The 243,793-nt window shown below is 49.5% G+C and overlaps 3 protein-coding genes and 2 long non-coding RNA genes across 22 annotated transcripts, besides 24 other annotated features; 1 reads left to right on the forward strand and 4 right to left on the reverse strand.

Annotated features, from left to right (window-relative positions):
* Positions 1–17,859: 17,859 nt before the first annotated feature.
* LOC105371509 (uncharacterized) lies at positions 17,860–50,460 on the reverse strand. Of its 2 annotated transcripts, XR_934188.3 has the most exons (4): positions 50,279–50,460; positions 49,717–49,786; positions 30,089–30,173; positions 17,860–18,212 (listed from the first exon to the last, which is right to left on the reverse strand). It is a non-coding gene; the product is annotated as an uncharacterized LOC105371509 (long non-coding RNA). The 2 variants fall into 2 exon arrangements; XR_934187.2 differs by lacking the exons at positions 49,717–49,786; positions 50,279–50,460 and adding an exon at positions 37,100–37,454.
* Positions 99,079–110,462, reverse strand: AIPL1 (AIP like 1 HSP90 co-chaperone). Of its 8 annotated transcripts, none has more exons than NM_001285400.3 (6): positions 110,350–110,462; positions 109,260–109,373; positions 103,659–103,847; positions 102,222–102,398; positions 101,956–102,097; positions 99,079–101,171 (listed from the first exon to the last, which is right to left on the reverse strand). In NM_001285400.3, the coding sequence occupies exons 1-6, from the start codon at positions 110,443–110,445 to the stop codon at positions 100,801–100,803; spliced, it is 1,089 nt and encodes a 362-aa protein (NP_001272329.1). In that variant the 5' UTR covers positions 110,446–110,462; the 3' UTR covers positions 99,079–100,800. The 8 variants fall into 8 exon arrangements, with proteins under 8 accessions (NP_001272329.1, NP_001272328.1, NP_001272330.1 ...); NM_001285399.3 differs by having other exon boundaries at positions 109,260–109,403; NM_001285401.3 differs by having other exon boundaries at positions 101,956–102,025; positions 109,260–109,439.
* Positions 112,639–125,772, reverse strand: LOC107985017 (uncharacterized). The gene is made up of 3 exons (XR_001752776.2): positions 125,667–125,772; positions 124,364–124,675; positions 112,639–112,678 (listed from the first exon to the last, which is right to left on the reverse strand). It is a non-coding gene; the product is annotated as an uncharacterized LOC107985017 (long non-coding RNA).
* Positions 119,106–119,255: a silencer, noted in NCBI's record as "silent region_8073". NCBI's record gives its function as "represses an Ori minimal core promoter by ATAC-STARR-seq in GM12878 lymphoblastoid cells {active_cell/tissue: GM12878}" and the evidence as "EXISTENCE:reporter gene assay evidence [ECO:0000049][PMID:35858748]".
* Positions 119,106–119,754: a biological region, named in NCBI's record as "H3K27ac hESC enhancer GRCh37_chr17:6347155-6347733".
* Positions 119,176–119,754: an enhancer, noted in NCBI's record as "H3K27ac hESC enhancer chr17:6347155-6347733 (GRCh37/hg19 assembly coordinates)". NCBI's record gives its function as "activates a minimal SCP1, AML or CMV promoter by ChIP-STARR-seq in primed H9 embryonic stem cells {active_cell/tissue: H9 hESC(primed)}" and the evidence as "EXISTENCE:reporter gene assay evidence [ECO:0000049][PMID:30033119]".
* Positions 119,486–119,735: a silencer, noted in NCBI's record as "silent region_8074". NCBI's record gives its function as "represses an Ori minimal core promoter by ATAC-STARR-seq in GM12878 lymphoblastoid cells {active_cell/tissue: GM12878}" and the evidence as "EXISTENCE:reporter gene assay evidence [ECO:0000049][PMID:35858748]".
* Positions 119,796–126,810, forward strand: PIMREG (PICALM interacting mitotic regulator). Of its 6 annotated transcripts, NM_019013.3 has the most exons (6): positions 119,796–119,829; positions 120,417–120,745; positions 122,804–123,099; positions 124,653–124,748; positions 125,369–125,413; positions 125,703–126,810. In NM_019013.3, exons 2-5 carry the CDS (start codon positions 120,452–120,454, stop codon positions 125,397–125,399), a joined length of 717 nt encoding a protein of 238 aa, NP_061886.2. In that variant the 5' UTR covers positions 119,796–119,829; positions 120,417–120,451; the 3' UTR covers positions 125,400–125,413; positions 125,703–126,810. The 6 variants fall into 6 exon arrangements, with proteins under 6 accessions (NP_061886.2, NP_001182157.1, XP_047292266.1 ...); NM_001195228.2 differs by lacking the exon at positions 125,369–125,413; XM_047436310.1 differs by having other exon boundaries at positions 125,045–126,406.
* Positions 119,818–120,045: a silencer, noted in NCBI's record as "fragment chr17:6347797-6348024 (GRCh37/hg19 assembly coordinates)". NCBI's record gives its function as "represses an EF-1alpha promoter that drives an FKBP-Casp9 reporter gene in an ReSE screen in K562 erythroleukemia cells {active_cell/tissue: K562}" and the evidence as "EXISTENCE:reporter gene assay evidence [ECO:0000049][PMID:32094911]".
* Positions 122,792–123,458: an enhancer, noted in NCBI's record as "H3K4me1 hESC enhancer chr17:6350771-6351437 (GRCh37/hg19 assembly coordinates)". NCBI's record gives its function as "activates a minimal SCP1, AML or CMV promoter by ChIP-STARR-seq in naive H9 embryonic stem cells {active_cell/tissue: H9 hESC(naive)}" and the evidence as "EXISTENCE:reporter gene assay evidence [ECO:0000049][PMID:30033119]".
* On the reverse strand, positions 126,604–231,896 carry PITPNM3 (PITPNM family member 3). 5 transcript variants are annotated; one of them, NM_031220.4, is made up of 20 exons: positions 231,726–231,896; positions 213,328–213,423; positions 200,697–200,804; positions 178,868–178,915; positions 159,557–159,633; positions 158,858–159,093; positions 153,888–154,077; positions 153,316–153,438; positions 152,370–152,554; positions 149,773–149,945; positions 147,998–148,168; positions 146,502–146,696; positions 145,601–145,749; positions 143,566–143,682; positions 139,996–140,112; positions 139,511–139,659; positions 139,073–139,222; positions 136,714–136,897; positions 132,935–133,063; positions 126,604–130,984 (listed from the first exon to the last, which is right to left on the reverse strand). In NM_031220.4, the coding sequence occupies exons 1-20, from the start codon at positions 231,745–231,747 to the stop codon at positions 130,679–130,681; spliced, it is 2,925 nt and encodes a 974-aa protein (NP_112497.2). In that variant the 5' UTR covers positions 231,748–231,896; the 3' UTR covers positions 126,604–130,678. The 5 variants fall into 5 exon arrangements, with proteins under 5 accessions (NP_112497.2, NP_001159438.1, XP_011522317.1 ...); NM_001165966.2 differs by lacking the exon at positions 200,697–200,804; XM_011524015.4 differs by lacking the exons at positions 126,604–130,984; positions 132,935–133,063 and adding an exon at positions 135,910–136,309.
* Positions 129,142–129,860: an enhancer, noted in NCBI's record as "H3K27ac-H3K4me1 hESC enhancer chr17:6357121-6357839 (GRCh37/hg19 assembly coordinates)". NCBI's record gives its function as "activates a minimal SCP1, AML or CMV promoter by ChIP-STARR-seq in primed H9 embryonic stem cells {active_cell/tissue: H9 hESC(primed)}" and the evidence as "EXISTENCE:reporter gene assay evidence [ECO:0000049][PMID:30033119]".
* Positions 130,430–130,559: a silencer, noted in NCBI's record as "silent region_8075". NCBI's record gives its function as "represses an Ori minimal core promoter by ATAC-STARR-seq in GM12878 lymphoblastoid cells {active_cell/tissue: GM12878}" and the evidence as "EXISTENCE:reporter gene assay evidence [ECO:0000049][PMID:35858748]".
* Positions 130,580–130,709: a silencer, noted in NCBI's record as "silent region_8076". NCBI's record gives its function as "represses an Ori minimal core promoter by ATAC-STARR-seq in GM12878 lymphoblastoid cells {active_cell/tissue: GM12878}" and the evidence as "EXISTENCE:reporter gene assay evidence [ECO:0000049][PMID:35858748]".
* Positions 132,930–133,711: an enhancer, noted in NCBI's record as "H3K4me1 hESC enhancer chr17:6360909-6361690 (GRCh37/hg19 assembly coordinates)". NCBI's record gives its function as "activates a minimal SCP1, AML or CMV promoter by ChIP-STARR-seq in primed H9 embryonic stem cells {active_cell/tissue: H9 hESC(primed)}" and the evidence as "EXISTENCE:reporter gene assay evidence [ECO:0000049][PMID:30033119]".
* Positions 133,712–134,493: an enhancer, noted in NCBI's record as "H3K4me1 hESC enhancer chr17:6361691-6362472 (GRCh37/hg19 assembly coordinates)". NCBI's record gives its function as "activates a minimal SCP1, AML or CMV promoter by ChIP-STARR-seq in primed H9 embryonic stem cells {active_cell/tissue: H9 hESC(primed)}" and the evidence as "EXISTENCE:reporter gene assay evidence [ECO:0000049][PMID:30033119]".
* Positions 139,036–139,587: an enhancer, noted in NCBI's record as "H3K4me1 hESC enhancer chr17:6367015-6367566 (GRCh37/hg19 assembly coordinates)". NCBI's record gives its function as "activates a minimal SCP1, AML or CMV promoter by ChIP-STARR-seq in naive H9 embryonic stem cells {active_cell/tissue: H9 hESC(naive)}" and the evidence as "EXISTENCE:reporter gene assay evidence [ECO:0000049][PMID:30033119]".
* Positions 139,588–140,139: an enhancer, noted in NCBI's record as "H3K4me1 hESC enhancer chr17:6367567-6368118 (GRCh37/hg19 assembly coordinates)". NCBI's record gives its function as "activates a minimal SCP1, AML or CMV promoter by ChIP-STARR-seq in naive H9 embryonic stem cells {active_cell/tissue: H9 hESC(naive)}" and the evidence as "EXISTENCE:reporter gene assay evidence [ECO:0000049][PMID:30033119]".
* Positions 145,155–145,655: an enhancer, noted in NCBI's record as "H3K4me1 hESC enhancer chr17:6373134-6373634 (GRCh37/hg19 assembly coordinates)". NCBI's record gives its function as "activates a minimal SCP1, AML or CMV promoter by ChIP-STARR-seq in naive H9 embryonic stem cells {active_cell/tissue: H9 hESC(naive)}" and the evidence as "EXISTENCE:reporter gene assay evidence [ECO:0000049][PMID:30033119]".
* Positions 146,688–147,211: an enhancer, noted in NCBI's record as "H3K4me1 hESC enhancer chr17:6374667-6375190 (GRCh37/hg19 assembly coordinates)". NCBI's record gives its function as "activates a minimal SCP1, AML or CMV promoter by ChIP-STARR-seq in primed H9 embryonic stem cells {active_cell/tissue: H9 hESC(primed)}" and the evidence as "EXISTENCE:reporter gene assay evidence [ECO:0000049][PMID:30033119]".
* Positions 149,398–149,990: an enhancer, noted in NCBI's record as "H3K4me1 hESC enhancer chr17:6377377-6377969 (GRCh37/hg19 assembly coordinates)". NCBI's record gives its function as "activates a minimal SCP1, AML or CMV promoter by ChIP-STARR-seq in naive H9 embryonic stem cells {active_cell/tissue: H9 hESC(naive)}" and the evidence as "EXISTENCE:reporter gene assay evidence [ECO:0000049][PMID:30033119]".
* Positions 149,991–150,582: an enhancer, noted in NCBI's record as "H3K4me1 hESC enhancer chr17:6377970-6378561 (GRCh37/hg19 assembly coordinates)". NCBI's record gives its function as "activates a minimal SCP1, AML or CMV promoter by ChIP-STARR-seq in naive H9 embryonic stem cells {active_cell/tissue: H9 hESC(naive)}" and the evidence as "EXISTENCE:reporter gene assay evidence [ECO:0000049][PMID:30033119]".
* Positions 168,272–168,773: an enhancer, noted in NCBI's record as "H3K27ac hESC enhancer chr17:6396251-6396752 (GRCh37/hg19 assembly coordinates)". NCBI's record gives its function as "activates a minimal SCP1, AML or CMV promoter by ChIP-STARR-seq in naive H9 embryonic stem cells {active_cell/tissue: H9 hESC(naive)}" and the evidence as "EXISTENCE:reporter gene assay evidence [ECO:0000049][PMID:30033119]".
* Positions 172,894–173,784: an enhancer, noted in NCBI's record as "H3K4me1 hESC enhancer chr17:6400873-6401763 (GRCh37/hg19 assembly coordinates)". NCBI's record gives its function as "activates a minimal SCP1, AML or CMV promoter by ChIP-STARR-seq in primed H9 embryonic stem cells {active_cell/tissue: H9 hESC(primed)}" and the evidence as "EXISTENCE:reporter gene assay evidence [ECO:0000049][PMID:30033119]".
* Positions 176,383–176,929: an enhancer, noted in NCBI's record as "H3K4me1 hESC enhancer chr17:6404362-6404908 (GRCh37/hg19 assembly coordinates)". NCBI's record gives its function as "activates a minimal SCP1, AML or CMV promoter by ChIP-STARR-seq in naive H9 embryonic stem cells {active_cell/tissue: H9 hESC(naive)}" and the evidence as "EXISTENCE:reporter gene assay evidence [ECO:0000049][PMID:30033119]".
* Positions 219,226–219,726: an enhancer, noted in NCBI's record as "H3K4me1 hESC enhancer chr17:6447205-6447705 (GRCh37/hg19 assembly coordinates)". NCBI's record gives its function as "activates a minimal SCP1, AML or CMV promoter by ChIP-STARR-seq in primed H9 embryonic stem cells {active_cell/tissue: H9 hESC(primed)}" and the evidence as "EXISTENCE:reporter gene assay evidence [ECO:0000049][PMID:30033119]".
* Positions 224,263–224,981: an enhancer, noted in NCBI's record as "H3K4me1 hESC enhancer chr17:6452242-6452960 (GRCh37/hg19 assembly coordinates)". NCBI's record gives its function as "activates a minimal SCP1, AML or CMV promoter by ChIP-STARR-seq in primed H9 embryonic stem cells {active_cell/tissue: H9 hESC(primed)}" and the evidence as "EXISTENCE:reporter gene assay evidence [ECO:0000049][PMID:30033119]".
* Positions 230,161–230,807: an enhancer, noted in NCBI's record as "H3K4me1 hESC enhancer chr17:6458140-6458786 (GRCh37/hg19 assembly coordinates)". NCBI's record gives its function as "activates a minimal SCP1, AML or CMV promoter by ChIP-STARR-seq in primed H9 embryonic stem cells {active_cell/tissue: H9 hESC(primed)}" and the evidence as "EXISTENCE:reporter gene assay evidence [ECO:0000049][PMID:30033119]".
* Positions 243,028–243,528: an enhancer, noted in NCBI's record as "H3K4me1 hESC enhancer chr17:6471007-6471507 (GRCh37/hg19 assembly coordinates)". NCBI's record gives its function as "activates a minimal SCP1, AML or CMV promoter by ChIP-STARR-seq in naive H9 embryonic stem cells {active_cell/tissue: H9 hESC(naive)}" and the evidence as "EXISTENCE:reporter gene assay evidence [ECO:0000049][PMID:30033119]".

Below are 243,793 nucleotides of genomic sequence, written 5' to 3' on the forward strand. Positions count from 1 at the left end.
GGCTAGTTATCGAGGTACACCAGCATTATCAAGGGAAATCAGCTCTGCCTATGATTGTGTGAGCCCTTGGCCCTTATACACTCCTACACATGCAAGTCCAATCACACTCCATGTGCACACATGCACGAGTGTGCATGTACACACGCACGTGCACACACACAAATGCATGCATGCACACACATTAGCAGGTGTTATGCAAAGGGCGTCAGCGTCGAAGTCCAGAGAACTGATTTTGAGTCTCAGGTCTCATGCATTGGGGATTTTCTTACTTGAAGACAGAGTCACTCAAGGACATTCTGCATCCCCCTGCATAGTTCCAGCCTCCCATTAGGATCAGGAACATTAATATGATCTGAGCTTAGATCCTTCTGCATTCCTCTTTGTGGCAAAGATATACACACATATTTGGAGATTCTGAGTCCTCAGGGCTGAACGACGCACATGATGCAGGATACTTAAGGATTGGTTTGGACTAATTGTCACATGTTATTTCTTCTTTTTGGCTCCTGCCAGGAGCCTACCAGAACATAAGGGCGCTAGACAGGATTCCAAATGAAAAACAGCCCAATCTTTCATTTCCCTCCTCTCCTGATAGAGACCCTAACAGCTTGGCGAGGAACGTGAGTTGCTATGGGGATGAGCTGTGACTAAATCAGGTGGGTACAGGCAAGGGTATTGCAACACAGGGAAGAAAGAAAAGGGAAAAGTTTGCTTCTTAGCTTGGGCTTGAAATATTACAAGACTGCTAAAGAGGAGGGACATTGCCCTCCCTGTCCCGAAATCCCTGCCTCTGCATGCCTATTCCCTATCCCTTCCCAAGAGTGGAGATGTTGGTCTGATGGGTCAGAGCCCATGTTCTGCTAGCAGGCAGGGTTGCTGCACCTTAAGAGCAGGACCTTGGCTGGACACCGTGGCTCACGCCTGTAATCCCACCACTTTGAGAGGCCGAGGTGGATGGATCACCTGAGGTCAGGAGTTCGAGATCAGCCTGACCAAACGGTGAAAACCCATCTCTACTAAAAATACAAAAATTAACTGGGTGTGGTGGCATCTGTAGTCCCAGCTACTTGGGAGGCTGAGACAGGAGAATCGCTTGAACCCAGGAGGTGGAGGTTGCAGTGAGCCAAGATTGTGCCATTGGACTTCAGCTTGGGCAACAGAGCAAGATTCCATCTCAAAAAAAAAAAAAAAAAAAGAGCAGGACCTTGGCAATACTCCCTCTTCCTCTTCCTGCCTTGGACTGGAACAAGCAGATGGCAAGCTGCAGCTCAGAGGGTGTGGAGGGAGCTGCATAGGTACGGACGGGAGTCTGAGACAAGCCAAGGAGAGAAAGCCTTTGCCTCTGCCTGTGACGATCCCCAAGGGTATCTTAGAGGGTGAGCAGCTGCCCCCGAAGAAGAGGGGAAAGGTTGTGGCAGACAGATCACGGCGTGAACCAGCGTGGGAGCATTAAAGAGAGGGCTTGTTTGGGGACTGCTGGGTTACATGCCAGCACTGGGCAGCATTGGGGAGAGAGAGGTACAAAGAGCCCCGAGTGTCAAGTGAGGACTTTGGATTTTATCCTACAGTCAATGAAGGCTTCTGAGAAGGGAAGTGACATGATTTGTCCTTTGGGAAACTGAGACTGGTGGCAAGTGTCAGGAAAGGCTGGGAAGGGGGAGAGACGAGGGCATGCTGAGACAGCAATCAGAAGCTATGGCATCATGATTCAGGAGGGAACGGTAAGGTGGAGGACAGGTCATGGCGCTGGGAACAAGAATGACTAGGAAGGTCAGGCACCGCAGGGCTCAGGACTCACTGTCTACAGCGGGGAGAGAGCCAGCGGCTGAGATGGCTCTGGGGTTTGATCACTGAGGCCTGGGTGAATGGTGGTGCATTTACAGAAAAGCACACAGAAGAATGCGTGACAGCACACACACACACGTAGACACACATGCATACACACATACACATGCACACACACATGCATGCACATGCAAACACATACATACACACATACATATGTGCACGTGCGTGACATGTAAACACATGCATACACATACACATGCACACACACATGCATGTACACACATACACATCCATAAGTGCATGTACGCACATACACATACACATGTACATACATACACACATGTGCACATGTGCATATGCACGCACACATACACACATGTATGCACACACACACACACACATATACACGCACGCACACACACACACACACACACACACCCTTCACTCCCCAGCCAGTACTTATCAGACCTCTATTCTCAGGAATTCTTTCCCTCATTCCTCCCATACATGACTTAAATAATAACATTAATGACAAATAGGGTCACACATCTTTTGTGCACAGTTATATCCAATTGAAAATTTCTCTACCTAAATAGCTCTCTGAGGCAGGCCAATAGAGGCTCAGAGAGGATGCCTCATGTCACACAGCCAAAAGCTGAGAGGGTGGAGTCTTGACTTCTGACTCCCAGCCCAGTGCGCCCCCTGCCATACTCCACTGAGGCTGGAAGGAAACCCTGAGATCGGCTTGACCAGCCCTCTCATTACCCTTGTTTATGACGGTTTGTACTGTAGTCAGGAAACTCCTGTTAATTGTTCTTTGTGCTGCCACCATCATATTTCCTTCCTCCAAAAAGGAGTGCAGGCAGGGAGATTATTTTGACATATTTCCCGAAGATGCCGTTTCTAGAGCACTTGCCTGATAAAAATGATATATTTATTTGGGACCGCCAAGAGCTTGCTGAAATGAGGAATTTATCTGCATAGCTTTTGTTATTAAAGTGATTCTTCTTGTTTATTTCCTTCTAAGCTACTGATTCCATCTATAATACATGAGTTTCAGGTAATAGAAATTTTTCATGCAAGTAAATATTTTAATAACGATGTTATGGTCTTGATTCAGTGTTACAGGCAATAGCCTGGCACAGGGAACAAGCTCGATAAGGGAAGGCTCGGGACCTGGGTTCTTGTCCCCACTCTGCATCTGTATCCGTGGGCAAAACCCTGTCCTCTATGAACCTCAGTTTCCTTCTCAGTAAAGTGGGGTAGCTGCTACATACCCTCCCTGACTCACAAGGGCCACTGTTAAGATCAGATGAGATGACAGCCCCAAAGGTTCTGGAGAGGCTGCAGGCTTTGCTATACATGGGTAGGATCAACGTGAAATACTGACCAGAGTACAGACTTAGGAGTATAACAAAGAGACTAAAAAATGCAGTGGCAGCCCAGGCGTGGGGGCTTACGCCTGTAATCCCAGCACTTTGGGAGACCAATGCAGGCAGATCACAAGGTCAGGAGATCGAGACCATCGTGGCTAACACAGTGAAACCCCGTCTCTACTAAAAATACAAAAAGTAGCCAGGTGTGGTGGCGGGTGCCTGTAGTCTCAGCCACTTGGGAGGCTGAGGCAGGGGAATTGCTTGAACCTGGGAGGCGGAGGTTGCAGTGAGCCGAGATTGTGCCACTGCACAATCTCACTCTGGGCGACAGAGTGAGACTCCGTCTCAAAAACAAAAACAGACAAACAAACAAACAAAAATGCAGTGGCTTAAATGAGATAGTGTCTGTCTTATGCAAAGATGGGTGTGGGTTGAGAAAGGGTAAATGGCCTCATTCTACAAGGTCATTCGGGGCAGGCCAGTCAGCACTGCCAGCCTCAACATGGGACTTCCATCTCTGTGTCCAGGTGGTCTCCTACCATGGATGTTTCCCAACAAGCAAGAAGGTAGCAAAAGGGAATCCCGGTCAAGTGAGTTTGTCTTTAAGGTGGAACTCACGTGGCACTTCCACTCACATCCCATTGGCTCAAATTTAGTCACATGAGTCACTTGGCTTCTCTGACCACAAAGAAGGCTGGGAAATGTAGTTTCTAGCTTGGCAGTCATGTGCCCAGCTAGCACTTGGAAGATAGAATGAATAGTAGGAGACACTTAGCAGTATGGGGAAAATGACCACTCAGGATAATGGCCACAGATACGGAAGGGCCCACAAGATCTTCAGGAAAAGCAAACAGTCAATTGGGTACAAGCAGGCCTACACTCACATGTCTGCCTCAGATATTCTATGCACATTTGTACTCATATGAGCACTCCTGCAATCAGACACCGGCTCAGGTAAGCAAAATAATAAGAGTGAAACTGAGCATACCTCCTGGCTGTCAAGGTGCTGCAGATTCAAGAGATAGATGGTGGTGGGGCCTAAGGTGAAGCAGCCAAGTTGGAGAGAGGTATGTGAGTTCAATATCTATCTTACCTTTCCAACTCTGGAAGGTTGGAACTCAACTGGCATGAGTTCAGTTTGAGGACCACAAAGAGGGGGAGATCTGAACAGGCTAGACCTGAGAGGATCACAGACTTCGGGACATACCTCAAGTCAGACATATCACCGGTGTTCACTGCTCCATCAAGCTGGTGACCATTCACCATTTCTTTTCCCCTAACGGTCTGCCTTCACCATTTTGATCCCCACCAAAGTCTGCTATCTCACACCCTTCAGCCACATGCATTGTGGCAGGACTAATGTCTGATACTCCAAACGAGGTGACTCTTGATCAGATTCAACCCTGAACCAGAATCTTTCAAATGTTCTCCAGGGTCTCTGCTCTAAACCCAGGAAGGAATGCGGCTGATGAGTGCAGCGCACATCGGAATCCTACCCCGGCCACCAGCCCCAGCTCATGGCAGGGGTTAGAAACACCCCAGGGAAGAAAGAAATGTCAAAATGTCAAAATATCAAGTTCAAAGTGATCAAATGGGAGGCAGTCCACCAGCACAACTGTCACACTAGAAGAGGGCGAGTCTCTCCCAAAGTCTGTACCTTCAACAGGAGACCATCAGAAGAGCTTCTGGAATTCACCATGCACTATTCACATATCACTCAACATACATTAACAGCTCAAGTGGATTCACATCAGCTCAATCATAATTATTTGTCAAAACCACTTTTTCCCTCATTATTTCCTGCTGAGAGTGTGAGATTATACAAATTTATGTTGTAGTTATCACAGATTCTAACAGCATCACAAAGGAAGAGAAATTAACCCCCTACTTATTAGAAAATGTTTAGCTCAACTCTCTAGGAGAAGTCAATTTACTAGGTTAAATTTTCTGAAATTGCATAAAGATGCTAGTCCAACAACCCACCATAACAGAGTGGCATTATCTGCTGTTTTACTAGAGGACCTGCTGCCAACAACCTTAATGATTTATAGTTAAAATGTATTTATCAAGAAATTGTCACGCTAGTTATAGCCTGAACCAGAGACTGGGACCCACATTCTGTTTTCTGGAAGACTTGGGTCTTGGTGAACAATAATAATAATAATACCTATGGGGTCCTTTCAGTTCTAGGCAAAGTTTGTTGTGCTCAGCCAGTTACATACAAGCATCGTTCCTCACATGGACCATGGCCATTCTTTCCTAACTGCTCTCCCACATCTACGCTGGCCCCTACCCCACCCCACCCATATTTCATGGTACACCCAGAGTGATTAGTCAAAATCACGATCTGATACTATCCTTCTCTCCCACTACAGGGCCTTTGCACAAGCTCTTTCCTCTGTCTGGAATCCTCTTTCTATCCCTCTTCACCTTCCTACTCATCCTTCAATTTAAGCCCCTTTTCATTAGGAGCAAAAACCAGTCTTTACAAGGGCCTGCAGGTACGTGTCCACTGTCTGTATCATCCTAACAGGGGTACTCTTGAGAGTGACATGAGATGCTGTTAATACTTATGCCAGAAGTATAGGTACAAATGAACCTATCCTGGGCAATCCAGGACCAGGCTCTCCTGGCCTGGCCCTCTCCACCTCTCTGGTCTCGTCGCCTACCATGTGCTCCCTTAATTGCTCCAGGATTCCTGGGCTCCTTGCTGCTCCTCAGTCATGCGAGGCCTAACACCCACCTTCAGGCCATTGTGCTGGCTATTCCCCCTGGCTTCCCCCAGAAGTCAGCCAAACAAACTCCTTCACCTCTTTCAAGTTGCTGCTTAGATGTCACCTTCTCAAGCTCACCCTGAGTGTCCTGATGATAACTTTTATCATCTGCTTCTTTGCCCAAACCCATGGATGGCAGAGCTGGGTCATAGTGACATTGTGAATGTTACCAGCTCATATCCCAGACATCTGAAACACTAGCATAGTCAACAATTACACACACTGATTCACTGGTGTGTCCTCTCTGATTATGGTGTATCCCTGGAGGGTAGCTCCAGAGACCCCAGGCAAAATGACCCAGCACAGAATTCTGGACCTGTCCTTGTAGAGCCCCAGCTCTCTACTCTCTGTCCCCACCATGCTAGGGAAACCTGGCTGACAAGCAATGCCCCCAGTCACAGACTTAACACTTCAAGTGTCTGCCTCCTAGATGACAACCTGAGCAGCTCAGCCAGGCAGCAGGAGGAGCCCAATGGCCCCATGGGGATGGAGCATCCTGTAAGTTGGAAGATGCCCTGGAGTCCTCCATGCCCAACCGCCCTGTGGTAGTATACAAAATAAGAAACCCAACTCAAACCGAAAAATCAAGGGTGGGGAAGGAATCTAATGTCTCATGTAATTGGGCATTGTAGTTTAGCTGGCCTTAGGCATGGTGGGGTCCAAGAGGTCCAATAGTGTCACAGGACACTGTTTCATTGTGTTCTCACTAAATTCCCAGGGAGGGCCTCCCCATGTGGCAATAAAGTGGCCACTGCCAGCTCTAGACCTCCATCTTCCTCACAGCTGGTCATACCAGTGGAAGGAGAGAAACTTTTGTTGCAGCAAAAATTCCAGAGAAAGCTCTCATTTGCCCAACTTGGATCACATGTCCATGGCTGAACCAATCGCTGAGACCAAGGCATGAGATACTTTGATTGGAAGGTCTGGGTCACATGCTCAGGTGGAAGAGTCACCCAAAACATATGGTTACCCAAAGCCATGTTGAACACTCAAAAAATTATATGTGTGTCCCTGACACTCATCTAATAGGAAGGGGCTGTGTTGCACAAAGGGAAGACATGAGCTCTACAGAGCTTTGAAGTAGATATCTAAGACTTGACTTTGCCACTGTCTCTAGGTGACTTCAGACAAGACGTTTTATTAATACCTCACAGAGCCTTAGATTTCTCAAATGTGATGAGAGGATGCAGTGCTCTGCTCTACCAGACCCTAGAGCATACTATGAGGATGAAATGAGGAAGGACCGTTCTCCCCTAGAGATGGCTGAGGTGTCCATCGTCGGGAGTACAAGGGAACAGGCATGTCCATGTTTCTGAACCACATCTCCAAGCTCCAGTAGGCTCTGTGCTGGAGCATGAGTTTCTTTTCCACTAAACAACTCGAAGGAAAGAACAACTTTGCTTCCCACTTATTTGGTGTTTAGATGCTGCCTCCCTCCCACCACCTCCACCTGCTAGCTGAGAGGCACCATCTCTGAGCCCAGAGGATGCAAGATCCATCACTCCTGTACAGAGTTCACACCATGCAGCTGTGACCTGAGCAACACATCCACAATTAGCTAATATGGATCATTTTTAACAGAAAACGAAGCATGAAATATGCAAACATAATGAGCCCTTCACTGAAATTCCAGTAGCTGCTACAGGGTAACCAATTTGAATAGCAGTTGCAATTCCCGGGGAGGAAACCCCCATTAATAAGAACAATGTTGAAATTGTTATGTATGGACTCTGAAACTCACTCGATAATTAATCCAGTCGATAAACATGGTATTAGTCCTCCCACACTATGCAACTTAAATGAGGCTTTTATTGAAATATTGGGTCCAGTTTCAGACTTAGCAGCTAATCTGGAGCAAGTGGGGATGTTGGCAATGGCATGAAGACCAATGCAAGAGCCAGAGTGAGTGACAGAAGACACAGCTTGTCTTGTAGGCCTAGAGAAGACCTCCATATCACCAGGCTCCCAACATAACAAAAGCCCAGTATCAAGCACTGGCTTGGATGCCCCATGCCAAGCGTGTGCCAAGCTTCCAAACAGTGCTGTTTAGAGGTCACTAATTATTGCTAATTATTGGTCTTCCCAAACCCATCTGTGTGTGATGGGTAGCAACACCATGTATGTTTTCAGAGCTCACTCAGTTTTTTATTTCCTGCCTTCCTGGAACCCCCTCTAGCTGGTAGAAGAGAGACATTGAAAGCATCAGGCTTGGGTGTTGGACCAAGGTTCAAACACAGGCTCAGCCACTTTCTTACCAGCTCTTTGCCCTGCAGTTTATGGAAGTCCTTTCCCAGTCTGTAAATAATACAAGTGCCTACCTTTTAGGGATTTTTCTGAAGAATAAATAACATAATGGGTATTAAGTACACCCATTATGTAGGTACAGCATGCCTACCTTTTAGGGATTTTCTGAAGAATAAATAACATAATGGGTGTTAGGTACTCAGCCATGTGTCTAACTGGGACACATTGCTATCCATTTCTTTCACCCAAGACTGGTTCTCAGAGGCATACAGGTAACAAGTTGCTCTGCACCAAAGTCCGTTTCTCATGCACTCTTTTATTTCTTTTTCTTTCTTTCTTTCTTTCTTTTTTTTTTTTTTTTCTGAGAGAGACTCTTGCTCTGTCACCCAGGCTGGAATGCAGCAGTGCTTTCTTGGCTCACTGCAACCTCCACCTCCTGGATTCAGGTGATTCTTCTGCCTCAGCTTCCTGAGTAGTGGGATTACAGGTGCGCTCCACCACCCACAGCTAACTTTTGTATTTTTAAGAGAGACAGGGTTTCACCATGTTGGCCAGGCTGGTCTTGAACTCCTGACCTTGTGATCTGCCCATCTCGGCCTCCCAAAATGCTGGATGGCAGGCATGAGCCACTCCTTCGCATGCACTCTACAGCATTCAGGCTGGAGTTGGCTCCTGATATCACGAGGACCTGGACTGCAGGAATTAGGAAGCCTTCTGAGATACCACACTCATTGCATGCAGGCTATACTTAAAGATCCATTTTATGAAATGTTAGCCATGAGTTGACAACTGTTGAAACTGGATGGTGGATACATAGGGGTTCATTGCACTGTTCTCTCTAGTTTCATATATGTTTCATTGGTTTGAGTTTTTTTTTTTTAAAGACCTATCTAAAGTGAGTTTATTTGGGTTTTTTAATTCCACAGCTAGGAGCAATCCTGGCAAATTCATACCTGGGCATTTCTCTTGCCACTCTGTTGAGGAGGCGTCTCGGGGTTCAGTCGCCAGGACATGCCTGGTGAAGCTTAGATCCCTATTGTGACTGGCAATAAGACAAGGCAAGTGTACTTCAGGAGACCCTACCACCTCCATTGTTTTAAGAACACTGGGGAACATAAGTAATCCGAGTAGAGATCTTAACTAAGAAACAAATTATTAACTATTAACAGATGAAATGCAATGAGATTCTAATTGATATATTTCCTAATTGTTCCTTGCCTCAGGTCATATGATGCATAACTGGTATAATTAAGAATAGAACTCAAGTTTTCTGCTTCTACACAATAGAACTCAAGTTTTCTGCTTCTACATCTGGTATTTTTTTCTGCTATATATACAGATACTTCTGTATCTCCAGTGGCTCTAACATGCAGCCATTATGCTAGCAAGCATAACAATAGCAACAAAAGCCATAGCAGGTAATATTTATTGAGGATTTCCTCTGCCGTGAACTTACTAAGCTTTTTAATGCATAATCTCATTTAATTCTATAAATACATTTTTAAAATAAAATAACTTTTGAAGAGGCTAATATTATTATCCCCATTTTACAGATGAGAAAACTGAGGCTTAAAGTCATGAAGTAACATTGAAGTAACTAATTGTATACAGCCTTGGAATGGTAAGGTTTGGCATTCCGCCTCGATCTATCCTGTATGCATCTGGAAGTGCCTGGTTGCTGCACAAGAGTCTAGAGTTTATTTAACAGCCTCTATTAGGCATTTGGGCTCTTTCCAATTTCTTCATTCTCACAAATGATGTTGCAATAGACATCCTTGTACAGGATTCGGATCTCACGTCTGTCTTTTCTGTTCAGTATAAAAGCTGCCCACGATCAGGGATTTTTGCTCATTTTGTGTACTTCTTCTGATCTTCAGTACACAGAACAGAGACTGGCATAAAGTCAAGTCAATAAATATTTGTTGAATGGATGTAAGGATGGATAGATTGGTTGATGGAAGGGAGAGAGGAAGGACAGCAGGAAGGAGGAAGAAGGAAAGAAGGAAGGGGGAAAGGAAGGAAGGAAGTGGGGAAGGAAGGAAGGAAGGGGAAGGGAAGGGGTGGATGGCTGGATGGGCAGGCGTATGGATGGGAGTGGGATTAATTCTCCAGTGTAGACACCCAGAAGTCTATAGATCTTGCCTCTGAGGACCACACTGTTAGGACAGTGATCCTCAACTTTGGCTGCATCTTAGAATCTCCTAAAGACTTTTTTTTTTTTTTTTTGAGACGGAGTCTTGCTCTGTCGTCCAGGCTGGAGTGCAGTGGCAGGATCTCGGCTCACTGCAACCTCCACTTCCCAGGTTCAAGCAATTCTCCTGCCTCAGCCTCCTGAGTAGCTGAGATTACAGGCACCCGCCACCACGCCCAGCTAATTTTTTTTGTATTTTTAGTAGAGACGGGGTTTCACCATGTTGGTCAGGCTGGTCTCGAACCCCTGACCTCATGATCCACCCGCCTCGGCCTCCCAAAGTGCTGGGATTATAGGCGTGAGCCACCGCACCCGGCCTCCTAAAGACCTTTTTAAAAATTGATGGTGATCCCCTCTGCAAATATTCAGATTTAACAGGCCTGGGATGTGACCTGCGCATTGGAATGTTTAAAAGCTCCTCAGGTGATTTCAATGAGCAGAACCGCTGGATAGGGCAAAACTCTTATCATTCACAGGAGCACGTGTTAAAAAGCCAACTATATCTTCCCATTGTAAGAAGGCAACCAGGCCATTTCACTTCTTGGCTTTAGCACTTTAGAAGAATTGAAAGCAGAAGGCCTCCTGAAGACAGCTCTTCTCCATCTTTCGTGACATCAGGGTGGTGTCCCTGAGGGGAGAGAGGCGAGTGAGCTTCCCCAACCTGGAATGGGAAGGGATTGGCAGTCTCACAGCAGTCAAGGGACCTTTAGACCCTAGATGGTCCTGTCCCACTCCCCAGACCTACAAAATCTGAATCTCTGGGTATAGAACCCAGAAAGCTGCACTTTCAATAAGCACTTCAAGTGATTCTGAGGCACCGTAAAATTGGAAGAGGACTAATCTATAAAAATAGGTGAAGCAAGATTAATTCTAATAACATGAATCAGTCCAAACCTTCATTCTGTAACTCAAATATTCAAGAAATATTACATTTCTTTATTTTCTTTAAATCTAATTAAACCATACTTTGTGACTCTACCCCATCACTGTAGCAGAGATGCCATTGTTATTCACAGTTACTTTGGACTGATTGTTACCATTTCATGTTGTGTCTTCTATTTCTTCTGGTTGTTCTTCTTGTCTGCCCACCTTACTTCTTACCTATTATTGGGTGGACTAAGTATATTTATCACATTTTCCTCTCTGATATTTAATATTTTTCCTTCTAATAGTTTTGATTTTTACAGAGAATGTCCTTAAATATTTCATATTCATACTTAAACCTATATTACCTGTCGGTATCTAGAAGTAATCAGTATCTATATCTTCTCCCTGAACAGAACAAAATTCTGAGTATTCTTTGCTTCCTTTCACCCCTCTCCGTATACCTTCCCTGTCTGTTGTCTCACAGTACATCGTCTAAGACATTAATTCCAGCTTGCTGTTATTCTTCACAATCAAATATTACTTATCTTCAAATTTTATTGTTTTTTTGCATACCACTGCATCTTGTATCCCAATGTCTTCTTCAATTCTTCTTTCATGTCTAGTCATTTTTTCAGATGGATTATGAGAGGTAAGCTTTCTGGGTCCTTGCTCAACTGAAAATATCTTTACCCTCCAGGGCATTTGAGGCAAGGTATGTAATTCTAGCTTTAAATTACCTTCCCTTAGAGCTTGGAGTACATGGCTCCTTCTATTCTTGTATTCAGTGTTGCTCATACTTGTTATTTTATATAGACTCTGTTTCTCTGTTTCTTTTTTCTCTCGTGCCCTTTCTGAAAGGTTTTATGATCTTTCTCTTTATCCTTGGCGTTGCAAGAGTTTTCTATGATCGGTCTGGCGTTTGGTGCATATTTTACTCAACATGTTTGACCCTTTGGCACCTTCCAATAACAATGACAATAACATTAATGTTAATAGCTTGCATCGAGTTTTTTCACATGGCCAGGCTATTCTGAGTGTGCTTTACTCAGGTGATACTTTCCACACCCTATGTTGGATACTATCATTATGCCCATTTTACAGAAGAGGAAACTGAGCCACAAGAAAAGCATATCTTTCTTCAGTCGGGAAATTATTTATTTTAGAATTTCCTCCATTTCTTTCTTTCTCTCTGCTAATTCCCATTTGTCAGGCATTGGAAATTGGAAGTCAATCTCAATGTTTGATGCTTTGTCCTTGGGCAGTGTGTTTTAGATTTCCTCAGCTTGATGGTTGAGCTCATTGATCCCCATATAACTGTGACTTTTCTGAGACTGAGTCCATCCACAGAGGCCTGCAACCACACCCATCACTGAGACAAGAAAGAGGCCAAACTGCCTGTCTGCTTCACCCTGGTAGTTGCCCCCTGGCTCTCTCCTTGCCCCCATCAGCCGTCTGCACACCCATAGACTCATAACTCCCATTTTTTACAGCAGTATTTGCTGTTAATTCTATTCCATTTGCTTTCTATCCTCTAAAATTTTTGTTAATAATGTCTGGTCCATCAAGGACATGCTCTTTGCTTTAAATGCTACAATAAATTGTTTATATCTTTTTATCATTTCTAGGGATTTGGATCAAAAAGATAAACAAGTGCTTAGTTCACCAACTGACCCAATCTCCTTCTGATGGATGCAAAGAGCAGAGATTCTGGTCATCTTGAGAAATGGGGATTCATTGAGGAACATGTCTAACCATGAGGTAGACAGGTATCTCTGACTTGTGCCCACGCCTTCCAGGGAAAATAGAGAGCATGGCCTGGCTGCATCTCAAAGGGCCTGGAAAGCTCTTTAAGAATGGGAAAGCAGGTTGGGCATGGTTGCTCATGCCTGTAATCCCAGCACTTTGGGAGGCCAAGGTGGGTGGATCACCTGAGGTCAGGGGTTCGAGACCACCCTGGCCAACATGATGAAACCCCGTCTCTACTAAAAATATTAAAAAATTAGCTGGATGTGGTGGCAGGCACCTGTAATCTCAGCTACTTGGGGAACTGAGGCAGGAGAATTGCCTGAACCCAGGAGGTGGAGGTTGCAGTGAGCCCAGATCATGCCTCTGCACTCCAGCCTGGGCAACAGAGTGGGACTCCGTCTCGGAAAAAAAAAGAAAAAAAAAACGGGAAAGCTGTGCAGAATTAAGACCCTCTCATGGTGTTGTACCAACCCTTCAGCTCCGGAAGCTGAGGATGGCAGCTCTGATGCTCTACCGCTAACTCTGTCTCTACTTGTCCTCCTGCTGCCATCTGATGAAGTCCTCTGTATCCTGCTGCCATCTGATGACGTCCTCTGTACCCTGACTTTAAATTTCTGAGAGGAAGACTCTGATTGGTCCAGTTAGTCATTATTATTCTTGTGGCTTCGACACCCCCTCAGCCCGACAAACCCATGGACTGACCACCTTGAGATCCAATGCCCCCACGGCTCCAATCAGTTCAAGTTTTCATGGTGGGAGCCACGTGGTCGCCATATGGAACCCCTTGAAGTGGACTGTGGTTGAGGCTGACGCTCTGAGACTCATCCTTCCCAAAGCAATGTCTAAGGATCCTCCCAGATGTAAATATCTGGGGCCTGTAAGTGTATCTGCAGGCTCACGAATAAGCCCAACTCATGTTTATACAAACTACCCATCAGGAAAGAAGAAATGCTCCTGATTCCCATTTCTGATGGTTAATTTTATGTGTCGATTCGACTGGGCAACAGGGTGCCCAGATTAAACACTGCTTCTGGGTGTGTCTGTGAGGCTGTTTCTGGATGAGATTAGCATTAGAATCAATGGACTCAGTAGATTGTCCTCCCCAGTGTGGGTGAGTATCATCCAGTCAATGAGGGCCTGAATAGAACCCAAAGGGACAGGAAGGAGGAATTCATCCCTTTTGCCATCTCCCTGCTTGCTTGAGCTGGGACATCAATCTACTCCTGCCCTTCAGCTGGGCCATTGGCTCCCCTGTTTCTTAGGCCTCTGGACTCAGACTGGAGTAACACCACAACACCACAAGCTTTCCTGGGTCTCTAGCTTGCAGAACAAAGACTGTGGAACTTCTTAGCCTCCATAATCATGTAGCCAATTCCTCACAAATATATGTGTATTTATTCATGTGTAATATATAATATTTCTGTTCATTTTTTTCTCTGGAGAACCCTAATACGCCATTAGATCCATGTTCCTCTGAGAAATCAGCATCTCTACAAACCCAGGCAGTGAGCTCCATGACGAGGATTTAGCTGATGTAAGGGAAAGTTTTGGGTTAGAAATACCAGAGTTAACACCCCCAAGAAAGAGGTTATAATGCTTCGGAAAAAATTCACAAGCGGGGTAAGTTCCTGGTTCATAATACTACACCCTTCTCTAGGAATTACCCCAGTATATGCTATTAATAGTAAGGTCCTTTTGGCTTTAAGACCGCCCCTCTCCACTCCCCACTTGACCACCGATGACTGGTTGACACAGGGTTGAGCACCTGACCCAAGCTGGGCCAATCAAAAATTTCTTTCTCCTTCTGAGAATGTGAAATTTAAAAGAATACCCTTAACTAATATAGGGCCCACCTCAGAGCAGAAACCACATGGCACAGCCTCTGCTGTAACAGACAATCTGCAAAGAAGTATCCTGATTGATTATAATTTCTGATGCAATCAATCTCTTTGATCCATGCCTTGACCACTGCCTAAGCCATGACCCTAGCTACACACTGACCTTGACTTCAGCCCTCACTGAGCCTTATTCCTGGCCAGATGTTGAACTCTGGCCCCTGCCACAGAATTAAACCCTGACGTGGTCATAGATGATTCTATGCCTTCGTCACAAACTGAACTCTGACCCCCAGCAACATACCAATCCTTGACTCTCTCTAGTCACCCTGGAACATACACTATTGTCACAAGTGGCCACGGTATGCGATGGTTTCCCTCCACACAACTGGGGGTACATCTTGTTTACCATAAGGCAGCCTGCCCGGGACCTCCACCCCATGTACTGAGCATGGCTAATCTCTGGATCTGCTGCTTTGACTCTGGGCCCAGATGTTACTGGTGGAGTTGCATCCTGGAAACATTCTCTCACTGTGGGACCCAATGCCCAGAACGACGGCCACAATCTGTTCTTTGACCTAAAGGAATCTGGCATGAGCAGACATAGCTCAGACTCACACAACCTCTCTGCAAGAAAACCTAAGCAAACGCCAGTGGTTGGAATCATCTAAAGAAAGACCTGATGATTATCCAGTCAACTGGAAGGTCCTCAGAGTCAGCCTCAACAGCTCTCTCTTCTTTGTACCAACACCTGCTTGTTTTCAAGATCTGTCCATTCTACATCCCAAATGCTTCCCCTGTGAATTCCTTCTCTCCATCTTCACCCAATTCTTCCTTGGTACAAGCTGGCACCCACAGCCTCCTTACTAACTGGAATTCCTACTTCCAGTCTCACCTTCTCCTCCCTGACCCTCACCCCAATCCGTCACCAAGTGTACTTGCAAAAAATCAAATACATGCTCATTAATGCCCTTCTGCTCACAACTTGTCTGTGGCTTCCCACTGCCCTCCAGGTAGATTCCAGCTTCCTGGGCATGGCATTCCAGGCCCTTCACGATCGGGTCTAAAGCGTGAATCTAAGGAAGAAGAGAGCTTATTTCTCATGCAGACCATTTGTCCCCAAGTGCTTGTGGGCCTCCACTCAAACCCTTCTGTGGAGGAGATGATGGCTTTATAGTTAGAATCTGTCATTTCCTAAAGTGGAGAGTGGTGGTGCGGGGTTGGGGGGGGGTGGTTATAATTATACGTACATTGCAAATTAAAGCTGTTATTAATCAAAGCATCCCTAAAAATATCAAAGACGTAATGTGACGTCTCAGAGCTCTTGTCCCGCTGGCTCCAGTGCAGATCCAAAAGGAAGCTGACCTTTTCCACAGCCGGATTATAAATGTCAGGATTGCATGGTACCATCCTTCAATTACTGTCACCTTGAAAGGGGAGAGCGCTGGAGGCCTCACACTTAAGTGTTTTCAATCACAGATATATTTCAAACACTGTCTCCTTGAGAGAGGAGCACTGGGCTCTGGAAGCTGGTACAGCCCCCACTGTGGCTTCTGTGTCACGTGCAGTGACCCAGAAAGTTAGTAACTTAAAAGACAATTTGGAGTTGATCAGAACTGCCCATTTAATCCCCTCCTGTTCCAACAAACTAAAGATTTAATTATTCTTCAATTGCTATTTGCAGAAGCACCACAGGACAAAGATGCCTCCATGAGGTATCTCCTAAATACAGATCACCGTAGATTGCTTTCCCCTTTACAAAATCACGTTTTTATTGTGCAGCTTTAAGCAAGATAAAAACTTTCCTTCTGGTCATATTTCTATTCTTCATTCAAAGTCTCCATGCAACAAGAAGGCAGAGAGGGTTGAGTCCAATAAGCAGGAAAAACCAATTCAATTTCCAGGCGGATCTGATGCTATGATATTTATAGAACACACATATCACATTAGCATCTTGCCATGCTATAATATAATTTCTTCATCTGTCTCCTGTAACCTATATTTACAGTAGGGATATTTTCCCTTCTGCACTTAACAAGGCATATTATTGAATTTTAGTTATTATAAAACATGGCCAATCAATATAATTCTCTGTTCCTCTTTTTTTTTTTTTTTTTTTTTTGAGATGGAGTCTCACTCTGTCACCCAGGCTGGAGTGCAGTGGCGCGATCTCTGCTCACTGCAAGCACCACCTCCTGGGTTCACGCCATTCTCCTGCCTCAGCCTCCCGAGTAGCTGGGACTACAGGCGCCTGCCACCATGCCCGGCTAATTTTTTGTATTTTTGGTAGAGATGGGGTTTCACCTTGTTAGACAGGATGGTCTCAATCTTCTGACCTCGTGATCCACCCACCTCGGCCTCCCAAAGTGCTGGGACTACAGGCGTGAGCCACGGCACCTGGCCTGTTCCTCTTTTTAACAGAACATCCTGGGTCTAATTTGAACTGGGAAGTCTGGCCCCATCACAAAGAGGAGAGTTGTAAATTCAACAGGCCTCACCAGGGAGCTTTGCTTCACTGTGGCCATCCTTCACAGCCAAATACATTCTGCTTCCAAGTTCGATGGTGCCAGAACTCCGGGTGGTCATCACGGTGGTCAGAGCCAGTGGACAGCCTGACCCATGAGCTCCACCAGCTGGTGGTTGGCCTATATCCTGGCCCATTTCACTCAGACACATGGCAGAACTTGTCCCTGCCTTGGGATCCCAGTGACTCAGATTCTTCACCCCCAGCCCCAGAAAGCAGGAAACAAGCATAGCTGGGAGGAGGATGTTTCATAGGGCAGACGTCGTTGATCTTAAACCCATTCTCCAAAAGCCTTTCCCATGCTTCAAAGGTTGATGTGGTGATTGTTTAGAGTGCAGTGAAAAGACTTTAGAGGAAACAGCCCAGAACCAGACTGTGAACCATGCCCAGTCCCTCCTCACGTCCACACTACACACAAATCCTGTTGGTTACGCCTTGAAAATGTACTGCTACATGCCCAATGGATGGGTTCAGTCTCTTCGTGGGTGCCAGCCCAATAACCACAACAAAGAAGGACTTAACAAGGGGATTTTATTACTTGCAGCAAGTAAGGGGACCACAGGGGATAATTCCTAAAACAGTGCCTCCTAAACAGAGGGCTGGGTCAGGTTTTATAGGCATGAAGTAATGAGGCATGATCTGATTGGATCTTGCAATGAAGTGATGCTGGGAGGCATGATCTGATTGGATCCTTCCATGAGATGATGCTAGGGATTGACCTGATTGGATCCTGGGTCCTGCCATGTCCACTTCTTAATTCAGTCCCCCGATCGTCAGTCCAAGCCCTTAGGTTCCCCCTCTGGCTGCACACTTGGTTCATCTGGGCATGCTCAGGTTATGTGACCTTCAACCTGAGGGTCACGGCAACTGAAAAACAATTCATAACTTTGTTTCTTACAAGTTGAACCAAGCTGGGCTCAGTGGCTTACGCCTGTACTCCTAGCACTGTGGGAGGCTGAGGCGGGAAGATTGCCTAAGCTCGGAGTTCGAGACCAGGCTGGGCAGCACGGTGAAACCCCATCTCTGCTAAAATACAAAAAATTAGCCGGGCATGGCAGTGTGTGCCTGTAATCTCAGCTACTTGAGAGGCTGAAGCAGGAGAATCGTTTGAACCTGGGAGGCAGAGGTTGCAGTGAACCAAGATCATGCCATTGCACTCCAGCCTGGGCAATAGAGCAACACTCCATCTCAAAAAAAAAAAAGTTGAACCAGATTGGAACCAGATTGGTCTGATAAGGTTACAGTATCAAGAATCCAAACATGTCTGAACACCTCCATGACTACACCCTGGTCCAAGTCATATCTCCCCTGGCCCTTTGCTGAGACCTTGTGACTGCCTCTCAGCCTTGGCTCTCACCTGCCCACACTCTATCCTCAACAGAGCAGCTAGACTGAGTCTTTTAAAACAGAAGTCCAGGCCAGGCGTGGTGGCTCACTCCTGTAATCCCAGCACTTTGGGAGGCCGAGGTGGGCAGATCACCTGAGGTTGCAAGTTCGAGACCAGCCTGAGAAACTCCGTCTCTACTAAACATGGAGAAACTCCATCTCTACTAAAAATACAAAATTAGCCAGGCGTGGTGGTGCATGCCTGTAATCCCAGCTACTTGGGAGGTCGAGGCAGGAGAATCGCTTGAACCTCGTAGGCAGAGGTTGCAGTGAGCCGAGATCGCGCCATTGCACTCCAGCCTGGGCAACAAGAATGAAACTCTGTCTCAAAAAAACAAAACAAAACAAAAAAAAAACACAGAAGTCTGATCCTTTCATTCTTACATGCTTCTGCTTCAAAGCCCTTCAGCGGGCTCCCCATCTCTCTCAGAAGAGAAGTCTCCCATGAGACCTACAAGGCCCAATGGCCTCCAGCTTCATCCCTCTCCCTCTCTCCATTTCAGCCCAGCTGGCCTCTGCTGTTCCTTGACTGAACAGCATGCCTGGCCCCAGGGTCTCCACTGGTGCGATTCCCTCTGCCTGGACTGGTCTCCCAGGACCCACGAGACCTGTTCCCTGGCCATTTCAGGCCTTCTCTGACAATCCACTTAAAATAACAGCTGCCCCACCCCAGCATCCCCACCCTGTTTGATTTTTCTTCAAACTATTTATCACCATCCAATATGCTAAATATGGTCCTTCTCCTCCCACTAGAATGTATACTCAACTAGGGTAGGGATTACTTTCAACTTTCTTGGCTTAATGTTTATTTCATTTCTATTTTCATGTTTTCTAACATTTTATCACTAATTTTTTCAAACATAAGGAAAACTCAAACAATTGTACAATGAACACTCACATACCCACCTCCCAGGTGCTACAATTGTTAACATTTTGCAACATTTGCTCTTTCCCATATCTAACCATCTATCCAACCCTCTATCCATCCATTAACCCATTTTGGTTTTTTTGTTTGTTTGTTTTTTGTTGTGTTGTGTTGTTTTTGTTTTTTGAGACAGAGTCTTGCTCTGTCTCCCAGGCTGGAACGCAATGGCACGATCTTGGCTCATTGCAACCTCCACCTCCCAGGTTCAAGTGATTCTCCTGCCTCATCCTCCTGAGTAGTTGGGATTACAGGCACCTGCCACCATCCTCGGCTAAATTCTTTTGTATTTTTAGTAGAGACAGGGTTTCACCACGTTGACCAGGCTGGTCTCGAACTCCTGACTTCACGATCTGCCCGCCTCAGCTTCCCAAAGTGCTGGGATTACAGACGTGATTAGCGGGCCTGGCCAACCCACCTTGTTTTTGCCGGCACTCCGAGTAAGCTGTAGACATCCCTATGCTTCACCACTAAATCTTTCGGCATGTGCGTCATCTACTAAAGTTCGAGATCGGTATAAAACTCCTTTGTATTTTTGGAGACAAAATTTACGTCAAGTGAAATGCACAAATCTTCAGTGTGCCACTCAAGAAGCTTTGACAGATGTCAAATGTTACTCGTGTAACCCAAGCCTTTACCAAGATACAGAAAATTACCTTCACCCGGAAAATTCCTTCATGCCCCTTCTTTGTTTATCTCCAGAGAACAGAGACCTTTATCTGCTTTGTTCACTGGCTGTGTTCCCCGGCACTCAGAAGGGTGTTCGGCACATAACAGATATTCAAAAACTATTTGTAGGATAAATCAATCAATGATCCTATGTAGGGGTCAGATTCAAGGGAATTGAGTTTTTAGTCTCTAAGATCAGCTCTTGGGCTAAAACCTGGTTTCATGGGAGCATAAATAAAATTCCTGAGCGCCTAGCCAGGTCTGAGGGTACAAATGAAACTGCAGTTCTGGACCATACAGCTAGGATGGGGTAAATGCATTCCAAGGAACCCCTCCCATCTTTGAACATATGCCCAGCAGCAGTCCAGCCTCCTGAAGCCAAAGACCATTACACACTGCTTGGATGCAGCCCGATCAACAGACACGGCAGAGCCAAGAAGGGGTCTCAGGAGGGGGTTTAGCCACTCCCCGCAAGGACCAGCAGCCCCCAACTCTGCCACAAATAAAAGCAAGAATGATATTCATATTTTTTGAGATGGACAATTGATATTTTCTCAATCTTAGGCAAAGTCTGAATAAAAGCACTTTTTTTTTTTTTTTGAGACAGAGCTTTGCTCTTGTCACCCAGGCTGGAGTCCAACGGCACAATCTCAGCTCACTGCAACCTCTGCCTCCTGGGTTCAAGCAATTCTCCTGCCTCAGCCTCCCAAGTAGCTGGGATTATAGGCACCCACCATCACGCCCGGCTAATTTTTGTATTTTTAATGGAGACAGGATTTCACCATGTTGACCAGCCTGGTCTTGAACTCCTGACCTCAGGTGATCCATCTGCCTCAGTCTCCCAAAGTGCTGGGTTTACATACGTAAGCCACCGCGCCCGACCAATAAAAGCATACTTAGGAAAATGTTTTTATTCACCTCAATGATATAATAAGTTTTTTTTAAAGTGTATTTGCTCTGCCATAAAGCTTTAAGAGGAGTCCCAGCACCACTTCCCTCCGGATTGCTACACCTAAATTCTCCTCATATAGAAAGTCAAGAGGCAACAAAGAAAGCAGTGGACAGAACATGGTTAAATAGCAAATATTTCCCCTACACACACACACACACATACACACACACACACACACACACACACACACACACACACACACAGCTGCTCCAGAAGAGACTGTTTACTGTGCTAAGTAGGAAGAGGCAGCATCCACATTTCTGTGGATTCAGTGAGAAAGCTGGAGAGGGAAACTTTCAATCACTGCTAAAATCCAGGTCATGGAAATACAGACCCAGAACAGAAATGCACAGGGCAAGACAGCAGAGACAGCTACAGTGCCAGGAAAGCAAAGAGAGGTTGTTCCAGGGCAAGATGAGTGACAGGGACTATGTGGAGGGGAGGGCTTGGAAGGCAGAGGGACGTAGCTGGCGGCTGCCTGCCCAAAACAAAAACAGTGAGCCATGGAATATGCAGGCTCTCTGCTTGGTGCCTAAGCTGGAAGCCATCACCCACATACAAAGAATTTCAGTTTGATTCAACTCAGCACACATTTACTGGACATTCGCTCTGTGCCAGGTGCTGGCAGCAGCCCATCAAGATACATGTGGCTGTCTCCAGTCTCAGACAGCTCCTGGTGAAGGTGGAGAGACAGAGAACATAGGCAACAGTACGGTGTGGCCAGGCTCTGATGCACGCAGTGCCCAAGCTGCCGCAGTGCCTGTTGCCAACTGGTCTTCCTAGCACAGCCTGGGGCAGGACACCAGGAGGAGGATGCCTGAGATAGACCCAAACAGCTCTCTTTCTCAGGAATTAGTCCCCCTAATTCCTGATTCTTGCTGGATCCGCAATTGACAGCATACCTCGTGGAATATTACCTGTAGTTGAGTATGCAGATGAGTATGGTAACTGTAAACTGTTTCATGTTATGGATTCAAGGCTTAGGTCAATCTCAGTTAACTCTTTGGCCAAAGGCGACCTCCAGGTCAATGTCAGACAGGATAGGCCCATTAGACAATAGCAATCTAGGGCTGGAACTGCAAGCGAGCAGCATGTATCAGAATTTCTAGGGGATAGGACATGGAGTTGGAGGTGCAGATGGAGATTGTCATGGATGTTCTCCAAGCACCAGCCCCCTGCAAGAAAACCCTGCTTCTGGGGGACTTCTCCAGGAGCTGAGGGCCAGTGGAGTACAAAGTTCTGCATGCACTCCTCAAGTGGACTAGAGAAAGCCTGTCATGGGGGCAGTCACTCTGTGCCCCTTCCCTCCATTCCCGCTGCCACCTTCTTGGTCCAAGACATTGTCTTCTCTCTCTTAGACAGTTGCCATCATCTTCTAAGTCTTCTTTTTCAGTCCTGCTCCCATGTTCCCTCCAGAGGGATGGAATCAACTTGCTGATCAGATGGGGTTTGGAGCCATCCCTGTAAAGAAACCTGAAGACATTCCCAATTCCTCTGCCTGGCTTTCCATGTCTTCCATGTCCAGCTTCATCTCCCACTGTGCCCTTCCATACCCTGGCCTCTCTTTCCCGGGCCACCAGCCCTCATCTTCTCAGAATTTCTTGCAGTCTCCCCGCAGAGACCACCTCCTTGTAGAAGGCTGCCAAGATTCTACCACTACCCTAGCTGGGGATACCCTCCCTCCCTCTCATACAGCACATTCATGTTTTTATCTTGTGCTACAATGATCTGTACTCCTGATTTATCTTCCTCATTGAATTCCTTGATATCGTTTCCCACCCAGAACCTCATACAGGGACTCAGCAAATGTTTTTTGATTCAATAAACTCTGTTTTTCAGCTTTGATGCTACTGGTGTAACTACTCTCTTAGGATTTACCTTCCCTGAGGGGCAGCCTGGTCTAAAAGTCACTCCATTGTGCACTGGATGAAGGGCCCAGGAGGTGAGTGAGAACATCAAAGTGGGAGTGGGGCCAGGCAGGTGCCACTCTTGGCAGCTTGCTCTCCCCAGCTCTCCTAAAGCCAGGGTCAGAGCATGAGCCCCGGATGGGAGGGGCATCATCCTGGACCTGATCAGGCCTAGAAGAGCTTGCGTTCTCAACCGAGGCTGGTCTTTACCAAGATCATCCCCAACGACCTGCCCTCCCCAGCCATCTTTCCTCCCATATGCTACACCCTACATGTCTTGCAAAGCTGATGTCCCCTGTGGCTCCTTGACTGTTCATGTCTCTCTGACCTCTCCTTTCTCAGACCATGGGTATGTGAGCAGCTAGGATCAAGGGGCATGAGATTTAGTCCTGACGACATGATCATTCCATGTGTGAATCTGGTTTGCCCCTTTAGTCCGATAATGCCAGGATGTGCCTCTTTCACAGTAGCCTTTATGCTCTCCTGAGTACTTGGGGTATACATGCACCTGTGTGTGTGTGTGTGTGTGTGTGTGTGTGTGTGTGTTAAAAAATACTGCTCCAGGATTTCAAGGACCACATTTGGTTCCATTGTTTTCTTTAATTGTGGCAAGCTAAGAAGAAAAGAACTGCAATGCGCATGCTCTGTAGATGGACATGCTTCCCATGGTCATTACACCAGAGGAGAGTCGGGCACAGCTCCTCCCCCTGCCAGGCTCCCAAGATCCATGCTCCAATGTCAACCCTATGCTCACAGGGAGAGCCTTGATTTAAGTTTGGTAAAACGATATCCCATTAAATTTATGTTGTTAATTTGAATTTTATTGATTTCGTTGTTTGCCGTTCTATAATTTGTCCATTTGTTTTGCTTTTATGGTCATAGGAGAGCCATCAGCAGAAAGATTTTACTCCAGCTTGCATGTTGGTACATATTTAAATAGCATTATAATAGAAATTAGTTGTGTCAACAAAGAGGGAGAAGTTCTTTGAAAGTATTTTCATTTCAAAAGAAGAGCCAAGCATTGCTAGGATTTGAGAAATATTTTATTTAATGTTGTATTTCCCACGAGAGGATCATGAGCGCTCAACTCTTCCCAACCCCAGCTGACTCCTCCATGAGAAATCTGTCAGTGGTTTTCCCAGAAGGCTGCCCCCGTGTGAAATTCAAAGATATGTAGTGTGTTAAGGCCAGGGTGTTGCTCTCCGAATGCCTCCACCAGGAAGAATCTGGGACCCAGCTTCTGCCCAGTTACAAATGAATGGGACAAAGTCATGTTCACTGGAAACTTGCCTGAGAAACCATCTGAGGACGTCATTGTGCGTCCATCGTTCCGAGAAAACATGAGCTGTGAAAGACCACAGGACAGATGCAGAGGACTCCCCTAAATTATCTACCCCAGGGAGTGCTGGCATTTCTCTCTATCCCTGATGCCAGCAAATGCAGCCACGCCCAAGAGATTTTTTCTTTCTTTGTCCCCTACGAGAAGAAGATATGGAGACTATGTGGTTATTAAAGCTCTTAGCAGAGCACCAAGTTCCTGGGCAAATACCACACAGCCATTTATCTTTCACTTTGCTGAATTTTCTATTTTAATTGGTGTATGGAGTGGAGCGTAAAGACGGTGGGAAAATCTCAGCAAATGCATCAGTGAGGCCGTTATAAACATGGCTGCATAAACATAACCTGCAAGCCTGGGAAAGTCAGGGAATATTTAATCAACCATAGAGTGTGCCCAAGAACTGATCTCCCATACCTCCCTCTGCAGCCTCATCTCTTACTTCTTTTTTCTTTTTTTGAGATGGAGTCTTGCTCTGTCACCCAGGCTGCAGCACAGTGGCACGGCTCACTGCAACCTCTGCCTCCTGGGTTCAAGCGATTCTCCTGCCTCAGCCTCCTGGGTAGCTGGGACTACAGGCGCATGCCATCATGCCTGGCTAAATTTTGTGTTTTTAGTAGAAACGGGATTTCGCCATGTTGGCCAGGTTGGTCTCGAACTCATGACCTCAGCTGATCCACCTGCCTCAGCCTCCCAAAGTGCTGGAATTACAGGCGTGGGCCACCGCCCCCAGTCACTTTTGTTGTTGTTGTTTGTTTTTGTTTTTGTTTCTGTTTTTTTGTTTTTTGAGACGGAGTCTCACTCTGTCACCCAGGCTGGAGTTCAGTGGCGTGATCTCGGTTCATTGCAACCTCCGTCTCCCGTATTCAAGCTATTCTTCTGCCTCAGCCTCCAAAGTAGCTTGGACTACAGGCATGCACCACCACACCTGGCTAATTTTTTGTATTTTTAGTAGAGACAGTGTTTCACCATGTTGATAAGGCTGGTCTTGAACTCCCGACCCCAGCTAATCCATCTGCCTCAGCCTCCCAAAATGCTAGGATTACAGGCATGAGCCACCAAGCATGACCTCATCTTTTTTTTATTTGTTTTTTGAGACAGAGTCTTGCTCTGTCACCCAGGCTGGAGTGCAGTGGCACGATCTTGGCTCACTGCAGCCTCTGCCTCCCGGGTTCCAGCGATTCTCCTGCCTCAGCCTCCTGGGTAGCTAGAACTATAGGCGCCTGCCACCATGCCCGTCTAATTTTTGTATTTTTAGTAGAGATGGGCTTTCACCATGTTGGCCAAGATGGTTTTGAACGCCCAACCTGAGCCGATCCACCTGCCTCGGCCTCCCAAAGTGCTGAGATTACAGGTGTGGGCCACCGCCTTTTGAGACAGAGTCTCACTCTGTTGCCCAGGCTGGAGCACAGAGGCGTGGTTCACTGCAACCTCTGCTTCCTGGGTTCAAGCGATTCTCCTGCCTCTGCCTCCCAAGTAGCTGGGAATACAGCTGCATGCCACCATGCCTAGCTAACTTTTTGTATTTTTAGTAGAGACGGGGTTTCAGCATGTTGGCTAGGCTGGTCTCGAACTCCCAACCTCAGCTGATCCACCCATCTTGGCCTCCCAAAGTGCTGGGATTACAGGTGTGAGCCACCATGCCTGACCTCATCTCTTACTTCTTTCACCTCTCCTGCTACATCCCAGCTCCAGCCTCTCGCTCGCTGTGGGACCTTTGCACTGCTGTCCCTGCTGGTTAGAATTTTCTTTACCCTCTCTGTACTGGCTGAAACTTGCTTGTTTTTTAGCCCTCAGCTGAGATGTTACTTCCTCCAGAATCTTCCCCTACCCACACCAAGACTAGAATTAGTGCCCCTCTCCTGTGCCCTGCAGGACCTTGTGTGTGCCCCCTTTGGTAGCCATCACACGATGGTGCCATGTGGCTATCTCCCCACTAGACTGCAAGCTCCTCAGGGGCAGGGCCTTGGAGCCCTTTAGGTTCCACATTGCAGCACGATGTCCACTATATGCAGGTACTCGGGAAGGATTTTTGAATGGGTGGATGGGCCAGGCACGATGGCCCACTCCTGTAATCCCAGCACTTTGGGAGGCTGAGGCGGGCAGATCACGAGGTCAGGAGATCGAGACCATCCTGGCTAACATGGTGAAACCTCGTCTCTACTAAAAATACAAAAAATTATCCAGGCGTGGTGGCAGGCACCTGTAGTCCCAGCTACTTGGGGGGCTGAGGCAGGAGAATGGCGTGAACCCGGGAGGCACAGCTTGCAGTGAGCCGAGATCACACCACTGCACTCCAGCCTGGTCGACAGAGCAAGACTCCATATCAAAAAAAAAAAAAAGAATGGGTGGATGGATAAAGTTTCAGAGGAAACGCTTATGACTAGACAAAGAGGATAGCAGTGACCCTGTGGTGCCAGACATCCCCTTTCTCCCCTGCCTCTTTCATTCCCAGATCCACAACTGCTGGGCACCCTTAGCTTGCTGCCATGGGTTCTGATCTTCATTCCCTAAGCAAGAAGCACTAAAGTAGATAGAGATCCAGGTATCTAAGCTGTCAGGCCTCCTGACATACACCCCATATCCCCCCAGTTGGCCTAATCCAGTATCCAGAGGAAATTGCTAAGCCCCCATCTCTGCAACACAGGACTCTCAATAGGTTTGAATGGCAGATGATGAAGAATAGTACTTGGGACCCAAGTTGCTAAGGGCCATCAAGTTTATACGGGTGGCCTTTTTGGTTCTTTCTCTGATCACTGGCCATTTGTACCCCAACTATTTTTTTAGAGATAGAGTCTCAATCTGTCACTCAGGCTGGAGTGCAGTGGCCTGATCATAGTTCACTCCAGCCTCAAACTTCCGGGTTCAAGAGATCCTCCCACCTCACCCTCCCAAGTAGCTCCCGGGGTCTCACTATGTTGCCCAGGCTGGTCTCAAACTCCTGGCCTCAAGCATTCCCTCCACCTCAGCCTCCCAAAGTGCTGGGATTATAGGCATGAGCCACCATGTCTGGCCATGCACCCCAATTTCTCATAAAAATGGGGCCTCAACATGGTTTTGCCTGACCCAGCTCTGTCAGAAGCCAGCCTGGAGAACCTGCTGCCAGGGCAGACTTGTAGGCGACTGCCAGGATGACCAAGTTTTGCTGTCTCCAGATTCCTCACCTGCCCCAGTTCATGCATCTTGAAATCACTCCCTGGTAAGATAACAAATTCCCCCACCCTTCTGCTCTGTGGCCTTATCAGGCTATCTGAACCCCAAAGATCAATCCTTAAGGCTACTAGTCAGCAAAACCCACTCTGTCCATGGGGCAGGTGGAGGCCGGGTCAGGGCCTCTACTGTCTAGTCTCTTTTCCCTGTTGTTTTTCTGTGTGAGCACAACCTGGCAACTTAGAACTTAGAAACTCTGTTTCTAAGTTAGAAACAGAAACCTTAGAAACCTTAGAAACTCTGTTTCTAATCTACAACAGTGTAGAAAACCTCCAATTCAAGCCATAAAAGTTAGTTTCTCTGCCTCTAACATTCTACTAGAAAATGAACCATAATTTGAAACATACAGTAAAAAGTAATCTTTCCTTTTTAACACCCAAGCTCCTTCATTTTCAAAGAAAGCCAACGGCTGTTGGATTGGATTTTGTTTTTTACCAGTTATACATTTTGCCTCGAAAGCTGCCCAGAGTACAAAAAAGAAGTGAGGGTGTTCACACTTTGAAGATGAATCATCTCCAAAGCTGGCATCAGAACCCCCCATGTTCATCACCCCAGTCTTGAGACAAACTCTGTAGTCATTAATGAGAGTGCATAAGACAGGCTGGAGTTATGACTAGCATTTATTCGCTGCAGTAAAGAATGTCCTCTATTAATGACAACAGCTGTCGGTTTAATAACCCCAGAAAAGATCATTAAATTCCTTCACATTTCCCAGAAACAGATGGAAGAATTGCAAAAAGGTTCAAGCATATGGGGAAACATATTGGATCCAGCAGCTCCAAAGAATAGCCAGAAAACTGATACTCTAATGGGCTGCTGCACACGGTATTGCCTGTGGGTGCCCAATGGGAGCAGGTGTGCTCCCTGCCTTGTGGGGAATGTGGAAACATGGTGAGGAGTAGTGTCAAGACAGGTGACCCCTGAGTGTGCTAGGATGGACTGGAAAGACAGCTGCCTGAGTTAGTGGGTTGTGAAGGCTAAGAAGGTGACTAACGTCAGCAGCCATTGGCTGCAAACCTACTTTGCTGCCTTGGTGATTGTTAATGGCACCATCCCTTGGCAGAATAAACACACTCACTTTTCCATGCACGCTCTTTCTGGTCACTGCACACTTACTCCAATGCATACAGACATACCCAGGTCATCAACAGATAGCCCAATGCCCTTGCAGACAAACTCCTGAAACTTGCATCAGTGAATTTATTCTGCTGAAGAAACCTCCCATAGTCAGAGCCCATCAGCTTGATCTTCAGTTCAGAGTCAGCAGTACCTGTCTACTTTTCATGCATCCAGGTGAAGGAAAGCATTTCATGACCTCTGAGTCAGGTGCTCAGATGATTCTGTGCACTTAGAGAGAGGCAGAAGTAACAATGGAGGAAATATAGAGTTATCAAAAAATTATCTAAAAAAGAAAAAGGTTACAGGGCCTGATGGTTTTACTGGTAACTTCTTTCAGGCTTTCCAGGAAGCATTAATTCCCATTCCAAATAAACTGTTCTTATGTATAGACAAATACAGAAAGCTAAGCTCTTCATTCTATCGAGGAAGGATGGTCTTGATAACACTTATATACCATAAAAAGAAAACTAAAAACCGAGTTCACTTTAAAATGCAGACATAAATTCCTGCATAAATAGTGGCAAGACAAATTTAAAATCATATGAATACATAAGTTGGTATTCTTTGAGGTTTGTCTGAAAGGTTTAATGTTATAAAATTAATATTGAATACATATGTAATGTTTAGATGGAAATATTAAATATTGAAAAGATTTATATTGTACTTTTTCAAATTAATTTATTTGTGTTATGAGTTAAATTGTGGCTTTCCAAAAAGAGATATGGTGAAGTTATTACCACCAGTACCTCAGAATGTGACCTTATTTGGAAATAGGGACTGTTTTGTTGTTGTTGTTGTTTTTTGTTTGTTTGTTTTTGTTTTGAGACGGAGTCTCACTCTATCACCTAGGCTGGAGTGCAGTGCCACAGTCTTGGCTCACTCCAACCTCCACCTCCCAGGTTCAAGCAATTCTCCTGCCTCAACCTCCTGAATAACTGGGACTACAGGCGCCCGCCACCACACCTGGATAATTTTGTATTTTTAGTAGAGATGGGGTTTCACCATGTTGGCCAGGCTGGTCTCGAACTCCTGACCTCAGGTGATCTGCCCGCCTCAGCCTCCCAAAGTGCTAGGATTACAGGCATAAGCCACTGCTCCCGGCCAAGAATGGTTTTTATATTTTATATTTGTGTGTAAACAAAAGAAAAGAAACAAGAAGGAAGAGGGAATGGAGAACAAGGAGGAGGCAGAGGAGAGAAAAAAGATAGAGATTATTTGTTGCTCAGAAAGCAACATACTTACTACTTGACTGGTCACGAAACAATTTTGCTGACCCCTGGTTTCAAACAACCCTGATAAAAATCCTTGTAGATAAACGTCAGTTGATCTGGAAGAAGACACAGGTGAAATTCTTAACTAAGAAAACTTTGGGGAAAAAAAATAGTTCTCACTCATAAGTGAGAGTTGAACAATGAGAACACATGGACACAGGGAGGGGAACATCACACTCCGGGGCCTGTCGAGGGGTAGGGGTTAAGGGGAGGGGGAGCATTAGGACAAATACCTAATGCATGCAGGGCTTAAAACCTAGATGACAGGTTGATGGGTGCAGCAAACCACCATGGCACATGTATACCTATGTAACAAACCTGCACGTTTAGCACATGTATCCCAGAACTTAAAGTAAAATTTTAAAAAAGAATACAAAATAAATAAATACATAAAAAGCCTCATGTTACCTTGAGAAGAATTCTGATGCCCAGGCTGGTGAAGAAGGGCTGGACAATGGACCCTCTTCCTAGGAACTCCCAACTACACTATTTCAGGACATGTGATCTGCTGAAATGTATTTTATTTTCAAGGTGGAGGGAAAAATTGTCTGTTTACTAAATGCTGTGCAGGATCTGACAGTCTACGCCCTTGTCTACAAGTACCGCAAAACTGGCATTTAGACTGTACCAGAGTGGCTGCCTGCCTGGCATTGGTCTGGTGCACCTGTGTGCGCTGGTGATGGGATGGTTTGGGCAGGTGCAGATCCAAGGACTGTGGTAAAAGGGAGAGCTTGTATTTTGAAGTGGAAAAGAACCTAAGGGTTTGTACAGACATCTCATCTTCCCAGAGGAGACAGACATTCTGGGTCTCATTGTAAAGTGCCTGCTGCATCAATAAAGCTCTTGACTTATTAGAAAAAAAAACTACAATAACTAAAATAGAAGGACTCTAAGGAAAATACTGGCATACAAATCAATGAAATATGTTGCCTCACCCTTAAATGGGCTTAATTCATAATAAGAGATAAATATATAATATTGGAAGTATCAGAAACTTAAGGGAAATTGAAGTAGGAGAAAAATAAATTATTAGATCATTACATCACACTATATGTCAAAATAAATTATTGGCTAATTAAAACAATTAAATGTAAAAAAAGAAACAAACAATCTGGAAGATAATATGTGTCAATATTTAACTGATTGCTGTGTAGGGAAAAATTTTCCAAGCACAAAGCAATGGGTAAAATAGTAAAGAAGAAGACCTACAGATCTGATGAGAACATTTTCAAACTTCTGTACCTCAAGAGAATCATAAGCAAAACTGAAAGGTGAGTGACAAGCTAAAAAAAATTGACATAATTATGCCAAAGGATTAATAACCTTCACATATTAAAAAATCAATAAGAAAAGCACTAACACTCTAATAAAAATATGGGCAACAGACAGACCCCAACAACTCACAAGGGATATATCATTAGCTAAAACATATATAAGAAATAGTCATCTTCCGGGCCAGGCACGGTGGCTCACACCCATAATCCTAGCACTTTGGGAGGCCGAGGCAGGCAGATCACGAGGTCAGGAATTCAAGACCAGCCTGGCCAACATGGTGAAATCGTGTCTCTACTAAAAAGACAAAAAAATAGCCTGGTGTGGTGGCAGTCACCTCCCAGCTACTGAGGAGGCTGAGGCAGGAGAATCATTTGAACCCAGGAGGCGGAGGTTGCAGTGAGCCAAGATCGCGCCATTGCACTCCAGCCTGGGTGACAGGGTGAGACTCTGTCTCAAAAAAGAAAAAAAGAAAAGAAAAGAAAAAGGAAATAGTCATCTTCCTTGGTAATTAAAAAATGCACACTTTAAATTGAGAGTCCATGTTTAATCTATCAAACTGGCAAAATTTTAAAGGCCTTAAATACTCTGTTTGGTAGTGTCCAATTAAGGATTTGTATACACTAATAGTGGAAGTATATAAAAACAGCCTCTCTGGACAGCAATTTTGCAATACAGTCTGTTTGTGACAGCATATGCTTCTGTCATGAGAATGAGGTCATACGTGATTTGCAGAAAGTTAAGGATGTCAGTAGAACCCATGCCTTGGTCCCTGTGCAATTCTTCCCAGAAGGTTGTGTTTTAAACCACGAAGTACCAGCAGCTAAACTCAATGCCCACCCCAACAGCTGAGCATGAGTAGCCCCAGGGGGACGCAGTTCATGCTGCCCGTTCCCTCACATTCTTCCTTTGGCTAGATATGGCCACTTGTTCTGCCACGAAAGTGCTTATTATCTGATAATTCACTATCTATATGCATTTTGTCCTTGTCTCCATAACTCAGCATCTCATCTCCAATTCTTCTTTACAGCCCTTTCCATCAAACAACTTTTAAAAGTCCAATATGTAAGGTAATTGTTACTCTATTTATTAGAAATCTAATTAATTTTTAAATAGCATTTTTATGAGGCTTGTTATTTTGTGTTAGTGTTGTGGTTACAACATAAAATAAATTTTGAGTGATCTGACTCAAACATATTTTTCCCTAAGTCATGTTATTTTTAGTGCGCAGTTTTGCAGGACACAATATTTTTTAGCATTTTATATGACATGTATATACATATATATCACATTATTGTAGTACACCTCTATATGATTATCAAAAACCTAAAAAAATTAACCAGCAATTTCATTTACAGCAATATACATATAGGAAAAAATCAGGTACACACAAAAATGTATACATAAGTGTGTTCATTAAAGAGTAACTTATAAAACTGAGAAATCAGAAAACATACCAATGCATAACACTTGATTGAATACTTGATATTCCATCTATAAAATGGAATCTATGAGCCATTAAAAATAATCTTTTCAAAGAATGCTTAAAGCAATAAAATTCATCATAATACATCATTAAGGGCACAAAGAAGTCTGTAAAAACAAATGCCACAGAATATCCTCAAAATTCTACAATATAAATTACTGAATTATGTATTTCCTGTTTTATATATGACAAATATATAAATATGTATAGCAAAATATAAATAATGGTTATAAGTAATAGTAGACAAAACTGTGGATAAACATTAATTACCTCCCTGCACGTTCGTACATTTTCCTAATTTTTCTATCACAAACATATATTACTTTGTTAAATAAAAGAAAAATGAACATTATTTTTCAAATAAAAACATAATGGATGCTTTAAGAAACAGGAAGGTAGCAAGAAAAGTCGGAGGGAAGGGGAAAGACGTGGAGAGAGGACTGGGGGAGAATGAGGCCACCTTAAGTTTGAATCCCCAGGTCTGTCTCCCAAGAGGCCCAGAGACTAACAAAAGGAAATCTTCTGGGCTATGGAAATCATCAGTTAATGCAAACACTGTACCTACTTTCCTGAGCCAGTAAAGCCTGATTCTCCTGTACGGCTGCTCTCTCTCACCCCATGCCATGGATGGGCTCTCTGACCCTGTAGATCTACTCACTTACCAGGTTCCTGTACCCTTGGGTCAAAGCCATTCAACCCCTTTAGACCTATCTCAGCTCAGCTGCAGCCCAAGAGCCAAGACTGCCTTATCCACTCCGTTCCCCAGAAGCCTGGTGGTCCAGGCCAGGCCCTGTATCAGAGTCACTGGAGGAGAGCCCCCAACTCCATTCCTGCTGCCCACCCTGCCCTGCAGGAACAAGCATTTCTTTTTAATTCACAGAAGGACATGATGATCTGGGCCCTAGTGGGGTATTTATACAACCCCCAACAATGACACAGGACTGCTGGTAAGAGCCAACAGACCTGAAGATGTCTTAAGGCCGGATGGATGGCTCAGTCATCATTCAGGTGAACCATCTCCACCTATGCCCACATGGGAATATGATATTGGGATCAGACACACCCTGCTCCCACACCTATGCCTGGGCACCATAAAGCCCTTCCCACCTACCCAGAGCAGGGGCAAAAGAGGTAAATCAACGGAGATAAAGTTGATGATGGTTTTAATAAGAAATTAACTTGAGTTATAAAGAATAACATAATGGCTCGTTTCCAACAGCAGGGTAGATTTGATTGCCCTGAAGGACCTTCCCAGGTGAAACTACTAAATGGTTAAATAAAATATTTTTTAAAATCTATTGAAATGCATTACTGAGTTGGCACGAAAGTCAGAACTCTGCAAAGCCCTAAAACAAAGTGAAATAAGAAGTCTGGAAGGAAAATGAGTGCCAAAGTCTGCTTTCTCCCTGAAGGCTTCTGCTAACCTCCGGAAACGCTGAGGTTCTTCTCTGATGACTATCTGAGGTGTAGGGGACAGGAAACCAAAGCCAGTCATAGCCCAAGGCTGGCGATCTAATGTGAAATCCCTGCATAACGTTGAGGTTCACAGAGGCCAGACTCTAAAAGTGAATAAAAAGTAAACCTGGGCTGGGAGCAGTGGCTCACACCTGTAATCCCAGAACTTTGGGAGGCCAGAGCGGGCAGATCACCTGAGGTCACAAGTTCGAGACCAGTCTGGTCAACATGGCACAACCCACATCTCTACTAAAAATACAAAAGAATTAGCCAGGTGTGGTGTCATGCACTTGTAATCCCAGATATTCCAGAGGCTGAGGCAGCAGAATCGCTTGAACCCGGGCGGCAGAGGTTGGCAGTGAGCCGAGATCGCACCACTGCACTCCAGCCTGGGTGATAGAGCAAGACTCCATCTCAATTAAAAAAAAAAAAAAAAAAAAAAAAAAGAAGTAGTAAACCTGGATCGCCACAAAGAGGCAACAAGGAAACTTAACCAATGCACTCTGGCATGGGTTGGAGGGGGAAAACATTGTAAACACAGGCCACTTCTTACATAACTTTGAGATCCAAAATTATACTAGTTGTGAGATCCAAAAAACTTCAGGCAGTGCCCCTGGGCACTTCAGAAGCAAATAAAAATCCTCTCTGGAGAAACTCAACCTCAAAGAAGTCCCCAAGAATCCTCACAAATAAAGTCCCAAGGACAATAAGCAGCTTACAGCCCAAAATCACAAAACATAAAAACATATGAGGAAATAAAGTATCATGCGTAAAAACCTTCAGAGAAAAAAAAGATTCGCAAGAACTTTAGACATTGGAATTTTTCGGTATAGAATATAACATACACATAAATAGACACAGGAAAAAATGGAAGTTAAGCTAAATAGAAATAAAATACAATAATAATAATTAAAGGCCAGGCACGGTGGCTCACACCTGTAATCCCAGCACTTTGGGAGGCCGAGGTGGGTGGATCACCTGAGGTTGGGAGTTTGAGACCAGCCTGACCGACATGGAAAAATCCGGTCTCTACTAAAAATACAAAAAAATTAGCCGGATGTGGTGGCACATGCCTGTAATCACAGCTACTCAGGAGGCTGAGGCAGGAAAATCGCTTGAACCCAGAAGGTGGAGGTTGACGTGAGCCAAGATCATACCATTGCACTCCAGCCTGGGCAAAAAAAGCGAAACTCTGTCTCAAAAAAAAAAAATTAAATTCACTAAACATATCAGCTAGCAGATTAAACACCTGTGAAGAGAGAAATGGTAAACTAAAAGATCTGAATAAATGATCTAGGTGCAGCCCATAGAATAAAAAGATGGAACTATGGAAGAGGGATTAAACAAAGGAAATATGTCAAGAAGGTCTAATATAATGATCATCAGAGTTCCAAAAGAAAATAACAAAGAGAATGAGAAAGTGGCAATACAGGAAGAGACAATAGCTGAGAATTTTCCAGAACTGTTGAAAAACACCAATTCTCAGTTTAGGGAAAACCTGTGAATTCCAGGCAGAATAATATTTTTTTAAATCTCTATACTAGGTACATTACAGTGAAATTGCAAAATATCAAAGAAAAAGAAGACCACAATTAAGATTACAACCAACCTCTCAAACACTACAATGGAAGAGAGAAAACATGAAGATTATCTTCGTGTTGAAAGTACTGTAGACGTAAAATTCTATATCCAGAAACTTTTCTTTCAATAATGAGGATTTTAAAAGACATTTTGAGACAATAAAAACGGATAATTTACTAGTATAGGATGCCCACTAAAGGAAATTCTAAAGCTTATGCTTCACACAGAAGAGAAATGGTCCCAAATGAAAGGTCTAAAATGGAAGGTAGAATAATGAGATAAATATTGTAAAATAACTGGCAAAGTCTAAGCAATGACTGTACAAAACAATATATCATAATGTCAAATTCACTGGAATTTTAAAAATAGGCTAGAACTAGAATGTTGAACAACAGCTTGTAAGCTTGGAGGAAAGTAGTCCGAAAAAATTGTTCTAAGGCAGATTTTGTCTGCCCTCTGCCTCAAGGTTATATCCCAGGGATGCACTTTATAATGAAGGTATCATTTCCTCCAGAAGACAGGAGGGTGCTTGAAGAGTTGCTTAGGAACTGGGGGATCAGCTTCCTCTATTCCTTTGGCTCCTCCCTATCCAATCTTATTGCTCTGTTATGTTATTTTCTGCCTTCCTATCTTAGCCAGAAGCAGGAAATTCTACTTTTGCAATTCTGCAAGGCACATGGCTTATCCCATCAAGACTTAGTCTAAAGAAAGGGGAAGGGAGGGTTCTTCTGTCAACACTGCTTGCTCCTTCCTCTCTGTTTTCCAGATGAGCTGCTTAGACCATGTTTATTGTGGACTACATTTATGCCCTCCCAAGAGGCCATAAGGAGTAGCCAACATACTCTAATATCCCCGAAATATCTACCAATCCCCTGAAGTGCCATCCTCAGTAAGCACACAGTAACAATTTAACCAGCTGCATAGCTACTGATAACAAGGGCTTCCCAGCTACAAACTGAGGTATTCCCCTGTGCCTCATTCCTCTTCAGCTCAGCAATGCCAATTCCAAGTACCAATTTCTGCCACTTTTAGGAGTCGTTTGTAGGTAACGCAAATTCATCTCAAAAGACTTTAGTCAGGAAAGGAAATTTACTGGCTCATAGCATTGGGACGTCCGGACCTAGAGTTGACCAGGGTCAGAGACTCAAACAGTGTTCTCAAGACCCGTTTGCTGTTCACCCTGCTTACATCTCAGCTCCTTTTATAGATCACCCTCATTCTCTCCAACTGTAAATGGATATATCCAGCAAAGTTGGCCACAAGCAGCTTCACTTAATATTGTGGTTTATCTAAAATTCAGTTAATTGGGTGGGCTGTATTTTACCCGGCAACTCAATATGGGAGAAATCTGATTGGTCCTGCCTGAGTCACATGTCTATCCTTTGGCCCAATCCCTGTGGGCAGAATTGAAATAGCCCTGTAGCCAGGTTGTACAGGAAGCACTGAGATTGATAGTCCCACCAGAATGCCATAGGATGCAAGAAGAGCGGTTCCCAGTGAAGATAAAAATCTCTGATGCACTTTGGGAGGCTGAGGTGGTGGATCACGAGGTCAGGAGTTCGAGACCAGCCTGGCCAACATAGTGAAACCCCATCTCTACTAAAAATACAAAAAATTAGCCAGGTGTGGTGGTGTGCACCTGTAATCCCAGCTACTCGGGAGGCTGAGGCAGGAGAATGGCTTGAACCCGGCAGGCGGAGGTTGCAGTGAGCTGAGATCACGCCATTGCACTCCAGCCCAGGCGACAGTGTGAGACTCTGTCAAAAAAAAAAAAAAAAAATCTTCAATGAATAAAAACAAGAGACAACCAGACAAGCACAACTTTGGGGTTTACTGAAGGTTGGTGGTAGTGGTGGCTGTGTGGCTGTGGTATTATTTATCATGATTTTATTTGCCTCCTTCTTTTTCTGCCACTAGATTCCCCCAGACAACTGATGTTCCTGGTTAGGCTAAGTCCATCCAGGCATGATGAATCTGATAACCTTGGCCACACGAGAGGTGAGAAACTTCATTGGCCAACATGGCCAGCACGGAAAGGAGTGTTTGAGCCCTACTCCGTGGTTCTCAGCCTCAGCGGCATGTTAGAATCTCCTGAGGAATCCTTAAAAAGCATTGATGTGTGGGTTTCTGATTTAATTGGTCTGGGTACATCCTGGGCACTAGGAATTTTTAAAGCTCCTCAGATGATTCTAATATGCAGCCAAGGATGACAACCACTGTCTAAGAGAATGAAGCAAAAAGGGGGGAATATCAGGCTTGGAGAGCATCTTCTTATGGCACATCGTTGGAGTAAAAGTAGTTTAAACTGTTGATAATATGAAGAAATGCATAGAACACTTTGGTAAGTATAAGAAAAGCCCCATGTAAGCCGGGCGGGGTGGCTCACACCTGTAATCCTAGCACTTTGGGAGGTCAACGAGGGCAGATTGCCTGAGCTCAGGAGTTCAAGACCAGCCTGGGCAACACGGTGAAGCCCCGTCTCTACTAAAATATAAAAAATAAGCCGGGTGTGGCACCATGCACCTGTAGTACAGGCTACTCGGGAGGCTGAGGCAGGAGAATTGCACCAATGCACTCCGGCCTGGGTGACAGAGTGAGACTCCGTCTCAGAAAAAAAAAGGGGGGAGAGGGGGGTCAGGGTGCAGTGGCTCACGCCTGTAATTCCAGCACTTTGGGAGGCCAAGGCGGGTGGATCACGAGGTCAGGAGATCGGGACCATCCTGGCTAACACAGTGAAACCCCGTCTCTACTAAAAATACAAAAAAAAAAAAAAAAATTAGCCGCCCGTGGTGGGGGGCGCCTGTAGTCCCAGATACTCGGGAGGCTGAGGCAGGAGAATGGCGTGAACCCCGGGAGGTGGAGCTTGCAGTGAGATGAGATCGCACCACTGCACTCCAGCCTGGGTGACAGAGCAAGACTCCATCTAAAAAAAAAAAAAAAAAAAAAAAAACCCTGAAAGAGAAGCATGTAAAATTGTATATGTAATACGACCTTCAGAATCTAAACAATTTATAGAAAAAATAACAAAGGAAACAAAAATGCTAACAACAGTGATTCTAGATGGTGAAATAATAGGCTTCTAAGTTTCTATTTTATCAGATGTTTCTGAAGTTTTAACTTTTTTCCATGATAAATATGTATTACTTTTATAATTCAGAAAATAAAAGTTAAAAAAAAAACTAGGGGGAAAATGACAAATCCTTTGGACTACATTCAAGGCCTCTATGATGGGGCCCTGCCTACCCCTCAGCCAGGTCTCAGTACTCTCTCTGCCCCCACACGCCCCAGGTTCCAGCCACTGCACATCTCCAGACCTCACAATGTCTCATCCCAGTCACTCCAGACAGAATCTCCCTTTAACTATAGATGTAGTTTTTGATCTTCCAACGAGGTCATGCCTCCTCCCTGATGAAGCTTTCTCATATGCCCAAATGGAAGCCTTCGTATTAGCCCCTTTACCAGCTCAGAGGTTCCCAAAAGTGATCCCCATTGAGAAATAATACCCTTCATCCTAGGAGCAAAGACATCATCGTAAGGACCCTGGGTGAAAAGAAGTTATTTTCCGTCCCGCACGTACTGCTCTGCCCTCGCCCCTTCCGGAGCAGAGCTCGCTCTCAGACCCACGTGCACATTCTCCAGCCCTGCAGACCTCACCTCGCCAGAGGCAGAAGGAAGTCCAGGCATTTGCACCAGTTCATTTAGATCTTAGCAGAGCGTAAAATTTACTTTCTGGGAAATTATAAAAACATGCAATCTGCAGGTCTATCCATAATAAAGGGTTTGCTCTCAAGGCAGAAGCCTCTTAGTACTGTTCTGTAGGCAGACTCCTTCCCTTTGGTCAGTGTAAGCTCCCTGGAGCAACTCGCAATCAGGGGTGGCTTTGAAACCAGCAGAAGGAGCACCCAGTAGAGGGGCACACTAGATTCTGGCAGGAACAACTCTTAACCCCCAGAAACAAGGTAGCTTAATTAAAACAGAAAAAGGAAGAATCTCTACATCTAGATTGAGATGGGACCAGCTATAACTTTTCAGGGGGTCATCCTTCCAGGTTCCTTTCTTCCAGGCAGGCCAGCCTCTGCCCATGTGGTACCTTACCCTACACACTTACTATTACACACTCTGTCCAGGTCGTTTGCTTCCTGAGAGTTCCTCCTGCTTAGAATGGTGAGAGAAGCACTGAATTCAGACTCACGGCCTTCAGAGCCTCCCAATCTGGCCTGTTCACCCTGGCTCTGCCCCTCACTCACTGTGTGACACCAGGTAGGTGTCTTCAGCTGTCTGAGCCTGTTTTTCTCATCCACAAAGACAAGATAACAATACCCACCTGCAGGGCTGTGGGGCGGAGTCACAGTTATATACAAGAAGCTCCTAGCACTGTGCTTGGCATAAAGTCGGTGCTTAATGGTCAGTACCTGTGATTGGGGCTGTCCACAAATTTTTCATTTCCCAAGGCCCAGCTGCAGCCCACCTCCTCCAGGAATCATTTCCTGACAACCCAACCCAACTCAGACTTCTCCCTCTCTTGGCTCTGATGATTCTTGCAGTCCGCCCCATCAGCCTAACACCTGATTTCTCACTTACCTTGGGCACTGATGCTTCTCCAGGAGCTTTCCTTATCACCCCCCAATGAACAGAAAATTCTCCATTAGGAAGAAGCACCTCTTCCTCTTCTCCTGCCTCCCCCACAGTGCAGGGAGAGGCACATCATAGTTGCTCCAGTAGGCAGGCAGGATATGGTCTGTTCACTGAGGGATACAAGTTCGACCTTTATAACGAAGGCAATAGGGAGCTAGTGAAGGTTCTGGAGGAGGGAGATGACAGAAGGTGTCATTCGCGTGAGCACTGAGCAGCGGTGCACAGTATTTCCAGTCTGTTTCCTTCCTGCTTTCCCTGCAGAAGCCGCTGGCAGAGTGATGAATGCACAGTGGCTGAGCATTATTAATCACCTTAAAAGTAAACATTCATCTTGGTGCAGAATTTTTACTTTTCTCCTCTAATAACAGATTAGAGCACCCAGATATTAATGGGCCAGATAATTTACATTTTCCTTAAGCAGAAAACACAAACCATCAGACCCTTGTGGCAACACCACTTCCTGACACATTGAGAGATAGGCCAAATAAACTGCTGTAACTAAAACACTCACATACGCACGCTCACCCGCCGATACGTGGCAGTTTGCAAACATTTCGCAACAAGCTCAATATAATTTCTATACACAATTACTCATTCCCTTCTGGAGGATTTTCCTCTCCTCCTTGCCTTCCCAATTGCTCGGGGCCATTAAACCACAAATCCTTGGGTAGAGTTCCCCTCTGCTGCTTTCCTTAAACTCTGACCTTAGCCCTAAATAAGTCAGTCCTTAAAGGAAACAACTCATTGAGTAGCCAGTGCTACCAAGAAACAAAGTGGGCCGTGGACCTTCGCCACTCTTTTCACCTCTTCTCCTACCAGGGATCCCGAAAAGGGAGAAGCATGTCTGAAAAGAGAAGCCAGAGGAGAAAAATCTTTGCATCTTGATCCTCTTTATGTGATCACCCATGCAAAGTTGCCATAGTGGATTACCTGAGGTTCCAGCCAAAGAGTGAAATACTGCAGTAGGCCAAGCCATGAAGAAGAGAGAGGACAGCAACTTATTCCTGCACTGACGATGACTTATTGTATGATCTTGACCAATTCCTCAATCTTCTCTGAGCTGTGGGTTCCCCATCTGTACAATGAATGGTTTGGTTTTGATGACTCAAAACTCTGACATTTTGTGATTTAACTTCTGGGCACCAACAGTCACACAGGGCAGCAGCATTGAGTATTAGAGCTGAGCAGTTAAAAACAGCATGCATAATACTTAATCCCTGGTTGAGCTAGCCACTGCACATGCTCAGTACTCAGGAGAACTACCTGCTGAGAATGCTCAGTCCACAGGTGAGCAACCCACTGAGCATGCTCAGTCCCCCTCCAAGTGTACTACCCACTGGGCATGCTCCGTGCCAAGGCAATCAAGTTCCCTAAGGCACCAGAGCACATCCCCTCTCACGGAGCATATTCAGTTCTAAAGAAAAGTGACACTAGGCATGCTTAATTACAGGGCAGTAGACTGTCTGCCAGTGAAAGCTGATCCTCTCTCCTTGGGCTCCCCAGAAATAGGATAGGCACACAGTGGGCCCACAGCAACTAGTTGAATTAAACAAGTCAAATAATCTTAGCCACGCTGTCTCTGTTCACCTGTTGAGTTCTACAGACTCTCATTATGACATACATGGCCTTAAGTGTTTACAACAAAACAAAGTTCCCAGCAAATAAACTTGCACCAGCCAACCACTCCAAAACAGAATATATCCTCATAATATGTTTTCAAACTCATCACACCTGTAAGAATACAGAAGATTTGATTAATACTATCCACCAATTTTACCTAATTGACATTTATAGCTCTCTCTATCTAACAGCAGAAATCACATTTTTTTCAGGTAGCAAGGAATATCCATTGGCCATATACTTGGCTGAAAAGCATGTCTCAAAAATTTTTAAAAGACTGAAATCATACAAGTTATTTTATTATAGTGGAATTAAATTAAAAAGTAATAACAGATATCTAGAAAATCACCAAATATTAGGAAATTAAATAAAACACTTTTAAATAACTCATAGATCAATGAAGAAATCACAGGGAAATTGGAAAGTGTTTCAAACTGAATGACAATAAAAGCAACACATATCAAAATTTGCAGGATATGGTTGAAGTGGAGATTAGAAGGGAAGTTGGATCTTTAAATGCCTAGATTAATAAAGAAAAAAAGGCACAAAATCAAAGATCTAAGCATCCACCTTCAGACACAAAAAAAGAAGAGCAAATGAAACTCAGTGTAAACAGGAAATGGAAAACAATAAGAAGACAGAAAATCGATGATATAGAAATGAGATAGACAATTAATCTTTTCTTTGAAAAGATTAATAAAACTGACAGACCCTTTGAAGAAGACTAGCCAAGAAAAAAAGGAGATCATCTATGAACCAGAAAATGGGCCCTCACCAGACACTCAATCTGATGGCACATTGATCCTGGACTCTACTTTGTTTCTAGAACTATGAGAAATTAAATTTCTGATGTTTATAAGCCAAAAAAAGAAAAAAAGAACAGAAAACGCATATTACCAATATGAGAAATTACATATGGCATATCACTATAGATCCTATATCTATTAAAAAACAATACAAAATATTATGAACAACTTTAGGTCAATAAATTGACAACTTAGACAAAACAGACAAACTCCTTGGAAAAGATAAATCACAAAAATGAAATACATGAAATTATAAATCTAAATCATCCTACATCTATTAAGTAATTTTAATTCATAGTCAACAACTTTCCCACAAAGAAAATTCTGAGTCCAAGTGGCTTTACCAGTGAATTTCATCAAACATATAAGGAAGATATAATAAATTGGTATTAAACAAACTCTGAAAGTCAAAGAGAAGGAAATATTTTCCAACTCATTTAATGAAGTCAGAATAATCCTGACATCAAAAACTGACAAAGATATTAGAAAAGATTGTTACAGACCAATATTTCTCGTAATTAAAGAGATTTTTTAAACCCTTGTTAAACTACTAGCAAATTAAACAGCAGTATAGAGAAGTATAATATAACCTGACAAAGTTGTGTTTATCACAGTAATGCAAAGTTGATTAACATTTGGAAAATAAAACAAATCAAGTTGAAAAATTTTTGAGAAAATCTGAAATTCACAAAATTAACAGAATAAGGGAGAAAAAGATCGATGTAATTCACAACATTGATTGAATAAAGGAGAAAAATAATATAATTCAGACAAAACATTGGGCCAATTCAATACCCATTACAGTTAAAAAAAAAAAAAACTATGAGGGGCCGGCCGGGCGCAGTGGCTCACGCCTGTAATCCCAGCACTTTGGGAGGCCGAGGTGGGCAGATCACGAGGTCAGGAGATCAAGACTATCCTGGCTAACACGGTGAAACCCTGTCTCTACTAAAAATACAAAAAATTAGCCGGGTGTGGTGGTGGACGCCTGTAGTCCCAGCTACTCGGGAGGCTGAGGCAGGAGAATGGTGTGAACCCAGGAGGCGGAGCTTGCAGTGAGCCTAGATCGTGCCACTGCACTCCAGCCGGGGCGACAGAGTGAGACTCCATCTCACACACACACAAAAAAACTATGAGTAGAATTTTCTTAATCTGATGAAGGCATCTATTAATATCTAGAGTTAAAAATATCCCACATAACTGTGAAACATTGAATGCTTTTCTTATGAGATCAATAACAATGTTAATAGATAATATCTTGAACATTGTACTAAGCTGTAGATAGTGTACTAGGACAAGAAAACTAAGTAAAAGTCATAAATATTGGAAATTGAAAAGTAAAGCTGTATTCACAGACAACGTGGTTATATTCATGCAATACTCTGGAATCTTCACAAATATATTAGAATAATTGTATTTATGAATCTTACAGGATACAATGTCATTATATTTAAAAAATCAATTATTGCTCTACATAATAGCCACCAAAAAATGGAAAATAAAAACTTTTTTTTTTTTTTTTGAGACAGGATCTTGCTCTGTCACCCAGGCTAAAGTGCAGTGGCACAAACAGGGATCACTGTAGCCTTGACCTCCCTGGCTCAGGTGATCCTCCCACCTCAGTCTCCTGAGTAGTTGGGACCACAGATGCATACTGCCATGCTGGGCTAATTTTATTTAGTTTTATTTTTTGTAGAGACGGGGTCGTGCCATATTGCCCAGGCTGGTGTCAAACTCCTGGGCTCAAGCAATCCTCCTGCCTTGGCCTCCCAAAGTGCTAGGATTACAGGCACAAGCAATAAAATGTTTTTAAATTGTCATTTGCAATAAAATTAATAAACTCAAATACCTAGGTATGATTCTAATTAATAAGGAGCAAAAGCACTGTACTGAAAACTACAAAACAGTTGCTGAGAGAAATTTAAAAGACTTTTAAAATGGAAATATATCATGTTTGTGGATTAAACAACTTGATATTGTTAAGATGTCATTTGCCCCCAAAGTGATCTATCAATCACAATCCCAAATTCCAAGAGGAGTTTTTGAATTGACAAGTTGGTTCTAAAATATATATGGAAATGCAAAGTACCTAGAGTAGCCAAAACAAAAAAGACAAAGTTGGAAGACTTAAACTAATATCAAATCTTTCTATAAAGTAACAGCAATGAAATCAGTATGATTTTGGTGTAAGAATAGGTGAAGAGAGCAGAATACAAGGTCCAAAAATAGACCCACACACAGTCAATTAATTTTTAGCCAAGCCAATTCAATAAAGGAGAGGAAAGGCTTGTTACAATGTGTCAGAATAACTGCCTAGTTCTATTTAAAAACAAAGAATCTCAACTCCTACCTCACTCCATATGCAAAAATGTATTAGAAGATCATAAAGCTAAACATAGTGCTAGATCCAGAAATCTTCCAGAGAAAACATAAAATAATATCTCTGAGACTTGGGATACACAAAGACTTCTTAGAACACAGAAGCCAGTCATCATAAAAGAAAAAATTAACAAATGGAATTAATGAAAATTTAAATTTCTGCTCATCAGACTATGCCATTAATAAAATGAACAAGGAGGCCGGCCACACACTGAGAAAAATATCACAATATGTGTATCTCTAACAAAGGACTCATATTCCAAATATATGAGGAATTCCTACTAATCAACAAAAACACAAGTAGCACAACTTTAAAAATGGGCAAAAGATTTGAAAAGACATTCCAAAAAAGAAGATATATGAATGGTCATTAAGACATGAAAAATGCTCAGTATCAATTTTCTTCAGGAAATGCGAATTAAAATCACAATGAGATATCTTTCATACCCACTACAATGTGTTCTTTTTTGGCAAGTGGGGTATTTATTAAAGACCTACATTTGTGTTAAGAGGGGAAAGAAGCAGGATTGGGCAGAAAGAAGCTGGAAGGCAGTGCGGTCACAGTCTAGCCTGGGTATATGTGGCTGTTCAGACATGTCTCATTTGGGGCCCAAATGGCCAGGCTTCTTATTCCTCCAGTGGATCCATGAGAATTATAGTGGGTCCACTTCTGCTTCCACTGCTTGATTTCTGGACCCATGTATCCTTTTAATTGTCGTACAAGACGGCATTCCATCCTTGTAGAGGGCCACCTCCAAGCTGACACCTCAACCGCACCTTGGGTATGCCATCTACCAAAACTCTATCAGGCTGGAAGCTGGAATGTACTTTTTGAATGATGGAGAATGAGCACAAGGAATCTTTTTGGAGAGATGAAAATATTCTAAAAGTAGATGGTGGTGATGGTTGCACAACTCTATAAATGTACGAAAAATCATCGAACTATGCCTTCACAATGGCGGAAATGTATATGTAAATTACTCCTCAATATGTTCATACATTGCTACTGAAGGTATAAACCATATATCACAATTGAAAGATACAAGCATGTAGTAAAATTGTAAAGAAAAGCTAGAGAACGATAAACATAAAATTCAGGAGAGTAGTTACCTACGAGGGGGACAGAGGAGAATGGGAAGTGATAATGGCAAAGAAGAAATGTTGAAGGTATTGGTAATCTTTTTCCCTATATTAGGTGGTGGTATAAAAGTGTTCATTGTATCAATATTTCTTATACCTTCTATCTAGTTTATAAATATTAATAAAGATTATTTTGTTTCTACTCACATACATAAAACAACTTATAGTTAATAAAAACAACTTAAAATAAATTGGCGGGGTGCATTGGCTCCAGCCTATAATCCCAGCACTTTGGGAGGCTGAGGCAGGCAGATCACTTGAGGTCAGGGGTTCGAGACCAGTCTGGCCAACATGATGAAACCCCGTCTCTACTAAAATTCAAAAGTTAGCGGGGTGTGGTAGCAGGCACCTGTAATCCCAGCTACTCAGCAGGCTGAGGCAGGAGAACCGCTTGAACCCAGGAGGTGGAGGTTGAAGTGAGCCAAGATCATGCCACTGCACTCCAGCCTGGGTGACAAAGCGAGATTCCATCTCAAAAAAAGAAAAATAAATAAAATAAAATAAATTGTAAAAGAGATAAAGAGCCGGGCGCAGTCGCTAACACTTGTAATTCCAGCACTTTGAGAGACCGAGGGTGGTGAATCACAAGGTCAGGAGTTCAAGACCAGCCTGACCAACATGGTGAAACTCCGTCTCTACTAAAAATACAAAAATTAGCCGGGCATGGTGGCGGAAGCCTGTAATCCCAGCACTTGGGGAGGCTGAGGTGGGCAGATCATTTGAGGTCAGGAATTTGAGATCAGCCTGGCCAAATGGTGAAACCTCGTCTCTACTAAAAAATACAAAAATTAGCTGGGCATGGTGGCGCATGCCTGTAGTCCCAGCTATTTTGGAGGCTGAGGTGGGAGAATCTCTTGAACCTGGGATGCGGAGGTTGCAGTGAGCCAAGATAGTGCCACTGCACTCCAGCCTGGGCGACACAGCAAGACCCTATCTCAAAAAGAAAGGAAAAAGAAGAAAGAAGAAGAAGAAGAAGAAGAAGAGAAAGAGGAAGAGGAAGAAGAAGAGGAGGAGGCGGAGAATGGGGAGGAGGAGGAGGAGAAGAAGCAGCAGGAGGGAGGCGGGAGGATGGAAGAGGGAGAAGGGAGAAGGAAGAAGGAAGAAGAAGGAAGAAGAATACTAGGTTGAGTGGAGGTTTTGCCCTCTTCACTTTGGGTAGACAAGAGAGCAAGGGAGTCATAGCACTGATCCTCCCAGCCCCAGCCCAGTGCCATTGAGATACTAATACCTTAACACTTCCATAAAGATATGCACACATCTGCCTTAGAGTTCATTGTCTGGGGTTTTCAGAGAAGGAAAGTGAGAAAGCTTAGGTGCAGGAGCAGGAAGAGTGTTGAATGGTGATAGCCCTTCAATCAGTGGCAATACCTTCAGCAGGGACTCCTGGGCACAGTATCTGCACACCTGGAGAAATAGTAAGTTCCAGGGCAGGCTAAGATACCATCACAAATAGACCCACAATATGTTAATGACTCAAACACAATAGATGTTCATTCCTGCCTCAAATACCTAGTCCAGAGAAGGTGGTCCTCCTTCGTGCAGCGTTTTCAGTCCCAGACTCCTTTTATCTTCTGGCTTCTCTATTCTCTAAGGCCTTATTGTCATCTGCTTCCAGTCAGAGAGAAAAAAAAGAAGGAGGCAGGAGGGACATATCTGCTTTTTTTAACGTTTTAGCCCAGCAACCTTAGGGCAGACAAAGATGTCTTAGAACAGGACACGACGAAAACACACCATCAAAGAAAAAAACTGACACGCCAATTAATTGGACTGCATCGAAATGAAATATTTCTCCTTTTCAAAACACAACATGAACAAAATGAAAAGCCAAACCACAAAGAAAACATTTATTGCGGCATTATTCACAATAGCAAAGACTTGGAACCAACCCAAATGTCCAACAATGATAGACTGGATTAAGAAAATGTGGCACATATACACCATGGAATACTATGCAGCCATAAAAAATGATGAGTTCATGTCCTTTGTAGGGACATGGATGAAATTGGAAATCATCATTCTCAGTAAACTATCGCAAGAACAAAAAACCAAACACCGCATATTCTCACTCATAGGTGGGAATTGAACAATGAGATCACATGGACACAGGAAGGGGAATATCACACTCTGGGGACTGTGGTGGGGTGGGGGGAGGGAGGAGGGATAGCATTGGGAGATATACCTAATGCTAGATGACGAGTTAGTGGGTGCAGCGCACCAGCATGGCACATGTATACATATGTAACTAACCTGCACAATGTGCACATGTACCCTAAAACTTAAAGTATAATTAAAAAAAAAAAAAGTTAAAAATCATCTAATATATGTGGCATATATGAAGATGTTACAAAGTTTCTGAAGATGTATTTTGTAAAAATCCAATAAATTTGAACTCCTGAATAACAAAAAAAATAAATAAATAAAATAAAATAAAATAAAATTATAAAAAAAAAAGAAAACATTTTTGTAATTCACATACCAAACAAAGGACTTGCATCCACAGTATATAAAGAACCCCTAGAATTCAATAAGACCCCCCCCCAAATTCAGTGGCAAAAGATTTTAAGACACTCACAAAAGGAGATGTGCATGAAAGGATGTTTGACATCATCAGTCATCAAGGAAATGCAAATTAAAACCACAAAGAGGCCAGGCATGGTGGCTTATGCCTGTAATCCCAGCACTTTGGGAGGCTGAGGTGAGCAGATCGCCTGAGGTCGGGAGTTCAAGACCAGCCTGGCCAACATGGCAAGACCCCATCTCTACTAAAAATACAAAAATTAGCTGGACGTGGTGGCGGGTGCCTGTAATCCCAGCCTAAAAAGGTAAAAACCACAGATATACACAACAACATGAATGCATTTTAAAACATGTGAAGCGAAAGTAGCCAGCCCAGACCACTTCATGTTGTATGATTTTATGTATATGAAATCCGTGAATGTGCAAATCTAATCTACGATAACATACAGTGGATCAGGCAGTCACCTGTGGGTGGGAGGGATTTATTACAGTGAAGCAAGAGAAAGCCCTTTGGGGTCACGGAAATGTTCAATAGGTTGATTGTGCTAGTAGTGGTATTCATCAAGCTGGTATTGGGGATATACAAGTTGTACATTTTCAAAGGGTGCTTTTCATTGTATGTAAATTCTGTGTTGATAACATTGATTTTTTTTAAGGGAAAGGGGAAGTCTTAGCCTAGAAAGTGCACATAACATAACTTTTACTCACATTACGGTGGTTAGAACAAACCATCATAAGTTCACTGCAACTTCAAGGGAGGCTGAGGAGTGTAGTCCAGCTGTGTGGCCAGGAAGAAGAGGAAAAACAGGTTTGGCAAATAGCAGCAGCATCTGTCACACCCAACTGTCTGCTGCCCAGAGAATCTACTGGAGAGCCCTTCCAAGGCAGATACAGTGAGGCCGCCCCAAGGTTTACAGCAAGGCAGGAGATGAGGCTGGGACACAGGGCAGGGCTGAGCACAGAGAAAAGGAGGAGGCTGCTGGAGGAGGAAGCATTCCCAAAAGCCATTTCCAGAGGAATAAAGCAAGAGGAAATGGTGTCCACAAAAGCTTGGAACAAGAAAGCAGATGTTTGGAGACTGGGTTGGGAAGTCCTGCATGGCTGGACACAGAAAAGTTGGAAAGAGTAGTGGGTGATGGAGATTCTGGGCTCTAAGATCAAGGGCGAAGCAGTGGGGCTGTCTCTTGTGAACCCTCAGAACCCTGGGAGGGTTGGAGGGAAGCTCCAGCTCTGACAGCCCCTACACTGTTTGCAGCACTTAGTTGCTTACCTTCCCATGCAGTCCCAGCACAGGGGAGTGAGGGATGGGTCGTTGCCTGAGGTGCGCACCCCAAGACTGGGGAAGCCCCCTCCACCCGGAGAAGGTGGGAGAAGTTTCGAGCTGTGACTCAGGCTGCACTCCAGGAAAGAGGCGGATGGAGGAGCCAACGTCACAGGCACGAAGTCGTGTGTGGCTGGAGCCCACTCACAAACCCCACTCCCGTCTGAGTCACTGCACAGAAAAGGCACCTGTTGCTCAGCAACGGAGGGGAGGTCCCGGCAGGTCCCAGCTCCCGGCTTCAGACTCCGGCCTGGTTAACCCTTCACTTCCCAAGTAGGGGGAATCTGACCCCAGAAACTCTATGTCAAAGATCTAGACTTACCTGGTTTTGGCTTTACCTGCCAGCCAGCCTATTCCGAAAAGGAACACCTGCCAGTGGAGGATACAGTATCTACTGCATCCCACTCCCCACTGTCCCACTGAGGGAAGAAAGCCCCCAAAGGACCAAGGCCTTGCCCAAGGCCACACAGTTAACAAGTGGCAGAAAAGAGACAGGAAGGCCTCCAGGCTTCATCCATAGGTATTAAAGATCTTTTGCCAGGCGCGGTGGCTCATGCTTGTAATCCCAGCACTTTGGGAGGCCAAGGCGGGTGGATCACCTGAGGTCAGGAGTTCGAGACCAGCCTGACTAACATGGTGAAATCCTGTCCCTACTAAAAATACAAAAATTAGCCAGGCGTGGTGGCAGGCGCCTGTAATCCCAGCTACTCGGGAGGCTGAGGCAGCAGAATTGCTTACACCTGGGAGGTGGAGGTTGCAGTGAGCCGAGATCGTGCCACTGCACTCCAGCCTGGGCACTCCAGCCTGGGCGACAGAGCGAAACTCTCTCTCCAAAAATAAATAAATAAATAAATAATAAAAAAGATCTTTTTAAGTATCAGGCATGATAGGGGAAGAGCTGGTGAGGGCCCATAAAATATGTAGGGCCTGAAAAAGAACAATTGGTTCCAAAATACGAAAAGCAAACTGCAAAATCATATTTAGTAAAATGTTCAATTAAAGATTACAAAAGAACACAATGAGGCCAGGCACGGTGGCTCACACCTGTAATCCCAGCACTTTGGGAGGCTGAGGTGGGCAGATCACCTGAGGTCAGCAGTTCGAGACCAGCATGGCCAAGATGGTGAAATCCCGTTTCTACTAAAAATACAAAAATTAGCTGGACGTGATGGTGCATGCCTGTAATCTCAGCTACTTGGGAGGCTGAGGCAGGAGAATCACTTGAACCCAGGAGGCAGAGGCTGCAGTGAGCCAAGATCACGCCTTTGCACTCCAGCCTGGGCAACAGAGTGAGACTCTGTCTGGAAAACAAACACACAAACAAAAAACAGTACGACAAGTTGGCTTCCTGAATGGTGACATGTAGAATACGTAGAACACGTCCTTACATTTGAAAACCATGTTCTAGAATTGCTTTCGTCACCTTGCAGAATTCCTAAGGGTGCCTGAGAAAAGCTGACCAACACTAACTTAGACTAGTTACTGTGACCAAATCATTTCAAAAGCAAAGCAAAATTATCAAACATCTTCAATTTTTTTTTTTTTTTTTTCTGAGACGGAGTTTCGCTCTGTCACTCAGGCTGGAGTGCAATGGCGCAATATCGGCTCACTGCAACCTCCGCCTCCCGGGTTCAAGCGATTCTCCTGCCTCAGCCTCCTGAGTATCTGGGATTGGAGGTGCGCACCACCACGCCTGGCTAATTTTTTCTATTTTTAGTAGAGACGGGGTTTCACCATGTTAGTCAGGATGGTTTCGATCTCCTGGCCTCAGGTGATCAGCCCGCCTCAGCCTCCCAAACTGCTGGGATTTCAGGCGTGAGCCACCGCGCCCGGCCACATCTTCAATTTATTTACAGAAAGAAAAAAAAAAATCCACATTTCATGTGAGGTATGTGCTACCTATGATGGGAGAAGCTTCCGGAGGAAGGAGGTGAAAGCCCGATGGAGCCTGGAAATGGATCTGCCTGTGCCTTTTTCTCGAGTCAGGGCTTTGCAGCTGGAGCCCCAGCCCCTACCTGAAGCTGTAGGTGGGGGACAAAAGGACCCAGCTGGGGGATGCCACGCCCTTCATGACCTCCAGACAGTGGGGCACGCTGAGAAAATGCCTGCCTCAGAGGGAAGGAAGTGGCCCCGGAGGATTTTTTCCCTCCTGAATAGGAAAGCTTCTCTCCTGGAGACAGATTCCACAGCTAACTGAGCTGCAGCCTGGCAACCGCACCTTCCCAGGCATGCTGAGCGTGTGCGTGGCAGCTCCCCATGCCCTGCTGAAATGCCCGATCCTATTAGTGATAAGGTGCCGGGGAGAAGTTTTATTTCATGTTCCAAGCAGGTTATGCTGATGCAAACAAGATAAAGGTTTCGTGCTGCGTTCTTAGCTGTACCAGGAGTCCTGGGGATGGCTTTCCACCAGTAAATGGTAGTACATTATTTGCTCTCTGGGGCAATAAGAGGTGAACAGTCCTGTAGTCTCTCCTTGGGGGATCTACCCTAAACCCAAGTACCACCTCAGTCCCAGGCAGAGGATCTGCTGTAGGGACTCCTTGGCCCCCTGCCCTCTTCTCCCTCTCCCACTACAGCTGATCCCCGCCACTCACACTATGTGGATGCCTGGGACACCAACAGAGCTGGAGTAGCCAAAGTATTTTTTCAATGAACCTTAAAGAACCTTACAACAGTGTAACTCCATTTACTCGTTCCCTGTCATTTGTGTTGTTCTGGTCATATATTTCCTATTTTCATACATTATAGACCTTATAATACAATGCTATTCTTTTTCCTTGAAGTAGTCATTATCTTCCAAAGGAATCAAAAGAAGAAAAAAAAACATTGTTTTTGATATTTACCTACATTTTGCCATTGCTAATGTTCTTTATTCTTTCTCTTATATCTGAGTTTCCCCTGGTGCCATTTCCCTTTATCTTGAAGAACTGCCTCTAGCATTTTGTGTTGCATGTCTGCTCAGCTTTTGTTTATCTGAAAATGTCTTGATATTGCCTTCGTTTTTGATATGAAAAGAGTGTTTTTCACAGAATATTGAATTTTGAGTTGGCTGCTTTTTTTCTTTCAGTGTGTTAAAGGTGCCATTCCATTGTCTTACGATCTCCATTGTTTTTGATGGCAAGTCAGCTATCATTTGTATCATTGTTCTCTGCATGTAAAGTATTTTTCTCTCTGCTTTCACGTTTTTCTCTTTCTTTGCTTTTCAGTAGTTTGATGATGATGTGCCTAAGTACAGTTTTCTTTGTATGTATTCAGCCATGGGGTTGGCTGAGTTTCTTGAATCTGTAAGTTTATGTCTTCATGAAATTTGGGAAAAATTAGGATGCTACCATAGCATCCATATATTTTCTCTGTCCAACTCTCTTTCTCTTTTTTCTGGGACTCTAACTAAACATATGATAAGCCACTTGATATTGTCTCACAAATTGCTAAGACCATGTTCAATTTTATTTCAATTAACTTTTTTCTCTACAGATTGGATGATTTGATGTGTCTTCCATTTCACTCACCCTTTCTTTTGCTATCTTTAGTGAGATATTAAACCCATTAGTAAATTTTTCATTTTAGATATTTTACTCTTCAATTCTGGAATTTTCTTTGGGCTTGCTTTTATCTTCTTTTCTCCATCTGCTCATCATTATGATCAAGTCCATATGTATTTTATTAGCTTGTTTATAAAGATTTTGTCAACTAATTCCAACATGTGGGTCATTTTGAGATCTGTTCCTATCAACTTTTTTCTTTTGCCAATAATCACATTTTTCTGTTACTTCGTATCTACCCATTTTTAATTGTATACTGATTATTGTGGATAATACATTGTAGATAGACTTTGGATTCTGTATATTTTTCCATGATGAGTGCTGATTTTTGTTGTAATATGAAGTTAAATTACTAGATAATCACCTTGAACTCTTAGAGGCTTGGTTTTGTATTATTAGAGCAGGTCTGTTTCAGTTTTGCCCTTCATCTGAGAGCAAATCCCTAGTCCTGGGACACAATCTTCACTCCTCCAGTGTAGCCCTCCTGAGACCCTAATGGAAGGCCCAAGGGCCCATGAAGCCTCTCTCAGATGGCAGAGCCACGATGGCTTTGCTCACATGTCTGGCAGTTGGTCAGGCTGTCAGCCAGGGCTCCTCAGTTAACCTCCTGTAGACTAGACCAGCTTCCTTGCATGGTGGTCTCAAGACAGTATTCCAAGAGGGTGAAGACAGAAGCTTCAAGGCATCTTAAGGCCTAACCTTGAAAATCATACAATATCCCTTGTGATGGTTAATTTTATGTGTCAACTTGACTGGGCTACAGGATGCCCAGACATTTTGACCAAACATTATTCCGGGTGTGTTTGTGAGGGTATTTTTGGATGATATCAACATTTGGATTGATAGACTGAATAAAGCAGATTGCTCTCTCCAATGTGGATGGGCTCATAAAATCAGTTGAAGGACTGAATAGAACAAAAAGTGTGACCCTCCCACAAGTAAGAGGGAATACCTCCTGCCTGACTACCTTTGAGCTGAGACATTGCCTTTTTCCTGTCTTCAGACTTGAACAGAAACATGACAGACTCGTCCTTCACCTCAGGCCTTTGGATACCTGCGTCTCCAGCTTGCCAACTGTGAGTCTTGGGACTTGTCAGTCTCTGTAATTGCATAAACCAACTATATACATACACACACACACACACACACACACACATATAAATATATGTATGTATGTATGTATGTATATAGAGAATATATATAATTAATTATATTACCCAATTAATATTAATTATATATATCACATACACACATATACAGATACTCCTTAACTTACAATGAAGCTACATCCTGATAAACTCATTGTAAGTAGAAAATATCATACCCCTATAAACCCATTGCAATGTCAAAAAATTGAAAGTCAAGCCATCATTAAGTCCAGATGCTCCTTGACTCACAATGGGGTTATATCCCGTCATAAAGTCAAACCATCATAAATAGAATACCATCCCTCTGTGTCTGTGTATGTCTATGTGTGTGTGTCTGTGTGTGTGTGTCCATCATAAATAAGGGAACATCAGCGTGTGTGTGTGTCTGTCTGTCATAAATAGGGGACCATCTGCGTGTGTGTGTGTCCATCATAAATAGGGGACTATCCGTGTGTGTGTGTGTGTGTGTGTGTGTGTGTGTGTGTGTGTGTAGTCTTCTGTTGGTTCTGTTTCTCTGGAGAATCCTGACTAATGCATCCCTTCTGCCATAATCTGTTATTCACTAGTCACAAAATAGACTTTATCTCTGAATGAAAGGAGTTAAAAAGTCACATTGCAAAGGGATGTGCATACAGGGCAAACAGGATTTTGTGGCCATCAAACAATCTACCATAGCACCCTGATACAGTTTGGATATGTGCCCCCGCCCAAATCTCATGTTGAATTGTAATCCCCAGTATTGGAGGTGGGGCTTGGTGGAAGGTAATTGCATCACGGGAGTGGAGCAAAGATGGTCCTCTTGCTCTCTCTCTCTCTTGCTCCTGCTCTGGTCATGTGATATGCCTGCTCCCTCTTCACACTCTGGCATGATGGTAAGTTTCCTGAGGCCTCTCCAGAAGCTGAGCAGATACCAGCATCATGCTTCCTGTACAGCCTGCAGAGCCATGAACAAGCCTCTTTATAAATTACCCACTCTCAGTTCTTTCTTTCTTTCTTTGTTTCCTTTTTTTTTTTTTTTTTTTTTTTTGAGATGGAGTTTCACTCTGTCACCCAGGCTGGAGTGCACGGTGCGATCTCAGCTCACTGCAACCTCCGTCTCCCCAGATTCAAGCGATTCTCCTGCCTCAGCTTCCCGAGTAGCTGGGATTACAGGCACCTGCTACTGCCCCTGGCTAATTTTTGCATTATTATTAGAGACGGGGTTTCACAATCTTGGCCAGGCTGGTCTTGAACTCCTGACCTCATGATCCACCCGCCTCAGCCTCCCAAAGTGCTGTGATTACACTCGGCCTCTCAGGTATTTCTTTACAGCAATGCAAGAATGAATGAATACATACCCTTTATTATCCTTAAAATGAAAACATGGAAAATAGAGCTAACCTAAATGTAAATGCTTAAAAACATAAAAGCATTCACTAACCATAATATAAAAGAGGTATGGAAGGTAAATCATTTATAATAAAACAATATGTATTTCAATATGTAAATGCTTCGGCATAATCGCACTAGAAGACATCATGAAGTAATCAGCCTCTTATATTTATATGCAGAGTGACACACACAGCGTGACACAGGAATGTTATCCTGGTGACTCATATTATGAACATCATTATCTTCAGTAATGATCTCCAAAATGGTGAAGAGCTATTGGTAATGTTCAGAACAAAACAAAATATAAAATTCCCTTGATTTATACCACAGCTGTATTCCTCCACTATTCAGTATGGGTTAAAAACGGTGCCAAAAAGTTCTTATGCTCTAGTTTCAGATAAGCATGAACAAGAATACACCAACAAGAATATCTGGCTGGACATTTGAAATCCAGCAGGACAAGGGATAATTTGTTGAGAACATTTCAGGAAACCAGGCACCCCACCATCTTTGGTTTAACCAAAGCCACACTCTAAAGTTTGAGTTGTTCCCTAGGGGGCCATACCACCAGTTGAGAATCATCAGATGGGGGGCTGTTATAACAGAGATATAGACCTATGTAGATATATAATGCATGATCACTTCCCCCCAGTGCATCAGCAGAGAAAAAGCACCACCCAAGAGAACCACCAGTGAGGTTCCAGAGAGAAAAGGAAGTACAACAGAGGAGGCGCTCAGGAGAAGACTAATGAAAGAAGCAGATAGAGTTCCCAGCAGACACACGACGTGAATGGCCCAGTGTTTCTGACTCACATCAGAATAACGCAAGACTCAGTCTTATGGCCCCTCAGGGAGAGGGCAGGCCAGGCAACCCACCCTACCGAGGGCTTGCAGATCCAGTCCTTGAGGGCATGAGGATAGGAAGCTGGCAGTTCCCTGCCCAACTCCAAGATTTTGGAGCTAACTTGGGGGAAATTGCTTCTGTTGGACTTTAAAGATGAACAAATTTAGTGCCTTTGTGGAGAGATTCTGGGCCAAGGAATACCACAAGATTTAGTATTTTAAAGCTGCACCCGCCACCGCGAGTTTTACATGAGGAAGGAGGGAAGGTCACAGCTCGATGTGATGGCTGTGCATGACGTGATCGGGTCTCCAGAGGCAAAGGGATTCAGCCGAGGGCCTGTCTGTGTGTGCATGTGGTATGTGCAGTTAGAGTGTGATCTATGGGTTGCCGAGCCATTTCTGTTAATTAAACACTTCAATATAATTTTGAGGTAAGAGCCCTTGGCCTGTATTTCAGACAGTCCCTGGAGGACTGGGGAAGTGGGAGAATATGCCATCTGGCAAAGCACCATGAAATTGAATCACCTGGGGGAATTCAAAGAAAACTGCACTAACCATGGAGGGATAGATAGATGGACAAATCAACCCACAGGCTCTCTATTCACTTTATCAAAGATCAAGGGTAGGAGTAGGTTTCCTTTTCCCCCACCAATGGCCAACCCGCCCATCCAGCCTCCGGCCACATTGGGATCCCCCAGAAGCCACCAGGCCCTGCTCCCTGCAGCCGCAAAGCACAGACAATGGCAGCCTTCCCTCTTGTGCCCCCTGCTCACCCCGGAGCCAGGCTCCTCTGACTTCCCCTCCAAATCCAACCCTCTTATTCCTCAGATCGTGCGTACGTAGGGCCACGAAAGTGCACGTTAACTCAAGGCCAGGCATCTTTGGAAGGAAATCAATACATAATTATGTGTTCTGTCTGCCACATGGCCCAGAGCCAGGCTGATTGGGAATTAGAGAAAGTGAAAACAGAGTGGTCAAGGCCAGCCCAGCATCTAGATATGCCCTGTCAGGGTGGAAGAAGCGGAGGCCGAGGACCCACCACCAGGCCTCCGTGTGGATCTCACAGCCTTTTCCACTTGAAGCATCGCATCCTGGGACCAGTTCAAGCAGGCAGACTCAGGGGCACTGGCTCCTTTGCTTTTCTGATTCCTTGCTGCATCCACAGGGGGCTGGACTCTGCAGCAGCCTCCTCACCTGCCTCCCTGTCTCCCTTCTATCCCCCTCTAATCTACCCAGCTTGAGCACCAGCAACCCAGATGATCTTCCTAAGGTGCAAATACAACCACGTCATTTGTCTGCATAAAGGCATTCTCAGGTAGCAGCATGGGGTTGACAGCATCTAATATGAAGTTAGAAAGACCCAGGTTTGAGTATTGCCTGAGGCACTGAAAGACGCTGATCAAGCCATTGTATCCCTCTGTAACATGGAGGAAATAAGAGTATCAACTTTACAGAGTTGCTTGTGAGGATTCTAGAAAATGATATGGGCCAAACCTGGCACACCGTAGGCACCATGTAAGTAATAGCCATCATCATTATCATCATCATCAACATCATTATCATCATCATCAACATCATTATCATCATCATCAACATCATTATCATCATCTTTTTTTTATGGCTTTCTCCCTGGAGATAATGTCTTCGTCCTCTCCAGGCCTCCTTCCACACATTTTCATTACAACACTTAGGATTTGGAAGCTTCCGTCCTCTTTCCTCCACTTGTAGGAGGATCCAGGCTTCACAGGCAGAGGACCTGGGGGCAAGTCATGTCCCAGTGGATGAAGCCATGTTCTTCTGGGGCTTCCCTGTGATGATGGCATATGCCTGTGAGATGGAGGAGCCTCAGCTGCAGCTGGCCCACAACTCAGGCCGTGCAAAAACCTGAGCTCAGTCCGGGGTTTGCCTTTGGACCTGGACCTTTGTCTTGGGCCAGGGCCAGAGCTCATTCCGGAAATAGGGTCAGAACTCAGCCCACCCCTAGGATCAGCCCTCAGCCTATAGCCAGAATCTGGGCTCACACTGGGGCCACAGTGGAGACTCAGTTCAAGGGCAGACAGCAGAGTTTCTTGATGTGAAGTTTAAAGATTTCCATGAACATAACCCATGGCTGAAGCATTGTGGGCATCCAGCTCTCAGCATGCTGTGGCTGAAATGCATCATTCCCCTTCATGATGTGAAGGCACCTTCCTGCCCACATGCAACATGAATGTAGACATTTTTAAGAACAAAAAGACTGACGTTAGCAATTTGTCTTCTGCAAACAGCAGATCTGCCAAAACCACTCTGCCACTTGATGCCAAAAAGACACCCGCTACAGCCATATCTTTGTGTCTTGTGATACCAGACAGGCAGAAAAAAAAGCAAAAATAAATGTCCCTTGAATATTTCCAAAGATCCAGGTTTGGGCCCTCTGTCTCTAGCACCCCTACCCTGGCCAGAAGGGGAGACCCTGGGACAGAGGACCACAGTGGGTGTTTCTCATGGCTGTGGCACAGATACTGGGAGGCAGGCACCGAGAGCAGAAGGAGTGAGTCAAGCATGGATCAGAGAGCAGAGGAGAGCAGCCCAAGGATCCAGGGGTTGGAATGGGCCTGGAGAGGAGGTGGCAGGAAGGGAGTCAGCAGCGGCGGCCAGGGCTTCTGCTTCAGTGGCAACCAGTGCCCCATGCACTTTGCCAGGGACAAGAACCAGGACAGAAGGAGCAGTGGACAGAGCCCGGAGGGAAGCTGGTCCCCTCTTCCTCCGGGCAAGGGATGTGCAGGGGCTGCATCAGCCCTCCCCACTCCATGGCTCCAGATGCCCCTTCCTCCCTCCACATCCCACATCCTCTCCTCTGTGGGGAAAGCAGCCCTGCCTAGAGGCAGCCTTCTCCACTTCTCTCTCCAAGCCTTGATTTCTCCTGCACTCTGTAGACTCGAGTCTCTGTTTCACCCCCAATTCTTTTACTGAGATGGTTCCAGAAGGCAAATTCCTCCACAGCATTAAAAAATAATTTATAGAAATAATGTTCCTTTAATAAAAGCCACATAGAGTTATACAATTTTTATAGTGCACGACCGAACAAGAAAGGTCTGAACTCTTGTATAAAAATGAATCTGTCCCGCTCCCATGCTCAGAATGATACCACCTCCTTGGGCTAACATAATATATTGGCTTGGAAAGTTTAACTTTCAGTGTCATTGGGCCGAGCTGGCCACTCATTCTGCTCCAAAGAGCTCCTCCAAAGACAAACTCTTCCAGTGTGGCTCATAAATATGAGGGCAGGAAAAACAAACTTGCTTCTGCTTCTCTCTCTCTCTCTCTCTCTCTCTCTGTCTATATATATATATATATATATATATATATATATATATATATGTATAATATAGGCAGTTAGTGGCTAAATTGTATTGTAATTGATTGCAAAATTGCTTTTTTAATGAGATTTAGACACGAGGAAATAGCTTTTTTTTCTGTAACATACCCAAAGTGAACTTGGTCACTTTGACAACAAATTGTCTCTGTGGCTTTTTCCTAGTCATGTATAATTTGGATATTAGTCATGTATAAATTGGATATTAGAGAAGAGGATTATGGGCTGCCTTGGAAAGAGACAGCTCAAGCCAGCAGTTCATCCCCACTCCCAGCAGGGTCGGTGACCTGGCAGCCCCTTCTTCCCAGAATGCTCCAGAACACTTTCATCCCCCTTCCTGTTCCACCCAAGGCTGCACTGTCAGAGCACCACCTCTTTTTTTTTTTTTTTTTTTTTTTTGAGACAGGGTCTCACTCTGTTGCCCAGGCTGGAGTGCAATGGCATGATCTCAGCTCACTACAACCTCTGCCTCCTGAGTTCAAGCAATTCTCCTGCCTTAGCCTCCTGAGTAGCTGGGATTACAGGCACGCGCCATCATACCTGGCTAATTTTTGTATTTTTAGTAGAGACAGGGTTTCACCAAGTTGGTCAGGCTGGTTTCAAACTCCTGACCTAGTAATCCACCCGCCTAGGCCTCCCAAAGTGCTGGGATCACAGGCGTGAGCCACCGCGCCCGGCCCAGAGCACCACCTTCTGCAGTCCAGGATGCTCCTCCATCTCAGTCCACCTTACTATGTGCCTCTACCCTGGAGGGAAATAAGAGATCCCCTTAGAACATGTGCCAGAGGGACCCACTCAGCTGGCAGGACCCAGTCAGAACCTCAAGCGCTTCAGAATCTAGTAAGGGAAGTCTGCATATCTTGTTGCTGAAGACACAGGTACCGTTTGTGCCCTCCTAGATCCCCTTCAAAGCCAGTGCTGTGAATATTGGATGCTAATGGCTCACAGCACCCCCTTCTCCAGAGCAGCCTGTTTTTGTAAATAAAGTTTTATTGGAACACAGCCACGCCCGTTCATTTAATTGTCTGTGACTGAGTTCGCAGTACAATGGTAGAGTCGAGTCATTGCAACAGAAACCATATGGCCCACAAAGCATAACATATACACTACCTGGCCCTTAACAGAAGAAGTTTGCTCTAGAGAATGAGCTTCTGCCAATGCACCTGCGCGTAAAAGTCATGCTGCCCACAGCCCACTGCATGACTAACTCAGGGATCTGAAAAGCCCACCTGCTTGTCTCAAGGTGAGACCAGCTGTGCACTGTGGTTCACACTCCAGAGCGCCCCACAGGGTCAGGCTGAGGTTAGAGCCAGCTGAGAGCCCCTGTCTGCCTGGCTCCTGCCCCTGCCCTCTCTCATCATCCTTGTTTCCCTTCTTCTCTGAGGACTTCCACGATAAATTACATGCCCCAGAACGCCCGTCCTGGGTTGTTTCTAAGGATCCTGACTTGTAAAAACTAAGTCACTAGAACTTTTTTTTCCCCACAACCTCTTGCATAGAAACCCAGGTTTTCAAACAGATGGAACGGAGTGGTGGGGAACCCCGGTTACTCAGTGTCGCCTTCCTCTTCAGCAGCCCCTGGAACGCCTCCTCAGAATTCCAAGAGCCTCAAAACACCATTGGTAAACTGTTGCCTGGGGTGTGTGCTCTCCCACCCTGGCTGGGAAACTTCCCTGACTTCCTATTCCTAGAGATCACTCTCTCACCCAGAACCCGAAGCATGGCCTGGCCCCCAGGCACTTGTCCCCATCTGCTGGCTCTCATGGTGGCTTGTGCCTGGCCTTCCTTTTTTTTTTTTTTTTTTTTTTTTTAAGATGGAGACTCGCTCTGTCACCCAGGCTGCAGTGCAGCCCTGCGATCCGGCTCACTGCAACCTCCGCCTCCCAGGTTCAAGCGATTCTCCTGCCTCAGTCTCCCGAGTAACTGGGATTACAGGCATGCACCACCACGCTCAGCTAATTTTTTGTATTTTTGGTAGAGACAGGGTTTCACCGTATTAGTCAGGATGGTCTTGATGTCCTGACCTCATGATCCACCCACCTCGGCCTCCCAAAGTGCTAGGATTACAGGCATGAGCCACCATGCCTGGCCCCTGCCTGGCCTTCTCTCTCTGCCACAATGTGAACTCCTCTGTGACCCATTCATCTTCTTCTCACCCAGAAAACTCACCATTCATTCATTCAATGTAACAGTTCTGGTTGGCACACCACAACATGCCCTATGCTTGGCACTGGGACTCCAGAGATGAATAAGTCAGGATTCCTACCCCAACGAGTTCACAGGGTGAGAGAGAGGAGGAAGAAACAGGCACGCCAATGGACAAGGAGGCCAGGCAGTCAGAAAGTCAGAAGAGCCTTTGCAGAAGAAGGAACATTTGTACTGGGCTTTGAAGGATGAGTAGGAGTTCACAGGGAGTGAAGCCAAGGAGCTCAGCACTCTCTGCTTGCATCGGGTGTTCTTCAATGCTTGTGGGGTGAATCCACAGTGAGGTGACCATGGTGGGACCAGGCCACAGCCAGAGGGAGCCTGGCCAAGTCTGGGACTGAGTCTTCATTCCTTGCTCACCTCTCTGGGTGACTTCGGGTAAGTTCAGAGGGGCCAGGACCCAACCACAGGGCCAGATACACCTTCCCGGGAAGTGTTGCTTCATCCGAGACTTAAAGGACAAGGACACATAAAGCAAAAAAAGAGGCAGGAAATGGACATTCTAAGAGGAAAGAACAGTCGGTATCAAGTCCTGCAGGGAGGAGTGGAGAGCAAGAGTTGTGACAGTCACAAGCAACCGAGGGGATTCACACGAGGGTGGAGCAGAGTGAGAAGGGGGATGTGGGAGAGAAGGGCGGAGTCCCTGGGTCCCTGAGCCAGAGGAGGAAGCTCCATCATCTCTGTTGGGAAGGTCTTTAAAGCGGACGTAACATGAGCAGGTGTGCATCTAGAAATGACATTGCTCTGGTTTCTAGAAAGAGAAGAGATTTAGGGAAGCCATTGATGGCCTCCAGTGAGAACAGGCAGAAAGGTTTGCAGCAAGTCCAGACAGGAAGCAATGACAGCCGGGACAAGGTGGACAGAAATGGGCAGATCCAAGAGCAATTTGGGAGGTAAAATGGATGGGACAGGAGCTAAAATGGACAGGATGCGGTTGGATATGGCAGATGAAAAGGAAGGGGTCAGGGTGTATCTTCCTTGGGTCTCTGGAGGATCACTAGCATCGCTGACTAAGGCAGAGTCAGTGGTGCCTCCCAGGGCCTCAGTTTTCCCTTCTGTACACCGAGAGGCTGGCGCAATGCTCTCCCAGGGCCCCTCCGGCACAGGCATCCTGATGAGCAATTCATCACGGTGCCAAGCACTTCAGAGGCGGAGGTCACGTAATCCTCACAGCAATCCCAGAAGTCAGATCTGTTATTATGACCATTTCGGAGGACTCGGGCTCAGAAAAATGAAGAAATTTGCCCAAGATCCCCCAGCTAGTAAGTGGGAGGCTGAAACCTGGGTCATGTGAATCCAGAGTACATGTCCTCACCCTCCTCGCCACAGCATCCTGCGTTCTGTTCCAGATCTCAGGAGATGCTGCTGTTCACCTTTCTTGTCCCTGGGTTGCTATGTAACCCTTGTTTCTCCATCTGCCCTTATCCTTTCAAGGACTCTCCCCACAACAGTTGAGGCAAGTAAAGTTTGTATCTGCCACTTGAAGTCCCTGACGTTCCTGTTCCAATGACCTTAGGGAATCAGCTCTGCAGAGATTCTAACGTAGACTCATCAAGAAATCTAGAAACCACCACCAGCACCAATTCAACAGTACAGAGCACCTGCATATCTCCATACTGGCTTGTGTATCAGTTAGGGTGATACCAGTGACTGCTGAATAAGGATGCACACTTTAAGGTTTTAGTGCAGTAGAAGATTATCTCTCATTCAGCATGGGTGTTCCTAGGTGGTGGACAACTTCTCTCCACATAAAGATTCAGAGATCCAGGTTCCTTCCATACAATGTCTCCACCATCCTCTAGGAAAGGGCTTGGTAACTTTTTTTTTTTTTTTTTTTGAGATGGAGTCTCGCTCTGTTGCCCAGACTGGAATACAGTGGCGTGATCTCAGCTCGCTGCAAGCTCCGCCTCCGGGGTTCACACCATTCTCCTGCCTCAGCCTCCGGAGTAGCTGGGATTATAGGCGCCCGCCACCACGCCCGGCTAATTTTTTGTATTTTTACTAGAGACAGGGTTTCACCATGTTAGCCAGGATGGTCTCTATCTCCTGACCTCATGATCCACCCGCCTTGGCCTCCCAAAGTGCTAGGATTACAGGCGTGAGCCACCGTGCCCAGACTTTTTTTTTTTTTTTTTTTTTGAAATGGAGTTTCGTTCTTGTTGCCCAGGCTGGAGTGTAATGGTGCAGTCTTGGCTCCCTGCAACCTCCTCCTCCTGGGTTCAAGCAATTCTCCTGCCTCAGCCTCCCAAGTAGCTGGGATTACAGGCATGCGCCACCACACCCAGCTAAATAGTTTTGTATTTTTAGTAGACCCAGGGTTTCACCATATCAGCCCAGCTGGTCTTGAACTCCTGACCTCAGGTGATCTGCCCGCCTCAGCATCCCAAAGTGCTGGGATTACAGGCGTGAGCCACCGAGCCCGGCCAAGGCAAACTCTTTTGTAAAGGTCCAGATAGTAAATATTTTAGGCTTTGTGGGCCAGATCACATCTGTCACAACTACTCAACTCTGCTCTTGCAGGGCCAAAGCAGCCAGATTATACGTTAAACGAATGGGCGTGGCAATGTTTCAATAAAACTTTATTTATAAAAAAACAAGCAATAAATAGACACAGCTCTATGTTCCAAGAAAACTTTTTTACAAAAGCAAGCAGCAAACCCAATTTGGCCCATGGGCTGTCTTTTGCTTCTGCCAACTGGCAAAGGAGATCAGGAGGGGGTGGAAGACACCCACTTAAACTCCTTCACCCAGAGTGTCACACAGCACTTCCACATATGTTTGCATGTTGCTATCTAGATGAGAAGCGTAGTCTCTGACTGGGCATCACTTTCTAGCAGCAGACCTACGCTGTGGGCGGACAACGTGGATCTTTGGGGATCAGATGGCCAGCTACCTCTGGGAATTTAGGTCCAACTAACACCTAGTGAGCGTCTCCTGTGTGTGGCAGCTTCTGTGCTCTTTCTGGGCACACAGGGGTTCAAAAGATGCTCCAGCCCTAGGGGGATCAGAGTCTAGTTTAAATTGAAAAAGAGAAAGATCTTATTCCTAAGATTTCAGCTCTTTTTCTGAGGCTTTTACCTTTCAAACAAGTACCCAAAAATACCAGGCTGATTACAGGTGGCTCATATCTATAATCAGGTGTAGGAGGATCACTTGAGGCCAGGAGTTGACGACCAGTCTGGGCAATGCAGCAAGACCTCACCCCTACCCCTGTCACCATACAAAAAAATTAAAAATTAGCCGAGCATGATGGCATGTAACTGTAGTCCCAGCTACTTGGGAGGCTGAGGTGGGAGGATCTCCTGAGTCCAATAGTTTGAGGCTGCAGTAAGCTATGATTGGGCCACTTGTACTCCAGCCTCAGTGACAGAGCAAGACCCCATCTCTTAAAAAAAAAAGAAGAGGCAGAGAACTGGTAGAGACTTCTTCACAGGGCAGGGGCCATTCTGTTTTATATACCATTGAATCCTAGAGCTCAGTATAGGGCCAGGCATACAGAGGGGTCCTGGTATTTGCTGAATGAATGAATGAATGAAATTGTGACTCATCTACAAAGCTAGAACCTTGGGGGTTAGTGCAGGACACTTTCCATAGTTGTTGGGTTTAGAATCTAAACCAGGGAATCTGTCTTAGATCTGTGCAATGTCAAAATATCAAAGGAGGATTATTTGTATCTAAACAGAAGAGCAAAAACTTAGATTCATCATGTAGACATTTGGTCTGTAAGAGGAATTCTGGTCCAGAAGACCTAACTCTAAGGATCTGTGACAGTAATAGCCACAGCATAATATTATACAACTTTTTTTTTTTTTTGAGACGGAATCTCACTCTATTGTCCAGGCTAGAGTGCAGTGACGTGATCTCAGCTCACTGCAACCTCCGCCTCCCGGGTTCAAGCAATTCTCCTGCCTCAACCTCCCAAATAGATGGGATTACAGGTGTCTGCCACCACGCCCAGCTAATTTTTTTTTTTTTTTGTATTTTTAGTAGAGACAGGGTTTCACCATGTTGGTCAAGCTGGTCTCGAACTCTGACTTCAGGTGATCCGCCCGCCTCGGCCTCCCAAAGTGCTGGGATTACCCGCGTGAGCCACCGCGCCCAGCCTTAATACTATACAATTCTTTGCAGCTTCTAAGGTGAACCTATACCCATGTGCTGATGTGAAACCTCATGCACGACCTTAGGTGGACAAGATAAGCTCCACTCTTCCCCTTTTACAGAAGAGAATACTGAAGCCCTGAGAGATGCAGTGGATCCCTCAAGGAAACTCAACTAGAAGGTCCTTGAACCAGGCCTAGAGGCCACGACTGATCTTGAATCAAGGAGGTCCTTTCCCTTCTCCTCGCCTGTAGCTCTGGCTTGAGAACAAAGTAGCCACTAAGTATGGGTTTCTAGAATGTAGCTCATGTTTAAAACTTTTTTTTTTCTTTTTGAGACGGAGTCTCCCTCTGTCGCCCAGGCTGGAGTGCAGTGGCACGATCTCGGCTCACTGCAACCTCCGCCTCCGGGGTTCACGCCATTCTCCTGCCTCAGCCTCCTGAATAGCTGGGACTACAGGCACCGGCCACCACGCCTGGCTAATTTTTTGTATTTTTAGTATGGACGGGGTTTCACCGTGTTAGCCAGGATGGTCTCGATCTCCTGACCTCGTCATCCGCCCGCCTCAGCCTCCCAAAGTGCTGGGATTACAGGCATGAGTGACCGTGCCCAGCCCTTTTTTTCTTTTTCTTTTTCTTTTTCTTTTTTTTTTTTTTTTTTTTTTTTTGAGATGGAGTCTTGCTCTATCCCCCAGGCTGGAGTGCAGTGGCGTGATCTCGGCTCACTGCAAGCTCCGCCTCCCGGTTTCACGCCATTCTCCTGCCTCAGCCTCCTGAGTAGCTGGGACTGGAGGCGCCCGCCACCACGCCCGGGTAATTTTTTGTATTTTTGGTAGAGACAGGGTTTCACCATGTTAGCCAGGATGGTCTCGATCGTGTTTAAAATTTTTATACCAACTGGCATCTCCCCTGAAAAGCATTGGTCCAAGGCATGTGTGTATTTCAAATAAAAGGAGTTCCAATTTTGTAAACTTTATGAAATGAAACACCCTGAAGCATGTCTCACAAATGAGATTGAATTTACACAAAATCAAGAGACGGGGCTGGGAGACATTCTCTTATACTCTGACCTCTGGCAAGCCACTTCCTCACTGAGGAGTTTATTCTCAGCTGTTACAAGGGGGTGGGAGCCGATGCTCTCTGGAGTCTTTCTCAACTCAAAGAAAAATGCTATAATCAATTATCTCTGGGCATTCGGCCAACATTTTCACATTCTCTCAATAACCCATTCTGTAGGCTTCAAGGGAAGGCAAAGGTATTTGCGGTTCACTCAAAGGAGGCTGGGGTATTTCCCTCCAGGCCATGCAGGTGACCTCTGGACCTGACTGTCCAGCCAGATAGAGCTGGGGGCATGGGGGAGTTGGGTTGGTTGCTGCTGAGTTTTGCAGCTAGGTTGGTTGCTGTGAGCCAGAACATGGTGTAGACGCCTCAGACCCACATTCACAAGCTGCTATTCCCAAACTATCACTTTGCAAGGACTCTGACCCTGGACAATATCCCTTTCTCTTCATCTTCAGAAAGTGGTAATTATTGTGATTATGAGCTATTAATGTAATCATAACTAGCAGGCAATGGAGTGGCCCAGGCAGTACCTTGGGCCTCTGCCGTCACGCAGGGAGGGAAGCTGGGTAGCCAGTTCCCCACGAGCGCAGAGAGCTGCACCTCTAGCTCACCCAGAATCTGCCCCAGCAGGTAGTGCTTCGAGTACGTCCTCTGCAGAGCCACCTGGCTAAGAGGGGAGAAAAGAAATCCGGCCGGAAGTCAGGCTGGTGGGAATTTCCAAACGAGAGCCCATGTGTTGGGAAGGACGCGATGGACAGAACTTCTCAGGGGTTTGTTCTGAATAGTACTGAGTGGCATGCCAAAGTCAAGATTTTTATTTCTTATTTTTCAAAAGCCGCATTGATGGGAACAAGCTCACAATACAAACAGTGGTGATTGCAATCACTTGCCGTTCCCATGGCAACAGACAAGATTAAAAGAGCAAACAACGAAGCTGGAACTCTCTTCAGACTAAATGCTCCCGATTTTAATTGCCAGGCAGCACGCTGACACATGGAGTCCCCGGCTCGCGGTTTAACAGGATCCAAACCTCTCCTCAGTTTCTAACTGGAGGCCATCTGGGCTGACCACCCACACCCTCACTCCTCCCACCCAGAGCATGAAGCACAAGAAAGCATCAGGTTGCTCCTTGAATACCTCCAGCGACGGGGAGCTCATTCCAGCCGGCTGGACGTGAGGGCTCAGTAATGGGGCAGTCTTAGCATTCAGAGGAGAAAACCATGAGGGCGTGGGTTCAGGCTGCTAAAATAAGAACCAAAAGGCAAAGGTTGATAATAGCATTAATTTTAATCAAATCCATCATTTATGGAGGCATGGTTCTCAGTGTTCTACCCTTGACCACAGGAAGACAGCACCGATGACTTACCTTCAGCAGAGAATTCCTATGTGTCACACACACAGCACTAGTCAATCTTTATGTATGACCTCACCTAACCCTCTCAACAGCCTGCAGCAAACGTTATTATAATTCCGATTTTGCAGATGAGGGGGCTGCAGCTTGGAGAGATCAAAGCCAAGGTCACATAACCAGCGGTGGCAGAACCACAACAGAAACTCAGACCCATTTGACATCAGAGCCCAGGCTTTTGCTACCATTTTGCCCCTGGAGGAAGGAATCCGCTGGATTTGGAGACAGCTGCCTGGCAGGGGCAGGCAGTGGTGAGAAGGTGATGTCTCGGGGACCCCCGGTGGCATTGCCAAGCTGTTCTCTCTGAGCCTCCCCTAAAGGAAACTCCAGTCTTAGGGCTGCAAGCTCAGCTCCCCTCTCTGCCTGTGGCATCTGCAGGATGGCATTGTTACTATTGCCTTCTTGAGATTTTTCTTGTTTCCAAGGCTCCAGCTTTGCCAGCTTGATCTTCCTTCTCCCCCTGAGCCATGAGTTCCCTCTTCTCACAGCTGCCAGGCGTTTGATCAGCCTGACTCAAGCAATCTGTGCAGGTCCGGGGAGAAGCAGACCTTTGGAAAAGCAACACTGAAATAAAACAATCATGAATTCACAAAGAAAATGACGATTACATAAACCACCTGGAGCATCTGGTCTTTCTCCCCAGATAAACAAGGTCTGTCCCCAAACTCCAATCAGTCACCATTTGCCTCTCAACTATTTACCGTGCACCTACTATGAGCCAGGCATTGTGTGAGGACTGGAGATTCAAACTGGATGAGATCTGGATTGTCCAGAGGGAGATCCGCATGAGGAGAGCGGGCAGGAGTGGCCATCAGCAATCACAAAGCAAGGTAAACAGTGGCAAACGCTACAAGAGCAGAGGGGGGCATCACTGCTGATGTTGAGAGACAAGGAAGGTGGCTCTCCTCTTGGAGATCGTGGAAGGCTTCTTGTAGGAGAGGGCCTTCTCAGTCACTCACTCCGTCACCAAGGCGATATTGACTAAGTCCCCACAGGCACTCTGCTAGGGGCTGTGGATCTGAGGATGAACAAAACATGGTCCCTGCAGGCTGGAACTTATTGTCTGGTGGAGAAGACAGTCATCTATTAAACCTAGCAAAAAGCACACTAAAGGACAAAAAGAGGGCTCTACGGTAAAGTAAAGTAAAGCAAACAATCATGTCTTGAGGGTTCAGGGGAACTCCCTAAGAAGAGTAGCACTGGGGCTGGGATGGGGATGCTGAGGAGGCACTAGAGGGATGAAGCTGATCAGTGGGGTCACACTGGGAACCGATGGCACAAGCCAATGGGATAATGTGGGAGGACCTGGTGAGAGCGCTGTTTACACAGATGTGGGAAGAGTCAAAAGAAATCAAAATAGTATTGGTATACTATAAAACATGCTGCTATAAAGACACATGCACACATATGTTTATTGTGGCACTATTCACAATAGCAAAGACTTGGAACCAACCCAAATGTCCAACAATGATAGATTGGATTAAGAAAATGTGGCACATACACCATGGAATACTATGCAGCCGTAAAAAAGGATGAGTTCATGTCCTTTGTAGGGACATGGATGAAGCTGGAAACCATCATTCTCAGTAAACTATCACAAGAACAAAAAACCAAACACCGCGTGTTCTTACTCATAGGTGGGAATTGAACAATGAGAACACATGGACAAAGGAAGGGGAACATCACACACCGGGGCCTGTTGTGGGGTGGGGGGAGGGGGGAGGGATAGCATTAGGAGATATACCTAATGTTAAATGACAAGTTAATGGGTGTAGCACACCAACATGGCACATGTATACCTATGTAACAAACCTGCATGTTGTGCACATGTACCCTAAAACTTAAAGTATAATAATAAAAAAAAAAGAAATCAAGACGGGATAGTGTTGTCCCCTGGGGTTTGTAACAATAAGGAGCCCCTCCTATCCCTACACCGAGAGGAGAGAGCCTTCGAAGGGAACTGCAGGGAGAGTGGGCTGCTCAGCTGGGACCAAGACACACAACCTGCCCAAGGCGGCCAGCAGGGGAGAAGCTGGGGAAGCAAACCCTGACCACGCTATTTTCCCACCATTTGATCGCCTGCCAAGGCCTGCCTCTGGCCAAACCCAACTGGAAGCCAGAAAGCATAGGATCCTCTTGATTAGGCTCACAGAGTCAACCTCCCAAGGGGCGGAGGGAAGTGGACAAGAATGGAGGGGCCCATGGATGCATCCAGCCCAAGGGAGGAGTATGCACAGCCACAGCGACCAGATGCAACAATCTCTGCTCCTCCCCAAAACCCCGTTAACATGACTGGGCAGAGAAGGAAGAAGGAGAAAGGAGCAGCTGAGAGAGTACGGCAAATGTGAGACAGGCGGGACGGTGGTAACTGGCCCAGGAAATAAGAGAGAGCTGAAGCCTCAGTTGCTGCAGAGGGAAGATCGATGACAAGCAAATGTTAGCTCCGCCGTGCCCCAGGAAGTTTCAGGAATTAGGGACACCCGGTAACGTTGAGGGTGGTGGCTCAGACCAAGGCTGAAGAAAGGCATTGGTGTCTCCCAGGTCTCGTCCTTCATCCCCAGCAGTTAGGGGCCTCGCTTGCCCTCCCTGCAAGGTAGAAGCAATTGATTAGGGAATTGGACCAGGAGAGCTCCTGACTCAGGGATACGGGCATGTCAGAGGGCCAGTGTGAGGAACACTGCATCCTAAAGGCTAAGTTCTCCAGCTCCATCTGCTTGCTTGTTTGCCAACCAAACACATATCTCCAAACAGGATACTGGATTATTCGTTTCTGGTAAAATAAAAGACCCATGAGAAAACCCCTACCAGATGCTGAAGTTGAAAGCCCCCAGATGGCTGGGCCCCTGCTCCTTTATTCTATAGTAAAGCCCCTCCCCCACCGACAAGCCTAGCCCACCTGCAGAGAGGCCAACCAACCTTTTAGTGTCTCGCTCTTAAATATGCTTGGGTCGGTGAGAATCTCTAGATATTTGGGGAAATTTTTCAATATAAGACACCAAAACAGACATAGATAGAAAAAGGACCTCTGCTGAAATAGAACCAATACAGGAAGCAAAAGGAAAACTTCAAAGACCTTATAATTAATATCCTCAGGGAGATAAAGATATTGTTCCCATGAAACAAGAACAAGATCTTATAAGACGGAGGTAATCAGAAAATAAGAGCTCTTAGAAATTAAAAATACAAGACCGGGTGCGGTGGCTCACACATGTAACCCCAGCACTTTGGGAGGCCGAGGCAGGCGGATCACCTGAGGTCAGGAGTTCAAGACCAGCCTGGCCAACATGGCGAAATCCCGTCTCTACTAAAAATACAAAAGTTAGCCGGGCATGGTGGCGTGTGCTTGTAATCCCAGCTACTCAGGTGGCTGAGGCAGGAGAATTGCTTGAACCCAGGAGGCAGAGGTTGCAGTGAGCTGAGATCGTGCCACTGCACTCCAGCCTGGGCAACAGAAGGAAATTCTGTCTCAAAAAAAATAAAAAGAAATTAAATATACAGTATCAGTAATATGAAAATCAGTAGAAAGGTTTGAAAATGAAGTTGAATAAACATCCCAAAAACAGGACAGGAAAAAAGATGGTCAATAAGAAATAAAGAATATAAAATTTAGAATATCAATCTATGAGAGCCAATATTTAGCTGATAGGAGTCTCAGAGGGAACAGAAAAAAAAATCATAAGAAAAACGATCAAAGAAATTCTAGATGAAATTTTATCCAAATCAAATGACAAGTATTTCCAGATTGAATGGGTTTACTGAGGACCCATACCAAGGAAACTAAAAGGCCCACCAAAGTATGTTACCATGTGTATTAGCTCATTCTCATGCTGCTGATAAAGACATACCTGGGACTGCGTAATTTATAAAGAAAAAGAAGTTTAATGGACTCACAGTTCTGCGGGGCTGGGGAGGTCTCAGGAAACTTACAGTCATGGTGGAAGGGGAAGCAAACATGTCCTTCTTCATATGGTGACAGCTAGGATAAGTGCTGAGCAAAAGGGGGAAAAGCCCCTTATAAAACCATCAGATCTCATGAGAACTCACTAACTATCACGAGAACAGCATGAGGATCACCGCCCCCGTGATTAAATTACCTCCCACCTGGTCCAACTCATGACACGTGGGAATTACAGGAACTAAACTCAAGATGAGATTTGGGTGGGGACACAGCCAAACCATATCACCATGAAATTTCAGAATATCAAGAATAAAGATTGTAAAAACTCCTAAGAGGAAGAAAACAGTCACATACAAAGGGTCAAGAATAATAATGACTTTTGTATATGTCATGTGTTGAATTGTGTTCCCTCCAAATTCATATGTTGAAGTTTTAACCCCAATACCTCAGAAGGAGGCCTTATTTGGAAACAGTCTTTGCAGATGTAATTGGTTAAGATGAGGTCACATTGGAGCAGGCTGGGCCCCTAATCCAATACAACTGGTGTCCTTATATAGAAGAGAAATCGATACACAGGCATGCACACAGGGGGATGCTATGTGAAGATGAAGGTGGAGATTGGGGTGATGCAGCAGAAGCCAAGGAAAATCAAAGAGAGCAGCAAACCCCTAGCAGCTAGGAGAAATGCACGGAACAGATTCTACCTTACGGTCCTCAGAAGGAACTGACCCTGCTGACATCTTGATCTTGGAATCATAGCCTCCAGAACTGTGAGACAATACATTGCTAGTTTTTTTTGTTTTGTTTTTTTTTTTTTTTTTTTTTTGGTGGAGGGGAAACAGTTGGATTTTTTTGAGACAGGGTCTTTCCTTCTGTCTCAGGCTGGAGTGCAGTGGAGCAATCACCTCAACTTCCTGGGCTCAAGCAGCTCTCCCAACTCAGCCTCCCAAGTAGCTGGGACTACAGGCACACACCACCATGCCCAGCTAATTTTTGTATTTTTTGTAGAGACAGGGTCTCCCTATGTTGCCCAGGCTGGTCTCAAACTCCTGGGCTCAAGCAATCTGCCCACCTCAACCTCCCAAAGCTCTAGGATTACAGGCATGAGCCGCCACACCCAGCCAAATTTATGTTGTTTAAACCAACCAGCTTGTGATACTTCGTTACAGCAGCCCTAGGGAAGGAATATATTATGTGAACAAATGAAGTGACCATAAAGAGCCACTTCAAAATTCTGCAAGTCATCTCTAATCTAGAATTCCATAACCAGCCAAATATCAGCAAAGTGTGAAAGCAAAATAAAGACATTTTCAGACATGTAGCATCTCAAAAAATAAGAACAACTCCCATGCACCTTTTCTTAGAAAGCTACTGGAGGATATACTACATCAAACAAAGGAGTAGATCAAGAAAGAGGAAGACTTAGGCTCCAGGAAACAAGGAATATAACACATAGGAGGCAAAAAGATGTCCCAGAATTGCAACTGGGAAGTAAGGCTGAAGACCAACTAGTCCAGACTAAAACAGTAGACTGTAAAAGGGCCAGAATCAGAAGGAAAAACATTAAAGACAGACAATAATTATCTAATTATTGACCATGTGGAAAATAATATTGAGAAGAATTTTATAATATCAAAGGAATATCTGGAAAACATCACTGACTGATGCCTAGAAAAGTCAGCAATGCATTGTTGGACAGTTATTTATTGAGCACCTTCTAGAGGCCTGGCACCATTCTAAGCACCGGGAACACAGCAGTATATAAAGCAGATAAAAAATCCCTGCCCTCATGCAGCATATGTTCTAGAGAAGGAAATCAGACAATAATGGAAATAAGTGAAATCTATAGCATATTAGATGATCATTGTGCTACAGAGAAAAATAAAGTGGGAATGGGGATGCCAGGATGAGGTTTGGGGTTCAGCTTTAGATAGTCAGGGAAGGCACCACAGCAAAAGTCCTGAAAAAGGAGAAGGAGGAAACCATGCAGATACCTGGGGAAGCAAATGCATAGCAAATGCAAAGTTTCTGCAAAGGGAGCATACCTAGCAGGTCAGGAAACACCAAGGAGGCTTCTGTGGCTGGAGTGGATTGAACCAGAGAAGGAGATTTGCATTGCAATAGAATAGAAGAGTGACATGATCTAACTTATCTTTTAAAACAGTCACTCCAGCTTCTGTGTTGAAATAGACTGTCAGGTAACAATGGTGGAAGTAGAGTGACCAATTATGAGGCAGATTGTAAGCATCTGGATGGGAGCCAATGGTGGCATGGGCTAAGGCACCAGCAGTGAGAGAGGGTAAGAGACAGATTGTGGCTGTGTTTTGCAGGTAGAGGTAACGAGAATTTGCCAAAATTGGATGTGGAGTGTAAGAGCAAGCAGAGAATCAGAGGAACTTCAAAGCACCTCGTCTGAACAGTTGCAGGCTGGAGTGACTGGTAGCTGGGCTAGAGAAAGATACAGGTGAATATTGTGGGGTGGTGGGGAGCATAGAGGATGTGCCTTAGGCATATTAAGAAAGCTTATCAGACACATGTGATGGTTGATATTAAGTGTCAACTTGACTGGATTGAAGGATGCCTAGATGGCTGGTAAAGTATTGTTTCTGGGTGTGTCTTTAAGGGTGTTACCAGAGAAGACTGACATTTGAGTCAGTGACCTGGGAGAGGAAGACCCACCCTCAATGTGGGTGGGCACCATCCAATCAGCTGCCAGTGCAGCTAGCACAAGGCAGGTGGAATAAGATGGGATAAACTTGCTTGCTGAGTCTTCTAGCTTTCATCTTTCTCCTGTGCTTGATGCTTTCTTCTGCTCCTCCTGCCCTTGGACATCAGACCCTAGTTTCTTCAGCCTTTGGACTCTGGGACTGCACCAGTGGCTTGCCAGGAGCTCTTGGTCCTTTGGCCTCAGACTGAAGGCTGCACCGCCAACTTCCCTGGTTTTGAGGCTTTTGGACTTGGACTGAGTCACTACCACCTTCTCTCTTCCCCAACTTGCAGATGGCCTATTGTGCGACTTTGCCTTGTAATCGTGTAAGCCAATTCTTAATGAACTGCCTTTCATATATTGATAGATCCTATTTGGTTCCGTCCCTCTGGAGAACCCTAACTAATACAACACCCAAGTGAAGAATTTGAGGTCATTGTGTACAGAGGTCTGGAGCACAAGGTAGGGGTGTGGGCAGATCATGAAAGTGGTCAGTAAGTTCTTGGTATTCAAAGCCATGGAGACAGGATGAGATTGAACAAAATAGGAGGAAAACAAAAACCCAAACAATTATGTGAAAAGAAGCCTCATCATATCGTATCGCTGGCTTGACAGTGAACAACAGTTATAGAGTCATAATAATTAGAAACACAAGATAGTGACTTAACCAAAATTGTGATGTCACTGTGCTGGGAAGATGGAAAAGTGAAGATGGAAAATAAAGAAAGAGCTGGGAGGTAAGATCTAAGATTGCCAATGCCTGGTCTTTATACTAGAAAAGAAACAGATCGTGTTGGAAATCTGTAACTCAAGACTGAGTAGTTAAAGATACGCCTGGTTCAGAGCAGGCTGAAAATTGCCCTAAAAGAAAGCACTGCAATTCCCTTTCCCTGTGCACTGAGCACCCTCAACAGCCCTGTCCAGACTTGTGGGTGGCCAGATCCCTGGAAGGAAAGGCGGGAGAGCTCTAGCTGGATAAATGGCACATTTCTGGCAATGTGATTGTGTGTATGCAGTAATTACTCAGCGATTGCAACTTCCAGCATTACTATTTAGGTAAATCTGTGTCAAGATGCTGTCTTTGTTCAGTGGCCTAATACCACTGTTGGACACATAGTTGAATAATTAAGTTGGAATTCATGTTTGGATATATATTAAAGGGTGTTATTCGTCCATTTTTGCATTGCTATAAAGACATATCTGAGACTGGGTAATTTATAAAGAAAAGAGGTTTAATTTGGCTCATGGTTCTGCAGACTGTATGGGAACCATGGCTGGGGAGGCCTCAGGAAACTTACAGTCATGGGAGAAGGCAAAGGGGAAGCAGGCAAGTCTTAAATGGCTGGAGCAGGAGGAGGAGGGAGTGGGGAAGGTGCTACACACTTCTAAACATCCAGATCTTGTGAGAACTCTATTATGAGAACACCAGCAAAGGGATAGTGCTAAACTCTTCATGGGGGATCCAGCCCCATGATCCAGTCACCTCCCACCAGGCCCCACCTCTAACAATGGAAATTATCATTGAACATGAGATTTGGGTGGGGACACAGATCCAAGCCATATCAAAGGGCTACTTTTGTTTTAAACATACCCTTTCTTCCATTACATGCTGATTGCCAGGAAGTTCATTCCCGAAAGAAGTACAACTTTTTTTCCTGTCATTCTGTGCTTTTCTGTGCTTTTTCAAGACTACGAACAGTTCTACAAGAGAAAAATAAACTTCAGAACTGCCTGAAACAAAATGTTATTATGAATTGGCCACTCAAGAAGAAGTGATGATGTGAGGTTTCAGGTTTTATTAACTTAAACCATTTGGTAGACGGATTTTCTTTTTTTTAATGAAACGCAGACCTGTGACTCATTGAGCTTCGCAGGGATAATGATCAAGAGATAACTGAATTTCTTCTTCCACTCTGTTTTCCAGCTTCACATATTTCTCTAAATAGATGTCCATGTTTTATTTCGTAATTTTGCTTTTCCTTTACTCAAAACCAGGATGGGCATTTCTTCCCCAAGTGAATTTTAACGCAGCTGCTGCAGGCTGCAGAATAAAACCCCGCTGGAGAAAGATGCTCCATTAAAGTAAGATTGAAGCCAAAATTGAAAATTGAGAGCTAATTTTTGTGTACCTTTTGAATGGATGCATTTTTTAAATTGGCAATTTGAAAAAGAATAAAATTGTTCAGAATATACAGTGCAATGGGAGAAAGCAGATTGGGCAGAATTCTTGTAATTCTAATTAGATGCATTCCCCTGTTTGAGATTTACTTACAGAGCAATCTTAGTTTTAATGGAAAGAAATGCTTATTGATGAATTTGATTGCTACTATGGATTCTTACTTGCCTTTCGTGGCTACAGGATGAAGCCTCACAAAATGGGAAGTTAGGGATCCAGGCGTAGAGTCCGTCTTCCTTGCTACCAACTGGAACTCTTGTGCCCAGAATGCAGTGGAATTTACTAAGAAATGCTAAATAGCTGTTTCTCTCTCTCTCTCTCTCTCTCTCTCTCTCTCTCTCTCTGTCTGTCTCTCTCCTTCTAGAGGGAGGATCTTTCTTTCTTTCTACAGACAGGATCTCGCTCTGTCACCCAGGCTGGAGTGCAGTGGCTATCATAGCTCATTGCAGTCTAAAACTCCCAGGCACAAGCAGCCCTCCAGCTTCAGCCTCTTGAGTAGCTAAGATGATAAGTGTGTGCTACGATGCCTGGCATTTTTTTAAATGTATTTGTAGAGACAGCATCTCGCTATGTTGCCCAGGATGGTCTTGAACTCCCAGCCTGAAGTAATGTTACTTTAATTTAGATGTCCTGGGTAGTCCAAAGATAACTGGGAATTAATTTTTCACCATATTGAGGGACTGCTTGGAATTGCACCTGGAAGGCAATGATGTCATCAGCAGATGGCCCGTGGCTTACCTATTGCAAGGGTACCTGGGTATTCTCATCCTGGAAGTATGGGGTCCTCTATTTGAGATTTAAGTGGCTTTGCTGATCTGATTATTGGCAATGTGAATAGGAATATATGGACTGACATGGAAAGTATCAGTCTTGAGTAGCTTGAAAGTCAAGAATCTCATATGTTAAGGAGTAAAACATTTTGTAGGAGACCACTGAAAAATGGAAGGGCAAGAACAAAGATACAGATACAAGGATGATGAGAGAGAAAGGCAGAGATGTCATGTTAACTGAAGCATCTGTTTACATGGCCTATGAAGGAAGAGAACCCAGATAAGAGATTCTGGGGGATGAAGCTCAGGCCAAATCCTTGGCCTTAGTTTGCCCCTGGGTGTTGCTGACCTCTAAAAACTGCAGCTGAAATGGAAACAAATCTGTCCGAGATGTTTCTGTCCATCTGAGGTCTGTTCTTTTCGCCTGAGACCATCACCTTGATATATACCACCGTACTGTATTCGTTTTCTATGGCTATCCTAACAAATGTCCACAAACTTACTGGCTTAAAACAACGCAAATGTATTATCTTACAGTTCTGGAACTCAGAATCCCTAAAGGGGTCTCACTGGGCTAAGATCAAGATGTTGGCAGGGCTGCATTCCTTTCTGGAAGCTCTAGGGCTGAATTCTTGTCCTTGTTTTTTCCAGCCTGACCACATTTGTTAGCCAAGTCCTTCCCATGGTGCCATCTCTCTGGTTCTCCCTTAACCTATTCCCCTTTTAAGGACCGTCATGATTATGTTGGATCCACCCAACATATATTCCTACCTTAAGGTCAGCTGATTAGAAAACTTAATTCCAACTGCTACCTTAATTCTCCTTTGCCATGTAACCTGCCCTACTTGCAGGTTCTGGGGATTAGGACACGGGCATCTTTGGGAGGCCATGATTCTTGCCTACTATGGAGAATTCCAATTCCTGGACCACACCTCCCTCAAAGAAGTAGCTGAACCAGATATGGAGATGGGAAAGAGGATTTCTGGTGGCAAGTTCTATTGATGCTACTGACTGACACAGATGACTCTACCCATCTAGCGTCTCATCTGAAAGCCTAACAAAGGGATTCACCATGAAAAAAGAAAAACAAGATGGGAAATAGCACATAAAAAGTGAACACATAAAGAGAGTAAATGCATAAGAGAAGAATTTTTTTTTAATTTATTACACTTTAAGTTCTGGGATACATGTGCAGAACGTGCAGGTTTATTACATAGGTATAAACATGCCATGGTGGTTTGCTGCACCCATCAACCCGTCATCTACATTAGGTATTTCTTCTAATGTTATCCCTCCCCTAGCCCCCAGACCCCCGGACAGCCCCAGTGTGTGATGTTCCCCACCCCACCTGTGTCCATGTGTTCTCATTGTTCAACTCCCACTTACGAGTGAGAACATGCGGTGTTTGGTTTTCTGTTCCTGTGTTAGTTTGCTGAGAATGATGGTTTCCAGCTTCATCCATGTCCCTGCAAAGGATATGAACTCATCCTTTTTTATGCATAGTATTCCATGGTGTATATGTGCCATATTTACTTTATCCAGTCTATCATTGATGGGCATTTGGGTTGGTTCTAAGTCTTTGCTATTGTGAACAGTGCCACAATAAACACCCCCAAAGCCTTCTTCATTCCTTTCAACACTGTGTCTCCCCATAATCAGATGTAGAACATCAGACACAAATCAACATTTTTACTTCGCCTCTGTGAACCTTAGTTTCCACATCGGTTTGATGGGGGAATAACACCTGGTATTACCAGGGTTACTTACTGGTGATCCCCTAGTAAGAAGGCAAACCCAATTGGTTGAAGAGTTCAGCAGTTTTTGCACTATATGCTACATTTATTATAGGCATTGACTTCACCGTCCTGATAAGAGCCTTGGTTTCCTCATCTGGAAACTGGGGATAATAATAATTCTCTACCTCATAGGGTAGGGAGGGCAGGTGGCACTTGCTTCTGATAGGTCCCTTCTTTCAAACAAGTCACCCTCTGATGATCAGTCATTGCCTAGTTGTCAATTCTCAGTCTCTCACACACACACGCACTTCCCGGCCTCCTTCCCTCTGCCCACAAGCAGGCATGGACTTCCCCTTCCGTGGTGGAGCATCCACGAGCCGGTTCTCTGCTCCCCTTCATTGGTGAGCTCCTCTAACCCACGGCCTCCACTATTCACCACTCCTCCCTCACTTACCAGTGTTTGCATTCTGTCTTTGGTCTGAAGCTAAGCTCCAGATCCTTCCCATGGCAACATAGCCTTGTAGCTCTCATTCTTCCTCACTTTTCCACGTGTTTGACTTGGCACAAGGCCACCTTCTCCTCCAGGTAAGACCACGCTGGGTCTTCAGCCTGACTAAGCTCCCCACTGGATTCTGAACTCCAGTGAGATCAAGAGGCAGTCTATCTCTCCCCTACCTCCGTAAACCCAGGGCCTCGGAACCTGGAATGCAGCAGGCTTTTAGCACCGCTCAACATGAATGAAGGGACAAATGAATTTATTCAACAGTTCATCACTCCCAGCTGGGGGTGGTGGCTCATGCCTGTAATCCCAGCACTTTGGGAGGCTGAGACGGGTGGATCACCAGGAGTTCAAGAGCAGCCTGGTCAACATAGTGAAACTCCGTCTCTACTAAAATTACAAAAATTAGCCGGGCATGATGGTGGGTGCCTGTAATCCCAGCTACTGGGGAGGCTGAGGCAGAATTGCTGGAACCCGGGAGGCGGAGGTTGCAGTGAGCGGAGATCATGCCACTGCACTCCAGCCTGGGTGACAGAGCAAGACTCCGTCTCAAAAATAAATAAATAAATAAATAAATAAATAAATAAATAAATAAATAAATAAAATCATCACTCCCTGTAGCTGGGCTGATAAAACATAAAATTCCACTCCGGTTCCCTTGGGTGAGTGAGATGTTGAGAGACCACCACATACTGGTGAGGAGAACCAACCAATCACGGAGCAGACAGCTCTGTGAGATCCCATCGGGAAGCTCCGGGCCCTACCTGTCCTGTGTCCATCCCGTGAATGACCCACACATGTGCGGAGTGATCACTCATAAAGAAGGGGACAAGGGTAATTGGACCTGCGTCTGCTCTACCACGGACCTGCTGTGTGACCTTGGGAAAGGCCCATTTCCCACAGAGCCTGAGTCTTTTCTCCCTAAGGACCCGAGGCGGGCAGCCTGCCCACTTGGTTCTATGGGTGTTTTCCTTACTAAAAGGATCGGGGCTTGAACTCACCAGGGGAATCCTCAGCCAGATCACAGCCCCTGGGAAGTGGTGGGAAAGCAGGTGTCTGGAGGAAAGGATCAAGGCGGGCACCGTGAGACCCCACACCCAAGGAAAACCGGAGTTCAGGCTTTATCCAACGTGTTCCCTCCTAACAGTAGGGAGGGAAAAGGCCTCCTGGCCTCAGGTCAGAGAGGGAGTCAGGTCATTCCTACTGTTCCAAAGAACAGAGAAGTGGGCTCTGGTCTTACAGACTGGAGTAAGATGGGGAGGCTCTGGCTGCTGACTTCATCCCTCCACCAACAAGAGCTGCATCTGGTTTTATCCTGAATTACCCAAGAACAAGCACATCTTTCTACAAAGAGGACTCAAAGTGCTAAATGCAAATGTGATCCCAGCTTTGGCGTATTGGACTCCAGTGGAGCCTCTTGCATTCTGTGTGTACCCACTGTACATGTGGGTGTGTTGCCAGCCCAAATAATCCCGTTCTGCTATTGGAATCTATGCCCTTATAGGAGGAATGTCTCCCAGTCTATCCTACCACATCTCAAATAAAAGAGCAGGACTCCATGAGCTTGAATGCCAGTATTCATCACGGCACACTAACTACTGTAACCAACCACAAGAAAGATCTCAAAAGATCGTATTGGCTGGAAACAGTACAGGCTTTTCTCTGATTCATGTAACAGTTTTAAGAGTAGACCCTCAGTAATCTCAGCACTTTGGGAGGCCAAGGCTGGCAGATCACCAGAGGTCAGGAGTTTGAGACCAGCCTGGCCAGCATGGTGAAACCCTGTCTCTACTAAAAATACAAAAAAAGAAATTAGCCAGGCATGGTGGTTCACGCCTGTAATCCCAGCACACTGGGAGGCTGAGGTGGGCAGATCACCTGAGGTCAGGAGTTCGAGACCAGCCTGGCCAACATGGTGAAACCCCATCTCTACTAAAAATACAACAACAAATAGCCGGGCTTGGTGGCATTCACCCGTAATCCCAGCTGCTTGGGAGGTTGAGGCAGGAGAATCACAGGAACCCAAGAGGTGGAGATTGCAGTGAGCCAAGATCGTGCCACTGCACTCCAGCCTGGGCAACAGAGCAAGACCCTATTTAAAAAAAAAAAAAGAGTAGACCCCCGGGTGTCCAGGCTCCCTCCATGCTAGGGTTCCACTGTCTCACACAAAGGGCCTCACTGATACTTTGGCAACGTCAGTTACCAGGTAGGAAGGAATCATGAGAAGGGCTGCTAGGGCCAAGCCTTAAGCGGCATGCATCACTTCCACACTCATTCTCCCTGCTGGTGCTCAGGCTCAGGGGCCCACCTAACTTCAAGGGAGCTGGGAAACACAGGCCAGCCCTGTCCAGGTATCAAAGAAAATGGCTTTGCTGACCACTTATCTAGTCCATCGCAAGTTTCCTTCCACCATAGTTCCAGGTTCTCAAGACGCTTTTAACTCTCCCTGGGAATAACCAAGTTTATTTACTCATCCTCCATAATGGGGTCTCCTCACTAAGGGAGGAAAGCAATTAAGTAGCACACCCCAAGAGGTCCCCACCTCTAAATCCCTAGCTAATCCTCCATTCCCACGCCAGCAGCTTTCCTGGGAAGCTGCTTCTACCTACTGTCAAAAATTGGTTCCCATTGAGGGCAGCTGTTCTTAAATTAACCAAAACAAGGCTTAGAGGGGAAGAAACATTTGGAGAGACAGCTGATGGCTTCAATGAATCAGAGGAAGCCTCTTTGCTGCTGTCATCCCGCTGCCAAGCCTCTGCTCCCGATGGGCCAAAGGACATCTTTCATGTTCTTTCCTCAGATCTGAACTCGGGGCCGTTTGCAAGTCCCGGAGATGGGGGCTTCTGATGCTGGCCCCAGGAACTGACTGGGCAGCCCTGAGGGGCCGGGAAAAGATGCAATATCCCAGAAAAAGAAAAGGCATTTCTAAGAGACAAATGCAAAATTGTCAGCAGGATGAGTACAAAGTTTTGAGATCAGTGTCACTTGTCTTGCTTAGAATTCCCCAAACGGGTCCTGAAAAGGAGCTGTGAAAGAACTGAAGACTCAGTGTTGGCCGTTTGCAATATTTATTACAAAAAAAAGGACGTCCGCAGAAGGTCGCGGTGTTCACATTGACACAGAGTATGCAGCAGGCTCCCCAAGGCGACGCATCCCTCACACACTGGCAGGAGCTGCCACGGCTACAAGAAGGTTGTGAAAATTCACTCTCATCTACAGCCAGGAAGTGGGGATTCTGCCAGTGTACAGAGGGCACCTGAACACGGGGCTCTCAGAAGGTAAATGGAAGGTCAGGACTGCTGGAGTGCTGCCAAGGGGTGTACAGAGGTGACCCCAGGGTGGCAGCATGCATAATGATTATAACAACAGGGGCCGGGCGCGGCGGCTCACGCCTGTAATCCCAGCACTTTGGGAGGCCGAGGCAGGGGGATCACGAGGTCAGGAGATCGAGACCATCCTGGCAAACATGGTGAAACCCCGTCTCTACTAAAATACAAAAAATTACCCAGGCGTGGTGGCACATGCTTGTAGTCCCAGCTACTCGGGAGGCTGAGGCAGGGGAATCACTTGAACCCGGGAGGCGGAGGTTGCAGTGAGCCAAGATCGCACCATTGCACTCCAGCCTGGCGACAGAGCAAGACTCCGTCTCAAAAAAAAAAAAAAAAAGAAGCCACTGGAGTATATTGTCGTGGTCAGCCCTTCAAGGGACTTTATGTGCATTGACTCATTTAATCCTCTGACAACCCATTGAGGTAGCAACAGTTATGACCTCTATTATCCAAATGAGGAAACAATTGCTCAGAGAGGTTAAGTAACTTGCACAAAAGCACACAGCTGGTGAGTAGTCAAACTGGGTTAGGAATCCAAGCCCACCTGACTCCAAAGCCCTTTCTGTTAGCCTTCATTCTATTTTGATCTCTGATGTGGCCTTAGAGATAACAGGACGGGTACCTCCGAGATAATCTCTGAGGGACCCCTGAGTAGCCATTATCACCAATGAGTAACAGCCACCACCGTCAGCTTTAATTTGACAACCAAACCAATGATAGCAATGGCCTCAGTGTCCCATGCAAGAGGATCACTGGGGGGCTGGGCACGATGGATCACACCTGTAATCCCAGCACTTTGGGAGGCCAAGGCAGGTGGATCACCTGAGGTCAGGAGTTTGAGGTCAGCCTGGCCAACATGGCAAAACCCCACCTCTACTAAAAATACAAAAATTAGCCGGGCACGGTGGCACATGCTTGTAATCCCAGCTACTCGGGAGGCTGAAGCAGGAGAATTGCTTGAACCCAGGAGGCAGAGGTTGCAGTGAGCCGAGGTCATGCCACTGCACTCTAGCCTGGGTGACAGAGCAAGATTCCGTCACAGAAAAAAAAAGGGGGGGACCACTGAGGAATAGTCACCTGTAAGTTTTGAACGTCACTCCTCTGTCACCATGCAGAGGGGGTATGCTTAAGGGATGGCATCACTCCAGGTAAGGCTATGAGGAGCAGTGACAGCAGGGACAAAGACCCAACTCTGGGGTCAGGGGGCGAGCTATGGTTCAAAGCCAGCTCTGGACAAGTTACTTAACCTCTCCAGCGCTTAAATTCTTCAACCATAGAACTGGGGGGTGGGGGAGAATCCACCTCAAAGATTACTGACTGGATAGATTAAGTTACCTGGGCAGGTGTATCCACTGAGTTCTGGCAGGAATTCAAAGAGCAAGAATCCAATGGTATCCTCAATTTGGGCAATTTGAGGAAAATTGTTAAAGGGAACTCTTCAAAGGACAGAGCAGGCAGGATATAGGGAAACAGTAAGGAATGGTGCCTGTGGCGCCCCAGGCCTGGGAACAGCCAGGAGCCGTGACCACCCCTAGGAATGAGGGGAACCCCAGAATAAAGTGTGGTCAGCAGAATGATCCCCCCACCAAAGATATCTACCTCGTAATCCTCAGCACCTGCGAATGAGTCACCTTCCATTGCAAAGGGACTCTGCAGGCGTGACCAAGTGAAAAGTCTTTTTTTTTTTTTTTTGAGATGGGGTCTCGCTCTGACACCCAGGCTGGAGTGCAGTAGTGCCATCTCGGCTCACTGCAAGCTCCACCTCCTGGGTTCACACCATTCTCCTGCCTCAGCCTCCCAAGTAGCTGGGACTACAGGCGCCCGCCACCACGCCCAGCTAATTTTATGTATTTTTAGTAGACACGGGGTTTCACTGCACTAGCCAGGATGGTCTTGATCTCCTGACCTCGTGATCCGCCCACCTCCGCCTCCCAAAGTACTGGGATTATAGGCGTGAGCCATCGCGCCCAGCCAAAAGTCTTAAAATGGGGAGATCATCCTGGATTATCTGGGTGGGCCCAGTGTAACCACAAGGCTCCTTATAAGACGGAGGCAGAAGGCCGAGCGTGGTAGCTCATGCCTGTAATCCCAACACTTTGGGAGGCAGGGGCGGGCCGATCACCTGAGGTCAGGAGTTCGAGACCAGCCTGGCCAACATGGTGAAACCCCATCTCTACTAAAAATACAAAAATTAGCTGGGCATGGTGGTGGGTGCCTGTAATCCCAGCTACTTGGGAGGCTGAGGCAGGATAATCGCTTGAACCCAGGAGGCAGAGATGGCAGTGAGCTGAGATTGCACCACTGCACCCCAGCCTGGATGACAAGAGCAAAACTCCATCTCAAAAAAAGAAAAAAAGGAGGCAGAAGAGTCAGAGAAGGACATGTGACAACAGAAACAGGCTGGAGTGATGTGGCCATGAGCCAAGACATGCAGGAGCCTCTAGAAGCTGGGAAAGGCAAGGAACGAATTCCCCGCTAGAGCCTCCAGAAGGAATGCAATCCTACCAACAGGACTAAAGTCAACCAATCATTGATTCCAGTCCCATGTGACCCATTTCAGATTTCTGAACTCCAGAACTGTAAGATAATAAATGTGGGTTTGTAGATTTGTTATAGTAGCAATAAGAAACCAGCGCAGGCCGGGCGCAATGGCTCACGACTGTAATCCTAGCACTTTGGGAACCCAAGGCGGGCAGATCACCTGAGGCCTCAGGAGTTCAAGACCAGCCTGAGTAATATGATAAAACCCCATCTCTACTAAAAACACAAAATTAGCCGGGTGTAGTGGTGCATGCCTGTAATCCCAGCTACTCGGGAAGTTGAGGCAGGAGAATCCCTTGAACTGAGGAGGCAGAGGTTGCAGTGAGCCGAGATCATGCCATTGCACTCCAGACTCGGCAACAAGAGTGAAACTCCATAGAGAGAAAGACAAGAAAGAAAGAAAGAAAGAAAGAAAGAAAGAAAGAAAGAAAGAAAGAAAGAAAGAAAGAAAGAAAGAAAGAAAGAAGAAGGAAGGAAGGAAGGAAGGAAAGAAAGAGAGAGGAAGGAAGGGAAGGGAGAGAGAAAGAAGGAAGGAGAGAGAAGAAAGAGAGAGAGAAGAAAGAGAGAGAAGAAAGAGAGAGAGAAGAAAGAAAAGAGAAAGAAAGAAAGAGAAAGAAAGAAAGAGAAAAGAAAAGAATGAACTAGTGCAGGGAGAGCGGGTGCAGAGGGCTGCCTGACAGATCAGCGTATTAAACAGTCAGGACAGAAGACCCCCACCTACACAAGGAAGAAAGCTGGGGGAACAAAAGCCCTGACCCCACTCTCCTCCAGCCCCCAATCTCCTACAGGGGCTTCCAATGGGAAGAACCCACTGGAAGCCAGAGGGAGCCATCGGCGTATCACCCACAGGATCATCTTCCAGAGCAGGGTGCAGGAAGGAGGGTGGAGAGTGGATTGAAGAGACCAACGGGAGACAACCAGCACAGTACGGCAGCTTGACCAAACTCTTTGCTGGCTAACATATTAATTATCAAAGAGGAAGGGGCTACATGGGAGTCTTGAACCGGGTCCCAAGAAGGAGGAGCAGGACACCTGTACTCCAGCTGGAAATTAAGACTCACCCTACCCTCAGGACAGAATCCAAGAAGACAGACACAGATCTGGGGCACAGTGGACGGAAATCCCCCAGAACTTCCTGGGAAAGGGGTCCTTCAAGAGCCTAACAGCCATGCTGGAGGCCAGCCAGTAGGGTGACCAACCCAGAGACCACCACCCCTCATCCTATCTTAACCACCCAATCCCAGTCCTGGCCATCCCTCCTCAATGCCATGCCCTTCACGGATGAGATTCTGCTGGGTACAGAGAAAAGCCCAGGGTTCCAGGCATCAGTTGGGGTGGTCATTGCTCCTAGTTTGGGCTCTGGCCAGCTGATACTGTCCAGTGTCAGATCTGGACATCCTCAGGCCCTGCCATCAGAAACTAACATTTCACAGATCAGCTTAGCTCAAACACAGCCTCACCACTAGCCAATATGGGGACTGCAAATTAGAAAAAGCTACCCCCTTCCTCAAAACACTTTCCTGCCATCTATTGGGAACTTGTAGTAACTACACATATCTAAGATAGATGACAATGAAATTGAGGAGTAGGGGGTGGAGACAGTGCTGGAATTGTTCAATGCACAACCTGCACAACTGTAAGTGGCTGCCATTCCCAAACTTCCTCCACCACATTACAGGACTTCTGCTGCACCAGCATCTTACATGGGCCTCTTCTCTTCCAATGCTGCTCTCTTGCCGAAACTATTACAGCAGTCTCCAAATTGATCTCCCCCTTTCAATGCAACCTTACACCTGCCACAGAGACATCTTTCTAGAATATTCATCTGATCATTTCCCTTGCCAGTGGAAGCTTTTCAGAGGCCCCTCCCTGGCATTCAAGGTCCCCTGGATCTGGTCCTGTTCAATCTTGGCAGCCTTTTCTCCCATGACTCTTGTCCTATACAGGTACATACTGGCCTCCACCTGGGCTCTCTCTGAGCCCTACCCTGGCCGCAGACTCACCCCATATTCAGTGCCTGCTCTGGCCTTCAACCCATGTCCCAGGCAGGACAAATCCCAGGTCGGGTGCCAATAGCCCCCTCCCAAGTGAGGGCTGTGGCAAGCTGGGACAATATGAGATGCCACTGTGGTCTAACTTCAACTCCCAGCCTCCGTGTCCCAGCTGTGCCCTTACACTTCTTATCTCTTCTCCTGTCTGGGCCGCTCCCATTCATCAGGGACAATGAGCCCCATCTGCAGAGGCTGAGTATCCTTCTTGAGTCCCACCCACTGGCTCCTGGCCCCCCTCAGACTCCCACAGGTGGAAGAAGGAGTTTCCCAATAGTAAGAAGGGCCAGTCCCCAGGTGCGCTGTCTCCAGGCTGGGCAGGAGTGGCAGCAGGGACCAGGCTGCAGTGTTCTGAGGACCATCAGTAATTCCTCTTGCTCAGAGACAAGGGCAAGCTCAGTGCCTCTGTTCCAATTACCCAGAGAGAGGCTCACTGTGGCTACATAATTAATACTCTAATTGGGGGTCACTCTAACTCCAACAGTCCTTCAGGGAGTGTTGGGAGGTGGAGATATGACATAGGGGAAAGACAGGGAATGATGGGGTACATCCTGTCGCCCAGGCTGGACATCCCTGGGGTTGCAGACGCTGGCCCTGGGAGGGCCATTCCCCAGTGTGGGAGGGGCTGGCAGAACAGGGCCAACCCGTGGTGTTCAGGGCTCAGGAAAATGTTATGAAATACACATCTATATCAGAAATTTGAGTCACCCCAAATTCAGCATGTCCCACCACCATGCTGGCTGCTTAGTCTTGCACAATCCCGTGAAAGAAATACCACCCCAGCCAACAGGGGCAACCTGCTCTCTAGGCTTCCCTTCTGGAACCAGGGTCCCGCCACAGGGCTCTGGGATGGCCCCATGGGTATGCACCCTGGCTCTCCCCATCTAGTAGACCCCACAGTTGAAGGTGGGAAGGGGTTAGAGGGATAGAGGATAAGACAGTGCCCCTAAGAACAGGGACCAAACCAGGACTATTTTGGGTTGAATCGTGTCCTCCTCCCAAAAGATGTGTTGAAGTCCTAACCCCTAGAACCTCAGAGTGTGATCTTATTTAGAAACAGGGTCTTTGAAGAGATAATCCAGTTAAAATGAGATCATTTGGGGGCAGGTGCTAATGCAATATAAGTGTCCTTATAAAAAGAAGGAGTTTGGGCACAAAGACAGTCACGGAAGGAAGACAATGTAAGCAGACACAGGGCGAAGATGGCCATCTACAAGCCACGGCCTGAAGCTACCGGAAGACAGGAGAGAGGCCAGGGCAGACCCTTCCCTGGGGTCTTCAGAGCCCTGGCGACACCTTGATTTCAGACTTCCCATCTCCATTGCTGCGAGACAAGAAGCTTCTTAGTGTGTGGCTCTGTGACTGAAGCCCTAGGGCACTATGACAAGGGCCCACCCATGTCTCAGTCTGGTCTTGGGGCTCCCTGGCCAGAGGGCACTAGGACCCCTGTCCAGGCTCAGGCAACTAGAAAAGGCATTTAGAAAATGCCAAGAAAGGGCCGGGCGCGGTGGTGCACGCCCGTAATCCCAGCACTTTGGGAGGCCGAGGCGAGCGAATCAACTAAGGTCAGGAGTTCGAGACCAGCCTGACCAACATGGTGAAACCCCATCTCTACTAAAAATACAAACATTAGCTGGGCGTGGTGTCAGGTGCCTGTAATCCCAGCTACTCAGGAGGCTAAGGCAGGAGAGTCACTTGAACCTGGGATGCAGAGGTTGTGGTGAGCCGAGATCGCGCCACTGCACTCCAGCCTGGGCGACAAGAATGAAACTTCGTCTCAGAAAAAAAGAAAAGTAAAGAAAATGCCAAGGAAGACTTTCCAAAGTGCGGGGGGCCCCTGAGGCCCAGGCCCAGGGAAGGACGCCCCGGCCTTGGTCTAAGGATGGTAAAGGGTCTGGCAATATTTCAGCAAAGAAAGTGACATTGGCATGAATGGGGCCTCGTGCCCACCTCCAGGGATGGTTCTCACCCACTATCCCCTGGAACTTCCGATCCTTTGGGGGGCAAACCTGACAGTTAGCAAAAAGACCCACCTTTCCGCAGCCTCACCTGGGACCATGGTAAGCCACAGTCCCAGTCTACATGGGTCTGGGGGAGCTGTCCAGCCACATGATGCTCAGTGCAAAAGCCAGGAGCATCCTAAGCAAACGGGCTGGTTTGTCCCGCTGCATACGGCCCCACTCTGCTCCCTGCCTGCAGGGGATTCACAGGGAAAACAGTGCCAGCTCCTCACCCGGCAGTGCCTCCACCCCTTGCCAGTGACACAGAATCAGTTCTCCATCCCCTTCTTCGCCTGGCAGCCCCCCTAAGGGCCCTCCCTATTTGCCCGGGTCACTCAAAGGGGTTAGCAGCTGCCATGGCCCCCTCACCTTACCCTGGAGGAGGTGTGGGCCCCAAAGCCCCCAGGCTGTGCTTACTGTCCAGGTTCAGGTCACCCTCCTCATCCTCACCTTAACAGCCTCCTCTGTGGTCTCTGCTTTCCCCTCCTCTCCCCCTCGCCCACTCCCCACAATGGCAAGTCAACTTCTGTGAATACAGGTCTGACCAGGCCACTCTCCAGCTAAAAGCCTGCCCTGGTTTCCCATTGCTCTCAAGAAAGCAACCAGAATCCTCATGATGCCACCTCGGCCTTTGCAGCCACGAGCCTCCTTGCCACAAGCATCCTGCCCTTTGCTTCCGTCACTTCCAATCAATCCATTTCCCAGAGAGGCCATCCCAGTGCTCAGGCTGGGGCGGGCCCATTCCATGCTCCCCCAGTGCCCTGGGCCTTCCGCAGAGCCCTCATCACACCTGCGATGGTGGGAACAATGGTGGCTGTGGCTTTCTTCAACACACCAAGACGATGATTAATGACCCTCAGACAAAGACCATCAGGACCACACCTCTGGTTGAACCCACTGGGCTCATGGGCCCTTGCACACACATCATGGCAACTGCGGGTGTCCCAGTAAGAGAGTGCTAGAAAGAACCTATCATAGGATTGGGCCAATGTTATACGGCCTGGGAGAGAGGGTAAGGAAGCAGGGCTTTGCTCTGGGTGGAATGCTGTCAAGAAGGAGGGATAACTGATTGGAGATCTTCATCAATCTCATCTAGCTGGAGGAAGACCAGCCTACGGCTGAAGCTGCCATTAGCAAAGAAACCTATTAGTTTCCCCATCTGCGCTATAAGATGTTGAACTAAACGTTTTCTGAAGGCCCTTACCCTTGTAAGAATAGAGGCATGTTTTTCAGAAAGAAATGGACTCATTGAGCCAGTATTTCTGAGCCCCCGGAATGGGTCGGGCATAATTCTAGCCACTGAGGATACAGCAGTGAACAAAGCAGGCAAAATCCTCTGTCCTCCAGAGACTGTCACACTCAGTAAGAGCTGCCAGCCCCGAGACTGCTGAGAAAAGACAAATGCTCCACTACATCTTCAAATGATGGGTGGCAAGAGGAAAGGCGAGATTCTTTGTTCATCAGATTCTCGCACTGATGAGGATACCTGAAGTAATGGAGCAATTGTAATTAGGCCAGGAACTCTGTAGACTTGAAACCACCATAAATAAGAATGCTAGTTTACCTAACCTTTCCATTAAAACCTCAAGCGGGAGAGGAATGGAGAAAGAGGCTGAGCAAGGAGCAGCCGCCTATCCCGAGCGCTCAGAGGTGGTCAAGATGACGCCTCACTCATGGACCGTTCCATCAAGGTGAAATTCAAGACAGACGCTCCAGGTACAAAACTTGGCAAGCCCAGGGAGGAAGATTAAAAACCCGCATGCAGATGTCAGCTGTCAAAGCAACCACACCTGGACTGCCACAGCGTCCTCACAGGCAGCTGACATGGTGAGGAGCTGTTACTGGGGGGAAATCGGGACACGGGTAAGCCTCAGGCAGCCCCTCCATCCTAAGCTCCCTCCACCCTAAACTATTGTTGAGACCCTATAGAAACAATGGCCTTGCAGGAAACTGAAAGTAGTTTACTCACCGTGCAGCTCAAGCAGCACGAGAGTGGCCTGTGACGTGGAGGCAGATGGCGTCCGAGAGAGACTCTCAGAGCAACACTACAACAGACTTGTGTTCTGCATCACAAAGACATCTTGTCACCTGGTCCCCAGCTGCTCTTCCACACAAACACCACGCCCTGTGGTGGCTGTGGAACCTCCCCTCTCCACTGTTAAGACACACCATTGGCCGGGCACGGTGGCTCACGCCTGTAATCCCAGCACTTTGGGAGGCCATGGCAGGCAGATCATGAGGTCAAGAGACTGAGACCAGCCTGGCCAACATGGTGAAACCCCGTCTCTACTAAAAATACAAAAATTAGCTGGGCGTGGTGTCACACACCTGTAGTCCCAGCTACTCGGGAGGCTGAGGCAGGAGAATCATTTGAACCCGGGAGGTGGAGGTTGCAGTAAGCCGAGATCGCACCACCGCACTCCAGCCTGGGCAACAGAGTGAGATTTCATCTCAGAAAAAAAAAAAAAAAAAATTACCTGGTTAATCCACATTTTGCTCAGGTCTTCATTAGTAAATTTACCATGGTGAAAAATAAAGCCCTGGCCAGGCGTGGTAGCTCATGCCTGTAATCCCAGCACTTTGGGAAGCCGAGGTAGGTGGATCATCTAAGGTCAGGTGTTCAAGACCAGCCTGACCAGCATGGAGAAACCCCATCTCTACTAAAAATACAAAGTTAGCCGGGCGTGGTGGTGCATGCCTGTAATCCCAGCTACTCTGGAGGCTGAGGCAGGAGAATCGCTTGAACCCGGGAGGCGGAGGTTGCAGTGAGCCAAGACGGCACCATTGCACTCCAGCCTGGGCAACAAGAGCGAAACTCCATCTCAAAAAATAATAATAATAAAATAAAATTTAAAAAAAATAAAGCCCTGAGGAAAGGGTTTCCTTGAGTTCCCCCCAACCCCCTGTAAGAAAAACTAGATCTAACTAGAGCGCCATGCTCCGATCTAGTTAGTTCAAGTCATCTTCAATCTCATCACTTATTGGTGATCTACAGGTGGAAGGATCCCAAGCTTGCATCCAACTCATGTGCATCAACTCTGGGCTCAGCCACTTGCAGCTGTGAGCCAGGCAGCCCATATTCCTCCCTAAGCTGAGACTCCTTTGCCAAATGGAGCCAATGATGACCACTTGAGGTGGGGAGGTGGCACTCACAAAGAGGTGCTGCTGTTACTTCCCAGGGCTTGCACCAAGCCTCCTGCAGAGCCACACTGGTGAAAGTTGAACTGTTTGCTAAGTTAAATATGACTGATGACCCAGCAATCCCATTACTGGGTATATACCCAAAGGATTATCAATCACTCTACTATAAAGACACATGCACACTTAGGTTTATTGCAGCACTATTTACAATAGCAAAGACTTGGAGCCGGCCCAAATGCCCATCTAGACTAGATGAAGGAAATGTGGCACATACACACCATGGAATACTATGCAGCCATAAAAAATGAGTTCATATCCTTCGCAGGGACATGAATGAAGCTGGAAAACATCATTCTCAGCAAACTAACACAGGAACAGAAAACCAAACACTGAATGTTCTCACTTATAAGTGGGAGTTGAAAAATGAGAATACATGGGCTGGGCGTGGTGGCTCACACTTGTAATCCCAGCGCTTTGGGAGGCCAAGGCGGGTGGATCACAAGATCAAGAGATCAAGACCATCCTGGCCAACATGGTGAAACCCTGTCTCTACTAAAAATATAAAAATTAGCCGGGCATGGTGGCACGTGCCTATAATCTCAGCTACTCAGGAGGCTGAGGCAGGAGAATCACTTGAACCCGGGAGGCGGAGGTTGCAGTGAGCCGGGATTACGCCACTGCACTCCCGCCTGGCAACAGAGTGAGACTCCGTTTCCAAAAAAATAAAAAAGAAAGAGAGAAAGTAAAATGAGAATACATGGACACAGGGAGGGGAACATCACATATCAGGGCCTGTCAGGGGATGGGGGGAAAGGGGTGGGAGAGCATTAGGAGAAATACCTAATGCATGCGGGCCTTAAAACCTAAATGACAGGTTGATAGGAGCAGCAAACTACCACGGCACATGTAATGTATACCTGTGTAACAAACCTGCACATTCTGCACATGTATCCCAGAATTTAAAGTAAAATTTTTTAAAAAAGAAAAAAAAAATCTGACTGAGGTTGCCTGGCCATTTCTCACAGACAGGGAGGCGCCTTGGCCCCAGGACAAGCAACACCTGCACCTGTGCTGTATTCCTTTGCCACGTTTGCAACTCCAGATGCAGGCCAGGCCCTTAGATGTCACTTCTGGTTAGACCTTCTCCCAGCAGGTGGCCCTGCCATGGAGGGCATCAACTGAGGCTGTGGGAGGCAGCCGTGTCCCAGGGGCTGGAAAATGCCAGCTCTAATACCCATTTGTGGCATCTGGGCTTAAGTTCAAATTCTGCCCACACCCCTGAGGAGCTGGAGACACTGTGTGTGTTCTCAGCCTCCTCGGCTCTCCTCTGCTCCCTGCATCCTGGTGGAGATGTGATACCTGCTCAGGCAGGGTCTTGGCAGCCAACAGGTGGCTTATGCAAACAGAGTAGCCACAGAAGCAGAATGAAGATGCGGGAGGGATTGAGAAGCCAGTAAGGAATGGGGGGAGCTAGCAAGAACGAGCAGGGGTGGGAAGCCATTGCTGTGCTGAGGCTGCAGGACCTGGGGAGGCACTGCTTGGAGACCAGTGAGAGCCGTGGCCGGGGACACCTGCTGTGACCACAGGTAAAGAGCGCAACCCCTGCCAGACTGCAGCCCAGCGAGGAGGGAATCAGAAAAGCAAACAGCCCAGTGCCCTCCTCCCGCAAGCAGGTCTCCTGCTGCTGCCTCCTGCCGGCCAAACCCAACGGGAAGGCAGAGGGCACGGGAGCCGGGACATATGTAGGCTGAGCCTCTAGGGCACCCACCAGCGAGGCAGAGGACAGATCGGAGACCCACAGAGACTAAGCGGCAGTATAATGAACCCCCTGAAAGATGCCCACATTTGAATCCCCAGAGCCTGTGGATAGGTTACTTTTTTTTTTTTTTTTTTGAGACGGAGTCTTGCTTCTTCACCCAGGCTGGAGTGCAATGGCACAATCTCGACTCACTGCAACCTCCGCCTCCCGGGTTCAAGCAATTCTCCTGCCTCAGCCTCCCCAGTAGCTGGATTTACAGGCACGTGCCACCACCCCCAGCTAATTTTTGTATTTTTAGTAGAGACAGGGTTTCACCATGTTGGTCAGGCTGGTCTCGATTTCCTGACCTCAAGAGATCCACCCACCTAAGCCTCCCAAAGTGCTGGGATTACAGGCGTGAGCCACCGCGCCCAGCAGGTTACTTTCTAAGGCAAAGGAATTTTGCAGCTGTGATTATTACATTAAGGGCCTTGAGGTGGGGAGGTGAGCCTGGATTACCTGGCAGGTGGGGGCAATGTAAGCACAAGGGTCCTTATAAGAGGGAGACAGGAGGGTCAGGGACCCGCAGAAGCCTCATGGTGACGGAAGCAGAGGGACGCAGAGTGGAAGATGCTCCATTGCTGCCTTTGAAGGGGCCACAAGGCAAGGAATACAGGCAGCCTCTAAAAGCTGAAATAGGCAGGAAAGAAAATGGACTCTCTCCTCCGGCCTCTGGAAAGAACACAGCCCTGCCTGCCAACCCGTTTTAGAATCCCTGACCTCTGGAACTATAAGAGAATACGTGTGTGTTGTTTTAAGCCATTAAGTTTGTGGTAATTTGCTGCATCCACCATGGGAAACTATTGCCCCTGCACAATACCCGAGGAAGGGGGTGTCCCTCGGGCCACTCAGCCCCTTACTGCTGACCCAAAGGACTCCCTGGTCTCAGGGTGTCTGTCAACTCCAGAGGTCAGTATGGTGGCTCCTGCCTGGGAGCAAATGCCTTGGTTTGGTTAACTAGTAATGATTCCTGAGGACGTGCCAGGCCAAAGGGGGCTTCAAAACCCACACAAGGTCGTTTCGTGCTGACCCTTCCAACTGCTCCCAAACAAAGGCTATTGGCATTGCCGCAGGTTGCTGCCTGATAGAAGTTTCACATTCTCTCCTTTTTTAAAAAAAAATGCATCATACCCACATACGAAGCATCCAGTGAAGGAGGCAGCACAGTATAGAAAAGAAAAGAAAAGAAAAAAAAGAAAAGAAAAGAAAAGAAAAGAAAAGAAAAGAAAAGAAAAGAAAAGAAAGCCCCAGCCCAGACTCCTGGAAACCTGATGCTAATCCTGGAGCTACTGCCCCTCTCTAAGCCTCAGTTTCCCCATCTGTACAAGGGGTTGGGACTGAGTTGCCTCCAAGGACCTAGTTTGCTGGCAGCCTCATTCCATAGTTCTAAATGCCTCCTTTCCTGTCATCAGCTTGCCTGACCTTGTGACCTGCAGCGTCAGGGATGGTCAGGGCTGATGGAGAACCGCCACATCCGGAGCCCAAAGCGGCCATCTCCTACCCTGGGGACCCGTCTGCTTGGTCTCTGCTGCCACCTGCTGGCAACTTGAAAACAAAGCCTTCCGGCTGGATCTCCGGGAAAGAAGCCCTTGGAAGAGAGGCCCTGCAAACTATTGCAACTGCCCGCCCAGACCTGACCAGCCACGCCCTTCCTTTAGGTTGGTTTTCAGGGAGCAGAAGGAAGCCCATGCAGCAACCAGAGCCCTGGATGGGAGGCTGCCTGCATCTCTCCCCATGTCTGCCTCCCGCCTCCTCTGCACTAGGAAGATGGGGTGTGGGATGCGGCAGTTTCTGAACAGTGGTTCTACTGGCCCAGCCTCTGCCTTCAGAGGATTGTAACAATAGGACAAGGGTCCCTGTGCACCCTCTCTCCAGGGTATCTCCACCACATGCTATGGGCTTCCTGGTCCCTATCCCCTTTTTCCTGTTTTCAGACATCCAGAGGCATCAGAAGGGGAGCTGTCCACACGGGATGAGCCGGACAGGACCAAGCCCGAGCATAGGCTGCATTCGGGCCTCTGTCCAGCCAGGGAGCCCACAGGCCACGTTCTCACCACAAATGAGGGGGGCACCCTCGCTGCTCGTTGTCCCCAAAAGAAAGGGTAGCTGGTAGGATAGCTACATTCAGACAATGGACAGGGCAAAGGAGACTGGGAAGTCTGCGAGCCACAGTCCCTGGCCCCGAAGTAATGCCCCTTGCCAGGCCCCTCATCTGTTTCTGAGCCACACTCGACTCTGGCTGCCCAGACAACATCCAGGCCTTTCCCCGTAGGCAGCGCTGCCAGGAGGCAGCAGTGAAGGTCCCCTTGGCTCTCTGGCCCCAGCCTCCCTCCCTGTTCCACCTTCTGCAGTTCGAGGCACTCGCTTTGGCCTCAGGACACACCTGCCTTGCTCCCTCTGCAGGCCATAACATCCCCTTCCTCTGACCTCTTCTAAAATCTCCTCTCTCACGTGGTTCCTTCATACTATGGCCCACTGGACTACTGAGCCTAATCATCCAAAAATTGAAACCCCTTTTCTTCAAGGGTGGGAAGGCTTACACATCAAACCTTCTAGTACTGCAAGAAAAAAGGAAGAAGAGGCCGGGCGCGGTGGCTCACGCCTGTAATCCCAACACTTTGGGAGGCCGAGGTGGGCAGATCACCAGAGGTCAGGAGTTCGAGAGCAGCTGGCCAACATGGTGAAACCCCGTCTCTACTAAAAATACAAAAAATTAGCCAGGCACAGTGGCACACACCTGTAATCCCAGCTACTCAGGAGGCTGAGGCACGAGAATTGCTTGAACCTGGGAGGTGGAGGTTGGAGGTTGCAGTGAGCCGAGATCAAGCCAGTGCATTCCAGCCTGGGCAACAGAGTGAGACTCCATCTCAAAAAAAAAATGAAAAAGAAAAAAGGAAGAGGAGAAGAGAAGAAAAACATAAAACACTGCCATGTTAAAATGTACATTATCACTCCAGATGCCAGAAATATCCTCATTCTGGTGTCCCAGGGGTCACGAAATTGGAACCACAGAGAAAGCAATGCAGTGGAAGCATTGCGCTGGGCCCTGTGGGGAAACACACCTACACAGCCACAATCATGCAAATGCTGTTTATTGATTTTCAGATTGTAGAATCAACCTATGGACAAAGCACAGAAGATTTAGTTTTGCTTACAGAGCAGAAGGTAGATGTTAACAACAAGGAAGATGGAAAAGTAAAGTACATCAGAACTTTAGGGATACAGTTAGCGCTGGGGGAACCCCTGCTGGGTGGAGACAAGCTCTGGGGCAGAAGAGAAGCCCAGGAAGCCCTTGGCAGTTGACTACGTGGCCCTGGGCTGGATACTTCGTCGCCCCCCTGCCCCACCCCACACACCTGGGTGGTGCTAGAGGATGTCGCTGGCGTGATAGCCCCTCCTCGTACCCGTCCTTTAGGGAGGACGAAGAGGAGGGAGAGAGTTGGAAGGGGAAGGTCCCAACGCTGCCATGCTCATCAGACACAGAAGGAGGTCACCAGACTGAGGCAGGCGGTGGAGCTTGGACACCAGACTAACTTGAAGATGAGCTAAAACAGGGGCGAGTGGAAGCGGCTTTCCCTAAGGCATGACCCCCAGGGTGCCATGTCAGTTTACCATTGCCGTGGCAACACCCTGGCATACTGCCCTGTTCCGTGGCAAAGACCCCAGGACCCAGAAGTTACTACTCCTTCCCTAGAAATCTTTGTATATGCAGCTCCTTAATCTACATGTAATTAAAAGTGGGTATAAATCTGACTGCAGAACTGCCCTGAGCTGCTGCTCGCTGCCTATGGGGTAGCCCTGCTCTGCAGGGCAGTCACAGAGCTGCAACACTGCAGCTTCAATACAGCTGTTTTGGTTTTGGTTTTGTTTGTTTTTCTTTTGTTTTTTGTTGTTGTTTTTGTTTTGTTTTGTTTTTTGAGATGAAGTTTTACTCTTGTTGACCAGGCTGGAGTGCAATGACGTGATCTTGGCTCACTGCAACCTCCGCCTCCCAGGTTCAATCAATTCTCCTGCCTCAGCCTCCCAAGTAGCTGGGATTATAGGCGCCCGCCACCACGCCCAGCTAGTTTTTTTGTATTTTTAGTAGAGATGAGGTTTCACCATGTTGGCCAGGCTGGTCTGGAACTCCTGACCTCAGGTGATCCACCCGCCTCGGCCTCCCAAAGTGCTGGGATTATAGGCGTGAGCCACCGTGCCCGACCACAGCTGTTTTCTTCTACCCTACCACTGGCGCTTGCCTTTGAAATCTTTCCTGGGGGAGGCCAAGAACCCTCTCAGGCTAAGCTCCAGTGTCGGGGCTTGCCCACCCTACATCAAGACCCACTAAAGTCAGTGGGATTCTAGAGAGCTCTAAGTGTCCTGCGTAAAGTTACAAAAATCACCGAGATGACCCCCAAATGTAACTATCCAAAATGGGGAGACAGGGAGGGGTATCAGGCATGAGAAAGGATCAGAGCATCAAATCCTCATTTGTCATTGACATGGGGTAAAATCTAGAAACTGATTTAAACAGATTACTTGGAAATAGAGAAAACTACCAGAAGAATTAAAAACAGGGTCAATTAAAACCATGGCACGGAAGGAATGAGAGGGGTAGAGGAGAAAACTACTTTTATTCATAAGCTCTTCTGTACCCTTGGGATTGTTTTTTTTTTTTTTTTTACCATGGGTGTGTCTGACTTTGATTTCAAAAATTAATTTTAAATTTTAAAAAGTGACACCACGATCCTGGTCAATCGAACCAGAAGTGACCAGGCCACTTGCTCCCTGCCTGGGTGGCTGTGGGCCTCAGGGGGCTCAGTGCTGCAGCGAGTGCCCTGGGGACGGGGGTGGCTCTGTGGCTGGCTCTGCAGGGGGCCCTGCGGACAGCTCTGCAGATGGTGCTGTGGGTGGCTCTGCAGGTGGCTCTGTGGATGACTGTGCGGGTGGCTCTGTGGGTGGCTCTGCGGGAGGCTGCGTGGCACCCTGGCTCAGCATGTTCCGGCAGCGCAGCCGCTCCTCCTCCTGCTTCTCCGCCATGCGGTTCTCCAGCAGCCTCAGCTCCCTGCGCACCGCCTTCTGCATGGACGGCTCCAGCTCCAGCACTTTCTGGAGGTCCGCCTTGGCCTCGGCCTCATTCCACACCTCTGCGTGAGCCCGGGCACGCACGTAGTAGGCCTTCACGATGCCTGTGGGGAGCAGGGAGCATCCAGCTACAGCTCCCTTCCCAGCCTCAGAGGCAGCCCCAGCCCAGCTGGGACTCACCAGCCTCCAAGACCCTCAGCCCCGCCATGATCCTTAACCTCTCTGTATCCCCCATCCCTCGGTTTCCTCAACTGTAAGATGGAGATGATGATCATAATAGCAGTACCTCCTCCTCTCCTTTTTAAGGCCCTGTGAGTAATTTTATATTCATAACTTTGTTTTATTTTTCTTATAGACGCTACCTAAATTAGATAACCTTCAGGCCCTTTCCCTGCACCTCCCTCATATGGTGATTATGAGGATTATGAGGATTAAATGAGATAATAAACGCAGACGACGTGTGCCTGATGCATGAGCCAGGGGCTGGATGTTTTTACTGTGAGCACGATTCGAGCATTAAGTCAATACTAGTACTGACGGTGCCATATCCTCGCAACACCAGTACTAGTACCGACATCATAATATTTTTCCCTATATTGATTGCCCCTCTTTTTTAAACGCCTGTTTACCGTTCCGCTGAAATCACAAGCTTGGCGAGCTTCCTGGGTAAGTGTTCAAACACACATTAAAATAAAGGGCCGCCCCGCGCCAAGCACTGCCCATCCATCACCCACAATTCAGTTACACACTCGGGGAAACCCGGCTGGGTGGAGACAAGGTTTGGTGCCCTGGTGGGGTGGAAAGAAAAGTCCAGGAAGGCTATGGCAGGTGTCTCCGTGGCCCTGGGCTGGGCGCCCCCTCACTGTCCGCCCCTGCAGCCCCGCGCACCTGGGTGGTGCCGGAGAATATCACTGGTGTGCTCCAGCACCTCATAGTACTCCTCCTTCTTCAGCAGGCACTGGCAGTAGTTGAGGATCAGAGTATTGATCATCTTCTCCAGCTTCAGCCACTGCACCTCCCATGGCTTCTCCTGCCCAGGGAGAAGGTCAGCCATGACCTCAGGCAGCTGCCCAACCCCCGCCCCACCCTGGCCGGCACTGGGCAGGCCCCCCAGAGTCAGCGCCACTTCCCACCCCTGGCCAGCGGCCTCTGACCTTGGTCTGCAGGTTCCTTAGGCAGATGATGGCCTCCTGGTACTTGGAAGAGGCCTCCTCGTAGCGGCCCAGCTTGAAGAGCCGATTTCCCTCTCCGTGGAGGACGGGCACCGCCTTCATCTTCTCATGATTGCTCAGGTTCCAGGTCTCCCTCTGGTAATCACTCGGGGCATCAACCTGGCCCCAGAGCTGCAGGTCAGTGAGGCAGGGACCCCAGGGGCCTGCACCCCATCAGAGACCCGAAAAACAGGACCCTGTGGCACATCTCCCTGAAGTCATGCTTGCTGGTCAAGTGCATACAGACAAGGGAAAGAAGCAACAACGCCGAAAACCCTGCCCTAAATCAATGTCTTTGTGCAAACTAGGAAAAGGTGCCCGTTCATCAAGACACTTCACTTCTAATATTCAGAAAATTGTCACGAATACTCGTTTTGTTAGAACAATACACTATTGCCATCTGCTGGAAACTTCTCATTATGGAAATACCAATATACAATGTCTATAATGAGCACCTTGGAGGAGATGCCGGTGCACCTTGTGCAGTGCACAGACCACACAACTGTGACAGCAAGCCTGTAAGGGCCCTTGGTTGACACAGTTCTTATTTTATTTTTATTCACCCACATAGCTCTCAGGCTGAGCCTCAGTCTTGGCCATAAGCTGAGTCCTGACCTGACCTTGACCCTGGCCCTAACCCTCTCTCACCAATCCACAAACACGCGCTGCCAATCACTCTGGGGCTCTGGTTGGGAGGATGTGGGGAGTTCCATGCAGCCTCTCCCGCCACTAGAGAACCAAGTCTGAACCCACAAACCACAGGAACCAAGGAGGCGGTTATAATCTCCAACTCCTGAAAATGAAAGTGGAAGTGGATAAAATGCCTCCACAATGAAAATGAATCACATTTTTAAAAACTGGTTCCAAGTGGACTTTTTTTTTTTTTCTTTTTTTTGGACATGGAGTCTCACTCTGTCACCCAGGTTAAAATGCACTGACATGATCTCTGCTCACTGCAACCTCCACTTCCCAGGTTCAAGCAATTCTCATGCCTCAAATTCCCAAGTAGCTGGGATTGATTACAGGCATGCACCACCACACCCGGTTAATTTTTGTGTTTTTAATAGAGACGGGGTTTTACCATGTTGGCCAGGCTGGTCTCGAACTCCTGACCTCAGGTGATCCAACCCCCTCGGCCTCCCAAAGTGCTAGGATTACAGGCGTGGGCCACCATGCCCAGCACCAAAGGACTTTTCTTGTGGAAAAATCAGAGGACTTTTTTTTCAAATTCGTATTCTCCCATGGCTTATGAACCCTCTCGTATTATCTAAACAGAAACAGGGCACTGTCCAGTGGCCAGTGGGGTGGGGGTGCCCATGATGCCCGCTGTCCCTCTCCAGTGCTGGCACAGCCCTCCAGCCCTGCCAACCCCAGCCCCACCTGCAGCAGCTCGATCACAAAGACCAGAGGCTGAGGCTCCTTCTGCAGCTCGTCCAGGTCCTCGTAGCCCAGCGTGTGGTAGGCGAACATGTTGGCCAGCCCGCACGTGTGCACGTGCCACTCTGTGGGGTCCTTGCCCTGGGCCATCTGCCTCAGGCTCCGGGATAGGATGGGGTAGACCCCCGTGTGCTGTGGGGATAAACGGATGGATGGCATCCAGGCTACCTGCCCAGAGCTAGGTGGGCCATAAAAGGCCTCCACTCAGAGCCCCTCCTGGGAGGAATCCTGCTCCCTCACTATGCCACTCATACTAACTGTGGTTAACTGTGTGCCAGGCAAAGCACTTCACACTGTTATGAGCCCCTTCAATCCTTATGACAATTCAAGGCAGGCACTATTATCCCCATTTTACGGATGGGGAAACTACAGCCCAGAGACGCAAAGCAACTTGCTTAAGGTCACACAGCTAGGAAATGACGCAGCCAGGATTCAAACCTGGCTCCAGAGGCCATATGCTGTTAGCCTCCGGCTGCCTCTTCTGGCCCTTGTGGTCCACTGTAACACATCTCTGCCCCAGGGAAACCCTGACCTCTGCAAAGCCTATGACTCGCAGGAAGGGCAGTGTGGGGCAGTAGAAGGAGCAGGACTCCAGGGTCCAAGAGAGTCGCTTTGGTGTCCTGGCAGTGCTGCAGGTTAGCGGTGAGCCCAGGTCTCTGCACTTCTCTGAAACTCAGTTCCCTGGGTTGCTCCTGTTCGATATTAGGGCTGCTGTAGGGATTAAATGAGATGGTGCAGATATAGATCTGGCTCATCACAGCTTCAGCCAGCATGGGAGCTGAGTTTGCCACCCTTGGGATGAAGGAGGGCTGGGAAGATCCGCCGTGCGGCCTCAGCGAGGCCTGCTGTATGTATGCTGGGCCTCAGTTTCCCCAACTAGGCTCCCTGAGAACCCATCTCCTTGGACCGGCTTCTGAGATGACCCAGCACTGGCCCCACATGCAACATGTGAAGTGAAGGGGCTGAAACTCTATGCAGCAGTTCAGCTCTGCCTCCAGGTCACCAGCACAGAGACAGAGGTCACCCTGCCCGCCCCACCGGCCGGGATTAGCCCGAAATGCCTTCTGCCTCTTTATGGAAGAGACAAGCAGATGGCTGTTGAGCCTGTTGGGATTAGAGCTGGACCAAGGGAGGGAGAGGCCCCAGAACCAGCTTACTGCAGGGAGGGGCCACCTTTGGCCCTGACTCAGCAGCCCCCAGCTCGGCACCCCATGGCTCCCAGCAAGCTGAGCGTGCTTTTGTGGCCCCAAAGCACACTGCCCTCACTTATTTATGTCCTGGCACTGGCTGCCCTGCATTACAATTGTTTAGGTGTCTGCTCCTCCTGCAGAATTCAAGTTCCCTAAGGGCTAGGGGCTTTGCCTGTTTCACTCCTAACATACAGCACAGGCCAAATCAGGTGCCCAGTGAATGTTTTCTAACTAGATAGGTAGGTAGGTAGGTAGGTAGGTAGATAGATAGATAGATAGATAGATAGATAGATAGATAGATAGATAATAGATACACGAATGATAGGAGATAGATAGAAGATGATGGATGCATGCATAGTGACGGAAGACTGGATTATGAATGAAGATTGGTTGAAGGGAAGAATGGATGAAATGATGCCCGGGCAGGTGGGTAGATGGATAAGAGGTGGATGTGCAGGTGAAGAACTAACTCTAGAAGGGGTGTGTGTGTGTGTGTGTGTGTGTGTGTGTGTGTGTGTGTGTGCATGCGTACATGCACACAATCACGGCAGCCATGGGCTGGGGTGAGGAGATGTGCGGGGCATGGAGATTAGGAAAACCCATAGTTACCATGGGGAGCAGTGGCTCATGCCTGTAATCCCGGCACTTTGGGAGGTCAAGGCCAGTGGCTCACCTGAGGTCAGGAGTTCCAGACCAGCCTGGCCAACATGTTGAAATCCCATCTCTACTAAAAATACAAAAATTGGCCCGGTGTGGTGGTGAGCACCTATAATTCCAGCTACTCAGGAGGCTGAGGCAGGAGAATCGCTTGAACCCGGGAGGCAGAGGTTGCAGTGAGCCAATCCCACACCATTGCACTCCAGCCTGGGCAACAAGAGCGAAAGTCCGTCTCAAAAAAAAAAAAAAAAAAAAAAAACAGTTACCAGCCTGTGATATGGGCAATGCACTCATGTGACTATCAACATGGAAAAAGGAACACAGACTCCACAGGAAACAAAGAGCCATGCCCACATTATGGGAATGACAACAGCTTGTGGTTTTGCAAACAACAAATCAATCAACTAATCAAGAATTTATTGACAGCCTTCTATGCACTCAGCTGTCATGTGTTAGCAAACGTGTATCTTATGGAGAGGGGGCTCTTAGTGGCAGCCTTGCCTCACAAATGGCATGAATTAAAGTACAGGAGCCCCTCACTCTAAGCAAAGTCAATAGATATATTTTTAAACTAACTGAAATCACAAAGAAGCCAATTTTTGAAGGCTTGACTTGATAAAAAATAAAACAGATTTTAAGATAAAAACATCAGAATGAAGAAAAACACAGGGACTGCTACAAAGGAAAGATGTTCAACATATATTTGCTACATGAATGAATAAATGGATAACATGTTGAGTGGGATCACCTACTGGCAGAGGATGGCACTGCAGCCCAGCTCTATTAGACACTGCAAGAAATGTGTGTAGGATGAAGAGGGAACCAGGCATCTCACCCAGATCTTTTCCCTTAACTTGTCTGAGCCATTGCAAGTTATTTTCCCTTTTGGAGTCTTAAGTTTCCCATCAGTAAAGTGAAGAAGTTAATCTCAAATTTTTTCTAGGCTGGACATGGTGGCTCACGCCTGTAATCCCAACACTTTGGGAGGCCGAGGCAGGCAGATCACTTGAGGTCAAGAGTTCGAGACCAGCTTGGTCCAACATGATGAAAACCTGTCTCTACTAAAAATACTGAAAAAAAAAAAAAAGCCAGGTGTGGTGGCAGGCACCTGTAATCCCCAGCTACTCAGGAGGCTGAAGCAGGAGAATCATTTGAACCTGGGAGGCAGAGGTTCCGGTGAGCCAAGATCGTGCCAGTACACTCCAGCCTGGATGACAGAGTGAAACTCCATCTCAGAAAAAAAAAAAAATTCTAGCTCAAAATAATAGCTCTCATTTTTAATTGCCCTGTATTATGATCCACCCTCATATGTTATATCATGTAATCTCCAAAACAACCCCTTAACTTAGAGTTTTGTTTATTTATAAATGAAGGAATAGAGTAGCAGACAGAAGACGGGACTACCCCAGGTCACACAACTAATGAAAGACAGAACAGAGTTCAAATTGTCCCCAAAATGCTCATTTAAAAGGTCAGTGGCCTCTGATGAAATAATGAGTCTGGGTATCTGCCACCAATGGTGAAAGTCTAGGGGGAGCTTTGGAATGGATGGATCAGGCTGTCAACACCTAAACCCACCAATCACTCTTAACATCACTGTAAAAGAGACAACCAAGTGTGATGTACGTCTCCCAAAGGGAAGTATATGGTACATCCATGGCAGACTTTTGAAAAAGAGAGAAAGAGAGAGAGAAGAATCTGAATCTTATCAGGCCCTCTAGACCCCACTTTCAATTTATCAAAAATGTGGGGAATAGAGGAGCATGTTAGACAATTCCATGGCGAAGGAACCAGGAAAATCAGAATGTGGGACTTCTACAGGATAAATGACCCAGTTCCTTCAACACTTCCATGTCAAGGAAGAAAAGAAGAAAAGAAGGAGGCCGAGCGTGGTGGCTCAGGCCTGTAATCCCAGCACTTTAGGAGGCAGAGGCGGGCGGATCACAAGGTCAAGAGATCAAGACCATTCTGATCAACATGGTGAAACCCTGTCTGTACTAAAATACAAAAAATTACCCAGGCGTGGTGGCGGGCACCTGTAGTCGTGGGAGGCTGAGGCAGGAGAATCACTTGAACCCGGGAGGCCAAGGTTGCAGTGAGCCAAGATCACGCTACTGCACTCCAGCCTGGCTACAGAGCAAGACTCCGTCTCAAAAAAAAAAAGAAAGAAAGAAAAGAAGGAAGTAGACCTATAGATAAAAAGGCACTTGAGAGACGCATCAACAAAGCGCTATGCAGAGACTTTGTTTGTTCGGTTGTTGATTTAAACAAACCAAACTCATTCATTTATAAAGAATAAAAGGAGTCAACCAAAGAAAATTCAACAGTGACTGGATATTAGACGGCTTTAAGGAATTACTGGAGTTTTTAAAAGATTTCATAATGGTACAATGGTAAAGTTTCTTTAATATCCTCTTTTTTTTTTTTTAAGATGGAGTCTCACTCTGTCGCCAGACTGGAGTTCAGTGGCATGATCTTAGCTCACTGCAACCTCTGCCTCCCGGGTTCAAGTGATTCTCCTGCCTCAGCCTCCTGAGTAGCTGGGATTACAGGCATGTGCCACCACGCCCAGCTAATTTTTGTATTTTTGGTAGAGACGGGGTTTCACCATGTTGGTCAGGCTGGTCTCCAACTCCTGACCTCGTGATCTGCCCGCCTCAGTCTCCCAAAGTGCTGGGATATCCTCATATTTTAGAGATACAAATTTTAGTATTTACAGATGAAATGATATGGTGTCTGGCATTTGGTTTAACCACGCAGGACAAGGAAGGGAAGTGGGTGGGTTGGGAGATGAAGCAAGACCAGCCGCGGGTTGATGGTGGCCGGCACTGGGTGACAGGTACTCGTAAGTTCATTATTCTTTCTGCTGACTTTTGTATATGTTTGAAAGTTCCCATAAGAAACGTTGCCTAAAGGTCAGTGAGTTTTGCCATAAGGCAAGGAAGCTAACTTATAGGAGTAATTTACGGAGTGCCATAAATAGGAGGGCAAACTTGCAATGTGAGGAGGAGGGCAAAAAAGTGACCAGTGCTGCTCTAATCATGCTGTATAAAATCTCCAGATCTAATCATGCTGTATAAAAAGCAAGGACTTAGCCGGGCAAGATGGCTCATGCCTATAATTCCAGCACTCTGGGAGGCCGAGACAGGAGGATTGCTTAAGCCCAAGAGTTTAGGACTAGCCTGGCCAACGTGGCAAAACTCTGTCTCTACAAAAAATACAAAAATGAGGTGTGGTGGTGCACCTGTAGTCCCAACTACTTGGAAGGCTGAAGTGGGAGGATCACCTGAGCCCGGGAAGTTGAGGCTGCAGTGAGCCATAATTACGCTACTGCACTCCAGCCTGGGTGACAGAGCGAGACCCTATCTCTCTCTCTCTCTCTCTCTCTCTCACACACACACACACACACACACACACACACACACACACACACAGATGTGAGGACTGTGAAGTGGGCCAGCTCACTCCTGCTGGTCATAGCCCTGCTCCCCACCAGCCAGCCACAGCATGGGTCACCCCTTCCAGCCCTTGTTCCCTCCATCTTCACATGCACAGCGGTGGGGAATAAGTTTGCAGGACTGGCTTTGCAAAGCTTCGCTTGAGTCCCAGCTTTCCCGAAACACAGCAGCCCCGCAAAGCGGGTGGGTGAGCCCAGAAAAGACTAGTCCCAGGAGACAGGCGCGCAGGGCCTACTTACGATGGTGTCGCACCAGAACTCGGCCACCTCGTGCACCCGCATGGAGGTAAGCAGGATCTCCCAGACCTCGAGCTTGAACATGTTTCCGATGATGATGTGCATGGGCTGGCCCACCTGCCGACTGTCGTCAATGACTGTCCGCTCCTCATCACATTTCATGGTGCGGAAATGAAAGATCACCTAGTCACCGAGACGGTGCACTCTGCTCTAGACACACTGTTCAAGGCCCGGCAGAAGCCACCCCCTTGCCACCGACACCCAGGGCTGTCCCCAGGGTCAGCTCACTCAGTTCACCCCATCAGATGCCTCAGACCCCTGGAGCACCTCCACCCTGCCTGCACCCCCCAGGGAGGAGGGACCCACCCCTCCCTACAGACCCCATTCCACTCCCCACAGCCCTGTGCGTCCAGAAATCCTTCCTCAAGTAAGCCCGAGTTCTTTTTTTTTTTTTTTTTTCTGAGACAGAGTCTCACTCTGTTGCCCAGGTTGGAGTGCAGTGGTATGATCTCGGCTCACTGCAACCTCCACCTCCTGGGCTCAAGTGATTCTCCTGCCTCAGTCTCCTGAGTATCTGAACTGGGATTACAGGCGCCCAGCACATCTGGCTAATTTTTGTATTTTCAGTAGAGATGGGGTTTCACATGTTGGTCAGGCTGGTCTCGAACTCTTGACCTCATGATCTGCCCATCTTGGCCTCCCAAAGTGCTGGGATTACAGGCGGGAGCCGCCTCGCCTGGCCAAAGCCCGAATTCTGTAGCCACAGACGCACCCTTCAGTCCAGGGAAGCCTAACAGACATTTGGGGACAAATACCAAGACTCCTCGGACTCCCTTTCTTCTCACTCAACATTTAGGGCCCCAGAAAATTCCCAAAAGCCCTTCCCCTCAGCCCATGCTAAAGTTGAATCTGCAAAGTACCAAAAATGCCCCCTGAATGGGTAAACGCTGGGAGCTCCCCGGAGGCCCAGCGCTGGGGCTGCCTGGCTGTTTTTTTGGCACAGCTGAAAGCTGTTTACAGTGCCTTGGGGCACACCTGGAATGTTGAAAGCTGCTGTGGGGGACCCTGTCTGCTCCGGAGGGGCCCCACTCACTCGGGATCCGGTGATGAAGTTTGGGAGCTCGCCCGTGCCCCCGTGCAGAATGGTTTTCTTGACCCCTTCCACGTTCAGGAGCAGAGCGGCATCCATGGCTGCAGGAGAAAGGGAGGTGTCCAGCACAGGCGGAGATAATCTCACCTCCGGGGAAGACACTTAGGCGGCTGAGACTCTGGGATTTACCCAGCCAGGAGGAGTGGGGGGAAGGGCAGACGGTGGGGGCGGTGACCTAGGCGCCCCGGCTTCTCATCAGAGCCACTCGGGCCGGGCCTGTGGTCCACAGGCAGCCTCGCCTCCTATCCCATCCACCTTTGCTTCCAGTGATTCTGGGCCCCTGCCCAGGGTTGTGCTAGATTTGGCTTTTTGTTCCACCCCAAGAAGGAAAAAGGTCCGCTGAGCTTTCTTAAAGAAGACAGGGGACCAGGCGCGGTGACTCACGCCTGTAATCCCAGCACTTTGGGAGGCCGAGGCGGGCAGATCACAAGGTCAAGAGATCGAGACCATCCTGGCTAATATGGTGAAACCCCATCTCTACTAAAAATACAAAAATTAGCCGGGGGTGGTGGCGGGCGCCTGTAGTTCCAGCTACTCGGGAGGCTGAAGCAGGAGAATCGCTTGAACCCGGGAGGCGGAGGTTGCAGTGAGCCAAGATAGCGCCACTGCACTCCAGCCTGGCGATGTGGAGAGAGGCCTGGAGGCCACTGAAGGGGAAAAGGAGGGGAGGCATGGGCTGGGCCCAGACTCTAAGTCCCCGAGGACCCCAGGCCAGCCGGGGTGACAGCTGCCCTTTGCCATCCAGCCACCTTTCTGCTTTCCCTGTTCCCCCTCCCCTCCCCAGAATCTGCCTTCAGGAGGCCCTGCGATGGTGGCCCAAGGCAAGAGGGGACAGGTTTCTGGCTTGGGAGAGAAGGAAGACGGAGAACGAAAGGCGGGGTGGGTTTGGGTAAAGTTGAGGCGCCCTCCGCAGCCCCGCTCCTGCCTCCCCTGCAAGGTCTGGCTGGGGGAAGGGTGGGTATCCCCTCCCCTCCCCTCCCCTCCCCTCCCCTTTGGAGGCCCTTAGCCCTGTGCCCTGGGAACCAGGCAGAGTTTATTGAGGGCATCAGGGACGCCCAGAAGGGCTGGGAAACATAAATGCGAAGACCTGGTGTTTGGCACCACCGTGTGGCCAGTTCAAGCTCCTACACCTCCGCACCCTGAGGGCACTGGACTCAGCTCCACGAAACCATTCTCTTCCTGACACCAGGCTCACCGGTTGCAGAGGGAAGGGGTGCAGGACTCTGCTACAGGGAGAGATAAAAACACGGGACTAAGGAGGCTGAAGTAGGTGGATCACCTGAGGTCAGGAGTTTTGTATTTTTAGTAGTCTGTACTAAAAATACAAAAATTACCCAGGCATGGTGGTGCGCACCTGTAATCCCAGCTACTCAGGAGGCTGAGGCAGGAGCCTCGCTTGAACCCGGGAGGCGGAGGTTGCAGTGAGCTGAGATCGTGCCACTGCACTCCAGCCTGAGCAACACAGCGAGACTCTGTCTCAAAAAAACAAAACAAAACAAAAAATGCTAGACTAGGCTGGGTGCAGTGGCTCATGGCTGTAATCCTAGGACTTTGGGAGCCAAGGCAGGTGGATCACCTCAGATCAGGAGTTAGAGACCAGCCTGGCCAACATGATGAATCCCCATCTCTACTAAAATTACAAAACTTAGTCGGATGTGGTGGTGGGCACCTGTAATCCCAGCTACTCAGGAGGTTGAGGCAGGAGAATCGCTTGAATCCAGGAGATGAAGGTTGCTGTGCACCAAGATCATGCTGCTGCACTCCAGCCTGGGGCACAGAGTGAGACTGTGTCAGAAGAAGAAGAAGAAGGAGAAGGAAGAGGAGGAGGAGGAGGAGGAGGGAAGAGGGAAGAGGGAAGAGGGAAGAAGAAGGAAGAAGAAGAAGAAGACTGGACTGAGCCAGATACAGCTAAGTTCAAAGGGCTGATCCTTTCCTATTTACTGACCTTGTTGCCTTGGATGTCTCTCGTTTTCTCTAACTGCATTTTCCCAACTGAAATGAGAAAATTGACCTCTCCTGCTCCTTCTCAGGGGAAGTTGGGAGGGCTGCAGCAGTGAATGGCACCCTGAAATCCGGCACTCATGAAAGTCTTGCTTCCCGTGAGGAGTCATTGGCATAGAGGAGACCAAACCTGGGCCAACTGGTCAGGCCCAGGGAATCCTGGCCAGATCCCCAAGGGTCCAGTCTCCATCCCTGGAAGGCAGAAGGCTGCTGAAAACCTTCCCCTTCTCTCTTCCATCCTTTCTCCAGCCACACGGCAACCTAGAGAGGTCTGCATGCATAGGTAAAATGGATACTTAGTAAAACTAATACAGGAATTATTAAGAAATAATTTTTAGGCAGATAGTAAGGGTAAAGGTTCTTGGTGGAAATTTTCCTGCAATAAAAAACAAGCCCCCAAACCATCTCTTTTCTAACAGAAAAGGCTGCTTAAAGGGCCAGGCTGGCAAACCTTGACATGCAAATGCTGGCCATTAGAAACTGGGTTCACTCATATGGAGATTCCTGCTGTCTTTTCCCTGTCACCAGGTGTACCGAGTGTCGTGGCCACCTCCAGATAACACCTTGTGTTCAGAACATCATAGCGACCCACATTTGCATATTAAAGGACTAAGGTGGGAAGGCCAGGTGTTTTGCGGGGTTTGTAAATGACACACCTGGTCAAACCAATCCCCTGGGCCCTATGGAAATCAGACACCACCTCCTCAGCCTCCTCATATAAGCAGCTACTTCCCACCACCCTCACCCTAAACAGGGGGTTTTCTCTTTGTTCAAATCCCCCCCCTCTGTCTCTGTATGGGGGGGCTATTCTCTTCTTCCTTCCTTCTTTCTTGCCTATTAAACTTTTCACTCCTTAAAACTACTCCACGTATGTTCGTGTTGTTAATCCTATTGGAGCAAGACCAAGAACCCTGGAGTTCCTCCAGTCATCAGAGCCGTATCAAAACTACAAAGGAAAATAAAAGTATTTATCATAAAAGTCTAAGGAGACAGGAAGAACACACTTGTCACTTGCGGGTGGCAAGTGTCTGCTTCTGGGATGCTGGCAGTGCTCACCCTTGACCTAGGTGATGGTTACATGGGTGTTGGCTTTATAAGTACAGTAAGTCCTCACTTAATGTCCTTTTAGGTTCTTGGAAACTGCAGTCTGAAATGAAAGGACATACATCAGGTCCTCAAATAACATCGTTTCAATCAATGTCATCATTTCATTATAATGTTGATGAGAAAAAAAGGTGGTTTCCTTATATGTCATTTCATTTAAAGTCAGTCTTCTTTTTTTTTTTTTTTTTCTGAGATGGAACTTTGCTCTTGTCACCCAGGCTGGAGTGCAATGGCGCGATCTTGACTCACTGCAACCTCCACCTCCTGGGTTCAAGTGATTCTCCTGCCTCAGCCTCCCAAGTAGCTGGGATTACAGGTGCCTGCCACTTCACCCAGCTATTTTTTTTTTTTTTTTTTTTTTTTTTTTTAGTGGATACGGAGTTTCATCACATTGGCCACTGGCCAGGCTGGTCTCAAACTCCTGACCTCAGGTGATCCACCCACCTTGGCCTCCCAAAGTGCTGGGATTACAGGCGTGAGCCACCACGCCCGGCCTAAAGTCAGTTTTCAAACACCTATTGACAGCATTAAGTAAGGACTCACTGTATTCATGACACTAGATTTTATGTCTTAGGCAGTTTTCTATCGGTGATATAATTCACAGTGAAAAGGATCCAATCATGTCTCTTCTCACACTTCTTAAAACTCTCCCACTGTTTCTGTTGTTTCCCTTTGTAGAGGGTCGAAGGGCACACACACATTGCAGAGATGTTTAAACAGTAGAACTGATAGATGTAGCCTGTAGCTGATTGGGGGATGTGGGGGCGAGAAGAAAAGGGGATGTTGAAGCCGATGCCAGGGGGGTTGGTTTCCCTGCTGAGAAGAATGAGGATTCACTCCTGGTCTGTGCCTGGAGTTGTGCCACAGGCTACAGACTGATGCCCCAGAAACCCTTTGCCCCCTGTCTTAGTTCATTTTCTGTGATTATAACTGAACACCACAGAATGCATAATTTATTTTTTTAAAAAAGACATTTATTTAGCTCATAGTTCTGGATGCTGGGAAATCCAAGAGCATGGTGCTGGCATCTGGTGAGGGCCTTCTTGCTGCATCATAACGTGGTGGAAGGCATCACATGGTGAGAGGACAAGAGCACGCACATCAGCTCAGGTCTCCATTCCTCTTCTTGTAAAGCCTCCAATCCTATCACAGGGTCCTACCCTGATAATATTATCTAATCCTAATGACCCTCCAAAGGTCCCACCCATAAATATCATCAACATACGAATTTGAGGATTCGGTTTCCAACAGATGAAATTTGGGGGACACATTAAAACCATAGCTGCTCCCAAACCAGTCTCCTCATGGACTTTATTAAAATGCCAATCTAATAACCTACTGCCCTCTTCAAATTCAGCAAAGAGTTGCCACCACCTTCAGGACAAATTTTAAGCTCCTTCTCTGGCCTACAGACCCTGTCTCTTGCCACCCCATCCCCTACCCTCAGCCCCTCATCTCAGCCCCACCCTTTTTGTCTAGGCTTTCCCCAGTCCTAACGCTTGGCAATGCTCCAGACTCCCAACCACTGGCCCACTAGCTCCTCACTTCAAACACCACACATTCAGGGAAGACTACCCTGACCTCCAGCTCCTGTCAATCTCCCCATGCCCCTTATACCCTGTCACTTCTCCCTAGCACTGCACATTCATGCTATTTTGCCCCATTGTAATTGTTTACAATGATGTGTTTAATGTCTATGTCTTCCATCAGATTGACAGTTTCAGGAGGTCAAGGAAACTAGTGGAATGTTTGCTCTTGGACAAAGAGCCCCTGGAGAGCAGGGCTGGAGCTCCTCGTTTGTCCCCCTCCCCAACGGAGGCAAGGGTGATGCTGGATTCCCTCCCCCTCCAAAAGCCTCTGCTAGGAAAAAGTGACTGGTTTTTCCTCCTTACCAAGAACAGAAGCCAATGTACCGACCTCTGGACTAGGAGCCTCCTTCCCCTGAGTACAGCCTCCTTCCCTCCCTCCAGCCACCACTCCACGCAAGGCAAAAGGGAAAGGCTTCCCATTCATAAGAAAATGTTTCTTCCCCCTTTACTTGTTGCCATGGAGACTGTTCTTCATTAACCTGGCCTGCCAGTTACCATTCTGAGTGAGGGAAGATGGTGGAAAGCTCCAAGCAGGGAGGGCCTCTTTATGCATGCATGCATTCATTGTTTCACCCCTGATCTTAACAAAGTTGTGTAATCTAAGGGTAAGAATTCAGGCTTTGAAGTCAGTCACTGGATTTAAGCTCCAGTTCTGACATCCCATACAATCTTGGACCAGATATTTCACCTGTCTGCATCTCACTTTTGTCATCTGTAATGGAAATAAAAAACGTACCTACTTCATAGAATTGCTTGAGGATTAAAAAAGAATAAAGAAAGTAAATGCCCTTAGCAGAGAGTCTGACACATGGTGAGGGCTCAAAAAATATAAGCTATTATTACGGATGCCTGTGACATGACAGGCACTGGGGAGGCTATTGTGATAAGACACTCCGGTTTGAGAGACTTGGCTTGTTTCTAAATGTTTCACCTTCATGGAGTCTTTCCCACACTTTCATCTTAGTTTTCATAGAAACAACAACTTTTTCTTTTCCCCCTTGGATTTCACTGGTAAAAGACATCAGTTAAATTCCTTAATTACAGTAACAAATGCAACTGTTGTAAACAGGTTTGAAAACAAGCATTTCTGACTCTTGATAAACAACTTCACTGTGAACAAAATGGACAGGCAAACTAGAGCAATATTTTGCAAACCACAACTCATACTCCATTAGTGACTCGTAGAATGAATATAGTGGGTTGTAACCATCAAGGTTTTTTTAAATGAAATAAAAAATAAAATCTCAGGTCATATCACACATAGTCAAGTATTGTTTCATGAAACTTTTGTTTCAGTTCACGTGTGTGTGTGCTGGGTCTCTTACAGTGAATGCTGGTTCCTTAAGCGTGGTGTTCCCTGAGCCAAGAAGATCACACACACACACACACACACACACACACACACACACACACACACACACATTCGTTGCCTGGTTAACTCATTCTCTAGGTCTCAGCTTTCAATAACATAAGTTTTGCATAGTTCTTTGATTAACTGATTATTGGTTATTTGATCCTTTCATGTCTATGTCTCCCCACACACTAGATTTGAGCTCCATGACAGTAAGGAATGTATCTGTTTTGTTGACCTTTGTGGCCCATTTTTTAGCACAGTGCTTAATGGATCACAGGCAAGAGGGAATATGGGGGAGGAGGAGGATTGAGGAGACCAGGGTGACTTCAGCTAGGGTGTGTTTATCTAAGATGCCTGCAGCATTCAAGAGGAGATGAGACCCAGGAGGTAGTTGGCTATACATGTCAGATGAGAGGCTCAAGCTGGGGGTGGAGGTGTTAGGGGCTGAGGAAGGCAGTGTGGTGTGGTGGTTAGGCACAGGGACCCTAGCCCTAGACTGATGAAGTTTGAACCCTTGGCCCTGGTGTAGACTAACTGAGTGAAATTTGGGCCCTACCAAATTCTGTATTCTCAGCTTCCTCATCAAGTGTAGGTACAATGAAGATGTCAGTCCGTTTTCTGTTGTTATATCTGAATACCACAGACTGCATAATTTATAAAGAAAAGACACTTAGCTCATGGTCTGGAGGATGGGAAGTTCAAGAGCATAGCACTGGCATCTGGTTGGCATCTGGTAAGGGCCTTCTTGCTGTGTTGTAACATGGCAGAAGGCATCGCATGGTGAGAGGGCAAAAGCGTGCCTGTCAGCTCGGGTCTCTCTTCCCCTTCTTTTAAAGCCACCAGTACCATCATGGGGGCCCCATCTGTTTGATCTTATCTAATGCTAATTACCTCCCAAAGGCCTCACCTCATCAACATACTGGACGTTGGGAATGGTAGGTGCAAGGAAGGAATAGGAGAGATTTGTTAAAAGACACAAAGTTACAGCTAAATAGGAGTAATAAGCTTAGTATTCTATAGCACTGTGGAATGACTAGAGTGAACAATAATATATAGTTTCGAATAACTAGAAGGAAGATATTGACTCTTACCAACACAGAAAAACGATAATGTTTGAGATGATGAATATGCCAATTACCCAGATCTGATCACTCTACATTATATGTATCAAAACATCACTATGTGCCCCATAAATGTTTAATTATTACTTGTCAATTTTAAAAAAAATTTTAAAGAAAATTACAAAGTAGCTCATACTTAGAAAATAATATATGTACAGGTATGTGTATACACACGCATTTATAAAGTGATACGTATAAAATTACTTACATATATGGTTTAAAGAATAATAAAGACTAGGCAAGGTGGCTCACGCTTGTAATCCCAGCACTCTGGGAGGTCAAGGCAGGAGGACTGCTTGAGCCCAGGAGGTTGAGACTGCAGTGAGCTATGATTGTACCACTGCACCTCAGCCTGGACAACAGAGCAAGATCCTGTCTAAAAGAAAAAAAATAAAAAAGAAGAAAGTAAACATCCATGTGGCCACCACCCAGCCTACAAAATGGAACATTATCTTTGAAGTCCTTTGAGCCCTTTCCTCATTACATCCTCTTCTCCTGCCACCCTTCCAAAAACGACGACTTATTTTATTTTGGTGTTTCAATTCCTTTGCTTTCCATAATAGCTTTGTCCACAAATGTATGTGCATATTCCTAAACCATATTGTTGAGCTTTTTTGCGTTTGAATTTATACAGTGTCATACTTTATGTTTGTCTGCATATTGCTTTTTTTTAATCTAACATATTTCTGAGATTGACTTAAGTTACACCATCTGGCTACAATTTGCTTATTTTTCAGTGCTGTATAATATTCTATAATTTGAATAAATAACAATTTATATGTCTTAAAAAATGCCACCGATAGCCAGGAACGGTGGCTCACGTCTGTAATCCCAGCAGTTTGGGAGGCTGAGGCGGGTGGATTGCCTAAGGTCAGGAGTTCGAGACCAGCCTGGCCAACATAGTGAAACCCCATCTCTACTAAAAATACAAAAAATTAGCTAGGCGTGGTGGCAGGCACCTGTAATCCCAGCTACTAGGGAGGCTGAGGCAGGAGAATCGCTTGAACCTGGGAGGCGGAGGTTGCAGTGAGCCGAGATCATGCCATTGCACTCCAGCCTGGGCAACAAGAGTGAAATTCCGTCTCAAAAACAAACAAAAAATGCCACCGATATATGAATTTGGGCATTACATTTCCAACATGTGAAATTTGAGGGACACATTCAAACCATAGCAGAGGATCAAGTAAGTTAATAAACTGCAACACCGGTACCTGTGCATACTAAGTGCCATATACACGTTAATCATTATCATCATCCTTTCCTTGGAAATCACTGAGGCCAAAGGAGTGGGTGAGACCACCCAGAAACGGAGAGGGCTGAAGACAGAGTCTCAAGAAGCCATCATCTCAGGCTCTTGTGCGGAGAAGTAACAAAGAAACCAGCCGGGGGAGTGGGCAGCACTGCTCTGAGGTCACCGAAAGGAGAAAGATGAGCTGGAGAGAGCTTTATAATGGCTGCATTTGTTTGGATGCTAAGGAGAAGAGAGGCAGGCATTCCGCTGGAGAGAGGGAGGGATGCGTGGGGCAAGGCGGGGGCGGGGAGCCGGTGTAGACGGGTGGAGGGCAGACCGGTACTCTGGTCTATCCCCGCTTCCGGGACGCGTTTTCTAGGGAGGGCGGAGCGTGGATGGCGAGTATGGGGAACTCAGAGAGGGACAGTGTCTTGTCACAGGAAGGGAGGGTCAGGAGGGAAATTTGAAAGAAAACGTCTCTGGGAACCCAGGGCTCTGCACTGCCAGTCCCTGGCTCCTTCTGACAAAACCACTGAGCAAGAAGGAAAAGCCAGACCCCTTGGCAGGATGAGAGGGGTCTCTGCCCGCTGCCGGGCCTGGGGCCTGGGGCCTGAGCCAGGAGGCCTAGGTCCCAGGACCTCCGCCTCCACCCCATGGGTCAGAGCAGCCTGAACCCTGTGCGCGCTCCAGGGAGGGGACCCGGTGTGCGATGCGCGGGGGCTGGGCTAGCAAGGGCAGTGGCGCGAGCGGGACGCAGGATACAAAGCCCGGAGCCACGAGGCTGGCGGCGGGGCGGGGGCCGGAGCGATGAATGGGCACGGCCGGGCCAATCCAAGCGCAGCATTTGCAGCCGCGAGAGAGGGAGCCAATCGGATCCCCGGGGCGGTGGCGGTGGCGGGGGCGGGGACGGAACCAATCAGCTGTGAGGACGGGGCCGGGGGCGGAGCCGCGCAGAGTTTCAAATCGGCTGCGGTGGGCGAGGAGCAGCTGTGCTGCGGCTGTGCTCGGCCTTAGTGGTGTCGGGTGAGTGCGGGCTGGGCACAAGTTTCGCCCTTGTTGCCCAGGCTGGAGTGCAATGGCGCGATCTGGACTCAAAACAATTTTTTTGTTCGGAGGGGAGGGCATCAGGTTCTGTTCACAGGGGAGGGCATCAGGTTCGGACACGCACGGCCTGTGGGGTCGTCTGGGTACCACAAGAAGTCGGATCGAAATCGGGGCGTCTGGTGGGAAGGCCGGGGTCTGGGCGGGTGCGCGTTTGGTCTGGGCGAGCTGGTGAAGAAGATGGTGATCGTGTCCTGGGCCCAGCGCTGAAGCTCGGCTACGGCGTGTCTTGACCCTGCCTCCCCTCCTCGCCTGAGCCAGAGAGAGGAAGGAGGTTGGGATGAAAAGACAGCTGTTTTGGAAACTTGAAGGGCGGGACATCAGAAATGCTGCTGACCCGAGGCCCCTCTTCCAGGAAGCATCCTCCTTCCTGCACCCACACTTACCAACTCGCCCGCCCCCGCCACCCCGCTGCATCCCGTCTCTTCCCCTGTGTCCAGGGTCTCTGTGGGGCCTGGGAATGGGTATGGGGAATGCCTTGCTGATCTGCCTTTCGCCCTCCTCCCCAGGGTCTAGTGGACAGAGAAGACTCTTGGCCAGGCAGATGGCTTCTCGGTGGCAGAACATGGGGACCTCCGTGCGCCGGAGATCTCTCCAGCACCAGGAGCAGCTGGAGGACAGCAAGGAGCTGCAGCCTGTGGTCAGCCATCAGGAGACCTCTGTAGGGGCCCTGGGGTCCCTGTGCAGACAGTTCCAAAGGAGGCTGCCCCTGAGAGCCGTCAACCTCAACCTCCGCGCAGGGCCCTCCTGGAAACGCCTGGAAACCCCAGAGCCAGGTCAGCAGGGCCTCCAGGCTGCAGCTCGCTCAGCTAAGAGTGCTTTGGGTGCCGTGTCCCAGGTAATACTGACAACACTAATCATCTTTTTTATGGAGTGTTTCCTTGGTGCCAGGCAGTTCCTGCCCTCAAAGAGCCTCAAGAATATAGACTTCATGAAAACAGGGACGTTGGTTAGTTCACTGCTGTTTCCCCACCACCCCAGATAGTTCCTGGCACATATAGGTGCTCAACAAATAGTTGAATGAGTGAATGAAAGCATGTCTTGGAGGAAACAGATGCTCACAATACCAGGTGATAAGAGCTGTACGTGATAGGAAATTGCAAAGCAAGTGACCAATAGTGAGGCTCACCAAATGCAAGCTTAGTCGGTGAAGGCTTCCCAGAGGAGGTGATTCCAGAGTTCACCCAGGGAAGCAAAGGTCAAGGGGTATTTAGGGTAGGGGAAATAGTGCAAGTCCAGGCCTAGAGCTGAGGGAAAGCAAGGTGTACTGCCCACTCAGCTGTGTATCCCTGAGGAGAGCCAGAATTGTAGTCTGGGTATGAACAGATGACAGAGAGCAAGGTAGAGCAGGGGGAAAGGATATGAAGGAGCTTAGAACTCTCCCAGGAATGATCAGGAGTCCGGAAGATTCTAAACAGTGGAAAGTCTGGTCTAATTAGCATATTAGAATTTGCCCTTTAGCTACATGATGGAGAAGGGAATAGAGGCAGAGATGCTCCTGATGGAGACTAAGGGTTTGGACTTGCAGGGGATAAACTTCAGGAGCTGCCGAGAAGGTCCAGTTAGAGGGGATTTGCTGTCAAATGAGAGCTGCTGTCAGGAAGACGTCCTTATATTGGATGTAAGTGTCTGTGGACCCTTCAAGGGATGCATCTTTAAACCCAGAGCTGGAGGTGTAGACGTGTCACTTAGAAAGGACAGAAGCCATTAGGATGAACAGACCTCCAGGGAGAGGATTGGGGGCTGCAGAGGCTTCTCCTCGGTGTCTCATTGGGAATTCTGAAGATGAAAGAATTCTCCAGAAAGTGGGTGGCTCTTTCTGGACCCTCTGCAGAGAGCTCTCTGAGCCAAATGTTAGTCCTTATTTGGAAGCACTTTTTGATTGTTTTCACCACCCTCAGGGATCAGAGAAATGAAATGAATTTGTCCAAGGTCACATAACTCATCAAATTTAACTTGGGCTTCGCTCCAAACACTGGGCTCTGGCTTGTCAAGGCAAAGACAGTCTAGCTGATGAAGAAGAGCCTTCACGGCTGTCACCCGGCTGGTGTGAAAGGCCCAAGAGTTGGGGCTTGGTCCTATGGGCAACAAGAAGCCACAGAAGAGTTTTGAGCAGTTGAGTGTCACGGTCAGAACTGCCCTTTAGAAGGATCACTATGGACCACTGTGGAGGGTGGATAGAGTGAGTGAGACCCGAGGCAAGAAGACAGGTGCTCTCTTGGTGTACAGGGGGTGCTGGGCGGGGTGGCCTGTTCTTTTGGGGCCCTCTCCTTCAGTCCTGGGGTCACCGTCTGTCTGGAAAGAGAGTTTGGACTTAGACAAACAGGCTCCAGGCACCAGGGGGGTCCTCCTGCGGCTGACTGCTGCTGTCATATCCAAGAGCTCTGAGCTGGGTCCCAGCCGTGGACTCATTCCATGAGGAGTCATTCACATCCTTCACCCTGGAGACTAACAATAGCCTGTATTTACAGGACACTTGCTGAGTGTAGGGGTTGCTTGTATGGTCTGGAGACCAAGGTAGCTCACCCTTGGTTTTTTTTTTTGTTGTTGTTTGTTTGTTTTCGAGACAGGGTCTCACTCTGTCGCCCAGGCTGGAGTGCCATGGTGCGATCTCGGCTCACTGCAACCTCCGCCTCCCGGGTTCAAGCGACTCTCATGCCTCAGCCACCCAAGTAGCTGGGATTACAGGCACCCGCCACCGCGCCTGGCTAATTTTTTTTTGCATTTTTAGTAGAAATGGGGTTACACCATGTTGGCCAGGCTGGTCTCAAAATCCTGACCTCAGGTGATCTGCCTGCCTCGGCCTCCCAAAGTACTGGGATTATAGGCGTGAGCCACCGCGCCCGGCCTAACTTTTGGTTTTGTCTGTGCTAACCTTTCCATTTGCCTGTTCCAGAGAATCCAGGAGTCCTGCCAAAGTGGCACCAAGTGGCTGGTGGAGACCCAGGTGAAGGCCAGGAGGCGGAAGAGAGGAGCACAGAAGGGCAGTGGATCCCCAACTCACAGCCTGAGCCAGAAGAGCACCCGGCTGTCTGGAGCCGCCCCTGCCCACTCAGCCGCAGACCCCTGGGAGAAGGAGCATCACCGCCTCTCTGTCCGGATGGGCTCACATGCCCACCCATTACGGCGATCAAGGCGGGAGGCTGCCTTCCGGAGCCCCTACTCCTCAACAGAGCCCCTCTGCTCTCCCAGGCAAGTGGGATAGTGCTTCACCCCGGGGCTGGTGGCCTTTTAACCTGGGCACAATCCCTGCTGTCTGACCTCCCAGACACCAACTGGGCCCTAGGGGTTTCTTGGCACCCCCTGTGGCTACCTGGAGCCAGGGGCACCCTGAGCAGCGTCATATTGTATTATTATTATTCTTACTGTTAAATGTGTGTCCTGCTTTAGCAGATATCCAGTGCATGTATTTGCTCATCAGAAAATGAGAAAACAGGCTGGGCGCAGTGGCTCACACCTGTAATCCCAGCACTTTGGGAGGCCGAGGCGGGTGGATCACCTGAGGTCAGGAGTTGGAGACCAGTCTGGCCAACATGGTGAAACCTCATCTCTACTAAAAATACAAAATTGGCTGGGCGTGGTGGTGCACGCCTGTAATCCCAGCTCCTTGGGAGGTTGAGGCAGGAGAATCGCTTGAACTCGGGAGGTGGAAGTTGCATTGAGCTGAGATCGCGCCACTGCACTCCAGCCAGGGCCACAGAGCCAGACCCTGTCTCAAAAAAAAAAAAAAAAAAAAGAGAGAGAGAAAGAAAACAAAACAACAACTAGATTCCTAAGGATTGTATTTCAACTTTCCGGCTGAGTTCTAGGGGGAAATGGAGTGTGTTAGTTAAGGCTGCATAGTAGCTTAGGGCTGTTGAATTTTTCCCCAGATTTCTTTGAGGGCTAGCATCTTTCTTTAGCCTAATAGGAACTTTGAGCTGTAATTAAGGCAGGCTCTGTTTGTCCCATTTGACAGGTAAGGAAACGGAGGTCCGGAGGGGTTTGGTGATTAGCCTGAGGGTCATCCTGTAAGAAATAGAGGAGTAAAGGCTGGGGTCCAGATCATCTGGATGTTCTGCCCCACCGATCAAGCTGGCCTGCCTTGCAGAATCTTCTAGTTCTCAGACAGGCCCAGAAAGTGGCCTGGCTCAGGGCAGGGGGTGAAGCTCATCCCAATCGGCAGTCCCTGGCAGTTTCCTGGTCCCATCTCGGAGCTCTCAGGGAAGGCTGCCTAGCCGCTGCACCTGTGTTGTGGCAGGTAGTCACCAGGATGCATGTAAGTGACCAGGTGGCTCTTTGCAAACCTGTAAGCTAAAATAAGGCTTGTGTACACTTCAAAAATACTCTCCACATCTGTATTCTGACCCGGTTCCGCGTCCAGAGCCAGCAGGGGACCTGAGAAAATCCTTTAGGACCTTAGTTTCTCTGTCCGTAAAGGAAGAGCTGAGTTTAGTTCTGACACAATCACACTCACCCAAGCCTCCTAGTGAGCCCAGAAGCAAGTTTTGAAGCCACCTGGAGAGCTGAGGCTCAGTTTCCAAGTGGGGAAGCTGCAAAATCACTTGCCCGTGACCTTGGCCTCGTGGATCTTGATCTTCTCTCTGTTTGTCGCTCTGAGGTCACCTCCTGGAGTGAGGGTCTGGAGTGAAGCCCAGCCCGCCAGGGTCATCTGGGCCCACAGACCACACCCCGGTACCGGGTTGCAAGGGTCTCCTGCCGGGAGTTTCCAACTAGTCACTGGTGTGGCTTTTTCTTTCATGCAGCGAGTCTGACAGTGACCTAGAGCCTGTGGGGGCGGGAATTCAGCATCTCCAGAAGCTGTCCCAAGAGCTAGATGAAGCCATTATGGCGGAAGAGAGGTGAGTTGGCATCCCATGCTTCAAAGTGAAGGGGCCGGGAGGGCCCCTCCAGCCATCTTTGTAGGCAGGCGTTGGTTCTGCTCTGACCTGCTGTGTGACCCTGGCCAGTCTCTGCCCCTCTCTGGGCCTCAGTCTCCCTCATCTCAAACATGAGAAAGGACAAAATCCTGGACTGGGGTGATGGTAAAGGATGTAGCCTGAATGTGTGTGGTCTTCTGGGCCTTGGGACCCCATGTTTGTCCATCACTTGGAACCTCACGTGTGGCTGGTTCCTGAAAAACCTGCCCTTCCTCCAGAACTCTCCGTGGCTCGTCTGTGCCCTGCCTGCCTATGGAATTGGGAAAAGCAACCTGACTGCTATGGAGTTCCTGGTCTGTCTGCTCATGGCCCCATCCTGGGGGCAGGGCCTCGGTTGTGGACCTCCCCTAACTTGGGGCTGTTTCCCCATTCCACTTGTATAATGGCCATGATGGGCTCTAAGGCTGGGCCCTGCCAGCTCTATGTGTTGAGGGGCCATATTCCTACCACATTTCCGGGTCTGATCTTGTGTAGCTCAGGCTGGGAGGGCCCTCTCAGAGCCCACCACACCCAGTGGCATCAATCCCTCCCCTTCTCTCTAGTGGTGACATCGTCTCTCTCATTCATGACTGAGGAAGTGCCTGCAGGTAATGCCCACCTCCCAAGAGTCTTTCTCACTGTCCTTCTCCTCCATCTCATGCATGAGCAAGTTAAAGAAAAAGCCCACAGAGCTGATGGGCACAGCAGAGTAGGTAGTACCTACTTGCCGCTTGAAGCCAGAGCTGCTAACCTCACTGACCCCGTCATTAACAGCACGCTGGGGGCCCCAAGTAGCTACAGCCACCTTCCAGCACCCCCCACCCCGCAGTGAGCAGGGAAAGGCATCCCTACTTCTCCTACCTTGAGCACAGTGAAAAAGGCAGCTCTGTCTTGAAGGAAACAAGCCCTGTCTGACCGCCAAGGCTTCATACTCAAGGATGTCTATGCTTCCCCGTGAGCTTCCTGGAAAAAACCCCCGGGAGTCGTCAGTACCCCTGGGCCACTGCTAACAAGCACCTAACAAGGGGCCCAGAGCCCCCTGCTCCAGCCACATCTGGACCCATCAGTGACTGCCTGCCATAGCCTGAGAGTGTCTTGGGGAGACCTTGCAGAGGGGGAGAATTGTTCCTTCTGCTTTCCTAGGGGACTCTTGAGCTTAGAAACTCATCGTACACTTGACCTTGAGCCTTCTATTTGCCTCATCTATAACATGAAGTGCTAGCATCAGATATTTGAGAGCTCTTAGCTCTGTACCCGGGTGCCTGGTTTTTGGGGAGTCATCCGCAGAGTCACTCACCCACTGTGTTTCTGGTGCCAAGGCTCTTGAGGGCCCCACTCTCATCCCTCCTTTCCCTACCAGGGACTCGGAGGAAGGCATAGGAGATATTTCCAGGCTTACGACCCTGGGCTCACGGGTACCTATTTATATGCTCAGTGCAGAGCACTGTGGATGTGCCAGGAGGGGTAGCCCTGTTCAAGAGCAATTTCTGCCCTTTGTAAATTATTTAAGAAACCTGCTTTGTCATTTTATTAGAAAGAAACCAGCGTGTGACTTTCCTAGATAACACTGCTTTCTCATAATAAAGACTATTTGCATTTGACATCTGTTCCCTTTCACCGGCAACCTCCAACCTCCCCCGCCCTCCCACACCACTCTGGGCTATAGATTTGTAATTTGTGGTTTGGGGTCTGGCCCTCATCCACCTCTGCTCCGAGCCAGTCTGCCCCCAATCCCACCCCAGGGAGAACATGTAGAAAGGGAAAGGTTTCTCAACTTAGTTCAGACCAAAACACATTGTAAAGGCAAAGAAGGTTTTTATTTAAGTGACAACATTTGAGAGCTAAAAACCAGCTCACATCAAAATCAAGACCCAGTTGTAAAAATCTTTTAACTCCATAATGCTGTTTTTGTCTTGTTAGAAATCTGATATCTTACATTAGCGTTTCTAACGGATTTTGTACAAGGCAGCCATAAGGAATATAATAAACCTTTTTCACCACAGAACCATCTGTCACAGATAATACTGAAAGTTACACACTTAGGAACAGTCAGACCACAGACAAGGTCAGACTGGCTGCCACCACCAAGTAAACAACTAGAAAAGGACAGCGGGGTCCAAGGGTGGGGGTCCCTGTGCACGAGTCGCCCTCCTCTGGCCTGCCCCCCCTCGGGTCACCTGTTTCTCCTTTGCCCCAAAGAGGGTGGAGTCAAATGCAGATTTTCCTCCCAACTGCCTGTTAGTGTCTCAACAAGGAGAGCAGAGCCCAGGTCAGGCCTCACTGCTTGGACTTAACCCTAACTATGATTTTTACGAAGGTTTCCCCCAAGCCCGGAAGGAAAGGAAGGAGGGAATGTTTCTTTTGGCTGAGCCAAAAGACAATAGGTTTCCAGGGCACTTGGCACCCAAACCCCCCCCCCCCGCCCGCCGATGGGATTCGGTGGGAAAGTTGGTTGTTTAAGGCGGGGTCAGGGCACCCCTCCCGGGGCTGCACCTGGGCTAGGGGGGAGAGTGAGGATGCAGAGGACCCACGTGCCTCATGAAAGACTCCAGGGCACAGGTATGGGTCCCAAAGGGGTAAAAATACAGTTTAAAAACCGTGAGATCCAGCCTCGCCTCTTCTAGACAGCCCACCGCCAGGAATCTCTGGAATACTGGGATTCAAACACATTTGTTTGCTGTAGCCCAGCACCCAGACAAGAGGGCCGTTCATCCCAATGCATGAAAGGAGTCTGCTTTTTTAAAAAAGAAATATTTTATGGAGCCCAAGGGAGCCGTTGAGATCTTTAGGAAAAAACCCATGATGCTGGAAGAGCAGGTCCTGGGCTAAGGATGCACCCTGAACCCCAACAGGGCAAATGATAAAGGAAGGTGGCAGGCAGGCCCTCGGCTACGACAGCCACCGGATCGGGAAGAACAAACATGCCACGCAAGAAACAAGGAGCTTTGGTCAGGCAGGAAGATCTGTTTCCAGCTGCTGGAGAGCAGGCATACCAGAAGCTAGAAGGATTCTCTACAAAACAGCTGGATTGGGGGTCACAGAACTACTCAAGGAGAGGCAGCAGCACCCCCTCCAGAGAACAACACAACTTGGTTCTTTCTCCAACTTAACCGGACAGACAAAACTGAGCAAACCGCTAGTGTAGAAAGAGCATATGCATTACACAGTTGCCGTGAAAGCAGTACTGAAACATACCTTGTCTCGCCACTAAACAGAACCGCAGGTACACACTCACACACGCCAACTACAGCTCCAGTTGTTGCGTTCACAATATCTCACCGTACACCATCAGCATCTTGTGTGTGCATCATCAGCCAAAGCCCCGATCCTCCTACCTGATTGCTGCTTGGAACCAGAGCTGTTTCCAAAAGGAAGGGGTGGTGGCCCTCCTGCTGGGTCCTGTGTCCCAGCTCTGACCCCAGAGCCACAGAACCCTGGTCACACTGACTTCAAATTCCCCAGGGATCCTGGCTCATGAGCTCTCTCTCTCTCTTCCTCTCTCTCTCTCTCTTCCTCTCTCTCTCTCTCTGTCTTCCTTTCTCTCTCTCTCTCTCTCTCTGCCTTCCTGTCTTTCTTTCTCCCTCTCTCTCTCTGCCTTCCTCTCTCTGTCTTCCTTTCTTTCCTCTGTCTTCCTTTCTTTCTCTCTCTCTTTCTCTCTCCCTCTCTCTCTCTCTCTCTCCCTCTCTCTCTTTCTCTCTCCCTCTCCCTCTCTCGCCTAGCCTGGGGTTCTCAGGGAAGAGGGAATGTAACTGGGAGCAAAGTACCCCATACTAATTATTTTATCATTTTAGTGTAACCAGTGCCTTCTGCAAGAAGGAGATGGTAGAGTTTTCAAGAATCAGACTAAGTCTGCCCAAGTTTAAATCAGGATATTTGGGGGAAGGATTAGGGTTGGGGTGGCTATGCCATATGAGCTGGTGCCTTTGGAAAGCCAAGAACTGTGAAATGTTAAAGGGGGGATGGGCACCTGTGAACCGCCAGGAGACAGGACCATAGAGGAGGCTGAGGCTGAGGCTGAGGCTGAGCCTGATCCGCACTCCTCCCCATAGACTCGCCAGCAGCCCTGGGCTTGAGTGCAGGATGCAGCACTGGAAGTAGAGCAGAAGAGCTGGCAGACTGAAGACACATTTCTAGTGGGGAGAGCAGGGATGGGGGTTAGGAGCCCAGACCCCTCCAGCCCCAGGAGGGCACCCAATTTGCCAGGCAATTCACAACGGCGGTGCCAGCCGCCCCCACCAGCAGCGTCACTGGCTGCATGGGAGCCGCGAGAGGTAGACATTGAGCAGAAGCGACACTGAGCTGACACAGGTGCCTGCTGTGTATACAGACGTCTGGGCCCTGGGGCAGCCTGGCTGAAATTGCTGGGACCGGCCTTGATGGCAGCCTATGGGGGCTCAGTGGCCACGTGGGCAGCCCCACACAGCAGGTGTGGGCCTGGGCCAGGGAGTCGGGGTTTTCCAGGATGCAGGAAAGCAGTGCCCAGGCCAAGGTTCAGCAGCAGGAGGGCCTGAGCAGGCTTTAGGGGCCCCAGAAGGGCCAAGTCCTGCCAACCTCAGGGGACTACCCAGGAGGAGGTTATGGGCACAAACTGAGCAGCAGGGGAAAGGGAAGAGAATACAACAGTTGGAGCCAAACTTCCAGGAACCCCTAGAACCCTGGAATCTCAGCTCTATGCCTCTGGGAGCCAAAAAGGATAAAAGGGTCCTGGCAGAGCTGGGGTTATGGGGAGCCCAATCAGTAACCTTTTGGCAGGAGAGGGAGGTGGGTTGTCCCTAGGACACCCAGTTTGAGTGGGTTGTCCCTGGGACACGCAGTGCAAGGCAAACCAGCTGCACCTCTCCGTGGAGTAGGGATCCCTTCCCAGCCCACCCAGAGAGGCTCCTTTAAGAGCCCCTCCTTTCCAGCCCACCCAGACCCCCTCTCCCAGGCTGTGTGAAAGGTGTGGGTCACAGGACACTCGGAGGGACCCTTAGGCCTGAAGAGCCTCAATGGGCCAAACTGCAGGACATCTTGGGAGTCAAAGACTCACACCAATCTCAGCTAGGGGGACCCCTCCAATAACAGAAGGAAGACGGAGCCCAGAGAGGGCAAGCAACCAGCTCAGGGGCTCACAGCCAGCCCAGCTGAGCCAGAGCCCAAGGCTGCAGCCTCCCAAGGGAGGGCATGAGGCAGGGCTCCGGGAAGAGGAAGCCCTGGCCTCCAGGGCCACAGGGAAATGGTGAGGACACTGAGGACAACGGGGGTTGGGGACAATGGACAGCTGCAGGACAGACCGTCAGCACCAGACCCCACCCCCGAGGGCTGTGGACAGAGACGGCGTAACATGAGCCCGGGGATGTGCTCTCACTCCCAGAAAGTGGCCATCTTGCCATAAGAGCGCCAACCCCAAAATGGTGACCCAAACCACAGGAAGGGCGGGCACAAATGCCACTCACACCTCCACAAGACAGCCCAGAGGCTGTGCCTGCCAGCGGCGCTTGGTGCCGAGGCTGGGGCTGCCCCCTTGAGGGCCTGCCTAGCTCGCTGTGAAGCCTGGGGACGCAGGAGGGTGGTCGACTTTGCCCAAACGCTTCAGCCCCGGGCAAGCCTGCCCCCAGGATGACACAAACATGAACCCTGACTTGGGCTTGCGGTCGCAGGCCCGTGGGAGGCAGCAGTGGCTGCACCGAGATCCCCGGACCTCACCCCGTCGCAGCTCAGGGAGCCCCCCGGGCTCGGGCAGGATCCCTCCCCGCTCTGGTCGGACACTGCTGGACAGACACGGGAGGGAAAAAGCAGGAAAACGCCTGTGTCGGGGAGAGGGCAGCCCCCTCCCGTCCCCGCAGGCAGCCTGATTGGGCCCCCCGCTCCCTGCTCTGAGCACAGCCCACCCCTCAGGGCACCGACTCGAACTTGGGGGGCCCACGCGCCCAGCTGAGCGCCGGCAGCGGCCGCTCGTGGTCTTTGTCCGACTCGGGCTGGCTCTGGGCCCGCTCGGGCTTGGGGTTGGCGGCGGGCGGGTCGGGCTGCTGCACTGACATGGTTCTGCGCAGGTGGTTGCGCTTCCGCAGGAACTCTGGCTGCGCGTGCAGCCCGAAGCTGCCCTTGCGCAGGATCATGCGCGAGTTGTTCTTCTTTGGGCGTGAGCGGTGGCTGGCCTCCAGCGCGGCCAGGTGTGCGGCGTAGCCCTCGCTCAGGAACTGCGGAGGGCAGGGGAGGGCAGGGGAGGGCAGGGCAGGGCAGCAGCGCAGGGGGAAGAAGGGAGGGGAGGGGGAAGAGGGGAGGGGAGGGGAGGGGAGGGAGAAGAAGGGAAGCGGAAGAAGGGAAGGGAGAGGAGGGGAGGGGAAGGGACAGGCATCAGGCGGAGGGGTGGGGCAGGCCCCTTATCCTGATCCTGTCCCCATCATTTCCCGGGAACACTCTACGGAGGCACCTCCAGCTTCTCCAAGGAACCCTGGGGAAGTCGGGAGCTCTTTACTGTTCCAGGGTCCCCATCCTGCTTTGGACAACCATGCATCTCTACCTGTACCCATGGGTCACACCAGAGTTCTCTGGATTTTCTTTCCTATTTTATTTTAATTAATTAATTTATTTATTTGAGAAAGGGTCTCGCTGTGTCGCCCAGGCTGGAGTGCAGTAGCCCAGTCTCAGCTCACCGCAGTCTCAACTTCGCCAGCTCAAGCAATACTCCAGCCTCAGCCTCCCGAGTAACTGGGACCACGGGTACATGCCACCATGCCCAGCTCATTTTTTAAATTTTTTGTAGAAACAGCGTCTTGCTATGTTGCCAGGGCTGGCCTTGAACCCTGGGCTCAAGCAATCCTGCGTATCAAAGCACCAGGATTACAGGCATGAGCCAGGGTGCTTGGCCTCTGGATTCTTGAGGGTGGGGAAGCGCCCATCCTTGTCACTTGGCTCACTAGAATCCTGCAAAGTCCCTCCCGTCACGCAGCCTCACCATGCCTCTTGTCATTTTTCTGAGCCCTGCGACTGCCCTCCTTGCCAGTCCTTCTGGCTGTGTCCAGAGCCTTGCTACTCAATATGTGGTCCATGGACTCTGGCAGCATCAACACCACCTGGCACCTTGTCAGGCAGAACTTCCGGCCCTCTCCCCGCCCCTAGGCCTATGGAATCAGAATATGCATGTCAACAAGATCTCCAGGTGATGCTTGTGCACTTCAGAGTTTGAGAAGCAGGGCCTCTGAGTTCCCAACTGGGAGACGCCACCATCTCCTGACCCTCTACCCGCGGGTCACTCTCAGGCATTGCACACTTGACATGCCCCAGAGGGAGGTCAACTCCTTCCCTTCCACCTGCTGCGCGATTCCAATAGTGGCACCTCCTACGTGGTCACCCAAGCCACAGACCAAGTAGCTGTCCTCCACCTTCCCTTTCTCTCATCCTGCACATCTGATCTGGGCATTACCAAACCCAATCCATCCCCTACCAAAAAATGCCTCTCAGACCCTCCACTTTCTCTTCAATGTCCTCTCGGCTTTTCTTTCCTTCCTCTGAACCACCTGCCACCTGCAGCCTGAGGGAGCTTCCTGAATCACACACCTGCTCATCCCACACCCTCTCAGAGTCCCCACACAGGCCATCTTGGCCGCACTGACCGTTCTAGCCCCGCCCCCCCACCTCCCAGCTCACGTCCCATGCAGCCAAGCTGAGTCACTGGCAGTTCCCAGAATATACATGTTCTGTGTCACCTCCTGACCTTGGCTTTTGCTGCTGCCTCTGTCACAAATATTCTTCTCAATCTCAGGCCCTTCCTGGACCATTCCTTCAAATTCCGGAAACCCAACCTTGCCCTGGAGTCTGGGTTAGCGGTCCCTCTCCAGGGCCCCACAGTTCCCTGTGCTCCCGTCATACATCATGGCACTTGTTACACTCCACTGTCACCAACTGCAAATGTGTCCATCTCGCCACTACACTGAAGTTCATTGCATCTGGCTCCACTTGGGATTCTCCCCCTGCACCCAACACAGGCCCTGGCCCAAGGCAGGCACCCCGAAGTGTTTGTTGAATAAATGAATGAGCAAATGGGGGAATGAACAAATGAATGAATGAATGAATGAAGTGCTTACTCCCTCTATCCCTTTCCCTGACCTCCCTCACAACTCCCCGCCTCCAGCCCCGCCTCCACCCACCTGGCACTGGGTTTGGTACTTCTTGGTGGGCCGGCCCACAATGAAGATCTGGGAGGCAGGCAGGCCCAGCACGCTGTAGACAGAGATGTCCTTCGTGGAGCCATAGGCCGCACTGATTTTGATGAAGCACTGAAACACAGGGCAGGCATAGGGGGAGAGTGAGGCCAGCCCACCCCCTGGAAAGCCTTCCCAGGCCAACCCCAGGGGGCCCCTGCTTGGGGACCCTTTATGTGCACTCTGGTAGACTCCAAGCCATGGGGCCACCCTGTGTCAGGAATGAACCCTCAGAGTGGCTGCCCCTCCCTGCACCCCAGGCCCAACCCAGGTCTCTGCCCAGTAAACAGTCGTGACCACACCATTTACCGGCCCCGCCTCCAACAGCAGTACACTCAGGTTAAGTAATAATGAAGGCAAGCGTTCCTTTGTGGATAAGGAAATTGAGTTCCAGGTTTCTGGCTCACAGGGCCAGGACTGGAGGCCAGTTCTGCCTGGCTCCTGATCCTGTGCTGTCCACACCGCTCCACACTGCAGCTTGCCATGTGCCCACTGCCTCTCACTGGCTGGTGTGATGACCGCCCCCCTCCCCAACCCCAGAATCCCCAATTCAATTCAGAGAACTGCACAAGGTCCGTCTTGCTCCAGGGGCACTTCCAGACCATCACCCTTCCCTCCCCTCCCCAGGATAAACCCGATCAAACTACCTCCTCCTGTGAGGTGCTCGCCACCCAGCTGCCCCTCACTGTGTGCCTCCTGTCACTGTCATCTTCTTTTTCTCCCACTCACACTCCTCTCAAGCCATTGGAGACTTTGGTCCTGGGTCACAAGCTTTCCTTCCTGCCAAGCCCCACCATCACTGGGATGACCCACGGTCTGCATGACGTGAAGGATCTACCACCTCCCACCCGGCCTGGCAGCTTCGCACCTTCTTTCACGTCAGTGGCCGTCACTTCCAGGACCAAACTCAGAACCTGCCCCTCTAACTGTGAACTTCCACATGTCCGCTCCGCTCAGGGCTTCTGCCCCCTCCCCACCACTTCTCCGCCAGCCCCCACCTGGCTGCTCTCAGCCTTACTGACACTTGTCTTTTCTGCACCAGCCCTGCTGCCTCGCCCCTTCCTCATCCTGCCTGAGTGACCCATGGCATCCCTGTGTCCTTGCCTCCACCCCGGATTCTCTCACCCCTTCATCCTCCTCCCACACCTGCCCGGCCAAATCTCAGCCCTGGAAATTTTTTCCACTATCCACCTTGTGTTTTTGTACATGCTGCCCACCGAGAGCTGCTAAAGAAACAGAGCCACGCAGCTCTCACCTTCCATCTTCTTCCTGTCCTTCCCTGAGCCCTACCCCATCCTGCAGGTGACTGCCTTCGATGCTGGACCAAGGAGAGGGCTTCCTCAGCCCACTGCCCCTCACCTCAATGGTTGGTTTATTCCCAACTGGCCTTTGGCTCAGAGGATGGAGCAGCCCCTCTTCGTCTGGCCCTTCCACCTTCTCATTCACCTGAGCTCACTCCTATAACTTGGATCCTCCAGCTCTGGCGACCCTGCCTACCTGCCTCATGACCCTCCCAGCTGACACCCACTTTCTCTGCTCCTCTCCCTGCTACTTTTGCCCCCTTGTCCTTCCGAACTGTCTTTTCCTCACAAGGTCATCTGGTGGCCAGTCTTTGTCTACTAGGCAGTTCTCAGCATCCCACACCCTCGGCAAAAGGGGCGCTATCTCCTTGAAGCCCTCTCCTCCCGATACCTGGAGTCTCGTCTCTCTCTCCTGGTCCTCCTCCCCCTCACTCTCCTCCTGGTTCCTCAGCTGCTCCTTGTGCTGCTCTCAGTGGCCCAGCACAGCCTCTTCTAACGCCTCATCTCCCGTCTCATGGCTCCACTGATCCGTCTCATGCATCTGTTTCCCAGTCTCCACCTGCAGCCCAGAACTACCCTAAGCCATATCAGGTCCCGTGGCTGTATCAGCCTTGACATGTCCACAGCTGAGCTCATCTCCCTCCAGCCTGGTCCTCCTCTCATGTCCCCTCTCATTCACTCACTCATTCATTTATTCATTCTACCAACATTTATGGAGTCCCTACCATGTGGCATCATCACCCCCAATGCAGAAGCTATATTGGTGAGCAGAACGGACAGGCTCTGCCTCCATGGAGACCTTGGTCAGGTGTGTAGCACCTGGATCCCTCCTGGTCACCCAGCACGGGCATCTTAGAACTCCTCGCTCCCTGCATCCAACCATCCCTGAGCCCCGACTATTCCACCTCCTAATCCTGTCCATGTTTTTCTCTCCATCCCATACCCATCATCGCCTGGATTATGGTCTTCCTGTCTTTTGCTTGGGCAACAGCCCCCTAACTGGCCTCCCTGCCTCCAGTTTCTCCTGCCAATCTGTTCTCCACACAGCCACCAATGGGATCTTTCTATAAGCCAAATTAGACACTGCCACTTCCCTGCTTTAAACTCCTCCATGGCTCCCCGTGACCCTCAGCAGAGAATTTATGATCTTGGCCTGGTTTCCAAGGTTTTCAAGATTTGCCAAGTTTGGGCCCCTGATGACCTCTGAGGGCTCAGCTCCCACTTGTCCTGGGTTTAACCCTGCCTGCACTTATCCCAAGCCTGGAACGTCCCAAGCTCTCTCCTGCCTCCGTGCCTTTGCACATGCTGTTTCACTGTCTACCTGACAAATTCATGCTTCAAGACTCAGCTCAAAAGTTACCACCTCCTAGCAGCCTTCCCTGCCCTCCCTGGACAAACTGAAGTCCTTTCTCCTCTGTTTGCTAAAAGGGCCTTTTTCAACCACACACCAGTAGTTGTCAATTGACATGTCCTTCCTCCTCTAGATCAGGGATTTGCAGACTTTTTCTTTGAAAGGCCAGATAGTAAATATATCAGGCTTCGCACTGTGTCACCACTACTCAATTCTGCTGTTGTATTGCAAAAGCAATCATAGACAATACGTAGACAGATGAGCTTGGCTGTGTTCCAATCAAACTTTTTTTATTTAGAGACATTGAAATTCATGTAATTTGCATGTCATGAAATATCATTCTTTTGATTATTCTCTCCATCCATTTGAAAGTGTAAAAACCATTCTTAGCTGACCAGTCATATCAAAACAGGCTGTGGGCTGGGTTTGGTCATTATATGTCAACGCCTCTTCTGCTCTAGGTCAGGGATTCTTGATTAATCTTTCTGTGCATCAGAATCCCCTGGAGGGCTTGTGAAAAGGTTCCTGAGCCCCTCCCCAGAGTTTCTGATTGAGTAGGTCTAAGAGGGTGGCAGGAGGAGGCAGGGCAGATAATTTGCACTTCTCCCGAGTTTCCGAGTTTCCTGGTGCTGCTAGTGGGAACCATAGCTTCGGTCATGGAAAGCACATCTGGGTCACAGAAAGCACATCCGGGTCACGGAAAGCACATCCTCTGCCCCCCTGGTTCTGTTTGTCTCTGTGCAGCCCCAACAAGCACAGAGTAAGGAACACAATCGGCACTTAAATGTCTATTGGATGAATGGCCAGATGTAGAGACAAGAGTCAGGAGATAAAGGACGAAAGTCTGACTCAGATCTAGGGCAAGTTGCCGGAGCCTCACCTTTCTCCTCTGTCAACGACGAGACTAATAACCTACCTCACAGGGCTGCTAGAGGGCCCATCCAGATCCACGGGAATGGGATTTACAGACTGCACATCACAAGGCCCCACCCGGGAGGAGGGAGATGGGGAGCGGTGGAGAGGAGGGCTGCGCTCTCAAGCCATGGAGTCCCCACCCCAGGATGGCCACTCACCTCCTGCATGAGGTTGCGCAGGAAGATGGCCTTCTGCCGCAGCGGGTCATGCACCAGCCCATCGGAGAAGAAGATCATGCCCTGTGGGAAGTTGTGCTGGGACAGCCACGACACCACCCGCTGCTTCTGCATGTCCGGCCGTCCCGTGATGTAAAGGATCATGTAGCCCAAGTCCTGCCAGTGCCTGGTGAGATGGCATTAGAAGGGTCCAGCCCTGCCCAGTGCAGGCCACCTGATGCCCAGAAGCCTGCCCTGCCCGCAGCTGCCCTCCTGAGACGTCAGAGGGACGAGTCTGAGGCGTGCTAGGGAGAACAAGGGGGACCCCGAATCCCCTCTCTGGGCTGAGCCCTGGACATCTCCCCTGGATCAGGCCTGCAGATGCCACAGGCCCATATCCAAACTCATCTCCTCACCCCTGCCCCTCTGCTCACAGCCACTTCAGAGTCAGAGACAGGCGCCTTTCATTCTTCCCTGTTCCCTGTGCCTCCCTCCCTCCTCCTCCTCCAGGAAGAAAGCCTTTCGCTTTCACCAGGCCAGACTCTTTAACCCCTCCCCCAGCCCTCTCACTTAAGCCTTGCTTCTCATCCTTAGCTCGGGCCCCATCTCTCTCCTGGGCCACTACAAAAGCCTCCTGGGCGGCCTCTTTCCCTCCACCCCTACTCCTACCCACATCTAACCTGAGCCCTGTAACCCTGGGCAGATTACTCAACCCTCCCCAACCTCCCACGGTTTCAGTTTCCCCCTCTGTAAAATGGGCATAATAATATGAACTACCCCACAAGGTTGTCCTAAAGACGAAAGGAGTTAATCCCAAACATGCATAGCAAGGTGGTATGCTTGGTGTGGCTGGCTTTATTATTATCCTCCGCAGTGTTTCCATGGTGATTCCTGTACATCGCAAATCTAACCCCAGCACTCCTCTGTCTAACAGCATCTCCAGCTCCCCAGCGCCCTGAGGTAGAGCCTCAAGTCCTCTCTCTGCCTCTGTGGCCATGTCTCTGCTCTGCCTTTGCATATGGGATCTCTCCAGCCCACCCAGAGCTGCTTTGCTGCCCCCTGAACAAACCCTTGGCTCTTCTGCTGCACAGCACTCCCCTACACAGCCCCTACGGCACCATCTCCTGATATTCCCATCTTCCATCTTTCAAGACCCCCCTTCCTCCAGGAAGCCTTCCCTGCTTCCCAAGCAGAATCAGCCTCTTTCCTCTGTGCTCTCACAGTGCAGTGGGATAGCTCTGGTTGGCTGACTTCACACAGAATCCTGGCTGCAAGATGTCAGGTAAGCCCAGACCTGGTTGGGCACCTTTATGGCACCTGCCACCAGAACCAGCTAATAGAGATGGGGAGTTCTAAAACTGGATGATGATCTGAGGGATCTGGGGATGCTCTACACAAACTCAGGGGTGCAGGGATCACCCCTAGGGATTCTGGTTAGTTCTGATGTGGGGCCCAGTGATGTGTTTATGAAAAGGGGAGTTTCTGATGACTGTCGAGGTTTGGGGAGCACCATGTGGAGCACCATGGGGAGCACCCTGGAGCCCATGGAAGGCAGTGGGAGGATCATGGACCCCCAGAGAGGAAGGACCACAGCCTCCCCTTCCCTGCAGTGGGAGGGGGACTGTGACGCAGGAGGGATTTGTTGTAATGGCAACAAATGACCTAGCTCTACAAGGGGGAGGCTGGCCCCCTGAAATGGGCTTCAGCCTGTCTAGGCCTGTTCTTACGGAGCTGCTGGGCATCTTGAGGCCAGCAGTCTCCCAGGAGCCCAGGAGCCAGGCCCGTCTTCTCTCCCCAAAACCGTCACTGTTACTGGGGTGAGGCAGGGCAGTCTCCAGCCCCCAGGAACTTCCAGTGCCTGGCATCTGTCCTACTCTCGAGGTTCTGATCACTTGGAGTCCTGGGTTACAGTTTCTCATGCCTGTGACTTATTTTCCCCACCAGACTCTGAGTGTCCTCTGACTTAAGAGCTCGCTCTGCATCAGTGCCCAGCACACAGCCCAGCCACAGGGGGCCTCAGAAAGCAGCGGATGCGTGCACGAGTGCAGGGAGGGAGGCAGGGAGGGAAGGAGGGAGGCAGGGAGGGAAGAAGGAAAAAAGGAAGGAATTGAGGGAGGGAGGAAGGAAGTGAGGGAGGGAGGGAGAGAGGAAGAAACAGACAAGCTGAGGTCTAGAAAGCAGGAGAAATTTTCCCAAGGATACTCAATAAATTACTGTTGGAGGTAAAGCCAGGGCTTCTCAGCTCGCAGCCCCAGAGACCGGTAGAATTCCTACAGCAAATCAGAAAAACAACATATTTCCCCCAGGGCTGCTGGCTCCTGCCCCCCAGGGAGATATAGCCCTCGTGGAAGGTGGCACTCACCGGACAACATCCACTGCACCCGGCCGGACCTTGGGGTCGCTTCCCATGATAGACACGCTGGCCGCGAAGGACCCATCAATGCTGAACACTACACACTCCATGCCCCTGGGCAACACCGTGAGGTAGCTCATGGCACAGGTCTGGTCGCCCCTGAAAGAAACCTGCCTGTGGTCAGCCGTGAGGTCAGGGTCAGACGTTAGCCGGAATCCAGAGGTCAGCCTGTAGCTGCAGTCAGAGCTCAGTCTGGGTCAAGGTCAGAGAGCACCTGGGTGGCATCTCCTGATGCCACGGCTGGTGACCTCTCCCATCCACCTCTGTCCATGCAGACAGAGATGGGGGCCCACAAAGAACCCCAAGGACCCCATCCTCTAGACAGGCCTGGCTGGAAGGGCCATAGAAATGAGAGAAACCACCCTGAGAATGGCCCCTGGGTCTTACCTGACGACCATCTTCACAGGATAGACACCAACCCCCAGGCGCCGGGGCCGCGGCACATTGTATGTGATGCGACCACTGCTGTTGGTGATCTCTGTGTCCAGGTGTACCCAGCGGCCTGAGGATGGCTCTGCCATTACTAGGATGTCCACCTGCGGCAGTGAAGGGGGTCAGGGACTCCCTGAAGGCTGAGGGGCTACAGGCTTGGCAGAGGGGCTGGGCGGGGGAACTCTGGGCTGAGGTCCCTGCCTGACATTCCCTGGCTCCTGCCAGCCTGGCTCCTCATTTGTCCTTGGATACTCTGAGCCCATCCTTTCCTCCTTGCTCACCCTTCCCGGCCCGCCCAAGCAGGTGGGTAGCTCCTGGCCCTGTGCTTCCACCCCAGGCAGCTCGGCCCTCTTGACACCCTCACCCCACACGCTATGTGGCTCCATGAGGCACCTGGTGCAGGTGGAGTGGCTGAGGAGGGGAGGCCCAGCCCCAGGTACCTTCTCTCCAGTCAGAGCCACCATGTCGAGGGGCCCGTACATGAACCGCCCCACCAGGACCTGGGGGCCATCTTCAGCAGCAATCACATCATTGGCCCGGTGATTAGCCGTGACATTCTGGAAGGACAGAAAGAAGCTGGCTCAGCCCTTGCAAGGGAGGCTCAACCTTGCTTTATCATTGCAGTGTTCCTCAGACTGGCTGGAGGCATATCAGCTTGCTGAATCATGTCTCTCTACTAACTTCTGCTAGAGTTTCAGAGATGTGTTCCCAGGGAACGTGTGAGAAAAACAGACCGTGAGTCCCCCAAACGCTGTCTTCAAGGTGCACAGGGCTTCCTGCCATTGTACGTTTTCTGCTTTCGTGTTTTTTGTTTGATTGATTGTTTGTTTGTTTTGTTTTTTGTTTTTTGTTTTTGAGAAGGAGTTTTGCTCTTGTTGCCCAGGCTGGAGTGCAATGGCGCAATCTCGGCTCACCGCAACCTCCCGGGTTCAAGCAATTCTCCTGCCTCAGCCTCCTGCGTAGCTGGGATTACAGGCATGCGCCTCCACACCTGGCTAATGTCATATTTTTAGTAGAGATGGGGTTTCTCCGTGTTGATCAGGCTGGTCTCGAACTCCCGACCTCAGGTGATCTGCCTACCTCGGACTCCCAAAGTGCTGGGATTATAGGCATGAGCCACCGTGCCTGGCCCGTTCTCTGTTTTGACTCTGCTCGGCCCTGAGGGGACAACTGGCCTCACAGCCTGTGCTTATCTTCCAGATCCCCGGGCTGGAAACTGCCTGGTCACTTTTGGTTCTTTCTTCTACATCACAGCTCACATCCAACAGTATTTACTATCTGTCTTTTTTTTTAAGATAAAATTTCAAATGCACAAGCATAGAGAGAGAGAAGAGTGTAACAAAGCCTCGTGTTCCCAGCACCTGCTCCACCACTTAGCAACAAACTCGTGGCCATCCTGGTTTCGTTCTTCCCTTGCCCAATTCCCCAGCCTCGGCCCCAGCCCCACCGGGATTATCCTGGAGCAATCCTGGACGCTGCGTCATTTTATCTGTGACTGTCTCAACCTCCCTATTTTTCTTCATTTATCAATGAACTGGTTTCAGTTCATTCTGCAGCCTGTGTTGGCCCTGACCAGCCCCCACTCCCAGCCTGGCCTCCAAGACCCCAGTCTCTCCATCTAGTGACCACTCCTTTACCGCACTGGCCACATCTTCATCTCTCGCACAGCCACATCGCCTGGATGCTGCTAACAGCTCCCTAATGGAGCTCCTTCCTCAAAGGCAGTCCCTGCAACAGATCCTCTGTCTCTATAAAGCACAGCTCTACTAACACCCTCCCGGGCTCCCCACTGCCCTCTGCGTAGAGTCCGGAACCTGAGCTTAGCTTTCCAAGGCTTGCCTGAACGACCTCTTCAGTCTGTCTCCTGCTGCTCCCCATCCACACCTTCTGGTCCTTTCTGCCAGGCTCTGCAGCAGCCTCCAGGCCTTTGCTCACACCGCTGTCCCGCCCCCCACACTGGCTCTAGGTGCCATCCCTGGCCCTGGCCCTCTTCCCCCACATTCCAGCCCATTCGCTATGACTAGACTCAGCGCCATCATCGCCAAGAAACACTCCTCGGACTCCTCAAAGACAGGTTCTCAACCTCCTTTCAATTCCCATGCATTTTAATTCAATCCAACAAATATCTGCAGACACCTCATCTGCATGGGGTCCCTGAGATAAACTAGTCGTGGGCCCTGCCCTGGAGACACTCAGCCAAGTAGGGAACGCAGGCCCCCTTACAGGTGCACTGTCAGGGGAGAGGGAGCAGCTGGTTCATGAATATAAGCACCTGAAAAGATCCGGCATCCCGAGTCATTAGAGAAATGCAATCAAAACCACAATGAAATACCCCGTCACACCCACCGGGATGACTAGAATCAAACAGACAGATAATAACAGGGGTTGCTGAAGATGCGGAGAAATCAGAATCCTCATACATTGCAGTGGGAATGTGAAATGGTACAGTCACTGTGGAAAACAGTCTGGCAGTTCCCTATATGATTAACCATAGAGTTAACATTTGATACAGAAATTGCACTTCTAGGCATCTACCCGAGAGAAATGAAAACACAGGAGAAATGAAAAACACAAAAACTTATACATGGACGTTCATAGCAGCATTATTCATAGTAGCCGAAAGGTGAAAACACCAGCCTGGCCAACATGGCGAAACTCCATCTCTACTAAAAATACAAAAAATAAAATAAAATAAAATAATTAGCCGGGCATGGTGGTGAACACCTGTAATCCCAGCTACTTGGGAGGCTGAGGTAGAAGAATCACTTGAACCAGGGAGGGGAGGTTACAGTGAGTTGAGATTGCACCACTGCACTCCAGCCTGGGCGACAGAACAAGACTCCGTCTCAAAACAAAAAAAAAAAACCAAAAAAAAAAAACAGGTGAAAACAACCCAAAAAATGTCCATCAGGTAGTGAATGGATAAGCAAAACGTAGCATCTCCATACAACGGAATATTATTCAGCCTCAGAAAGGAATTTCTGACACAGCGACCAGTTGGATGAACCTTGAAGACAGTGCGCTAAGTGCAAGAAGCCAGACACAAATGGTCACATATTACATCATTTCATCGAAATGAAATGTCCAGAATAGGCAAATCTGCAGGCACAGAAAGTCGATTACTGATTGCCTGGGGCAAGTGAGGGAGTGTCAGCTAAAGGGTACAGAGCTTCTTTTTGGAGGTTATGAAAAAGCTCTAAAACTGACCATGGTAATGGTTGCACACATCTGTGAATATACTAAAATCCACTGAATTGTACTATCTAAATGGGTAAATTATAGAATATGTGGATTTTATCTCAATAAATATGTTTACCAAAAAAGAGTTGGTTCATGAAGGATTGATCTCCTTCTACCTTTTAGGACTGTTCTTGGGGTCCATGTCTGGTCTTTTCACCAGACTGGAGATGCCTACCATAGCAATGGTTGTGTCTGTACAACCCTGTGCTCCACTCTCTAGCAGAATGACTGAGACAGAGTAGGCACTGATGATCGTTTGTTGAGTGAATAAATAAATCTATGCACCTCAAACTCCTATTCATCCTTCAATACCCCACAGAGGAGCCTCTTCAGAGAAGCCCTGAATGATTTGCCCTTACAATCCTTCTTTCCATCTTTGTCTTAATCTGTACCTTCCTCTATCAAATATCACACCAGGCCATACTCAATGGTAAGTGACTGAGATCCAGGACTCTTTCTGATTCAAGTCCACATCTACTGTAGCCTGGCATATAGCAATTGCTCCATAACTGGTATCTCCTCACCAACCCTAGTGTCTTGGACTCCTGCCCTCAGGGCTCCTGTGGAACCAGGCCATGGGAAGCAACTCACACACCCTTGCAGCTGCAGTGCCTGGGCTCCATCTGAGTGTGAGCCCCAGCCTGTTTGGGTGCTGAGCTCTGAGGACAAATTGAAGCGCTTACCTCCCATGTGGATGCCCCAGCCCCCGGGCCAGCCCCACCTCCCGGAGGACACAGTCCCAGCCACATGCGAACTGAGCATGCACGCACCCTCAGCTTGACCTGAGTCCGCTTACGAAGCCACTTCTCCCGGGGGTTGGCAGGACTCAGTGCTGCAGGGTCCAGGCGGGCGCTTTCCTTGATGTTCACGCTCTCATAGCGCATTACCTAGCCAAGAGCCGAGCAGGGCCCCGGTCAGGTCTTCTGGCTTCTCTGCTTCCCTCCCAGGGTGTCAGTGCCCACCAGCTTGTGGCCAGCTGGGCCCTGCCCCTGCAACCCCCCAACCTCACAGCCTGGAACCGTCAGGAGGCCGCAGACCCCGGGACCTGCATTCCTGTCCTGATAGCTGGGGCCAGAGCAGTCTCCCAGCTGGCTCCCTTCCTGAGAGAAGTCTCTGCCCCGCTGTGCCCAAACCTGGCAGCCACCTCTATCTGTCCCCACTCTCTGCCCTCCCTCTGTTACAACAAGGTGGCCCTTTCTTAAGGCCGGCTTGAGTCCTGATCCCAGCCCCTCCTTGCTTCTTGAGGACGTTGCTCCAGCCATGCTCCCCTCCCAATCCCGCAGAGCTGATTAGACTCCCTCCGCTAGATCACTCTCCTTAGCATTCAAATACGTGTAATACTGCCCATCTTAAAAAATACTCTCTCAGATTCCTCATGCCTCTCCAGTGACCGCCACATCCCTGCTGTCCCTCACAGCAGCACTGACAGAGGACTTAGCCCATATGCTGTCACCCCTTCCTCACCTGCCCCCTCTCCTCCACCCACTCCAGTCAGGGTTCTTCTCCATCACTCCTCTACGGAAGCCATTCTTGCCACTGCCCCGGTGACTCCCACCCCGCCTATCTCAGGGGTCCTCTCCCTACACTCTCTGGGTCCTCCAACCTCAGGGATGTCCTCTTCTCTCCTTCAGTGGCTTCTCCTTCTCTCCCTGGGGGAGCTCCAGGACTCATCCCTGAACTTCCCTCTCTGTAGGAGCACCCTTAGTCTGGCACTCATCGCCAGTTGTAAATGCCGTCCAAGCTCTGATGACACCCACATTTTTATCTGGAATCCTGATGTCTTCTCTAAGTTCCAGACTCCTCTACTCCCCTTCCGTCCCAGCAACTAAGAGGCAGCTCACACTTCACACACCCAGACAGTCGTGGATGTGCCACGTGGGGCACAGGTTTGGGCTGGAGCACCCTGGCCTGGGTGCCACCGGGCTGGGGACCCACCCCCAGCCCAGCACACTCTCTCCCACCCCCAAGAACCTACAAACAAAACTCACTTTCCTCCGCCCCCTGCCCAGCCCTGCTCTTCCGCACGTGCAGGACACAGAACCACCTTAGTCACTCAAGTGGGAAACAGGACGTACTGGGCTCCCGTCTTTCTCCTACAACGCAGACAGCCACAAGCGCTCTCACCGTAATGCAAATCTTGCCACTCTGTGGCACCTCCACCCCCTGTCCTACTCCAAGCCTCCTCTCTAAGTTGGGCCCCTGCACTGGCCTCACAAGAGGCCTCATGGTTCCTCTCCTGCCGTGAAAACAGCAGCCTCAGCCTCAGGGTTTCCTTCAAAAAACACAAGCCAGTTGCTATTTCTTCCTTGCTCACAGCCCTGCAATGGCTTCCCGTTGAACCCAATATAAAACCATACCCCTGACCTTGGCCATCACGGCTGTTCATGAACATCATGACCCCTACCAGCTCCCCAGACTCCCTCCCCACCAGGCTCTCCTTCTGGCGCCGGCCTTTCTGCTATACCTTCTGTTTTGCAGACGAGGACATTGAGACTCAGTGGGGAGTGGGAACTGACTACTCCAGTCTCCAAGTTGAAACACTGGGACACTCTCCTGCGTAGTTTATATTTAATTTTCTAGAGTGTACCATGCCGTCAGCCACCCAGGAGCCAATGTCTTTATGAAGCCCATTCTCTGGTCATGTCACTCCCCACTCACGTAGGTGCTCCAATGCCTTCCTCATGCTCTTAGGATCAAGGCCAAAAGCTGAACAGTGTCTGCAAGAATAGCCTCCTCTCCAGCTGGAGAAGGGGCGGTACCCCCTTGGGGTGGCTGTGGGCAGGCCCGCGACTGCGGCAGCAGTACCTGTCTCAGGATGAAGGCCACCACGTCTGTGGACTCCCAGTAACTGGCGTGGAAGAGGTGGGGCAGGGCCACGGTGGGGAAGGCCGTGAGGACATCAGGGCAGTACAGGGCATAGTCGATCCTCTTGCTTCCCCACCACTTGGCTGTGACTGTGGGTCGGAGAGGAAGGTGAGGATGCGTGGCCGGCCCGGGGCCTCACCCGAGGGGCAGCGGGGTCTCCCATTGCACAGACTGGTGGTGGATGCCCCACGTGGGGCACGGGTTTGGGCGGGAGCACCCTGGCCTGGAGGAGGCCTGGGGAACGCGCTGCTCTTCCTCCTTCCTTCTCAAAACCCACCAGCCCTCCCCTAAGATGTGCGTGCCAAGCCCATGCCCAGGAAGGAGGGCCAGACCCACAGAGACGTCCACAGTCTCACCCAGGGCCGCCGCTCAGTGGCAGTTCCCAGTGGGCTCTGCCTGAAGTTGGCGCTGAGTCTATGTCTGGAAGGTTCAGCACTTCCTTAATGGTCAGAGGTCAGAGCCCTGTCCAGGGTCAAAGGTCAGGGCTCTGTTTGAGGTCAAAGCTCAGACCCTGTCAGGGATCAGGGGTCACTGCTCTCCTCAAGGTCAGAGCTCTGATTTGAGGCAGGGTCAGAGTTCAGGGCTCTGTCCAGGGTCAGAGGTCAAGGTTCCTCCAAGGTCAGAGCTCAGTTTGGGGCCAGAGTGAGGATCTGGACCGATGCCAGGTCTCCATCAGCAGACGCCCAGCTCTCTAAAGGCAGAAGCAAGCCCCCAGGACTTCCTTCACCTTCTCCCTATCCCAGGGCCTGCCCTCAGCAGCTCTAGCAGTGGCCCAGCAAACACCCAGAGGAAGGTTCCCCTCCCCCGAATCCAGGCAGGGCCCCAAAAGGACCTCACTCACTGCGGGAGGCACCCACGGGTGCCATGCTGTCCGAGGACTCCGAGCTCTCGCTGTGGGAGCTCCCCTCGCTCATCCTCCGTCCTGGGCGCTGGAACCTCGAGGCCTGAGGGGGCGAGGCAGGGGCATCCAGAAGTGGCGGGCTGTCCCGGGAGCTGCCCTCCAGGAAGAGGGGGCTGTGGGTGTGTAGGGCATCAGCTGGAGGGGGAATTTCAAGGTCAGGCTGAGTCACGTGTCTCCAGCAGAGCTGCCCACTCAGTGCCAGCCCCATGCTGGGAGGGAGGCTGGGCACTTGGAGGAGTCAGCCCCGGCTCTGCTCACTTGCCAGCCCAGCAGGCACCTGCCCCTCTCACTGTGCCCACCCCACCAGTCCCCTGGGCCTGAAGGGACCCCGCTGCCACCGCATATTGCCGCATTTACCTCCTTGCAGCTGTGAGTTATGCAGACACAAGCTGGAGTCCCAGCCATCACCCCTACCTCCAATAAAGCTGCAGAGGGAGCCTCTGGGACGTTGCCCCAAAAGCACCAGCTGAGGTCCCAGGAGTGACTCATAGCCATATCCTCTCTTATCCAACTCCTCCCCTGCGCCACAAAGAATTGAGGCTGCCTCTGGAAGGGAATGGGGACTCCAGCCTGAGAGCTAGGATAGCCTCAGGGGAGGGAGGGGAGTCCCCTGACCAAAGAGGGATCCATGGGGGAGGGAGGTTTCCAGCCTAGCCGACCTATTGAAGCTCCAGGCAGGCAGGGATTTGGAAATAAAGGCTCCATTGAATTAGGGGTGAGGAAGGGATGGTTTTTAATCCTGAATCGGCCCCATGCACAACTCCCCCATCCCTGACGCAAACCTCTGAGCAGGCTTAGGCTAAATTTCCTCAAGTAGGGCGTGGAGCCAAGGCTCCGATTTCCAAGCTGCTGACTGTCCATTACAGGTCTCCCATCGACGATACACTCGGTCCATGCCCGGTTCACCCCACTTGACCCTGGAGGCCACTGGCTCTTCGCCAAAACACCTGCCCTCGCTCCTGCTGTTCTCCCTGCCTGGAAGATCTCAACCCTCATCCTCTAGCTCTTCTCCACCTGCCCAAATGCACCTCCCCTCTCTGGACCCTAATCAAAGGCCACCTCTTCCATGAAGCCCACCAGGATGGCACACTCTCTGCCCTACCCCTTCAGAGTCCAGGCTGGGCACTCATAAAAAAAATAGATTGGAGCACGGATCCCTGGACCCGCCATCAGCTCTGAAAGCTCAAGTTTACACCAGCCCTGGCCACAGGAGTGTGTCCGGGAGCCTGTTGGGGGCCTCTGAGCCCCAAGATGCCTCAGACAAGCAGGTGCTTAGCACAGGTGGGCGACTCTGAAGACAGAGGAGTCGGCTAACCTTCTGTTCTCACAGCCCCTGCTCAGGTGAGTCACCCTACTCACTGAGAGCTTGGAGGGGTTGAATGGGCTGGGGCCCCACCTCCAGCTCAGCACACTCTCTCCCACCCCCAAGAACCTACCGAGGAGGAGGGACTGCCCATCGCCCAGTGGGAACCTCTGGTAGCGAGGCACGCTGACAGGCGGCACCAGGTGGAACTTGGGCTCCAGCAGTGGCTCGAGCCGTGAGGCAGAGGGGTCTGCGCAATGGAAGAAGCTGTAGACCTGGCTGCAGGCAGGACGCACCTGGAAGCCTGGGGTGAGTGGGAAGACAGAGGGAAGCCACTTTCTAGTACCTGCTCCCTGGGCCCTAGGAGGCTCCCTGGAATGCAGCCTGGAGTAGCCTACTCCCCTCTCAAGAGCCTCCCCGGGCTCCCTGCTCCCCACGGGAACAAAGCCATTACGTTCAGTTTGTCTCCCCACCCAGGAGCGCAGTGACAGGCACCCAGCACTGCAGCCGTGCTGCACAGCTGCCCTTCCCCAATCAGGCTTGCAGCTTTCCTTTCTCTGAGCCTTTGCTCAAAACATCCCTTCTCCTTGTGGGCCCTCCCTCCCCCATTTCCACGGGGCAACTCCTTTAGATTCTTCCAGTTTTCACTCAGTTACCACCTGACCTAGGAAGCCAACCCAGGTTCCTTCAGGCAGGTCAGCTGCCCCTTCCACAGGCCTCAAGGCTATAAACACTCAGTTCCCAGGCCTGCTGCTAGAGTTCCAGGTTTGCCAGAGCTGGTGGAACACTTCTCTCGCTGACCAGCAGGTGTCTCCACTGAGGCATCCACCTCATCGGCGGGCCTCCCTGTCCTCCTAGAACAGGGACTGGACCGTCCAGCATCCAGGGAGCCCTAGGGTTCATTAGCGACACTGAGGGCAGCCATGGGGTTCTGCCTCCTCGCCTCCATTTCTACCACCCACTTTATCTGTTCCATACTGTAGCTTGTCAGTAAGCTTTGGCCAAAAGCATGGATCTGTGGATACCCAAGGTGCCCTGCAGCCTCAGACGGTCTGTACTTCTGTCCTTAAGAGTCACAGATACCCTCCCCACCCCTCATGCCTGCTGGTGCCAATCGCCTGGTGTGTACATTTTAGAGGAGCAGGAAAAGGCATTCGAGGTTGCAGGTATTAGCCGGGCACGGTGGTTCACGCCTGTAATCCCAGCAATTTGGGAGGCCAAGGCGGGTGGATCACTTGAGGTCAGGAGTTCGAGACCAGCCTGGCCAACATGGTGAAACTCCATCTCTACCAAAAATACAAAAATTAGCTGGGCGTCATGGTGGGTGCCTGTACTTCAAGCTACTCGGGAGGCTGAGGCAGGAAAATTGGTTTAACCCGGGAGGCAGAGGTTGCAGTGAGCTGAGATCGCGCCACTGCACTCCAGCCTGGGTGACAGAGTGAGACTCCATCTCAAAAAAAAAAAAAAAAAAAAAGGTTGCAGGTATTGCATGAGCAAAGGCACCTGAGGTGGGCTTGGGGATATGCGGGGGTGGGTGGTGAGACCAACCTGGCAGTCGTATCTGCCTCAGTACAGGAGAAGGAGAGGGTGGGAGGCAAGAGGTTGAATATTCTGTCTTCTCTTCCCCATAGGGCGTGACCACCGGACAATGAGGCCACAAAGCAGCCAGGGGCACTTGACATGGAGAGTGAAATCCATCTGAAGCTGCCTCACCTTCGCCCTGTGTCAGGAGGGAAGCTGCTCCTCTCTCCCTCCTCTTCCCCACCCTCTCTCCTCTCTTTCCACCTATCCCAACTCTGTGACCCTCCCTGCCCCTGTCCCCGACTTCACTCTCCTCATTCTGAGGCCCTGACACGGTGGCCCTAGTGACGCACAGGCACCTCAGGCCCCAGCCCACACCATCCCTACCGTCCAGCCCAGGCAGCACCGTCCTCCGCATGGCCAGGACCAGGCCCAGTGGCGAGCCGAAGAGGAAGAAGTCGGACACATCGAAGTCAAAGCGGCCCAGGCTGACCTCAGGGAGCTGCGGCCCCCCAGCCGCCGGGGTCTCAGACTCATCCTTTAGCACGCTGGAGTGGATGCTGCGGAGGGAGGAGGACGCAGGGCAGGGCAGGTCAGGGAAGGACCGAGAATGCGGGAGTGTTCACACAGCAGCGCAGCCTGAATTCTGAGCGTGAAGTGCCCAACCCTCCATCTCTGGGGCGGGGCTGAGAGTCCACCGGCTGCACACCACCTACAGTCAGCACTGGCCACCAAGGCCTGGCTGATATTTGGCTAGAAAAGGAATCAACAAACTTTTTCTGCAAAGGGCCAGAGAGTCAATATTTCAGACGACATGGACCGTGTGGTCTCCATTGCATCTAGTTAACTCTGCCATTGCAGCATAAAAGCGCCCATGGACAGTGATTAAATATGCATGGCTGGGATCCAATCAAATGTTACTTACAAAAACAGGCTGAGCACCTGGGGCGCCTGAGCATCCTACACACTGGCAGGCCTGCCTCGTCATGCTGGCTTTGTGTTGGCCACACTGAGGATTCCTGCACTGTGTACCAGACAAGCCCAGCCTGCCCAACACTCAGCTGGCTAACGTCAGTTCTGTTCTGCTGGGATCAGGGCTTTCATCGTAATTCCTGTTCCAGGCAACCCGCAGACACAGATGCAAACAGCTTGGTCTCCCCACCCCCAGCCCCAGCCCACAGATGAAGCAGAGCTTAAGGAGAAAAATGTGAGACACACAGAATTCCAACCATTTCCAACCCAGGTGCCCACTGTCCCGGGAAGAATCCAAGTTACGTTCAGCCACAGACCCAGAGTAGGACGCTGAGAATCAGAAGGAAACCTGGGCACCTCCCTGACCTTCCAGCTAGCCATTAGCTGCAGCTTAGAGTGAATCGATTAACTGAATGCAAAGCAACTAAACTACTTGAGTCAGAGGAGAACAAACTTTAGAAAGAGCTATTGAAATCATGTGGACAAGTGCCCCACCCTCAGGAGTGAGCGAGTCTGCAAAGTTGAATCCTCAGTCTCCGCACTCCCTCCTGCCTCTTGCAGTGTGAGCATCTCACAGTGAGATGATGACTCTGATGTTTAACAATACATATTTCATGTACAGCGTGGTCCCTAAACACATGCCAACTACTTAATTGCCAAAGAAACCACCATCTGTCCCTACACCAGAGGGGAAAGCTGGCTGTGTCAGACCAGCTCCTGGAAGCCTCCAACTTCTCATCACTCTCCAAATTTGGGGCTCTCCTAAAGGATTTTTCAAGGATGAGCCAGGACTGTTGAGATTTTTCACCTTGCAAGCCTCACTAGAAGGTAGCTGCTTTTCTAAAGGATCATCTGTCAGCGGGGCTTTAAACATTCAGAGATTTAAATGTGCAGAGTCTTTGACCTAATAATTCTTCCTCCAGGAATCCATCCAAATATAATCACCCTAATATATACATTAACGTTTATGCACAAAGATGTTCACTGTAGGGCTATTTATACTGCTAAGGAATTGGAAACAGCCAAAATGCCTAATTATAGGGATTAAGTAAACTGATATCCATTCATTCGACATTATATTGCCATTAAGAATATTTATCAAGTATTTTTAATTATATCAGGAAAAGATCACAATATAAAGGGTTTTTTTAAAATAAAACGATCTTAAAAGCATGTAGAAGGAAACAGTCTCTATGTTAACAATGAGACTGTTGGCTCCCTCTGGGTGGTGAGATGATTATCTTCCAAATGTTGTAATGACCTCATGATACTTATCACTTGGGTAAGGAGGAAGGAGAAAGGAAGGAAGAAGAGAGCTGAGGAGCAGAGGAAAAAGAAAGAGACATTCCTTCCAATTTGGGTCCAAGTTCAATTAACGTGTAAGCTGAATTAATGTGCAGATAATGTGTTTAGCCCACATTGATTAACATGTCTCTTCTAGAAAGTTAAAGGGCAAACAGTTCTGTAGAGGAGCCTGCCTGGCCCATAAACAAAAGTGTGTTGGATTAGATACATGAACTTGGGATAGGGAGACCAGAATGATGATCCCAGCTCTTCCGTCACTGGCTGCATGACCTCTAGAAAGTTCCTGACCTACTTGACCCTCTCTTTCCCTATGAGAAATGATAACAACACACACCTCGGGTGACTCACAAAACACAGTCACAGCAATTACTCCGCCAGGTTCTTAAAACCATGCAGTGAAGTAGGCTGGGCAGCATTATCTTTTTGCAGAAGAAAAGCCGAGGCTCAGAAAAGGACGACTGTTCCCAGTCTCTCTGCAAGTCAGAGCAGGGCAGGGACAGGGAACCAGGTTCCAGAGTCTCAGTACAGGGCTGCCGACGAGTGGCTGTGGTCCCTCAGTACAGGGCCGATGGCGAGTGGCCTTGGTCCCAGCATTTCAGTGCTTATCTATGGGCCCCCATGGAAGGGCCTGGGACATCTGACTGGTCACAGCCCTCCCAGTTGGCTCTGAGCCAAGGTCTTCTTGCTTCTGGACAGGGAGGGGCTACCTTGAGAGGAAGGCATGGTGCTGGGTGATGGCCTCGCAGTCATAGGTGGAGGAGTCGCTCTGTTTCCGCGGCAACGGCCTCTTGGGCTCCTCATCCTCCAACCCACTGGAGATGTCAATGTTGCTTTTGCTGAGACGCTTGCTGCTGGCCAGGCTGCAATCTTCCTCCACCGCGACTGGGGTGTCCTTTGGGACCGAACAGGGGACAGGAGAGAAAAAGACTGTTGTCACGGGAGACTCTGGGGCCTTGTCTCCTCCCCCCAAGCACAAACCAACCCCTTCATCCTAAGATGTGAGGGGCTACCCTTCTTCCAAAAGACACAGGAAGCCACATTGCAATCATGGTAGGATTTTAGGCACAGGCTCTCTCCCGCATCCACCGGGATTGACATTCCCACTGGGATGCTGGATGGCTGTCGAAGGGGCCAAATCCAGCTCTCCAGGCCTCAGTTTCCACACCTGTCATAATAATCCCCTGCTACTCTTGTAGAATTATGATACACTTCTTCTTCTTCTTCTTCTTTTTTTTCCTTTTTGAAACAGAGTCTCCCTCTGTCACACAGGCTGGAGTGCAGTGGTGCGATCTTGGCTCACTGCAAACTCCACCTCCTGGGTTCAAGTGATTCTCGTGCCTCAGCCTCCCAAGTAGCTGGGATTACAGGCACCCACCACCATGCCCGGCTAATTTTTGTATTTTTAGTAGAGATGGGATTTCACCATGTTGGCCAGGCTAGTCTCAAACTCCTGACCTCAGGTGATCTGCCCACCTCGGCCTCCCAAAGTGCTGGGATTACAGGCATGAGCCACTGCGCCCAGCTGGATTATGATACACTTCTTTGTGACCTGGATGTCATGGTGCCAACGTGAAGAACCAGCACTCTCTCCCCGAGGGGCAGGCCCTGCTCCTATGGGCATACCCCTCCCGCGGTCCTGTCCCCCGGCTGTACCTGGGTGCTGCTGATGCTCCCCTTCCGGCTGCTGCTGGCAGGGCTGTCCCCTGAGGGCCCCGCACTGTAGCAGATGGCATCGAAGGCCAGGAGGCCCCCCACACAGTCCCCGATGAGACACACCTGGAAGAGATGCAGCTGGGACTGCAGGCCTGCCCACTGCTGACCCCTCACCCCCACACCCGGCCAGAGCAGTGCTGCCTCCCCACAGGAGAATGAGAAACTCGTCCTTGGGAGGTGTTGAGAGAGCCCAACTGGGAAGCAGTGTGCAAACTGGGGAGGGTCAGGGTTGGCGTTGGCCCAGGCCAGCCCAAGGACGGGGAGTAGGCTACTCTCAGGGGTCAGACTTGGGCTAGAGAGCAGCATGGGCTCAGAATCAGAACTCAGACTGTTGGCCTCTGTTTTTCTATCTGTAAAATGAGGGCTAACTCAGAGATCTCAAAAGCCACCTTTGGGCTCAGAGGCTGATTCGAGAACAGCCTGGCCTTGGCCCTTTCAGTAGATTCCAGCCTCTCTCCCAGGCCGGGGCCGGAACAGGGGAGGGGAGAGGAGGAGAGGGCAGGCTGTCCTACCTGCCCACTGAAGCCAATCCCATCAGAGGACTTCAGGAACTCTCTGTAGACCTGGTTGGCTCGCTCGATGACGGTGGCGACAGCATCCTGGTACTGCGGGGAGGAGATGGCCAACAGGGGAAGGGCGGCCAGAGGGACGTGGTCCTGGCTGCTGCTGAGGCAGCCCTCATCGTGGCTGTAGGGGTTCAGGCTGCAGACAGGGGGCCCAAGGTGAGCCCAGCCAGGATCGGGCAGGTTGGCAGGTTTGGGGCTGAGGATCAGGCAGAAGAGAGCACATACTGGCCAGGAATTGGGCTCCAGGGACCCTTCAGGAAGACCCAGGCAGGAGCCTGGTGACACAGAGCACAGGCAGTGTGGGGAGGAGAGGGGAAGAGGATTCAAGCCTACACTGACTCCCTGTGTGTCCTTCCCGTGCTGGCCATGGGTGTGGGCCCTGGGGTCCCTGTGACTGCAGTCTCTATTGCCCTCTTCTGCATGGCCCCAAAGGGCACCCCAATCATAGAGGAAGAAGTCAGCTGAGGACCCAGCTAGTGTGGAACATGTAGGAACATATCATCATGGCAGACTTCCTGGAGGAGGTGGGGCTTGAACTAGGCCTCAAGAAAGGCTTTGGAGAAGCTGGGAAAGGAGGAGAGAGGACATGCCAGGCTTGGGGTTCACATGTTGGCCACAGCTTGGAGCTGGGCACATAGCTGCAGACATGATGTTGTGTTCATTGCATCACTGGGAGAAGATCAGAGCTTTCATCAGCTTTGCAGAAAGTTCTGTGACCCCCGAGGGGGCTGAAAGCCTGCCCCACAGTGTCCAGCCAGCAGACTGTCCAGACTTTGCATTGGCACCCTCAACTCCCTACCTTCCCACTAGGAAATCCCCTCCTCTCTGGGCAGCTCAGACTCACCTGAGACCAGTGCCTCCAAGTCACCTACCCCTCCCTCTGCCCCCATCTCTGCTTCTGTTCCCTGGGGCTTCCGACCCAGATGCACTGTTGGACCTGGCTGGTCAGGAAGGACCATACAGGGAGGCTGGGAACTCTCCACCCCTGCCCAGAGCCTGCCCTTCCCCCTTAGCTCAAGCTCAGGCTGATGGAGCCCAGTGCACATCCCACTGGGACTCGACAGAATCTGGGGCAGGTGACAGGGCTGGAGCACTCTCAGCAGGTGGCAGAGTCCTCGTGGTGTACAAGGCTGGCCCTGTCAGCCATTCCTCATCTCCAAAGAACACAAATTAGAGGAAGCAGGCCTCGATTGCAGCCGGAGAGATTTTAATTAGCTGAGAAAGAGCTCCCTCCCAGCCGTGATTATGGGGTGATGAATGGCCCTGGCAAGGAGCTGCCTGGGGGAGAACTAAGCTCCCTCCCGCTGGCCCCATGAATGAATGGCCAGGCCATCCGTCTTCCTGGAGATAGGGGTGACCCAGCTCTGGAGGTCAGATGTCCTGGGGACAGGTAGAGGGGTTCCTGAGACGGATGATGAACTAGCACAGTGAAGTCCTGGACTATCAGAGTGACAAGGGAACATGCTGCGCCACCAGTTCAGCAGTGAGCAGGTGTCAAAGATGCAGATTCCGGGGCACCTCCCTCCTGAATCAGCCACTGCTGGAGGGAGGCCTGGACATCTCGCAGTTTAACAAGAATCACACCAGGGATTTGGGCAATTAGCCAGGTTGCGGAATTACAGACCTAATCTTCCTTCCTTCCAACTCTGATTGAGATCTGCCTGCAATTCCTGTTGGTGTCCAAGGAACGCAGATAAATCAGAGTCTCTGACTTTCCCCCAATCTAGAGGGGGAAAAGGAAGGCCCAGGGAAGGGAAGGGGCTTGCCCGTGCTCTCTCCTGACTGGCTGGAAGCTCCAGGGCAGGGGACTTTGGCCCTCCCCGCACTGAGCCCTCCTCAGAGCCACAATTGGCTGAGAACATCGGCTCCCATTCTCCTGGGGAATTCGGAGTGCGGTGCGCCCCACACACCTGGCACCCTGCTGGGGACCTCTTCCCACCCTTCCCAGCTCCGGAGCCCCGGGGTATGAGGGCTCTGCCTGAGGGCTGGGCTCTGCAGCAGCCCCAAGTCTCTGGCGAGGTCCTGTGAGGGGGACAGGCAGAACAGAGGTGCAGAGGCCTCCCTCCTGCCCCTGACTGAAAGTTCCAAAGCTTCCAGCTGCCAGCCCCAGTGATCTGCCGAATGCCTATAGGATTTGGGCCCTGTAGGCGTTTGGGTCATTTTTGCACATATGACTGCTGAGAACCCAGGTATCCACCCGGCCCCAGGCACCTACCTTTAGCTAGTTCAACAGGATAGGCAGGAGGGGAGCACTGCAGCCCTCAGTGCCTGGAGCAGTGGGTGGAGCTCCCAGAGGCCCCATACCCTGGAGGTCCCCTCAGTTTGTCCCCCACAGGTGCCAGGGCCCACAGTGGGCAAGGATGTGCCAGCGTCAGCAGTGAGCAAGCTGCCCAGCGCTCAACCAGCCCTTCTGTGGACACATCCTTCCCTCCTTTCTCCCCACCAGCTGGGTTCCCTGCTGCGAGTTGGAAGTCTCTCTCCCCAGCCCACTCTCCACCTGCAGAGAGAGCCCCTCTTCCAGCCAGGAGGAAGATGATGTGAGTCATGGCCAGCATCCCCGAAGCTGGCATCCCCACAGTTAGTATCCCCAAGGCTGGCATCCCCATGGCTAGTATCTCCAAGACTAGTATCCCCAAGGCTGGCATCCCTATGGCTAGTATCTCCAAGGTTGGCATCCCCATAGCTAGTATCCCTGAGGCTAGTATCCCCATGGCTAGATCCCCACAGCTGGCATCCCCAAGGCTGGCATCCCCAAGGTCAGCATCCCCAAGGCTGGCATTCCCAAGGCTGGCATCCCTATGTGCTTTCTACATTCTGGACACTGTGTTGAGTGCTTCACACACATTAGCACACAGACTCTTCACAGCCACCCTGAGAGGTTATTTACTATGGCTACCTTCATTGTACAGATTAGGAAATTGAGACAAGGAGAAGTTAAACACCTTCCCCAGACCACACAGCCAGGACTCAAATCCAGGCGGCCTGAGAGCCCACACACTTAGCCGTGGTATGCAAACCCAAAAGTCACTCCTCCAGGAAGTCCTCTCTGGCCTTTCTCAGAGAGCCCACAGTGCCCTGTGCTCTGTGATATTATGCTCCATCAGAGCACTGTGATATTATGAGGTAGATAGATCAGATGATAGATAGATAGATAGATAGATAGATAGATAGATAGATAGATAATGGATGGACAGATGGATGGATGGATGGACGGATGGATGGATGAATAGATAGATAAACAGAATAGAATGATAGAGAGAGAGAGAGAGAGAGAGAGAGAGAGAGAGAGAGAGAGAGAGAATACATAGATAGGTTTTGTCCACAGTTCCTGGCTCCCATAGCCGTTGTTATAATGTTGGGGCACTTAGCCCTAGGAAAACAGAACCTCTCTCTCTCTCTCTCTCTCTCTCTCTCTCTCTCTCTCTCTCTCTCTCTGTCTGTCTCTCTCTCTCTCTCTCTCTCTCTGTCTCTCTCTCTCTCTCTCTCTGACATTCTCCTGCCCTCCTTGAGCTGGCTGTGAAGAAATTCTCTGATCTCCGTTGTCTGATTTAGGTCATGAGACCCTCATTTCAGAAGGAGTCCTGCCCCATACCCAGGAGGAAGGAATGCTGCAGAGGCCAAGAAGAATCTGAGCAGACAGGCCCTGTTGGGTTTCCCGACTTGGTCTGAGTGTCAGCCCCTTTCTGTCCAACCACATATCTATGTTGTCAATCATGCCTAGCCAATGACACCTCCATTAAAGGGCCAAAAGGACAGGAGAGCTTCCGGAGAGCTGAACGCGTGGAGGTTCCTAGTGGCTGGCACACCTAGGGAAGCTCCGTGCCCCTTCCCCCATACCTCACCTTATGCATCTCTTCATCTGTAACCTTTATAATAAACCAGTAAATGTGATTCAGCATTTTCCTGAGTTCTGTGAGCCGATCTAGCAATTAATTGAACCCAGTGACAGGGTTGTGAGAACCCCAGCTTGAAGCTGGGCTGTCAGCAGCACAGATAAAACAAACTGGGGCATGGTATCGGTGTCAGAAGTTTGGGGCAGTCTTGTGGGACCAAGCTCTCACCCCGTGGGATCTGATGCTATCTCCAGGTAGACAGAGGCAGAATTGAATTGGAGGGCACCCAGCTGGTGTCCACAGCAGAACTGATTGCTTGGTGTGTATGGAAACAGCCCCTCACATGTGGCCCGGAAGTCTTCTGTGTTGACTGTTATGGTGTGAGAGCAAAGGAAAAACACCATTCGTGTTTTTCAGATTCCTACTTGGCTGCAATCGTGTGGCCGAGTTTGACTCCTGTCTCCATGGGCTGGGCGACCCTGGGGGAAACTAGCTAAACTCTCAACACTCCGTGTCTTTTTTTTTTTTTGAGACAGAGTCTCACTCTGTCTCCCAGGCTGGAGTGCAGTGGTGCAATCTCGGTTTACTGCAAGCTCCGCCTCCTGGGTTCATGCCATTCTCCTGCCTCAGCCTCCCAAGAAGCTGGGACTGCAGGCGCCCGCCACCTCACCTGGCTAATTTTTTATATTTGTAGTAGAGACAGGGTTTCACCATATTAGCCAGGATGGTCTTGATCTTCTGACCTCATGATCCGCCCACCTCAGCCTCCCAAAGTGCTGGGATTACAGGCGTGAGCCACCGCACCCGGCCAACACTCAGTGTCTTTATCTGGGCCAAACAGATCAGGCTTGTTGAACACTGGAAGTGGATCAAGATTTCATGGGGACCCCAGCACACCCAGGCCCAGGCAGAGGACTCTTCCCACACCTTCCACCAGGGATGCTTGTGTTTCGTCACGATCTGACACCCCAGAGAGTCCTTGCAGGTACCCACCTGCCCACGGGGTCCATGCTGCAGGGGGAGCCCCTCCACTTAGTTCCCCCACCAACCCCAACCAGTTCAAACAAGCAGAAATGGACTCACTGAGAGACAAGCGAGAAAGCCTCAGAGCAGATGGCAGGACAGGGGACGAACTTGATGAGGATGTGGCCCAGGGCAGCAGGGAAATGGGCTCGTGTGACCTTCTCCAGCACGGAGCTGAAGGTGTGGATGTCGGCTGCCTTGCAGGACGGGTCCCCGGCACCCGTGTCCAGGATGTTTCCCCCATGCAGGACCAGCAGGAGGACATGTGTCTTGCAGGAGCGCTGCGGGCAGCCTTCCTGAGAGCCAAGGCGGTTGGAATACAGAGAGAGAGGCGGCTGGGGTCGGGGGAGGCACACAGGGACACACACACACATGTGCGCATACACACACACTCACACACACGCACACACGGGGAGACTGAGGCCAGAGAAGCAGGCACTATGTCCAGCCTGTCTCAGCTGCAATCTGAGGAGCAGTCTCAGCTCTAATACACCCTGCTGTGTGATAGAACCTCTGGTGCATTCAGAGTGAGGGAAGGACATGGGCTGCCAGGAGGGATGTCAGGGCAGGAAGAGTCCCAAGAGATGCTTCCTGTTCATATGGGAACCCAAAGCCCAGAGAAGGACACAGACCCACCCAGGGTCACACAGCAAGTCAGACGAAGAGCTGGAAGAAAACGAGGCCGCCTATGATCCGAGGGCTCTTGCTAAAATCCTGGCCTCTGAGTTGAGCCCAGACACCCTCCGAAGCCCAGCCTACCTCGCTGTCTTCGTGGATCTCGATGCTTCCCTGGGCTGGGAACCTCTGTCTTCTCAAGGAAACCCGGTACAGTTCTCCTGCAGAGGGAAAGAGGGGAGCTCAGCATCTCCAGGCTTCCCTACAGTGACCAGACACTCCCTGGGCCCAGCTGGCCCTAAAGGTGAGACCTTGGCTTACATCACAGGTGAGCTCAAGTTAGAGTCTGGAGCTAGGGAGAGTCACCCCATCCAGGCCCTGCCTCTGAAACCAACACAACATGAAACCCTTTCTCCTCATAAGGAAAAGGGAGGGTGGCAGAGTGAGGCCATCGCGGATGGTGCTCCTGAAAGGAGGGGCTTCCTCGAAAGGAACTAGCCTGCGTTTCTTCACCAGGACAGCAGCAAGGGTGAGTACCACCTGAGGACTTCCACTTCCAGTTATGGACAGCGATTTGAGCAAAGCCTCCCGCTGAGAACAACTAGAAGAGCTGGTGTGATGGCAAAGCGTACGCACCCACTCTTGACTGGGCTGAGAGGTGCCCAGAGAGCTGGTAAAACATGTTCTCTGGGTCTACCTGTGAGGTGTTTTGGGAAGAGGTTGGCATTTGAAGCAGTGAATGAGGCGATCTGCCCTCACCAAGGCAGGTGGGCACCGTGCAGTCCGTGAGGGTCTGAGCAGAACAAAGTGCTGCAGGGAGGGAGGATTCACTCTTCTCAAGCTCAGACTTCCATCTCCTGCCTCACACATCAGCACTCCCGCTTCTCCGGCCTTAGGACTTGAACTGGGATTCGTGCCATTTTCTCCCCCGGTTCTCTGGCCTTTGGGCTTGGGCTGGAACTACACCACAGGCTTTCCTGGGCCTCCCGACTTCCAGACAGCAGGTCAGGGAACCTCTCAGCCTCCATCATCACGAAACCATGCACGAAAGCCAGTCCCTCATAATAAGTCTCTTTTTAATTTTCTTTTCTTTTTTTTTTTTTTTTGATGGAGTTTCACTCTTGTTGCCCAGGCTGGAGTGCAATGGTGCAATCTCGGCTCACTGCAACCTCCGCTTCCCGGGTTCAAGTGATTCTCCTGCCTCAGCCTCCCGAGTAGCTGGGATTACAGGTGTGTGCCACCACACCTGGCTAATTTTGTATTTTTTGTAGAGACGGGGTTTCTCCATGTTGCTCAGGCTGGTCTCAAACTCCTGACCTCAAGTGATCCGCCCACCTCGGCCTCCCAAAGTGCTGGGATTACAGGAGTGAGCCACCATGCCTGGCCAATAAGTCTCTTTTTATACATCTGTGTATATATCCTTTCGGTCGGTTTCTCCGCAGAACCCTAATATGGCTGGATACATACTTAAAAAAAAAATATCTGTTTGAAGTTAACAGAGAAATAATAGAGGCTTGAATTACGGGACCACTTTCCAGGGAAGGTAGACTCCCAGAGAGTTAAGGTCGGCATTTGAAACATTACTGGCATTGCCCATGAGCTTTAGGGTAAAGCTGGCCTTTGCCAGAAATCTCTCCTTGCTCCTCTCAGCAGCCTGGGCTCAACGCCTCCTCCTTCAAGAAGTCCTTCTTGGCTCCCAGCCCTCCCTGAGCTCTCATTTACCTAACACAGAATTCAGTAAACCACAGCCATGGACCAAATCTGCCCCACTGCCTGTTTTTGTAAATAAAGTTTTATTGGAACACACTCAGGCTCCTTCATTTACATATTGTCTATGGCAGGCGGCTTTTGTGCTACAGCAGCAGAGCAGTTGCAGCAGACACCTTACAGCTCACAAAGCTGAAAATATTTATTATCTGGCCCTTTCCAGAAATGTCTGTCAACCCCTGATCTAACACCTACACTCCTGAATGTGATGACACTGGACTCCTGGGTGGAGAGACTTCAAAGGCATCCAACAGCCACCCCTGAGCCCCCACCCAAATGATACCTGCACTCTGAGGCCTCCTTCCTGCCACCAGGCTGCCTTCAGCTCCTCTCCTTCCTCCCCCATGAGATGGATGCTACCTCCCGTGTGTGGCTAAAACCTACAGCCAAGCTGAACCACCTGTTTGTCTTCAGGGAGGAGGAACTGGCTCATCTCTTAAAGTCGTAGGTTCTAGATGAAGATGGTCCTTGCCTTCTTCACACCCCACCCCCACCAGAGCCTGCTGCTCCCCTCTAGGAGTCACATCTGGGGAGGGTCCTTCCAGGGGCTTTGCGGGCAACCCTAGGCACCCTGTCAACATCCCCTCACCATGACCAGCCCCAGGGGAGGGTACCTCTACAAAGAACTGCAAATGAGAAGCTTTTCTCAGCAGGGAAGAGCATTTCTGAAATATTCTGTCCTCACAGACACAATCCCAGTCAAAGGGTAACTGCTTTATGAGCTCCGAGCTACTGCCCACACAGACAGGAAATCATTTCCTAAATGATGGAGGAAGAGGGAAAACTCGTCCTGGGGCCCGGCTGTGCCCAGCACTTCCTAGTTCTTCCCATTGGCTAGGCTCTCCTGCCTAATTTCTAACTTACTAAAGACCTTGCCTTGGGCTTGGCTAGAGGAGACCCTGGCTCTCTCTTCAGGACAGGATGATAACACAAGACAACAGTAACAGCTCAGCTTTGTTAAGCACTTATTATGTCCTGGGCACTATGTGCTTTACATGATTCATCCTCTCTAGTCCCCACAATTACTCTCTGAGTCTGAATGATCTTGTTATTAGCCCCATTTTACAGATGAGCAAACCAAGGCTCAATCAACCTATGTCACTTGCCCCACGTACCTTAAAGGTTAAAGCCCAGGTCTGCCGCTGCCAGGCCCCTTTCCACCACGTGAACTAGTACCAGGAGGGAGAGGGTCTGAGTGTGGCTTCCCTGAGACAAAGCGCTCATGCTTCATGGTGTGTGCGGCTGTGTGTGCGGCTCTGGGGCAGGCTGTGAGTCAAGAAGAACCAGGAGTGATGGCAGGGCTGAGGTTGGCTCTAGGGCTGGGAGGAGCGTGGTTAAAGCCACGGACCCTGGATCCAGAACGCCTGAGTTCACATCTTGGCTCTTATCAGCTGTGTGACCTGTGTCTCAGTTTCTTCATCTGGAATATGGGGATAATAAAAGCAGCTACCCCATGGGGTGGTGGTGAGGATAGATGAGTTCATATGCATAAAGGGCTTAGAGCAGGGTGTGGAACACAGGAAGTGTCACATGGGTTAGCGGCTATTGTTATTATTATCATTATCCAGGGGACATCCAGGGCACAGAGCCAGGACCACAGCTGACAAGATGGGCTGATGGGGACATTGCCGCCTCCACACTTGCCTGCCCTGGTGCCAAGTCCCTCCCTGAGCCCTGGCATGCTCCTCGGCCTTGCTGGGCTGGGCGCCTGTTTGCAGTGTGATTACAGGATTAAATGCTGTGATTGCCACAAATTACTATGGCAAGGCTATAAATACATTGCAGGGAAGACATGAGGGTCCTGTTGTCTCCTGGGCACGATGCCCTCTGTTAGGTGGGGGCTGGACTCTGCGCCCTCACCCATTACAAAGGCCAAGGAGCACCTCCATCTTTGATCTGTCTGGAGCCAGCTCCCTCGCGACCCATGTGATGCTCTGGGCATCAAATCGGTGGATGACTGCTGCATCCTGGCCACCAACGATGTTGAGGCCGTGCCTGGTTCCGTGGGGATGGGAGCCTCAGGCCAGAGACTGGGCAGGATTGTCCTCAGTATCCCTCACTCCTCCCTAGCAGGAGGAAAGAGTCTCACCTCCTACGCTGTTTGGGGACAGAGCCTTGCTTCCTTTCCATGCACAAAAGCCAGGAATGCTTTGCTCTGGGAGATGGAGGAAGGGAGATCTAGCCTGCCAGATTCAGATTCTGGCCCCTTGAGAGTTGACTAACAGGACCAGAGCTTCCCCACAGAAAGGCACACCTCCCGTCTTCATCTTAGCAGAGGCCCCTGTAGACAAGCAGGGGCAGCCGTAGGCTACCTTCCCTGTACCTTCCCCACAGGTCTCTGCTCTTCTAAAAGCCAGACATTCCTACCATGATAATTGGGGCCATTGGCTCTGACTCACCCACAAGACATAACTCTTTCACTCGTCCTTGCCTTTGCTCATGCTGAGCCCTCTGCCTGCAAGCCCTTCCTCCCTTTGCAGACTGGCAAACTCCTACTTGTCCTGCAAAACCCTGCTCAATGGCTATCACCTCTAGAAAGCCGTCTTTGATCTATCTAGGCAAAGATGGCTATCCCATAGTATGCGGCACTGGTCCTGGCTTACTCGTCTATTTCCCCATCAGACTGTGGGCCCCTTGAGAATAGAGTTTACCAGTTTTCAGGGACTAGGATGGCACTTTTGTGAAAACCTTTTGGAAGATCCCAGGATGCACACATCCTGTGAGACATCTCTGTGCCATTAAACCCCCAGGAGAAATCAGGTTCAGGGAAGCATCATCCACTGAGAAGCACGTTGCTTCAAAGTACTCACAGGAACTGGTACCTGGGAACCTCTGGGGATTCTAGAAGAGTCTGGCCTGGGCTTCATAATTCCACCCCTAGAGGCTTCCTCAGGGACTCTGGTGACAAGAGCAGCTGGCAGGGGGTCCTAAGGGGTGGAGAGCCACATAAAGGGGACCCCAGGACCTCATCATTAGGCTGCCTGTTTCTTCCCACTTCCTGTTAATTTCTGTTTGCATGTCCCTATTCAGGCTGGGTCCCTGCAGTGCCCAGATTTGGGGTGGGGGAGCCCACAGCTGTTTTTGTGACAGTGTTTTTTGACAGGCTTTGAGACAGGCCAGCTACCGCAGTGCCAGCTCCCAGTGCCCCACTAGCTCCACATCAGGAGAGGTGGTCCACCCAGCTCACCATGGCTGCTCTTGATGCCTGAAGAATGGAGCCTATGTTTGCTTAATCACAGCCTTGGAGAGGTACAAATCGTGATCATCCCCTCTAATTACCAATGCGCCACACTGCTCTTGAGACGAAAGCCAAGGTCATCACCCACACACTCAGCACCCCAAGCAAAGCATCACCCCAGCTCGGCTGGAGAGCATAGCTGTCTCCCTCTCTCTTGCTACCAACCTCTGGGGTCCACAGGGGTGGATGCTGAGGGCCCACTGGCTAAAGCCAAACACTCAGTCTCCTCCTCCATCCTTGGCAGTCACTCCCACCCCCCGTTAGTCACCCCTGGCATCAACCAAGCAGAGCTGGGCCCAGCTTGAGACCATGTGGCACATCCTGAGAAGTAGCTACAAAAGTATCTAATCCTCTGTAAGCTAGTGGAAGCTCATACATGGGTGGAAACATAAGGTTTTTTTTTATTTTTTTTTTGCCTAAACCGGCCCAGGTCACCAGGCCAGGGCTCTTCATCATCCTGAAGGAGGGGAGTAAGAAAGGGATGGTCTCTTTGTTCTTACTAATGCCTCCACCCCTCAGCCCTGCCTCCTCAGAGAGACTCTTGGCAGGGAGGAAAAAGTGAGGAGAGGCTACTATGAGGAGCAGGAACTTCTTAGACTGTTAGGCCCTTTCAGTCAAGCTCATTCCCCATTTAAAAAGACGTTACTTGCCGGGGACCGTGGCTCACGCCTGTAGTCCCAGCACTTTGGGGGACCAAGGCAGGCAGATCACGAGGTCAGGAGTTCGAGACCAGCCTGGCCAACATGGTGAAACCCCATCTCTACTAAAAATACAAAAATTAGCTGGGCATGGTGGTGCGCACCTGTAATCCCAGCTACTCGGGAGGCTGAGGCAGAAGAATCGCTTGAACCCGGCAGGCAGAGGTTGCAGTGAGCCGAGATCACACCACTGCACTCCAGCCTGGCGACAGACAGAGCGAGACTCCATCTCAAAAAAAAAAATAAAAAGACATGTTATGCTCTGAGGATCCCCTGTCAAGTCCACCCTGGCCCTGCCTGGAAGTCAAAGGCTTTGCTATTTTGCTGTGATGTGGGATTCATCCATATACCTAGATGACATCTGGGAAGAACTACAGCCTCATTCAGTAGCACCTGGGGGACTCAATCCACAGCCCCCATTCCCCAGGTGAGCCCGCATGACACACACATGCAGAAAGAAGGGGACACACACAGACTTACAGGGGAGACAGGCCCTGGATAGAGTCCTCGGATGGGAAACTAACCCTCTACTCAGAGGGTGACCTCAGACACGCTCTGCAAACCACCGCAAAAGGAGGGGTTTGCCTACATTCCCCGGTAAGAGTCAGGCAGTCTGAGATTCTATGAGTCCAAGCATAAGTGCCCTCTGTGAGTGCTAGCCTCCAGACCCAGCAGAATTTGGCACTAGGACCTTGAAGGGGACCCAGAGTCACAATGATGGAGTCACTCTGAGAGGCTATGGAGAAAGGAAGAGCAACCAAAAAGCTGCAGGCGGCAAATTTCACTTTGCTTTTCAAAGTGGTTGATTCCAGCTAGGGGCTTGGCGTTGATTCCTAGGCAAGTCCTGGGGCAAATTAATAAACAAACGCTTTGAGGACCCTTAGAAAAGGAAGCAGTGGGGCCGGGCGCAGTGGCTCATGCCTATAATCCCAGTACTTTGGGAGGCTGAGGTGGGCAGATCAGTTGAGCTCAGGAGTTCGAGACCAGCCCGGCCAACCTGGTGAAACCCTGTCTACTAAAAATACAAAAATTAGACAGGCGTGGTGGTGGGCACGTATTTAGCTGTAATCCTAGCTACCTGGGAGACTGAGGCAGGAGAATCACTTAAACCTGGGAGGCGGGGGTTGCAGTGAGCCGAGATGGCCCCACTGCACTCCAGCCTAGGAGACAGAGCAAGACTCTGTCACCAAAAAAAAAAAAGAAAGAAAGGGAAGGGGAGGGGAGGGGAGGGAAGGGGAGGAAAGGGGAGGGGAGGAGAGGAAAGGGGAGGGGAGGAGAGGAAAGGGGAGGGGGAGGGGAGGAAAGGGGAGGGGAAGGGAAGGGAGGGGAGGGGAGGGGAGGCGAGGGGAGGGGAGGGGAGCAGTGGCTCCCAGAGCTCTGATAGGTACTCTTGGAACCAGCTCGCTAACCCTGCATCATAGCATGTGGCATAGATAGGGTCGCTGGACCAGCAGCTCAAGGGAATGCCAAGGGCTTAGGGGCATCTGGGGAGGGGAACACACTGGCAGAATAAGAAACTATCTAAGGAACCCATAGCTCTCACCACTTGAGCTCAAGGAATGTGGGCTCATGAATGGGAACCTGCGGCCACACAAGATGTGGGGACCAACAGCCAGTAGCAGATGCGGATGGAACAGCGTGAAGCTGTTCTGAAGGTTTTAAAACTTTTTTAAAAACAGGGGAAATTTTTAGCCAATGAAAGTTCCCTTAGGAGCCCAATTTGCAAAGATGAAAGTGGATCGGCTCTGGCTGAAGCAGGCTGGGGGGCCCAGAGCCCACCTTCCTCACTCCAGCACATCCCTGTCCCTAGGCAGCTCCTGAGGGCTTCAAGAGACTGAAACTTAAAAGCCACTGAGCTTGTTCAGCAGCCAGACTGCAGGCCACCCTCCTCTGCAGGTTCCCAGCTCCTAGCATTGCAGAAAAGGAAAAATGACAATCTAAATAATGGTGGGGGAGGTGGGGGAAGAAGCTTGGGGCCTCATATTAGAAGGAAACACACTAAAATGTTTACAGTGGTTTTCTCTAGATGCTGGGACAATGGAATATATATATATATATATATAATAAAGAATTAATTAAGAATTAAGATCCTGTGTTTGGGTTAAAAATGAACTAGAGGGGCTAGGCGCCATGGCTCACAACTGTAATATATATATATATATATTTTACTTTCTACTTTCATCTATTTTCCAATTTTTCTCTAAGGAGTCCATATTTCTTTTAGTTTAAAACTATTTATGAATGTTTATTGGATAGATAATACAAGTATGTGTCATGTTTATGCAAGGAACTTTTTTTTTTTTTTTTTGAGACAGAGTCTCACTCTGTCACCAGGCTGGAGTGCAGTGGCGCAATCTGGGCTCACTGCAACCTCCACCTCCCGGGTTCCAGCAATTCTCTTGCCTCAGCCTCCTCAGTAGCTGGGACTACAGGCGCCCCCCCACCATGCCCAGCTAATTTTTGTATTTTTAGTAAAGACGGGGCTTCACCATGTTGGCCAGGATGGTCTCGATCTCTTGACCTTGTGATCTGCCCACCTCAGCCTCCCAAAGTGCTGGGTTTACAGACATGAGCCACTGTGCCCAGCCTATGCAAGAACATTTTAAAACCAGCCACAACCTCCTATTTTAGTCAATACAAACACTACAAAGAAAAAAGTGTGAAATGTTGTCCTCCCCTCAGGAGCTGACAGGCTAATGAGGGAGTATAAAAGGATAAGAAATGCTTGTGGAAGGAAAGAATAAATGTGGAACATGATGAGTGAATTAAGATCCTGTGTTTGGGTTAAAAATGAACTCGAGGCTAGGCGCCATGGCTCACACCTATAATCCCAGCACTTTGGGAGGCCAAGGTGGGTGGATCAGTTGAGGTCAGGAGTTCAAGACCAGCCTGGCCAACATGGTGAAACCCCGTCTCTACTAAAAATACAAAAATTAGTTGGGCATGGTGGCGGGTGCCTGTAATCCCAGCTACTTGGGAGGCTGAGGCAGGAGGATTGCTTGAACTCGGCAGGTGGAGGTTGCAGTGAACAGAGATCCTGCTGTTGCACTCCATCCTGGGCAATAAGAGTGAAACCCTATCTCAAAAAATAAAATAATAAAATAAAATAAAAATAAAGTAAGCCTTCCAAGGACTTAAAAAAAAAAAACAATGAACTCAATACCACTTGCCTATTCCCACCCTATTGGTTATTGCCCAAACTTGTGTCAAGGCTGAAAACACCAAGACCAATCAGACACAGCATCTGCCTTCAAAGATCTCTCAAGCCCCTGGGATCACATGACCAAGAGTAGGTCATGTGACCAAGGTCGGGTCAATGACAAAGACCTAGGTCATGTGCCCAAGATCAGTCACATGACCAAAGGCTACAAACAGCTTGAGTCAGGGTAGTGGGGCTGCCACAGTTACTTCTCAACCTCTAAGGCTGCACAAACCAGAGATCTCAGTTCAAAATGAGAGGGAGACATCCCTGCCCTGCCCCTGCAGCTCAGGCCCTGCTGAGGGTATGTCTGATGCCCAATAACAGAGCAGGAAAGCTATAGAAAGGGGCTCAGGAGGTTGAGAGACCCAGCCTGGAGAAGAGCAGCAGCTGCCTGCAAATCTATGCTGAGCCTCGTGTGGGTCAAGGGAGCAGAGGGCAAAGCCAGGACAAATAAGGGTTGGGGTGGTTTCTGGAGAGCCATTCCAAGTTTTAGCACAACCTAGGAAATGTTTACAACAGTTCAAGAGTGACCTGTGCTGACCTGCAAGCAGGCTGTTCTCCTTCACTGAGGTTAGACAAGCAAGTTATATAAGTGACCACGTAGCAGGGTGCTGGGGAGGGAAGTTTCATCCAGAGTCTGGGGGAGCTGGTGGCTGAGGTCCCTCCATGACTCCTTAACGCTTTCAGGGTCAGAATCTAATCACGTCCACCTGGATTCATCTGACTAACCAGGCTAAGGTGATGTGTTCAAACCTTCAACGGCCCAGTGAGCCTTTCACAGAGACACTACCCCAGACCAGGGCCTGGCCCTTGCGAGGGCCTATGCCCTAAACCCTGCCCCTTGAGAACATGTTGTTAGATACCCCAAGTGAACACGGGGTTAGTTCGGAGGAACAGTTCTCATGGGGGATCCCAGTTCAGATCAGAGGTGCCATCCTGAATCGGGCCCAGTGAAATTTCCAGGTATACAACCATGAGAAAACTCTGCCACCACGACACAGGGATGCTAGAGGGACATGAAATCCCAAACCCTGGTGTTCCCCTACAGACTCCTTTGCAACAAACACAGCCCTAAGACTGGTCCTGAGTTTCTAGTCCTCATCCGGTGTCTCAGGCAATCTTCACATTCATCCTGTGAGGTCAGGAGTACTCTCCCCATCTTAAAGATGAGAAAACCAAGGATTGGAAAGGTAAAGTGATTTCTCTCAAGATGTAAGTGGAGGGCTGGGTACTTGAACCCAGGTCACCAGGTCAGGGCTCTTCATCGTCCTGAAGGAGGGGAGTAAGAAAGGAATGGTCTCTTTGCTCTTACTAATCCCTTCACGCCACAGCCCTGCCTCCTCAGGGAGACTCTTGGCAGGGAAGAAAGAGTGGGAAGAGGCTACTCATAGCAGGAACTTCTTAGGCTGTTAGCCTGACCCCCTAATGATCCCCTGTCAAGTCCACCCTGGCCCTGCCTGGAACAGCACATACACAAAGGAATGCAGTGGCACACTCCAGCCCATGCGCACCTGCACAGTAACCCCTGCCAAGTGTGTGCGGCATCCAGCACAGGGCCTAGGAATGGCTCTCACACATAGGAAAAAGGTGCTCAACCTTAGAACCCTAAACTAGAGGAAGGCTCATTGAAATTACCCTAAGACAACTTTTTTTTTTCCACCTGTCAGACTGGCAGTTGTGACACACTATGGGCCAGGGTGTGGAAAAACGATCTCTTCATTCATTGCTGGTGAGAGTAAACATCAGTATAGCCTCTGTGAAGGGCCATTTGGCAATGTCATTCAACATGCAAAATGCCTTTGACCCAGCAATTCCAAGCCCATGTGCAAAAGGACATATGTACAGTGCTAACCATTGCCACATTGCTTTTACAACAGCAAAAGACAGGAAGCACCTATATGTCCACCAGTAGGGGACAGATTAAATAAATTGGACCACAGTGAAATTGCACATGCCCATTGCAAAAAACAACTCACCTCTAAGCATACTGAGCTAAGGAGACAATCATGATCTAGTATCAACATCTGAGAAAAGCAAGGTGCACAAAGAAAGGAACTGTGTGCTCCCATCTGTGTGAGGGTATAGATATAAAAATATATATAAATGCATATTTATGGATAGACTCTTGTATGCAGAGATTATCTCTGAAATGGAATCTAAGAAGCCAGTTATAATCTTTTCTTCTAGGGAGAATTGTGTGCGCTGGAAGACAGGAGAGGGAGGCATTTTATACCATGTATATGTGCTACCTACTCAAAAGACAGATTAAAAATAAGAATTTTTCTAAGTGCATGTAGCAGGGTGGTTTTTTTTTAGATACCAATTTATATCTTCTCCCAGCTCTGGCTCCTTTGCCTCTGGGAAGGTTTGTGGCAGAGCTTCCTGGCTTTTGTTTCCAAAAGCTCTTTTGTTCCCAAGAGGAAAGGATTTGGAGACAGAGAATGCTTCAGGGTGAAAAGAGATCCTCACACCCTGGCCCTGGGTGGAGGAGAGAGTCTTCTATACGGGTCCCTTCGCAACTCCAGGAAGATGGAGAACAACATAAGAAGACCTGGCCATCCCATGCTCCAGAGAGCGTGAACCCTTGCAGCCAGGAGCTGCAAGCCCAGGACAAAAGGGACCACCAGGCTGGGTTCTGGGGTCCTCGTGCTCACCGCTGTGGACGAAGGACCCCTTGCACATGTGTGCATGCTGCAGGCACCCTTCCCCCACCAGAGTGCTGGGAAGACCCCTGGAGTTTTGAGGCGATGGCAGGAGAGGGAGGAAAGAGAAGCTCCTGGACACACAGAGGAGGAGGAGTCCTTCACCAGCACAGCTGCAAGGGAATGTACAGTCAAAATCAAAGTGGCTTACAGAAAAACAAAGGAAAGGGCGATTCTTCCACGTGGAAGTAAGTAGACTGTGCAGTGAGGTCTCTCTTTGCCCCTCCAGAGCCTCAGTGCCCCATCTCTGCCCGACTCAGCCCGAGGCCGAGGCCCCCTAGCTACAGGTTGGGTGTAGCGATGGAAAGCACCAGTAGGAGAACTGGGGCAAGGGAGCCCCCTCCATGCCGGGTCATCGTAAGGTGGTCTCTGCTGAAGGCTCATGCAGGAGCCTCTCTGGGCTCTTCTCCTTCAGGGGTGGGAACAACCCCAGGGTATTGCTGATGCCTTCTTGGTTTCCTTAAAGCCTCACTCACCTGTGAATAAAGTCTCTCTGCTAAGCCCTCCTCCCACCTGTGGTTTGTGTGAGCCTTCCGTTTCCTGCTAGAACCCTGACTGCATCACGGGCTGGATCCTAAGTGCTCTATGCAAATCCCATCACCTCCTCCCACACCACCCCTCTCCAGGCTTCTCTTATCCTGACCAAGCCCCCGCCTTCTGCTCCGCTCTCCCACACTCGCCCCTCCCTCTCTGAACTCAGCCAGTTTTCGCACATCCCCTTTCCCTCTCACTGCAGAGTCCCAGCAAATGTTCCCCGGGCCTGGGCTCTTCTCTCCACTGCCCCGTGACCAGATAATTCCCACAGGAACCTCAGTGTTCCTTCCTTCCGGGGGCCTTCCACTCTTCCTGTCCTCTCCACAAAAGCGCCACGGTCCTCTCTTTCCTGGGGTTAATCCTCACGCTTTTCATTTTATGACTATTTGATTATTATCTTCCCCTCCTCCGTCTCCCAGATGACAAGATCCTTAAGGGCTGGGACTGGGTTTGATTTTGCTCTATTTTATCCCCAAAGACTATCATGATGTTGGCATATAAAGGTGCTCATTAAATATTTTTTAAACAGATGGGTGAATGAACTAATCATTTGTTCCCATTTTGCACCCCTATAAGTGTCGGAAGCTGCACGTGCCCCAGCAAAGCCCAGATGCTATGTAGATAGACTTGTATATGCGCACAGAGACGCACACTCATCCTCATGAAAGTGAATGCACCAATGCATTGGCATAGAGGCTAATGCACATCCTCATGAAAGTGAATGCACCAATGCGTTGGCATAGAGGCTAATGCACACATACAAGTGCAAGGGCACACACACACAAACGAGAAGGAACGATGCCAAGCAGAGACACACACACACATGCAAGAAAAGTGCTCCCAAGGCGGACGTCTGCCACCCTGAGCTCATTAAAGCTGGCTAAATATAGCCTGTCTGCAGCTGTGCTCAGCAAGCTGCCCACACAGGCCAGGAAAAGACACCAGTTACCAGGCAGAGGAGTGGAGAGGCCAGCCGTGGGCAAGGGGCTTCACGCATCCTGTCTGTGGTGGGGGGTCTTCCTGGGGAGGCCAGGGGCTGAGGGTATGTGGGAAGGGAAGCCCTTCGGTGGCTGGTCAGGGCATTCAGAGCTGTTCCTCTGGTCACTGACCCTAGGCAGTGGGGTGCGAAGTCAAACCACATGCCCACGATGGGGAGAGGTGAGCTGAGCCATCTACATCTCTCTGCATCTGAGCCGAGGACCCAAGCTCAGTCCAGGACCAGGGGCTGGAGTTAGGACCCAGCTGGGGATAAATTGGGGCTCAGTTGGTGGCTAGGAGAGAGGCTCAGTAGAGGATGAAGATAAAGGGTCAGACTGGGACTAGGGTTGGGACTCTGTGGACCATTGCCAGGTCTTTTTCTGGGGACAAGAGGAAGTTCACAGCCCCACAGAGCATCTGCTCTAATGTGTGGACGTGGCTGTGGGAAGACCCTCCCCGCACGTGGGACAGCTGCCTGCGGCCCTCACCCCTGCAGCTGATGCCAGGCGCTGGCTCTGGAAAAGCCATGAGACGACCAGCATGGCTTTGGGTCACATGTGTCAGGTGGCTGTTGTCATCCACACAGGCAGGGTCCAACTTCAAGGGCCACAATAGACAGGTCTTCCTGCTGTAGAATCTGCCCCCCAACCCATCCTGCATGGGGGTGGGGCAGAGGGAGGCTCCTCTCAACTCGCACTTTCCCAGCCTGTGCACTGCGGAGCCCTGCCCCTCGTGGAGCTGCTGAGACTGGAAGGGAGAGGCATGGAGCGGGTGAGGCAGCCGCAGGTCTCCTGGGAGAATGTCATGCCTCCTCCCACCGGACGTTCCTGGATGGGGGCGTGGGCAGAGGAAGGGGAGTTACTGCCCCTTTGAGACAACAGCTCTACCCTTTGCCTCTTCTATGGTGGTGGCATATTGCAGCAGGAGGGGTGAGCCGGGCTTGCTGGATTCAGCACGTGTGAGCCCAGCAGCCATGAATGGAGCCACAAGGGCAGAGGCCAACAGTGCGGGGTCCAGAGGGACCCTGGTCCTTCCCACCATTTGCTGCAGAGGAACTGCTTCTGTCTCCTCCGCAGAGATGGATGGTATGCTCAGGCTTCCCAATTAGCCCACAAGAAAACTGTGCTTAGAGAGTCCACGCTCCTCCCAGAGCTAGCCTGGGGAAACGGGAGAGCTGACAGGAAGAGGGGAAAGTGGTCGGGTAAGGTTGTATGGAGGCAAGGTTCACGCTTCATTCGAGAGGATCCATGGGAGAGAAAGCAGGGGCTGTGAGAACCAGCCTTTCCTCCTCCAAAGGTCTCTCTGACACGCTGAAGGGAGGATCAGAGTGGGTGAGATGGGAAGCAGGAAGGCAGGGAGGCCGGGAGGCAGGGAGGCAGGGACGCCAGTGCACAGGAGGATGCAATGGTCCAGGAGAGAGAAGATAGGGCCTCAACTAGAGAAGGGATGGGGACAGGGAGGAGTGGGTGGGTCTCATAGCACTGCTGGAGGTTGAATGACACTAGCAGAGGCTGATTTGATAGTGGATGGTGACAGAGACAGAGAAGTCTAGAAGGTTTCTGGCTTGGATTCATGGAGGATGGTGCCATTCACACTGGATGGAAGCACAGAAAGAGTGAGGTTCAATGGAAACATACAAGATCCCTGAGTCCCTACAGCCAGCACCATGGCAGGTATAGTGGGAGCACTCCGGAAATGGTCACTGTGCTAACTAACGGAGCAGCATGAACAAGGCAGAAACAGAAAGAGGCACAGACAGAGGAAGCCAGGGGACAGAGAGGTGGCAACAGAAGACCCCGAGAATGTCAGAACCAGGAGGGACTCCATGAACAGACAGATGGGGCCCCAGGCACGAGCTGAGACTGCACAGCAACTCGGCAGTAGGTCACCCAGGTCTCCTCCCCCAAGTCCAAGGCCCTCTCTCTTCTCTGGACCCCCACCAAGCCCCCACACACAATGGTTCCCTTGGCTTCCTCTAGTTTGGTTTCAAATATCAGGCTCACGCCAGTGACAGCAGGCTGCCAGGCTGCCAGGCCGCCTGCCCAACTGCACAATGAAGGCTGGGGCTGCCTGGCAGCCACAAAGGAGAAAGTCTCCAAGACACCCCTCCCCGCATAGCCACTGCAGACAAGCCCTTGCAACCTCATACCTGCGCATGCCTGAGAGGCCCATGGAGACCTCCCTCCCCACACTTGCAACCCAAGAGGCCCTGTGCTGTCTGGCTGGCTCATGTCCTCCTCTCTGGGGACTCCAACTCTTGGGGAAACACTGCTGTGACAATGGCAACTGAGGCAGCCGCAGGACCAGTAGAGCGCCAGAAAGACTGAGCCCCACTTGATAAGATTCATCATCACATGGGGACCAGGTGTTCCAGCTTCCAAGGCACATCCGTCCAGTAACAAGTGACAACCATCAGAACTTTCTATCCAGCCTGTGCGGATCCTAGTATCTCACAGATATCATCTCTGGTGCCCTCAGCAACTCTAAGAAGTAGATGATATGGCCATCTTTTCTTTTATTTATTTATTTATTTATTTATTTATATTTTATTTTATTTCTGAGGCAGAGTCTCACTCTGTTGCCAGGCTGGAGTGCAGTGGCACAATCTCGGCTCACTGCAACTTCCACCTCCTGGGTTCAAGCGATTTTCCTGCCTCAGCCTCCCAAGTAGCTGGGATTACAGGCGCATGCCACCATGCCCAGCTAATTTTTTGTATTTTAGTAGAGATGCGGCTTCACCGTGTTCCCCAGGCTGGTCTCGAACTCCTGAGCTCAGGCAATCTGCCTGCCTCGGTCTGCCAAAGTGCTGGGACTACAGGCATGAGCCACCGCACCTGGCACGACAGTATGGTCATCTTTCCACAACTGAGTAAACTGAGGCTGAGAGACATCAAGTAACTTGTCCAAAATGTCACAGCTACTAGACGAGAGAAGCTGAGTGTCAAACCCAGGCCTTTCCAAACCTGCAACCCCAGACACCATCACACCAGTCCCAGCATGTTCTGACTCCTGGTTCCAGGGCAACTTTTACCACCTCGCAATTTGTTTTTAGTGAGTTTTCAAAAATCCAGTGGAACTATTAAATAAAGTATACTTGCATGCAAATTGTCTTATGTGGAAAAGCGCCATTATAAATGCAAGCCATTGCGATTCTTCTTGTTTTAATTCAGGTCACAGATTTTTTCTTCTGCCAATTTTGCATTAAAAATAAACACATTACCATCGATCGTCACCATCATTTCATAAAAGAAAAAGCATTTTAATGCCAAAACTGGGCAGGACATAATTGTAGAATTATGTGAAAAGGAGTCCTCTCAATTGAATGCACTCAACATTATGGAAAAATACATCACAGTATTATTGTTTTTCTCACTGCTGAAAATCTTGGGTTCATTTGGGCATCCCCAACCTAGACAACCTCCAAGGTACCATTTCAGCTCCAAAATTCATCTGCACATACGCTGTCATTCTTTGCTAAATAAGAACACTCTTTTTTTTTTTTTGAGATGGAGTCTCACTCTGTTGCCCAGGCTGGAGTGCAATGGCATAATCTTGGCTCACTGCAACCTCTGCCTCCTGGGTTCAAGCAATTCTTCTGCCTCAGCCTCCCCAGTAGCTGGGATTTCAAGCATGCACCATCACACCTGGCTAATTTTTGTATTTTTAGTAGAGACAGGTTTTCACTATATTGGTCAGGCTGGTCTGGATCTCCTGACCTCAGGTGATCCACCCACCTCAGCCTCCCAAAGTGCTGGAATTACAGGTGTGAGCCACCACGCCCAGCCCAATAAGAACATTCTTAAGGAGCAGAATTTGATGACAGCCTTCAGCAATAGAATTCTAACTACTTAAACACACATTTTTCTTCAGCCAGGTCCAGAGGTCACTAAACATCTCATCAATTCAATTGTGTCTGTGGAAAACAGAGCTGTGGTTTGGCATCCCGGAGACAAGCCCCATGTCGGGTGGCTGTTTTTGCTTCGGGGCTGCCGCTGTCTCCTCTGGCCAGGTGCTCAGAAGGGGAGATGATTGGTTCTTTTCCTCTTCTGCATTCCTGGGGAATGGGGTGACACCCCTATATTCATCATGCTTGTTATTTTATAATGTTTTGACATCTCTGGGGCCTCGCTGGCCAGGAAGAGACTGCCCCTCCCAGAGCTGGCTAATTCCTAGAGGTAATAACAACTCCCTTTGAGGGCACCTTTCATAGGCAAATGAACCAGGCCCAAACCCATATCCCCAACCACCTTCTCTAACTCTCACCCACCAAGCCAATACTTCCCTGGCCCTAAATCAACCCAAGGCCAGCTACCAGGCAACGGGACACCAGCCCTAGAGCCTAGAGCCCAGAGCCCTCGACATGCAAATCAGCCAGCCCTGCATGGTTCTCCTGCTCTGCCCTGCCTTTCCAGAGAAAAAACCAACAAGGGCTCTGGGCCTTGCAGCTTTGGGGGGCTCAGTCCACTCTGCCCACCACCTCCCTGGGCTCAGGTCTGCAGCCACTCTGCAAGCTCTTCCATACCTCAGTTGCTATTTTCTGAGGTGGAGGCGCCTGTGACACCAGCCTTCCTATGGCCTGGAATCCAGCCTTGAGTTGGATTCCTGGCCCTTCTGTCTCCTGACCAAACCAAGTGCTTCCCCCGTGGCCTTGCATGGTGTGGAATGGCCCCATCTCTCAAAACCTGAGCTGAAAATGTTTTGATGACATGAGCCTCTCCACATGCTCAGTCACCTCTACACTAAAGACCCACAGGTAATTTTAACACATTCCCCTTGTGCTGAGCTCAGTTCCTTACACCCCTACGAGTGCTCAGGAAAGAGAACTGCCCTCTCTCTGCCCTGCCCTTTCCATGGCCTGATGCCCTTATGGCCTGAGCCTTGGGGTGCCCCTGACAAAGGCATTCACACTTACCAGCCCCTGAAGGGCTTTGTCTATGAAATTGCCATTGAATGCTAGAAGCAGAAAAAGGTTCTCCATGTAGGGTGTGGTGGCTCACGCCTAAAATCCCAGAATTTTGGGAGACCAAGGCGGGCAGATCACCTGAGGTCAGGAGTTCAAGAGTAGTAGCCCGGCCAACATGGCAAAACCCCATCTCTACCAAAAACACAAAAATTACCCGGGCATGGTGGCCGGCGCCTGTAATCCCAGCCACTCAGGAGGCTGAGGCGGGAGAATGATTTGAGCCCGGGAAGCTCAAGAGGTTGTAGTGAGCCGAGATCGTGCCATTGCGCTCCAGCCTGGGTGACAGAGCAAGACTCTGTCTCAAGAAAAAAAAAAGAGAAAGATTCTCTGGCAGGGGATGCCTGTGCAGCCACTCAAGGCTGGGTTCCAGGCCATAGGAAGGCTGGTGTCATAGGTCCTTCCACCTCAGCACAGCAACTGAAGGATGGAAGAGCTTGCAGAGCAGCCACAGGCCTGAGCTCAGGGAGGTGGTGGGCAGAGTGGACTGGGTCCCCCAAAGCTGCAACCATAGATCAAAGGAGCAGGAGAGAGAAGTCAGGAAAGTTCTGAGCACAACCCCACCCCAAACACACATGGAGTCCTCTCCTGACCCAGCCACATATGGAAGTCAATACTGCCAACAGCAAAGACATTTGGCCCAGACATTGGCCACCGAGTCCTCCCAGAACATCCAAGGAAGATGTCCTGAGGTCACTATGTCAGCAAATGGCCACATCTCGACCAGGTCTTTCCCAGGTCCAATGCTGTGCTCATCTCTCTGAGAAAACACAGGGGGAAGGAAACCTGGAGACGCCTGTATAACACAGAGGACAGGGACTCAGCCACAGGGCCATGGGCTCTGCAGAGAGGTAGCCTCTTCGTGGAGCAATACTGAGGATCATCACCCCGGGCACATCCAGGAATGAAGTGTCTCTGAACCTCATTCAGTCATGTCAGTCACCATGGCACCGTCAGTGGTTCCTGGAAGTTGTGTCACCCAAAAGTGATGGGCACAGGGGCCATGTTCCCCATCCCCGTCCTCCTCTCTCTGTCCTCATGCCATGATCTCAGCTGCTCTGCTGAGCTCACACTCCCAACCCACCAGCCTCCCACCCCTCACTCTGGCCCTGTGGAGTCCCCAGAGAGGGGGACATGAGCTGGCCTGAGCTGCCCAGTGATAGGAACTCAGGAACCCGAGGAGGCTCAGTTCATGGGTTAGAGAGGGCCCAAACTCAGGCTGAGTGACCCCAGGCCCTCCGGTACTGCCTGCAGGCAAGATGGCAGGGATCCTGCCATCCTTTCAGGCTCTGAGTGGATGAGAGGGGACCCAGGCTCAATGAGCTTGCACCCATCCAAGGGGAAGAAATGACCCCACAGGGTCAGGCTTGACTCACGCTGCTTCTCCTGGAGGATGCTGGATGTGCACGGCGCGGTCCCTTCTCCTGCAGAAAAAGAAAAGAAACATGAGCAGATCCTTGACACTGTTGCCAGGCACTGTGTTTCCCAGGGAGGCTGCTTGGAGCTGCCTCTGACCCTCACTCTAGAGCTTGGGATGGGCAGAAGTATCTCCTACCACTTCATGCCCTGCTCTGCCCTGACCTGACCTAGCCCTTGGCCCTTCATGCCACACCTGATGCCATTTCTGGGGAGAGTACGGCCTGGCTCCTCTGCCTCCTCAGGCGTTTTCACCTCTGTCTTGTCCTCCAGCTCCTCCTCTCCTCCCTCCTCTATAAAGCAGCGGCTTCCCAGGAGCTGCCTGCCTCTCTATACTCACTCTCTCCTCTGAGGGTCCACACTGAACTCCAAGCCCACAAACCACTGCCAGGGCTCTGCCTCTGGCCCAGGCCTCTCCCCTTAGCTCTGGATCTGCATATCCCACTGCCCCCCAGACGTCTTCTGTGGCCACTCCCAAACACTGCACACTCCCCATGACCAAAGCTTCCCTAGAAGTCTGCGGCCCCTCCCAAAATGTGTCTGTGGCTTCCTCTAGGGCCCCAGGTCTCTGAGGAAGGTTTCCAAGGCAGAAAGCGAAGTCACCTCCTGGTCTCCCCAAGGGACTCGAGAATCCTTCCCCATGCAAAGCTACCTCATTTCTTCCCCTACAGAACTGAAGGGCAACTCCAGTCTAAGAACCTCCTCCATCTCCACAGCCCACACTCCAGGGCCTGGTAGATGACTCCTCTCCTGACCCCATGCCTGCCTCTCACAACCCCGTGCCTGCCTCTCACATGAAACTTCTCCAGGTGTTCATCAGAATGAACTTCTCCAGGTGTTCTCCAGATGGATTCATTAGAATCCATCACCCTGTTTCTGTAGCCCTCTGCCTGCCAGGGCCATCTTCATGGCCCACGTCCCCTGAATCCTGGGGTCATGGCCCCCGGGCTCTCTCAAAAGCAGGCAGGGGTAAACAATGGGAAGAGTGTCCAGCTGGAATCTGGAGGCTGACTCCATTTTAGGCTCCCTCTGGCCTGCTGTGTGATGTAAGGCACAGCACTCTCCCTCTCTGGGTTCATTCCTACAAGATAGCACGGATCCAGTGCTCGCTAAGAACCTCCAGGTCCTGAAAGCCCTTGAGTGACACTGCATTATAATTGGATACCTGGATTCAAATGCCAGCTTCTTCACTTACGAACCATGCACCCTTGGGCAAGTTACACAACCTGTATATGCCTCAATCTTCCAATCTATAAAATGGGGATAGTACTGGTACTTGCCTCGGAGGGTTACTGTGGATATTAAATGATTAATATATGTAAAGCCGGCTAGGCACGGTGGCTCATGCCTGTAATCCCAGCACTTTGGGAGACAGAGGTGGGCGGATCACCTGAGGTCAGGGGTTTGAGACCAGCCTGGCCAACATGGTGGAACCCTGTCTCTACTAAAATACAAAAACTAGCCAGGCGTGGTGGCGCATATCTATAATCCCGAAGCTACTCGGGAGGCTGAGGCAGGAGAATTGCTTGAACCCAGGAGGTGGAGGTTGCAGTGAGCCGAGATCACGCCACTGCACTCCAGCCTGGGTGACAGAATGAGACTCCGTCTCCAAAAAAGAAGACAAATAAAATATATATATATATATATATGTAAAGCCTTCAGAACACAGTCAGGCACAAAACAGGTGTTCAATAAGTGAGGATGGCTCTGATTCTTGTTTTATTTACTTGTTTACTTCTAACCATTGATTCAAGACCTTGTCCCTTTTGTCTTCATCATGATCCCAGGTGCAGCCAGATAGAGACAATCAATGGTTAATGCTAGATGCCAGCTCACAGCACTCCCTAGACCTAGGGGCCGTGACAAAGCCTAGGCCCAAGAGGGGCCCAGATAGAGAACAGAGACCTGGACACCGTCATAGAGCAGTCCCCACACAGCACAATAGGATGGACGCAGACTGTTTCCCAGGTGCAACAGCAGCACAGATGTGGACAGAAACAAGGAATGACCCAGTATCCAATACACAGGTCAGGGAGCGAAGACCAGCACCATGTCTGAGCACCAGCTAAGGCCCATGAAACTCTGGCGTCCCTAAGAAGTCAACTTTGACCACCCAGCAGAGCTGGGGCCTAGCAGAGAAATTAAGACATAAGACATGCATTCAAAAAACGCCTTCTATGGGCCAAGCCCCATGCTAGGGGCCATGGAGGATACAGAGATGAGGAAGTCAGAGTGAGTGAGGAGCAAGAACACCTCTGTGCAGAGAAGCACACGGCTAACTGCAATGAGAGGCGAGACCGGCGGGGAGAGACGGGGAGGGAAAGATTCATTCTGACTGAGGACTCCAAGGAAGCTTGTGCCAGAGCAGAGATTTCAGTTTTGACAGTAGAGGAAAGGGCATGGCATTCCAAGCAGCCAGCAAGATCATGTTTATGGAATGCCAAGTTCAAGGCAAAGCGGGGGTGTGAGAGAGCATGGTCCCATTTACAGATAAGAAGGAAGGAAGGCAGGAAGCCCATTTACAGATAAGAAAACCAAGGCCTGAAGAGGTGAAGGAGCTTGCAGACTCTTCCAAATCCAAACCTCCTGCTTTTTCTATCATACTCCACCAAAACCAGCTGCATAATGAGGAAGGCCTCATGCAAAAAGGAAATGCCGGGTCCCTTGTTCAAACAGAAAAAAAAAATGTTGCTAAAGGTACTAAAATATAACATTTTTCCTTTTCCCTGAGGATGCTCTAAAACCTGTTATGGTGTTTTCTTTCTTTCTCTCCTTCCTTCCTTCCTTTCTATTCTTTTCTTTTCCTTTCTCTCTTTTTTTTTTTTTGACAGAGTCTCATTCTGTCACCAGGCTGGAGTGCAATGGTGCGATTTCGGCTCACTGTAACCTCCGCCTCCCAGGTTCAAGCGATTCTCCTGCCTCAGCCTCCCAAGTAGCTGGGACTACAGGCACCCGCCACCACACCCGGCTAATTTTTGTATTTTTAGTAAAGATGGGGTTTTACCATGTTGGCCAAGATGGTCTCAGTCTCTTGACCTGGTGATCTGCCCACCTCGGCCTCCCAAAGGGCTGGGATTACAGGCGTGAGCCACCGCGCCCGGCCAGTGTTTTCTATTTGCTACTGTATTTCCTCATGCCCAGGGAGACTTGAGGGATGAGTGCAGGCCCTCCCAGGCCCCAGGGTCCCTGCTCCTTAGCTTGGCACGTACACACAGGCTCCACCAGCACCCAGGATCCCCCTCCTGCCAGCCACTGGGCCAAACAAACCATGCTGTGAGTGACAGTTGGAAAGTTGAGCCAAGCATGCACCCCTCCCACAGGCCTGCTGGCCCCATCCAGGGTAGACAAGAGTATTGCAACCTCCATGCTGAAACGCACTAGTTGAGTGAGAGGTTTTTTCCCTCTGAATCACCCTTGGAATGCTCTATGGCACTGCCAGCCCAGGGTGGGGACAGCTGCCTCGCCCCAAGACATGGTGGAGTATAAGCACCTAACCTCAGCCCTGCCTGCTCCCAGGCTCTGGCTTGGAGGGAGGCCAGCGGCTGTCCATGGGCAGGGGAAGGAGAAGAAAGCTGGGTGGGGGTGGGGCTGAGAAGCCAGAGGGCAGGAGAGCAGCAGGCCAAGATCCCAGGAGGCTTCAAGGCGGCAGGAGGCAGGACCATGTGAGAGCCGCCCACCAAGTACCCCCACACATATGCACTGTCCCGTCAGACTTCACTCACAAAACACAAACTTGGCCGGGCATGGTGGCTCACGCCTGTAAACTTAGCACTTTGGGAGGCCAAGGTGGGTGGACCACCTGAGGTCAGGAGTTTGAGACCAGCCTGGCCAACATGGTGAAACCCCGTCTCTACTAAAAATACAAAAATTAGCTGGGCGTGGTGGCGCATGCCTGTAATCCCAGCTACTAGGGAGGCTGAGGCAGGAGAATCACTTGAACCCAGGAGGCAGGGGTAGCAGTGAGCCGAGATAGTGCCACTGCACTCCAGCCTGGGCAACGGAGTGAGACTCCATTTAAAAAAAAAAACAAAACACAAAAACACAGACTTGAAGATAACACCATTCGGACTTCAGAACAGCAAACCCAATACCTGCAGCCCTCTGGAGCACTGGCCCTGAGCCCTGACTATAACACAGACACTTCTGGCATTTCTCGGGCATCTACTATGTGTCAGGCCCTGGAGGAGGGGAGGACTCCAGCGCAGGGAGGAGCCGGGTCTGAGTCATTACCTCCACATTCTCATGCCAAGTCCATAGTCGGTACTCACGGAGACAGTTTATGAGTTCTCCAGACCATCCAATACTTTCATTACCAGGGTGTAAATATGACTTAGCCTGGGCAGGATGTCCAGAGGTGGGGAGGTGGGAAAGTTGGGGAGGTGGGCAAGGATGAGAGCTGGGGTTGCTGGGAATGCTGGGGATGCAGCTGGGGTTGCTGGGAATGCTGGGGATGCAGCTGGGGTTGCTGGGAATGCTGGGGTTGCTGGGGTTGCTGGGGATGCAGCTGGGGTTGCTGGGAATGCAGAGTTCAGAGGCCGGAAGAAGCTCGGGGACCCAGGTGCCAAGAGGCCAGGAGGTGAGTGTCCTGGAAACGCCAGTGCGCAAGCTTCACGTGGGTAAGAAGAGGGAAAATGTCAGAAAGGAGGTCGGGACCAAGCTCTGGGACTCCTCAAAGCCAGCCCTGAGTGCGGCCTCAGCTGCATAAGCCTTGAAGGCTGCACCTGGGCACGCAGGTGCTTTCTGGCTTGCCTAGTGCTTTCCCGCACATGAAATCGTTGGCTTCCATGCCTATGCAATAAGGCTGCTGAGCCTCAGCGAGGTAAAGTCACTTCCCCAACGTTGAGATCTGGTCCCTTGGACACCCCAATACTGGGAAGGGCTCTTCCCACAATTTCACCCCGCCTCCTATTGGTCGGGGGCTTCCTAGAGCAGTGGCTTCCCAGGACGGCTCAGGCAGCCTGGGTAGTGCTTCCTGGAGGAGGAAGGCATGGGACAGCGAAAGGCTGCCACAGTCAGGGGCTGAGGGGTGAGGAGGACGGGAGCAGAGAAGGGGACATTTGCAAGGGGTGCAGAGAGGATGCGTCCAGAGGCTTGGGGACTGGCTGGTGTTTGCCTCGGGCTTCGTCTCTCCTGCAGCGCAGCCTGAGCCAGGCATCCCAGGGTTCCCAGGGCTGGTGAGGCCACCGACGGGGTCAGGAATAAGCCTGCTGTTTGATGAGGTAAGTGTGGCGCCCGGACAGTAGGAAGCCGGGCTTGCCTGCCCAGTCCAAGCCAGCTCCATCTTCCCTGGAAACCGCCAGCGAGGGAGGAGCCGGCTTGAACCTGGCTTCCTGATTTAGCAGGCTCCCAGGACGAGGGTGATTAACCAACTGTGCAGCTGGCTCAGCTGCCACCTAAATGAGACCCCACTTAGCCTAGAGCTTTGCAAGGCTCATGGGCCTGACAGCTTTGCCTCTGCTGGAGCTTGTTTCAAGTGGAGGAGCTGCCAGAAACTCCTGCAGACAGGATGGGCTACAAGGAACTGGGAAGGCAGAGTTTTGTCATGCACCCCAGGCTCTGGGCCCCACCAATCTTGCCTGTCCTGAACTCACACAGCCCTGGAAGGCTGAGCCACATCATCTTTTCTGAGAAGATGCTTCTGAGTCCCGCTAACGGTTTCCTGAGTGATTTTATAACTCTTCTTCCAATCCCCTCCCAACAAATCATGAGTTCCCCAAGTGCAAGAGAAGCAAAGTGTGTGGCCAAGAACAGCAAAGTGTGTGGCAAACTTCTGAAACAGGAGAGCCTTCCTGCATCACACTGGAGAGTTGGTGGCTGCGGAGAGAGTGATTCAGACAGACGGGGCCTTGGAGAATAAAGAATTGGGAATTCTCCTGATAAACCAGAAAGTGTCAGGAACAGCCCCTCTGGAGCAGAGACAGGAGCCGCTGAAGCCGGAATTTGCCCTGGGCTCTCCCCTTACTGGGCATTGGGAGCCCTGGCCAGGCTCCGGGCCAGACTGGTGGCTTTGCTCATGAAGCCTGGCTGAGGAGCGAAGACCTGCATGCTCCCTCCCTGCTCAGGCCACTCCCAACATGGAGCCTCCCCTGCATGCTCCTCCCTGCTCAGGCCACTCCCAGCATGGAGCCTCCCCTGAGCTGCAGGTTGAGACTCACGCTCATTACCCTTCACCTGGCCCAGCGTAAGCCCCTGCACTCATTCCCCGGCCCCTCCTGTTCTCCTCCACATTGGCTTCTAGAATAATCTTTCTAAAAAGTGGCTCTCCGCTCCCCTGCTTAAACCATTCAGTGGATCCACAGGGGCACTCCCAAGAAGGCCCCTAACTCCTCAGCCTGGCATTCAAGGCCTTCATCTCCAGCTTTTCCACCCCTGCCTCTTTTCCAAGACCTCCCACCCCTTTTTACCACCCCCTAGCTCCACACCTCACCCCCAGCCCAATGCTCCACACCCCAACCTCAGACAGGACAAACTCCCCAAATCTCCATTCTTCCCATACCTTTTATTCTACGTCTTTCCCATGTCTTTTATTTCATCCGTATGGTATGTTACATCGATTGATTTTCACATACTGAATAACTTTGCCTTCCTGGGCTAAATTCCGCTTAGTCCTTGACAAATCTTGTCATCTCACTATTCTTTTATGCTTGGGGTTTTTATATCTCTTCCAGGACAATTTATACTAACAATCTATGAGCTGTCATTTAAGGAATGACAACCTCATAGATTGTCCAACCTCAGTCAAGACAAACTCTCCAAATCTCCCTGCTTCCCACACCTCCCTCCGTACCTTTGTCCCTGCAGCTCCCTCTGCCCTCACTGGTCTGTCCCAACCCCAGCAAAGCCTCCTTACCTCCTCATGTGGCAGCTCCAGCGCTACCTCCTCTTTCAGCCCTCTGTGCCTTGTTCCCCATCTTGTTAGAGCAATTAGCTCACTGGACTGTCACTGCCCCACCCCCGTCTGGGAGCCGGTCAATTCTGAGTCCACTTCTGAGTCATCTGTGTGTCCCCTGCAGTGACCAGCACAGGGTCTGACACAGAGTAAGTGTCCATTCCTGTGCATTGCATGCATAAGTGAGGGAAGGAATGTATGAGTGCACAGTGAGCCCCTCACCACTTTGGGCTCAGACAGGGAGGAAAGGGACACACCCAGAAAAGCACAGCTGTCAGCAGAGTGGTCCGTGCTACAGACAAGAGACCAACTCAGCTGTGCTGGGCATGAGGACAGTGGTCTGGGAGAGGCTGGAGTATCAAGGAGGCTTCCCAGAGGCAGCGCATGGGATTGTGGGAGCTAGAGATGAAGTCAGGGGAAGAGCCGGGGCAAAGGCAGGAAGCTGACGAGCTCCGCATGAGCCCAGGGATCTCTCTGCAAGCAGCCCCCTGGCCATTTGACTAGGAGACAGTGGGGGTGGAAGAGGAGGGGAGGGATGGCCAGGAAGCCATGAATATCAGAATCAGAGATAACCTTGGTATTACTGGGTTTAGCAACAATTTGACAGCCCCTTTATGTCCCTCATGGTAGCTCTCCCAGGGCTGTTTGATTCCTGTAGTGATAGGAAACTTACTAACTCTGGAAATTTATGATTGCTAGAAGGAAGGCTGGAACCACATTGTGGATGGCCTTCGGTGCCAGGTTGGGGGATCTATACTTCATACTGCAGTCAACAAAGACCTACTTGCCAATTTCGTGGCAGAATGATAGGACTGGATTTCTATTTTAGAAGTGTCGTGGTAGGATTGGATAAAGATGGTAAACTGACTACACGATCTAGTCTTTTTCTCCTCCTCCAGATCCCTAGAAAATGACATCAAGCATTTTTATGTGAATTAATCTTTAGTAGCACTGTAAAATAAGAAGTGTCCTTAGCAGACCAGAAACTGTGTGGCATCCCCAAAAGTTAGAAGGCAGAGAGATCTAAGGAGGGAGGCAGGACTGGTTACATAATTTTCAGGGCCCAGTGTAAAATGAAAATGTGGGTCCCTTTGTTCAAACTAATTAAAAATTTCAAGATGGCGACAGTAGAGTAGAAAATCAAGTGTGTGGAGCCTTGTGTGACTGCAAAGGACAAATGCTCACAAGGCTAGCCCAGGAGAAAGAAAACCATAACCTCAAGCCTGCAAAGAAAGGTCTGTGGCTTGGCCAGGCACAGTGGCTCACGCCTGTAGTCCCAGCACTTAGGGAGGCCGAGGTGGGTGGATCATGAGGTCAGGAGTTTGAGACCAACCTGGCCAACATAGTGAAACCCCATCTCTACTAAAAATATTTAAAAAATTAGCCATGGGGGGCAGGAGAATCACTTGAACCCAGGAGGTGGAGGTTTCAAGGAACTGAGATCACACCACTGCACTCCAGCCTGGGCGACAGAGCGAGACTCCATCTCAAAAAAGAAAGGTCTGTGGCCAGTGATGGAGGCAGCACAGAAGGAACAGCAGGCTTATGGGTGAAAAATACAGAAGCAAAGAAAGCTCTTGTGATCGATTGTCTGGGCTTCCATAGCAGAGGAGCCAGGTGTCTTGGTCCTCCCCCAACCCCTGCTTATGCCAAGCAAAGCATCTGTCCCAAAGTGTGAGAAAGGATGAGTGTTTGAAGGACAGGACACCATGGAAAGCTGAAAATACCCAAGAGGAATAAAACAGAAGCAACTGGCTCAACTCACACCAGTGACATTTTCTACCTTCTCCAATAATTCGATGACAGCAGGTTTCAGTAAACAGACATATTCCTATCACTCAGAGATAGATAGGCTGACAGGGAACTGCAAACACAAACTGGCATGTGCACAAATATTAGTAAATATTAGATAAAAGCCAACAATGTGGAAGGAAGATGTCCAACTCAGTGACTGAAGGGAAGAGGGAATTGGACCTGTGGAGTCCTTAAACCAACTTAGTGTCATGGTCATTAGTGGCTCTCAAATTTTAGTGCATCGGAATCACAGGACTAGTTAAAATGTGGATTCTGAGCCCCGCTCCCAGAGTTTGGCTGATTCAGTAGGTCTAGGGGTCTAGAAATGTGACCCCCAAAGTCACATTTCTAACCAGTTCCCAAGAGATGTTAATGCTGTTAGTCCAGGGACCACTCTTTGAGAAGCGTGTATTGAGATACAAGGTCATAAACCAGAGTCAGGGGGTGAATGGTAGGAAAAAATAGCTCTCTGGAATGCTAGAGGCAGAGAAATTAATCAGGGATACCCAGGCAGTGACTGCTTCCTTCCTGTCAACAAGAACGTGGCCTTGCTGACACTGTTTGTTTTAAGAACAAGAAGAACCTAGATTGTAAATCATTCCTTAAATGATAGCTCATAGATTGTTAGTATACATTATCCTAGAAGAGATATATAAACCCCAAGCATAAAAGAATAGTGAGATAACAAGTTTTGTCAAGGACTGAGTGGAATTTATCCCAGGAATGCAAAGTTATTCAGTATGTGAAAATCAATCGATGTAACGTACCATATTGATAGAATAAAAGACAAAAACCACATGAACATCTCAATACATGTCTGCAAAAAAAAAAAAAATCCTGCAAAATCCAACACCCTTTTATGGTAAAAAATACATTCAACAAACTAGAAATAGGAGGGAACTTCATCAACTAGATGAAGGACAACAACAAAAGATTCATAGTTAACATCATATTTAATGGTAAAAGACTGAAAACCTTCCCCCTAAGATCAGGAATAAAACAAGATGTCTGCTCTCATCACTTCTATTCAATATTATGTTGGAGACTCTAGTTAAGGAAATTAGATAAGAAAAGGAAATAAAAGCTATCCAGATTGGAAAGGGAAAAGTAAAACTACCTATTCAAAGACGATGTAATCCTATGCATAGAAAGTACTAAAGAATCCCCCCAAAAATAAAACTAAAAAATGAGTTCAGCAAGGTTGCAATATAGAGGATCAATATACAAAACTCAATTATATTTCAACACACTTGCAATAAACAGTCTGAAAATGAAATTAAGAAAACAATTTCAGTTACATTAGCATCAAAAAGACTAAAATACTTAGGAATAAAGTTAACAAAACAGGTGCAAGACTTGTACACTGAAAACTTTAAAACATCATTGAAAGAAAGAAGACTTACATAAATGTAAAGACATCTCACGTTCATGGATTGGAACTAATATTGTTAAGATGACAATACTCCTCAAATTGATCTACAGAGTCAACACAATCCCTATCAAAATCCCCACTGGCATTTTTGCAGAAATCGACCTAAAATTCATATGGAAGTGCAAGAAGCACAGAATAGCTAAACAATCTTGCAAAAGAAGAACAAAGCTAGTGGACCCCCACTTCCTGATTTCAAACTTACTGCAGGTGTACAGTAATCAAGACTGTGTGGCATATTAACATATACACCTGAGTGGAATAGAACTAGGAGTCCAGAAATAAACCCATATGTCTATGATCTATTGATTTTTGACAAACCTGCCTAAACAATTCAATGGATGAGAGATAGTCTTTTCAATAAATGGTGCCGGGAAAACTAGTTAATCACACTCAAAAGAACTCCTAGCTCACACCATACACAAAAATTAATTCAAAGTGAATAAAAGACCTAAATATAAGAGTTAAAACTATAAAACTTTACAAAGAAAACATGGGGGTAAATCTTCATGACCTTGGATTGGGCAATGGTTTCTTACATATGGCACCAAAAGGACAGACAATAAAAGAAAAAATAGATAAACCAAACTTCAACAAAATTTTAAGATTTAGTACTCCAAAAGACATTATCAAAAAAAAAAAGTATAAAGACAACCCACAAAATGGGAGAAAGCATATCTGATAAGGGTCTGGTGTCCAGAATTCATTAAAGAACTCTTACAACTCAACAATAAAAAGACAACCCAAATTTTAAATGGGCAAAGGATTTCAGTAGACATTTCCCCAAAGGAGATAAACAAACGATGAATAAGCACACGAAAAGATGCTCAACATCATTAGTCATTAGAGAAATGAAGATCAAAACCGCAATGAGACATCACTTCACACCTGCTAGGATGGCTATATCCAAAAAGGCAGCCAGTAACAAGTGTTGGCAAGGATGCAGAGAAATTGGAACCTTTTTACATTACTGGTGGAAATGTAAAGTGGGGCAGCTACTTTGGAAATGAATTTGGCAGCTCTTCAAAAAGTTAAACAGAATTACCATATGATATAGCAATTCCACTCCTATGTATATCAGCAAGATAATTGAAAACATATCCACACAAAAACTTGCATATGAATACTTATAGCAGCATTATTCATAATAGCCAAAAAGTAGAAACAACTCACATGTCCATCAACTGGGATAAATGAGACATGGCATATCCATACAATGGAGTAATATTCAGCCATAAAACAAAATGAAGCACTGACTTATGCTACAACGTGGATGAATCCCAAAAACATTATGTTAAGGGAAAGTAGTCACACACAAAAGGCTATATATTGTTTGATTCCATTTATATGAAATACCAGGGGCTGGGAGAAGGGGAATGGGGAGTGACTGCTAATGGGTATGGGGTTTCTTTTTTCAGAAATGAAAATGTTCTTGGGCCGGGCATGGTGGCTCATGCCTGTAATCCCAGCACTTTGGGAGACCGAGGTGGGCGGATCACTTGAGGTCAGGAGTTCAAGACCAGCCTGGCCAACATAGTGAAACCCTGTCTCTACTAAAAAAATACAAAAATTAGCCAGACCTGGTGGCGGGCACCTGTAATCCCAGCTACTTGGGAGGCTGAGGTCAGAGAATCGCTTGAACCCGGGTGGCAGAGGTTGCAGTGAGCCGAGGTTGCACCATTGCACTCCAGCCCGGGCAACAGAGTGAGACTCCATCTCAAAAAAAAAAAAAAAAAAAGAAAGAAAGAAAAGAAAAAATATTATTGAGCTAGATAATGGTGATAGTTGCATCCCTTCATGAATATACTAAAACCACACTGAATTGTACATTTTACAAAAAGGTGGGTTTTATGGTATGGGAATTATATCTCAACTTCTAAAAAAGAATTTGGCAAGACCTGCTTCACTTGAATAGTGTTAATGGCAGCTGTGTGCCTCCTTAGATCATTCAAATCAAGATGTCTCCTGCTCTGTGTTGTAATCTCACCTATGATCTTTGGCTGAATAATCCAATCTTAAGTGTGTAGTTATTCCCACCCATATCTAACCTACAGAAAACTCTGAAATGTTCTAAAACAAGCAGAAGGAGACTTTAAAAAATGTAGCATGAGCCCATGCTTCCATGAATTAAGATCAGATTGCTAATCAAAAGAATCAATCAGAGCACATGAAAATGAAAAGATGATTTTAAAAAACAAACAAACAAAAAAACAAACCCCAGGCCTGGCACAGTGACATACGCATGTAATCCTAGCACTTTGAGAGGCTGAGGCCGGAGGATCGCTTGAGCCTAGGAGTCCAAGACCAACCAAGACAACACAGCGAGACCCTGTCTCTACAAAAAATTAGGCAGGTGTGGTAGTGCAGGCCTGTGGTCCCAACTACTCAGAAGGCTGAGGCAGGAGAATGAGACCCAATCTCTAAAAACAAAACAAAATACAGAAGAGCTGACCTGCAGAATGGAGACTGATGAAGAGAAAATGGGTGAGCTGTTGGTTAGAGTCAAAGCATATTCTCAGAACCCACCAAGGACCAAGAAATAAGAATAAGAAGAACAAGGTAACGTGTGGTTAGAAAAGTCTCTGGAAGAGAAAGAAATACTTGGCCGGGCGCCGTGGCTCATGCCTGTAATCCCAGCACTTTGGGAGGCCATGGCGGGCGGATCATGAGGTCAGGAGATTGAGACCATCCTGGCTAACATGGCGAAACCCCGTCTCTACTAAAAATACAAAAAAATTAGCCAGGCGTGGTGGCGGGCACCTGTAGTCCCAGCTACTCGGGAGGCTGAGGCAGGAGAATGGCGTGAACCCAGGAGGCGGAGCTTGCAGTGAGCCGAGATGGTGCCACTGCACTCCAGCGTGGGCGACAGAGACAGACTCCGCCTCAAAAAAAAAAAAAAAACAAAGAAAGAAAGAAATACTTGAAGAAATCATGAAAAGAAGGCTTCACAGTAGTGAAAGAGCACAGCCAGGTATGGCATGACCAACAAACACCTCCACAACAAAAACCTACTCAGAAACGTCGCTTGAAATTTCAGAATACAAGGACTAAAGATGTAAAAAACCTAAAGGCTGGGCATGGTGGCAAATGCCTGTAATCCCAGCACTTTGGGAGGCCGAGGTGGGCTGATCACTTGAGGCCAGGAGTTCGAGACCAGCCTGGGCAACATGTTGAAACCCTGTCTCTATTAAAAAAAGAAAGAAAGAAAAAAAAATTTAAAAACGTAAATCTTCAGGAAGAGTAAAAACCATATTACTCACAAAGGAATGAGAATCAAATTTATCTCAGACTTCTCACCAACATCACTAAATTCAAGAGGCCATGGAGGAATAGCTGCAGAGATAGTTGGGAACGTGATAATGGAGGCAGATAAGCTCACATTCAAATGAGCAAGCAAAATAAAGACATGTTTAGCAATGCAAGGACCTAGAAAATTGCTATCCACAGTTCCTACCTGAAAGAATTACTAGCAGAGACATTCTAGTGAAAAGAGAAAGTAAATCCAAGAAGAAGTCAGGAAATTGAGGAAGTAGCAGTGAGACCTATATGCTACAAAGGGCAAATTTTACTGAATATAAATCATAGCTCAAAATACTTAACCCAAATAGAATGAGAAGGAGGGGGAGGTGGCGGAGGAGTTGTCACTGCCAAAGCCACCATGATGAGAAAACAAAACCCTCCCCAAAAGTAAAACAGCAAAACTAATCATTAAGTTGAAATGAGAATTGGCAACATGAAACCAAATGGCCAGGGGCCATGGGAGCTGGGGAGTTAGGAAGAGAAGGAAGAAAAAAGGTACAAACATCCTTCCCTGTTCAGGGATAGCATAGATAGAGCTACTGACTTAATCCAAACCCTGGTAGAAAATGCCAGTTTTTATTTTTAATTTTTTTTTTTTTGAGACAGGGGCTCATTCTGTCACCCAGGCTGGGTTGCAGTGGAGCAAGCATGGCTCACTGCAGCCTTAACCTCCTGGGTTCAAGCAACCCTCTCACCTCAGCCTCCAGAATAACTGGGAACACAGGCACATGCCATCACACCCAGCTAGTTGTTTAATTTTTTGTAGAGGTAGGAGTCACTCTCTTTACCCAGGCTGGTCCCAAATTCCTGGGCTCAAGCGATCCTCCCACCTCGGCCTCCCAAAGTATTGGGATTACAGGCATGAGCCACTGTACCTGGCCAAAAATACCAGTTTTCAAATGTATGTTAAAACTGTACGTTTCTAGAACTACAAAAAAAGGAGGTATATAAGAAATTTGATGGTGTCAATAAAAAACAAGAAAAGGGGAAGGAGAAAACTGTATTGATAATATCTTTAATTTTATAGAGAATTTATAACCCAACATATACAGTATATAGATAATGTATATATTTTTTAACTCATAAGGAACATTCACACACCCACACTAGACCAGGGTTTAGACAAGAAAGAATTTCAAAAAGATATCACGTTAGGGTCACATTGTCCGATCATAGTGGAATCAAATTGCTAATTAACAAGAAAAAAATCTATTTGTCAGGATTCTTGTACATGGCTCTCAACAGCTCTTTGGGTAAAGAGGAGAACGTGGAGGTTTTGAACTATGTAGACATGATGGACAGTGAGGGGGCTACTTATCCAAACCCTGTGGAATGTGTCCAACATGGCTGGATGCAGGTTTTCTGGGGACTGAGGTTATACAAGTTTGGGGTCCCCTTTTAAGGAAAAGATTATCCCCCCAAAAAAGCTTACTTTTATAAATTTTACCAAAAAAAGGTAATGGGTAAAAAAGCAAAAAAAAAAAAAGGTAACCTTGCTAGGACCCTCCCTTGGAAGGGAACAGTGCGTGTGTCATTTAAAAAATAAGATTAAAAAGCTCTTATCTCTAGAAATAGAAAAGCACAAATCACATAAATTCCAAGGAAGTAGAAGGAAATAATTAATGAAATAAAAGCAATGTTAATTTACAAAAACTAAGTAGAGAAAACGGTAGACAATAGAACTGATTAATAAAAGTAAGAGCTATTTCTTTGAAAAGACCATCGAAATAGGTAAGCCTTTGGCAAAACTTACTAAGAATGAGAGAGAAAGAGAAAGATGGAGGGATGGGGAAAAACACAAATGAACAATGAGGGGAATGAGAAAGAAGTCATAACTTTCGGAAGTTAATTGTTTTCAACTTGATGAAGGGCATTTCTGGAATCCTAGGGCGAGGGCCATGTTTGTTGGTAAAACATTGGAACGTTTCCATCACAGCACTACAGTCAGGATCCAACCAGAAAGCCCGCTACCGCTTGTCACTCTGCATTGACCTGGAGATCCCATGCAATGCAGTTTAAAAGGAAAAATAAGAAAGGAGAGTAAATGCTGGCAAAAATATAACTGTTAAGATTTGTAGGCCGGGCATGGTGGCTCATGCCTGTAATCCCAGCACTTTGGGAGGCCATGGCGGGCGGATCACGAGGTCAGGAGATCGAGACCGTCCTGGCTAACAAGGTGAAACCCCGTCTCTACTAAAAATACAAAAAATTAGCCGGGCGCGGTGGCGGGCGCCTGTAGTCCCAGCTACTCGGGAGGCTGAGGCAGGAGAATGGCGTGAACCCGGGAGGCGGAGCTTGCAGTGAGCCGAGATTGCGCCACTGCAGTCCGCAGTCCGGCCTGGGCGACAGAGCGAGACTCCGTCTCAAAAAAAAAAAAAAAAAAAAAAAAAAATTAGCTGAGCGTGGTGGCGGGCAGCTGTAGTCCCAGCTACTGGGGGACTGAGGCAGGAGAATGACGTGAACCTGGGAGGCGGGGCTTGCAGTGAGCCGAGATAGCGCCACTGCACTCCAGCCTGGGCGACAGAGTGAGACTCCGTCTCAGAAAAAAAAAAAAAAGATTTGTAAACAAGGCTGGATGCAGTGGCTCACACCTGTAATCCTAGCACTTTGGGAGGCCAAGTCGGGCAGATCACTTGAGGTCAGGAGTTCGACACCAGCCTGGCCAACATGGTGAAACCCCATCTCTACTAAAAATATAAAAAGTAGCCAGGCATGGTGGCGGGCGCCTGTAATCCTGGCTATTCGGGAGGCTGAGGTAGGAGAATCACTTGAACCCAGGAGGCAGAGGTTGCAGTGAGCCAAGATCACACCACTGTACTCCAGCCTGGGTGACAGAGCAAGACTCTGTCTCCAAAAAAAAAAGAAAGAAAGAAAAGATTTGTAAATGATGTGATGCTGTAACTAGAAAAAACCCAAGAGAATCAACTGACAAACTATTAGAACCAACAGGAAATGTCACCAAAGTAGCAATATTTCAAATATATAGCAGACTAATAATTTACTTCCAGAATATATATGAAGATCTCCTAAAATCCAATAAAAAGGATAAACAATCCAATAGCATATTGGCAAAAATTATGTTTAAGAAATTCAGAGGAAAGAAAATATGATCAGTCAACACATTTATGAAAAGATGTTCAATCTCACTAGAAACTGGGTAAAGACAAAGCAAAACAAGAAAACGTTTTTACCCGACCATTACATAAAATGTTGAAGTTTGATAATATCAAATCTGGTAACACATTGTGGGGAAATGGCTAACTTAATCCATGGTTGGTGTGCAAATATAAATTTGCACTGTTTTTTGGAAAACCATTTGACAGTATCTATTGCAATTTTCAGTGCTTATACTTTAAACCCATAAAGCATTCTTATAACAATGAAAGATTCCAATGTCTATCACTGCAGAATGGTTAAATAAATTATGGTACAACTATAGTAGAGAATATTATAGTACAGGTAAAGAGAACAGAGTGAATCTATATATACCCATATGAAAAGCTCTCCAAGATCTTCTGTTAAATGTGAGGGAAGAGGTAAGTTGCAGCACTAATGTCTAATACCATCGACCTCTAGAGAGATACGTTGATCAACTCCACAAGGAGGTCTGTAATTGAAGGAATAACTAAAGGAGACTTTGGTTTTATTTGTTGTGTTTGATTTTTTCCAATGAGAATACATTTAAGAAATCAGGTGGATATTTATAATGTTTGTAGCAGCATTATTCATGGTAGCTAAAACGTGGAAGCAACCCAAACGTCCATCATCAGATGAATGGATAAACAAAATGTGGTATATCCATACAAGGGAAAGTTACTCAGCCCCCAAAATGGAATAAAGTACTGATTCATGTTGCAAGATGAACGAACCTCGAAAGCATTATGCTAAGTCAAACAGGCCAGACACAAAAGGACAAATACTGAATGATCCCACATATGTAGGGTACCTAGAGAAGTCAAATTCATGGAGACAGAAAGTAGAATGATGTTTACCAAGGGCTGGGGAAAGGAAAATGGGGAGTTGGTGTTTGACGGGCACAGTTTCAGTTGCAGAGAGTGACCAAGTTCTGGAGATGGTTGGTGGTGATGGTTGCAGAGCGATGTGAATGGACTTAATGCCACTGACCTGTATACTTAAGAACCGTTAAAATGGGCCGGGTGTGATGGCTCACACCTGTAATCCCAGCACTTTGGGAGGCCGAGGCAGGTGGATCACTTGAGGTCAGGAGTTCAAGACTAGCCTGGCCAAGATGGCAAAACCCTGTCTCTACTAAAAATACAAAAATTAGCTGGGGGTGGTGGCGGACGCCTGTAATCCCAGCTACTTGGGAGGCTGAGGCAGGAGAATCACTTGAACCTGGGAGGCAGAGGTTGCAGTGAGCCAAGATCACACAACTGTACTCCAGCCTGGGTGACAAAGCGAGACTCCGTCTCAAAAACAAAAAAAATTGTTAAAATGGTAAATTTTATGTTATGCATATTTTACCACAATAAGAAATGTTACACAAAAATAACAAGACAAACAATTGCAAAAATAATAATAGTATAATAAATAATAATATTTGAACAATTGTAAAATAATAGTAATAACAACACGCTTCTGGGTGTTCAGCTGGTGCTGAAGGATCCCTTTCCATTAAAAAAAAATATATATATATACTGGGCAATATGTTGCCAAAAAAGATAAATATATAACCAAGCTTAAAATAAAAAATGTATAATACACAGTGCCAGAAACAAAAAAGGAATCCAGAGACGAAAGCAGAAGCTGAGATAGAGGAGATCCGTGAATCCCATGAGTCAGACGAATAAAGAAAGAGGCTCCAGGGCCAGAGCCTAAAAACCACACTGTGAACTCCACCAACCTGACCTCAGCCTGTGGATGGCAAGGAGCTGATGTGGCACCCACTTTATAGCAGGGACACTTGAAGGGCCATTCCATCCTTACAGGAACTTACAAAAAGAACCTTCTTTGCGGAAGCGGCAAAGAAACCATTCACAGACAGTGAGAGAGAAAATTCACACATGAGTAATTAAAACCCTAAGCCTGTGCCACTTCTGGGTGTAGGGTCTAAATTTACACCACCCATGTAGAATGGAAACTCTAAACTATAAATTTAGCCTATAAAATATTCAAGATTAGTGAAACACTCAGGCCCAGCAGGAAACAAGGCCGGTCTTTATGAGGACATTTTCCCAACCTAGGGCACAAAAGACTTCCCCCAAAAAGAAAAGAGAGGTATGTGTGACCAAGATGAGTTCACAATCACAAATGAGAAAGAAGACCCATGAGGTATATTTAGTGTGCGCACACACACACACACACACACACACACAGAGCAGAATTAACACCCTTGAGAACTGGAGGGATGAGAGCAGTCTGAAAGTGCTGATGAAATATATGACTTAAATGGTTAGGGAGAGAAAAGGTAAAATACAAAACAGAATTCAGGCTTAAAGGGAAGAAGGTTGGCTCCATTTGGAATTTGTGGAGCATAAGGAGTCTTTAGGACATCCAGGTAGAGGTTAGCAGGAGGTTACCAAAAATGCGAGTGTGGAGCCCAGAAGAAAGGTCCTGGCTGGAGATAGAGCAAGGAGTTGTCATCGAGGTGGCTGGAGCACCCATGGAGGCAGTGTGACTGGCCAGAGCGTCCAGCATGAGGCAGGGGAGGGGGGCCTGGAATGAGTCCTGTGTCTAAGGGCAGGCAACTTGAAGAAGACAAGAGGATCTGCTCTGTCTATGCCACCAATTTCCATTGCATTCCTTTCCAGGAAGAGTTCACGGATCTTCCTTTCCCCAAGATACTTCCCAGAGCCTCTCAGAGCCTTGTCCCAGCCTGCCTTACTGCATAGTAACCCCTGGCTCTGATCTGTCGCTTCCACTCTGCTGCAAGCTTCTCAGGAATGACAAGGCCATCCTGCTTGTCTTTATTCCCCCTACATTGAGCACAGGGTTGAGCCCCTGTGATGGCTCCATAAATGATTATTGAAATGAATGTGTGTGTTCTGTCATGTTGTGGGAATTCACATTATGAATTCACACGAGAATGGGACTTGGAAGGAGCTGGAAATCCAGCTGGTTTCCTCTTCCTCTTACCCTCTCTCCTCTCTTCTTCCCGCTCCCCATTCTGTACTGGGAGGAAATAGTACCAACCCTCGGACTCAGGTAAGCACTGCCCTTCATTCATGAGCATCAGGAAGCATTTGTGAGGGCTGCCACTTGTGCAACATTGGTCATGCTTCTCCCCCTTCCATCATTATAAGAATGACCTGCTATCGAATGCACTTTGCAAATATCATCTCATTTAATCATCACAGCTTTTTTACTAGTCCTCCACTCTGCAGATGAAGAAACAGAAGACCAGGGAGGTGATGTGACTTTTCCTGACCACACAGCCATGGAGTGGCATGGCTGAAGTTCAAACCCAGGCCTCTCTGACTCCAGCACTGCAGCTTCTGCCTCTGTCCTGGACCTCCCGCTGTGCTTCCTCGTCCCCTGCCCTCCAGTGCCCTCCCAGCTCACTCTGCCTCTTGCTCACCTGACCGACTGCCCTTAGCTCTCACTGGGTCTGAGTCATACATTCTTTAGCAGACAAGTGGGGATGGGGGATGGGAAGGGGATGGCCAAATGGATGGTACAAATCCATATTTGTCTTTTCAAGGCTACAAGCACTATTGTGGGGCAGGACCTAGAATCCATGACCCCTTCTAGGCCCCCTCTGGGGTTCTTGGGATGAAGGAAAGAGCAGCAAAGGACCCACTGGCAGATACATGGCTATGACGACTGGTAAGTTGTCTCTGGATTGCCCTTGGGGGCCAGAGTCAGAGCCCCCCCTTCTCGTGGATGGGACAGTGGTACAGGGTGCCTTTCCTTTCAGACTCATGGTTCCTTGAGCCTGACTTTGTTGGGGCCCAGAACTGTGCCAAGCCTTAGTCCAGTCCGGGAGGTGAAGCCCTGGACTGGGAATCAGAAGACCAGGAATCTGAGCCTGATGTTGCCACCAGCTTGGGGGACTTTGGGCAAGACGTGGCTCCTCTGAGCCTGGGTTCTTTGTTGGTTAGATGGGATGACCACACCAGGCCTGCCCATTTCTCAGGATGAGTGCTTTGGCAAAAGGAGAGCTCTGAACCAAGGAGGCAAGGATGGGGATGAGAAAAGGAACAGGAACAGGGCAAGATGGTCACTACCAAGGCAGCCGTTCCCGTGGGCTGGGCCAGGACCATCTCACTGAATGCCTCCTGAGAGCATGGCCTTGCCCACTCGGCAACTCTGGGCCAGAGCACGACTGCGAATGACAGGAGCAATAGAGGAAGGAGAAGAGAAGATGAAGAAGAAATAAAGTAGGAGGAGTGGTATGTGGGGTGGGGAAGGAGGGATGGAAGAAACCAACTTGAGGGTAACAGGTACAGAGGTTAGCACCCTGCATCCCAGATGTGGGTCTAGCCCTGGCTCTGCTTCTCACTCCATTGTAACATTAATCAAATACAGCCCTCAGCTGAAGATCTCTGAGCTCAGTTTCCCATATGTGAGCTCAGATTTTACGACATCTTCAGCCACGTTGTCCGTTTGAATTTTAAAGCCTTGCCCCATTGCTTCACTGTCAGGAGCCCTTCCTGGATCCCCTCTCCTGCCTCCTGAAAGTCATGCCTCTCCCTTCTGAGCTAACACCCTCAGCTTAAGCCTGATCCACATATCTTGACTTATACGTGTCACACATCACAAGACAGAGGCCTCAGATGAATCACCTTTGGTTGCTCCTGCCAAGCACTTATACACAGTAGGTGCTCAATGAGCCTGTTAGTGATGAACAATAGCCAAACAGATGGATAGATGGATGCCAAAAAGAATCAGCCTGCTTTGTAGGCTGATCAAACTCCTGGTCAAAACTCTTCTCCATAGAAAGCCTCCTGGATTAATCCCCAGCCATATACTCCTTCTTCAACAACTCCACCAAAGGAAATCCTGATTCTCACTGCTGTCCTTCTCTCTCCCCTTAGACCTCAGCTCCTGTCCTGCTCAAAGGCTCCTCCAACTGTCACCCTCCTTATTCAGCAGATTCCAATACCAAAGACCTGGCAGTCCAAGGAGCTTGGACCCAGGCACCTGCCATTAACCACCCGTGCCACTGGGGTAGTCATTCTGTGGACAAAGGAAGCTCTGTTGAAGTAGGCTGGAGCTTTTATGCCACAGAAAACCCCACAGAAGTCCCCATGAGAGTTCCTGTAAGTGGCAAAATTCAGGGATGCTATGAAGGAGGAACCAAGGCAGATAGACTCTTCACAGAAGGCCCAAGCCCCAGCCCCAGTCACCAGCCCTACAGCCCCCCCTGCAACACACCTATGTGCACATCCTGGTCATGAGAGAAGCAGAGTCTCACCTTGATGCTCGTCCAGTTTCCCCATGGTCTCGATCTGCTCCACGAGGTCATTGGAGTTCCACTGGCTCATCCCAATGAGGATGGCATTCTTCCCTTCAGCCATCTCCTCTGTGGGAAGAAGCAGCGGTGAGCAGAAGCAGGTGCAGCTAGGGATAGGTAGCCCTATCAGGAGCTTATGTCTGAGGGACATTTTCTCTTGTCCTATTTCTTCCTTGAGTTGAGGTACACCTCAACTCTTGAAGGTGTCTGTAGCTAGACAGTTACAAGACTTGCAGAGATTTATCATTGAAAGAAGGTACTGTTGTACCCTACTGGGCCTCCACGTGCAACAGCAAAAGAAAGTAACAAAAAGCCTGAAACCCCATAGAAAGTACCATTCCTAGCACTGATGGCAGTATCTCTTGAAAGTCAGTGTGTTTGGGAAGAAAGAGCAAAACCTTGTCATTTGCAAGCAGTTTTTCTTTAAATTACTGACTTCTCTGACCCTCGATTTTCCCATCACTAAAATGGATCTGGCCACAGAGGTGTTGTGAGGATTAAATGAGATAATGGATGTAAAGGTCTTAGTGCAGAGGAGGTGCTCATAGATGAGAGCAATCATGATGATGTCATCACATGAGAAGTAACTCACCACCAGGAGTTGAGTGGATGAGGATTTGTGTGCTGCAGAAGCAGCTCTGGAGTAACTGGAGGAGAAGAAACCTTCCGGTTCTAAGGAAGCTTTGACTTGTATGGAACCTTTAGCCCCCATCTGAACTTTATGACCCTCTTAATTCCTCCATTCTCTCCCACTCCTCCCCTCAACCCTGTCTCTATCCTTGTTCTTTCCTTGTCTGAGCATAGTGAGTCTTCTGGGAGAAATCAGTGGGGCTATATTCCATAACCACGCTGAATACAAGGCCCTGGGTCCCACACATCAGATACACACATCTGGTACCATCCCTCATCCTACAAAGGGACATTTCTTCAAAGACAAACCCTTAGGCATGTGTGCTCTCCTCCCCATACTTTGCCGAAAAACAGATGTGCCTTTCTGGTGAAGAGCTTTGTGCCCTCCCTCGCAGAACAGACATCAAAGGGTGTTGAGGACAATCTCCAAGCTTATGATAATTAAGAATAAAGGGTTGAGATCCATTTCACTGCCAAAGAACTTTACCTAGCAGAAGGAATCAATATGGTGCATCTGAAGCTTTGGGAGCTGTCCAGAGTTCTGATTCACTCAAGAGCTCAGTTGACCAGACCCCCAATTCTGGTTAGGACATCTCCTCCTGTCTTATTTTATGTATCTATTTGATTGACTTAACAACACTTATCTAACCGTTACCATACACTGAGATTATTATAAGTGCTTTACAAATATTAACTCGATTCTCAAAACAATACAAAAAAGGTAAAATTGTTATTATCTCCATTTTATAGACAAGGAAACTGAGGCACAGAGTAGCTGAGTAATTCTTGCCCAAGGTCACTGGCTAGAGCCAGGATTTAAAACCAGGTATACTATTTCAAGAGTCCTGAAATCCTGCCATCCTGATAGCCTGCCCTGGACATCCTGTATTGGCTGCCCACACTCCAGCCAGGCACCACACACATTCGGACAATTTCCTGAGCCCAGTGTGTTCCATCTGGGAACTGGTTTATTCTGTGCTGGGCAGGGCCCTGACCAGGTTCCAGTGCAGATCCTGCTGCATGTGAGCTTTGTGCTTTTCCACACCCTCCACCACTGTGTCTGCTTTCCTATCTTTTAAACAACAATAACGACTCAGGGTCTATAGCTCTGTCTAGCAAGCTGCTGTGGGGACAAATAATATAGCAAATTTGAAAATACGACGCAAGTCAAGGTGCTGTAAACAAATATGAGGTGATATTATTCTTCGGGAAGCAGAATTATGAAGAGGTTAAGAGCTCAATTCTCATGTTAGATTGATTTTTTTCAATCCTGGACCCACCATCTGCTAGCAATACAACTGCAGTTTCCTCATCTAAAAGTGATATCATCGTAGGGCCTCTGTCATTGGATTGTTGTGAGCATTAAGTGAGAAGATGCAGGTAAAGGTGTTTGTAAGAGTGCCCCACACACAGTAAAAGCACAGGCTGAGATGCCATTGCATGATGGTATCATCATCACCAGCACCACCACCACCAGTAGGAGCATGGGTGTTATGCCCCACACTCACTCTTGGTTCCACTCCTGCTGTTGTTGGCCCCTATGACATTCTACCCCAGCTGTAGAGTGAGGTAATCAGGATCAGCCCAATTACCACCTTGAGTTCTTTGTCTCCTGGTTCAGTTACTCAAGCATGGAGCTATCCATTTGTTCATTCTAGCATTCAATCTACGGTGAATAGATTCCTGAGCACCTACTGTGTGCAGGGTGAGACACAACCTCCCTCCTGCTGGAATCCAGTTTTGTGAAAAACATGATAGAAATACCTCTGACATAAGCTAAGAGAGCCAGGTATGCAGCAGGCACTCAGCACATCCTAGCTTTCTTCTACAGTGCCATAAGTCCTGTCCCAGTGGTTTATGCAAGGCTACTGGAACCCTGTGGGGTCTCCCAGGGCTCTGGAGGTCTGAGCATGCCTACTCCTGCATGGCCCAGGCCACTTTCCTCTTTTTCCTAATCACCAGTATAACCCTGCTCCATCTTTGGCTTTTGGGCTTTTGTCTGTTTCCGATCAAATATGTCCTTCTCTACCAGAGTCTCACCGTGCTTCTCTCACGCTTTACATCTGGCCCTGACTCACTCAGATCTGAGCTCTCTGGACCCCTTTCTATGGGTCTGTGTCTCTCTTGGTCCTTGTAGTTCTCTTTGCCTCTCCCAAGCTCTCCCATGCTGCCTGCCACATCCGTATCTCTCTCTGGGTGGAACACGTATGCATTGCCTTGCTCTCTTCTCACCCCAGCATCTCTCTCTTTCCTTTCTCTGGGTCTCATCTTATCAGGCTGGGTATGTCTCTTTCTTGATCTCTCTCATTCTCTATGGATTTCTCTTTTGTCTCTCTGGGTCCCTGTCCTCAGGATCTCTCCAGCCCCCTGCTCCCTAAGGGTGTTCTCCCTCCCCTCCCTGTTCTCTCTTGCTATGTGTGTGTGCACGTGTGCACGTGCATGTGTGTGTGCATGCATGTGTGTGCATGCATGTGTGAGTGCATACATGCATTGTGTGCATGTGTGTACATGCAAGTGAGTGTGTACATGCATGTGTGAGTATGTGCATATGTGCATGTGTGTGCATATGTGTGTGGCCCTCTCTCCCTCCTGCTCCCTCTCACTCTCTGCTTTATCTTACCTTCTCTGGCATTCTCACACTCCCTGCCCCTCCGCCCATCCCTGTCTCTCTGCTGCTCTGTGCACCCTCCCAACTCCCCAACATGCTTTCTCTCCCACACTCAGCCTTTACGTCTTCACTCTGGCAACAATTGGCTTGTCCCCTGAGAAGCAACAAGAACACACACACACACACACACATACACACGGAAGCAGCAGCAGCAATATCTCCTTTTGGAGCCATTCAGGCAAAGAGGGGAGCTGCAGGGCTCAGCTTGAAGTCTTTGCTCTGCTTCCCACATTGTAGGACATGCCTCCAACAGGACCTGTGGAGGCCACAGCGTGCTCATTTGTATAAACGCCCTGGTTGATTTTGCTTTTCACCTTCTGATGACTGTCTCCTGCATGCTAATTCTCATCCTGGTGACCTCTGCTTCGGACATGGTTTTAGCATGTACTTCACCCTACTGAGACCTGACCCAGCTCTGATTAAGCTCCAAGCTGAGCCTCACCCACTGTCACAATAGCCCTGGCCTTGACCACAGATTGACTCTGACCCTGACCAAAACCTGGTTATACTCTACTCCTGTAAGCACAACCTACAATGCCATAAGGAAAGCCTTTCTTCCTATCCTGGAGCTTCTGTTTCTACTGTTGACAGGACTCCAGAGTAAAGAATCTCTTTGTCTTGGCCAGGCGCAGTGACTCACACCTGTAATCCCAGCACTTTGTGAGGCTGAGGCGGGCAAATCACAAGGGCAGGAGTTCGAGACCAACCTGACCAACATGGTGAAACACCATCTCTACTAAAAATACAAAAAATTAGCTGGGCGTGGGGGCGGGTGTCTGTAATCCCAGCAACTCAGGAGGCTGAGGTGGAAGAATCGCTTGAACCCGGGTGGCAGAGGTTGCAGTGAGCTGAGATCGTGCTACTGCATTCCAGCCTGGTGACAGAGTGAGACTCCATCTCAAAAAAAAAAAAAAATCTCCTTGTCTCATGCCAGGAAAGCTTCACCTCCAGCTCATGGAGCCGAGGGCTTGGTCACATTCTGCAGATGGCCCATCCAGTACCACTCATCATCAGGCCCACAACATGGATTTCTCCAAGGACCTAGATATGCATTGCTTGGGGCTCTGGACCACAAGATTGCTCACATTCACCTTGCACTGCCTACCACATGCCCCCATGGCCCCCCTATAGCCAATACCATGACTCCCTCTTCCTTGTGAGGGGCAGTCCCCACACAGCCCATCCCCAGACATGTTGGGGCTGGTTCCATGGCGTTCTCTTTTCCACTTCCCCTCCCCCAATGGGGGAAAAGGTAGAGGGAGAGTGGGGGCCTGTGGCACACCTGTGCTTTGCTTCTGTGATGGCTCCTTGGCCCAGGAATAATCACGCAGCTTCCCACGGTGACATCCTTCCACTCCCTCCAGGAGACAAACAGTTCTACCCTTGCCATTCTACAGATGAGGAACCTGAGGCTCAGAGACCCAAGACTTGCCTGAGATCAGAGGGCAGACAGTCAGTGACAACTATCATGGAAACCTGGTCCTCTATGCCCAGAGGACACATATCATTTTCTTCTGTTCCCCCTTCTCTCACCCTTGGGGTTGGAAACTGCCGGGAGGCTGAGTGATCACAGGGAAAGCTCAGATCAAAATGAGAAGGCTTGGCATGTGCCCCCCATTCTCTGTGAGACCTGACCCTGACTTTGAAATTTCGTCTGTAAAATGGGATGATTTAGCCGTGCACTACCTTCCTCTCCCAATTGCTATGGGAAACCAGGAGTTAGAGGCACAAGCAGATTCCGCAACACAGAACCCAGCTCCTCAGGCCCCAGCCTCCCACCTTGGGGAGTGGGGGAGGGGAGGACCAGCCAGGCTGGCCACTGAGAGAGCAAGAAACCAAGGACACAAAAGACATGGGGGTAAATGCAGAAAGGAGGACTCCTCCAGCTTCTAGCTCAGAGAGTTCCCTTAGCCCTGCTGAAGGAGACAAGTCTTGTGCTTTGCTCTTGATCCAGCTACCCAGTGCCAGACGTGCCCTGAGAGTAAATCCTAGATCCACCACCACCACCACCATACCCAGCCCATTCCTGGCCCTGATGGCATTTTTGTCTCTGCAACTGTCAGGGCCTGGCCTGCTTATGCATATTCATGGAGGGAGGGCTATTTAGATGCTGGAGGGGGTTGGGAAACCGAAAGAAAAGTATTTCCCATTCAAGTGAGGGAATGGACCTGGACACCACAGCCAACAGAGCCTTGCAAGGCCATGGGGAGCCTCATTGACAGATCCTTCCAGGTGAAGCCCAGCATCCTCATTTTACAGGTACAGAGCTGTGCCACTGGCCCACGGCCATGCAGAACCTCAGGGGAAGGGCTGGGCCAAGAATCGAGATCCTGCCAATTAAAGGCACTCCCAGTAACACTATCTCCTGGCAGTTAATTTCATGAAACCACCTCTGTTTGTACCTAGATGTTTGCTGGTACAAATAATTGGATATTGTTCCAATTATTTCCAATATCCAAATAATTGGATTATTCTTTCCATCTAAGGTTAAAGTGAAGGATGCAGCTGATATTTTCTAAATGAAGACATACATTTTGCTATAAAAACAGAACACAAAGTGAGCTAGTCTTGGCATATCCAGCCAAATCCCAAATAAACTCAACCAATACCACAGTGACTGCACTAGCCCCAACCTTGCATCCTTTCAGGGATGAAGACTTCAAAAGACCGTTTCATTTTTCTCTCTAGAACTTAGCGTTTCATAGCCAGGAACCCTGGGAAACCTGGGCTGCTCTAACATGTCAACCCATCCTCCTTGGTCCACTAAGCTTTTCTTACCCATGGCTTCTGGCCAGACTACCTGTCACCCAGCAATCTTCATCCCTCACAATAAGGAGCTCACTCAAGGTCCAGGCATGGTTCCATTTTGAGGATCCATCCTGCACTACGGACTCTGAGTTCTGCATCTCTGGCCTTCTCTGGGACAGGGACGGGGTACCCAGGGCCAACCCTGAGCCTGGCCAGGAAAGCGTGTCCAGAGGACACCCACTGCCTTCCACAATATGGGCTACTGGGTCTAGTCTGCCCCCTCTCTCCTTGCTGGGGCTGTGAACCCACAGCACTGAGCCAGTGCCTCCCTGGCTCACTCTGGCCACACCAGCCTTCCTGCTGTTGCTCAAAGATGCCGAGCTTGGGTGCAGTGGCTCACGCCTGTCATCCCAGCACTCTGGAAGGCTGAGGCGGACGGATCACCTGGGGTCAGGAGTTCAAGACCAGCCTGGCCAGCATGGTGAAACCCCATCTCTACTAAAAATACAAAAAAAATCAGCTGGGCCTGGTGGTACATGCCTGTAATCCCAGCTACTTGGGAGGTTGAGGCAGGAGAATCACTTGAACCTGGGAGGCAGAGGTTGCAGTGAGCCGAGACTGTGCCACTGCAGTCCAGCCTGGGTGACAAGAGTGAAACTCCGTCTAAAAAAAAAAAAAAAGATGCCAAGCTCATTCCACCAATCAACACTTTGCGCTGGCTGTTCCCACTGTCTAGAACACTCTTCCCCCTGGATTCGCAGGTGGCTCATTTCTCATTACTCAGCTCTCAGCTCAGGGCCACACCCCAGGGACCCTCTAGCAGCCATCCACTCTATCATGTCCTTTTATGTTATATGGTGGGGACAGTCTCCATTTTTTAAACAGCATTACTGAGGCATAATTGACATTCCATCAACTACACACCTTTAAAGCGCACAGCTGGGTAAGTTTTGACATATGTACATACCTGTAAAACCATTACCCCAATCAAGCTAGTGAACAAGGCTCCATCCCTTCTAGAAGTTCTCTCCTGCCCCTATTTATCCCTCCTCCCCCAACTCCCCATCCCCAGGCGACCGCTGATCTGCTCCTGGCACCACAGATTGGTTTTCATGTCCTAGACTTGTGTATAAATAGAATCATACAGGATGTACTCTGCTTCAGTCTGACTTCTTTCACTTGGCATGATTATTCTGAGATTTATCCATATTGTTGCATATATCCGTGGTCCGTTCCTTCTTAACTGTACCACAATTTGTTCACTCACTGATGCTCATTTGGGCGTTTTCAGTGTGGGGCTATAATCCATCAAGCTGCTGGGAACATTCATGAGCAAGTTCTCAGGTGGACAAATGCTTTCTTTTTCTTGGGGAAATGCCAACAAGCAGAAGGGTTGGGTCACATGGTAGTGAAGTATGATTTGCTTCTTAAGCAGCTGCAATCAATTTTCCAAAATGATTGTATCATCATACATTCCCGCCAGCCGAGTTTGAAAGTCCCAGTGCCTCCACATCTTGGTAAGTTATTATTATTATTATTGAGACGGCGTTTCCCTCTTGTTGCGCAGGCTGGAGTACAATGGCGCGATCTCAGCTCATCGCCACCTCTGCCTCCCAGGTTCAAATTATTCTCCTGCCTCAGCCTCCCGAGTAGCTGGGATTACAGGAATGCTCCACCATGCCCAGCTAATTTTCTATTTTCAGTAGAGACAGGGTTTCTCCATGTTGATCAGGCTGGTCTCGAACTCCTGACCTCAGGTGATCCACCCGCCTCAGCCTCCCAAAGTGCTGGGATTACAGGCATGAGCGACCATGCCTGGCCCCTGGTAAGTTATTTTAATCAGCCATTCTAATAAGTAGGTATTGGTATCTCATTGCAGTTTTGATTTACAGTAATGACGTCATTCCCTAATGATGAATGACGTGGAGCATCTTTTCACATGCTTACTTGCCATGTATATATCTGCTTTGGTGCAGCATTTATTCCTTTGTGTTATTTTGTTTATGGTGTTTTGTTGTTGTTGTTTTTCTTCCAGGCAGAGTCTCGCCCTGTCACCCAGGCTGGAGTGTAATGTCATGATCTCGGCTCACTGCAACCTCTGCCTCCTGGGTTCAAGCGATTCTCCTGCCTCAGTCTCCTGAGTAGCTGGGATTACAGGTGTGTGTCACCATGCCCAGCTAATTTTTTTGTATCTTTAGTAGAGACGGGCTTTCACCATGTTGGCCAGGCTGGTCTCACACTCCTGAACTCGTGATCCGCCTGCCTCTGCCTCCCAAAGTGCTGAGATTACAGCCACTGTGCCCAGCCTATGGTAATTCTTAATAGAATGTATTTGCTTGTGTATTGTCTTCCTATTTGTCACCTACCACCACCACTAGGCTATGAGCTCCATTGGCTGGGGCAGGACTCGCTTGCTCCTGTATCCCCCACACCCAGAAGAGCACCTGGCACTTGATGGACGGACGCACCATTAATACTGTGGACAGAGTAAATGAATGAGGCTGAATTCTAGCTCCCGCTCTGCCTCTTTGTGTGGCCCTAAACAAGGTTCCCCAGCCTCCGTTTCCCAGCTTGTAAAGTGAGTCAGAGGTGTTAGATTCAAAAACCTTGAGGAGCCTCCCAGCTCTGGCTTGTTCTGGGTTGGAGGCCACATCCCCTTCTGGCCACTCTGGGTTTTCCCTTACCCTGCATCTTCCAACCTCGGCACTGCTGGGCTGTGGCCCCCCAGATATCCTGTCTTGACAGGGGAGGGAGTGACACTTCTTTTGAATCTGGGAGCCTGGACCCCATAGCCCACCCTGCAGCATCTAATCACTCCTGAGCCCCAGACCTGCCACCTTAGCCAGAGGAGCTGGCACCCTGCCGAGGAGTTGTTATGGTTCCAGAGAGCTCAATACTCCTGCCTGACTGTTCCCTAATCCCTCCCATGCCTTCCATACAGAACCAGAGACCCCCAGAACCCAGAACTCCTCTCTGCTCCCAGACCATGAGCTCCAAGGGCCTCTCCAGGTGAACCCCATTGCCAGGCCAAAGGGTTGGGGCTGATGGCTGCAAGGGAGGGAGGACGGTCCTAATCGGTAACACATCAAAGGGAAAGGGCTGACCTGGACACTAAACTCCCGGGTTCCAGCCCCTGCACTTCCACCTTGATGTGTGATCTGGTGGTGGTGGGGGGCAGGGGGTCCCTTTGGTGCTGTGGCCTCAGTTTCCCTATTAGTGCACTGAGGAGGAAGGAGATACACTGTTCCCAGGTCCAGTCAGTGCTGGTACCTAGCTACGCAGTTTCTTCCAGTGTAGACGCCGCTTGGTTTCTCATTCCTCTGGTCATTTTTGTATCAGTTGAGGTGGGCAGGGGTGGGGGATCACGACGGCGGTTATGGGCAGAGGAGGGAGTACAGATGCAGGAGCTCTCAGGGACAGAAGGCTGCCCAGGCAGCAATGAGACTGCCATACCCAGGGCAGCACGAAGCCCAGGAGTTGGCTGCAAGTACCCAGCTGGTCTCTGCAGGGAGACACAGAGAAGGTCACCTGTGAAGACCTCCACACGTGCAGGAACTGTTGAAATAGACATCCATGGCAGCCAAGGAGTCTTTTGAGGGGCTCATGGGGGAAACCCAGGGAGCTCTGGAGGCTCTGGTGCAGGATGTCTGAGTGGGGCTGGATTTAATGGTGTTGGCCCCACCACAACTAGAGTTGGAACTGTTGAGGCCACAGGATGCCAGGCCATGCTCAAGCGGAAGACAGAGACCACACCCAGGGTCAGGGTCAGGGTCAGGGTTCAGCCTGGGCTGGAGAGCAGAGGGCAGGGAAGCAGACCCTCAAGGGATACTCAGAAGCCCATGGCCTGGTCCCAGACACAGAGCACTGGCTGGGCTGGGCTGGGCTGGACCAGAGCCCTGGGAGAGAGAGAAAGCATGGCTTCACCTCTCACTGCCTTGAGCCAAGGAAACACACAAAGGCCTTGGTCAGGGAGGAATGGAAAGGAGGTTAGCAGTTGGCAAATCAGAACTAAACAGGGTCCCAGCAGCCTGTGAGGTGGATCCTGTGGCTTAGGAATGCAGATGCTCTGGAAGAGGGCAGATGGGAGGGAGGCTGCAGAGATATACGAGGTCCTGTAGGGTGTGTGGAGAGGCAGAAGATGGGGAAAGACGGGAGAGTCTGGGATCCCGAAAAAAGGGAGAAGAAAAAAAGGAAGTGGCCGGGTGCGGTGGCTCACACCTGTAATCCCAGCACTTTGGGAGGCCAAGGCAGGCAGATCACTTGAGGTAAGGAGTTCAAGACCAGCCTGGCCAACATGGTGAAACCCTGTCTCTACTAAAAATAAAAAAAAAAATTAGCCAGGTATGGTGGTGCCTGCCTGTAATCCCAGCACTTTGGGAGGCCAAGACGGGCAGATCACTTGAGGTCAGGAGTTTGAGACCAGCCTGGCCAGCATAGTGAAACCCTGTCTCTACTAAAACTACAAAAAAAAAAATTGGTCAGACGTGGTGGCACATGCCTGTAATCCCAGCTACTTGGGAGGCTGAGGCAGGAGAATTGCTTGAACCCAGGAGGCAGAGGTTGTAGTGAGCCAAGATCGCTCCGTTGCACCGCCACCTGGGCTACAAAGCGAGACTCCATCTCAAAAAAAAAAGGAAAAAAAAAGAAAAAAAAAAAAGGAGATGATGAGAAAGAAAACACAGGGCCACCAACATGGGAGGAGTGAGAAGTGGGGCCGATTTCACGGCAGAACAAGCCGTGAGATGGGAGGGAGAGGACAGAGACAATGGAGGGGCCAGGGAGACAGCCGTCAGCATGAGAAGCACTGCAGCTGCTCTCAGGGACGGCAGGTGAGCAGGGCCCGAAGGGATAGAGCTGACCCTCGCGCCACCCACAGATGCCTCTGTCGTCAGCTGGGAACGCAGAGCCCTGATGAACTGCAGAAATGTTTTAAATGAAAGTCTTCCAAGCATCAAAATATTGAAGCTGTTGTTGTCTCACTGTGGGTTAGTTGCTATGGAGAAATTCAGCCCCAGCAGCCACTCTAATTAGACGCCCATGGGAGACAGGCCCCAAATGGGCTGGTTTAGGGCTGGCCTCAGGGAAGGGGTTCCCCGCCCAGAGCCAAGAATGGGGGACAGCTCCCCACCTCCCAGCCACATGTCCTAAAAATCACCCAAACTGAGTCTTCTCCACTGTTGGAGGCATAGAGCTGGTAGGGAAACTGAGGCCCAGAGAAAGTGAAAGCCCCGCCAAGGTCACAGAACTAGTCGATGGCATGGCTGAGACCACATCCCAAGTGTCCCGCTCTGGGTATTGACGTCTTCCCAGCACGTAGTCTGTTTCTCTTCCAAGACCCCGTTTGCCAAGCATTTCAAAGCCAGCTCCGTCTCAGGAGTAAGTCAACACCCTAAATATGGTGACTTCCCAGAGTGGGGCCACGCAGGCCAAGCAAGAGCCAGGGACTGTCCTGGGCTGTGGATCAGGACCCTGGTGCTTCTCCCCAACTCCTCTGCAGCCCAGCAGAGCATGGCTAGGGAGGGTCTTCTCTGCTCAATTCCAGACCGATTCTACCTTCCCATGCCTGTACACCTGCCTGGGTACTCGTGCCTCTGAGCCTTCAAGGCTGATCTCTGCCTGAAATGTCCACCCCTTTGGATGCCCCTTTCTTTCAATCCCAACGTCAACAATGCTCCTTCCTATGTCTCATGGGTTGGCCGGGAAGAGATGCAGAGGTCATTTCCCCACCCTCCTTGTCCCTCACCTGAACACTGGCAACAGTCTTTCTAACACTCTGGCACTCCCTGCATCTATGAGGCTCATTTATTTTTTCTTTCTTTTTTTTTTTTTTTTTTCTGAGACAGAGTATCGCTCTGTCTGCAGTGCCATCTCGGCTCACTGCAACCTCTGCCTCCCGGGTCCAAGCGATTCTCCCGCCTCAGCTTCCCCAGTAGCTGGGATTACAGGCACCCGCCACCACACCCGGCTAATGTTTTGTATTTTTAGTAGAGATGGGGTTTCACAGGACCACCTGTTAAAGGGAACACATCTGTTAAGGGAATACACATGTTGGCCAGGCTGGTCTCAAACTCCTGACCTCAGGTGATCCACCCACCTTGGCCTCCCAAAGTGCTGGGATTACAGGTGTGAGCCACCACGCCTGGCCTGACTGTTCTCTCTTACAACAGCTGGCACTTTTACTTAGCAGCGGCACTTTTACTTAGTGGCGATGGTCCCCATTCGTCATTGTATTTTCTTGGATGTCTGCCTCTCCTGCAAGGCTATAAGTATGATGAGAGCAGCAATGTGACGACTGATTGCCACAGGATCCCTGGCACCTAGCAGAGTTCCCGGCACATGTGAGGGGTTCAGCAAATATTTCAAACAGTGAACAGACGAAGGCTGAGCCCCTGCTCTTGGCACATCCACAGGATGGGTAAGTATGGAGTGTGGAGCTGCAGATACCACGTCTGAGTGGGGAGGGATGCGGACCCCCAAATGGGATCTTCTTCTTGAGGCTTCTAGGAAGGTCACCCAGCCAGTGATATGAGACTGGGGTTCACTCACCTCTGGCATCAAAGAATTCATCATCTGAGCTCTCCACAGAGTCACTGAGGACATTTCGAAGGTGCCAGGGGGCACCGCCGCCCGGGGGAGGACCACCTGTTAAAGGGAACACATCTGTTAACCAAGCCTGAGATGTTGTCCCAGTATGAGGGAGGTGACCCAAGACCCCCCTGGACTAAAGGCCAGTTAGCATCCTGCACATCTGTGCCCTCTCCCTCCGAGGCCTCAGACCTCACAGAGCCCTCCCTCTCCTGTGCTGTCATTGAAGCTCAAAAACCTCTCTGAGTAAGTGCAGCAGAGCAGGAATGCGTGTGCCCATTTTCCATGTCCTAACACTGAGGCTGGTGGTAGTTATGAGCCTTTGCCAAGGTGACTTTGCCAAGCAGCGTCTCAGTCAGCACAGGGGAAGCTCTGCTGTATTAACAAATGAGCTCAGACGTTTAAACATCAATGGTTCATTTCTCACTCACATACAGGTTGGAAGGGAGCTCTGCTCATTGCTGTCACTCATAAGTGCCACCACCTTACGATGTCACCAGCCCAAAAGGAGACATCAAGTTCTGGCCAAGCAGGGGAGAAGAGCTCAGAAAATCTCACCTAGTCTTAAATGCTTCTGCCCAGAAATCACACACTTCTGCTCGCATTTCACTGGCCCTGACTACCAGGCACACACGTCCTGTCCCTCAGAGACCTGCATTCTTGTATCAGCAATGCCCCTGCCTCAGTTTTTCCATCTGTACAATGAGAATCCTGGCAGAGACTGTCCTTTGAAACTCTTCTACTCTGACTGATATTGGAGGAGCCCACCTGGCCCACAGTAACTGACAATAAACAAGCATGGGGCGGGGGGTGGACATCCTCCCTAGCCACTGCCAGGTGAGCCTGATGGTGCAGTCCTTCGAGATACCTGCTACAGTCCCAGTTCACCACACCCCCTACCCTGCAGGATGCTGGCACTGTTCCCTGCCCTGAGTCCAGATCCCAGAGCATAAACTGTTCCTGAAGGGAGACGGTCAGCCCAGGCCATCCAGGGACACAGCCCTCCTGCCTGTCGTTCCTGCCTGGCCCACCACAAACTCCCAAACACACACCCAGTTTGTGCTTCATGGCTTGGAGCCCAGTAAGAAGCACATTCTGAGACATCAAAAGGACAGAGGGTACAGTGAACACCAACTCGGTAGTCACCTCTAGGTACAAGGCTGATTCCCTAAGCTTCTGATCCCCTGTCTCTACCAGTGTGAGCTGACGTTCCACCCTCGGGCCCTGGATTTACTGCAAGGGGGGTCTGAGAGTTCAGATGCACCATAACTGTGTGTTCCTAACACAGATATGGGACGATTTTCCAAATGTATGTGGAGGACATTCTAGCTATTGCAATAAGACAAGAAAAAAGAAATGATTGGAAAGGAAGAAATAAAATTGTCTTCATTCCCAGATGACATAATTGTCTATGCAGAAAACAAAAAGTCTACAAAATCTATATTAAAAAAACTACCAGAACTAACAACTGAGTATAGCAGGATTGCAGGATACAAGATCGACATGCAAAAGTCAATTGCATTCCTAGATACAAGAAATGAACTGAAATTTGAAAATGATAACGCCCTTTAAAATAGCGCACACAAAATACTTAGGCATAAAGCAAATGTATATAAAAATTTCTGTGATTCAAAAACTACAATCACTTAAAATTATTCCTGAATTATATCAACTGTATGTTTTCTCAATCAACAGATACTAAAGGTATAAAATCTATCATATCTACTACATTTGCATACTATGTGAATACGCTAGATTAATATACAGACATCCCTTGCTATCCCAGTCTTTTCCGTTCCTAAGAAGTAAGAATTTGGATAGTCAGCAAAGTCCTATTATCCCCATCTGTTCAGCTCCTGAGTTTTAGATAGTAAGAAGCAAGAGTTTAAGTAGCAACAAAGTCAGCTGAGGATTTATCTGGATCCATTTGGCTCCTGAGTTTGAACAGCAAGAGCCCAGTGAGAGGCTCCTCTATGCGGTGGCCTCATACATGCACGGTTTAGATCCATCCGAGAACAAAGGCAGAGGCATTCTCTCTGATGACCTGTGCAGGGGTCCCAGCAGGAGGTCTGGGGCAGAGGGAAAGGCTGCAGGGAGGCCAGTCAGCTCCATTTGAGGGAGCAAGTTCTCCCAGCTACAGGTGAGCAGAAAAGGAAGGGGCTGGTAGGCATCAAAGGGGCCTCTCATTCCACAGACACTGTGTTGGGAACTGGGAACACTGTGGGGAATGGACAGGATTGGGTGCTCGCAAAGCTTACATTCTGCAGGCGGGGAAGGAAAAGCCAGCCTCAGTCAAATAAACAACCCAGATAATTTCAGCCCAAAACCTCTCCCTTCCTACACTATGTCCTCCTTCCTCAAGTGTCTCTTATGTGATAATTACAGCCTAAAGAACAGACAGACTTGAATGTGTGGATCTGTACTTCCGTGGGGAGAAAATGGTTGGGGAAACTCAGCCTCAGACATCAAAAGAACTTTGTCACCTATTGTAGTTATAAATGCTGAACTAACATGATGTCTCCCTTTTATTATTGCGGCTCTCTTTTGTGGTTAAAATATATATTCTTTTCAAATGCATATTTTATCTTGTTTACTATTATTCTACTTGCTTTCAAAATGTATACCTGCCTTGGTGTTTTGTTTTGTTTTTGAAACAGAGTTTTGCTCTTGTCGCCCAGGCTGGAGTGCAATGGTGCGATCTTGGCTCACTGCAACCTTCACCTCCCGGGTTCAAGAGATTCTCCTGCCTCAGCCTCCCAAGTAGCTGGGATTACAGGTGCCTGCCACCATGCCCGGCTAATTTTTGTATTTTTAGTAGAGACGGGGTTTCACCATGTTGGCTAGGCTAGTCTCGAACTCCTGACCTCAGGTGATCTGCCCGCCTCAGCTTCCCAAAGTGCTGGGATTACAGGCGTGAGCCACTGCATCTGGCCCCGCCTTGGTTTTTAAATGTATACTGGATACCAGGTCTTCCCTCCCCTCCAGCAGGGGCTGCCCAACAAACTTCTGGAAAGGTGTTGGGGTGCAGGGAACCTCAGTTATATACCTGCAAAAACAGATATGTTAAGATGGAACATGGGAACTCTTCCCTGCATCTCTTCCTCCAGCATGCAGATTTTTTGGCAAACAACAAAGGTCGTATTTCCAACAAGGAGAAAAGCAATGGGCAGTGTCTCAGGAGGGGTTAGAGGGGAAGACCTTTGTGGAAAGGTGTCAGGCAAGCAGAGGCCTGAATAATAAGAAAACCCAGATATGCTAAGAGTGTGTGTGTGTGTGTGTGTGTGTGTGTGTATGCACATCTGCTTGTGCACATACATGTGTGGGATGGACCGGGCAAAATCCATGGATAAGAGCCTTCCTGGATGAAAGAACTGCAAGGGTAAATTCCCGTATGAGCTTGGTGTGTCCAAGGGGCAGAAAGAAATCCATGTGGCTGGGGCCAATGATTGAAGGGGGACAGGAATAGGGGAAATGGAGCCTGACCAGGTAGGGTAGGACCTGTCATGGACGGAAGCTTGGAACAGGTGAGTTTTAAGGCTCCTCCCACTGCCAAGCCTCTATCACCTGCAAACTTCAAGAGGAGGGGAATACAGATGCTGAAGAGTGTCAGAAAGTCTCCTGGGGGAGGGGACCACAAGTCAGATGTGCTAGAGGCCACCTAGGTTCCTGAGAGTCACAGCAGGTGGGCATGACGACCCCAGAACAGCAAGGGAAAGGCTCAGAAGCAGTGTCCTTGAGGTGGGTCCTTGCCCTACACTTCCCTGCATTTTCTGGGTCCAACACAAAGTCCCACACAGAAGAGGGCCAGGAAGTGTTTGACAAACAAGTAAATGAATAAAAATGATTTGCTTGGTGAGTGCGGCATGCCAGGCAGTCTGCTAGCTGCTTTTCAGACATTAGCTAAAGTCATCCTAACCAAGCCTAGCAAAGTAGACATACTGAATCCCCACCTTACAGCTAAGAAAACAGAGCCTCAGGGATGTTTCAGGAAGGCGTTTGCTCTGCGGAAGAGATCAGGGCGGGGGACCTCAGTCTCCTCCTCTCTCCATTGCCCGCTCTCTTGGAAATAGCAACCCTTCTACCTGTTTCTGGCCAGCTGGGCAAGGGGCCAGAGGCCTGCCCCTGGCTCCTCATGGGGGCCCTAGCCCTGGGGGGCTCAGCTGTCCCAGTTCTAGAACCATCTGCCCATCAGGTCTACAAATCAGTGTCTGGGTATCCTTGTGTCTGTGGGAAAAATCTAAATGGATGTCTACATTCCTGCGTAGAGGTGTCTAGTGTTACACGAGCATCTGTCCCTGTGTCTGCTTGGCTGTTGTGTGTGTGTCTACATTCCTTGGGGAGTGTGAGCTTACCCACTTGCCAGCCCCCTTCCTAATATTGTTCCTAAGAATCATGCATGCATGCACACTCCCATAATTCTCTCCCTCTCTCCCTCACACACAAAGTAAATCAGCTCCAGCCATGGGTGAAAATTTAGCAGAGGTTAGAACACGGGCTTTGGAACAACACAAATCTGGGTGCAGTGTTACCAGTGGCTAATCTAGGACCTGAAGCAAGTTAACTTCACTGAGCCTCACTTTTCTCATCCGGAAAATGAGCATCATAATACTTACCCCACTGTTAGGAGATTTAAATGACATCAGCCCCCAGAGCGTCTAGCCCACTGCCTGGCACTTGGAAATGGTGGCCTTGTCAGCGACAGGACCAAGGATTGAGGCAGGGTAAGCCCACCTGAGGGGCTTCCAGGCAGCTGCCAGGGGCCCTCCCCAAGGCCTCAGAGCTCTATCTGTGTCCTCCAAGGCCCAGCCCACCTCCTCCTGAAGACCCTCCTTCCATCCACCTTCACTACCACATTTATTTATTTTTATTTTTTGTTTTTTAATTGAGACAGGGTCTTGCCATGTTGCCCAGGCTGGTCTCAGACTCCTGAGCTCAAGCGATCTGCTCACCTCAGTCTCCCAAAGTGCTGGGATTACAGGCGTGAGCCACCACACCCAGACCTACATTTATTTAAAATGTTAAGTCAGGATGAAAGAGAAGGGGAATATCCCAACTCTTCTTCTAGCAATTTAGAGAGAAACAAATGACCCTTCACCCCAGCAATGCCAGCACAGCTCCGAGCTGGGCCGCTCAGTGGGAGGGGCTGCTGGAAGCCATCCCCACTCCCTCTCCTGGCCCCGATACCCACCACCTCAGGTCCAGGGTGGTCTCCTGGACCTTGTCATGGGCCTGGGTCTCCCTAGCATGGGTGCAGCCAAAGACTCTGCTCAGATCGTCAGCTCCTCCTGGCCATCTTTCCCACTCAGGGACATAGGACTAGGTGGACAGAGAGACAGACAGGCAGACAGATGGACAGGCGTCTCCTATGTGTGTTCTGCTCTATATCAGGGACCCCAAGGCAGCCCCAGCCCCAGGGGCAGAGTCCTCAGGCGAAGGGAGATGCCTCCCCCATGCTCAGGAGCCCTGTCTGAGGGGAAGACATTTCACAGTGAGGAACGCCCTGACCGTAAGATGCAGAACAAAGGTATTGGCCGATGCTTACTGGGCCAGACCTTGGGCCAGATGGTGCCAGGAAGGAAGGAGTAGGGGGCAGAGCTGAACTGGAACAGTCCCTGCCCTCAGAAATGCCAGCCCTGGGGGCACAGCCCTACACTGCTTCCTGCACAGAGCACAGGAGGAACAGAGGAGCAGACGTCCTGGCCCGTGTGAAATTCCACACCCACCATGTCTGTCCCGCGGCAAGTGGAAATGGTCCTCCCAGAAGCAGGGACTGGCTAGGGTACCCAGAGGGTTTCCGGGGGAGGGGAAGCCAAGATGAGCCTCCAAGGAAGGGGTGGGCAGGGTTGGCCAGGCTGGGGCAGGTGGGAGGAAGGGAGAGACACAGGCCAAAACAATCGAGCCCTTTCCAAGGAAAGCTGGATCTAGAACTTTCTCCTCAAGGGTAAGGAGCATCGGGGCAAAGGAGGGCACATGGGTGTCTGCTGGCAGCTGTGACTCCAGGGACATTCAGATAACACGTGCAATTTCCAGACCTCCAGGGAGGAACAGGTGCCCCTGAGCGAGGCCCTGGTGGGTGCACAGCATTGGGCTGGCACCTGCACCTACTGGCCTGTGGCCACAGCTTCTAGGCCCAGCCCTGCCTACGGCTATATCAGAAACTGCAGCCTGCCAATGCTGGATGGACTTAAGCAATCTGTGCCTCAGAAGAAGAAAGGGAGGCCAGGCATGGTGCCGCACACTTGTAATCCCAGCACTTTGGGAGGCCAAGGTAGGAGGATTGCTTGAGCCCAGGAGTTTGAGACCAGCCACGTCAACAAAGTGAGACCCCATCTGTACAAAAAAGTCAAAGTAAAAAAACAAGCCTGGCAGGGTAGCATGTGCCTATAGTCCCAGGTACTCAGGAGGCTGAGGTGGGAGGATCACTTGAGCCCAGCAGGTTGAGGCTGCATTGAGCCATGATCATGCCACTGCCCTCCAGCCTGGGGAACAGAGTGAGCCTCTGTCTCAAAAAAAATAAAAATAAAATAAAAAACAGAAAAGGAGAGGAGCCAAGAGTGAGAGCAGTGCCTGGCTGCAGGGCTGAGGCTCATTTGAATGGTGTCTCTCTCTCTCTCTCTCTCTCTCTCTCTCACACACACACACACACACACACAAATACACACATACACATACACGAGAACAGCAGGTTCTACAAGCACAAGCATCAGGGTCTAACTCCTGGCGGCTGATGCAGCTGAAAATAATCAGGCCTTGGGATGTCCCATGGGCAGTGGGAGCCCCGTAGACACATAGAGCCCAGAGCACACATGTGGCTCATGCAGCCACACACACACACACACTCACACACACACACACGCACACATGCACTTAGAATCACACTTCAGTGCTCTCAGCTCTGCCTTGGGGTCCCTGGGGTCCAAACGCAGAATGTGGAGTGCAGTGCTTCCTACAGCCTGGCCGAGGCTCCTGCGGACAGGCAGGTGACTGTCAAGCCCCGCCTCCTCCGTGCCTCCTCCTCCCTCGAGGAAACCACCATCCCGCTCCCACCTGACTGCTTCCAGCCCCAGTTCTGCCACTTACCAATTCGTGATCTTACTAAATGACAGGAAACCCTTCTGTGCCTCAGTCTCCTGCTCTGTAAAACGGGGAGGATAATCATGCTTACATAGTGTCGCAGTGAGGATTACATGAACAAACATTTCAAAACGGTTTAGCAGAGTGCCTGAGACTCCATCAGTGCTATAAAAGGGCGTGTTAAATAAAATAATAAATTGTGATTCTCCAAGAGCTTTTCTTTGGTTCTTTCATCCGTGGCAACTTCCAAGGGCAGACCCCTCTCCTTCTTCTCGGGCCCCTGGAATGGGAGCCTCGCCACTCCCCAAAGGCTGGAAATGCTTGCCCCTGCCCACGCTCGTGAGGCCAATCCCCCTCTCCTCCCTCCCATCGCAGGTCCCTGGGGCTTGCCTTGTCTGCTCCCTAAACTTGAACTACTGCAGGCCAGGACCTGCTCTCCCATCCCAGCCTCTCCTTCCAGCAGCCTGGGCTTCAGCAGCACATTGCCACCAGTAGAGCCTTCACACCACGCTCCTCTTCCTCTCCAGGCCTTTCCTCCTGCAGGTCCTGATGCCTGAAACGTCTTCTATCTCCCCATCCCACCCCCAATTCCTATTGATGCTTGAAGCATCAGCTGGAAGTCTTTCTTGGCCCCTGAGGCCAGCCCGGGTGCCTGTCTCCTTGTGGGTCCTTCATGTGCAGCACCTGTGTCCCTCAGAGTCCCTATTTACAGACTGGGTCCAGGCCTGCCTGCCCCATTGGGCTGTGGGTTCCCCCTGAGCAGACACCTGGTAGGAATCCTCTCCAGGCTCCTATCCTGTGCCAGGTCAGGGCTGGGCACACAGAAGGCTCTTGTCAGGCTCAGTGTGGCCCAGCAGAGGGGAGATCTTAGCAAGGCCCCCTCTCAGGGGAGCATCCCCGAGGGAATGTCCTCAGGCTTCCTCTCTGGATCAGGGTGAATTTGGAGACCAGACCAGTCCAGGGCCAGCCAGCCTATCCTCAGCCTTGAAGGGGGGCTGTCCAGGGAGAGATGAGAGGCCAGGAGAAGCTGCTTCCAGAAAAAGGCATTATTGAAGGAAACCAGTACTGGTTGGGGGTTGGTTGCTATAGAAACATGTCCTAACTATCTCCCAAACTGCTATATGTGCCACCGATGAGCTCATGTGCTCGTCTGTTTCAGGGGACACGCCAGGAGCCCTGGAAGGGCCTATCTGCCCGAGTACGCTGCATCTGAAGCCAACATCCTGGAGAACCCCGGAAGAAATCCAGCTTCCAGGGCAACCAGAGGGGATCATCCATCCATCGGTAATGCACTTAAAGACTGAGGCTGACTTCAGATTGCAGAACTGTCCTGAGAACAGCTCAGGTCTGAGACTAGCCGTGGCCCAAACCTCAACCTCAACCATGGCCTCAACTTTCAGTTTGGCCATAGACCGAGTTACAACCATGGCCACAGGCCAGGCCACAACTCCTGTCTCAAACCACACCACGAACCTGACCACAGACCCAGCTTGACTCAGTCACAGAGCAACAACACTGCTAGCCAAAGACTAAGCCCTGACCCTGGCCACACAATGGCACCCAGCACAATCAAGGGCTTGTATCAAATAACTTGAAGGATATGTTCACTCTAAAGTCTGTACAGGGCAGCTGTGGTGGCTCACGCCCGTAATCCCAGCACTTTGGGAGGCGGAGGCAGGTGGATCACCTGAAATCAGGAGTTGCAGACCAAGCTGGCCAACAGGGCGAAACCCCATCTCTACTAAAAAATACAAAAATTAGCCAGGCATGGTGGCACATGCCTGTAATCCCAGCTACTCGGGAGGCTGAGGCAGGGAGAACTGCTTGAACCCGGGAGGTGGATGTTGCAGTGAGCTGAGATCGTGCCATTGCACTCCAGCCTGGGTGACAGAGCAAGACTCCGTCTCAAAAAAAAAAAAGAAAAAAGTCTGTACAGCATTGCATCCGGTTGCCTGGGATTTCCACAGCCTCTGCTGCCTGTCGTCTTCACGATAGCCCAGGGAGGTCAGTAAGAAAGGACTCACGATTCTTGTTGACAGATGAGAAAACTGAAGCTCAGAGGAGAAAACTGATGTGCCTCCTGTCATGCCGCCTGTTTCTAGGGGTAAGGGGAGTCTCCAAGCAGGGCACAGTTGGCCAAACCAGTTGCTTTGGGGAAAATGTGCTTTTTGAAGACCTGCTGGTATGTCATAAATATGCCATTTAAATACCCATTAATTACCTTATTTAGGAGATAATTAGTGATTAATAGCTTTGGCTATCTATTGTACTTTCATTTGCTCTGCCAATTAGGCTCCCAACAGTTCTGAATTATTTGGAACAATTCTCCCAAGGCCCAGCTGTCCCCCCTATGTCCCGCCAGACTCTTGTTCCATAAGGAGGAGGCTCTCTCCTCCCTCTAAAACGAGTTCCCCGTAGCACCTGCCACTGTGCCACAACAGGCTCTGCCACCTGCAGGCTCCCCAGGAGGGCAGCCCGAAAGACAGGACAGCAGGAGGCATTCCTTCTGCTCATGGCAGGACCCCCTTGCAGAGAGCTGAGAATAGGGGCTCAAGGTCCAGGCACCTACCCAGGCAACGGGAGGCCAGGTTGGAATCAGACTCCTCAAAGGACGCTGGGGTCTCTTTTCTTTTCTTTTCTTTTCTTTTTTTTTTTGACAGAGTTTCACTCTTGTTGCCTAGGCTGGAGTGCAATGCCACGATCTCGGCTCACTGCAACCTCCGCCTCCCAGGTTCTCTCCTGCCTCAGCCTCCCAAGTAGCTGGGATTACAGGCATGCACCACCATGCCTGGCTAATTTTGTATTTTTAGTAGAGACGGGGTTTCTCCATGTTGGTCAGGCTGGTCTCAAACTCCCAACCTCAGGTGATCCACCTGCCTCGGCCTCCCAAAGTGCTGGGATTACAGGCGTGAGCCACCACGCCTGGCTGGGGTCTCTTTCAAAGACCACCACCTCAATGAAACGACCAGCTTTTTGGGAAGTGCATCAAAGGCTGCCATTAGCCTGGAGCAAACAGTAGGAGGGTAGCAGCTCCCCACCCCACTCCATGCCAGCAAGAGCCAATGTGACCCCCTGCAGGTGATCCGACTCATACCACCTGCCACTGCTGGACTGCAACTGAGCAAAGATGGGACCCAAGGTTGCCTCTGCCCCCAGGCCCCTCCATTTGGTGCCAAAGCACAGTGCCAGGAATTGCCAGCCAAAGCCCCAGAGGCGGAGCTCTCATCACTGCTCCAGATTATACTATATAAGAAGGAAACACAGAGGCTGCGAGGGGTAAACACACACACACACCCGAACTGGGCAGTAATGGGAAAGCTGAAAATAGCTCTTTTTACCACAAGGGATGACTCTAGAGTTGCTCGGCTGGGACTAGCCTCACGGGGGGCAGGAAGTAGGAGCAAGGGGAAGAGAAGGAACCCACAGGGGCGACATCAGGGCCAAAAGGAGTTCTGTTGAGGGTAGTAATCTGGATCAACCCAGAACAATCAGAAAAGGTCAATGGTGCATGAGTGACGGGCAGCCACAGACACTCAGACTCTCTGAAAGACAGACTCTAGAACAAGTGAAAGCCTTCCAGCTGTCAGCCCCGAGAGCTCACAGTCCCACATCCTGCACACCTAGGTCTCTCCCCAAGGAGGGCAGGAGTGCAGGACGTGACGTGCTCTGCAAATACCCAGAGCCAGGCAAACACGGTGTCAGCAGCAGACAGCTCAGAAGAGGCCTCTCAGATCCACCAGAACTCAACGCCCCTCCCAGACAGAGCCCAACGCGTTTCTATTTTTGCTTTCAACCCTTGTTTGGCATCCCTGCTACCAGCTAACAGACGGTTACTTCCCCTCCTTCCAGAAGAATGGGTCATCTGGGAAGAGGAACACCTCCTCTCTGGCCTCCCATGTCCCAGGTCTTGTAATAAACAGGCTGACCCTCCCAAAGAGAGATGAGGCTCCCAACACCCCCAGGAACCTTCCCCTGGTAGGTGGTTCACTCCAAGCTGTCCTGCTCACCAGCCCTGGAGAAGAGCTTCTCCAGGACACCTAGAGAGAGCAGCTTCACAAAACCTGAGACTCCTGCTTTCCAGAGGCAGATGCAACCCCCCGCAGCCCCTTGCCAGCCCTGGCCACACGGACTACACCCCATGGAGCCCCAAATTCACTCACACTGTGCCAACTCCAGCCACAGACTGAACCCCAACATGCCACACTCTGCACCCCATCTCTAGCCTCAAATCAAGCACTGACAGTGACCACACAGGCTTCCAGCCTGGCCCAATCTGAGCTGTGGCCCCATGAACGTGTGAGCCTCACAAATCCAGCCCTAGGAGAGCCTGGAGGAAGCAGGTTGGCTGTGTGGGGCCCCAGTGCTGGGACCCAGCTCCCACCCCAGAGTCATGGACAGAGGAGGCTTCTGCCCCCTGTCTACCCTTGCCACACACGCACCCTGTGGGGGCTGGTGGCCACACAGCTGTGCAGGCCTCCACAGGCACACGTGGGACCCTGGAGGTGGCATTTACCTCCGGAGTGACTCACTAAGCCTCCTATTCCATTTGCAAAAGGGGGTGCAATTTAGCATTTTCTTTCTCTTTAGAAAACAGGAATTTTAAAAGAGAGAGAGTGGAGAGAGATTTGAGGGAGTGGGTGGGGAGCTCAGATCTCATTTGATTTCCAAACTCATTTGTTATGCATTCTCTCCTCCCCCCTCCCACACCGAGCCCTTCCCCTGGGGACCCTGGCCACCCCCTTCCGGGCTCCTGGCTGCAGACCTGGTGATGGCCTGCCAGGAGGCACGTGCTCTCCACGTCCACGTCCTCAGCTCCCCATGGAATGACTGACCCTCAAGTCTGGGAGGATCAATGCAAGGTCAGAGTTGAGAGGGGGCAAGGCCTCTTCAGGACACAGTAAAACCCACAGCCAGGGAGGCTCTCTCCAAAAAGGAGAGAGCAGTGTTGGAGCTGGAAAGAGCCTGAAGCTCATCCTGACCCTCAAACTCTTCCCTTTCACTTTTACAGATAAGGAAACTGAGGCCCAAAGAGGGCAGTTCAAGGTCAACCAGTGCCAAAGCCAGGGCTCTCCTTCGTTAGACAAGTTAGCTCCCAGGAATATTGACTCCAACAGTAGAAGAGACATAAGCTCTAATCCCAGCTTTGCCTCTAACTTTATGTGTGATTCTAGCCCTAGATATTTAACCCTACTGGGCCTCAGTGTCTCATTCATAAAATGGGAATAACATTGGCTCTACCTCAGAGATGCTGTTGAGCCATTGGACAGAAAAGCATGCTGAGAGCTGCTATAGGATCTGAGCCAAATGGGTCCCAGCATGCGAACTCCCGATCCTAGGATCTCAGAATTCCTGGAAGGCAGCTGGGTCCTACCAGGAAGTCCCCAGTCCCTAAAGCCTCCATGGTCTCTGAAAGTTCACACTCTGTCCTTGAAAGGGGAAAGGATGCCGGATCTCAAAGAGGGACCCTTGACTGAAAGGGTCTGGTCTCTGTCTCCCAACCTGCTTAACAGGTAGAACAGGAGAACCAGGCCACCTCCAGCCATGAAGTCTCATAACATATGAAGATGTATGTGAGAAAACATCACAGCTTCTGGCCAATCTGACCCAGACATGGCCCAGGCAAGTGGCTGGGGCAGGGACACTGTCCAGCCATGTCCTCGTATTCTGTGTCCTGCCACACTGGACTTCCAAACACAGGTCAAGTCACAGAGGCCTCAAATGGGGGATAAGGGGTTCCAGGCCCAGGGTCACAGGCTTGAGGTGGAACCTCTCTGTTTGAGCTGCACCATCCTTGGCTCAAACAAGGACACCACAGCCAGAACTGAGCGGCAACAAACGTCTCAGGCTGGGACCTGCCAGGTCTGCTGCTGGGATAGGTGATTTCACAGAGGTCGGCGTATTTGCATAGGAACGTGAGGCCATCCAAGTTCCAGCACACCCCAGACTGCGGGAAAGCTTTTGAAAAGCCTGGAGTCTGGCCAGGCACGGTGGCTCACACCTGTAATCCCAGCACTTTGGGAGGCCAAGGCAGGCGGATCACGAGGTCAGGAGATTGAGACCATCCTGGCTAACACGGTGAAACCCCGTGTCTACTAAAAATACAAAAAATTAGCCGGGCATGGTGGCAGTCACCTGTAGTCCCAGCTACTCAGGAGGCTGAGGCGGGAGAATGGCGTGAACCCGGGAGGTGGAGCTTGCCGTGAGCTGAGCTGAGATCGCGCCACTGCACTCCAGCTTCGGCGACAGAGCGAGACTCCATCTCAAAAAAAAAAAAGAAAAGCCTGGAGTCTGGACACTGGTGTCTGATTTGACCATATTTGACCATAACCTTCCCATTGGGGACCAAAGAAAGTGAGTTTACCATCTCCTTGCAGGATGCAATGCCCGTCCCAAGATACACAGTAGAGTAATCGGTGCCCTAGGGCTGGGAGTTTCTCAGAGTCATGCCTCAAATCCTCTGGCACCTCCCCAAAGATTTAAGAATCCCAGCGTTGTCCAGGTATGATGGCTCATGCCTGTAATTCCAGTACTTTGGGAAGCCAAAGCAGGAAGGATTACTTGAGGCCCAGAGTTTGAGACCAGCCTGGGCAACGTAATGAGACCCCCATCGTTATGAAAAAAAAAGTATTAAAAAAATTTTTTTTTTTTTAATCTGCGCTAGTCCCCTTTCCAAGCTTCCAGATGTTTCCTCCTCTGAGTGATCCAGCCACTAGTCACTGCCCCTGGGAGCCACAGAGTAAGGGGCCCAGGAGAAGTCTCGCTTTGGGAGGATGTGAGAGCACACGCCCCACTCCAGGAGGACCCCAAAGGAGGCTGACTCAGCAGAGCAAGGTCCAAACTCTGGAAACCCAGGCTCTGCCGTCACCTTCTTCTGTGACGTTGGCCAAATACCTACCTCTCACGGGCCCTCAGCGACCCATTGTTAACGAGGACTTGGAACATGAGTATCGAAATGTTCCCTCCCATCCTAACACCGTAGGATCAGTACTTTACTGACTCAAATTACTAGGTTTGCCACATGGAAGCCTGCCAGCTACACCCCTCAGAGCAGAGGCTAACACCTGAGAGGAGAATAAACTGGTTCCTCCAGCCTGGGAGGCCCAACCCTGTGGCCTCGGCTCTGTCTCTGCAGATATTCCTGCCCCAGCCTGAGAGGTGCCAAGACCCTCTAGGCTGTTCACTCTGCTCCTGCCTAACCTGGGGACCTGGCCCCCACCCCCTACCCTCATTCTCTCAGTGGGAGAGAGGGGCAGCCTGTTGGGGTGCAGAGGGAGGGGCACAGGGAGGTAGACAGGAAGGGAGGGGCAGTGTGGCTGGCAGGAGTCAGAATCAACCCTTCCCAACAAAGGCAGCTCCACCAGGCTGGCCTCTCTCCAGCTTCCCAGGAGCCCTGGCGTCCCAGCCAGAGGGATCTGTCGAAACACAGTGCCAAGTCTTACCCCGGCACTCCTGTCTTCATGCTCTTTGGAGTTCCTTTTAGCCCTCTGCATTCTTCCGCTCCAGCCAGGTTTCTTTACTTTTGGGCACTTCCTACCCACCTTCCACCCCTACCCATAGCAGTCCTCCCACACTTACACATGTGCCTCTTCCTTTCCATCCTCCTAGCCTTTGTTCAAGCCACTACCCCCACCTGGAAGCCGGCCCCTGGCCACCTTTCTTTTTCTTTTTTTTTTTTTTTTTTTTTTGAGACGGAGTCTCGCTCTGTAGCCCAGGCTGGAGTGCAACGGCACGATCTCGGCTCACTGCAAGCTCTGACTCCTGGGTTCATGCCATTCTCTCGCCTCAGCCTCTCAAGAAGCTGGGACTACAGGCGCCCACCATCACGCCTGGCTAATTTTGTTTTTGTATTTTTAGTAGAGACGGGGTTTCACCGTGTTAGCCAGGATGGTCTCGATCTCCTGACCTCGTGATCTGCCCGCCTCGGCGTCCCAAAGTGCTGGGATTACAGGCACGAACCACCGCACCGAGCCCCTGGCCACCTTTCTATACAAACTGTGCCAGCCTTTAGGGCCCATCTCCCAGAGAAACCCAGCCTTCACTGTCTGTCTCAAGCCACTCACTGGCCTCTCTGCTCCGTGGGGAGCTCTGTACTGTAAATTGTCCCTCCTACTCAGAGCTTCTGAATCCTCCCCACCCCTGCCCCCACCTCCCTGTTGCTGGTTAGACTGGGGCCACCATAAATGATGCCTTTCTGTGTAACTGAAATCTCCCCTAGAGATTGAGAACTGGTAATAACCCATCTGGATTCACCTTCTGAAGATCTATCTCATCCTCTCTGGGCCCCGATAACAATTTCTCTTGTACCTGGATTCTCCTGGCAGTGTAAGAGTCCTTTCACTGCCTCCTTTTAGCTCTTGTCCGACACAAGCCATGCCACAAATCTGGCACAGCCATGACCTGCTGCTCAGGCTGTGCACTGCACAACTCCAGGGGTATTATTCACTAGACCACACGTGATGACCTAAAGTCAGGTACCATGGCAGCCCTGGGGCCCAAAGCTCTGCCTTTTCTCTCCGTGGGTGATCTACTGGCCAGATTTTAAAGGGAACATCTCACAGGTCATGGTGCAGACCCCTCATTCACAGGCCGGGTGCCACAGCCTCCACTCCTGGCCTTCAGCAGCCCTTTGTTCCTGTGTCACCCCCCGCCGCCCCACCCCGCCAGAGTGAAGGCCTGATCATTCCTGCCCATCAGTCTGCCCATCCGAGGCAGGTGGTACTGAACAGCCACCCCGCTCTCTATGTTCTCCTTGGGCCTCAGTTTCCCCAGCTGTGAAGAAAGAGATGGGTTCCTGATCTCCAAGGGCTCCCTCTGTTCTGAAGCTCACCAATCTATTCTTCACAGATGTTGCCAATGAGGAATATGTGATTCTCATACACACATTACTGTGTGTTGTTTTTGATTCAGTAGGCTTATGAGCATCAAGAAGAGAAGGGAGACCAGGCGCAGTGCCTCACACCTGTAATCCCATCACTTTGGGAGGCTGAGGCAGGCAGATCATTTGAGGTCAGGAGTTCAAAACCAGCCTGGCCAACATGATGAAACCTTCGTCTCTACTAAAAATACAAAAATTAGCTGGATGTGGTGGTATGTATCTGTAGTCCCAGTTACTTGGGAGGCTGAGGCAGGAGAATCGCCTCAGCCCAGGAGGCGGAGGTTGCAGTGAGCCGAGATCAAGCCATGCCCTCCAGCCTGGGAGACAGACCGAGACTCCATCTCAAAAAAAAAAAAAAAAAAAAAGGAGAGAAGGGACATTTACAAAATGCAGAGGAGCCTGGGAGAGCTGAGCTGAGAAGGGAGAGGTAACCAGACTCCTTGGGATGACTGCTGAGTGTGGGGGGCAGGAGCCCAGGCACTGGATCTACAGACACGGGGAATCTGTGTTGCCTCGAGGGAAAGGGCCAAGCGTGAAATTGCAGCAGAAAAAAACCAAAATGTTAGAACAGCACAAGGCATTGATGCTCAGAGCAGGGCAGTTTTTCCACCTGTCACTGGAACAAATTCCCACAGACTCTCAGCCCAGGGACCAAAGGACCCACAGGCTAAGGCAGAGGGACTGAGACTGGCACCCCCATTTGGTAAGGGGGTGACCTATCAGGGCAGTGACAGAGAGAGTCCTTCGAGTCCAATAGACCTGGCTGTGAGTCCAGGCTCTGCCCAGACCCTCTAAGCCACCTTGAGGCTGCTATTTCTCTGAGTATCTGTTTCTAGATGTTTTAAAAGTGGGAGAGTCGCATTTCCTCCCTCCCAGGATCACGGTACAGTAAAGAGCTTAGCACTCTGCCTAATACATAGAACAAGCAGCAAATGTTCACTGCCGTTGCGATGACAGTGCCCTGGCAGGTGACCTGTGCTCAAGGCGTCCCAGTGCACACACACACTCACACACACACAGGGTAGGGCAGCAGATGGGACACACGCCCTGCCACAGGCCATTTTAAGGAGTCGGGGTGGGTGAGGACCCAGGCACGGTGGAGGAAAGAGGGAGGCAAGAAGCCTTTTTCAGCTTCCTTGGTGTCATCTCACAGTGCCTCCCTCAGGAGGGGAAAAGGGAGGGGAGTGAGAAGGCTGTTTAGCTGTGTTCCATACTGGCTGTGCCTCACACAACCGGCCCCACCCCGACAGGACTCCTTGGGGACAGAACGGGAGTGCATTCTCAGGCACCTAAATCTTACAGGCTCAGTGCCTGCACAGGGAGACGGGTCCGCAGCCCAGGGTCCCGGGCAGCTTTCGGGCTTGGGGGTGGATTGACACACAGCCCGATGGTATTCACACCCATTCCTTCACTGTCGCGCCCGGTCCTGGGGGACGGCATGGCACCAGCCAACGTCACGGGTTGGGTGTGAGTTCATGGTAGATTCTCACACGCCAGCCTCACAAGAGGCACTGCCGAGACCAGGCTTGCTGCCGCCTACTGTATGGCCGGCCCTGTGGGCACAGCTGTCCTCCACCCGCCTCCCAAGGCACCATCGGGCCCAGAATGTGCCCGATGAGTCACGGGCCTGGGTCTCCCCAGCATGGGCGCAGCAGGGGGGCTGAGTCCGCCTGAGCCCCGGTGCCCAGCTCAGGGTCTGGCACAGAGCAGATGCTAGTGAATGAACGTCGGGCTGGATGAATGAACGAATGACTAATGCCCGCTCCCTCAAACCACAGGCTACACCGTCTGAGCCTGGGGGAGGGCAGAGCCCACGGGACCCCAGAAGAGGCCTCCGCAGCTGAGGCTTTGCGTCCCAGGGTCGATGGGGGAGGGGGCGGGGCGGCCAGCAGCCGGCGCGGCACGGGGCTCCCCTCCTTCCCGAGAAGGAATCTGGGTCTCTGGACTGAGCTGGTGACGGGGGCTGGGGCGGGGGGTTGTGGCGTCCTGGATGGAGAGAGCTGCAGGAGCAGGGGGCGCGTCCCGGTTTGCGTTGGGGTGTGGGACGAAGCGGCGGCCGCGGGACATCCCCTTCGGTGGCGAAGCCCGGGTCTGCCCGGGGCCTCCGCGGGGTGCAGAGGGCTCCCAACGGCGGGACTGGCCCGGGGCGCCGCAGACCTGGCCCTTTCCGGCGGGGCCGTGGAGAAGGGGACGCGGTGTCCCCCGAGGTGACCGGGGGCGCAGGAAGGACGGGGGGCGCGCGGAGCCCCCTCTCCACGCGCGGGAGGTCCAGCCCCGCTACCGCCCCCTACGCCCTCCCGGGACCTCCGCCCACCTGCGCGAGGGGTTCACCTGGGCCGGCGGCCCCTCCTCTAGACGCGCGAGTCCCTCCCCCGGGCCCCGGCCCTGCCCTCCCCGCGCCCGCCCTCACCTGCACGGCCCGCCTTGGCCATGTCCCGGGCGGCGGGCTCCGGCGGCGCTACGCGCGCTCCTCGCGCTTCCCGGGCCCGGCCCCGACCGCCTCCGGCCCCGAACGGACTCCGAGCGCCGCGCCCGCGCCCCCGCCCCGCTCGCCTCGGCTGCCGCCACCGCAGCCGCCGCCGCCTCGCCGCTCCCTCCCGCTCCCTTAAAGGCGCCGAGCGGCGGCCGCGCCCCCCCCCCACCCCACCCCCCGCGCCGCCGGGGAGGGACTGACGAAGGAAGGCGCCCAACGCCGCCCCCGCGGGCCCGCACCCCCGCCCCGGGCCGTGGCCGCCGCGCTCCAGCCCGCTCCGCTCCGGCCCGCGCGGCCACCGCAGCGCGCGAGGGGCGGCAGCCCAGGGGCTCAGAGACGCGGAGACAGCCCGAGACACTGCGGGCCAGAGACGGGGCCCTGGACTGGGAGAGGGGCGCACAGACTATTAGACAGCGCTGGAGAGAGACGCTCCTAGGGCCAGAACGCCGAGGTGGAGGGAGAGAGAGAGAAATTCAGAGGAGACCAGAGACCCAGAGCCCGGCTCCGGCTCCGGGAGAGACGGACAGAGGGAGCGGAGAGAGGAAGGAGGACAGGGATCCAAGGGAGGCCCCCACGAAGTCAAGAGGAAAGTCGCTCTGGGATCAGAGACAAGAGAGGGACCCCCTCCATCAGCCCCCGCTCCAGGGGTTCTGGATCATTTATGGCGTCTGACCTAACCTCAAAAGAGAAAGGATTCCCGTGATTTTAACCCTCAAGGGATAAGTAAAACACTTGCACATCCACCTGGGGTTCTAGGCTGGAGCAGGCTTTGTGGACCCCAGCGGCCTGGTGGTGAGCAGTACCCGCCTTCCACTTCCTAAATCGGGATGCAGAGATTCTAGTGGACAGGCCTTGTGGTCCGGGGAGATATGGGTTATGACTTCTGTTTAGGGGCAGCAGGGATCCACAGTCCAGCCCCAAAAGAGAGCAGGAGATGGCCAATTGTATTTGGCGGTGCCTGAGAGGTAACAACCCTCCACTGAGAGGGTGCCCTGCCTCCCCCAGGAATTGGTAAGGCTGAAGCCCAGTTACCATCTGTAGAGCCAGGCACCCAACCCACCCTGTCCCACTCCACTTAACAGGGAAAAGGTCAACTGGAGAATTCCATCCATGGTCCAGGCTCCAGGGTCCTGCAAGCTCCTCTATGGAAACAGGGCACACATGGGGTTAGATGGGGGCTCTCAGTCCAGTGCCTTCTCTGGGGCTTTGACTCCATTCACAAGATTCCTGCTAAGCAGTCCTCCAGCTCCTGGTTGGTTACCTCCAAGGACAGGAAGCTCAGTATCTTAAGTGAGAGTTCTTCCTTTTATTAATTTTTTTTTTTTTTTTTTGGCTAGTGCTGGCCTTAAGAATGTTCTTACTCGTTTGAGCTGAAATCTACAACCCGCATGTCCCATCCATGAGTTCTGCTCTGCCTTCCGACACCTCACCCAACAAAACCAGGGCTTCCCAAGGCCTTCTACCCAAACTCCCTAGTATGGATTCACCCAGGGAGAACAACCATCCACGTTTGCCAGAGCTCACCTCCCAGGAAACCCATGAGTCCCAAGAGCTCTGGATCCCAGAGCCAGATGACAGCACCAACTCCAACAGATGTAGAATTTCAGAAGCTCTGGGCTCCTGAATCCAACGCTGTTCACCAGCACCTGCCATTGGTCACCAGCTGGGAGAGCAGGAATGGACCCTGCAGCCTTTCCCCACTATGAGAATGGGACTGGGGATGAGAATAACAAGGACTATTGATTGAACAGGCGGTATTTACCCTCATGTACTCTCTCAGCTACATTGCGTTATCCTCAGCATACACATAACGAAGTGGGGGCTAAGAAAGTTCGGTGCTTGTGGTCATGGAGGATCAATTTCAGGCCCCTGTGCTTTGTCTACTGGGCCTCACTGGCCTCACCCTTCCCTGAGGTGTTTCAGAGGCCTGATAGCCTGGACAATGTCCAGGCTTGGCCACCTGGTCTGTAGGTGTGAGTGGTCACGCAGGAGACAGAACGCTGGCTGCAGAAGAAGCAATGCGCCTGCCACAGAGGGGACACGCCTGGGCCTGAGCTCCTCCCCAGCCCTGGCTCACAGTAGCAGCAGTGACCAGAGGGCATCAAGGGCCCTCCTGCTTCTGGGCACAGCTTCACGTTGTGTTTGTGTGTGTGCCTGGGTATGTGTGCATGGGGTGTATGTGTGTGTGCTTGTGTGTGCTTAGGGATGCATGCATGGGTGTGTGTAGGCACACTCGTACACACAAACACAGGCAAACACCTGCTGACAGATGCTCCCTGGGTGGGCACCCAGACCCCTTCCCCTCCCACCACTTAGTCCTCACAAACCCTAAACTAGTCACCCAGAAGGGCCTGGGTGGAGCGGTTAAGGGGAGGTGCCAAGTTGATGGGAGTTTCAGAACTCATCTCTCCAGACCACTCCACACCCCATTTCTCAGATGGGAAGACAGTAAGCCAGATCTGTCCCCTGAAAACCACGACTCAGAGGCCCAGATCCATGGTTCCCCTCTTTAAACCTTCACCCCAGCCTCTGTCCGCCCCTAAGGCAGCCCCTGAAGGCACTGACTGTTACCAGCTGCCAAGGAAGTTCCAGCCCAGCCTTCTGACAGAGCAAACACATCAAAACTCAAGGCCATTAGATTAACTGGTGGGAGTTAACTTCCTGCGTCAGAAGAATTGTCCTTAATTGAAGAAAGGGATAACTAGCAATTTAGCCACGCTGACCTCTGCTGCCCGGAGGAAAGAGAGGCAGGAGCCAGCCAGGGCCTACGGGGCCTCCCAGTTACCAGAGTTACTGTGCCAGTAACTCTCCCAGTTACCAGAGTTACTGTGCCAGGAGACCAGATCAAATCCCTTCTCTGAGACCTGGCACCCAGGCCCTTTCCTCTGACCACAGCTTGTTCTGCTCCTGCCTTCACAGTGGCCAGCTGCTCCCAGGCCCAGGCAAGCATCTAGCCCAGAGAACCAGTAAAAATGAGCAGGGGCCCATCCTGTCAATGGCTGTGGAGGACGTGTGCAGAGATGTGGACAGGTTGGAGAGCTCCAGGTGGGTAAGGAGTGGGAGCTGGCTGCAAGACAACTCCTCGACATGGCAGACCCCAGGCCTGGCTATCCAGCCTGGACAGCTGGTGTGAGCACTTGGAAAGCTAAGTGACAGTTCCTAGGAGCCAACATGGCCCCCCTGAAAGCTAGTCATGCCAGGCAAAGCTCATTTCCTATTTGGACACGGTTATAACGACTAGTGGAGTTGGGCATCGCCTTGCCTTCTGGGCCTGGGTTGGGGCACGGCTGCTGCCCAGCTCTCTGACAGTAACTTTGTAAACAACAAAGGGAGTCAGGAGCAAGAAGATAGCCTGGTCAAGTGGCTTACCCCGGTCCACTCCCTGATGGGCTCCAGTGGAGGGAGCCTCCACCTCCCTCCAGGACTTGAGCCATGTCAAGCATCTCAGCGCAAGTGCTCACAACAGAGAATAAGCTGTGTAAGAAGGACGCTGCTCATGCAGACTGGACAGATGCACGGCTGTTCACCATGGCCTTGACAAGCTGGGACCACGGGCCAAACCCAATCACCATGGCCTTGACAAACTGGAACCATGGGCCAAAGCCAAGAGGATGACATGAACATGGACAAGCAAGTGGGGCCATCCTCCCAGGCCAAACACAAACATCCAGCTAGGAGTGTTCACTCCCACTTGTAAATTTCCACAGCCCCTTTTGTCCTTGAGTCTCACTCCCTGGCCAATATCACATCACTATGTCTCACCTGGACCACTGGAAGCACCCCTTCCTGATGTATTTCCCAGCCTATGTACCCTTCTTCACCCCCTCCTTTCTGGTTCCTATGCTTTAAAGTGTCATGGTTGCTGTCCACTGCCATGGGAACCACCCCTAATCATAAAAGTAGTCCCAGACACAGTTGCTCTTCCTTGGAGTCTTACAGAATTGTTCTGAGAGTAGCTGGTTTCTTGTCACCGTCTCCTCCTTGCCCCAGGATGCCCCCAATTCCACCCAGCATCCAGAACACTGAGTGGAACATGCCCTTCCATCCAGAACTACTCTTCTCCTCGTCCTCCTCCTCCTCTTCCTTCTCCTCCTCTTCCTCCTCCTCTTCCTCCTCCTCCTCTTCCTCCTCCTCATTCTCTTCCTTCTCCTTCTCCTCTTCCTCCTCCTTCTCCTCTTCCTCGTAGTCCTCCTCCTCCTCCTCCTCCCCTCCTCCTCTTCCTCCTCCTCTCATTATCCTCCTTCTCATTCTCTCTCTTCTCCTCCTCTTCCTCCTCCTCCTTCTCCTCCTCCTTCTCATTGTCCTCCTTCTCCTCCTCTTCCTCCTCCTTTCTCATTCTCCTCCTTCTCCTCCTCTTCCTCCTCCTTGTCTTCTTCCTCTTCTTCTTCCTCCTCCTCCCCTCCTTTTCCTCCTCCTCTTTCTTCTCCTCTTCCTCCTCCTCCGCCCCTCCTCTTCCTCCTTCTCATCCTCCTTCTCTCCTCTTCCTCCTTTTCCTCCTCCTCCCCTCTTCCTCCTCTTCCTCCTCCCCTCTTCTTCCTCCTTCTCTTCATTCTCCCCTCCTCCTCCTCTTCCTCCTCCTTCTCCCTTCCTCTTCCTCCTTCTCCTCTTCATTCTCCCCTCCTCCTCCTCTTCCTCCTCCTTCTCCCTTCCTCTTCCTCCTTCTCCTTCTCCCCCCTCCTTCCCTCCTCTTCCTCCTTCTCCTCCTCCTCCCCCCTTCCTCCTCTTCCTCCTCCCCTCCCCCTCCTCTTCCTCCTCCCCTCCCCCTCCTCTTCCTCCTCCTCTCCCTTCCTCTTCCCCTTCCTCCTTCTCCTCTTCCTTCTCCCCTCCTCCTCCTCTTCCTCCTCCTTCTCCCTTCTTCTGCCTCTTCCTCCTTCTCTTCTTTCTCCCCTCCTCCTCCTCTTCCTTCTCCTCCTCCTCCCCCTCTTCCTCCTCCTCCTCTTCCTCCTCCTTCTCTTTGTTCTCCCCTCCTCCTCTTCCTCCTCCTTCTCCCTTCCTCTTCCTCCTTCTCCTCTTCTTTCTCCCCTCCTCCTCTTCCTCCTCCTCCTCCTCCTCTTCCTCCTTCTCCCCTCCTCCTCCCCTCCTCCTCTTCCTCATCCTCCTCCCCTCTTCCTCCTTCTCCTCATCCTCCTTCCCTCCTCTTCCTCCTTCTCCCTCCCTCCTTCCCTCCTCTTCCTCCTTCCCTCTTCCTCCTCTTCCTCTTCCTCCTCCCCTCCCCCTCCTCTTCCTCCTCTCCCTTCCTCTTCCCCTTCCTCCTCCTCCTCTTCCTCCTCCTCCCTTCTGCCTCTTCCTCCTTCTCCTCTTCTTTCTCCCCTCCTCCTCTTCCTCCTTCTCCTACCCTCCTCCTCCTCTTCCTCTTCCTCCTCCCCTTCTCTTCCCCTTCCTCCTCCTCTTCCCATCCTCTTCCTCTTCCTCCACCTTTTCCTTTTCCCTGCTGGTGGCTGTGGCTTATCTAGTGTGTGCTCTTTTTTTTTTTTTTTTTTTTGAGATGGAGTCCCACTCTGTCACCCAGGCTGGAGTGCAGGGGCACAATCGCAGCTCACTGCAACCTCCACATCTGGGGTTCAAGCGATTCTTCTGCCCCAGCCTCTTGAGTAGCTGGGACTAGACACCCAGCTAATGTTTGTATTTTTAGTAGAGACAGGGTTTCACCATGTTGGGCCAGGTTGGTCTTGAACTCCTGACCTCAAGTGATCTGCCTGCCTCGGCCTCCCAAAATGCTGGGATTACAGGTGTGAGCCACCGTGCCCAGCCAATCTAGTGTGTGCTTCTACCTTCGACCCCAAGAAGGGCTAGGACCTGCCTGTCTTAATCCCCTCTGGTGAGTCCATTCTCAGCAGTTACGTTGACAGCTGTGGCTTCACCCTCAAGGCAGATGCTGTAAAGAAGGCACTGGCCACCACCGTCTTATGTGTGATTTCCTGCAGGGGCAGGAAGATTCCCTTAAGGTTAACACGTGACCTTTTAGGTGAGCCCCAGACCCCCATGTGTAAGGACCCCCCTACCCAAGACAGACCCCCCACGGAGCAGACCAAGCAAAATGTTCTGTCTTTACATGAGACTGCATTCCCCCTTTATTCTCACCACAGTGGGCGGCAAAATCTAGAAAACATACATGTGCGTGTTTCCGCTGTGTTTTCAAAACATGTCTGGAGACATCTGCAGAATCTGTTGAACTGGACCTCATCAGATTATTTATTTATTTATTTTTTATTTTTTAATTTGAGACAGAGTCTCGCTCTGTCACCCAGGCTGGAGTACAGTGGCCCCATCTCAGCTCACTGCAACCTCCGCCTCTCAGGTTCAAGCAATTCTCCGGCCTCAGCCTCCTGAGTAGCTGAGATTACAGGCACAAGCCACCATACCCAGCTAATTTTTGTATTTTTAGTAGAGATGGGGTTTCACCATGTTGGCCAGGCTGGTCTCGAACTCCTGACCTCAAGTGATCTACCCGCCTCAGCCTCCCAAAGTGTTGGGATTACAGGCGTGAGCCACCACGCCTGGCCCAGCTTTTTATTTGAGATGCTGAAATAAGTTGAGGCCCAAGCCTGGATTGCGTTTTCTCAGTTGCTGTTTAGCTTGCTTTAGCCTTATTGAATGGGGTGTGCTGGTAGATGGGATTTTGGAGAGGGGATCTGGAGAGGCTGAGGGGTGGTTGGGTAGAGGCAAGGAGAAATCTAGCAGCTGCCGTAAGGAGAGGAATTATGAGGAAAGAGCTTAATCAGGCTGCCCAATAGGTTCTGCTGTGGAGCCCTCCTATCTGCCCCCGAAAATGTCAGCAACAATTTATCTCGCTCACAAAGCTTTGGCAGTTGGACCTGCGTTTTGCGCTTGTTTGCTGTCAAGACTTGAGATTGGCCCCAAGCAAGCCCAGTTGTCTTGAAGTTACACTTAGACCAAATTAAAATTAGAAACTGGGTGAAAATCTAAAACTCTCTGCAGGATGGGCTCTTTGTGTCTGCATTCCTGCAAATTCCCATCAGCACTGGGTGCCGAGGAACAAGCAAATCCAGAGGCTCTGACCTCAGCCGTGTCCCTCCCCTGCCCCAGCCTCACACACAATATTGTTTGTTCCTGACAGATCCCAAAACTCAGAAAATCAAATACAGTGGTAGATGATAAGGCAGACAGATCAAGGGGGGAAAGCTGCCTGATTACTAACAAAACAGTGTTGGACAAGGGCAGAAAATCACAATCAGATCATGTAAAATGATGATTTTAATAGAAGGTGGCCGGGCACTGTGGCTCACGCCTGTAATCCCAGAACTTTGGGAGGCCGAGGTGGGCGGATCACGAGGTCAGGAGCTCGAGACCAGCCTGGCCAACATGGTGAAACCCCGCCTCTACTAAAAATACAAAAATTAGCTGGGTGTGGTGGCGGGTGCCTGTAGTCCCAGCTACTTGGGAGGCTGAGGCAGGAGAATCGCTTGAACCTGGGAGGCGGAGGTTGCAGTGAGCCAAGATCGTGCCACTGCACTCCAGCCTGGGCGACAGAGCGAGACTCTGTCTCAAAAAAAAAAAAAAAAAATAGATGGTGACTTTCTCTGCATCTGGTTTACTATCTCCACGTCTTATGGTGCTTGCACCTTTGCCTTGGCTACAGGTTTCCTTTCAGGCTCTGCTACTCTCCGAGGTCCTCACTCTGGAGCCCATTGTTTTGGTTCCAGCTGTGGCTGTGCTATCCAGGTCCCAGAGAAACCAACATGGCAGTGTCAGAAGATCCCGTGGGATCACCTGGATCCAAACCATCTTGACTTTGTTTTAACCTAAGGTGCACATGGTAGGCTATCATAGGACTGGTGGTACAGTGCTACCCCACATGGCATCTCCCCCCAGTCTGGGCACAGTCTATCATTAGTCCCCAAACCCCATTCTATTCCTCTCCTCCAGGGGTCTACTTTGAATTTGCACATTTCCCAAACTACTTTCATTTTTTTTCTTTTCTTTCTTTTCTTTTTTTTTTTTTGAGATGGAGTCTCATTCTGGAGTACAGTAGCGAGATCTCGGCTCACTGTAACCTCCGCCTCCCAGGTTCAAGTGATTCTCCTGCTTCAGCCTCCCGAGTACCTGGGATTATAGGCGCTGGCCACCACGCCCAGCTAATTTTTCTATTTTTAGTAGAGATGTGTTTCACCATGTTGACCAGGCCGGTCTCGAACTCCTGACCTCAGGTGATCTGCCCGCCTTGGCCTCCCACAGTTTTGGGATTACAGGCGTGAGCCACCACACCTGGCCTCCCAATCTGCTTTCTAAAGCTTTTCCCCATCTGTATGTATGCATGAGTGTTACATACTCGTATGTATGTATTTCAAACATTACGGAATGTCACCATGGGGACAGCATATTCTGCTTCTTACTTTCCCCTTTAGTATTGTTTTTTGAGATGAATCCACATTAGTATTTGTAGATTTGGCTTGTTCCTTTTGACTGCTGCATACTATTTGGTTGTGTGATATACCTCATTTTATTTTTCTAATCTCCTCTAAAGGACCAATTAGGTCTCATAGTTCCTCGCTGTTACAAACGGTGCTGCAGCAAACAGCCCGTGCACTTCTTGTGTTCCCATGTGAGAACCTCTCTGGGGCTCTCACACAGCGTTGGAATTGTCGGGCCATAGGGAATTCCACATTCCGCCTCCCTAAATAACTCATCGCCAAACTGCCCTCTCGAGAGGCTGTTCTGCTGGTCCCTTCATTTGAAGGATGGTAAACCCCAAGCCCAGAGCAGGAAAAGTGAGCACTAGTTTTAGAAACCAAGAGTCTTGAGGCCGAGCATGGTGGCTCGTGCCTGTAATCCCAGCACTCTGGGAGGCTGAGGCAGCGGGCGAATCACCTGAGGTCAGGAGTTCAAGACCAGCCTAGCCAACATGGTGAAACTCCACCTCTACTAACAATAAAAAAAAAAATTAAAAAAATTAGCAGGGCATGGATGGTAGGCACCTGTAATCCAAGCTACTGAGGAGGTTGAGGCAGGAGAATTGCTTGAACCCAGGAGGCAGAGGTTGCAGTGAACCAAGACTGCACCATTGCACTCCAGCCTGGGCGACAAGAGTAAAACTCCTCCAAAAAAAAAAAAAAAAAAAAAAAAAAAGCAAGTGTCTTGCAATCTACCTAGGGCTCCCCTGGCCAGAACACTCCAGGGCCCACTGCCTCTCCTCAGAGTCTCCTGCAGAGCCAGCAGGGTGGCTGCAGTCTCACTGAGCAGGAACCTCTGCCCTGGGATAGAAATTTCATCTCTCGGCCGGGTGCAGTAGCTCACGCCTGTAATCCCAGCACTTTGGGAGGCTGAGATGGGCAAAACACCTAAGGTCAGGAGTTCAAGACCAGCCTGCCCAACATGGTGACTAAAAATACAAAAATTAGCTGGGCATGGTGGTGGGCGCCTGTAATCCCAGCTACTCAGGAGGCTGAGGCAGGAGAATCACTTGAACCCGGGAGGGAGAGGTTGCAGTGAGCTGAGATCACGCCACTGCACTCCAGCCTAGGCAACAGAGCGAGACTCTGTCTCAAAAAAAATTAAAAAAAAAAAAAAGAAATTTCATCTCTCTCCTCCAGTTTAAGTGCAGTGGTGCCCACCACAACCCTCCCAGAAGGCAGGGGAGAAGAGTGGGTTGTGTGAGCTGTCGGCATGGAAAGGCATCCTGTGCAACAACAGAAATAAGTGTTGGTGCCCCCCAACCTCCACCCCACTATCACACATTCATATGATGAAAACTCCTACTACAGCCCACCCTGCAGAGACGGAATCTGTGCCATTGACCCAGACCTGAAAGTGTACCGTTGCTGACTCCTAAGAGAGGACCCCACACTGCTGGGAGCACAGGCAGCTGCTGAATAAAAGCTAAGACAGTTGTTGTGGGGAGCAAGCCTCTAAGAAAAGGTCATTTTGGGCGAGGCATGGTGGCTCACGCCTGTAATCCCAGCACTTTGGTAGGTCAAGCAGGCAGATCACGAGGTCAGGAGATCGAGACCATCATGGCCAACATGGTGAAACCCCGTCTCTACTAAAAATACAAAAATTAGCCGGGCGTGGTGGCGAGCGCTTGTAATCCCAGCTACTTGGGAGGCTGAGGCAGGAGAATCGCTTGAACCCCGGAGGCGGAGGTTGCAGTGAGCCAAGATGGCGCCATTGCACTCCAGCCTGGGTGACAGATCAAGGCTATGTCTCAAAAAAAAAAAAAAAAAAAAAAAAAAGAGTCATTCTGTTCTTCCCTCCTTCTCCCCGATTCCGGACTTTGTGAAAACCTTCAGATCTCTGATGGCTTAAAGCTTGTAGGGGAGAAACCCCTTCACTTATTAGGAGGCCATTCCAGTTCTTTAACTCTACCAGCTGGGAAGCTCTTCCTGTTGCCTCTACTTCTCTCCTGCTGTACAGCAGCAGCACGCTAAGAAAAATAACAACCGGCCGGGCGTGGTGGCTCACACCTGTAATCCCAGCACTTTGGGAGAGCGAGGCAGGCGGATCATGAGGTCAGGAGATCGAGATCATCCTGGCTAACATGGTGAAACCCCGTCTCTATTAAAAATACAAAAAAATTAGCCGGGCGCGGTGGCAGGCGCCTGTAGTCCCAGCTACTCCAGAGGCTGAGGCAGGAGAATGGTGTGAACCCGGGAGGCGGAGCTCGCAGTGAGCCAAGATCACGCCACTGCACTCCAGCCTGGTCGACAGAGCGAGACTCCGTCTCAAAAAAAAAAAAAAAGAAAAGAAAAGAAAAGAAAAATAACAACCAGAAGAACAACAGGAATAGATATTTGCTGAGTGACTATTATGTGCCTGGAAGTGTTTTAAGTGCTTTTCACGTGTTTCCTCTTTGAATCCTTATAGCAACATTAGGAGGGAGGGATTCTTAGAACCATTCCCATTTTACAGATAAGGAAACAGGCTTAGAAAGGCCTCACAGCTAATAAGTGGAAGAGCAAGTATTTAGGTCACACAGCTAATAAGTGGTAGAGCAGGTATTCAAACCCAGTCCCTCTAATGTCCACACTCCTGCCTTCGCCACAAGAGAAGAAGAAGACAGGAAAAAATAAGACAAAAACCAGACACAGAAAACCAAGAGGCTGAGGTTCTGCCACTAAGTGCTGGTGCAACCTCACGCAATTCACCAAAGCAAGCCCCTCCTTGTCTATACAGTGAGCCTGCTAGACTCACCGGTGTCCCTGAGCCTTTGGGGCTTGGCTGCGATCCTATGGTTTTCCTAATCCCTGTGCGAGGTGCCCTGACAAGTAGAGGGGGTGAGGGAGGAGCTGAGTTGGCAGGATTCTCCAGGGCCCAGAGGCAGCTGCCTTTGCCTGGGCAGGGCCTCCCGAGGCTATCAATGCCTCCCTCCTCTGTGGCTGCCAACCTAGTATCCCAGGCAGATCTCCCGGGGCTGCTGGGGCTATCTATTCATATTGCAATTTGAATGCTTCTGGTCAGAATGACTAAAAGGCTGAATTTTACAAGGGTTTTGAAAGTGAATTGACTCCACTTATTAAAGATATACTAGATTACACGCCGAGTGAAAGGACACTCTGGGGACTCCAGGCATCGCAGCCTTTCACAAAGACGGAAACATCCCTTTTCGAGCCATTCCTGGTAAACCACAGTGGGAGACGTTGCACCAAGCAGATGCCGATTAAATTACCGGCTGAAGGACACAGTCCATCAGAGAAACATCTTGGCCCAGAAGGGCCACTGGTGAATGAAGACGCAGTTCCAGAAATCCCTTCTGGTTGTTTTATGTAAATCAGTTTCTAAAGGCAGGAAGGCAAAGGCAAAAAGGTAAGTATTCCTGGGAAGCCCTGACCTTCAGTCATGCAGCTTATAAGGGGGAGAGAGGGAGAGAGGTGTGACGGGTAGGGAAAGTGATGGACAGGGAGGGGCACACAACTGCTCTTTGTTTTCAGGTTCAGAGCACCTGGGGAGGGAGTCTCAGCTGGTGGGGGCTTCCTCTGTGCAGATGAGGAAGCAGAATAGCTGGAAGGACTTCCTGGACTTGGAACCTGGCGGCGGAGGAAGGCCCTCCC

The sequence above is a fragment of the Homo sapiens genome, chromosome 17 (genome assembly GCF_000001405.40).
Source record: "Homo sapiens chromosome 17, GRCh38.p14 Primary Assembly".
NCBI classification, from domain to species: domain Eukaryota; kingdom Metazoa; phylum Chordata; class Mammalia; order Primates; family Hominidae; genus Homo; species Homo sapiens.

What these genes read in the sequence shown, in the direction of transcription:
- AIPL1 (NM_014336.5), bottom strand. Translation starts at nt 110,445, where the DNA reads ATGGATGCCGCTCTGCTCCTGAACGTGGAAGGGGTCAAGAAAACCATT. An exon ending in AGTTCTGGTGCGACACCATC is followed by an intron (nt 103,848 to 109,259) that starts GTAAGTAGGCCC and finishes TTATCCCCACAG; the next exon opens with CACACGGGGGTCTACCCCAT. An exon ending in TATTCTCCGGCACCACCCAG is followed by an intron (nt 101,172 to 101,955) that starts GTGCGCGGGGCT and finishes TGCTCCCCACAG; the next exon opens with GCATCGTGAAGGCCTACTAC.
- PIMREG (NM_001195228.2), top strand. Translation starts at nt 120,452, where the DNA reads ATGGCTTCTCGGTGGCAGAACATGGGGACCTCCGTGCGCCGGAGATCT. An exon ending in CTTTGGGTGCCGTGTCCCAG is followed by an intron (nt 120,746 to 122,803) that starts GTAATACTGACA and finishes TGCCTGTTCCAG; the next exon opens with AGAATCCAGGAGTCCTGCCA. An exon ending in GCCATTATGGCGGAAGAGAG is followed by an intron (nt 124,749 to 125,702) that starts GTGAGTTGGCAT and finishes TCTGTCTTGAAG; the next exon opens with GAAACAAGCCCTGTCTGACC.
- PITPNM3 (NM_031220.4), bottom strand. Translation starts at nt 231,747, where the DNA reads ATGGCCAAGGCGGGCCGTGCAG. An exon ending in AGATCCACGAAGACAGCGAG is followed by an intron (nt 159,094 to 159,556) that starts GTAGGCTGGGCT and finishes CTTGGCTCTCAG; the next exon opens with GAAGGCTGCCCGCAGCGCTC. An exon ending in GGTGCTGCCTGGGCTGGACG is followed by an intron (nt 148,169 to 149,772) that starts GTAGGGATGGTG and finishes CACTCACCCCAG; the next exon opens with GCTTCCAGGTGCGTCCTGCC.